Here is a 264,428-nt window from a genome sequence, read left to right on the forward strand (position 1 = left end):
AAATGAGCCGATAGAGAAATGAACACAAGCAGGCTGTGGTGTTTGTGGCTAAATTATGACTGGAGAGACCGAATTATGATCTACAAGCAGAGATGAGGAGGGCCATCTCTGCCGCCATCAGCTGAATTTCCACTGACGCAATTTCACATTAATTTGTTTAATAGACGCAAATTTTGAAAATATTTTGATGAAAAGTTTTGTTTCTAGGATGAGGTGTGCTTTTTTTCCTTCACAAAACTGCAACAGAAAGGCTTTCATGACATCACATGAGTCACATGATCAACAGGATGTTACTGCTGACAGAAAAGACAAAGAAGAGGAAGACAGGAAGTAGTTGGAGGATGTTTATTAATGGCTTAAGTGAACATGTGATTGTTTTTTTTTTAAAATTGTGTTTCAATATTTAATGAAAACACTGCATCTGCTAAATCATGGTTCAGCTGGATACTGACAAAGTTTTGTCAACATTAACGTCCGACACAGACATGGTGTCGTTTAAAGCAGGGAACCGGCATTCACCAGATTCAGACGTGAACTCAGTGATTCTAAAAATATATTTTTTTAATTATTCCATCTTCTGAAAGGTTTCGCAAACACTGAGGACATTTCTCCAAAAATATTATCGGGATATTTTCTTGTCACAAGGGAAAGGTGATTAAAAAAACAACAACAAAAAAACACAGTTGTTCATCACAACAGACATCCAATCAATGATGTGGTTATTTCTAATCACACAGAACAATAATGAAGGGACTTAAAAATATAAGCTGCCAGCTGAAAGAGCGGGGACAGTCTTGATGAAAGATAGTTTAGCACTCAGACAGACTCAAACATCCACATTTTTCTCGGGCCGAAATAAACGGCTCTCTGCCCAATAATCCCTTTACCCCGGTAAAGAGCTGCAGCGCTTTGCAAAGGTTTTCCTTCAGAGTGCGCTCTAATGGGATGTTATGTAGGAGACCGACACGGAGTGGCACAAAACAGTGAGGTGGAAGGACGAGGATTCAGGATGTTCAGGAGTTGAAACAATTTGACGCAGGATTGTAAAAACGGAGAGGCCGACGCTTCAAGACAACCAACGAGGAGTGTTGTTTTCAGTTTGGTGCGAGGCCACGGTGTTCGGGACACCGTGGATGAATCCATGCCAAACTTTTAACACTGAATATGACCCGGTGCCACTGTGAGACATAGTGGTGGCAACGTCATGCTGTGGTGAAGATTTTCTTCTTTAGCAAGAGAGAAGCAAGTCGGGAACGACGGGGAATGAATGCATCATTACGAGAGCTGGATAGCAACCATTTACATTTAGTTACATTTACTTTTTTTTTTAAATGTGCTCTGACTTTGCCGTGCTTCTGGATTTTACTTGAGTCATTTTGTCATGAAGTACGGCTGTGAGCAGCTGCACCGGATGAAAAGCAAGCTGGTTTCCACCCAAAATTCCCACACAGGCAGTTTTTGATGAAAGATTCATTTACAGTATGTTGAATCTTAGTTTCATTGATTTATTCTTGTGTATAAAAAGCTCAACCAGCACCTTTCCAATGCGATATTCACTGTTTAAGACGAGACAGTGCTCATACACTCATCATCTGCTACCGCACGTGTCAAACTCGAGGCCCGGGGGCCAAATCTGGCCTGCCGCGGCTTTTTATGTGGCCCTTTTGACTTCCAAATTACATCTATTAGTCCCTCCAGTTTTACACAAATCTGCAAAATTCACACAAAATCAATGGATCCCCACTTTTTTTTTCTGATCTTAAAATTGGCCGAAAACATTTGGTTTAAGTGGCTGCCGCCTCAGAGTTACCTGAAGTTATAGTCCATGACCAAAATGTAATAAAAAGTTACATGACACGTTAGTGCAAAGATCATAAAAATTCCTTACAAATATTTCTAAATTAGCACGACGAAATCTGTGATTTTGATTGGAAAAAACAACAAGAAACAAACAAACAATTAAAGTCCTGGAGTGTGAAAAGATGTTCAATATTATTTCATTTTAATAATCGCTTATTGAATACTGAAACAAACAGCTATTTATTGATATTTCAGCAATTTAATAGGTTTTATCAATACAATCTGGAACAACCGGCCCTTTAAGAGCAGTCAGAATTTTGTTAGGGCCCAAAATGAAAATGAGTTTGACAACACTGCTGTAGAGTGACACAGGATTATCATTCAGCTTCATCATGAACTCTAAACATGTCACATTTTAGAGTCAGTTTGCAGATTAAAGTTTAACTAATCAAGCACCAAAAAACTCCAAACTAGTTTTCACAGGTTTTTTGTTTTGATACTTTCTGCTTAGCAAATTAGAGCACCGACGATAATGCTGATGCATCCCAGCATAATGTGCTTTTTCACTTGAAGCAGCATTTTAAAAAAAAATTTAAATAAAATCCTTAGATAAACGAGACGCAGCAGACCGACCGCCGCTGCTGATGTTGGGTGAAACCTTCCAGCATCCGCTGAACGGAGGCTCTGCGTTGTTGGGGATCAGTGTTTTAAGAAAAGCCCCGATGCTTTGATTAAACTGCTTGTTTTATGATGATGATGATGATTCAAAGCTGCTTTTCAAACTATCAATTAAACAGATTTAGACAGTTATCGCGCGACAGCAATTAAGCGCCACAATGCTACATTTATCCCATCTGCAGCAGATGATGCGGAACGCCGAGAAAGCGCCGTGAACTCTCAGCGGTTCCCTCTTTTGTTCGCTGGAGCCTCCCGGCCTTATCTGCCAGATTAGCACAGCAGCTTTATTCCTCCATCTTCCTCACGGGGCCGTGATGGAATCATTAATTCAGAATATTTATTTATTTAGCAGACTTCCCTTTCTCCACATCTAAGTTAGTGTTTCTTTCCCCCCTCCACTTGGCTTTTCTCGGTATTCCTGCCGCCGTCGACAGTCGGATCCGGTTTCCAGTCTTTGCAGCTCACTGACAGGCTCGCCGTGCCGGGGAAGGCTTTCAGTTTACATCCCTGTGAGTTATTTAGATTCAAATCCAAATCTAAATGTTGCGCAGTGAAATCACCATGGGAACGCAACACATCCATGAAGAAAAAATAAATACAATCCCAGAGATCAAACAAAACAAGAACCAGGGCGCGTGCTGGCTTTCAATATAGCTTAACTGAAAAACGCAACTACTAATTTACAAACTTTAAAAATTAGGAAATAACAATAAGCAATACAGCAAATAATGAATTGATAAAATCTACAACTTTTTTTTCCCTAAATAAATCTGACTAAACCTGTCAGTGGTGCAGCGCTACCTCAATATAGTTATACTCAAAATTATAAAGTAGCCATTCAAGAAACTACACAAAAAGGCATTTGGTGAAAAGGTTTGCTAAAGTACCGAGTGACTGGTCATAACATCTGATTTGATATGTAAAAACAATCTATCAATATAACTAATGAGTATAATAACATTATTTTATTTAAAAACAAGTTCTATATTTCTGTATTTTATTATTATCAGACACTGAGAACGTTTTTTTTTTGTTTGTTTTTTTTTTACAGTGTGGAAATATTTAGCATCAACTGGCCCGATGAAAGTCTGAGTCACGACCCGATGAATTTATATTAGACGAGTTCATTTTAGATATTGTATTTTATAAATCATTTATAATTCACCTAATTTTGTTAAGTACATCTTAACTGATTTATTTGGCTTTTAGCTGCTGCTTGGATCATTTAGTCTGGGAAATATTGATTAAAATGTACCCAAGGTAAATGTATGCAAATTGTTACACTAAATAAATTCTAATTTGACTTGATTTTTTTGTATTTCTTTTGATCAGTGGACCCTGTTAAAACGAGACAGAGCCTTTTAGTCCAACACAGGAAACGATCAGAAGCTGCGGCGACTCCGTGCTCATCGACTGATTTTGGAAAAACAAAATCAGAAAAATGAAACAAACTAAAACAAGAAGAAGGAACTGAAAGCAGGTCGACGTTCATTCATCCAGTCCATCCACCAGAACCGCCGCCAGGTTTTGCTCTGCAGCAAACAGAACCCGGACATCAAGCATTAATCCAGTTTGGCGTTCCGGGACTGGATCGTGTCCAAAACAGAAATAAGTGAGTTATTGTTTTGCTTCATTATTTCCTGGACACGAAGTCCAAACAAAACAAATCCGTCCAGTGTCAGAATGCAGATGAGGCGAGCAGGAAAATAAATCCACCGATTACTAAAGCCGCACTGCAAAAACACTAAATCTGGTTTAGTTTCTGCTGCAAATATGTTAGTACACATGAAATAAGACAAAAATAACTTACAAGTAGCTTTTCAGCAAAATATGCAGCATGATTTAAGTCAACAATTGTTTAATATTGACACACAAAAAAACTTGTTCCAATGGCAAATTATTTCACTTATCACTTAGGAAAAATGTCTTGCTATAAGTGAAATCATTTGTCAATGGAACAATTATTGTTTTTCATCAATAATAATGAATTATTGACTTAAAACCTGCTCCTGTTTTTTGCTTAAAAGTTCGTTTTTTGCCTTTTTTCAAGCGTACTGAGATATTTACAACTAGACCAAAACTCCTCGGTACGATTTTGTGTTTTTGCAGTGTGGGGCCACCACACCGTCAGAAAACAAGATTTTTCCACTTACCACCTGATAGTTTTATGACCCAGACTGCTGCCATTAGCCTGCCAAACAATATGAACGCACACACTGACCACTGGTTAGACCGTGAGCAGACAGAGATCATAACTGTTCTCTGACTGATGAGATTCATTTGATGTTTATCGAAGTGAAAAAAAGTGGGTGCAAATAGCTTTAGTTTAATCATTCTTAATTGATTTGTCTTGTAATTTGTTTCTCACACATACGTGATACTCCCGGTCTTGTGTCTCGTCGTTCCATCTGAAGAGCGCCGCCTGGTGGCAGGTTTTCCTCTCGCTTGGAGTCAGTGAGTCGGACCGGCTCTAAAAGGCGTGAAGAGGACAAAACCAGAAACATCTGCTGTCGAGGCTGGCACGTTGGAAAAGGGAATCCATTACGATGGACCCAGCACTCGCTTTAATAAATACCCACAAAAAAAAAGAAATAAAAAAATTAAAAATTGGCAAAAAAAAAAACCCTCAAAACTCTTGGATTCAGAAATAAAAATATGTCACAATGTATTGCAAACAAAACAAAACAAAAAAAGAGATAACAAAATACCCCAGCTGCTTGAATATTTCCACACACCGATAGGTGCTGCAGCTGCTGGCATCAAAGTGCTGCAGCTGTCTAAAGGATAAGAGCCAAATGGGGGATCTATTATGGATAATTAAGTCATAACAAACACCACATTGTTACGGCGGACAGAGGAGAACCGGGAAGGATTCTGCTTTAAACACACACCAGCTGCACATCTATTTACCTCCAGGATAAAATCATTGCTTTTGCTACAGTTGTTAGTCACGGTGACAACAAAACTCTACTTTATGTGTTACTTTAAAATCAACATGGTGTGTATTTTTCTACCACATGCCTGCTGCTGTGCCTTTGAGGAGGACCTTTGACGAGGAGGAGGAGGAGGAGGAGGAAGAGGAGGTGTGGTGGCATCCATCGCTTACAGCTCTGGGGTTTTGGGGAAACAGGAAAAGTGTTGAATCGTTTCCAGATTTTTCTAAAGTCTCTCATTCGTTGTTATAACGAACCCTGCACACACCCCACACCTCCTCTGCAGACAGAAGTCCAGTCCAGCTCCATACCCGACTCTTTAGGGAAAGGAAAAGAGAGCGAAGGCCCAAGAAGAGAAGATGTTCTTCGTCAGTGTCCTAGCCAGCTGTGTCGGAGGAAACAAAGGCTGCCTTAGGAGGTTCCGGTCATTACCTGGCTGTGGGAGATGTGGGAGTGAGGACCGGCTCCGGCTCCAAGCTTTTCAGAAGCTCTGCCTTGATGACTGGATCTTCCCTCTCACAGCCGTCCAGTCAGCAGGTGAGCAGGAAGGCTAACAGCTGCACACATCTTCTGCTCTCCTTCCTTCCTCATGCACTCTGATATTGGATTTTGTTCTCACCAACTTCACCTCTAGACTAAATCAACACAGTGCCAGTTTTTATTGGCCCGGAGCCATTTTTGCTGAAAAATTCTCCTGCTATTGCAGGTTGCAGTAGGTTAATAGGTAGGTTGAATACGGCTTCATGATGTTCCTGAAAAATGACTACAGGTTCTTAATTATCAAATATTGTTTTGTTTATCTCCATAAACAATACTCAACATTTTAATACAATTCATCGGATGTGGTATAAAAAGGTTTTATAGAACCAGAACCAAACAGGGAGAAGCACCACAGATCTGGGACAGACTTCCAGAAAACTGCAGAGCAGCTGAAACACTGAGTTCCTTCAAGTCGAGGCTGTTTAGAGTTGAGCCATAATAAATGACCGACATATTCGATGCGTGTTGATGCTGTTGGTGACGTAGAGAGCCATAAGAACCCACATGTCGTTGGTTTCTTACTCAGCGACTGTCTTTTTCTATGACTTGTGTTTTTATGATGTAAAGCACTTTCATCTGGCTAGTTGCTGAAATGTGCTGCACAGAGAAACTTGAATAACTGGTATAAAGTACAACGTAAAACACATTAATTATAAAAAAAAAAAACAAAAACATAAAAAACCTGGACACCTCCAAACCCCCAAGATTTCAGGCCCTGGGCTACTGCCCTCTTTGTAAAGTCAGGCCCAGCCTGTGTGTGTCACTTGGTAGAACAATACAATATAAACTACTGTCTGCCACTATTTAGCTAAGGCTAAATGGTAGTTTATCTCTGTGTTAGCATGTGTGGCAGAGCGCGTCAATGGTTTTCCTGAATGCCGTTTATCAAAATGTGATCAGTGTGGCGCAGTGACAAGATGGCTGCCGTAACCAGATCAAAGGAGCGGCTTACGAGGCGGCGGCTGTGGTGAACCGCATGCGGCCTTGTGACACTTCACCGGCTGGTGTGGGTAAAGTGGAGGAGCAGGAAATTACATCCCATGTTAGAAGGAACTGATGCCACCCTGTAACACATACGTGATATGTTTGTGAAGAAGGTAGTTTCAAAATAAAAGGCAAAATTTCAGAATAAAAGTCTTTTTATGAATTGTCCAGAGTCTAAACCAGGGGTTAGTTTTTTAGAGACACGACCCTTCAAAACAAAACCACTTTTTACAATATCTTCTTTCGGATAAAAAAAATTAAAAAAATCATTAAAAGAAAAAAGCAACTTCAACTTCTTTGAACTCTTCAACTGTTACCATAAAAGGGAATGAATGCATTTTCTTTAATAGCATCATCAAATCTTAAAACCATCCTGCAACCTGCAGGAGAAAGAAACTTACTTTACAGAAAACATTCACTACATTTATTCTTTACCTTTACATTCTTAAAATCTGCTCACCATCTTTGGTCAAAGTTATTAAAAGTCACAGCAAAAGGTACAAAGAGCATTTTATGACTTGACATATCTGTGTTTATAATCTGGAGCCAGATATAAACAGAGATATTTCACCCAATTGTATATTGGATGAAATATTACGATTCCACCCAATGAGCTGTCAGTCTGTAAAGCAGCAGGCTGCAGGCTGGCTGCATCATCAGATTAATAGACACCTTAATTAGCTAATATCAGTTTTTATGAATGTGTCTCTATATAAAGACAAAATCAAATCAAAATTTGCATCATAAGAATTTACTGAACTACTACAACAGAATGTTAGGACCATGCTAAGAACAAATAAAAACATAAACTACAAGAATAAAGTCATAATATTACAAAAATAAAGTCACAATATTTCTAGAATAAATTCATAATATTAGGAGAAAAGTCAGATTTTATTCTCTTAATACAACTTTAATCTGAAAATACTGTCACTTTATTCTTGTATGATTTTTTTATATGACTTTATTCTTTTAATACTACCATTCTATTCTTGTACAACTGTATTTTCAAAATACTCTGATTTTCTTCTGTTTTGTTTTTTACTTCACTCGTAATTTAATTTTTAACATTTTCTAATACTCTTTTGTAGAACTATAACTAAATTTAGTGGGATTTCTTTTTCTATTTTTTTGCTTATGTTCAAAAAAAATTAGAACATTTGATCTGAAGTTATTTTAGCAGCTTTTCTGTTCTAACAAACAATAATAAAAAAAAAAAGGCGAAATACGTTTTAATTAATTTAAACTTTCCATTCTTCTTTGTTGCTCCAAACTTGGAGCATCATCAGCTCTCCGGATCCGTCTGGGATTCTCCGCGTTCTGGTCGTCGTGACGACACTAGACGGGCTTTACAGAGACGAAACGAAGAACAGAGGAGCGCCACCAAAACACCACAATACGCCATTCACTGTGTTATGAATTTTTTATTATTATTATTGTGAAATATGCTTTTACATTTTTCACTACCCCACAGACTAGGGTAGTCATAAATAAAATATTCTTACAAAATGTTGCAATAAATCACAAATCAAACTACTTTTTGTTTTGTTGCTTTTTTTGTGTGTTTGTTTTTGTACAGTTGATTGGTTTTTATTTATACATAGATCATATTTACATTTTTGCCCTTTTCTTTTTTTGTTTTTACAATGCTGAGAATGAATAGTGTACCATTTATATAGTACAAACATTTCCTTCGATTGAAAGCAGAGGTACAAAAGCTCTCCTCTGTCCTGAGAAGACGCTGGCTTCTACTCTAGTGCATTTTATCGTCAAGGTTTTTAAGGCTACGCGGGCTTCACCTGATGCACACACACACGCACGCGCGGGTTCATCATCATCATCACGGTCGCCGTGGTGGAGGACGAGGGAGCTCATTCTCCTGAACTGCGTCTGCTGATTGTCCCTGGCACAGAACGCCCTCCCCCCCTCTGCACTCTTCCAACATTAAAGCTGCTGCCGACTGCCTGCGTTGAATCACCAATTACGATCTGACAACTTATTTGTTCTTTCAGTCGGTTACAAATGCCTCAGGGGGAAAATGTCACGGAGCGCGAGGGCCCACGCTCGTCACATTATCTGCCGTACGCCGATGACCCGCCGAGAAACAACAACAACAACAGGAGAAGAAAGTCGATTTCCCACCGCGGGGGGAAAGGCGCGGGGTTTGTACTTTTCTGTTTGTTTTGGTTTCCCGGACGGAGCGAGTCGGTGCAGTGCTCCCTAGTGGTAAAAAAAAAGAAAGGAAGAAAATAGATAAAAAGCCCTTTTCTTTCTGTTTCTGCGACAGAAATCCATAAACAAAAAGACGTGAAGCAGATAACTGGCGGGAACCGTGAGCCTCTTATGGGACGTCCTACGATAACTCCAGTCCCGCACGCAGACGCAGTGAGGGCAGCTAGCAAACTGAGCACACTAGACGAAAGGGCAAAGCGTGGCGTTGACTCCGCTCGCTCCCAAACTGCTACACTGTGTTTTTGTTCTCACAACTTCATGTTTTGTTTTTTTTTGTTTGTTTCTTCATCCTACCTGTCCAGCAGGTAAACTGTACAGCCTACAAATCTAGGTTTGGAGGAACAAACAGTGCAGTTTGCACTGTAGGAAAAAAAAAAAAAAAAGAACTCAAACAAAAACAAACTACATATTTTATACACTTGAACACATGGTGTCTCTTTGGATTGTTGTTCAACTGGATTTCAAATAATAAACATAAAAAAAAATCTATACTGACATAAAATAAAAGATGTATCAATGTTTTGGGACCAAAAAGTGCTTAAAAATACAGAGTGTACTCTGAAATGAGAAGCTTTAGTCTAATGGCTTTTGTGTTTCCTACTTTCACTTCTTTAAACCCACCGGCACACTGCAAAAACATAAAACCTTACCAAGTTATTTTCATCTAGTTTCCAGTGCGAATCTCTCAGCATATCGGTCAATAACTAGTTGATGAAAAACTACTTCTTCCACTGGCAGATTATTTCTTATCACTGAAATAATCTGCCAGTGGAACTAGCACTTTCTCATCAATATTAAGGAATTATTGACATAAAACAAGCTCCTATAACTTGCTGAAAAGTTACTTGCAAGGTAGTTTTGTCTCATCAAATGTACTGGGATATTGGCACTAGAAACTGGACCAAAGGCTTTGTGGTTTTGCCGTGTAGCTTCCGTTTACAGACTTTCTAATCAGAGCCAAAAGCAGAAATAAAAAAAATAGAGCGAATGCTTCAACCGCAGCCATTAGTATGCTACCTGCGGAGTTACATGCAATTAAAACACAAAAGTAAAACCTCCCTCCCACCCCGCTGCCTCCCCTCCAGTAGTCTGGGCTCGGATGAAAGATGAGGGCCGCATAAAAGCTCATTGACAGGCAGATAACGCCGGGATCAAGCTAATATCCATCCAAGGTTCTACAACACGCTAAAAGGATATGAATTGAGCCGTTTGACACGGAGAGATAGCGCGCGTCTCGATCCTTTCATTACAGCGGAGTCTTAAGAGTTTCACTCCAAAATGGAGACATCCCCAATTTAAATAAATTACAACCTCATCAGGAACCGTGATGGACGGCGTGAAGCCGCCGCGGATTGCTTAACTCGTCGTTCGCCGCGTCCGTTTAGCTTACAATCTGGCGGCAGCAAAAAATACAAGACAGTGGTTGTAATGTGTGATGTGATTTGTTAGGAGTGAAACAGAGAGGCAGCAGCTCCTTGCGATAAAAAAGATAATGTTGCCAGGACAACACGAGGCCCTTCAGTGCTTTTTTTTTTTTTTTTCAGTCGTCGATTAACTGTTATGAAAAGTGATCAGTGTCGAAAATGTTGCGGTGAAGCGCTAATCTGTTCCTGCACTGCAAAAAACCAAAATCTTACCAAGTTACTTTGGTCTAGTTTTTAGTGGAAATATATTAGTACACATAAAATAAGACTAAACTAACTTACAAGTAACTTTTCAGCAAGTTTATTAAACTTAGAACAAGACATTTTTCCCATGTTATAAGTGAAATAACCTGCCAGTGGAACCGGCACTTTTTTTCATCAATATTAAGGAATAGATGACTTAAAACAAGCTCCTATATCTTCCTGAAAAGTTACTCATGAGTTGGTTTTATCTTATTTCAGGTTTTCTAAGATATTTGTACTAGAAACTAGACTAAAAGAAAGTATTTTTGGATTTAGTTTGAGTTTGGATTTGAACGGGGGTTCGTGCACCGGAAAAAAAAAAAAAAGAGTCTAGCTTGTGGAGACAACAGAATAAAAGCAGTGGTTTTCACTTTAGATTAAAAGTAGAGATGCATTGATCAATTGGTCAAGAGTTGTGGCAATTGTCCCATGTTCTTTTGATTGGCTCTGATTGGTGATGTCAAATCCACAATTTTTCCTTTTTGCCTTATACAAATATTCCTCAATTCCATAAAAACTAAGTTTTTCTGTTGGGACTTTAAATGCCTCTCCCAGTTCAGTGCTCTTTTACAGCGAGGAATAAAGCTGGAACATATGCTCTGATGCATAATGGATGGACTCATCTTGTCGTTTCTCTCTATCGGATTCAAAATGCAGCACGTTTTTGTTTTTTCTTTTATGTGTGGTGTGCTTTTATTACTTCTTCCATCGCTTACATTCCATAAAGAATCTGGGAATGAGCCGAACATAAGAAGCGGTACCAGCCTCGAGAAAAGCAAAACAAAAGGCTTCTTGGTTGCACCTCTCAACGAAAATCCAAACGGAGGAGCAGTCTGTGCTACATGTCGTACTGAGAAAGTGCGCAGGAACACGTGGACTCCGGGTTGTCGAGAGCGACGATGGAGTCGCCGCCGTAGAGTCTTAGCAGAAGTAGATCTCTCCGTCCATGGGGGGCTCGGGAACATGTTGAGGGTCTGAGGGGAGGAGAAGAGAGGAGTCAGTGTCGGGATCGGTCACACAGACCCATTAAAGGACAGTCAACAGGCCGCCTGAGGGAGCTGCCTAATGTGCTGCATGTTCATTTCATAGCCATCATCTCCAAATGTATTTGTGCTTCTCTCATGTCTCGGTGCTTTTAATACCAAATCTTTCTTTTTTCTTGATTCCTCTCTCTCTCTCTCTCTGCTGCGTCTGTCTGATCTGTAAACACAGGAAGGATCTTGAATATAGAATGGGAAAGGGGGAAAAAAAGGAAAAAGAGTGCTGCAGTTCCCCCCCTTCCTGAAATGTAGGACAGCTGAATATTTTACTCTCCAAACTAATTTACTCCCGGAACAAATGTGCGCGTCGCCTTGGCGACCCGTGCAAAATACTAATCGGGTCTCTGTGAAAACAGGGAGGCAAGAAAAGAAAAAAGAAGGTGTTGTCTGACGACACGCTGATGGAGTTGAAACCCAGAAGCTTCCAGTGATAAATGTCTGTGTAGTTCACGCGATGGATGAAGCAACTGCTCTGGTGTGAGCGCTGACGAAGCTTTTCTTTGAAATGGCTACTCAAATCTCCTGCTTATCCTCTTCTGGAGGATGAAACGAGTCAAAGGAGCAGCCATAGTCCTGATTTTGATCACAACTGTTCACAGGCGGCTGAAACAGAGGATGGAGCGACTTGGCTAAATGTGAACCCGGTCCACATGCAGGAGCTTCCTGGAGTTCATTCAGTGAAACGTCTAATTTAGGTTGAGTTCAGTGAGTAAATTATTCTAAAAACAAAATTACAAATGACAGAAATAGTTTCAAAATGTGGCTTTTATTTCATCCGTCCCTACTGTGAGTTGTATGATGGAGTATTAAGGCCAGCCTGTGAGAATTTTGAATTAATTATGACAATAATCACATTAGCAGAATAAAGACACAATCTTTATTCTCTAAAGTAGTTATCTGAGCTACTTTAGAATGACAGAAATGGAGTGTATAGAGCTGTAGGTATAGAGCTCTAGGTATAGAGCCATATTTAAAGTTTTGGCTTTCCATGGAAAGTTGTTGGGAATGCATAAAAACTGCAAAAGAAATAAAAAATCTTCTAGGAATCCTTGAAACTTTGCGGCCCTAAAATACATCTAGCACATCTGCTATCCATCCTAAACACAAGTCTTATTTTCCTTCTGCATCTGACTCCAAGTGCCCCCCCAGCCTCCTGACGGTAAAACACTCTACTTCAACTCGCTGTAAGACGCTTAATAATTCATCTGAATCCATCGGCATTCCCTACCTGCCGCCTGCGCGCTGCCGCCTTTGCTCTTCTTCTTCTTCTTCCCGTCTTTGCTCTTGGTCTTGGTCAGCTGCAGGAAGCCCTTGGAGATGTGGCTGTTGGCCTCGGAGCTCTTGAGGCTGCCGGAGGACGACGAGGTGAACGGGTTCAGGCCCTTCCTGCTGGCCTTGGAGCCTTGGGGCTGCAGCCTGGGCAGGGTGGAGGACGAAGACGAGGAGGAGGAGAGCTCCAGGGGGTCCAGCTCCAGGGACTGGGAGCTGCCCAGGAACAGGGATTCGTCGGACGTCGTGGAGGGAGTCCTCTGGAGGCACGGGAGGGAAACGTGAGCCGGTGCCAACATCAGCGCAAATTAGAAGTTCATTTTCAGCAAGAAACAGAAGCTTGTTTTAGGTCAATAACTTCCTAATTTTGACAAATTCAGTAAAATATAAAAGTACTGGTAATTAAGACATTGTATTCATCTTGTGAGTAGGGATGCACCGATCCACTTTTCTCACTTCCAGTACCATTACCGATATCTGAGATGTAGTATCTTTTTTTTTTTTTATAACACAGACATAAATTTACTGAATTACAAATTTACTTGATAACTCTGCACCAATACAGCACAGTAAAATACACCAACAACTTCAAAAGCTTGGTCAAACATGTATAAACAACTTTAATTTGTCCAGTCGGTGCAATTAGGAGTATAAATGAAAAAAAAAATACAGAAACTGAGAAAAACAATAGGTTGACGACATTGGTCAAATGTGTAAAAATAAACTACAACAAATCTTCTTTCAAATGGTTCAGAAAGCGTTTCTAAATTTGATGTAAAAATAAATAATAAAGCATGACGTCACTCAGAGAACAAAACGTAGAACTAGACTGAAAAGATCTGCCATTATGCACACTGTCACAGATACCTGATCTAGAATTATTTTCAATATCGGAACAATACTGATATCAGTATCAGATCGGTGCATCTCTAGTCAGAAGTAAAATAACCTACCAGTGGAACTAGCAGTTTTTCAACAATATCAAGAAATTATTGACTTTTAAGTCAATAATTAACTCACAATAAGCTCCTACAGCTCGTTGAAAGGTTACTTGTAAGTTAGTTTTGTCTTCTTTAAGACATTTGCACTAGAAACTAGACCAAAAATACTTGGTAAGATTTTGTGTGATTTGAAGATTTAACGTTGATTAATGGTGAGAATAATGTCTGACTTAGAGTGAAAGGAAAAGCTAATCTGTTTGGACTGCCTGGAGCACTGAAACCATGTTTATCCCCCTTTAAGACGGTCAGAATCCAAGCCTCAGCTCCAGCTGCAGGACTCAGGTTGTCATATTTCCCTGACATCCGTCCCCCCGACTCACCTCAGACGGCCGCAGCTCTTCCATCCTGTGGATTTGCCGCTGCACGGCCTCCCTCTCCCTCTCCAGCTTCCTCTGGGCGTCTCTCAGCCTCTCCAGGTCTCTTTGGTACTCTTCCTTCTTGCTCTGCAGCTCTTTCCTCTCCTCGTCGAGCTGCTTATGCTGCTTCTGCACCTCCTCCTCCTGCAGTGGTTGGAGAGGCAGAGTCATCTCTGTCATGAAACAACACCGCTCAGAAATGTTCACTGAAGCCGATTTGTGGTAAAGACGTGAATGCGATTCTTGGAAAGCAAGATGGCTTTTTAAAAACACGCTACGGGTTTTGAAGGTCGATAAACGTAAAGCTTTGAATAAGATAATGTGTCCTGTGATATGTCTGAGCGGTTTTTCCCTCCCTCAAATTTTGACAGATTATCAGTCTATAAATTAACTACACACAGTGCATAGAAAACACATTCATAACTTTGTCATCTTAAAATAAGCCTCAATGGTTGAGTATTTTATAGGGTTGCACCGACTGCAGTTTTCCGGTCGATCACCGATGTTTAAAGACAAATTCACATTTTGCACATTTTTTTGTTCTTCCATTTGGGTTTCTAAAGCTTCTAAAAACAGCCGAGCACTTTGTGGCAATAGATTTAACTCATTCTGAAAGCAGAACTGATCAGACTAAAATCTCATTATCTAAGAAATCTAAGAAATATATTTTATATAGCCCATAGACCCATCAAAACCTGTTCAGGGAAGAATAATAGGTCACCTTTAAAAAGCCCAACCTGCCCATTTTTGGCTGATAATTAATTATTTAGTATGAAAAGTCTCTGGCAGTGGCAGTCAGCCCTCTGCCATGGCAGAGCAAAAGGGACAGTGGTTGATTTTCAGCTCTTTGCAGAGGCAGATAAGACAGGAAAATATTGATTTCTCATGTAAGTGTCGGCCGATCATCCATTTCATAAAACTAAGGAGATCAGAGTTGATTTCTCAGTGCACCCCTAGTATTTTTGCTTTATGTACCAAAACAACAATAGCGCAGTAATAGCAACACTTGCCATGCTTTGGTGTAACCCATCCTACTGCAGCTCTGGGTGAATGTTTCAGGATGGGTTTTCTTTTGGGGGAAGGTGAACATCTATCTTATTTTCAAGTGTTTTTCTACCTCTGACAGGTTTTATAGCAATATTGAGGCCTGGGAGACTATTTTAATACCTGAGAGCATTGTGAACCTGTAATAGTGGATGATTCTAACTAGAAACACTGAAACTCTAAAAAGCCACATCCTTTCACCGTAACCAAATCCCATAAACACAAACAATCACTTCAATCTGCATCTCACATCAAGCTGAAAGTATAAAAAAAAGAATAGTGACAAAACAAAATGTTTGTTACTGGTTTGTCAAATTATTTTTGCTTTTGTGTTTTTATGATATAAAATACTTTGAACTGGGTTGGTGCTGAAACGCGTCATACAAATCAACTCGATTGACTGATTATTTGAAATTTCAAGCAACTAAGGGAATCTGTGAAGAGAATTAGAGTTTCTACTTTATAGCACGATGTGGAAGAAAAGCCCCTGCAGTTCTCAACTACTCCGGCATGAAGTGATCCCCACTCCTGGAAAACTTAGAGCCCGACGTGGAAAAGGACGTGGGTGGAAGACGAGGCGTCGTCTCACCTGCAGGTGCACCGTGGACTCTCTGTCGGAGAGCTGCTGCTCCCTCAGCTCCCACTCTCTCTCCCTCCTCCGCCTCTCCTCGGCCAGAGCGGCCTGCTGCCTCTGCAGGGAGGCCAGCTCCTGTCGCTGCTTCTCCAGGCTGCGCTGCTTCTCCTGCTCGATCAGCGAGCTGGGCCGCGACGACTGGCGCGACAGCGACGAGCACGAGGAGGAGCGCTCGCTCAGGGCCTGCCGCTGGTCCTCGATGTAGCTGTCCTGCTGGACCACCACCGCCTGCCGCCGGCAAAGATCACATCAGACACACAAACTCTTTGGATTTTAAGACGGGTTTTTTTGTTTGTTTGTTTCATTACATTGCAAAATCTGAATTTTACCAAGTAGTTTTTTTGGTCTAGTTTCTAGTGTTAATGTCTCCGTAGACATGAAAAACAAACAGACAAGTAACATTTCAGCAAGATATAGGAGCTTGTTTTGATTTGGTAGTCTTTCAATTTTGATGAAAAAGACAAAGATATTTCAAGTTATAATATGGGGAAAATGTTTTGTTCCATTGGCAAATTATTTCACTCATAACTAAGTACTTTTCCTCAATCTATTTTAAGGAACCGATTCACTTTTTCACTTCTGATACTAATATCAATATCTGAGGTTTAGTGTTGGCTGATACTGACTTAAAATGTTTCTTTTTTTTTTACATTTTGTTTAAAACGCAGATATAACTGTACTAAACTACAAATGTATTTAATAATTCTGCAACAGTACAGCACACCAAAATACACCAAAAAGCTTAACAAGCTTGGTCAAACGTAAAAAAAACACAGAACTTAAATTTGTTCATTAAGTGCAAATAGGAGCATAACAGTCAATGTGAAATAAATAATAAAAAAAGTGAAACTGACAAACAATAGATTGATTATCTTGGTCAAACATGGAAAACATAAACCGCAACAAATCTTCTTTAAAATGGCTCAGAAAGTGCAGTTATATTCTAAATATAATGTTAAATAAGTAATAAAGCATAAAGTCACTTGCAGCAAAAAGCTTAGAAATAGACTGACTAGATCGGGCGTACTGTCAATGATACCAATCTAGAGTTTTTTCCAATATCGGATCTAGTAATTATTGAATTAAAACAAGCTCCTATGTCTTGCTGACAGGTTACTTGCGAGTTAGTTTTGCCTTATTTCATGTCTACTAACATATTTGAACTAGAAATTAGACACAAAAATAAGACTTTGTGTCTTTGCAGCGTATGTCGATCTGCACGCAGAAGGATAAACTTTTCAGATGTACATTAACAACACAAAGCTTCACAATGTTCCATCTTCTGAGTTCTGATCTGCAGCGAGCTGCAGACTGGAGGAGAGGCCGCGTACCTGCAGAGTGCTGAGCAGGAGATGCAGGTTGGAGACGCTGTGGAGGACCTGCTGTGGGAAACAGTGAAAACAACGAGCGTCATACAACCTGCGTTCGTCCTGCTGCTATCATCTCGCTTGCTGTTAAACTGCTTAGAGTGCCTTGCTAAAAATGTTGAAAAAAATTTTTTTTCTCCCCTTCCGTTCCATTTTTCTTGGTCTTAACACACAAACTCACTAAAACGCCTTAAAGTTTTTGTTTGCATCCTGACAAAACGTGAAAGAGTTCAAGCGGCATGAATAGGCTCTGTCCTGCAGCGTTTATGGAAGCTGGGCTTCATACTAGCGTGTTACGGACGTGACATTTGTCTTCTTTTTAAAACACTCTAAATAGGACCAGGCCGCTGACCTTTACTTTGCTGAGTGTTTACAAGCATACAAATAGGATTTATGTGATGTTACTAGCAGCTGAGGAAGCGAACCCTCTGAAACTGGAGGTGAAATCTGAGGCACACAGCAGCCTCATGTAGGAGTGGGCATTTATCGTATCGCTTATCAGTTTTAGTGAAAAATATCTTGTCGTGATAAAAACTTTTGATTTATCATTGTCATGATGAATCTCAGCTCTTGATGTTAAGTAAAAAAAACCCAGCACAATCAGAAGTTTTATTTTTTGCTATTTGTTCCACGTTTTGTTCCATAAGAGTGTTAATAAATATCAGTAAATAAAAAAAAAAGATTTAATTTAGTTAGTTTAAACTGCAAAAACAACATCTTGCCAAGTACTTTTTGGTCTAGTTTCTGGTGCAAATATCTTAGTCCACTTGAAATCAGGAAAACTAACTTACAAGTAACGTTTAAGCAAAATACATGAGCTTGTTTTAAGTCAATAATTCCTTAATATTGATGAACATCAAAGTTACATAAAAGTCAAAAATCAATACACGTAAAACAAGCAACTATTGTTTTATGTATATTGTTTTGTTTAAAGTGTACTAAGATATTTGCAGTAAAAACTAGACCTAAAACACTTTGTAAGATGTTCTGTTTTTGAAGTAGTGATAAAAAATCACATCTATCTAAGTAAGTGGCATCCCATAGAAGGCTTTTTCAGATGAGAATATTTGTATTTATGGTGATATTAATGCTGCGCCATGCAGTCACCGTCCTGCAAAACCATTTATTATTACTTTTTTTATCACAATCTTTACTGTTATCACAATAGTACCGCAAAATATTGCCATAAAATTCTAAGTCCATATTGCCTCATCCCAGATGTAGTGTCACAAACTACATCTGGATATTATGTCTGAAAAAACTAAAAACATTTAGTAACCTTTCCCTTTCTCTCTATTTTTTTTTTTTTTAAACGTACTTCATCTTCTATTTAGCAAGGCACTTGCATCTCTGTCTCTTTGTTCATTACACTTCCAAAGAGCACTTTGTGCAACAGCCAAAAGCTGCTGCAACAACACGCATGGGCTGGGCTGCAGCAACAACGGTTGTTTTGACCGTTTCCATGCCGACGTCTCTTAGCGAGCTCGGAGACAGGAAGGCGTTCTTACCTCACTGTTCCTCTTCAGTAGCTGCAGCAGGTTGGCGTTTCCTCCCTGCACGCAAAAAAACAAGAACTCAGACCGATTTAAGTCGCACGCATGCAGAAGATTATTAATGTGCAGCTTTTCTTTTTTAAGTTAAAATTTTTACTTCAAGATGTGGCACATGCCTTTGATTTCTAGCTCAGTGCATATTTTCCTCTGAACATTTCCACTAAGGGCTTGCCTGCTTCTGTAATTATTATTATAACTTTTTTGTCAAACAGATTCATAAAACATCCTGACAATTATTACATGCAGAAAAAACTGCATCCAAGACACAACAATGCCACCAGCACTGGAATAAACAGAGGTTGATTTGTTGTTTTCTTTTTTGTTTTTCTTTCTTCTTCCCCACCACTGTCAGATAGATATCCAGCTGATGGTCGTCAGTGGCAACAAGACCTGGCAGGAAGAGTCAAGAGGCTAATCCAGCAGTGGGGTGGGGGGAGGAGTGGTGGGTGGGCAGCAACATTTATCTAAATGCTGTTGCTGATGTAGGAGGACACATGGCCTCAGGCTGCGTGTGAGTCAGGAAGTAGCCGGACGCTGAGATGCAGACCTTCTTCAAAACGCTGTCCGACTCCGTCCTGCGCAGGTCTCCCACCGCGTCCTCGCTCTCGTCTCTGTCTCCACCTGGCGAGACGGGGAAACAAACAAGACAGAGCATGTTTAAAAGAAAAAAAAAGTTTAAATAATGTTCATTCAATACATTTATTTTGTGTCAGGAATCGTCAGAGTAGGGTTATGGATGTGATCGCATTTTAAAGATGACAAGTTGGGGTTTTTTTTTTTGCTCTTTTTTACCTTTTTAGACAGGCGACATGTTAGAACAGCAATAAAAGATTTATCATGTTTAGGCTTTCTTTTTGTTTTTCAAAAAGCAGATGCGCCGAGTTTATCTGTAAGGTAGCCCTCCAAATATCAACCGTCTTTTCCATAAATGCAAATCAAATCCGTCTACACCTGGTCCATAAGAGAAAACCGTCTCATCTTTGGAAAGTAGCGTTGAAGTTTGGAGGAGGTTCAAGTGAGATGTTTTACCTGCTCACAACGACAAGCTGGTGTGTCTATTTTACAACCAAAACGCTGCGTGTAGCACAAAGCTAACACAATCTACGACGATGTGTTAGGGACATTGTAGACAGAAAAAAACGGAGTAAATTTCTGCCAAAAAAATATAAATCAGAACTTTTTAGGTTAATCTCGGAAATTTTCTAGAAAAAAAACATGGACATTTCTGAGCTCCAAAAATCTAAAATTTGCACACACACACAAAAAAAAACATTTAAAAACTCTGATATTTAATGATTGATTTAAAAAAAAATTGCAATTTTTGCCAAAAATGTACTCATCCTGTTTTTTCTCCTGTGTACAATGGCCCTAATATGCCGTCGCAGCACTCGTCTTCATGACAGTAATTCTTGAAAAAGAAGTTGCCGCTGCTCCGCCCTAATGCTCGGCTGAGTGACGGCTCTTATGGTGAAACTTAATGTGGAATGTTTATATTTCAAAACAGAACCACATAAAGTCAATTTGGAATCCCACTCCGGACTGTTCGGACAGTTTCTGTTTCCCGTTCTGGTATGGCACCACCATCATTGTTTCTATATGAACTGGCTCTGATTAAGGTTGACCAGTGGTGCCCCCTTCTGGATGGCGTCCAAAATATAACACTAAAAGAAGGTCTAAGTGGATGTTAGTAGTTAATAGATTGGGACTCATTTTAATCTAATAAACCATTAAGCGACAATTAAAAAGTGGCCTAGTCAAAAACAAGACCTAGTGCAAATCAATTTTTTTTTGGCACAACTTCAAAACTGCTGTTCACATTTGTTTTCTTAGCCATCTGACCTAACAACATTGTCTTAGAAGAACAATAGACAAAAATCTGTCTGTTTGGGAAACCAGTAGAAACATAAACCTACAAGGATTTGCAGCTCAACACATAAAATGTTCTTGTTTTGGAAAATCTTGTCTCCTTTTAATTTTTATGTTGACTAAATTCAATTTGTGTTGCAACACAAGGAGAGACTCTGTGACTTTAATCAATAGGTCGCATAGGAAGCAACAACAGAAAATTAAAAGTCACGCAACTTTGGTGTTGACATCATATTTTCCGGAGACTCACAAAAGACTACAAAGGATTAAAAATAAAGATGAAGGATTTGAGCATTTAGATTCTCAGCAGTAGTAGTAAAAACATACTAAGGTCCGTATTTTTATGGGGAGAGTCTTATTTATATAATTTGCTTTGTGACTCCACCGTTGGAAATTGGAACATTTACAACCATTTTTGATTTCCGTCATAGTGCAGCTATTTTATTCTGCACTTCGTTCTTCTCCCTCTCCGCTTCCACAAATTCCATCAGTAATACTAAATCCCATCTAACGTAGCCGTCCCTGTTCGGCTGCGGATGCAGAAGCAGAACCCTAGACCAGCTCAACGTGACACGCTGCATCCACTTTCAAGCCCAGTCAGTGGAGAGGCGTCGCTTCAGGCCGCGCCTCCCTCAGGAAACCCCAGCCGCTTCTAAAACACCAACACAGGTGCATCGTGGGAAGCATCAGGTGCTGTGTCACCTCCAACTCGGTCAATTAAATGTGGAATTTTACAGTGGGATTGGGACTTTTTTTTTTGGTGCATTTCCCTTCAATCTAACCCAACGTTAGAAGGCGGGGCTTACTCTTGCCGCCGTGCATCTGGTGACTGTCGAAGCCTCCGAATGTCTCGGCCCGACGGGGCAGGCACACGGGCCCGGAGGCTCCTCCCTCGTGCACGCTGGCCATCGCTCCCCCCAGGCTGCCGTTCACCAGCGCCTGCAACGTCTCCACTGTCCACACACACACGCACGCACGCACGCACGCACGCACGCACGCGCACACACACACACACACACACACACACACACACACACACACAAGCAGACATTAATGTGCAGGTCGGTAAGTGGATTATCCCAGCTAACTGTGTTACAGCTCAGTTCTGTACCCAAGAATCCAGCCAGGCACTCCTGGCTCCCGTTGCCAAGCAACAACCACCAACCTGTTTGATCCACAGAGCTGCTTCACTAAAACTTTCAATATATTTGCGATGCGAAAATGATCTTGTCTCTGGACAAAAAAGGGAAGAAAAAACAAAAAGGAGCATGTGCAAGAGACTGGAGGGATAAAAACAGGAGAAATAAAGAAAATCAGAAATGCAGGCGTGTAAAAAATGCAACACTGAAATGTCATCAAGCTGTGAGTCGTTGCCAAAGCTGCAAGCTGGAAAACATTTTCTTGGTGTTCTAACCAATTTCAGGTTTGGTTTGGAGTTTTCTTCGCCTGGAGCATTGTGTGATTTCCCAAACTGCACGGCACAAACACAAAATCCTACCAAGTATTTTTGTCTAGTTTCAAGTGCAAATATCTTATTAAACTTGAAGTAGGACAAAGCGATCTTAAAAGTAATTTTTCAGCAAGATGAATGAGCTTGTTTCTCAGGCTGAAAAAACCAGTGGAACAGTACTTTTTGCATTTATATTCAAGAAGTACTGACTTAAAACAAACTTCTTTATCTTACTGACAGGTTACTTTTAAGTTAGTTTTGTCTTAATTCAAGTGTACTGACATATTTGAAAGATTACCAATCTTCTTGGTAAGATTTTGTGTTTTTGCATTAACTCACTTTGAAACGTGAATAAACACGAGAAACCTTTATGGAAGTGATACTGTGCTAGTACTGCAACAGAAAAGCCACAAATCTGACATGATCATCTTATTATCTTTCTTAATAAATCAATTAAAACTTCTTATATATAATTTTTAAACGTTGTACATTCCTCATTGTTTAAAATAAGTAAACCTGTTACCATTACTCCTAACTTTCCTGAAAACAAGCAGAGTGGAGTTTGCCTTCAGAAAACATGCAGCAGTTCTACACCCGAGTCTGCCCCAAATAAAGCCACCCTAATGGGGCAGAGAATGTGACGCGCGTCTCCGTCTTTTTCCACATTTCCATCTCTTTGTCACAACATTACAGTTCAGCGTCTCTCAGAGTTCTGTGCTTTCTTCTCGTGCAAATCTGAGGAACGTCGGGGGCCGGCAAACGCGTAAAACGTAGCTGGAACACGACTGCCGAACTCATCCCGACTCCTTTTAGTGTCGTCGGCGCACTCTTTTGAAAAGATGCCTTCCCAGAACAACAAATATCTCTCGCCCTCCGCTCTCTCTCTCTCCCTGTCTCTAATGAGACCAAGACAATTAACTCAGAAACAGGATGTGCAATTATCTGAAGGATTCTCGTGGATAAGCGGGTTTATTTAGGATGCCGGGCAAAAGTATCCGTACACCTTGAACCTCTTCAAATCCTGTGACGATAGCAAATAAAAGAGAAGAAAATAATACCTGACTTTAATTTTTTTCCACCCCCAAAAAATTATATTTGTTCATTTTTATTTAGCCCATTTACTCTGATACGCCTAAATCTAGTATTGCCTTTAGTAAATTATCAGCCTCCTTTTTTTGTGGAATTTCATTTAAATTTCCTGATCTGATTCTGTTGCAAGACGACCAGAAGCAAACAGCTGGATGTGTTTTTGTCACACGAGACTTTAATTTAACTTTTTGCTGCATATGATTGAGAACACAGCACATGACCCTATACACATTAGACAAACCCAATAAAGAATCTCTGAGAAGAATTTAACATAAACATGATTACAGAAAACCTCCTTCCAATCTGCCAGAGCCTTTTCTCTCTAGTTGTGTGAGACTTGGCAGCTTCTAATGTTAGCAAAAGGTGATTCTGCGAAGAACTGACTCAGAGGGATTGAATGCAAACACACACCAGCGTTTCAGATTTTTATCACTAATATTGAAACCTGTGTGTCGTATTTCATCCACTTGAAAACTGTGCACTACTTTATCTGCTGGTCATTACGTAAAATCCAACTAAAATACTGTGAAGCAAAGTGACAAAAAGTGAAAAAGTTCAAACAGCATTAATGGGAAAAATGAAAGTGTTGAGCAGAACGGCAATCTTTTGTTCCAGATTTAGCAAGCAGAGGCCAAACAAACGCTTGGCTGCAGATTCAGAATGAATCGGAGTTCTTGACAGAGCTGGAGAACGCACATCGCAAATGAGGGCCTGAAGGTCGACTTTATAAAGAACTCCGGCTACATTCGCACAGCAGGTCCTGATGTTCCAATTCCGATCTTTTTCTTTTTGCGTCGTTCATTCTACCAATTAAATTCAGACTTTTATTTGAACGGTTAACGACCGCAAAGCGACCGGCTTGCACAGAAGAAGAACGTTGACGTAACACAGCGGCGCTCTGTTTGCAGAAGTAATAGTGGATCGAGCCGTTTATGGATGAATTTTAACGTTCATTCAGCAAACCGACAAGAACAAGATGAAGGAAGCTATTGAACTCTCAGCTCAAAACAAGAATATTTTGTGGAGGACTGACTGCAACTTCTGTAGAAGTAGAAGTGCTTGGATGTGTAGTCGGGACCAAGGGGGGTGGGGTTGTGATGTGATCATGTGATTCAGTGATAAACGTCTTTCATAATTATGAACTCATGAGCAAATAAAACTGAAATAAAGCAGATTTGGGTCACATTCACCTCCTGCATGAACGTAGCCTGAAATAGATCACAAGATACATTGTAGCTAAACTATTTGTCCATATAAACACATGGTAGCTTGAACACACGTGAAAATAGTGGAAGATTATCAAAATTCAAAAGCACCTTACAAAACCCCCTAGTCTAAATTTAATAACAACGTTGCTCATCTACAAGAAGATCCAAGAGCTGGGAGCCGAGCTTGTCTGTCTTCCTTTCGCAGTACTCACGTCTGCACTGCTTCAGAGCCAAGAACGCCAAATGAAAGATGCATTTTTACCAACAAAAACCCCTTCCTTTCCGCCTCACCTTCCTGCAGGGCGTCTTTCATGATGGACGCCCCCTGAGGCGGCTCCTGGCTGCAGGCTGACCTGAAGAAAGGCTCGACCTGCCTGCAGGCCTCCTCGCCTGGGCTCAGGCCCTCCCACATCTCCCTGAAGAGCCGCACCTTCTCCTCCAGCAGAGACATAATCTCCGTATCTTTCTGCTTCAACATATCTGCCCGGTGGAAACAGACAAAGAGTGTTTGAAGGTGGAAGTGGGGGAGAAAAAACCAAAAAAATAAAGCATTTTTCCTTTCACAAAAGAAGAACGTCTGACGTGTCTCTTCTCACCTCTCATCTCTTTGGCTTTGCTCTCTAATTGTCTTTTGTCGTCTTCCGTCTCACTGGGGATCCCCTCGTCCTCGTCTTTCTCCCTGCGTGGACGCAGAAAGTAAAAAGAAAAAGAAAAGATTAAAATCCGAAAAAGGACACTTGTTTAATTATTATCTATTTAACGTGAAGGCAAAATTCCAGGTAAAACATTCAAATATAAGCAAACGATGCAAACACTCGTTAAAAACAGAACTAAAACCCGCGTAGTTCACCTCTGAGAAATTACTTAATAACTTCCCTCTCATTTACGACATTTTCCAAACTTCTTTTCCTCCCACGGAGGATTTACAAAAAAAAAAAAGAGCTCCAGCCTTATCTCGTGGAGAGCCCATTCATATGCATAACTCAGAGAGAAGACGGGCGCGCTCATCGAGTTTTGTTCTCATCTCCTGCCAATGGCTTGATTTCAGTTTTGTATTCCGACAGAAGTCAGGACCGGGAGGGGAGTGAGACGGAGTGCTAAATCTCTTATTTCTTCTCCCCCCCTTTCACAGCCCTCCCCCAAATACCCCCCTACCCCCACTGACTGCATTCGAATAATCCTCTGCTTATAAGCGAGCTTGCCCTCGCAGCCAGTCCAGCATTAGATGGACCCAAAGTACATCCCATCCCCAGGTAGAGAGCAGCTAATCCTCCTGGCAGCACAGTGCTTTGTCCCAACTTCGCGTGCATTATCATGAAAAAAAGCACACAAAAAAAAGCTGGAAAAAATTCTCACCCTGGCTTTATACCGCAGAGGAGAGGGCAAACCTGAGCTTGTTCACAGCAGAGTTACAAGTAGGAGTATAAAGAGAAGATTAAGATATATTTTGAGAAAAGAAGCTTTAAATAGAAGTTGGATGGTGGGATACAAAAAAAAAATAAAGAAATAAATAAGAACAAGCCACAGCAGAAATCTAAATGAATCCCACTCACATGGACTGCATGGCGGTCTGGATGAGCTGCATCCAGGTGTTGCGCTCCTCCTTGGAGCTGGCCAGGACCTCCATCATCTCCGGCTTCTCTGTGCCCGCCGTGATGAGGAAGAGGCCGCGCTCCTTGTTGGCGACTTCCCGGACGATCAGCTTCTGGAGGGAGATGACCGTGGAGCGCTGGTCCTTCAGGGAGACAAGGGAGGATGAGCAAAAGAGAAAGAAAAAAACAGGGAGGGTTTGATGAAGCCAGTGTGGGAGGAGAGTGGGGTGGGGGTGGGGGGAAAGAAAGACAGGAGGGAGTGGGAGGGTCAAGGGAGAGAGGATGCAAAAAGCACCAAGGAAAGACAATAGGGGAGGGGGTTAATTATTTGTACAGGAAAAACAAGTGAAGCAAAGAGGAAGAAAAAAGGTCAAGAGTATATATATATATATATATATATACTATATATAACTGATCAGTTCTTGTTTGAGGAAAATGGACATCTTTATTCTATGAACTACTGACAACATGTCTCTGAAATTCTAATCAAAAATTTAATATTTATTTGCAGAAAATGAGAAATGGTCAAAATAGCCAAAAGGATGCAGTGCTTTCAGACCTCAGATAATGCAAAGAAAAAGTTAGAAACAACAATACTGTTGTTACAATGTTTTAACTCAGGAAGAGTTCAGAAATTAATATTTGGTGGAGTAACAACAAGGTTTTCAATGGGGTTCAGTGCAGTGGGCTCTTCATTTTTTCCAGAGTTGTCCATAGATATAGACATAGATAGATTAGAGAAAAAGATACATAAGAGTTAATGATGTTGAGTGTTCATTCTAATGCTTAATTGATTACTAAATTAGTTGACGATTATTTGAGTAATTGATTCGTCACGATTAATCTGATTAATCTTTTAAGCTCTAGTGCACTGTGCTCTGTTAAAAGTATAAAAGCTGCGATTTACCACTGCTAACTTTACGAGTTGGTCAATCGGAGGTCTTTCTTGTTTAGTAGATAAAAAACATGCATTGTTTAAACACAGATGACTGAGTTAACACTTGCTTTAAAGTCTAAAACTTCAGAGAATCTTCCTCTGTTTGCAGAATCACGTAAAACCTTTAAGTTGTTTAAGTGCGGAAAGACTTCCAGGATTCATTGCCTTCATGCTGTGATTGTTATCAACTTTTTAAAACAGTTCAACGGTGTTTATATCCTGTCGTCCGCTTCTAATTCTTCAATCCGTTCTGCCACTTATTCAGGATGTTCCCCTCTCAGCGCCATCAGCCCCCCCGCCCCCGACTCCACCTCTCCCAAGCTTTACCGACGGATGCGATTATCCAGCCGCGGGCTCCGTCTCTGTTTTCATCCCTCTAATGTGCAACAGAAAAGCATGTGCCACAGCATGAAGCTGGGAGTCCTGTAAACATGGGACGAGCCCCAGCTGAAAACCCCAAATGATTTAACGCAGCTGGGTCAGGAGCTCGGCTTTATGAGGTTCAAGCTAGCGTGCGAGCGGGAGGCGGCTGCTCCTCTGCTCGCTGGGAGAAATAAACAGGGGCAGCTACTGCTAACAGCAAGAACACGGCGTGGAGAAAGTGTGACAGCATCTGATGTTTATCACTGGAGGGAGAGCGGGGAGAGGATGGGAGGGAGAGAAGAAAAAAAGATGCAAGAAGGTGACAGTAAGAACCTACCAGCATGGCAAAGACGTATTTCTGGTCCTTCTCTTGAAGGAAGACCAAGACGTCCGATAGCAGGAGAGCTTGAACGTCTGGAAGACCATAAACCGCTCACATATTTTGTTGGCGACGACACAACAACAACAAAAAAAGTAGATGACCGTCTGTACGCTCACCTTTTAGTCTTCCCTGTGTGTTCTTCAGCTGCAGCGCTCCGTCGTGGATCAGCTTCCGCCTCAGCAGGTCCTCCCTGGCGAAGAACTGGCCGCTTTTCAGGATCATGATGGACTTGCTGTCCATGCGGCTGTGGAACTCCTTCAGGCGCCGCTTCTTTTCGTGCTCGTTCACCTTGCTGTCGACGGCGGCTATCACCTCCTTCACCAACCGGATGGCCTCGCTCAGGTCAACGTAGTCCTCGTCCGTGTCTGCGGAGGGGAGGCGGCCAAGGTGTTCAGACCTCACTTCAGCTTTTAGTGGAATTTACAGTGACGCGTCTTTGACGACTAAAAGTGTCATTATTTACAGAACAATGCAAAGTTGCATTAAAAGTCCATTCAATTTAGCATTATTCTGTAAATAATGACACTTTAATGCATCTTTGCATTCATTAAAAGTGTCATCATTGACCGAATGTCACTTCATGAAAACAGTCATAAACATTAAAGAAGACGGATTCATGTTTATAACAGGTGTTATGTCGTGTTTACGACAGTGTCATGTCAGTCTTTTGCTCACCCCTTCATATTAAGTGTTACCGAAAATCCCAACATAATTTGCTTCAATGTGAAAACATTATAAACATGTTCAACTGGTATAAATACTTATGCAAGCTCCTGGTGTTATCTGCACTTTCACCTTACAGTTTGTGAAGTTGTTATATTTCTGCATAATGAGGAATAAAAATTTTAAAAACTCCAAAGTCAACATTTGCAACATTGTGCGCTCTCCTTTGAGCTCATAGCTTTGGACACAATAAGTAACAACTTGACCTATGTTTAGGAAATTTTTCTCCTGCTGTTTTTTTTTTGTTTGTTTTTTGTACTTGCGGCTCCAAAGCAGAGGGAAAATAAAATAATCTTCGAGGATACTCTGCTGCTTCTTTTCAATATATACAAGAGTTGTCAAAAAAAAGGAAGGAAAAAAAACCCCGTAGTCGACTTAAATCACCTTGGGGATTAAGTCAGAGCTCCACCATCCCACATGGAACCGTAAAGAGGCTCCAGGGAAGGATTAGAGAGAATGTACACAGTAGGAGGCCGACTGACGAGAACTCGTTTAAATCAGATAGAAATACGGTGTGAAATGTTTCGGCTCTTCAGAGTTCTGCTTGATCCACCACTCGAAAAACGGCGAACAAACAACTACTGCCTTTTTCCCCCTTGCAGAATAAATGAGCTCATGTAAATCACATTTACAAAAAAAAAAAAAAAAGCTCCTTTCTGTTCATTTCCTAAACCAGGTGACACACTGGTGCACAGTAAAAAGACAGAAGACTGTAATCGTGCAAAGTTTCTAATAATAACATTTATGACAATTCAGGCGAAGCTTGTGTGGGATTAAATAAATATCTATATTAATGTGCTTAAAAGAAACCTCATCAAAAATATTTAGCATACCTGCTTTGACACGTTATATCGACCTATTCAACCTTCCTGTAACCAGCATCATTTCTCATCCATCATAACAAAATGAGCAAATGCATGATGGACACAGTGGTGGCAGCACCACTGATCATGATCAAAACTTTAAAAAATATAATTAAAGAAAAATCCAAGGCACGACGTAAAAGCAAAAAATATGCGAGATCCATTGATCAATTAATCAATTAGATGTGAAAATGTGTATATATTTGGATGAGGCTATTTAATAAGCTTTGTCTTCTTCCTACTCATTTTTTGAACTGGAGATAAAAGTTTTGGTTTTATTGTTTTCATTTTCTTCTTAATTATTTTATTTTTGTCTTTGACATTTTACTTGTTCCACGTTTTTCCCCTTCATCAGTTCTGATCAGTGGCTGGCAAGTTAAATACTGAAAGTGTTGACGTCCATTTTGTTACATGCAATAAAACTAAGAACTTTAGCCATCTTTGTGCCATGTCAACTAACAGTATCTATGCTAATGCATACAAATTTGACAAAAAATAGCAACGGTTATGCTTTCACAAATCACTGGTGAGCTACCTCTTTTAAATCTGTTACTTTTCAAAATCCATTAAGCGTTTTAATCTGAATCTCTCAGGAAGATTGTTGGTCAATGCATCTCTATATTTAAATTGGTGACTTTAGATTCTCCTGCTGTTTCACACACCAATAAGAAATAATCTAACGACGGTTAAACGAGGCTGCCATTTAACCCACCTGTCGTGTGCGACAGCATTCTCTGAATCAGCACAGGGTACTTTGTGATCCGCTGGGTCACCAGCAGGATGCATTCTGGGACGTCAAGTCTCCGCACAGTGCTGCTACTTCTCTTTTTCTGGGAGAAAACAAAGAACAAGAGGTGCTTTTAGAGAAGCGTGCTCACACAACTAGTGACAGGGCTTCACAAAACCAACAGAGACGGAGAGAGAGGCTGCAAATTAGCAGAGAGATTCAAATGAAACGCATCGTCAGCTTGAGAAAACTCTCATCCTCACTTTGATGAAGGTTTTAAAGTTTTTGTTTTTGTTCATGAGGTCCTTGTAGACGTTGACGGCTTCGTTGTGGCGGCTGCAGAATTTCCCGTAAACCCTCTTCATACTTTCGCCGTTGGATCCCGAGAACTAAGAGCAGAGAGGGATAAAAAAATTAATATGCAAAACTCACAGTGACATGGAAAATAATAATGAAAAAAAAAAAAGGAATTGAAGCTTTAAAACTTCATTCAACTCAGTGCAAAATCAGGTGTAAACCGTGGCTGCTCTGACCTGGCTGACCAGAATGTCTCCTATCCTGTTGATGACGAAGCCGCTCTCCGAGCCTCCCCCCTCCAACTGGCTCTCCTTCTTTCGGTCCAGGAGGCGCTGGAGGAGCTGTGAGTGGAGGTCCAGGAGGTCGTCCAGCGCCGGAAACATCTTCTCCGCCGTGTGCTGTTCCAGCGGGACCTCCTTCTGCAGGCCTTTGCTGTATACCTCCGACATGATGCGCAACGTCCGGATGTGATGCATCTCGGTCTGCATCAGCTCTGCGGAAAGTAAAACGAGACATTCTTAATGCTCAGGCGTATGTGACTTCCTGAAAAAACAAAAAACAAAACATGTCTTGCATTTGTCAACCCTAAGTAAAACCCAATGCAACAGTCCAAAGTAGAGGGAGAGAAAAGGAGAAATAAAGGTACTCAAGTAAGATTAAGCTGAACGTATTTTTAATGCAACCCTGTGAAAACGACCCTGCAGCAAACGAACAACATTTGATTAATATAGTTTGGTCTTCATGAATAATGTTTCAGAAAAGTTTTGAACAGCACGACAAAGCTTAAAGTCGGGTAAGTTTTCCATTGAGACTCGTCACATGGTCGCATTTCCAGCTGAGGATATTATAATATCTTCAGGCGAAGAGGAAGAGATCTGAGGAAGACTTTGATGCAATGTTAGATGAAGAAGATGCTCAATGTAATTCATAGTTGCACAGCTCCCTCAAGTTCTGAGGAACACAGAAACGATACTGATCTGTAATGAGACACGTGTGACATTTAAATATTTCCAGTGTTCCTGGTGTGATACTGGTGACTGACATGAATCTACCATTTCCTAATTATTATGCTCCTCAGCCTAAATGGGCCCCTCAGACGGATTTTCCAAACAACAGGGCGTTAGAGCTAAAATGCTCTCAGTCAGGCTGCAAACTGTACCACTAGAGTACCACAACAGAGTTGTAATTTCAATTGCACAGCGTGAATATAGTGAATAAAATGCTTTTCAAAAAACATTCAGTTTGGAATGACCGTCGTGTCACAGATAATTGATTACTTGATTATTTCAAAAATCCTAGAGGAACCCCTGATGTGTTATACGAGTTTGATTGTTTTTGCTATTTTTTGGTCGTACCGTAGATGACGTCTTGTCTCTTGACCAGCTCTTTGTTCTGCTGCTGCAGGTACTGCTGCTCCACGCACAGACTCCACGAGTCTGCTTCGAACTCTTTGGCGTTCGCCTCGAACTCCCCCAGAAGCTGCGCGTCCATCATCTCCGTCCCTGAACGAGGAGCACAGCTTCCGTTCACGACGTTTCCTTTCACGCCTTCTACTGATCGCTAACAAGACTAAAGTTTAAGTTATTCAGACAAAATAATATGAGAATTTTTCGTCCATTTAAGTCGATGTAAATCACACAAGCAAAAAAGCATTAACTTCACTGTATTTTATGTGACAAATTCTAACACTGCCTCCTGGTAAAATGCAAATATAATAGAAGCATAAAAAATAGAAGTTATGAAAAAATACAGTGATAAGTCTGAAGTGTTGACCTCAATTCTTCAGATATTATCCAAACTAAGAAGCTTCAGGATGTTCAGACAAACAAAAGGGGAACCCCTAGTCTTACCTGCTCCCTTGGTACTTCATTCGGTTGGTGGTTAAAGTGTGCCACAGATAAATGGGTCGCTCCTTTTAAGAAAAAGCTCGCGCTAATCTCTACAATGTGGATAAATGTGACGTGTTGTCTCGTTAAGTTAACTCTGTTGTTTTAAGCCTGATAAAGTGGGATAAAAAAAGCAAAACTAATTGCACTAGTGAGAAAGAAATCAATTTAATGTATCTAAACTCGGTTTTTAGATTTTTGATCATTTAATGCACATACACTAGCAAAAAATGTGCCATTGGGTGTGTCGTGGTCCAGAAATAGCTACCCCATTTTGCGTACTGTACGTTGCTCCGGATTATAAGTTGCTTTATGCAAAAAAAGTGACATAAAGACAAAAAAAACAAAAAAAACATATGTAAGTTGCTCCTGACTACGAGATGCAAGACTCGACAAACTATGAAAAAAAGTGCGACTTTATAGTCCGGAAAATATGGTAATATGAAGTACAGTTTAAACATTCAGGACCCCTCCCCTGAATCTGGTTTAAGTCAAAATGTTGGGCTTAATTACGCTTGTTTATTTTGGAAAGATTAGGAAGGAAGAAAAAAAGGTGCGTGTGTGTGTGTGTGTGTGTGTGTGTTGACCTTCATCAGTGAGCGACTCCATGGATTCTGTGACCTGGTTGGTTCTGTTGAGTGAGTCTGTGGACTGAGAAAGGTAGCGCAGGCCTTTGATGGGGATGTCATCAAATGGGCTGAAAGAGGAAATGATCAAAGATTAGGAAGAAAAAAACCCAAAAAGTAGATCTGCATCACCATTCTGCCTAAATGTTGATATTTCCTTCAGACGACGGACAGCGGCTCACCCTGCGATGTTGCTAATCGAGAGGCTCTTTGACAGATTGTTTCCAGGGAATGTCATGATGCTGGTGTGTCTCCGTGATCCTGGGACCATCAGGGGAAGATTGTCTTCGGGGCTCAAGATGGCTGACCTGGGACGGTCCCTCGTCCCACCAGCTGGAGGAGAAACCGTCACAATCACAGTTAGACCCCGACAAAACTGAAACAGCGTCTAATACGTTTGTGCACAAAAACCTTCATTTTTATTCTCAATTTATGGGACAGGAGGGTTTTGATTTTACTTTCTTTTGTGGTTTCTTTTATTTTTTTTTTGTTTTGCCTCAATTAAAACTTTTTATAAAATGCCATTTTTATCGTTGTGCTCTCTCATTAAGACTGTTGTCTCTGCATTGTGTTATTGTGCTGTTGAGGTAAACCTTAATAGACTCGAGGAGTAACTTGGAGCTGTCCTTTACCTGAAGCGGCTTTATAAAAATCGTTCTAAACTCATCGTTCACATCGTACTGCATCTTTGATCTTTGACTTTGTTTTTATAACGCGCATGCAGCATGCACACTTCCTACTGCTGCAACGTTGCAGCTCACAGCTGTTAGAAAAAGAGGCAGCAAACACACACACACACACAAAATCTTAATATTCTCGGTTAAGAGGTTCAAGAAGTGTGGGCGGTGACTCAGCCAATGTTGTTTACAAAGGAAGTGCCTTGTTAAAAAGCTGACAGGTCAAGCATGTTCTTATTCTTAAGCAGCAATTCAACACAAAAAATATTCAGCCGTAACGAATTACTTAGAATACTAGTGAAACATCCATTTATTTCAGTAATTTTGTCCCTAAGTGAAACATTTAATATTCCATTCGTCTGATTTTAAAAAATCCCAAAGGGAAATGAAACGCCGTCATAATTCGTATCATCCGAGAATCTACAGAGAGTCGCTGTGGATGGTGATTCTGCGGGCAGGAAGGAACTCTGGTAGCGGTCAGCCTTGCAACGATTCTGAGGAAGCCTCTGTGTGGGTAGGAGATGGTTTAAACTTCCTCCTTCTCTCTCTGCATCCATGAAGCCTCCCTTTTCAACTGCTCAGAGATTTGGGGTCAAAGTTCAGGTCTTATTTGAGCTTTTTAGATGCTAATCAGCTGGTCCCAGTTGGGAAAACAATACCTCACTGCCATTGTTAAGCACCATAATTGTCTGAAAGTTAAATCAGACCAACAAAAATAAACCCTTTTCTATACAGAAATGTAGACCTAATGAAGATATTAATATGTTCACCATCTCTCTAAATGTTATTTTCAAAAGGTACTTTTAATCTGTCGAATGAGCCTCATTTGCAGCTTATTCTAATATATTGCGTTAAACTGTATATCATCGAGTTTGACTCAGATTCAGCAATTTTGCAAAGAACTGACACAAATTTCAGCCAAGATGTGCAATGGAGACATAAACATATTTGAAAACACTTTGCAATTACATGAGGTGGTGGTCCTACTGGTATTGACTTGTTGTATCAGAACAAACACAAACTTTTCTGACTTTCTTTCTCTGCATGAAAATATTTTAAAAGCAATTATTTTCCTTCCACTTCACGAATCTGCACTACTTTGTACTGACAGAAAATCCCAATAAAATACAGAGAAGTTTGATGTTGTAATGTGACAAAATATCAAGGACTAATTCAGACTTTTGGTGCCATGAAATGTGGACAGAATATTGTGAACTGAAGCTCCGAAGCCTCAGCTGATCTGCGGGTCACTGTGGCTAATCTCTGCGTTTTCAACCTCGCACCGCAACACAACAAAGTCCAACAGCAAACTTTTGTCTCACTTAAAAGGAGGACAAATTCACCTATATGGAAATATTTCGAGTCATAAAAAGACATGGATAATCAATAAAAGCAAAACAAAAAAAACATTATATTATAACATGGTTGTGACCAATTGTTGAAACAATAATGCATAGAATATCTGATTAGATTTTGTTTGACATTTTTGCTCAGATACTAGATAGATAAATCTTTATTGTCATTGTCACAAGGACAACGAAATTACTATTATTTACTAGGTGGGAGTTCTACATCCATGGTGCCCATTTATAATTTAGATGCATGGGGTCAAGACAGCATAAGAAAACATACATTCAAAATAGTAAAAACGAATGTGAAAGAAAAATCTGAAGAAAGAATTTCCCAGAAATGTGTGCAAAGCTCATATCCCGCTTTTGTGGAAGTCTGTGAGAAACATCCGAAGCACAGTGCAGACAAAAGAGCTAAATGAAAGTGCTAAAGCTCACTTCTGCTATTACGTTATTTCCCTTTATTGGAAACGTATAGGATTTTCTGCCAACTTTGCACTGTGCAAAAAAAAAAAAAAAAAAAAAAACATAACCGACGGCAATGATTATTCATTCAAGTCCAGTTTAGTTTGACACTCACCTTTGTTCCTCATTGTGACGCCAGGAACAGAGCACGGAGCGCTGGAATCTGGCACTGCAAACTGCTGTTTGGGCAACTAAACAGAGAAACGGGGGAATAAAAGCATGGAAACGAAAGGAAAAAGAAAAAAACTGATTTTGGCTGCAGGACAACAGAACGCTACAGGGTCAGTGGAGGAGAACCGGCAGGGAACAAAAAGTTTTACCTTCATCTTCACGTTGGCACAAACAGGCATGCTGTCCCTGCAGCCCTTGTGGACGGATGCATTACAGTCTGGAAAGAAAAGTAACATAGTGAGCTTGGTGATGGTTTATGTGTGTGTGGGTGTGTGGGTGCGTGAGTGCATGTAGGGAAGAGTGGTGGGAGGGAAATGGGAGCAAGAAATTCTGACTGGTTTTCACAGTCAGCCAGGAAACTCCACCAGCCCGCTAATGAAAGCCAGACTGGAGCGCTGTGTGTGATGCAACTGAGGGGCAATACTGCTCTTGGAAAAAGAAAAAAAAGGATAGGCTTTGACGCACACACATGTATACTGCACTGCATGGGAAAATCTCAATTATGTAAACATTCCCATATCCATCATTTAGTCACAAAAGTCATAATTCATGGCTGCTAAAATAAGCCCTGCCAGCACCACCTGATCCAGTTCAGTCAGTTTTGCCTGTATTCTTTGGGAAACTCGTGCGAGGTTCTGATTGGTCCGCCAGTCCCGCTAATTTTCACACACCGAAGCGTTTCCACTTAAGACTTTATCAGAGGCGTTGGCAACCTAACCCCACAGACTCGCCCCGCCGGAGCATCGTCATCCTCGCCGGGGCGCGTGCAACGTTTCCGCTCTGAAGATTACATCAGTAAACAAGCGCTCTCACTGAGGGTGAGAAAATAATAAAGACGTCTATGTAAAGAAAGGCAACGACGCCATCGGTGGCCAGTTCACACGCTGACTTGATTGCTCCTTTTTCTACCTTACAACATTATTGTGTTTTTTTCTTTTTTCTTTGTTTATGTGGACGTCCAAGTAGATCCAGAAAACACAAGACAAAGAAACACTGTATTTGTCTGCTGGATGGAAACCAGCCAGACATCTGCGAGTATAAACCGCCTGAAAAAAAAAAAAATCAGCCTCACAAGGCTCTGCAGCAGACTGCCTGCAAAACAAAAAGGGCTGTTTCTTGTCAGCCGAGTATCTGAGGCAAAATGTGACCATTCAGAAGATGGCTGTAATCCATTGCAGAGCTCGTTTCTCCTTTTGAGCTTTTTTGCTTTCATTCCCCCCACCACACTCCTCCCACCCCATTTGTGCAATAAGCTACATCCTCTTCTGGTTCTCCAGTGAAAAGCAAAATTAAAAATGGCTTTGCTTTCTGTGCCGACACCCTGATGGGGCCGATTCTGAAGTAGTCCTCCAGGAGACGAGCGTGCAGCTACAGCAGCGATTTGGCCAAGCACAACAACGACATGCAAGAAGGATGCTAAGAATGGCCCCCGTAAGACAAAGGGAGCAACATGTTACTCATGCTGATGATAGTTTTGCCCGGCTATACGAACACAGATGGCAATAGCGTCGTTATATCAGTCATTTGGCATTGTGGGCAGGATTTAATGGCGAGGACTGGGTCACTGTTCGGCTGTTTTCTCTGCTTCACATTTAATGACGGTACGGTGCAGACAGCTAAGCAGAGGGCAGCAGCAACTAACTAGTTGCTAATTTCATTTAAAAATCAGTTGTGACAAACTGAGCTGCACTGATCAAATGTTGCCGTCAAGAGTTTGTGTCTCGACTTTCAATTAACTACAAGGGAATTCTCACCCCTCTCTTCTTTCCACAATTGCTTTAAATTAGAAATATTTGAGCGTTTTCAGGCATATATGCATGTGCATCAAGACGTCACTTACACTCAAGTTTGACTTTGACTAGGCCACTCCGACCTTTTCCACTTTGTTTTGTTTTTTAGCATTAAAGAGACGGGTCTGTTGCCATGCTTTGTATTAAGTTCCTGCTACATAACGCCACTGTGCTTGAGCTCAGCGGCACAAACTGATGGTTAGACATTCTCCTTCGACATTTTGTGGTAGTGAACTGAATTTTGTTTATTCCTTTACTGTTAGTTCTCTGGTCCTGAAGCAGCAAAGCAGCACCAGACCATCACACTACCACCACCACCTGGTTTAACTGAAGGTAGAGTTAGTTTTTTTGTTTTTTTGCCAGATATATGCCACGTACACCCTAACGTTAGATTAATTAACCTAAAGCGTTAAGTTTTGTGTCCACAGAAAAGTCTTTCACAACACAAACGTGAAGCAGGCCTTTGTGGTTTTTGTTTTGCTCAGCAGGTGTTTTATTTCCACCTTTGAACTGAAGCACTACTGTATACACCCATAACTTTTGTCTGGTTTAAAAAAATAAAATAAAACTCAGCTGTGCACTGGTTTCTTAGTGTCAAAACAGTTAATTCAGAAAACAGAATCTGATTCCTGAACAGATCAAAGATCTCTCGCCGACTGCATTTCCAGTAATGAACAGCACAAGGCTGATGTCACAAAAAAAAAACCATCACGTCATTAAATCAGCAAAACAGACAGAAAAAGGTACTTACATGTACAACAGAACGCCTCTTTGCCATTAAAAGCTTTATTGCACTGGGAGCACTGGAGGGACTGGTTCGAGCTGACTGGCGTGTAAAGGTGTCCGTTCACGGCCTTCTTGTCCTTCTCCTTGCTTTCTTTGTCTTTGTCCCTTTTGTCTCTGTCTTTTTCCTGAGGGAGAAAAATTGCGCGAGTTATTAACGGGACTCATCTCTGACTTCGCTTCCGCAATTAACTGGGAACACTTTCACCGGCAAATTGGAAATTTTAGGGTAGAGTGAGACTCCGAGTGAAGGCCGGGTTGCGCGCGGAGAGGACTGGCGCGCCAGACGGCAACAAAATGTTTCACTGGTCGGCTGGTGGCGTGTGTTAAATTTCAATCTAAACCCCACGGAGCGACATGATTACTCTGATGTGCTTCCCAGCAGGGGGGGAGGCAGACAGGGAGGATGGATATTAAGTGATGCAATTTGTATGTAGTCAACAAAGTGTCTTATTAAAGAACTTTTAAAATAGCTCTCTTTTTTTGTGAGTTGTTTCTGCACATGTCAGTGTTTAATATCTAAATGAAATGTAAATAAGCTGAACACGGCTATGACTACTGTTATAGAAAATGTTTTTTTTTACTTATTTGGTCATCATTTAGGGTTAGATAAATAATAGAAAAGTCATACTTATAGATCGTTGCAAAAGTACTCACACGTTTTCACCTCCTGTCATGACATAACTTCTAAAAGTGGCTGAAATTTTTAAAGAGGAAGGAAAATCAAAATTCCAATAAACATCTGTATAGTGCTGTGGTCTATTCAGAGTCCAATGGTCTCCAGTGGGTCTGTCGCAATAAGCAATAAATCAATTAATCGCATGACAAATTAAAATGAGCTCACTAATTTCCATTTGCATGATTTATCAGGGTTTTTTTCTCTTCTCTCTCTCTTGTGCTACCAAAAGCTGAATGAAAAGCGTCTCGAGTCTGGTGACTTGAGCTCTTATTTTGAAGGACACTTTTATCTACAGAGACTTCATAACACATTTTATGTGTCGTTTCTGTTGTTTTGCTCATTTATTTTGAATATTTAAAATATCTTCCGGTTCCTGTGTTAAATGCTAATTAGAAATAAAAGTTTATTGATCATTGAGAAAGCCATTACCATCATGTTACTTGAAGATGGTCTCAAAAACAACAATATCACGGTTTATCGCAACAATTTCTGGGACAATTTATCGTCCAGCAAAATTCTGTTAAGGTGGATCAGGCCTAGGCATGATCACAAAATGCTACCAAAACAAAACAAAAAAGTATGTAACAAAAAGTGAAAGCGTGAACAAGGAGGAGACGGATCCACGGGATTCGAGGAGCTTTGATGTAGCCTCCCAGACGTCTCTGACCTTCTCCACAACAGGGTCGCCTCTTTCCTCCACTAACGGACAAGCTCATCCTCAAGCAGTCGGTCGCCACATTCATACACACACACCAAAACTGAATTGCAATCCCATAAAGTGATGCAGAAAAGAACAGAGCTTCATTCTTTTGGATTTGCATCACAGAGCCTCCACCCAAACCCAGAGGAAATGGGGAAAATGGAGTTTTCCAGCTTGTTTTTAATGGGCCAGCTCTGAGGCCTCTCTCGGTTTGCGAGGACCACAAAGCTCCGCCGTAGCCGGGCTCATTTTCGCTTGGTTTTTAACGATGCCAGAGGGGCTAAATGAGCCACGGTGTGTTTCAGAGCCACTGCAACACAACTGCATTCAAGTCTCACTTCCTGCAACAACTGTCTAAACCTGAACTAAAGCGCTCCCAGATTTCTATGACTTCCAAAAACAGTAGACTTAAGGCATTTGGAAACCCCTTTTTGATGAGAAAATCCACACAAAAAAAATCTACTTGCTGAAGCAGGGAAATCTAATTTAAAAAAACGAGGGAATGCAAGACGTTTTTGGCTACAAGAAACCTCCACAGGACGCATAACAGCTTGTGAAATCTACAGCGCAGATTGAAAACAAAGAGACATTCTAGTGTAAGAAAGTCCAACAGACTATGATTTCACTGGAAAATAAAGAAGAAAAGACAAGCCGCCACAGAACAGAACTCTTTAAATATGATCTTCTGACAGCCACTGAACTTTCTTTCTCTCTCTTTTTTTTTTTTTTTTTTACTGCGATGTGACTGGAAAAGCAGAGCGGTCCTTTCAGCCTACCTCCAGGCAACCTTTCCTTCTCAGCGAGAAGCCGCGGCTCCCCGAGAACCTCCCGTACAACATCCCTGGTCTGCGGCCCGAGGAGCACGGTCTACAGCCGGCAGAGCCGAGGCTCCATCAGGAACTTGGGCAAAGAGGAAGTGACTGCCGCGCAGCAGGAGGTGCTATTTCTGCAAAACGAGCCGTCACTGCGGAGCGGACGCTGCTGTGGACGCTGTTGCAGACTGCAGCAACTACATCCTCTTCCACCGACGTTCTCACTTTCAGTGTTTGTGCAGAAGAGCGGAGCCGAGAGAGGCTCTAAGGGTTTTAAACCTGGTAAAGACTGACCGCAACTGAACCAGAGGAGAATGGTTGACATAACGACAACGGGGTTTGGCAGCAATCATTACAGCAAGTTTTTGTCTTCCTGTTTCACTTCCTGTTCACCCATCGGCGTCTCGGTGAAAGGGGGGGCAGGCGGCTTTACAGAAACACGGAGGCAGAGATTGCTAAAAACTGCCTGGTTTTTATTTTCTCCACAACAGGAAACCCAATCTGGACGGAGTTCATCCGAACCCCTGGGTGACGTCAGCGCCGCCGCTATACGGTGACAGGAATCGTGTGGGTTAGAATTATTTATAATTGAATCATTTTAAAATTTGTGCAATGTAAGAGGCAGGAAACGCCACTTCCTGTGGAGGATATGAACTCTTTGCTGATAATTCTCGTTCTGTGTAACAAGAACAAACCATGAGGTCATCGATGGTTTGACATTCCTCCTATGTGATTCAATGAGAGTCCTGTGAGAAGTGATGACAGAAGCAGGACAAATATAACAAAACATATTTGATCCTCCCCCCACCCCCCAAAATAAGATTATTAATTAGAAAATATTAAAATGCATCAATAAATCTCATGTTGAATTCCTCAAAAACATTCCACAGTTTAAAGAGTCTAAAATGAAACTAACATAATTCTTCATAATGGCTTCTTTAAAGTAGACTATTATTTATCTAAAATGGTTTTTATATCACAGAAAAAGTTAATTTACAATGCTTGGAGAAACATTCCCAAAATCTTATTTCTTTTCTGTGATGTTTCCAATTTCTAGATTTAATGAATTATTTTCTGTTTTCTAAATAGGCCAAAACAAAGTACTGCATATTTGTGAAGTGAAAGGGAATGGGTCATCAACTTTGGATTTTTGGGGGGGTTTTTTGTTTTTAACAAATAAAAATCTGAAAAGTGCGTCAAGAAAATATATTCAATCCTCCAGGGTCAAAGAATTTTTATACGTCTTTGTACATCTGGAGACAGAAGCTGAGAAGTCGTGTCCTACTTTGTGTCGTTCCGTCACATAAAATCCCAATAAAATACAGTTCAGTTTATGGCTGTGGTGTGACTAAAATGCTACTCATCATGCCTTGGGAAGTTATTTCTCCCCAAGGCATAAAACGGTAACCCAGAGCTCATCTCCATTCAGAGACTCGTATATTCGGGACCACAAAATGAATTGTGAACTCCAAAAGCAGCGCCTGCTGGGGAAGTGTGAACAGGAGGAAGTTACAAGCCCTGAAGCGCGACACGCAACTACCAGCTGTTCAGAAGAGGAAGCCGATCCCTGGGTGAATGTGGACGCACCGCAGCGGAGCCCGAAAAGCAACCTGCCGCTCCCTCGCTCTTTGCTAAAAAGAGGTGGCTACGGTCTACCCAAACACACACACACTAAAAATAGGTCATCCACACGCGGCGAGGCAGTCATTTTGTTTACCCGGGTTTTTTTGTACATCTTGTTCTTGAGGTAGCTGAAGGTCCGGCTGACTTTGGTCGTGTTCCTCCCCTCCGTGTCGCTCCGCAGAGGCCCCGGCTCTTCCTCCGATATACTGAAAGGCAGGCCAGTGTTACTTTGCAGCTTACACGACACGCCGGCTCACACATTCACTCAGACGTGTCTTTATAACGCCATAAAGGTCCAGTCGGCAGCTTCTCCTCGACTCCTCTTTACAGGAACCATAAAGGTCGTTGTGGGTGTAGAGGAAAAATAAAAAAAATAAAAAAAAACAAAGAAGGATTTCTTCATAATGTGTGTGAACTGACCTGTAAGCTACTGACCCGGAGGGGTTGGAAAACAACCTCACACCTGGAAGGAGAGAAGACAGGAAGTAAGGAGCAGTACTTTTTTATTCATCATTTGAAATCTTTTTTTCTTTTTGTCATGTCAGGTGGTAAAAAGGTGAGCAGGACAGAGCAGGATTGACCTTTCGCTGAGTATACTGGCTCACTAGTAAAACATTTTATATTCACTGGAGCTGAAGGTTGTCAGGTTATGCCCTGGCTGCAAGGATTTGGCCGGGACACGGAGTGAGCTACTTCTAATGCTTGAAAGTGAGCTGCTTAGCCTTGAGGAACCCCCTGCAGAGCGAGGGCAACGCGCTAATGGAGAGGCCGAGGCTGAGAGCTGCAGGCAGTCTGCCTTTCAGTTCAGCGACACTCGGTCCCAAAGGGCCGTCGGCTCCAAAAGTTTTCCGGCTGCTCAGGAGACGAGCGGCTTTAAAAATACATTCGAAACACTTTAAATATTGAAGATTCATTGTTGACGGTTCAGATTGTCACAGAGTTCTAGCAGGTGCATAAGCCATCTGAAGTTTTACTAAATTTGTTGGCGCTGTTGAAAACTTGCAAACAGTCTGGAAAAATGTCCACTTTTTAATGCGGTGGTGTAATTTCACAAACTTTTCATTTGACGACATTTATTCAGTGTTGTGAAAAAAAAGCATGTTAAGAAAGAATTAACATCTGAAAAGCTGTTGTTATTTTGCATTAACCAATTTTTGCTCCCGTCTTCTGTTATATGTCAGCTTCTTAAGATTACACGATTTGACATTTCAGAAAAATTAATTTGCTTAATAAAACAATGTATGTCATGTATGCCAATATATATATACGTCTGTATCTGAAGAAATCCATACGATTGCAAACGGCTTTAAGTCGATTATTCCAGTCATCTTTAAATGAGGAACATTCGGCTTCTCTCAAAAATAATCATTCTTCTCAGTTTTGAAAGTCCGCAAAGGATAATGTAAGCAAGATGAAACAGAAAACAGCAATGGAAATAGAGGGTAGAGGAAAAAGATGAAGGAAGGTTTGGTCTGAAGAAGACAGGCCCACATGTATTCTCAGATAACCTGCAGCACCTCTGATGGTGCTTTTCCTCTTTTATCTCGTGATATTGCTCCAGTTCCACCCCCCCTAAAAAGGACGACACCAAAGGCCAATTCACGGAAAGGTCATTCTGCCACTGTCTGTATGTGACAGAAGCAGCCAAGGTCCAATTCAACACGGCCAAACAGAATTTATCAGCATAATGAATTCAGCACACAGTTCACAAAAGGAGCAGGTTTGCTTTTCTTCCTCCTCCCATCAAGGATCGAACCGCCAGTAGATTTATATGAGAAATAATTAGTATTCTCCTTTTGACTGATGTTCGGTGCTGCTGCTCAATCAGGCGCCACGTTGCCTTCAGCATTGTTTTAGCGGAGCCAATCCTACACTGGACAGGAAAATGATGAAAACCCAGAGGACTGAACTCAGGTTTATATTAAAATTGTTTGATCTTTTTCAGCCTCTTTTAATTCCAGACAGTTTTACAACTCCTTTGGAGAGGAGAAGCCTCCCTGACCCTACACCTGCACAGGTGGGAACAGCAGTTTTTAATCACGGTTCATTATACTCGGGTGTAGCCAGCGAGAAGGCGGCGAGGTTAACAGAGAGGAGGAGGCGGGTTTCTAGGGCTCTACTGGGAACCGTGACTGCTGTGGGTTTAAAAAATAATATATATATATATATTTTTTTTTATGACATCTAGTTTCTACTGCAGCCACGTTTGCCGTCTGGTACTCACTCGAGTCATCCTCCTCCTCCTCTTCATCGTCACTTGACGAAGAGTCCCCGTAAATGAACTGAGTCTTAGATTTGGTGAGGATGGGGGACAAGTTGAAAGAGAAGGAAATGCGCCTCTTGCGTCTCAGGCGTCCCACCGCTGGGAGGCGGAGGGGCGACGGCAACGAGGGAGGAACCACAACAAGCACTCGTCATTTGCTCAAAGCGTGTAACTGTGTTACCAATAAGTCAGTGCATTCTTGGTGGTTCTTATTTTAGGAATACACCCAAGTGTGGGTAATCTAGATATAAAGTCAATTTTGGTTTGTTTCTAATTAAAGTGTCTTGCCTCTTGAGTTTTTCTCCTACGTTTTTTTCACCTTAGATCCACAAAATTTAATGTATTTTTGCATTTTTTCCACCGTGTGTTAATATTAAGTCAGCTTCGCTCTAATATCTATAAATAAAATGCAGGCCAACCAACTGTCTGTCACATCCTAAATGCAACAGAACATAACCACTGTGAAACATGGCGGCAGCAGCATAATGCTGTGATCGAGACCAAAATCCAATTGTAAATGCATGAAAGGACTTGAAATTTTCAGTTTATGGTCAATCTTCGTCCACGATGGCTGGATTTAAGCTGATTAGTGAACATTAACTGGCAGAAATTCACATCAGAGTTGATGAACACAAACAAATACATACTTTTGTTTGTAAAACATCTTAACTTGTATCATGTCTCCTGCCACTTCAGTTGTGTTCTACTTTATGTTGATCTACCAAATAAAAGTCCAATAAAATACATTGAAGTTTGCAGTTTTGAACAGAAGAAATGCAGGCAAGTCTTAGAGGCCATGATACAGGAAGTGATTTTCAAAAGAAAATACTTAGTGATTTAAAGACACACAGCGTCACACTGTCTTTAAATGATGAAAATAAAAGATAAAAAGAAATCAACCTATAGAAGGAAAAGAGAGGCTGAAAATTTAAAGGAAGGGCAAAGAAATCATAACTCAGGTGTGAACCCAACGTGAAGAGAAACACTCACCATCGCTGTCTTTGTGGCTGATGGTGACCATGGAAATGGACTTGGTGAGTGGAAGGGTCATGGAGGGACAGCTGTTCCTCAGCGGCCGATACCGCCGCAATTTCTGCGTCGTGAAATACAAAGTTTCCATCAGATCGGCAGCGCGACAATGTCAGAGAGGATGCAAACAGAGGCAGATAAACTGGAAACAGGAACAAGAAACTAAAAGGGGAAACTGGATGTTTGATTTGTGATGGTTATGTTCATGATTTGCTTAAAAGTCACCGAGAGAGAGGAGGAATCAGACAACCAGAGGACAATGATGATTAGTAGTTCTCACTAATCCCCAAAACATTTCCCCGCTTTGTTTAGAAAATCTTTATCTGTTCCGATGAATTTCATGAAGTTTATATTACAAAAGTCTAAGTCGGGAGTGTCCAAACATTTTGTCAGATAAGCAAAAATCATCAAATCGAAAGACAAAAGAAAAGGCTAAAAGGGAAGCAAAAAAATTACCTTTCCTAACCTACTCAATAATAAACTAAGTAGCAATAGATTAAATGAGTAAAGCAGGATATAAATCGCTGTAGATCCAAAACGTTAAACGGGCTTAGCAGGTTTGCATCATTAAAAGAAAGGGATCCACGTTGTACATTTTAAAAGGCTCAGTTGAAAACAATAATAGGGATGCACCGATCCACTTTTTTCACTTCCTGTACCGATATCTGAGGATTAGCGTCAACTGATGCCGATCCGATACAAAAAAACAGGACAGAACTGACTTAAAACGTTTCTTTTCTTTTTAAAAAAACAGATATAACTACACCTAATTACTAATTTATTTGATTACTCTGCACCAGTACAGCTAAACTTAAATACACAGATATCTTCACAGGTTTGGTCACACATGTAAAAATGACACAATTAGGAGTAAAACGCCCAATGTAGAATAAATAATAAAGAAACTTAAACCGACGAAAAAATAGCTTAGTTTGGTGAAATAAATGAACTGCAACAAATCTTCTTTCAAATGGTTCAGAAAGTGTAATTAGCAATTCTAAATATATTGTAAAATAAATCATAAAAAAAGTCACTAAGAGCACAAAACATAGAATTAGGATGAATAGATCTCCCCTTATGGGCACATGTGTCATCAATACCCAATCTAGAATTGTTTTCAACTGATCCAGATATAAAGATCGGATTGCCGCATCGGATTTGGACACCGTTAGACACACACAAGTCATGTGTGTGTGTTTCAGCATTGACCTGTTCCTGCAGCCTGCTGTCCTCATCCCGCTCCTCCTGCTCTTCCGTCAGAGACACCAGGGAGCCCCTGTCGTCACTGTTGTGCCGGGGCATCCTGGAGCGCTCCAGGTCGCGGGGCTCCTGGATGGTGGAGCCCCTCAGCTCTTCCTGGATCCCACTGAGCCCTTCTAAGCTGTAGCTGCACAGAAACACACGAAACCCGACATGTAAACACACTCCTCCAGGTCTCTCAGAACTATTCGTCACGTCTTTCTGGAGACGTACAATTCCTGCGGCACACTGAAATGAATGCATGCACCTGTTGTTACACACACATACACACACACATAAAGCTGGGCTCTGCACAGTGTTTAGTCAGCTGAGTTATCGCCGGCCTCTGGGGCAGATTTACAGGCGAAGCAGCTGCAAATGACTTCCAACATCGGCATCGGCACGGAGGGCTCCGCAGCTGTGATTTACAACCCCAATTACATCGATCTATGACTGCGAATGAGAGGCCCTGAAAAAAAAATCCAATGCAATGATTATGGGGAGGAAAACTACAGCTACATTTCAGAATGAGCTATGCTAGCAAGCTGCGGCTCGGTCTGCTTCAGTAAATCTCTCTCCCCTTTTCCTCCAGTCTCTCTGGTGGCAGTGTGGGCTCCATGGTGTCCAGCAAATCACCGGTCCCGACACTTTCAAGCATCACTAACCGAGGGCTGGACTGAAAGAATCATCATCATCGGCGACCGACCCGAGTAATCCTCGGGGTCGGGGAGGCGGACGGCTATATCTTTCACGTTAAAACCTCCGTCCTGGCTCCGGATACTCACCCCTACAGACCCAGAAGTTCCTTCATCCTGACTAACACCTGCAGACTCTGCTGTGGCAATATTAACTGACGGGGCTGAAGTTGCACACAAAGGAAAACACGCCCATAACAACGGCTCATGCAAATCGAGTCGGTTGTAAACGTGCATCATTTCAAAGCGGGTGTGTGTTCCGAGCCGACTCAGAGCAACAGATGAGATGTTAGAAGTTTTATTTTGGTGTTAGGGAGTTGAGGGGGCAACGAGGAAGTGGGAAGTGGGGGGAAAAAAACAAAGAAACACACGGAGATAGAGGCAAGAGATGAGAGAGTTTACAGCATAAACATACAAGAGGAGACTATGATTGGCTGGACTGAATGTTAAAGTTGCATGTTTATAAGCGCCGTCTTTGAGGAGACATGCAAAAAGATACACACACATTAGGGTTGAAACAATTAATCTGATTAATTGCGACTAACCGATTGTTGAGATAACAGTCAACTAATTGAGTCATTGATTAGTCGTCATCTGGAGTGTTCAGACTTTAAAAAAAGGAATTTGCTGAAAGAACAACACACTCAGAGCAGTAAATAAGACAAATTTATATCAATATATATGTACATGTGGAATTTAAGACTTAAAATAAAAAGTCTGTAAGCCTTCGTCTGTAAATATGTTCTACCCAGAAGAGTTTTAACTTCATCTGGTTAGAATTCTGTTGAAAAAACGTCTATTAAGCACCTTTTATCCACACTGTATTAATGTTGGGTCAAGCAGAACAGGCTGAACTTTTCACATGTTGATGTTAGAAGCATTATTTTGAGCTGCAGATGCTTCCTTTGCTACAAATGATCAAGCTTTCACTACAGGAATGCGATGTTATTGCATTTTAGGCAATAAAATGTTTATTTTCTTACTTTAAAAATGAATTTCTATGTTTATTAGCATCATTTAATGTATTTCTAGTATTGTTTTAGTGGTTATATGAAAAATTAGCAAAATATGCAAATGTTCGATTATTAATCGATTCATTTCAGTATTCTATTGGTTATCCAAATAATAGATTAATCAATGGCTAAAATACTTGTTAGTGTTTATTTGAAGAAAAAAAATCTATTAGAGTCGCAACTATTGAGTTAAAGTTTCTGCTGAACAACAAAGTAACTGCTCCATCTAGCCTTCTTTGTCTATGCTTACCAGAACACTTTTAGTCAATTAACAGTCCAGATTGGGCACTGTAAGCCGTTTCCTGGTGCAAATCAAGAAAGATTTGAAATGGGTGCTTTCTGTACTTGTGTTTATAGTACAGAATGCAAAAGAAAAATCAAACTTACTCCGATAATAAAGCCACAATAAGCCGGGCACCACGAGCAACACTGCAGCCCCGACTGTTGAGCGAGACAGATGTGGCCATATGGTTGCCGCAGCGACCTATTACAATGTGACACATGTCTTAATTAGAACCTGGCAGATGGTATTACTAATGTGTGTCCATATCTGGATTTATCACACTTTGCGAGAGCGAAAACTGAGTGGCCAAATTTTAGAGATGTTTGCCAAAAAAAAAGTAGGGCTAGAACTAACAATTATTTTGGGAATCGACTTAGCTATCGACTATTCTACCTCGGGACCGCTCCCATCGGACATGTTCAACATGCTGGATTATCGCAGTGTGTGGAGTTTTCCCTGACTGGTAGAGAGAACGCAGCTTGTTGAATGTGACAGGTAGCCAATCAGAAAGCACGGAGAGGAACCCCAAACAGCTAACGTGGCGCAACCCAGAGTGCAGCGGACATCAGAGATGATATGTGGAAACAACATTAATGTTTATTCAACATTTCGTGCAAAGAATTCCCACAGAAATGACAGGGAGAGGATTTGGAGCAAAATTGCTACCACAGTTGATTCCGGTAATTTTTCAGTTGTTCATCGTTAACGTGACATAAATAGGTTATAACGACAAGGTTATTCATTCACTCAGGGCTTGATGCTTACAGAATGTAATTGTCAATTGTAAAACATTGATTAATGCCTGTTTTTAAAATTAGTTAACTGAACTTGTAGCCATTATTTTGTGCATATTGTTCTCAATGTAATTGTAAACATTATAACAGCAAATACTAATTAACCGATGAAGCTTAAAGAAACAACAGAACAGAAAATAATCTAAACACACAAATGGTATAGACGAAAAAAACGTAACTTTTAAAAAAATAGAGCCGCCGAGTGCCCCGTTACCACGCTTTTATCCAACACCTTTTCTTTTTGTTACATCTTTTATGTTTAAAATAAGCTAACAAACTGTCGCTATTGCTCCTACGTTGTCGGCCGTGTTTGTTTACTCTAAATTCACATGTGTTATAGTGGGCTTTTCCTGTATTTTCGGTCTGGAATCTGAATGTCAGTGAGAAATCAGTTCGTGTGTGGTGTGTTGCTCTTGCTGTGTGATTGGCTGAACACCACACACTGCACGATCGGGCCGATCAAACGCGTTATACCTACAATTTTGGTCGGCTAGTGTGTGGTCTCAGGTTTTGAAAATCGGCCGACAATTCTAAAATTGTGTAGCGTGAACTGGGCTTAAAATGCAAAACGTATATATATTTGTACAGTTTTGGTTTAATTACGGCTCTGAATATATTGATTTTTTTCAGCAAATTACCTTTTTTGAGTCTGTATACTCCAGTAAAAGACTAATCAGTGACTAAATTAGTTGACAATTATTTAAATAATCGATTCATTGTGATTAATCCAACTAATCGTTTCAGCCCTAGTCTGACAAAACTTTCAGTTCAGATAATTTTATTGAAATCCTCTGCTTTGAAAAACTGTAAAAAGGTTGTTCAGTCAAAAACATATCCAGCACTGGCTTTTGACTGAGCCAACAGATTAGAAACGACTCCACTCTGGTTTGTGCGATCATTAATAATGAAGGAAGAAGCTGGTTCCTTCATCATTGGTTCCTCCTACCCTGTACTGGGTAAAAGTGAAGGTAGAAGTTATTTTACAGTTTGAACAACTTCCATTCTGGGTTTTATTGCTGTGGCACAGAGTCTTCTCCACCAGGACTGTACTCAAAACCTTTCTGACGCCTTCATAGTCTCCAAGAAATCCCTACAGGATCCTAAAAAACACAACTCTCAGTTCTCGATCTGTAGCCATGAAGCTGAGCCTCCAGAGTTGCACTTCACTTTTTCCAAAGAAAAGAGACGAGGTTCAGCCACAGTTTTCCTTTTTTCCTATGGTGCCTTATGCACATTCCAGCAGGGGTGAAAAAGACAGCAACATTCTTCAGCACAGTCGCCTGCAGGGATGCAGCATAAAGCGGTAGCAGCAGTAGCAGCAAGCAGATGTTAGAAAAGCAGGAGCTTCACATAGTCCACATGAAGACAACAAATCAATCCCGACAACACGTCAGATACCTTCTCCTGTGAAAGGCCGGCTTCCCCTCACCAGGGCTACGGATGGAGCTGGGGGTGATGAAACAAAGACAGGAAGTGGTGCGTGATGGGAGAGATGAATTGTGATATGAGAGGACAGAATGGCAGAGGTGAGCATGATGAGAGGTTGAGTGTTTTGGAGCAGAAGTGATGTTGGTGCTTAGTAAAAAAAAAGAAAAAAGAAAAAAAGTAATGATCCTAAATGGAAAGTTGTTTGGAAACAATTGTTTCCCCAAGAGTGAAGTTGGGACGTTGTCCATTTGCAGGTGCCCTGGGGAAGCGTTTCATGGCTCATTTAATCTGCATGGAGGTCTAGTCCCAATTTTAACTGAATCCTTTTTAAGGATTTGACACACAAAATGAGAAAATACATAAGAATGACAGGGATGCACAGACACCTGCAGGCTTCAGCAAGTCGAATTCAAGACCGTTTAAGACATTTTGAAGAGACCTTGAATGAAATTTAAGACAAAAACAAATAGAAATATAGAGGGTGGTTTCTGGTTGCTGTTTTACAATCAAGCATAGCAAAAACTGTGACATTTCTGGGAGTTTGGTTGTGGGTCGTGACAGCGGCTTTGCGCTTTTCAGACTACATGTGCCTCTCTACAGCCTTAACCCCCATAGTGCCAAACGTAGAAGTTCTTTTTTCTTTTGAAGAAAATGCATCTGGTCTCGTGTGGCTTGAACTCCACACACAAGAAGTGACAAAATAGAAATAGCATGATGTGGCGACAACTGCTAACTCTCTTCCTGAAAAGCGGCTGATGGCATTTGTGCTTGCGAGATTCTGGACTTGTAGTGTAGATGTGAAAATGTGAGCTGGCAACACAACACAGAAAGTTGAAATATGATCATATATGAGATTAAATATTCCCTGCATGCTAAAATTTAAGACCTGGGATTACTGTATCTTAGACCAACTTAGAATTTTTTATGCAGCTAAAGTAAAAGCCTTAAAACTTTTTAAGGCCTTTATTTTAGATACATAAATTTTTTTAAAATTAATAAATTTTTGAGGATATACGAGATTAGAGAGTCCCTTTGTACTGAAATTTAAGACGTGGTTAACGTATTGAAGGCCAACTCAGATTTTTTAAATGAATTTAAGACATTTTAAGGCCTTCATTTTTTTATACAGGAAATTAAGACCTTTTAAGGATGCACAGACACCCTGAATATTCAAGAAATAAAAGATTTGCCAGGTTTGTTTTTTTTTTACCATTAATCCATCAAAGTAAACGGTTAATCACATCAAAGTCACAAATAGCATCAAAGGAGTGCATGCTGTGGGTTGAGTTGTATACGTCATATGTTGGTTTCTTTATTTTAATGCTTTGCATTGGGAAATGCATCTGGAAGGGGAAAAAAAGTCCAATTATTCAGAAAATCAAGGGGGAAAAAATGGACAATTCCGACTAATTGGTGCATTTTCACTTCTACCATTCCCACATCTGTTTGATACACAAGAGGCCTCAGCCAGGAAACAGTTGAATTAGCGTGAAAACAGATGTGAAAGCCTGAAAGACGTCCATGCCAAGAGCAGTGACTCTCTGAAATCTGTCCCGAACGCCAACTCCTACCGTGAGGAGTGAGCTCGCTACATAAAGCCAATAAATAGCTACCAGCATGGCCCCCTGCTGTAGCACAAACACCTTTAATCTAGAATTAATGAGCTTCAGAGATGTTTTTTGGTGGATTTCTGTTCTTTATGTCAAACTAATGCGCTACCGGTGAGAGCTTCTTATTCATCTAAGTGACACTCTAATGCTGCCTTGCAGGAAAAGACCTCTTATTTTTTTAGGTATTAGTCCACCTGTATCCTGGTATGCCTGATACATTTTTGTAAGAATTAAGCCCACTTCTAGTGAATTCTAATCTATTTTAATTTTCAAAAAAAAAAAAAAATCCAATTAAGTGGGATCAGAAAACTTGACGTTGGGTGTTTAAGCAATCATGGAAAAACAGACGCTAAAGAGGAGGGAAATCTAAAGCCAAAAAGTTTCTTCACAGTTTATGTGTAAGTTTTCACTGCAAGTGAGGTGGTTTAATTTCTAAATGACTCTTAAGTCAGCTGGATTGCTCAAAACGCTGTGAAAACGAAACAAGAATACATTTGAATGGACTCTAAAGAAATGCAAAAGCAGCCAAAGTTCAAAGAACAATTTAAAAAGCTCTAAATTTTTAAATAAAGATGTCTAAAAGCCTAATATAGAGCAGTCAGGGATGGTTTTAGTGAATGTCCTGCCCAAAATTACAGTTCATACACAAGTGTCACTGCTTCCATCCCTGCTGAGAGTTCATCACAAGCACCGCTATCATTTCCTGTCACCGTCAGCCTGCCTGTGAGGAAAGCACCACTCGCTGCTCTGCCTTCAGCTTATTTGTGCAGACAGTCGGACAGTGTGAGAATGTAGATGCTTATCGACACAATGCTGTCAGTGTCAACTCTTTTGTGAATAATACTTCATGACGATTCCAAGAAACTCTTTGCAATAAATAATTCTAGTTAGATTCGACCAAACGGGAGCAGCAGGATGTGCAAATTTGGTCTGAGATACAAACTTAACAGAATTTGTAAGATTAGACCTGGATGTTTGTTTTTTTATGATCTGGGTGTTTTGTGTTTGTCAGCCTTCATGGTGAAGAAAGATTTTTGCTTTTTCTCATTAGCAACTTTGCACCAAATATCAAATCTTGGTGATTTTCCTCTGTTTTATTTCTGCTTTCACCAATGCTTTGCAATGAAAAAAGAAATAAAATCTTGTATGAATGCTTATAAAAAATAAATAACACTTCAAAAATATGATGACCCTTTTTTTAAATGGGAGAAATCACCAGGTGAGGTTTTGTTTATATTTTTCATTACGGAGCATCTTCTGTTAATTGGAAGTTGTTAAAACCGGAAGTTTAAATACAACAACTGAAAAGACAAAAACATTTTTTTCTCACCGTCTAAATTTCAATCAGACCAAATTTCTCTTGGTTTTGCTTAGTTAGAATTACTAAAATTATTGCTATTTGCTAAATAAAGTTTTAGGAAACATTTAATTTGCTAAACATCTGATTTTGAAGAACATAAGTACATTGATCTCTGACACATCCTCTCATTATTGTTGCATTTAGCAAATAGAAATAACTGGTAATCCTAACCGACCTGAAACAAGAAAAGTTTGGTCTGATTTAACGTCAGACAGTGAGAGAATAAAAATGTGTTACTTTTTATTCTGTGTATGTAAACACCAGGTTTCAACTGTATGTATGTGTCTCTCTGTGTAAACTGCTTCCTGGTGAATGGCAACACAGCCGGTCGAAGCAAAGGCATTATTAAACTAAAAAGTGTGCCAAGGAGATGACATGAGCAAACTTTAATAATGACAACCTTTGATTCTGGAGGCATCAGGTCTAGTGACACCTGCTGACTGAAACTCAGTAACACCAACAGGTTGGTAAAATGATTGGGAATGCGCCAATAAATTGGCAAGACACTGGAATTGTCCAATTTTTCCTGAATTGGCCCTGAACTGTGATCGGGAATTTCAATACTAAACATTTCTTCAATCTCCTTCGATTGACAAATATGAGATTACGTAATTTATGTAAATAAAATGTCACAATTTATGTAACAAAATCAGAACGAGCCAAAATCCCAATCAGGATGACAGACCTCTTTGAAAACAGGAAACCGGTCAGAACGGAATAATAGGTGAGTCTATAATCAAAATGAGTTCCTTCCAGCTCTCACCTCCTCTGGTTCATCTCTGATTCTCCTCCGTTGTTCTTCCCTGGACCCCAGCTGTGGCGGCGAAGCGGCGACAGAGAGCGCTTGCTGTTCCTGAAGAGACCGGAACGGCGAGGCACCTCACTCACTCTGTCTTTTGCTTCTTCTTCAGCGTCCCCTGCTCCTCCTGATCCTCCTCCAGCAGCAGCAGCAGAACTGTCCTGGCCTTCAGCGTTGGTAGCCTCAGACTGGATGCCCTCCTCTGGGCTCCAGCTGCCGCTCAGGCCCTGGCTGCCCTCCGGACTGGAGCTGGACGGGCCGACGCTGGCGGTGTCGTCTGTGGAGGAGCAAGAGACGGAGACCTCGCTGGTGCTGTCTCCTCCCGTCACCGGCTCGTTGTTCTGCAGACATCCAAAAAGGGAAAGACAGCTGTTAGCGTCAAACATCCTTGCCTCTTTCACACCAGACCTGTTTAGTCCACTTTAGTCCAACTCTAGTTGGTTTGTCAAGAAAGTCCAGTGCGTTTGGGGAGGTGCGAATGCCCAATCGAACTCTGATGTGAACCAAAAAAAGCAAACTCTGATCCGTCTAAAAACCTCGGTCTTAGTTTGGGTTGAAGTAAATTCTGGCACGTTTCAAATGCATATGTGAACGCCAAGCGGAGACCGCTCCGAAAGCCAAATACAACGCAAGGCATTCTGGGTAAATATTATCAAGACGTACAAGCAAGTCGTCTTGAGGTAGTCTAGAGGTAGTCGGAGAAATGGCTTGTGGTCTTTTACCAAAGACAAGAGAAGAAATCCTACAACTGCTCAAATCTGATGCTACTCCATTATTGTTTATATTTTGTGAAGAAGGAAGTGGCGCTCACTGTCGTCTTCTGAGATTTTTGTGTCGTTTGCTTCAGTGGTTCTTGGTGCAGCGCCACCACAATCATTAGTTCATTTGACACAATGAAGTGTGAAAGCGAACCGCACCAAATGAAAAACGGAGCAAAAGTTGCGATTTTGAACCGAGTCTACCAGACTGTCAGGCGTGTAAACACACTTTAAAAAACCAACCAAAGTAAGAAAATGCACCTGAAAGTGAGCAGTTTGCTTGTGGAAATTTCATTTCAAGCAACAATTAAACTGATAAGTGCGGTGCAATAAAGTATTCAGCCCCCTTTTTCTCTGAGTGCAAACAGGAGTTGCCTGACGACTTAATAGAGACCATCTGCGTGGCACATACAATTCCAGTGAAATATGTTTATGTGTGGTTGTAACGTGACAAGAGGTGTGAATACTTTTACAAGCCAGTGTATGGGGTTTTGAGATCCTGTGCAGAAACTAAAAATAGACATGAAAATTGTGAAGTATACTCATGTTGGAAAGATTAAAGAAATAGACAAAACCAATACATCAACCGTTTATATTTTTATTATACCCATGTTTAATTGGTTTTATAGAAATGTTTGAACCAACAGTTTGGCTCACGAGGCCATTCTGCTTTGAGTTTATCTCTAGGAAATTGCCGAGTTTTAGAATCTCTGCTCTAAAGCACCAAGGAAGTACTTCCAAACACCTAAATTTGGGTTCCTTGAAATCCTTAAAAAGCACAGGATCTCAAGGATCAGCTGGCCTTCTTTCAGCCAGCTGATCAGCAGTACACAGCGAAGTAACCTGCAGCCACTCCAGATAACTCTCATTAAAAGCACTTTAAACCGTTTGCAAGCACGGATGGGAAATTCTTCCAGTTGTGAAACAGCTGATTTACCTCGATACTGCTAACGATACTCTGTGTAATTGAGATAGCCTTCAAGGTGAGCTGTAACACACCCTAGCGTGAGAACCGCTAAGCCCGTGTGTGGGTGCTTTATTTATCCTCAAAGCTGACACCTTCTGCTGAGAGCTAACAATGTGTTGATTGTAAAATCTCTACAGAGGACACCCGTACTGCACGCATTTGTCTTTGACAATTTTCCTTTTGAGTTACGTTGAAGGTGACGAACTCTTCGAAATAGAATAAAGCTGTTGGTACAAAACAGAGGAAAACAAATCTTTTTCTTTCTGGCTCAAGAACAGTGACGCATCGATGAAGGAATATTTAAAACCAACACACACACACACAAAAAAAACGCACAGATTATCATGCAGGAAACAATAAAATGAAGCAAAATGGAATAATAAAACATATGCGCATCAAATCACTGCTAATCACCTGGGCTATCACATTATATATACATCAGCATTTCTTCGCTGAAGCATGTTATGAATTTAGAGAAGGCTGGAGGAGCAATTTAACCCACAGGAATGGAGCGTAATGAGGACCAAATGGCAAGGCTTAAGCGTAACGAGCAACAGCCACTTTATAGCACCACTGACATTATAACAAACACCATTAGATGATGGGGGGGGGGGAAAGAAAGGAAAAAAAACAAAGCTTTCACAGATGTTGCTCAAGATACACACACACACCCCCACACACACAGACGCTGTCAAAGTCACAAGACTGCTGCAGCCAGGAAAGAAACCATGTTGTGTACACTCCCTAATGAAGACACTGCAGAAAGTTTTGAGCTGCAATCGGGTGGGAACGCGCTCCTGGGCCGACACTCACAGGTTCTTTTGGAGCTAATTCGTAGGTGTGAGCTTTAACTCGGTCTATTGTGCTGCCAGCTGCGGTGTTAGCGCTAATATAGAGCCGCTTCTGTTGGGAGGGTTGGGAAAAGAAAGATCCGCTTTATGCCACAGAAGCAACTTCCTTTGGGAAGCGAGGGAACGTCTGGGTTTGTTGCACGTGGGGCGCAGCGAGAGCTACGGCTTTTGGAGTCGGGGAGGAAAAGGAGGAGGAGGATTCAGATAGGATTAAGCATTTTTTACATTTCAGGCTTTCCTGGTTTTCTCATGCCCTTACGCACAACAATTAATGTTACGCTTCCTTTCCACAAGGGCACATGATGCACGCTGCGCTAACGTGTTAATGAGATCCATGCCATGGCCTTTAGAGTTATGAAACAGTCCTCTTTTTTATCCCTTTTCTAGCGCAGCTCGCTAAAGAAAAGGCATTTTCTCTTCAGAGGGAAGCAAAGGCGCTAATCCTCCTCTTTCAGAACTTAGCTTCTGCAGCCTTTGTTTGAAACCAAAGCCGGCGAGCCTCGCAGCGCATTTCGCCCATCACTCATTCCCTGCCGTGTCCCGACCCCTCGGCATCCCAGGCCAAACACCGGCAGGCCGCTGATAAGCGCCATGCGGACTTCATCGTTCCATCACAACGAGCTCGACGCCGAGAGAGGGAGAGAAAGATGCTCGGTTGATGTCTCGGGTCTGAGCCTCGGGGCGCTGAACGCAGATAGAGAGAAACAGAGTTTGTGTTGTACATTTGAAGATATTCCCTATAGGTGCAGCTGCAGAGGCAAACAAAAATATATTCCTGCCGTTCGACATGAGCGAACCTGATGTTTGGAGCACAGCCAGCAAAGGGTAAAACCTCTGCTGCTAAATCAAACCGGATTCCCTCTCATTTTGAAACGTACAGGGCATGGGAGAAGTTCCCTTTTCCTTTTTTTCCACGTCTTGTCAAAACCACTAACTCAAATATTTCATTTGGATTTGATGCGATACTCCAACACAAGGCGGCTCAAGTGGAAGGAAAATAATTCGGATCTGAAAAGTGTGGAATGCTGATGGATTCAACTTTCTATATTTTCACTTCTGATGTCATATAGATATTGCAGCTTTGAGAATTGGCCGATAACGATATTAATCCAATGCGATATCAGCATGAATAATGCATAACTTTATTACATATTTTGTAGTGTGGAATTGGCCTGTCACGATAAACAATAAATCAATTAATCGCACGGTAAATGAAAGTTATTTACCTCATTTTAATTTATCGTCTTTATAATTTCTTCCTGCCTTTTTCTCTTTCTACTGATGACACTGAATGCAAACAGGCTCAACTCCAGTGCTCTCCACTGTCCCTTCCCTTCCTCATTTCCTTAGTGTAATGCCCAGTTCACACTACACGATTTTAAAATTGTCCGCCCATTTTCAAAACCTGAAGAGACCACAAACTAGCAGACAAAAAACCGTAGGTGTAACGGGTTCGATCGGGTTCGACCATGCAGTGTGTCCAGCCTCACGGCAAGAGCAACACACCACACACGAACCGATCTCTCTCACCGATATTCACATTTCAGACAGAAAATCCCGTAAAAGCCACTATATGACATGTGAATTCAGTGTAAACAAACACGGCTGACGACGTAGAAGCCATAGCGATAGTTTGTGAGCTTATTTTAAGTGATAAAAGATGTAACAAAAAGAAAAAGCGTTGTATAAAAGAGTGGAGGACGGGCCTTAATTTGCTGCACTATGATGTGGAGGTGAGTTATTCTGTTTTTTCCGTCTTTACCATTTGTGTGTTTAAGCTTCATCAGTTAATTAGTATTTACCGTTTTAATGTTTAAAATTACATTGAGAACAATGGGCACAAAATAATGGTTACAAGTCCAGTTAACTAATTTTAAAACCAGGCATTAATCAATGCTTTACAATCTATCTAATTGCATGTGGCTAGTGTCAGTCCTGACTGAATGAAAATCATTATAACCTATTTAACCTTTTATAACCTGTTCTTTGCTGTTAACGAAGAACAGCTGAAAAGTTACCAGGTTTATCAACTGCAGTAGCAATTTCGCTCCAACTCCCCCCCTTGTCATTTCTATATTCTTTCCACAAAATGTTGAATAAACATTAATGTTGTTTCCACGTATCATCTCCGATGTCCGCTGGACTTTGGGTTGTGGCGTGTCAGCTGTTTGGGATTCCCCTCTGTGCTTTCCCCTCAGAAAGCAAGGAGGAGAATCCGTGCTTTCTGATTGGCTGCCTGTCACATTCAACAGGCTGCGTTCTGGATCCCAGTCAGGAAAAACCCCACTCGCTGCAGTGATAAACTGACCAAGACAATCCAACATGTTGAATATGCCTAATTTAGATGGGAGCGGCCACGACGTTCTACCGACTGGACCTGATCAGTCATAATACACTACAGGATGATCGGTTACAATTATCGGAAGCGACAATCTTAGTTGGTCGTGTAGTGTAAACTGGGCTTAAGGCAGGAGTGAACTATTGCATCAGGTAGTCGATGTGCCCATCTTCTCTATTTAAATCTAATTATTACTGAAGGGTAACATAGTATACAGACTTCATCATCTGCACTCTTTTGGTTGAATGCAGTATTTATTTCCACTTTGATTTTATGTTGTTTAGTTTTTATTCAAGTGCATTTCTTGTTCATGGAGAATCCATTTTATTTTTGTTTTTGATTGTTTTTTTTATTTTGTTTACCAGTTCCAGCGTTAAGTGTCCTTTTGAAAAAATGTTTTTATCTATTTTTGGCAGGATATGTCGGATTATTATATCATTAACATTACATCAGTTTAAAATAGTCTTCAAACAATATTATCGTTTAACGCAATAACTTTTGAGACACTTAATTGCTCAGCAAAATTTGTTATCGTGACAGGCCTAGTGTGGAATGCAGGAAAGGCTTGATCAAGTCATATTACTCAAACAGAGAACAACTGTAAACAACAAAAAGTAAGAGAATAACTGACCCATTTATTATTAACCAGTTGGTCTGCTTACCGCATACAAGCGCTGCTGGATAGAAATGCTGGAGCGGACTAAATGCTCGAGCGCAGTGCTTATATCTGAATGCTTATATCAGACATTTTAGATGCAGATTGAGACCTGTTTTCTGGCTGATATCAGATCAATATTCGATATCAATTTCAATATCGGATCGGAACTGAACCTGTCGCAATAAGCAATAAAATCAATTAAGTCTGGTGCTTTGGTCTCAACTTGTCCTTTTTTGAAGGACAATTTTGCTTACAGAAATGCCATAATCCATTTTATTTGTTATTTCTGTTGCCAGTTCTAGTGCTAAATGTTTGTTAGAATTTGAGAATGTCTTCTTGCATTATTATTATTGCAAGATTTATTGCAATAAATTCTGGAACAATTTATTGTCCAACAAAAAGTTATTGTGACAGGCCTAATATACATTTAAAAAACTCAAATTTAACTGACTTCAGAAGTGAACTTATTATTGAATAATAATAATTATAATATTATAATTATAATATGATAATGTTCAATTATAATAATAATAATTGAACATTATTATTATTATTGAATAATAATAATGCACGATGTATCGAAATAGCAGTATTGGCCACTTTTAACATATTGGTGTCCATCCAATGAGTAAAACTGGGCCTATATCAACAATAGCTTCATTTCTACCTTGTTTCAGTCAGTGTATGTTTTTCTAGAAGGGGAAGGAACTGGTCATGTGACAGTAACAGTGAGGTGTTCATGGCAATATTATTTTTCCAACATCAATATCGGACCAAAATTTCAGATAGGTGAAAATAGAGTCAAATATCTTTGTATCAGTATGAATCCAGCTGTTTTGCGAAAGGCCTCAGAAGTTTATTAGGGAACATGAGTGAAGAAACACCATGAGGACCTTGGAAGTTTAGAGAAGGGATGGCTTATAAAACTGAAAAATGTTCAATTCATTATTCAAAAACAGAGTGTGGCACAGCTCCAGATTAGTCTGTATAATAAAATTCGATTAAGACACATTGTAGTTTACTGTTATAGCATGAAAAAAATGCTTTTTTGGGGGTCATTTTTCAGTAACACTTTAATGCAACGCATCAGCACAATATTTATTTCACATATTCCACTTACGGAAGAAAAAAAAATGCTGTTTTCCATAACCCCGATTTAATTTTACAGACCTTTCTGAAGATGCTGTCATATCCTGGCTCTGCATTCAGGAGGCTTTCGATGTCGCTGCCAGAGTCTCTGTGAGTGGACGAGGGGCAGCTGGTGGAACTGCTGGTTCTGCGGGGTAAACTGGGGAACGGCGAAGACGTCGAGGATTCTGAAAAGCACAGCAATACCTAGTTTGAACACCTCGTGGGATGGAAATGAAGAGACAGAAATGCTGTGTGGTGAATAGTTTCCTGAAGGGATCATAAAAAAAAAAACACAGAAGCAACAAAAAAAAAATGCAAATTTTGGCAATGGAGGAGGAAAATCTCTGACAAAACCAGAAAAGGATTTTCTCAGCCTTCAGCAGTTAAACTGAAACTCTCAGTGCTGTCAAAACAATGTTTTTTTTTTAGTTGTTGTTTTTACAGTGTAAGAAGTGAAGACACTTCTAGCAAGCTGAGGTGGTGAGAAAAGCCTTAGGGTCGATGGCTAAGCGTCCTAAATGAAGCTGTCTGTGCTGCACCGCTAACAACCTTCGCTTGTGCTCCTTAAAAGCTCCGAGGTCAAAAACTAGAAGCAAAATCCAAGTCAGGAAAAATGACAACGCTCTGAAAAACAGAGCAACAGCAGAACACTTGTTGAACTTCCTGTAGCGTTTTTTTTTTAAACGCTTTTAGGTTGGAAAAAGTCATGCAATTTAGAAATGTTCACGACGACAGTCACTACTTCAATTAAATTCAGCACATTAAACAGTGTCAAATCACTCCCCCCCCCAAACTTCAAACCCGCCGCTTAATAATTACATTCAGCTCCACTCATTAAGCTACAGTGGCCTTAAACCAACATGGCTTTTTAACAGTAGCCCACAGTGAGCCTTTTTTTTTCTAAAGGTTTACACCCACCATTACTCCTAACCCCTTATTGAACCACAAATAAGCATGTCTAGAAGTCGGCACACAATTCAGAGCTTCTACAGCACCAAGACCTTGGAGTAGTGGACGGGGAGTGTGTTTGCATGGTTTTCTGTACATGTAGGGACATGTACTGATAGTATCCCAGGCCAAACTGGAAGGGGAAGCTTGATACACCAGCAGGCTTTCTTTAGCCAGCAGCCAGGAACAGCTGGATGAGGTCATCCACCCAGTTTGTTGTTTTTGCGATATTCCAGATGCCTATTTGGAGCTAAAGATGTGGAAGTTTGTCTCACGGGAACATTTTGAATTCAATGGACTCATAGCACAAGAGGAAGTAGCTTTTTTTTTATTATTATTATTTATTTATTTTAAAACGTGTCTGTGTGCTCATCCTTCAAGATGCGGAAGTAGCTTAAAGCCACTAAGCAGATTTTTTATTTATTTAATTCAGCCGAACTCACTTTATTGCCTTTGGAACATGTCATGTTAAACTATTTTTGATGTTTTAAGCAAAATGATCATCTTGACAGTCTACTTTCTGTAAAATAGGCTTCTGTGCACAGATCCCTGTGGTGACATCACAAAAGGCAACTTCTTCAAAAGGTGTTTTTACTTGTGTTCTGTATGGCAAAATGTGAGTGTCGCATTCATATAAGAAAAGAATAGTAATCAGAAGCACTCTAGAAAGAGAATTAGGACAGGGATGGGAGTTGAATGTCTCAATCTACCACCACCTCTTGTGATATCGGCAAATATGAGCATTTTGTTAATTCTACATGTTCTCATTTTATTTTGTGCAACTGAAATCCATGCGTCACTACCCAGGTTTGTTTTTATTGTTAGCCTCCACTTGTTTATTACACAAGTGAATTGCATCTTTAAAGCTGCAGTACATACATTTTAAAAAATCTATGTTTTTACATATTTGTTAAAATTGGCATTGTGCTGTGACAACGATGGTTGTTTCTAGCACCAACTAGAAACAACCAATCAGAGCTAGGAGGTGGGTCTTAGCACTGTCAATCTCTTTGCATGCACCAGCTCATTTGGTCCCCCTCCACCTCAACAGCTTCTTCCTGTCTGTCGTGAATGCAAGGCTACTTAGCATAGCCACTGACGATAGTGGATAAACAATTTTCCTGTAATGACAAGTTGTTTCTCTACCACTAGCACATTGAACAGCGATTACACGAGGTTGATTGACAGCGCTAAGACCCTTCTCCTGGCTCTTACTGTTTTTAGTCAGGAGAACTGTGTAATATTAGCTCAGGGACGAGGTGGAGGAGATAAATCTTTTCACAGATTATCAATGTCAGTTTACACTTTCACAACAAAAAAAAAAATTTTCTTTTTTTTTTTTTTTTTATAAAAGTTACATACTGCAGCTTCAAACCGTCAAGATTCAGAGCTGAAAACACAGCCAGCTGCTGTAACATCTTTGCTAGGAAGGAAAGTAAGACACAAAAACAAGAAACATTGAATAGCAATGTCTAAAATATTCTATAAATAACTGTATACTCTCATGAATGCTTAAATTTGCACATTGGAAGATTGACAAGTAGCGCTAAAACATTCAGACTTGACTGGAGTGAGGTTAGGGTAAAGAGGAAAGGAGAGGTCAATGTTGTCTTTAACATCCCACTACAGACCAAAACACAAACTGCTCAGTTATCAGACACATTTTTCATCAATATTTGGTTAAAACATACTATTAAACAGACCAGTGGTTAATAACGTGTATTACTTTTACAGCAGGTGGTCTTGATTTCATCTCATTTCCAGTTCAACTTGTAACAATCTTACTTCTTTTAGATCATGAGAAGTCCTACTCTGACCTTTAATTCCATGTTGGCATATGATTTTTTTTTTTTCTTCTACTGAGCAGCGTGTGTTTGAAAACCTTTCTGGCCTTTATCCGGTAAAAGCTGGTGGGTACGCCAGAGCACACAGCATGTTTGCTACAGACTCCACCAACTCACACCTGTTCACCAAAACTAGCAGAGGACTGTGAGCTCTGACAGCTGTCTTCCTCCCGCTGCTCTAAACAGAGTCCACCACAACACACACACACACACACACACACACGCAGCAAAGAAAGGACAGAGAGAACAGGTGGAAAATGCTCTGATGCGTCTGTGGGTGGTGGAGGTTGCTGCTGAATGTGAAGCTGCTCACACACCTGTGAGCACTGCATTAAATCAATATGGAGTAATAGAAACGTGAAGTCTTTTACTGAACTGTTGTGTGTAGGCATGTCCAACTTTTAAATGGTGATAGTTACACACTTAAAAACTAAGGTTAGCAGGGATTTAGTCAATGCCTTTGCTAAAGTCTGTCAATCTAAATAAAAATAGCAATAATTTAACATTCAGTAAGTCAATAAGCAGTAGGAATAAATGTTGCTTTTGTGTTTTGGATCATATCAGATTTACTGTATGTGTAAACAGTGATGAAACCGTTGGTAGTTGTTTTTTTATCAAGATTTTCATTTCGTAAGCATTCTGTACAAATCAATGCAAGTATTCAGATCTGACAGATGTTAAGGAGTTTTTAGTTAATTTTGAGAAGATACGCTAATTAAAAAAATTGCAAATAGAGGTGGATGATATGGACTTAGAATTTTATCATGATATTTTGTGGTACTATTGCAATAGAGATAAAAATGATGATGAAAAACTAATTATTACATATTTTTTGGTAACACTTTATTGGACGGGTTGTGAATAAGACTGTCATGACACTGTCATAAACATGACATAACACCTGACATGAACATGAGGAAGTCTTCATGAATATTTATGACTGTTGTCATAAAGTGTCATTTAGTAAATTATGACACTTTTAATGCAAAGTTGACATTATTCAAAATGTTATGACAACTTGACATTAACCAAGAAATCATGATCTGACATAAATTTGTTATAGAAGTGTTACTGATTAAACTTAAAAAATTATGTAGCTTTATGTTATTAAAGCTAAAGTGGCTAGATAAAAATAAAATAAAATCAGATAAAATCACAAGCTGTGGATTAATTTTTATTTTTTCTCTCTGCCAGCCTGCATTTTCTTGTCTTTTTGTTGTTGTTGTTTTTTTTTTTTTGCAGTTAGTGAAACATCCTGCTGAATGTACAAGGGGCTGTGTTCTGCAGCTATGTGTGTTTTATGCACATCTAAATCCGAGTCAGCATGTTGAATAAAGAAAAAGGTGAAAAGTCGAGAAGCCGCCGGATGTTTCAGTGGAAGCTTGGAGCAAAACAAATCCAAATGAGTTAGCGATCTCCTTGCTGCTCCCTACAGAATTTGCTACATTATACAAGCATATAAAGGCTGCATTACATTTGCCAGTGAATAAAGCAACATGAGCAAAAAAAACACAACTGTTTCAGAGTTTTGATAAATGAAAAAAATGTAAATGTGATCAACTTATTTTTATTGAACAGAAAAAAAGAGCAGGAAATTTAGAAACTGCTGGTTTTGCTGATTAATTAGGGATGCCCGATTAATCGGTACCAACATCAGTATCGGACCTTTTAGTCATTTTTTTAACATATCAGTATCGGCCCGTTGACCGCTGGAGAAAGGCACCAGTTCCTCTTGCGACACCCACTAGCGATAAGCGTGTATGATAATGGATGAGATGGATGAATGGTAAATACTGGTTCACAGTCATAACAGCAATATTATTGAATATTGATATCGCTACGTCTTTTCATAATGAGTCTTCCCTATTGGTAATGTTAGAATATCTATAACATTAATTCTTCATTTTAATTTTTGACATGCAAATGCTACATTTAGTGGTAGTTTTAAGATTAAGACTAATCTCTGGCCAGACACATGTCAGAACATTAACACTTCTTAAGCCAGCTGTCTGACAATGCACAGCAACAAGTGAGGGAGGGGCAGCTTTGTTCACTACATCACTTTCTTATGGCATTCCATTAAAAATCTTTTAAACTGTGAATATTTTAGGAGTTTTGAGACCATAACTTTTAAAATTCTTGGTTGACCTTAATATCAGTAATCACAAATTTAACATGAATCTATGTTAAACTAAAGGGTTGATGTGTTTGCGGTCTGCAATGCCTCGTTTTTACTTTGACACCCAGCATCTCCACTCCTGCATAACTAACATTACTGAATAAAACTGAGCTGAACAGGACACAGCCTCGCCCAGAAAAGAAGGAATATCATGGAACATCCCAATCAGCGGCGCAACACAATGACTCAGTGTAAACCAGGAAACCGCAACACAACCTGGCAGGCTCCCAGCCTCGGTTGCTCCGGCAAAGAAAAGAGCCAGTAATAAAGTGTCAGGGGAGACGCTGCTCCGCGTTCACTCCTACACCACAAACACGACCTGTCCTACACAGAAGTGAAGAAACTTTGGCTGTTTGTTCACCGTTTCTCCGACTCTCTGTTTGTGGAATTGCGTCTGTGAATGTCAAGGCAGTTCTTCACCAATGTAATTAGGTTTTCAACAAACTTTATTAGTTGCTCAGAAGTCCACTTTCTGTCACGGGAGTTGAAACGAGTACTGAGAAAATCTGAATTCGTTGGACATTTCATTACCATTTCACACAACGGCCCAAATTATTCATACCCCGGCAGTGGTAGACTTAAATCTGTGTTATTCAACCAATATTTTTTTCAAACAATGAAAGAGATGATCCAACCCCACGCCTTTTCTCACATTGTGTCCTGAAGTTTATTCCTGTGCTGGACAGTATTTAGTCCAGCATGTCTCACAGAAACAGTGTTCAGCAGCACCAGATTTCAGGTGATTTGTTTCCTCTGGGTTACAACTGATGAGTTATTATTATTATTATTGGTTTATTGTTTTGGAAAGGATACTAGAAATAGGAAGACTACATATGCTATGAATTAATGAATGGAAAAGGGGCATGATTATACAAGTTAAACTTCATCACACTCCTTTTCAGACTTACAGTCACCAAATAAGTGGTGTATTTACATGTATTTTAGTATGTAAATTTGAGTAAGGTATTGTATTTACACTTAGAAACATGAAAGTCTTTATTATTATTATGTTTGTTGGTGATATGTCTGTCTAAAATAAATTATCATCAAAAAAAAGAATAATTTTTCATCCTCAGTCATATTAGAGAAGCTGATTGCATTAAATGTTTCATTGCAGTAGCCTAACCACCAATAATCAAAACAAAAGCATGTCAAAATTAGAATACACTTTGCTAGCTGCGACTGAGCTCAGGTGTTCTCAGGAGGATTGTTGTTGTATTTAACACACTGCTGCATGGATCTGGACTGGTTGTGATTAACTGCTGACTGGAGCAGAACATTAAATACAGTAAGGTCATGATCAGCAGGTAAGGAAAACGAAACAGTCAGCGTTGCTGAGCTCCTGTGCATAACAGTTCATAGAAGGCGAGGGTTTCCTGCATGCAGGATAGAGTTATGTCAAATACTAGAAACAGATTTAAGGATAAGGAAACTAGGCATTTAGAAGGATTTCTACACTGGTGCTCTCTACAATGGGCTTTTTAGGTATTGGGATTTTTCAACTGGACATCTAGAAGGCACAGTACTCAAGGAGATAATGAGAACAAGATGGGTGTGCTCCGGAGGAATTCAGAAAAATTCTGCCTTATAAAACATTTTCTAGTAAACCGGCAAAGATGAACCGATTCTTCTGGCTATTTATGAATCACCAGGGGAGACGACGATATCCCACAGAGTTCAATCAATCAAGCTTATTTGCGTAGCACATTTGAGGAACAAGGCAGTTCAAAGGCAGCTCACATCATGAAGAGACATACTGTCAACAATTGAGAAACCAGTGAAAAAACATTACATTTAAACTCACAACTCTCATAGTTGTGAGTTTAAAGAAACGGAAGAAGGCACCAATGCAGGAAGACTGAAGATATTGTGTGAAATTGACGTCAGGATTTACGGACACCATACTTTTAAAAAACAATTACGGCGGACGAAATGATCCGGTTTCTAGGCTACACAAATGCTTCGAGATGTTTTTGCCCTTTTTATGGAAATGATTCCCAAGTCTTGTTTATGTTTGTAAGTACTGCGGTTGGAGAGTCACCCAAAGCGTACGTCATCACTGCATCACTCCTCTGAAGGCATACCTCTGCTGATTCGTAAACAAGTCAGACAATGCAGGCCCGACTTCTGACAACCTCGATTGGCATATGATTGCAGTATAAAAGGTACCAACTGACTTTAATACCTCTAACTGCATTGTTGTGTTCACAAAACGCATCAAGATGGCAGAAAGGCACCTTAATCACACCCATAAGTGTTTTGTAAAAGCCATTTTGCACAATATTACGCCAGACAGTAGGATTTCATTTTAACTATATATAATTTAAGCTGCCATTTGGAGACAGTACCTCAGTCGGCACTCATATTTGCCAGCTACAAAGTGAAATTAAAGAGATAACATTTGCAGAGATCTTGTTTGTGTAAGAAATCCTTTTTTGAGATGCTGTTGCTTTAAGGATATGAGAGAAATATGTCTTTAGTGACAAATTTTGTGGGCAAGGCCAGGAGAACAATGAATATATGGTATGTATATCACGACTGTTTCCATCTACCAGACTATCAATGCTCATTTGTTCAAAACAATTAATTAAATTCATGGTTCCATAAATCACACGTGGAACTTCTCCTATAATCATTGCTGTGCCCAAATCTTTGCCAGCATTTGATAAATGGGGCGCAGTGTGAATTTGTTTCAGAGTTAAAATAAATAAGTAAATCTAACATCTAAACCTTAATCTTGATTCAGGACACACTACAAATTACTTTCCCAGAGTCAATTACACTGACCTCGACACTGATAAATGACACCCTAGTGATTTTCCGCTATACAACCTCAATTAAAGTGAAGTGAAACTTTATCTTTGCTCCTAACCAAGCATCTTTAATAACAACCAGGTTGCACGTGTTGAGTGCATTCATCGATAACACGCTTTTGGGGCTCCAGTGAAATGAGGACATTAAGATGGAGGATACATAAAGCCAAAGTTGCTCGTGCTTACTAGCAACCATCACCACTAACCAATTAAGAGTGGGACTCCCTTCTCTGCTTAAGATGTATGAAAATAACAAATGCCTGGAGAGGACTGGAGATATATATATATATATATATATATAAATAAAAGATAAATAAAACCAGAACACTACACATTTTGTTCTCCAGGAAAACCATATTTCATGTTCTCCATCGAAGACAATTTATTTTATGTGTGCCAGTATTTTAATCCACAACATAAGAGCTAAAGGAAAGTGACTTCTGATGCCCGAGCAAAACGATTTTACTATCGTTTCCATTCGGTCGCTTAAAGATGCTAAATTTGTCATAGCTACAAATGATGAATGCTAGTGTAACGTTACTGATGTTGATCTGAATGACACAATCCCATGAAAGCATCCTCAGTTTAACAGACTACTTGATATTTTTGGAAAATGAGGCGGTGGTGTACTACGAAAAAAGGAAAGAAAGGGCTGATTTCCTTGTTTTTAAGTATTGTATCCAAGTCTTCCATCATGGGCAGATTGCGGATTAGCTGGCAGAGGGATTTCCTGTCTGTTATTATATCACCAAATAAATAAGGCAGAAAGGCTGAGAGGAAAAGATTTCCACCAGGAAGGGAGTATTATTGTCCAGCTGCTGCAGAGGAAATCAACCTTTACCCTCCCTTCTATTTTACCTCCGCATGACACCTCTGCTGCTGTGTTTAGCTTTCTCTTCCCACTGCTGCTGCTTTCGTTATTATCAAACTGATTCACATTTTGATTCTTTTCCTTCACAAATAAAGAATTGTTTGTCCCTTTTTTTGTAATTTAGACTGTGTGGGCAAACTTACCAGGCCAATAACATATTTTCTATCTTTTTGCCATTTGTCAAGTACTTACGTTATGTACAACGGTTCTAAAGTTTTATAAGAACCAAATAAAAACTCACCGAATCCTTGCCTTCAGTTTAGCTACATACTGTGCAGATTACACCATCTTCTTTATTGAAACAAAACTAAGTCGAAATGCAGAAGCAGTGTGTGAAAGACTTTGGTCCACTTGTCGAATAACCTTTAGCAGCAGTAACTGCTTTCAATAATAACCAAGTCTCATCACTGTGAATTCTCACCTCTTGAGAGATGAGAATGTCTGCAGTCATAATTTTATACACACCCTTGTGACAGTCAGATAGCCTCGCATTTGACGTGACAATGTTTTATTGCAAAAAAAAAAGGGGCCATGACCGGCAGGAAGTGCGAGTTTTCTGTGGGTGCAATCGCACCACCACCGTCGCCGCCGTGCATAACAGCTGGTGTGAGGTGCTTTTGATCATACACTTTGCTTCACCAGAATCTGGAATTGGGCGTGAATCTGGATGTACACCAGCAGATTTTTTTTTTTAAAGGTTTAAAATAACCATTTGTATAATGAGAACAAGTCAGGTTGGTGTTAGTTAGTAGTTAGTTAGTAGGCCCAGTGTTGTGGTATTCTATGCATCAATCAGCTGTCACTTTCTGCTACCTCACAATAAAATGACTTCAAGCCACAGAAAAGGGTATGATGGAAAATGTTTTAGGTTTTCAAACAACTTTTTAAAGCCTGCGTATACCCTGATACAAAGAACCAGTCACTGGCTATATCAACTGATTTAAAAAACTTTAAAAGTCTTTGATATTTTTAGACTATTATTGAAGACGTCAACTGCTTAATAAATATGAAACGCTGTAGGACCAGAATCACGCCTACTAGAATCACGCCTACCCTCTATGTTACTCTGTGTAGCTCGAACCTAAAAATATGTAGAAGTAACACCAGAGGAACATACAGTGAACTCTAGATTATTTGCGTCTTAGTATTTGACTTTTCTGTTGAAGGTAACTCCAAATATTTAGTTGAAATTTTACCAATTTGCAGATTTTTTCTTTTTTACCTACAGCATATGCCAAAAATTCCAAAGAAATTGCATCTTTGGAAAATGAAATACCGAGCAGTAATGCGACTTTGCATGCTATATGCTCATGTTTGCAAAGCAGCCAATCCTGGAGTGCCATGTTATTATTTACAGTAGCTGATTGGCTGTACACCCAGGAGCTGAGATAAGTAAAACTGTAAATGTTAGTTTCTTTGGTAGTGCTAAGATACCAGAGATCTTGGTACCTCAGTGATGTACCAATAGCAGAAATAAGGAAAACTGCAAATATTAGCTTATTTGGAGGAGATATACAATCTACTCTGTATATTGTGAATATTAAGGTTTGTTCTGTGTTTGAACTGCTGTAACAGGTAGGAATATTTATAACTATTAGTGTGGAATCACTAAACTACTCCATAATATATTTTTGTGTCAAACTATAAAACCATTCATATTTTATACTGGTCTATTGCCTGCTTTGTATTTTGCTTATAGATCAATAATTCAGTCTTGTTTGTTCAAAGGACATTCATTTCCACCAAAAACTAGGTTGTTCAGATGTACTTTTGATGATGTAAACCATAAAGCCAACTTTCCTATTTCAGTAGCAAATGTTATATGAACAATATAAATAAAGAAATTGATATCAAGTTACACCAAGGTTTAAAAAAGGTCATTTTTAAACCTCTAAGATTTTTCACTATTAATCTCCAACGATCTAAAGTCCCTTTAATGAGAGGCCAGAGGAAGCGCTGGAATGATTGTTGTTTTCTGCAGCAAAGTGAAGCATTGGTAGCCCCCTCCCACACCTGTTGATGCACACTGCATTTCAATTAGCTGAAAATTAATATAGATTTCTTCCACGTTTTGATATTAGGGTGTATTCCCATTGAAAATAGACACATGGTGCAGATTATTCTAACAGCAGACCCTATATTTTCTGTTATAACTTCAAATAAAAACTATTAGATGAAATTGTAGATTACTGCATACATTTTTAATGCTATTTTTGCTGTGGGTTATCATACCATGAGAACAATACTGGCCTATGCACAACGGATCTAGCTGAGAGTTTGACGCAGTCTTTTTTCAAAAACACCAAGCGAGTGAAGAAACACAACCATGAGAAATGGGAAGTGTCAGCCTAAACTAGCGCTGAATGTAAGGCATAAGAAGTCGAGTCACCGTGGAGACATGTTTCCCCATGAGCCACTTGCTGTTACTTCAACTATTGCCTCGACTTCAGCTGGGTTTACATCACATCTCTTCCCACAGTCCTGCTTCATCTTCAACTTTCTCTAAGTCTAATGAAATTCAGCTCTCTTCAACTGCGTGCATAAATAATCCCAATGCCATCACCCCCGTGGAGCCAGCTAAATAATGCATTCCATTCTTCTCCTGCTCGTTGCATGCAGTAACATACCAAAAAGAAAGCAGGAAAAGCTCAGCAGCACATCACAATGTTTTCAGTAAAAACACAGCCACGGTGGTGGAAAAGGAAAGAAAATGTCAAGTTAAATACAAAAAAAATCTATGCACTATTTAAAAAAATGCACTTTTAAATGACAAAACGCTACGCAAGCAATTATATTAACATGCCACATTAAAACTGAAGGCCGTCTGACAAAGCGCTAACTGCTGTTAGCAAGTGACTTTGCCTGGTGAGCCGAGAGTAAAAAAGTACGTAGACTACGTACAGTAGATATGATGGTGAGTGCTTTAAGTTTCACACCATGTATCCATGTTTAATTCTCTTATTTTGAAGGTAGAAATTAAGTAGTTCTCAAGTTGTGTTAAATAAAGTAAAAACTTCAGCTCAGTCTGGATAACAATACTTGGTAAAGTGCCAAGCACTCCGACTGACTATATTATATTTATATTTAATGTAATGCTCCGACTGACTATATTATATTTATATTTAATGTCATGCTAATGTTGCAGCATTTAGTGTACTTAGTGGAAAAACTAAATACAGAGAAACAGAGTGGAGAAACAAAAAATTTGTACCAAAAACAATTATCACGTATTATTGATAAAGTAATGCTGATGCTAAACTAAAGATTTCTTTTTATGAATTTGGACTGCCTTTGATCATCTATAATTCAAAGTCTAAAATACTGACAGACTTTTTCTAAAAAAAAAAATAAAAAAAATCTATTTGCAAAAACACATTTCCGATGTTTTTTTTACACCATAACCACCTTAGAATTAAATTAGCCCAAAAATCACACTACATGGTCTTGTCAAACACGGATTGGATTATTTTAGCTACGTTTCTAAGAAACGTAGCTAAAATCTCATCTCCTTACTGCGAATACAATATTGTAATCTAATCTCCTGAGCTGGATACCACTTGCATGAAAAGAAGACCTGAGAAAACTTTTGATGTTTACCCAACTCAAAGGTTGTTGCTTTGATCTGAACATCCAAAAACCACCAGCATGTGAAAAAGTCTCAGCTTAGTGTTTTTGAACATCTATGTTGTATTTATCTGCCTTCATTTCCTCTTCTGAGATGCAAAAAAAATGGCCCTACAGACTGCTGGGCCTTCTCTGTTTTTGTTTTGTTTTTTTTTAAGTTATGTTCAAGGTAACCTATGCTCTCTAAAAACTGTGCCTTTGCTTTGTCTAAGCGATAGCAGACTGAAAAGCGGTCAAGTTGGACATCGATTGGCTAAATTTTGAAAGGATGAGCTTCTAGCTGAAAACACCCACACATTAAACAAAGCAGCAAGCTTATAGAAATATCTAAAACTTCACAACAAAACAAGAGCATTAAAAAAATATCAACAATCATAAAACAGTAGGCCATCTTTCTAAAGTGATGGAGGAAACTGGAGCCTCCTACCTGAGTGCTGAGTGTTGCAAGTCTGATGGAACGACGCCTCTCTGTCTCGATGGATCTGCAGAAACAGGAAGACACTGAATCAGCCTCATCACCATGTGACCGTCACCCACAAAGAAATAATGATGCAGAACGACATTGTCTGTTAAAGAGAGCGCTGCTGCTGCTAATCTGCAGCAGTTACGCTCGCCACTTTATGAGAGGCGAACGTAAACGACTCGAATGTTCGTGGGACTCTGTGGTTCCCGTCGGGGGGCCGGGGTCTTCGTCTGGCCCACAGAGGAAGTTACTTGAAAAAGATCCAACTTTTTTCTCCGCTCAAAACACACCGCCGCTCAGATACGCACGAGTGGCCTATTTGAGATGTGTGGTCACAACGCTGTTGCGCTGCTTCCTCTGTGGGATTAATGTCTACACAACAGCTGTGGTGGTGAGTGTGTGTGTTACAGAGAGGAAGAGAGACAGCAGGTCACCACAGCTAACTCAAAAGCTAGCTAGCCTCAGAGAAGCTTCCTAACTTTTAATTAAGGCTGTCCATGAAAGGGAAATAAAACTGCTCCCACTTTGAGCTGCTTCCTACTATAAATATCACCAAATAACTTCTTTTTTTTTTCATTTCAACCCACTTTGCCATTGGTTGTTGAGCTGACAACTACACAACAAAAGCACAGCCTGTTAATCTGATATCTGCAAACAGAGATGCTTTTATTTTTTGTCTTCATTACTGTGTTTCTCTTTGCTTTGTTCCAGTCTTTCTTTAGCTCGTTTCCTCCCCTCCTTAATTCGCCCATTTAGCTTCCACCCCCGGTAAGCTCACGCTAAGTCTGGCTCAGATCAGCAAGCTTTAGCGTTAGCCTTTAAACTTGCCCGTACAAAAACGGAGTCTTGAGTTGGGAATAAACAGCTTTATGATCTGAAGGCCACGTCCTGTTTTCTTCTGGGAAAACAAAAGGTGTTGGTCCAACAAGAGTCGGGTCGAATTTCACTCACCAACTGTTGGCACGCCAGGCACTTTAATGGACTCTGTAGCGTTTATTCAGAGCCGGTCCAAGATTTTCTGGGGCCCGGAGAAGAGATGAATTTGGGGACCATCTTCCTGTTCAGCTCTCTATTCTATTCACTCGACGTAACTTCCTGCTGTTTGGCTGTCACATTTTTGACACAGTCAGGTTTTCCAGAGTCTGTGGCTGAGTATTTAGGCCAGGCTAAGATGCTTTTTTTTAAATTAATTACAAGAATAAAGTTGTAATATTGCAAGAACATTGTCAGACAATAATAAAGTTGAAATAATCTGAGAAAAAAGTTGCAATAATGCGAGATGTAGTTATAATATGAGAACAAAGTCAAAATAATGCAAGGAATATGGGAGTAAAATACGGGAATAAAATTGTGATAAAAAAAAGTCATATTACAAAATAAAGTTCGAATAATATGAGAATAAGGTCAGTATAATATGAGAATAGTTGTAATAAAATGAAAAAAGGTCAAAATGTTGCAAGAATTTTGTCATACGACCATAAAGTTGAGATATTACAAGAAAAAAAGTTGTAATAATAAGAGAACAAAGTCAATATAATATGAGGATAATAATATGAGAACAAAGTTGCCATAAAACAAGAACAAAGTCATAATATTAAAAGAGTAATGTCATAATAAAGCAAGGATAAAGTCATAATAATACAAGAATAAAGTCGTAATAATAAAACACCCATAAGAATAAAGTCGTAATAATTTGAGAACAAAGTCATAATTTTACCAAAATAAAGTCGTAATATTAGGACAATGAAGTAGTAATTTTCTGAGAATGCCAACACAAAAAAATAATAAAAAGTTGTACAGTTGAAGTTATCAGTCACACAAATAAGAAAATACTTAGCCCTTTAGTGCATCAGCATCAAATTATTGTGAGTAGCAGGGATTCGAAACAATTGAGCCAACGACTTTGTCCATGTCAAAGAATGAACTGGCAATACTGAGTCTTTATTCTGCCAATGTTATGACTGCATTCTTGTAAAATTATGACTCTATTCTCATAATTAAAAAACAAAACGATGTTTAGTCTGGAACTAATACGCCGTCATAAGAGTCCTTGTGCACAAAGTGTAGAAAAAAATAGTCAGAAAAAATGCAACTGCAAAATAAAAGAAAGCGTATCTGTAAGAATGCGAGCCACAGATGGAATAGTCCGGAGGCACTGAGAAGATTTATTCACCAATTTCCACTCCTTCTGAGACGAAATAAAATATATTTTTATTGATTGTGACATATTCCTATTAAGTTGGAGGGTTTCTACATTTCAAGCTCAGAATATCTATGAGGAGATTATTTTGGTGTAGAAGAAATATTTTTGCACAGGCAACATAATTTAGACTTGTGGATCATACAGACTGACGTCTTACTTAAGGTTAATATGTTTCTGGCTAATAGTCTCCGTAAAGAAAAGCCTTCAAGTCAACGCCAACGACATTGAGAGATCTCACCTCTGGACAAAGATATTAAAGACCAGGGTGTAGCTTTTACGGAAAAAGAATCCCCATTTTTATGATATATGAATTAAACATTAGACTGTAGATGATGGGCTAGGGGGTGTGTGCGTGTTAACAGGCACAATTCAGATGCAGAAAAGCGAGGGTCAAAGAGGCAAAGATGGATTTAAGTTGAGAGTGCCTCAAGTAAAAGAGGCTGGGAGAGGCTAGTGAAAAACATTTATATTTGATTGATTGATTAATCAATGGTATTTTTGACACTTGGAAAAAAAGGAATTGAAATATTTGCATCCTTTAACAAGTTTCTAATATTGCATAAAGGAGGCTTAAGTGGTTAAATGAAAAATCTTCAATGAAGAATGGGCCAGTTTTTTTTTTACCTGATTATCAGATCAAAAGATTAATCGATTTCTAAAATAACCGTTACTAACCATATACCTGGTGAACTCTGTGCTTATTTTCATCATTCGTCTTTGCGAGTTAATTCTGTACAGTTGCAGCTTTTAAAAACAGTTGGTGATGGCATGGATAGATGTAGAGGCTTACCTTTTTTTAACGTTTGACAGCTTTTATGTTTGCCATGGATTTCCCATAGATTTTCATCAGATATTACAAAAAAACATAAATACCCAAGACCGGATGAGAGACTCAGCACTACCACGAAGGTCAACTCCAGTGGGGGTTTGAGAAACTAACCCTCTGCTCTCCCAGCGCACGCTATCGACTAGCCCACTGACCCAGAGAAACACTGAGCTCTGTTGTCCAGGCCTGGGAGGAGTGAGCTAGAGCCTTTATACTTTAGCTTTCCTGTAAACACACACACCTCTACTCGCCTACATAAAACACTCCTACCTGCAACCTGTTCAGCAGAGCCACATGATAAAAGCTTGCTTGTGTTGCCTTGGCTCCTTCATCAAATCTCACGTGCACACAACAAATCCCACACACTTAGATGCAGATTCTTTTTTCTTTTTTTTCCTCCTTTCCCTTGCAGCTGTGTTCAGATATCAAACAGGGCCAGCTGAGAAAGAACAAACACGCTGACGAGGAAAGATTAGCTGGTCACAGAGGGCTTCGGTACACACACACACACACACACACACACGCAAACGTGAAAGATGCACTGTAAATGCCTGCACAGATTCCGCGGGTTCCCGTTGCTGCTTGCTACAAAGGGGCCGGTGTGGATTAACCTCATCAGGGAAAGTGGCACTGGAATGTTAGAAACGCACTCAAATGAGGAATAGGAATGGGAGCTAAAATAAAATACGTTTACAGAAAGAACAAAATTAGAAGATTGTTGGCGCTGAATGACCTGGAGTGATGGGGAATGAAATGTACAGCTGTGAATTGATCAGACCATTGAGAAACCAAAAACTGATGCCTCTTTATTTTGGCTGAGTTGATGGAATAAAAATGTATAGCGACTATTACAGGATACAGCTGAGAAGGCAGTTAATAAAACCCCTCGGATTTCACGTCATTAACTTCTTGAATAAAACAGCTTCAACATCACTAACTATCACAAATAGGGTTTCTGCAGGTTTCACCAACTCAAAATTAAGATTTTAAACCTTTTTAACACCATTATATATGAAATTTACGACCCGCTTCACAACAATGTACAAAACAAAACTGCACACACACATATACCTATATATGGAAATCTATATAAAACTATTGAAGAAAAATTTTATTATTTTTTAGATTAACTATAGATCGATTGTTTAATGTAAACATGCTAATTTTTTAAAAACATGTTTTCTGATTAAAAGATTTTGCGCAAGGATCAGGTGATTTTTTTTGGCTGTATTGAAACGTAATTAAATGTTACTAGTGGCGAAAAAAGATGAAGACGGCGACAGGAATAGTAGGAGAATGAAGGCAGGGCATGTTTTTTAATAATTATTTCATGAACATACTTATTCAAGTGTGATGGAATAATCACAATATATAATACACTAGAAAAATATAAGACCCGTGAGTTTTAAATGTCTTAAATTCAATTTCTGAATGCATTTAAGACATTTTAAGGCCTCATTTCAGATGAATGAATTTAAGCGTTTTTAAGGATGCGTGAACACGCTGGTGAAGAAAAGCGGAAATAAAGCAGGATTATTTTCAGGATGTTGTGATCAGCAGAGTCTCGAGGCGTCGGCCAGTGAGGCCTGCAAAACAACGAGTCAGTCGGCGATGGAGCCGATCAACCCCGACTGCCAGCCCGTACTCTGAGTCTTGTGCATATTTGTAGTATCGGGGGAATCTAAACTGCACCCAGTAAAAACACATCTGGTTTAAAAATAAAAGACAGACTGCTGAGTGAGTGAGTGTGTGCGTGTGTGTGCGTGCGTGGCAGAGCATGCAGAAGTTGGACTGCTGCCTTGTTTTCAAACAGGCGTGCAGCCAGAGAGGTTGTGCAGCACTGAAGGATGCCATGGCAGACAGCATGGCTGTTCCCAAGCCAGGCGTGTTTACGCGGCACGCTTTGATATGCGACGCTGGCGAGCAGCCGGCCTCGGGATGCAGCTATTCTCAGGTGAACCTGGGAAATGCACTTTCTGCACAGACTAATTTTTTTTCCCCCTGAAATCATAAACAACAATAATCAGCATTACTCTATCCCCCTCCTCTAAGTTGAAGGTAAATGAAACATCTCGACTCTTTGTGTTCTCTGAGCCTCTTCTCTGCCGTTTTTATTGTGTCCTGCTGACAGGCAGACGCTGCAACTGTAGGAGGAGCCGCTGCTCTGTGAGATGTTTGGTTAGTCTAGAAGAGTGTTTATATGGATGCCAGGAGTCAAAATAACAACCACATGAACGTGTAACAAGGCAGACCTTGTTACTGTATCCATCATTGGGCAACAATGCTATAGCTGGTCAACATGAAATATTCTACACATTGTCCAAGGTACAAAATGCATCCTTTCCTGGATGAACATCCCCAGAGTTCCCAGTCAATTCTTTTAAGCTAAAGGATGGAACCTGCAGGTAGGAGGGAAAGAGAGATGGATGGAGAAAAGGATGGATTTGGAGAAGGACATACAGATGGATGGACCAACGGATAAGAAAGACAGACAGGTGGATGGATTTGGAGGGAGTATGGACAAATGGATGAATTGGGAGAAGAGTGGATGGATGAATGAATGGATGGGAAAAGAATGGTTGAATAGATTGGAAGAAGGATGGATGGACTTGGAGGGAAGATGGATGGATTGGGAAGAGAATAGATGAAAAGACAGAAAAGGTTTCATGTATGAATGTATGGATTGGGAGAAGGAGAAATGGATGATGGATGGAAGATTGGGAGGAGAATGGATGGACTGAAAAGGATTCATATGTGGCAGAATGGATTGGAAGAAGGATGGGACGGACGGATGGACTGTTGGTTAGTTGGTTGGATGGATGGATGGATGGATGGATGGATGGATGGATGGATGGATGGATGATTTAGGAAAAGGGCAGATAGATAGAATGAGAGGAAAATGTCTGGACAGACAGGCCGAGAAAAGTATTCACGTACAGATGGATGAATTGGGAGAATGACAGACAGATGATGGATAGATGGACAAATGGATGGATGAAAACAACTTAGTAATTTGAAAACCATCAGAAGAAGCACACTTTCCACAGCAACTTCTTAGAAATTCTGAAATTTGTCAAGTTGACCGCAGCACAGTAAGAAATATTTCCAGAAATATTTCATCCATATCGTTTTTTCTTCTGTATTTCAAAGTAAACAGTAATCAACAATGCAGCATTGCCATTTTCCCTGAAAACATTGAATAATAAACAGGAAATAAGTTCCCAAAAGTGGAAAGAAAGACTTACTGAATAGCTTTCCCAAGCCTGTTGGGCGTTTCCCCATCTATCTGTGGAACCGCATGCAGTACTTACACATCGATCTACTGTACTGCTAAGTTAGTTAGTCGAGCATAAAGGCTCATTCACGGTGACTGTACTTGGTAAGTAGAGTAATGATGTGTTCTGTGACTCCTGGCCAGGAGAGACGCTGGGATGTTAAACGCTGGTTGGAATGAAGTCATTTGGCCAAATGCCTGTTTCCATCCGAGGGCAGAGGAAACCGTTAGCCAGCCACTGCCTTTTCCCACACCATCATATCGCTCACTCTCTTTTACTCCCTGCTCCTCTGTCAGACTGTCTCTCTCTGTCACACACACTGTTGCTATTCTAGCCTTGTTTTGTAGCGAGAGGCTGACATTAGAACAAGTCCAGGAAGGAAAAAATAAACCAAAGTGAGGCGTTATGTGTAGCAGGGAAACTTTCCCAGATACTCTCCTTCATGTGCCCTCATCCCTAAGTCCCAACCGGTAGCTATGGGCAAATGCAGACAAGCCCAGTAGTGTTTTTAAAGTGAACTTTGTACAGAAATTGTCTGTTTGTGATGGAGACTAGTTTCCAGTACGGAGGGAGCAGTCCACCTTCTTCCAGATGTGAACCTCAGCATGACTCACATTCAACAGAAAAGTACTTGCATGTGCGATAAAGGTCATTCTTTGATCAAAGTCCATCAATGCTGAAAAACACAAATGACACCCTCAAGATCTTAAAAACAGATTAGAGTTGAGACCGCAGCTAAAAAAATCCATCCCGAGAAGAGGCCATAGACATAATGTTTGAGCTTGATCCGACCCGACAAATGTATTTATTATAGGACTGAGCAAGAAGTAAACGCCACGTTATTTTAATTAAGATTTTACTGCTTTTGTTGTTAGACCAATATTTAAGTAAGCAGTAACTTCTCTTTTTAGCTTTTGTTTAGCGTCTTCCATTTTGTTGCTTGCTGTAATGGCAGGGTCAGTCTAGGCCAGTCGCAATTAGTAATAAATCAATTAATTGCATGATAAAGCAAAATCATTCATTTCCATTTACACTATCATTTTTCTCTTTTCTCTTTCTACCAAAAACTGGATGACTGTAGTCTTCACTCTTTTATTTTGGTCTCAACTAGCCCTTTTTTTGAAGGACAATCTTGTTTACACAGTCTTTATAATTCATTTTATTTGTTGCTTCTGTTTTGTTTTATTTTAGATATTTAAAATGTCTTCCAGTTCCACTGTTAAATGTTCATTAGAATTGAAAGTTTATTGATCTTTGAGATCAATAATCTTGCATTATTATGATCTTGTATTTTAATGCCATTACCATAGTATTACTTGAAAAAGGTCTCAAAACAACAATATTGCAATAACTTCTGGAACAATTTATTGTCCAGCAAAATTTGTCATCGTGACAGACCTAGGTGAGTGAAGTGCAAATCATCGCCAGCGTTGCATATCAAAGCGTACTGGGGACATGTGTGATTGGCAGAAGCAAAGGAGGGCGGGGAAATGTGGGCATGCAGTGCGCTGGACTTGTTACAGTCTAACTTCTGCACCCTACTTACTTTCTTTATATCCTCAACAGGTTAAACTATCTACTCCTCTATTTACATTATAATAAGGAGTTTAACACAACTCTACACTTTCATTCTCATTTGGTTTTCTCTGTGCTGTATGTATTGCAAGCGTCACAGAAGCACAGAGTTCGACACAACTCGGAGCTTCTGTGGGGACTTTATGCCAGGAATGTTATGAACATGGCTTGATCGTCAATGGCAAAGATGCTCCAAGATGTAGCTTTATGAAGGAAGAGATGAGCAGATCAAGCTTTTGATCTGCTGCTCTGGCTACTTATTTCAATCACCAATGATCATGAGGTATAACCAAATGAGTGAAGGTCCCACCGGCAGGGAAAGCATCGATTAGTGCAAAGGTTAACTGTAAATTGACAGATTGAAAACATGGAGTGGCGTTTGCTTAGTTTCACAACAGTAGTCTTATTAATATGACAGAAAATGTAGGAGCTTCTTTTCAGGCAGCTGACTGCCTGTGTACAGTCAGCTGCACACAGCTGACTGCAGCATTACCCTGGAACTTGATGTTTTAAACCCAAGATCTTGAGTAGATGCAGGGTTTGGTTAGCTTAAATGCTAGAAACCAATGTGAACTTTTTGGTTTTGAGATAAAAAGTAAAATAATTGAACATATGTCAACCGAGGCCTTTCTCTTGCATGTTTGTGGAACAACTGGGGATGAAGGGTGTGACTACACTTTTATATTTAATTTGAGCAAAATACGTATGTTGGTTTAGATTTCAGCTGGGAGCAGCATTGTTGACAAATGACAGATTGGTTTTCCAAGCCTAAGTGAGAGTAAATTATGACTCGATCAGGTGATGTTCGATCCTCTGAAACATCTTGTGTGGATCACTAAATCGCGACGTGTGATTTTGTTTGTCACCAATCTGCTCCATTTTTGGCTTGGAGCAGGTTGTACACTGCAAAAATTAATGGATTGTGATTAATGTCGAAATAGTGTAGACACAAATCAGCAATCAAGGCAAACAAAACTCCACAGTGGACAAAAAAAAAAAACTTGCTATACAGTAGAGTTCTGTGTGTAGAAAAGAAAAGGTGCCATTTAGGGCTTTAAATAGCATTCCCCTTTTGGGAGCCGTGCAAAAGCCCATTTACAAAAAAAAAACAAAACAGAAAAACTCCACTTAGCTCTCATTTCAACCGATTTGACACAAAATCTTTACAGTTCAGTACTCGAGAGGATATATTGTTACAGTACGACAGCCATTTTCAGAGAAGTTTATACTCTGTATAAGCTGCAGTTTGTCGGACAAGTACCCGCTGTGCTGACCAAATAACCCTGGGAAGACCTTTAACAGCCTCAGCCTCATTAAGTTTTATGCACAGTCGCTCCACAGAGATGGACAGAGAATAGGCATCCGCCATGGTGTCACATAAAGCATAAGCATATGCACGAGCTTCCATGCAGAAACCACACTACGCCTCGAATAATAAGCACTCTGTGTCTGAAGGGCCACTATCAACAAACGTGCAATCATGCACCAGCGTGCAACACAACAGAAAACCCTTGAAACACCCATGATAGACCCCCACAGATTTGTCAAAGCACACTGAAGCAATTTATGATACTTCTGGTAATGCTTTGTTTAAGAAAAAAACAGTTTTTTGTTTTTATTTTGGAAGAGCTTTTATGAGTCAGCCTTACCAGGCCTGCAATACCAACCTGTCTCAGGAACTGGGGCTGCTAATTCACTTCACGAGGCGCTATTAAATTGACTTCATTTAAAGTAATGATGAACATTACTTATCTCTGGCCTCCTTTTTTTTATGGTTTGCTTTTAGGAATTGGGTCCCGCTTTCAAATTTCTCCCCCTGCCTTTTACTACTTTTGCCATTACATTTTTATCTGTCTGCAGCTCTTAACGGCTTCGCGTTCAAAGCTTCTGCTCCAAAATGACTGTTATTACTGTGGCACCGGCCGTATTGTAACGCCAAAACAACTTTGTTTGAAAAGTGCAGGGAAGTGGCCTACCTTGATGAGAACCACGTCCACCGCGCGCTCTCCTTTGGCACAGAGGCTGTACCTCCGCTTGTGTCGTTCGTACATTTTCCTACAAATATCCAGAACAGGGTTTTTATGGATTGGAGTGGGGGAGAAAGAAAATCCACGAGGAGCGCTTTTGAGGAGAGGCTGAAGCTGTCGGCTAAGCCTCACCTCTGGCTGCCACAGAGGCAGCCTCCAACCAAACTCCAGCTCCGGTCCCACCCTCCTCCTTCGCCTCCCTCCCTTCTTTTTCTCGTCCTCTGTCGTCTCTCAACTTCTCCAGACTCTGTCTGACTCATGCCTTTGCTCTCGCTCGCCTTAGCGAGGCTGTGAATGCCTCTCTCTCATCGTGTGAAGCAGCCATCAGAAGTGCTGCATTGTTACCCTATGACAGATGACAAAAGGCCGTTATTGACTTAGTTGGTGTGATTAAATCCATGTTCTGCGTTTCCTCCGCAATTATGAGGTGCCAACGAGTTACCAGGCCAACAAGAGCCCCTACCAGACCAACACAACCTTTTGCAAAGCTAAAAATATGATGTAGATCTTAATTTGGTTTCCCAAATATCTAAAATATAAAAGCTTGAAATTTCAAATGAATTTAAATGTGTGTATAGAATTAGCACAAAAAGAAAAGGAATTATGTGTTTGGTTTTTGTTGTTAATGATTCTTGGGAATAGAGTCGACTATTTTTTGTGTACTTTTCATACATCCATTTAAGGGCTGGACAATGAATCAATAATAATATATGTCACAATAAACATGAAAATTATTTCAATGAACTCCAATCCAGAACACAGAATTCTGGGAGATGTAGGCAGAGGAAAGGCTTTTGCTGCTCTGTCTTATCTTATCAATGAGCTCATTCACTTTTTGATTATCTAGCAACATCCCGTAGTGTAACTTGCACAGCAGATGTTTCAGGTTTTGCCACCGTGATTCATAACCGATTAAAACTAAACAACATGTGGGAAGAAAAAAACTGTGGATAAAACAGGAAAGGTCATGCCACCAGTTTGGAAGTATTTCAAAGATGTAAAACAAAAATCTGTTAAAAAATGACCCGATATAGACTGATATGGAAGGCTTACATCGTGATACGCTTTTCAGCCTAATCCATTTCATCTCCACTACAGGTCAGCTAACTGGAAAACAACATGTTTTCAGGACTAAAAATATTTTGGTTTGCAGAGTAATGATGATTTAAAATAGCAGCAGAAAGGTCTAATTTTCTGTGCAACATGCATGTTTGATTACAAGCTGCTACTAAATTAACTGCATGTTTTTATCTAAGTTGGCATGCATGACAAAATCAAGACAACAAAAAAAAGATTATGGTCTAGCTAACATAAATGTAGTTGTAACAGCCAGTGTATTAATTTTGCAACTGTAGGCATTATCTACGATACAGTTTTAAATGAGAGGAATGATGTATTTTTGTGTAAGTGCCAAACTCTGTTTTATTTTTAATCTAGTTCACGGGCCATAGATAAGGATCTCAACAGATAGCAGTGACGCGTTCTAGCAACCGCTATAACCAAAACAGCAGTCTGTGCAAAACACAGATGGTTCCCAGGAGCACCGCCCATCTATTCTACATGTGTTGAAACTTTTTTCTTCTTCTTTATGAACGGTCTGTTGTTTCTTGCAGGTCGTGTCTGACAGAGGATTGGTCAAAATTCATCTGTGCATTACCTATTTCCAAAAAGAACAGTTTTTTTTTTTTTACATCCTGCAATTGTAAATATATACAATAACAAATATTACAGCTGTAATTGCTGTTCTGCAATGCCATGAAACCAGGATGTTTGCTCGTGCTGGCTCTAGTCTGGATCCGTCATGCACAATGCAGGTTGGAAGTTGTTGGGGTTTTCTATGCAGCTTTCTTCTGCCTATATGGCAGAATAACAATGCAACAGAAGACAATGATCATCCTCTGGAACGACGTCCCGGCAGACGTGTCCAAGTGTTTTATTGCTAGCTATCAAGCAAAGGTTTGGCAACATTCCTCACCCATCCTAACGCCTAATGAGCACCAGAGAGACTGTTTAAAACATGAGACCAATAGCGCGGGATGAAAACAGAAACCCGTCTGAGAGGGTGTGTCTGCAGCGAAAGCTGACCCTGAAGGCATCATGAAGCCGACAGACTTCATTGATGAAGAATTTATAGCGTTTACTGGAGGAGCGGCAGCAACAGAAGCAGTTACTGCATTTGAAAGATGGAGAAAAAAACTATTTTTCTGGGAAAATCCTTTCTTATTCTTCTGCGTCCTGATGTTCTTTGGTGAGTCCATCGGCTTTCGGTTATGTTTGAATTAATCCAAATCAATAAAATTACCTCGATATCGGAAAAACAAGCTGTTATTTAGAAAATCTCATTTCAGGGTTTCTTTCTGCAGACCAACTAAATTTTAAGACCATTATGAATAAAATGTAAGACCTGCATCACGACTAATGTACAAAAGAAAATCCCATGTTTATATCTTCATACGTATTGCTTTGGTTGGCAACATAAGTGAGCTGGTGGCAAAGACGAACATCGTTCAACCAACCGCCAACCCATTTGAACTTACTAATGATAGTCACAAGAAAGCTAGCCAGCTCGCTAGCAAGGGTAAATTAATGGTATCCTCAACCACCTCGATCCACAGATTGCAGTGAAGATGTCTGTGTGCGACTCAAACTGTTGCCTGAGAGAAAAGTCCCGAGATTAAATAGGGCTACTACGACAACATTTAGATCCTGCTATTTACGTATTTAAGGTCAAGACATTTTAAATCCTTAGTTTTAGATAAATGAATACAAGACATTTTAAGGATGTGCAGACACCTTGCATCTAGTACCTGGTTTTTAAATTTTAAACAAAAAAATTTAAAGAATTCCAACAAGCAAGCCACAACTAAATTTTATGATGCTAAAATCTTCCGTCTTATTAAATGTTCACCCAGTCCCACTCACTAATGTGCAAACAATAACACACCGATATGCAAATCAATTTCTCCAAAGCTACGTTGACATGTTACAGCAGGAATCTGGAAATTAAGCCACAACTTTAAGACTGCAAGACGACTACTCTTCCCATTGGATCACAGTCAGTCCTTAATATGTATTTGAAGCCTATTGGTACCATTGATTCAACAGGAAATATTTCCAACAGCAGAATATGGTGAGTGGTGCCTAGCAACTGGTAAAAGAGGGGGAATACTGTTAGAATTGATTCCTACACTTTACTTCAACTCAAGAAGTAAAGTGGCATAGACACTTTTACTGGATCAAAATTCCCAAATATAACAAGGATAAAGGGGAATACAACCAAACAGTTGGTCATATCAAATCAAAGAATCAACTACAAAGCCCCTCCATGGCGTAACCTAGCGCACCCTACTGTTATACTGTTTGGTGTCGGTGTTAAAATCCCTACACTGCTCTGTCGTAGACAGCCAGGATAAGTGGCAGGTCGGCTGTGACCTGCAGTGATTGATCACGGGTTATTTCCACCAATAGGGGAAGCCTTGCTTTAACTGAACACCATCACAAACGGTTTTTCTCCTCCAAAAGAAATCTGCCCACATTTTTATCGTATTCATCTTGGAATGGAGAAAGAAGAAAAACAGAACACGAGCAGATTAGTATTATTAGCTTGGCTTCATTCTGACTGTATTTTAACACAGGAGACAATTTTGATTCTTAATCTGATGGATTTTGCGGATATATAAAAATGTCTTGATTAGTATTTTTTTATAAGTATTGTCACATTTTTCTTTTTTTTTCTCCGAAGAGTTTTTGCGGCGCTAGTGGCTCGTATTTTTTCGACAGTAGGCAGACAGGAAGGAGGGTGAGGAGAGAGGGGAAGACATGCGGCAAAGGTTGTCGGGACCGGGAGTCGAACCCGCGACGTCCGCGACGAGGACTAAGGCCTCCAAACGTGGGGCGTTCACCCCCCTGCGCCACCACAGCACGCTCCGTCACATTTTTTTTGTTGCATGGTGCGTGACCGGATTTGAATTAACCTGGTGGGGTCAATTCCTGATAAGTAAAAAATTGAATTGACACTGAAACAGATTTTTCCTTCCATGTAATGTCTAAAACAGAACGGTACTCCTAGCAATTATATAACATATATCATAAATACACTTGAAATGTTTTTATTTTTACGTTTTGCTTAGGTTCATGTAGCTCAGTTTAAGACATATAATGCGTATGATAATAATTGATTGTTCAAATTTGTGTTTATCTGGAAAAAATGTTTAACAATGAGTAATTTTTAGTTTTTAAAAGAAAAGTTAAATATTTATACTAACCACTGACAACATCTTGAATTGATTACACACCAAAATTCTGCATCTATTCCACTTCAACTGCAAAAACAGTGAGACTATGAATATAAAAATGTGAACCACTCATGGAATATTACAATATACAAAATGTTCCGAACATCCAACTATAATAAAAGTGTTCCCAAACACTTAACAATGAACTGCAGAACAAATCTTACCAATTGTCATAACAGATTTGGATGGTTTACTTAAAATGAGAATGATTTCTCCAGCTTTTCCATATAACTTTCATCTGAGGTCCATAAGAATCAAATATGAACCCCTGAAAACTCTTTTAATAAAAAAAAAAAGTGACTTTTTTCATCTCAAAATAAACCACTTTAACATATATTTTTATACTTTTAAACATTTCTTTTCTCTCAGGGTCAAGGAGGTTTTGCCTTCACTCTTCGGACTGTAACCTTTCCTGCTTTAGGGGAACTCTCTTAGGTATATTTTCAGTTTGTTTAACATCAACTAACCCCTCTTTAATACAGAAACCCACACTGAAAATGCTGATCCGAATCCATCTCATGTTTATCCATCAGGTCTGGCTGCTGGTAATAAATACGGTCCTGGCATATTTATTATACTTAAATATATTTATATATATTGTATATGTTGTTGTATATTTATTTATACACCAGGACCGATTAAACACTTTATGCATCAAGGTGTGGCTAAGCAGCGTAGCATTATACAAAAGAAGCATCTGGCTTCTAAATGTAAATATATACTATTTGGTCAAAGATACATGCTCTTTTGATATTTTTAATTGGAAATGTATTAACAAAAGTCCAGACAGATGAGGATGGTGATCAATATAAGCTGATTTCCATAAGAAAACTGACATGGCTAAAAAGGGAGATCCAAGGTTTTTGCCCCACAGCAATGATGGAAGAATGCTAGGCATGTTGAATCAAGCAAAGCTAAAGTGTCCCGCTGTCTAAACAAGTCAAAACACACGGTGTGGGATTATTGATTCCTGCATTAATCTCAGGTCTAATCCCACCTGCCTTCGGATTTGCTGCTTATTATTAGGTCCAGAAATCAAACAGAATTCTGAGGCTTGTTTTGAAAATCAAAGAGCGAGGGGGAGAAGCTTCTGCCACTGAGGTTATGTTGCCCTCTGCTGACGACCCCGCCACCCTGCACGCTCCTCTCATTTCCACCCCACCTTTTCCCCCCCTCCCACCGTTCCTCCCAAAACATCTGGCATTCAGAACAAGCCGCTGACCCAGACCGCAGCCCAGGAATAAGCCGAGCCACTCCAGTCTATGGCTGCAGAGGAATCCGTCAGTCAGCAACATTTGGGAGCAAAGCTTCGTCTAGCTAAGGATTGCATCCATGTGTTCGGAGGCTGAGCAGACAGGAAGGGGGAGAGCAGGCTCACCCCACGGGACAGAGCAGCAGAGGAGTCCTTGTTGATCTTAAAGCGGTCCTAACAGTCATTCAGGTCTTCAACACCATATGGGGATTTAATAAAAGTCAGAGAGCCACTCGACCTACAAGAAACACTCTGGGTTCTTGCTGTCCCTCAAAAACATTTGGTGGAGTTATTCACTGACCAAAACGGCTGGAAACCCTGACTTTTCTCAAATCACAACGTTGTCAACATTCGACCACGAAATATGCCCATTGTAATAACCACTCTAATGCTTTCTGAAATCTTCACCCGCTTAGCAATCCTGACAATGACACAAACAAAAAGGGGCCCGGACTTTTTTTTCCGCCTTCAAAACGGGATTTGTTTGCATTTTGCTCTGCTGCAGTTAAATATTTGAGCCACATTTGAAAACACCGCATGGGTTTTAGTGGAATTTGGCAGCAATAATAATAATTTAAAAAGATGCAATCAGTTTGTAAGTAAGGTGGACAGGCGTGGTTTGATTTTACTGTAAATTTCAGCGAAGATGCTATGAAAACCAGATGATCTTCGGATCAGAAACTTTAGATTTACAGATGCACAAACCACAAATCCTCAACAGAAGTAAGACAAATCCAAATCAGTCCAACCATGGCCTGCACAACATATAAAAACACTTTAAAAATGATTAAAAATAAATGTAAACACTAACTGTGTTTTCATAATAGTCAAAAATGGCTTTTGTTCTTCCACAGCCTCTTTATTCTGCTTTGTGCTAAAAAAAAAAAAAAAAAAAATCCTCCTGCCAAATGCTACCTAATGCGTTTAAAGACACACTTTATCATCAAAGCCACATTTACAACAAGCCTCAAAGCGAGAGCGGAGATTCTCATCGTACCGTCGAGGAGTCCGGTCCCTCTGCTGGGCCGTTTTCATTCTCCCCCGTGCATCTCGCGGCGTCCTCGGGTTTGTCGACTTCCACCTCTGGAGAAATGCACGCAAACACAGCACAGTCAGTCCTACAGCATATCTTCAGAATATACAAAGAGCCCGTGTTAAAAAACTTCCAAAGGGCACATGTCCAGCATCTGTTAAGGCTGAAAAAAAAACAAGAAAATGTCCTCATAAGAAGATTAGAAAAAACTTTGTTCCTACTCAAGAAAATATGTGTTGAATATGAGGGGAAGTGAAAAACTACGGACAAAAAAGGGAACTGACTACGATAAGATGTCCAAAATGTTGATTTACAACCTGAAAAAAATCAGAGACCCTGTCAGTGATATTCCAGGGGGTCGAGGCCGCTGTCGTGCTGTAAATTTATCCTCCCACTTCACAATGACACGCCGCTGCAGGAGTGACGCAAAGCGCCAACCTTGCCCTCTCTACCTGTCTTTATTCTGCACAATTATTTCAGAGGAGTGAAAATTGCACACGGGAAAAGTGTTGGAAGCTCACTGAGAAGATGAGAGACTTTTTAAAAGTCTCACTTCCTGCTCCAAACACACACACACGCACACACACGCCAGCTGGCCTGGGAGTGTTTGTTTTGCACAATCCTGCCTCCTAGCTGCGTGTCTGAGAGCCGGTCACGTGCTGAGGTAATGTGACTGCCGTCTGCTGACATATGTGACGCCCTGCAGCCAGAACAATGCATGTAATCACATTAAAAGCGCACATAGAAAGTATTGATACCCCTTGAACATTTTCCCACTTTTGAGAGGCAACAAGCGCACATTTTAATGTGTTTCATGTGACGGGTCTGCACAACCAGAGCACAGTTGTGAAGGGGAAGGAAAACGACGGTGGATGCTTCGTAGAAACACTTTTAACCTGAGTTACTCCTATATGTCAGCTTTGTACATCTAGAGATGGAAATTGTTGCTCGTTTTCCTTCCCAAAAACAGCTCCAGCTCGGTCAGATGGGATGGAGAACGTGAAAGTGTTGCCGCCTGCCAAATCTGTTGAGGATAAGACTAATAGTTGTCCTGTCACCTGAGCTGTAGATCTCCATAGTTACCATGGATCTCTTGGCTGCTCCTCTCACTAATGTGCAACAGATGAGCAACGTAGGGCTGCAGCTAATGGTTATTTTAGTAATGGACTATTCCACAGAATATTCTGACGATTAATCGTATAAAAAAGAACATTGGCACAATTAGCAGATTTTTATACCAGATTTTTATATTTTTATACAGTGAAATAAACTATTCAATTCCTTTTTTAAATAATGAAACAAACACTTTATTGCTTAAAATGCAATAACCTGGCATTCCTTTAGTGTACACTTGATCATTTGCAGCAAAGGATGCAGCGGCAGCTAGAAAAACAAAAAAAACTTATATCATCAACATGTGAAAAGCTCAGTCCTTTCTGCTTGACCTAACATCAGTACAGCATAGAGCTAATTCGTTATTTTTTTTATTATTCGTAACTGAGATTTGTTTTTAAGAGAAATTGAACCAGGTAAAGCCAAATATATGCCACAGTTCTGGGTTGAAAATTTTTTGTTATATATCCTAAATGCAAAATGTATATTTCTGTTGTCAGGTTTTGGCTTAATTCCTGCTCAGAGTGTATCGTTCTTTCTGCAAATTGCCTTTTTTTTTTTGATTACTAAATTAGTTGTTCATTTCAATAATCGATTCATCGCGATCAATCATTTCAGCCTTAGAGCATCGCTCTGAGGGATGCTTACATCCCGTGTGGTGCAACGTGTTCCTTGGTCTTCAGGAAGCCGTTTGTTCACTAATGCTTTCTATGAAACCTCTGAAGCCTTCACAGAACAGCTGGAGATACTGAGAAGTATTGACATACAGATTGACTATGCTGACTGTTTAAGCTGCTTCTTAGAACAATTCAAATTGCACTAGATTTTATCTGGTTTCACAGTAAAAGGAGTTGAATACATTTTTTGCTTTTTGCTTCCTTCTTTCAGTCACTTCATTGGTCTGCACTACTTTGTTTTATTGTCAAATGAAATCCAAATAAAGTGTGTTCAAGATAGTTGTTGTAATGTAACAAAACGTAGCTAGAAGAGTATTGACGCTTTTGAAAGGTCCTGTATGAATATAGTTGTTCAGAGTGGATCTCAGAAGCTCATGAAGTAACACGCAGCAGGTCTTAGTGACAGTGATATATCAGCAAGATGTCAGAGATATGCTAAAAACCCACTCCGACCACAATTAAAGCGAGCTGCATGGCATTTAACTTAGAAGAGCTTTTCCCATTAATCACAAGAAAAGCACTGAATCGGATTTAGAAAATGAGCTTAGGAATGAAACATTGACAAACAAATCACCCCGTGATGCATGAGGGTGCGAACGTGAAATAAAACCAATGACAAAAGTGAATAAATCAGCGTTTCCAACCTCGGTCGGCAGTCGCGCAGCTCTCCGTCGCTCCATCCAGTGAATCGGCAGAATCTGGGTTGCCAGCCATCTGATCCTCGACGGGAGTGTCCACAGATGACTCAGCGACAGCAGCAGGTGGTTCCAGTTCCAAAGAGATACCATCTATGGTGTCTGACGAAGGATCAGCGTCCTGTGCTGAGATGGTGTGCTGACCCTCAGTCGACCCCGTGTCCTCAGTCTCCTTTAAGTCATCCTGTTCAGGTTGCGTTTGTACATTCCTGCTCTCCTCTGCTCCCTCTGGTTTATCATTGGCGTCAGTCTGTTGACCGTATTCGACGGGGCCATTGACTTTGACCTCTGAATCAGACTGGATGTCAATATTCCCATCAGAGCTGCAAGACTGCTTCATGTCACCTTCACCAGCTTCTGAAGTAGGGACATCCTCACTGACTAAAGGAATTGGTTCCAACACTGAATCCTGTTCAGGACATTCTATAAGCAGTTCCTCACAACTTTCAGGAATCAAGCAATCCATTGTCTTAAAGTCATCTAGCAGCCCTGATTCATACTCCAACTCATCTCTACTACCAACTGAAGGGTTCAGGGAACTGACGGTACCAGCATTCAACAAAAGCTCATTGTTGTCACCTGGTGAGTGTTCATGGTTTACGCTGGGTGTTAGATCATTTGAGTCCTCGGTACATCCTGTTGAGGATATATCTATGTTCATAGTTTGATCTCCCTCCTGCATGGTGCTGTTATCCTCAGTAGGGTGAAATATTTCCGTTGAAGAACTTCCAAAAGATCTAAAGCTTCCTTCGTCGTCACTGGAGACACGGTGTGCCACGCCTGAATCCTGGTCAGCCTTCCTCTTAGTGAGCATATTTCCTGGTGAAGACTGGTCAGTCCGTGTTTCTTCCTCGGCACTGTTCAAAACCCAAAAATCGAAGCGCTTGGGTTCGTCCAGAGCAAAATCTTGGAGTTTGGTGGCGTCTTCGCTGTTGCTCTCAGCTCCAGTGTCAGTCCCAGAATGACGGGCAGCTTCTGGACTGGAGCCCTGCTCCTGCTCAGCTGCGTAATCCTGACCAGCTGTTTCCTGGTTTTGTTCTTGGCTGTTTATGTCTGGCGGAGGTTCCCCCTCATGGAGGCCTTCTATCAGCAGTAGTGGAATAGCAGATTGACGCCGCTCGATTACATCACCGCAGGCTATCGCCGATGGGTCGGGGAGGTCTCTTGAGGTTGAAATGGGGTCCATTAACTCTTCCTTCCCAACCTCCTTTTCTTCCTTCTCATCTGGATTGAACCCATCAAAGGGTTCTTGGGGAAGTTCTGTTTGTTCTTCCTCAATGTTATCTCCATCTTTAGATCTCAGCTTTGTTTCTGATTCAGAGGAATTTAAAAGTTCAGAACTACCTGACAACGGAGACTGGCCCATGACCGAAGAGTCTCCGCTGGCTGTTGTCAGAACCGTGTGCTCTGATCCGCCCTCCTCCTCTCCCCTCGTGGCTGCGCCGTCTCCCGCTTCCTGCTCCTCTCTCTCCCCAGCCTCCTGTTCTTCCCGGATCACAGCTTCCTCTGTCTGTTTACCGCAGCCTTCTGCTGGGACATTTCCCACAGTGACGCTTTCCCCTTCAGCCTCACCCTGTGCCCCTTCACTCCTGTCACACAAATTCAACCCGGGACAGGAGTCACCCCTCCCTTCCCGCTCCCCTTGGCAGCCTTTTCCCTCAGAGTTTGAACTGAGACACACCCCGTCCCTCTGGGGTTCCAGGTCGTGATGCTGGCGAGGGATTTCTGACGCCAGAGGCAAACTTTCGTCTTTCTCAGAGTTACGAGTCTCGCCGAGTTCACCTACGATGGAGTTGCCGCTCTCCTCTTTGATCCTTTCTCCCTTGCTCCCTCCGATTTCTGAAAGCAAACACTCTGACGTTGAGTGGAGCTGCTGGAGTCGCTCCTGACAGGTTAAGTCTGTTTTCACACCGTCACAACACTCAGCAGCAGTGTGGAGTGAGTCCAACTGCAGCTCCAAGACAGAAACTCCCTGTAAAGGACAGAAAAACGTTACACTTTAGCTTTATTTTAGTAGAGAAACTAACAGAGCTGCACTCTTTCCGTCTCTTATCAACAGCCAGCTTCTGTGATTACATAAGGTGTTCCACTGCTTAAACAAACTGAAGCCTGAAGGTTAAAAAAAAAAAAGAACAGACAAACAAGACGGGCTGCTGGATGACACCAGCGGGACAGGAGATAAGGGGTAAGGCGACTCACCTTGGCATGGAGGTGGCCTAAAAAGTGCAGAAGATACTCCACGCTCTCCTGAAGGGTCGGAGCGCTGCGGCCAGGGCGAACGCTCACCGTCAGAGTGTGTGTGTTCAGCGTGGGGGAGTTGCAGCACACCCGAGCATCCGCGGACACCAGCTGGAGAGTTTCAGGCGCCTCACCCGCCTCCGTCTCGGCCCTGCCGTGAAACAAGCGCTGTGATAATTTCCTTGAAAGGCCACTCCTGGTCGATAAACCTTCCAGGAAAACTTTTAAATCCTCCTCTCAAGTGTTCCAACTTAAAGCGTGTTCCGACTTTTTTTTCTTGCTTGCAGAGACGGTTCCGTAAAGCGGGACGCACCTCTTTGTAGGGCAGATCTGTTTGCGCAATCCTGGGTGGATCGCTTCAGCTCAACGCCGAGGCCCGCTGGCTGAAGTCACCGGCCCGTGCTGAGAGTGACTTCACTCTCAGCAAGAGCCAAATGTCATCATCAACACATAAAGGGAGGGTTGGACATTTTAAAACTACACCTGGCAACGGGGAAGCTCTTTAAGTGGCGGGTTTCTTTCAGTTAGTGGCATCCTCATTTTAAGTTAAGTGCAAACTATTCTGCCATAAACACGTAGCATTTCCACTTTAAGATTCTCAACCCATTTAGTCAGCAGCTGTTTTTTTTTCTTCCTTGTACTTATATGTTTATCTATAGAGGACTGGCATAATTTGACTCTACGAGTCTTTATGCCCAAGTGATATTGTGGCTAATACCCGACAACTTCAATGAGAGAACAATTAAAATTCCTGAGCTACTTTCCGTGACTGGGATGGGAATGCCTCTTGCCTACAACTTGTCTCTATGCGCTGAGTTGGAAGTGCCAAGAAGGGTTGCTTCGGGGGCTGAGTGCCCATGTTCTTTGAATACTTCTATTGTTCTGTGAAGACAATATCATTGCAACAAAGGTAGGAGGAACCAAATTAGCGGCCTTCTGGTATGCTGCCATACAATTGTTTGCAGTGATCATCACTTTCTTCCCTGTGCAGTCATTCAGTTCCTGTCAATTCGCCCTTTCACTGTACATCACACTCATTTTGTACATGTAGACACATTAGTTCTAACCTGTGCTCTAAATCCATCAGTATCAGCTAATTTTTCTTTATAATTAAATGTTTTCATTAGTTTTGAAGATACATTTCAAAAAATTATTCAGGCATCAAAGGTAATTGAAGTAATATGTATATTATTGCCTGAAAAATCTGTATTTCATCCTATTCCTAGTTATTTTAATACTGATCTCATGGAATATGGAACCAATGTGTATCAAACCAAAACACCTCCAAGTGGATCCTCTTCATAGATTTATAGAGTTATATAGTCACATTTCCCAGCAGCAGAATGCAAAAGATAACTTAAAAATGTCAGGTGAGGAAGGTATGAACTGATGGAGGGTCAGCCCGGGACAGGAGTGTCTTGCAGGAGTTGGTACCATTTTGTACTTGGGAAAAAAAAACATGAATGAATAAATAAATAAATACATAGATAAAAAAGAAATCAGGTACAAAATGAACCAAAATTCCAAAACTACGAAAGGGGCAAAATGACCAGGTTATAGCATGAGGAAGGTTTGGATGAAACGTGGCTTATTTTTTGAGCAATGTGCCCATAAAAAAAAATAGTAAAAAAATAAAAATAAAATAAAACACAGAAAAATATCTCACTACTACCAATCTGACCATTTTTGAAACACAGGGTACACATGAGTCAGAATGTGAGATAATGAAGGGAATTTTCTTTGGTATAAAGTCCTGTTACATCTTTCAGATATACGTGTTGCTTTTGGTGTGCTCTAATTCGAAATAGTGGGTGTATACTGAGATCAATGGTGTGGAAATTACAGTATTCAAATGTGTGACAACCTACTGTGCTTCTTTCCTATGATATACAAATATCATTTTATGTATTTGTTCATATTAAAACATTCAATTGACCATCTGGGGAATGACATTTCAGTGCTCCATGAATTTCTTCCAGAGACATTCCTCTTTAACTTTTGCTACACACTGCCAGTCATCTGGCTGAAAGAATGCTTTTACGTTTTTTCTTCATAAATTCAAAATGCATATAGTTTTTGCACAATTTTTCCTCAATTATTGCTCTGACTGTTGGCCTTTTTTATAGTCTGCGTCCCCCACTTAATGATAAATCAATTGCTAAATTAGTTGATTATTTCAGAAATCAGTTAATCACATTTAATTTGACTAATCACAATTCGTCGATCCCTAATAGCATGTTTATCAAAATAAAAAAAATTTAAAAAATGTTGAACAATTAATTTCAAATTTTTAAAAGTTATTTAATTAGAATATGCTTTCCTTGTTTTGAGCATTTATGCACTCATCTGAGGTCACAGCAGCATGAAAAAGTCAAACCATGCCCACGTCTAAGCTGCACTCACTTTATGAGTAGCTCACGGAGATGCTCATGCCCTCGCTGTGCCGCCACGGCAGCCGGGCTGTGACCTTCTTTGTTGACCAATTGAAGGGCTTCCCTGGCTCCGGGTTGCCGCAGCAGAAAGCGGGTCACCCGAGAAAGGCCACGCCGCGCCGAGAAATGCAGCAGAGTCTCCTGAGGGCTCAGGCCTGCAGAGGAAGAGACAGAAGATGACAAATGCACCAATAAATACAACCTCCACAAAACAAAGAGAGGCTGAAAAGAGCATGCAGCGGACCAGGGAAACCGATTTGTCGGTGCCACATACCATCATCTCGGCAACACAGAAACTCTGGCAGCAGAAACAGGCAGCGGCCCGGTAAACAACAGACTTTTCAGATATTTACTGAGTGATAAAGCCGCAGCTTTATGCTGAATTAACTGATGCGAACTCTTTTGTGAATAAGGTGTGAAAAAGATGCAACAAAAAATTTAAAAAAAACATGACCGCCGTGCATAAAAACATTCTGAAGCTGTGTCTCACACGAGAACATTGAAATTACCAAAGCCGCTTCACATAGTTTCACCACAGTAGAGGTGAGCCACATCCAAGTGCACCAGATTCCCAGTTTTAATTTAGCCCGCTATCTGCCCTCTGCCTCCGTCGACCTCCTAATAACACCATAAACTGCTGAGACGGGGCCTTTTAAATTCCCACAGAGACAATGATGATTTATGTCCACACACACAAACACAAACCTCCTCATGTCTGCCAAAGCAACAGGTTCTGAGAAAGGTTGCCTCCAGCTTTAAAGACCAAACTGCCAGCTGATCCACAAACCAGCTCATATCGAGTCTGTGTAAATAAACATCTGTCCATCTTCCCTGGTGTGGCTGGTAAAAAAAAACAAAAAAACATTTCTGCTTCTAAAGGAAGCTGATCCAACTTCTGTGTAAAAACTTTACAAAGAAAAGTCTATGGAAGACTACGGACTTTTAAAGAAATATCTTAGTAAAATGAGTTCTGGCCTGCAAACCGTGATGAAATTTCTTTTGCACTGTGTGTGTGATTATTTGTGTGGCAAAAACAGGAAGCGTGTTGCAGTGCTTAGTGGAGGCCCAGAAATGAAAAAAAAAGGGGGCGGGGGGAAACTTATCAGCACCTGAGTAATTATCAAGCAACTTCTATATAATCAGTAGCATCTGCAGATGAATGGTTACAGTCCATTTAGCCTGGGCCGGTCCCAACCACCCTGCCCTGATGAACTTTTAATTTAATTGCTGAAACGCAACGCTCCACTTGGTCGGGCCGGGGCCGGACTGGAATGTGAGATGCCAAACTGTGGCAGGAAATGCTTGGCTGCTGGGTTAGTTGGTGGGTTTACTGTAAGATGGCTGCCGTCCTAAGCCATGAAATTTTCACACAAAGAATGGAAGAAGAAAAAAAAAAAAGCCAGAAACTCAGCAAATTAGTTCAGTTTGAAGGCTGGACGAAAAGGTTTGCTGCTGCTTGGCAGAAACACAGCAAAGCTCTCACCTTGCATAGGGTTTGTTTTTCCCACCTCTGCACATCTTAAGACTGAAATGTTCACATTTTCTTCTTTGGGAAATGAAAATCTTTGGGAAAAAGAAGGGAGGATGGATAAATCTGAGGGATTTTATCCATCCCTCAGATAGGATGGATAAAATGAATGTCATCTTTTTGGTAGAGATTTGTCTTATACCGATAGGCTTTGATCTAAAAATATCAAAGGTTTCCCAAAGTTGGAGTTGAGACACTGCTTAGGATTGCAGATCAACAAGTCTGTGGATCCATCTACTCAATGTACCCACTTATTGTTGCAGGGTCATATGGTGCCTATTTCCAGCAGTCATTGGGCAAGAAGTAGGTCATAGGGCAACAAGCTACATGTCCATCATGGGGCAAAACAAAAACACACAGAACAAACAGCCATACACACACCCACGCACACGCACCCCCACCCACACACACAAACACAATAGTCTCTCTATTAAACTGTAGGTTTAATAGAGAGACCTATTAAACCAACAGTCATGTTTTTGGAGTTTAAGAGGAAGCCAGAGTACCTGGAGAGAACCCAAGAAGGCAAAATCCATGCAGAAAAAGACTAGGCAAGAGGCCAAGTAAACAAAATTGACTAACTAAAAAGTAGCAATAACTGCATACTCAACTGATAAGATAACATATGGAGTGTTGTGCTGTATTTTGAAGTTTGGACACAGAAAGGTTTGGAAACCATTGATCTAAACTACTCTAGGTGTATCTCTAGGGTCAACGTCCAGCTAGATGTTAAACCTTATGGCGCAGTCAGGTACTTTGCAGCCTCTGATAGGTTTTCTTCTAGTATTGCTCTGTATTTTTCTGCATCCATGATCCCGTGAAGCTCCGAGTAGCTTTTCTGTCTCTTCTAACAAAAAGTACCCCTAACCGCCTCAAATGCTTTGACAACTCTCCGTCCAGTTTAAGTGCTTACCACAGTACAGAGACTGCCCTCTTCCAAGTGTTCAGTGACATCCATATAAATACAGATTGTGGAAGAACCACAGCGCTGGTTCTGTTGGACCTCAGCGAAGCATTTGACACGGTTGACCATGACATATTGTTGAAACGACTGGAAAGTTGAGTAGGACTCTCTGGTACAATACTCGAATGGTTTGAATCTTACCTAAAGAACCTGTAACTTCTTACTGGAGTGGAAAAAGTCGCATTGTACCCCAAGCTTCAGTCCTTGGACCCCCTCCTATTTAATATCTACAGACTCCCATTAACTCAGGTCATAACAAAAAATAAGATTAGTTACCATTACTACACAGATGACACACAAATCTACATTACAATGTAACCAGTTGACTCCAGACTCTCATCCAAGCACTGCATACAGATGAAATACATATTTACTATGTGTTCTGGTGAGGACTTTTTGCTGCTTAATGTAGGTCTCCTCAGAGGTTAGGGGAGGATAAAATCGTCCCACAATCTCCAGAAACAAAAACAGGGCAGCATAACTGCAGATTACACGTTCTAAAATAAGCTGCTACAAAAAAGCTTTAAAGGGGCAGTACTGTGCAAAAATTGACTTTTTTTTAGCTTTGCATCATGTTATAATATTATTCTCTTACGAAAAACATACCTGGAGTGTTGTTTGATTCTGTCATGCATCTTCTCAGTTAAACACTGGTAAAAACTATTAAAGGGTTAACAGAGATGTTGTGATGACTTCCTGAAAGTGGAGTTTCAGAAAAAGCAGGAGTTTTTTTTTAAAGAGACGGATACCCAATTTCAAGGCATTTAGATTATGAAGTGAAATTTCTTTTAAGTCATATTTGATATATATAGCATTTTTATAGCAAGTGGAGTTAACATAGTTACTTGATCATGCTATAAAATGGCGCTGTGTGCTTGTAAAGCACATAACACTGCTTCTTTTTAAACGCAAAGTTATATATGGGTGCTATGGTAATGTAAAGTTGATGTATGTTGATAAAAGCACATCACATTAATTCCACTGCGGCCATAAAAGCTGGTGTTAACTCGTAAAGAGGGAACAATATTTCTCCTACGAGCACAAAGCATGTCTGCCCAGTATTGCTTTATGAAATGATACAAGATCAACTCTACAACACTGAGCTGATCGAAACTGCGGATCCTTCAGACAGATATCGATTTTTGTTGTGAACCGTCGCTCACTGTCCAAAGATAATTTGACACCTACTGCAGCAGGCCGCTCAGCCAAACTGGGAACTGTTAAACCGTTTTAATGACATGCAAGATTTCCCAGGTGAGATGAACATCCACTGACAACAATAAATAGCTGGCGGTGGTGTGAGATCAGTGGCTGCTGTGGGCCCACAGCGTGAAGGATGACTGAGATAAACCACCGTCACCTCCACCTACATTCCTCCACTATCCATCATCTGACAGATCTGATAAATGGGAGAGCAGGGCCGCACTCCTCTCCCCTCCCCTGCAGTTCACCGTTGCAGAACGTCTCGCGTTGAAGAGGTGACATATTGCGCAGCAGAGCCTATTAGAGCGCACATCACTCACCGCAGCTGGAAGCAGCCTTCCACGTCCAAACTGTGACAACTGATTGCAATGCAAAAAAAAAAGGGGGGGAGAGGGTGTGTCTGTGTGTGTCCATTACGTTAAAAGTGGGTCTTATCTGATTGAGAGGAAGCCCATTACTGAATTCATCCGTTTCTTTCTCCGACTGAACACCAACGACAAATAGAATCTTCTTAAGAAGTGCGGAGGCTCTCAATCCCAGCGTTACAAACTTCCTGTGTCCTGTCAGCCTGTTTTCCTCAGTCGTGCTGAAATATTTTGCTGGTTCTTTTGCCTTGGTCCAGCATCCAAATCTGAGCTGAACCATGAGATATTATCTTCGCAATAGCCAGAGGCAGAGGCAGCACACTAACTACTCCCAGAAGTCCTATTTATGCTGCTTCACACAGAGCAATTACCTCGCAGAGTTTATCATCCACATCAGCTCATTTAGCTTCCTTTAACTGATTAAAGTGAAATGAGTCAACGGCCGGAGAAAATTGGCACTTTAATTTCGATAAAACCGTGTCTTAGTTTGCACTGATACAGCCACTTCTGACAAACCAAGCTGCTGCTGCCTCTGCCCAGAGAAGATGAGGACGAGAGCCGAATCTAAGGTGTTTTACATTGAGTAGTTACTGCTACTTCCATAGCAACAAAACAATGTTATTTTATGGAGGTTAAGGTACAGAGCCGCCGATAAGTTTAGATTTGGTCTTTCAAAGACACATTTGAACCATTTTGTCAGCTTGGAAAATTAACTTCAAACAAATGTGAACAAGTTTGAAAAACTTGCAAACAAACATGCATATTCTGGAATGACATTGACCTAACCCCATTGAAAATTTAAAAAATAAATAAAAACATCCAGCTAGAATCAAATCAGGATCTTGTTTACAGCTATAAAAAGCCTGGAGTTTATATGCAACTTGCATAGATTCAGACAACTTGCTAATATACAGACAATATTTGTCTGAATATTAAAGGGCTAGGATTATATATTTTATAGCCACAATTTGTAGCACAACCCAGTAAATGTTACCTTCAGTTGTCATAAAAATGCTGCATACTTAAAACAAAACTGACTATAATTGGGCCTCTGTCACTTTAAGAAGCTCCTGTGCTTTCCGACACTCTGCTTTCACCCTGTCATTACAGCAATGTTTCTCCATCAATTTTACAAATGTTCTTTGGAGAATTGGACTGGGAAGTAATTTGTATGGTAAGCAGTTCCACCAGATGTTTGCCAATTGTTGCTACAGCTAGTCTGGAGGAGCTGTGAAGGGAAGGGGCAGGGAGGGGTGATCTGTGAGGCAGAAGCTCGGCTGGAGACTGCAGCTCCGAGGAGGAGTGCCAGTTCTTAGGCACGGAAGGCAGTTCTTAGTGAGAGCAAGCATTTAGGCGCCCCGATGGTTACCACAGGTGATTCAAAGATTTCTCAAACGTGCATTAAAGAACCCCAGCAGTACTCTGGGTATGTTTTTGATGAGGGAATAAAATCATAACGTAACATATAGCTCAAAAAAGTTGATTTAACACAATACTGCCTCTTTAAATTTCTTTGACACTGTGTGGATGAGAAAAAGACTTACAATAAAATCTTACTTGCGCATCCAGTTCTTGTTCTTTTTTAATGCATTGAAAGTGTTTGACAGAGTACTATCTCACCCTAAAGAATTTTTGAAATGCATCTTTAGAAATCCAAAATTAGCGCATGCCTTCAAGTTAATGATGCTGATACTTCTCACTAGCATTAACATCAGGTACATATACCTCTACGATGCTTTGAAGCTGTCAACAGTTTCTGGTATGCAGGCCGGATATCGGGAAGAAACGGATACCCTACGGGCAAATTCCCATAAACATCTTGTGTTTCCCAGGCAGTGTTCACCCTTCATCTAGCACCATTCTGCTTACGCGCATCATCTCTATAGAGCCATTGTTTTGTAGCTGCATTACCGTGAAGCATGACAGCTATGTAAGACGGCAATTTTATTAGGCATGGCCTCTGCAGACTGGTCGCTCTCACTCCTGGTGAATTCCACACTTTGTTATCGCTCATCATTTTGTGTTTTTATGGTAAAGAAGTGTCCGCTGCGGCTTCGCGTGCATTAAATCCAAACTCAGTCTTCGAGGAAAAAATAAATGCATACCAATGTAGTCATGTGATCCATGTTGCAGTTTGTCAACTGACGGCAATCTTTGTGTCGTCCCACTTTGCCCATCTGCTTTTAATGGCTGGAAATAGACCAGGCATATTAGTTTTAGTAGAGCAAAGCAGAATTTGCTGGGATCGTCTTTGAGTTGCCTCCTCTCCCGACTACAACTATGACACAGCAAAACCCTTGCATGTCCAACCCTGCATGGAATGGATTATAACCTTTTCTTTTGTTATAGATAAATTGTTTTATAATTGAATAGCTAGAATTTTTATAAATGTATTAGAGACAATTCAAACAAGTGGTTCAGACCACAGTTACCCCGGACATTACTGCTCTAGCTGCTGTGACATAAAATATGGTTAATTCCACTCTGCTTCTGCGCTTAATGGTGCTTGTGAGTAAGAGAGCAATTTATGATGGAACAGCGATATTCTTTTGTAAAAGGCAATTACTTCAATCAGACTATAATACAAATTACACACACTGAGTCAGTACATAGAAACAAAAACAACAGTTTTGTGTTGTGTAGCTATAATGTAGTTCCCTGCAAAACCATTCATAGCCCTTGAATTTTTTCACAGTTCAGCAGATCACAACCACAAACTTTAATGTCGATTGGAGTTAAACTAACAGAAAGTAAATGTAAAGTGATTATCAGAAGTTTACATACAGCCAGTAAAGACACATTAACTTTTTTCCCCTCACTGTCTGAAAAAAATGTTTCCATTTGCTGAATGCAACAATAAAGTGGGAAAGAGATTAATTTATACATATTTTTATTCGGTGTATGTAAACGTCTGGTTTCAACTGGAGTTGTGAACAGGAAGGAAGAGTTGATAGTTTTCAAAACTTGTCAAAAGACTTAAAGGCATAGCTTTATGTGTTTTCAAGGCACAGAGTGATTTTATAGCATAATCAAGTAACAATATTACCTTCAGTTGTTATAAAAATGTGTAAGAGAGGAAATACTATTTATGGAGTTGTTTTTGCAAAATGCTACATCAAATATGACTCAAAAGAAATTTTACTTCCTGATTTAACATGTCGAAATTGGGCCTCTGTTTCTTTAAAAGTTTCTGCTCTGTCTGAAGTCACCACAACATGGATCCTCTTTTAAGCCTTTAACAATATTTTTACCAGCGGTACACTGAGAAGCAGCTTGTATACTGGGCTCAGCAGATGCGCAGTTCCAACAGGTGTTTTCTAATTGGCACTGGCTAGTCTGAAGGAGCTTGGAAACCGCAGCTCCTAGAAGAAGCTGTACCTAAAAAAAGAGGAGGAGATGCACCTTCTGTCCCTCCAGCTGTTTTGCACAGCTGTATGGTTGCTGTGGGAAATTGAAGGATTTCTCAAACATGCATAAAAGACTCAAAGCAACGCTCCAGTTATGTTTTTGAATAGGGAATAAGATAATAACATGATGTAAAGCTCAAAAAAGTCAATTTTACATAATAATGCACCTTTAATTCATAACAATCATACACAAAATTGGTTTATCACAAAAGTCTAATGTGATTCATTATTGTTTTAGGTAGCAACATCACAAACTGCAAAAAACAAACAAAAACCCCCAAGTAGGAGTAGTTCAGCAAGGCGCTACATGCAGTGGTTTTCCAGGCTCACCAGTGCTGTTGGTCTGTTTGCTCCCCAGTAGACTCCATCCCGGAGGCAACACGAGGTGGTGGAGGGCCAGTGCCAGGTTCTCATCCAGGCGCTCACACTCTTGCACTGGAATCTGACACTCATCAAGGAGCAGGGCCCCGTCGAGGCCGTCGGCCCGCCCCGCTGTGCTCACCTGTGTGGAAGGTGATTACAGAGATGAGTCGACTTTTTAGCAGAGGAGAGCGAGCAGAGTTTTTGGGGCGTGCTCCTTTTACATAAGTCGAGCAGGAAGGCATTAACCAGGCGCCGATAAATAATGGAAGACGTAAATGTAGGGAGTCGCAATCGCACGAGTGCAATTTGGAGCTGCGGATGTGTTATTGAAAACATCGGGTTCGGCAAGTAAAGAAAATAATGTTCCATTTAGAAGCGAATGAACGCCGGAGTCCGGATCAATTTCCTTCTCTACGATTGTACGTTTCTAAGAGACTCCGAGCTGAGAGAAAGAGAATTCAGTAATAGAGTATTAATGTCAGACATTAGGGCAGCAAACAAAGACAAAATGCATTATTTGGTTTCCCTGCTCTCAAGTGCTGCACAAGATATAGTGCTATGGGAGATGAAATGACGGCTCACCAAGAACTGGGCCATGTCAAAAGCCAAATCCTGGACAAAGCTGAATCGATGCTCGGCCAATGGAGCCACGGTCCCCGGGCAGGACGCTGGCTTCTCAGGGTACCTGGAGGGCGTCTGGGTGGCAGAACACAAGGTGACCAACACCACCTCGCAGCAGTTGTGAGCTACGATACAATGAGAGAGAAGCAAAGAGAGATCAGAGGGGGAAAACGAGCCTGGAGAGGACTAAATTGTTTTTTTTTGTCTTGTTTTTTTACACCATTCAATCGATATAGTTCAGGTCACTTTCTTGTGATTTTTCACCCTTTTTTGCTCTGGCGTGGGAAATAAAAATGTTTTTGAGAGCTTGCACTATTTTCATCTGTGAATTGTATAAAAAAAAAAAGAAACAGAGAAAAAAAACAATCAACACCTTTTGCATCTATTAAACTTGCAGTTTTAACTCGTTCTGACTATTTTTATCATAATCATCGTCAGTCTCTTTACATAAAATACATAAACATTATTTCAAATTATGATGATGAAATTATGAAGATGAAATTTAGCCACGGCTAAATTACTTTAGTTATCGATTAATCGGTTGATTGTTCTGATTAATCGCTTAATCTTATAATAAAAAGGACACATTCTGGAGAGATTTCACTTGAGGCTTTTTATAGACTATTACAAATACATCACAACATCCAAACAACTCAATTCCTTTTTTAAATGAGAAAATTTTATTGCCTGAAATCATGGCATTCTTTAAGTGTACACTTGATATGTTTTAGTAAAGAATGCATCTGCAGCTAAAAAAAATATACTAATGTACAGACCTCAGCTCTTTCTGATTAACTTGACGTTAATACAGCTGATTAACATTCACATGTTTATTTGCGTCTATTAATGCATTCTAGTACTGTAGAAAAAGGCTTAAATGGTTAAATCAAAAATATGCAAAACGCGGCATTTTTCTTATCCGATTAATCGATTGTCAGAATAATCAATTCCTGAAATAATCATGGAGTCAAAGTTATGTTTTCAAACAAAATGACACTAATTGGGCAAATGTCACACAGTGGGTGAAACATTCATTCCGCATTAGCGAACCATGTTTAAAATTAAAAGCCACGTCTGAGCTTTAGAAAAAACAAAAACAATTTAAATAATTTCTACTTTTTCTGATAAGGGAACACATTTGCCACATTTCCAACTAATATTACAGCCAAGTTGTTTAATGGCTACCAAATGTTATGTGAATTCATTTGGGACATTTAACCATGTATTACTGTGTAATCCTATGTGTACTTCCCTCCCTTTGTGTATTAGAAAGGCTCTTCAATAAATTGCTATGTGTACGCCTAATTCTGGTCTTTAAAAATTCGTTAAGTCGTTACGTTTGGATCAATGATCTACCCAGAAGAGGACTGTTCTATTGACTCATTAAAAATATGAATTAATATTTAACAATTCTGCCAATGAGGACTTGATAACCTGATATTAGCGTTCCATGAGAATCTTTCAAGATGGGTTTGATGCAACCTGCAGACGTTGTAGTTGTGCAGTTTTATGAAAGCAGATGTGATGAACAGACGATTGGTGCTGACTGAAAGTACCGCAGTCTGACAAAGTAACAACAACCCTGACTTATTTTCATCTACAAAACACATGTTGACAAAGTGTGGAAATATTAGGAGAATGAGGCTGAATTCATGACATCCTCTGATGATTTTCATTAAAACGCTCTATGCTTCAGTTTGGAGCTGCCTCCCTGTCACACTCGCACGGCTCTCAGGGACACTTTAGTCATTTCCTTGACGGCAACACTTCTACAGTTCCAGCGGCCGCCGACGTTTGGCTCATTAATGTGATTTGCCGAACTAAAGACACTCAGAGTCACAGATTAACTAGACATGCTTGTTCCCAGGCTGTGAGGATGAAACCTGGGCTCAGAACAGAAAACTAAAAAAAAAAAAGAAAACTGTATTCACTACATATTCATCATTTCAGACTTGCAAAGCTGGAATAATTCCAACTCACAGAAAAATTAAAAGCAAATACCAGTAATCTTTATCTTACTGAAACATTTGTCCAATTGAACTCCATCTCCTTTGTTGACAAGTCAGACTCCAGCAAATTAACAATGCACCGTGCCATCAGTTATATTTTGTTTATGCAAATGAATGCAATGAATGATTATCACAACAACAGAACGACAGAATGGACCGAGGTCTACGCGAATACACTGCAGTTACATGAAACATTGGGGGAACCCGTTAAATATTTGGTTCTTTTTAAAGAAACCTTCACAGATCAATGTTTTAGAGCTCAAAGGATTAATCGGATTAATTGTGATATTTTTGCAGATAAAAAGAAACTTTGAAAAAATGTTTATGGTTCAAATTCAGTTGAAAAAAGAAATCTGTTAGAGAGCAGATAGTCTGGCTTCCTGTGGGGTTTTTAGTCAAGTTTTCTCCCTGCACATCTCTGTAGAAAGTTACATTTTGAAGTCTGCTCTTATTACACAGACAAGCATTGTTACAGCAACGGCAGTAATAACTTGTTTGCTGTAGATGCTGTGATGATGTTTTAGGATTTTTTTGGGGGGGGTTACCATCTTGCAGTCTGCTGTCAGGATGGTCTTCCTTGGATCTGGTCATGTTGGTAGTTGTCGTAAATGTCTTCAAGTTGTAGATATTTTCTTCAGTTCTGATTGCTGATTTATTTGACTTTCTTAATGATATTAAATAATCTCACTGTCCACAAGCCGTCTTAGGGTTATAAATCTCTATTAAATAGCTTTCTCTGTGAATGTATCCAGTCCTGACAGGTTTCCTGCTTCTGAAATATTGTAATCATTTGAACAACTACAGTACCGCCTCAACTGACAACATTCCCCGTGTGTGATTTACCACCGCGCGGCTCTACAACCTGAGACGGCTGACGGCAAGCCAAGTTTGTGTTATTGCTTTACTCGAGGGCATTTAAATAGCAGTGATTCACAGAATGCACCGCCGTTTCTATTTTATTTTTTTTAAGCCATCTGGGAAATCCATCCCGCGGCATCCTGGCCGGCTCCAAGCTCGGCCCTTTGGAGTCCATATCGGCCCGACGGAAGAAGCGGCAAAGCGGAGCCGATCTGTGAAAAGAAAGTAACACCTCTCTGCAACCCCCAACAGACGCCTGTAATTCAGCTGAGCTCTTAATAAGATAACGCCGTTTATCATGTCCTGCCTTTATTCTTTACCTGTCAGGAAGGGAGACGCAGAGGAAAACAAATTCAGCTACCGCTCTTCCTCGTGTCCTTCGTGCTTTGTGCTGCTCCTCACATCGTTTATTGTTGGATGTGGAAAAGCAACAAAAGGAGATTATATCTTCTGTTGTTTGCCAACTACTGTAGCAGTTTTTAATACAGTTTAGCGTTTTTAGTTGACTATCCAATATGTTTCAAGCAGCTCTACTCTGCACAAAACACAAAATCTTACCAAGTAATTTTGGTCTAGTTTTTTACAGCAAAAATCTTAGTACATTGAAATAAAACAAAACTAACTTAGAAGCAACTTTTCAGCAGGATATGGGAGCTCGTTTGAAGTCAATAACTCCTTAATATTGATGAAAAGTTACTTGTTGTATTGGAAGATTATTTCACTAATAAGACATTTTTCCATGTTATAAGTGAAATAATCTAGCATTGAAACTCATACTTTTTCATCAATATTAAGGAATTAGTTATTTTAAACAAGCGCCTATATTTTCTAAAACGTTACTTGTAAGTTAGCTTTGTCTAATTTCAATTTGCACTATAAACTAGACCAAATATACTTGGTCAGATTTTGTGTTTTTTTGCAATGTAACTCTTGCTTTACGATACTCAACTCAACAGTACTGAGAAAGGTTAAAATCAGAACGAAGCTACCAAGCAGCTGGTTAAATGGTGTTGAATGGGAACCATTAAAAAATTGTTCCCTGTTGAAAAGCAGCAGGCAGAAAGAGACTAAAGAGAAGATGGTGCTAAAGTTGAGAGCCCAGTCAGCAGATTTATACCAATAGTTGACAACCAGTATGACAGACTAGGCAGCTTCTAAATCACTTTTAAAAGGTTTTTATAGACAACCCATTTTTACTTTTCAATCTCTTCACTGCACATCATATTAAAACTGATAATTTATCAGTTTGTTTCGGGTCAATATTACTATTATTATTTTGATTATGTATTGACTTTTGGAATAATCAGAAGTGAGGAACAAAGAATTAGTTGGACACTCAACAGGACAGATTGACTGTATCTGAAGGAACTGAACTACACTAAAAATCACAAATGCTTAACTATCCCAAAAGGCAAAATGACTGTTAGTGGTAGTCATCTTTTGGTATTATTAACCCTGGTTATTATATGCTGGAAAACATATTACCTGTTACTCTTTTTTTTTTTTTTTAAACCTAATTCTTGACAAGAACTTGTGTTGCACAGTGAACTTTGCTATATGATGTGTTTGAAGCTGTTGCTCATTTACCACCTCTGCAGTCAGTAGCTCAACAAACATGGATTGAATTTACTCAATATAAGCTCAGCCTGATGTAATTCATCAGTCAGACTAAATGGAAGAGAAAGATTTCTGTTGCTGCAAAATCCAACAGCAGCTAGGACGATACATTCTTGAATATTAGCTTTAAAAAAACAACAACTTGTAGTTCCACTGGCAGATTTTTTCACTTACGGTAAGATATTTTTACAGTTTTAAATGAAATAATCTGTCAGTGGAACTAGTACAGTTTGTATTCAAGGATTACTAACATAAAACAAGCTTCTATATGTTGCTGAAGAGTTACCTTTAAGTTAGTTTTAATTCCAGTGTACTACAATACTTTCCACTAGATAAAAACCACTAAAATTTAGTGTTTTTGCAGTGTAATGAAATCTTTTATATTGTCTCAGAGTACATAAATAAACAGCATAATGCATCCAACAACAATGTATAATTTTTCTCTCTGCTTAGTGATCACTCGCTACTATGTGTGAAATACAAAGGAAATACTTTTAAGGTTTGTAGGGACACAAACTGAGAAGAAAATTTAACTGGTATAATATAATTTTCAATGCAGCACAATTTGAGTTTCAGGTTTTGCACCTCTAATCTAATTTCATCCATTTTATCCATTGAAAATGGAAATTTCGAAAACAGGAGAGATGTTAGGTCGCATATGTGTGGATTACTGTCTCTCTCTTCCTGTTGGGAGTAACCGGGGCTGTGGAGGCTTGGCTGCGGCGGTGGCTCACCGGGACATAACGCCTGTAAGGTGTCATGGCTGCTCCTCAGGGTGCTGGTTAGATGCCTCTGTGTGCTGCCGGCGAACAGCAGGAAGTAGTCCACTCCCCGATCATCTGCAGCCAGCTCTTCGTCGGAAAGCTGCACTGTGACAACACGTCGGCCCTGCTGAGACAAACGGGACCGTAAGTGAGAGGAAGAGAAAATAAAAAATGGCATCTTCATATAGTAGAATGTGTGCAAAATTATTAGCAGAGTTTTATTTCTGACTTGCCGAGTGACTTCTTTAAAACCTTCCAGAATATAAAAACGTGGAAAACTGAGATTTGGTTTGAGACAATAAAACATTTTTTTTTGAAAATGTGCATTTTTGCATTTCAACCTTACAAAGTCAAGCACAGTGATTAGGGGTGGACTTGACATTTCATTGTGATATTTTGTTGAAAACAATAAAAGTGATGTTAGGACCCATTTATTACTTTTTGGTAGGGCTGCAACTAATGATTGCTTTAGTAATCGATTTATCTATCAATTATTCTGATGTCTAAAGTTTCTAATACACGAATGCATTAGAAACATTAATGGGTTTCTAATACATTATTAGAAACACATTAAAAGATGCAAATAAAAATAAATTCCTTTTTAAATGAGAAAATAAACATTTTACTGCCAAAAATGCAATACTTAGCATTAAATCTGAATTGAGTGAAAATAAAAAAAAAAGGTTCACTTCTAAAATTTTCCCTAAAACAAATTCAGTGACAATGGCGTTTTTATCTTAGGCACAATATATATATATATATATATATATATATATATATATATATATATATATATATATATATATACACACAGTATATATGTTTTGTACAGTTTTGGTTTGATTACTGCTCTGAATATGTTGTTTTTTTTCAGTGAATGCTATTTTCTTGAGACTGCACATGTCAGTTAACGATTAATCAATTACTAAATTAGATGACAATTAATTCAATGATCAATAAATCGTGAGTAATCCGATTAATTGTTTCAACCTTTCTTTTTATTAAGTAACTGTAAGGCTGTGAATGCATGGCACAGCAAGAAAGTGGAAAATAGAAGAAAAATAGTAAAATTAACAATCCTGACAATACGATCAGTTTTTGGGGACTTTAAACAAAAGGTTTTTGATTTACCTTTGATTTCACTTTGATTTATTGTGACAGCGATAAATCAAAATCTTTTCACGATAAGAAACTTACCATGATAAATAGTAAACAATATAATAAATGTCCACTCCTAATCGTGATTAATCGTGATTAATCAGAGGGCCAGAGTGTGATTAAGCTGATTAAAATGTTTTAATCGATTTGACAGCACTACAAAATACAAGCAGTTTAATAAAATACCACAAAAGTGTTGGCCATTTAGGACCAGTGTTGGCAAATTGGGCAAGTTTTTAGCCAATTAGGCTGTTTTTTAATACGTTTGGCTGGGGGGGAAAACAGCTTTGGGCGGGTTGTTAAAATTTGGGCTGCTTTTCACAACATTTGGCGGATTTTTAGAAGGGTTTCAGAGGACAGTTCTTTTGAAATAGTCGCCATGATGTGGCAGAAAAACACAAAATAAAATGCAGTGTTATTGCTGATCTTTCTAGCTAATTTAGTTTGAAATCTCTAGAATCTGCTGAACATGAAATTGTCAATGATTAATCAAGTGTCACTACGTAGCAGTGTTGTAAAGCAGAAGTCCCAGGGAAATATCAAGTTTTAAAAAGATGTATCACCATAAAAAACTCAAGTCTCATAGTGGTCAGTCAAGTCCTTTGCAGTCCCAATGGGATCTGGTTCTGGTCAGAATATAACAAAGGACAACTCATGGTGCCATCAACATGAATTTCAATACATTAATTTTGGAGTTGGATGGGCTTTACGTTGTTTTTGGTTTGGAAACTCAGATGTGGCAACCCTGTTTAGGACACCAGTAGACAGTCATTTACCTGATTTGTTTCAGTGTTTGGATCTTTTTAACAGCACAACATTTCAGCTACATTCAGTTCAACTGTGTGAACTAGATAACCGTTGAATTACCAGAGCGCAAAGATTCAAAAGCGTAATTGTGCATAAATGCTGGCTGCTTTATTTCTAACGCAACAAAGGCCCAGAGTGAGGTTGCACAATTTGTGGAATGATGGTGTCATCTGAGGACAGACCAAAGGGGGGAGGAGATGGGACAGAAAATAGGGATATTGTTCAATTAAACTTTTTTTCTTTTCCCACTGGGGTCAACAGAATAGAGAACGTCTAACCCATTTACTCTGAGCGATGCTGCAGCTTTTTCACCCAACATTTGAGCTGAGCAGAGGGTCAAAGGTGCTGCCTTCCTCTCCTTCAGGGCCGTGTTTCTTCCAGTCTGGAAGGCAGCAGCGAGGCTAACCAGCAGCCTTGGGACCGGCAGGCCTCTCTGTTTGGCAAAGCCAGAAATACCGTTTGAACGGTTTGAGAGTGGAGGAGACTTGTTGAAAGTCAGCCCAGAGGCCACGGACAGAGAGAGGCAGCCTGGAGGAACCTTCAGAGAGCCAGAAGTGAGGAAGCTGACTCGTGGCGTGTTTAGCGGCGCGCCGAGCATGTCGGCTTTAACAAGGAGAGATGAGGAAGTGCAGTAAATGAGTCGCGGGCCCGGCAGAAGCCAGCAGGCGTGACATCCTCTCTATTAAAAACTCATCTCTTATCCTCAGCTCCGACTGAAAATTAGGGTTTGGCGCGTCGGGAGTGAATTGACACCTCAGTGATTTTGGCAGTTTTGTGCTCCGTGGGAAAATGAAAATACATCAGTGTGAAATAAGTTCCACATTTTCAGCCACGAACAAAGGAGAAGCAAAAGGAGAAATGATTTTCTCTCTTCCTCTGGATCACTTCAGACAGAATGCCGACCCGTTGCACTCTGCAGCGATAGCAGCACGGCCTTCTTTCGGCAACTTGGCGGGCCTCGCGTTTCCCCCAAATCCTCGACCCCTTGATAAACGACGCAACATGGAGGAATCTTCTCTAACAGAAGAACACCTGAAAGCCGATTCAACGAAAAAACATTCATAAAAAATATTTATACATGTACCAATATTGGGTAACAAGAGCCGAGACGGAGGCTGGTGCTGAGAGAAAACAGAAGTGAAAGCTGAGAAGAAAGTCAGCTGAATAAGATCGCTGAGAGTCCCTTTTTGGAGGCGAATGTGTTGGCAGCAGGCGAAGAGACGGGAGATGTGAAACATCTGCTGGAGACGGCAGGAAACAGAGCTCCACACATAGCCATCTTTGCAAAACATGCAAAAGAGCAGACACACACACACACACACACACATACGCCCACACAGGAACTATCCTGGCTGCAGGCTAAAATCTGTGCTAAAAGACATTGAAATGACTTATTTGTCCGACTTAAACGACAGAAAGAAAAAATATGTTTAAAAGCCGAGTAAAGCGCGCCCCTGTGTGTAAATGGACGCCTGCATTGCCACATTAAATACTTCAAACCAGCGGAGAGCAAAGTGACTTGCTGAGGTATTGACCTGCTAATCATAAAGTTTCAACAAGAAGCAAGCAGCTCTTTAGCAACATGAAAAGCACAGCTGGAGGCTACAGACCTCAGCCTCTCCTCCCTCACCGCTTCTGAGTACGCATGTATGAGCTAAGCCATTTCCCCGACATCCAGCTGCTGTTTGTCCAGGTGAGCAAAGGGTTCATTTTAAATCAGCAACACATCCGCTACTTTGTAGTAAAACCCTGTATTCATTCACGCCGGATGATGTTGTTGGAATAACAACAGTCAACATGTCAGTGGGAATGCTTAATAAGACGTAGTTTTGCACAAAATGTTCAGGGATATTTATTTTAGCATGTAGAGCTTTGATATGACTATATTAGGGCTCTTGTAAACAATTATTTTAGTAATCGCGTAATCTATCAATTATCCTGATGGTTAATTGAGTAATTGAATAAAAAGAATTGAGAAAATAAAATATTGGGAAATTGAGCCATAACAGCAGTATTAATATGGGATTTCAATGTCAGCGTACTCAGTGCACACCCAATTTAACATGTCCCAAAAAAATTACTTTCCATCTACTTACCAATTATGTGTCAGCTTATTATATTAAAGTCAAATAATACCGACTGAAATCTGTGGCGATAACGTACCAAAGGGTATGAATATTTTTGAATGACACTGTAACAATATAAGCATTTTCCTTCGACTTAGATGTTTAAACACATTTAGTTTCTGTTTTAAAGCACTGACAGACTGAAGCAGTTCCTAAAACCTGAGGCCTAATGAGGCCTAACCACCCGCCCGGTCTCAGTGAAGAGTCAGATTGTAAATCACAGATAACATTATCTGGCTGGTAAGTGAGTTAGTAAGTCAACTCTTTAAATACACACACACACACACACACACTCACGCCCTCTCTTCCATATCCTATATCTGCGTCGTGTGTGTCTAGTGAGTAGGAGAGCAGTGGAACCACAAAAGCACCAACTCAGAAATATCCCTACTGCTCTCACACATGCACACACTTCATTAATTTTGTATCAATATATTCAGGAGCCACAAGAGCAACTGCATATATTTTGGAGTAATTTGTAAGGAGATCAAACTGAAACACTTAATGTATGACGAGTAAAGGCAGCAAATGTGTAACCAAAGGGTAATTAGCAGAATGAAGCCGGCTTTAAGTGGATATTAGAGCATCTGCAGGGTTTGGGACACGTTCTGTTTGAACAAGTGAGGTAGTTCGTCCAAGTGAGCAAATCGTGTTGGAGAATTTTTAATTCGTCCCATTCAGAGCCGACACAGACACGCATCCTGAGCAGGAAACCAGACAAATTATTAGCTTGAACGACCCCGACGAGTAACAACACTCAAAAATTCAATATTTGCTTCGATAGTGAACGCACCAAATGGAAGCAGCACAACCAGGGTTTTTTTGACAGCATCACTCTTCGGTGTGGATGTAGTGATGAGCAAATGTCTTCCATATTTCTCATGTCAATGCCTTGCTAAATAGTCATGTTGCCCTTTTAAATAATTAATTATTAAATTTGCTTAATGGAAACATGCTGATTTTGAGAAAAAAGACTAATGTTTTCTGCTCAAAGGTTTTTAGCCCTAGAATGATTTAGTTTTTTTTGGGTGTATAAAAAGTTGGGTTTTTCATAAAACTACAACAAAAACACTTTTTTAATCAAAGACGGAGTTGGTTAAAGTTTCCGCTGCGCTGACCTGACAGGCGTCCCCATTCACACAGAGCAGCAGCCACACGGGCCAGAAAAGTGAAAGGACTTAAATATGTAAACAACACGGTGTTTGTTTGTTTGAGAAGAGGAAGCACAACTGGGCACGCTGGAGAAACTGCATCAAGTGCACACAAGAGCCATTGTGATTAGTGATACTTACATACAAAGGAGCTTGCTGTGGATTGAGTTTCATGTCCCTGGACACTGAAAAGAGAAGAACAAATTACGGGTTAGCGGTTGTGGGATGCTCGTCATTGTCTCCGCGTTCTGTTTCAAAAACAATGGAAATTCTTCAGAAGGGCACAAAAAAGGGGTTGTAAACACGAGATGATCATTTTAGCACCTTGGAAGTCTTGTTGACGGAAACACTTGGACAAAGAAAGCCTTCTCTCTGATGAGACTATGCTAAGTTTTAGCTCGACGTCAATGGAACTGCAAATGGCAAGAAAGGCTTCGCAGCGAAGCTTTCAGAAAATGTATCCCATAAATTCAATGCCTTGATTTGTTTCTTTGTGATTCACTCACTAAGACATCAGTCACCTTTACGGAGTTTCCTTCCTGCTATTCAGACAAGCTTTTGAAAGTGGCCTCATGAATGCTGAAGAGCGCACAGCTTTCACATCAGACAAACTGATTTTAAAGGGAGAGGTTTAATGTAAACATACCTATCTCACAATTACTCAATCTCATCCTACAAGTTCAGCTTTGAGAGAACAAGAAAATTACATTGCAATCAGTGAATGCCCCATGGTTAATTCCCAGTATGTCCCCGTGATACTTCGTCGTCGATGATGAGTCACTGCAACTCAAGTTAAAAGATTTTTTTCCAAGTCATCAAGAGACAAAACACAGAGAAGTTATTTGAAGGGGGTTTTCTTTTCAGACCAAAAGGGAGAAGATTTTCAGCAGACAACAGGGAAGCTGAAGGCAGTACAGCAGAGACGCTCCTGCTTTATGCCTCACTCTCTAGAATACACACACAGAGAGAGCTGTTTACAGTTCGAAAAGTTGGTTGTAAACTATAACTGCTTGAAACTAATGGCACAAAAAAAATTTATTTATCTTTGTGAGTTACAGCTCCATCTACAATCTATGAACCATAAAATTCAGTTTTCTGACACTTTCTAGTTGTTTATTATGCGTAGAGTATGCTATGTGAAGTCCTCAGCCAGTACAGCAATTGGTTACCATGGAGACTGAATGCGGGTTGGAAAAGAGACATTGCTGACCAAAATCTACAAAAATTTTATATCTTTGGAACTGTTGTTGCTGGATTAGTTTGGCGCTTCTAATCAACAGAAACAGCTTAATAAATAAATTTTAGATAAAGATACATCTGTCCATGCAAGTAAAAAAAAACAAACAAATAAAATAAAATGAATCTTTAAAAAAATGATTTTTTTTTTATCCTACAGTGAAAGTCAAAACACAGCATCCAAGAATCTACAAAGTAGTTTAAGAACTGTCATCCTAACCGGCGATGATCAACTTTGCATCATTTGCATCAAATATTGTCAGCTGCAGAGAACGCCGCGCTTTTAATGTGATGCGACGCCGCGCATAATTGAGCAGACAGCTCTGCTAATCCCAGTTTTATCAGATCGCACACCCACACTCCAGTAACTTCTCGTCTCAAGACGTCAAGGTATCAGGCGAAACCCACGTATTTCAGACGAATCAAAATTCGTCTGAAATACCATGACAACAACTAATGTTTGACGTTGAATGAGTAAAATCCACAGGAGCAAATGCAGATGTGAGATTAATGCAAGAGAACAATTATCTGTCAGGGAGTGACATAGAAGTAAAGGCAGATCAAATTGATAAAAAACCAGGCGGCTATGATATGCTGCAGTGATGCAGCACATTTTGTTACAAGTTTAATGGAAGAACCTTCAATCAATCTTTATAATTACAGCCAAATGTGGAGCAGGATGCGTCACACGGGTTTAAAACAGAGATTGAGACCAGAAAAACACACACTACTACTAAACTAATGGAAAAAAATACATGTTATATAAAGATAAAACAATTCATCAAAACAATACAATTACTATAGTAAACTATGGATGCAACTAATGACTATTTTACTAATCATTTATTATATCAATTATTATTGTTATTATTTAAGCCTTTTTATACAATATTAGAAAAACAAAATATGGTAGTGAAAGATTCAAAGATTCAAGGAACTTTAGTATCAAACCAGCTACGAAATTTGGACTCGGGTCCCAATTTAACAAGTGTAATAAATACATATATGAAACAAAAATATATATTCCTTTTTTAAGTAAGAAAAAGGAAAATTTTATTGCTTAAAATGCAGTAACAGCATTCCTTTAGTGAACAAAGTGCAAAGGGCGCATCTTCTGCTGTTCATTTTTTGGTTTTAATCAACCGGTTAATAAATGGTTAGCAAACAATGATTAACAGGAGAATTTTTTAAACAGCTTAATTCCTGCTCTGTGTATGTTGTTCTTTCAGCAAATGCATGCTCCAGTTAGTGATTAATCGATTGCTAAGTTAGCTGAATATTTGAATAACTGATTCACTACAATTAATCTGATTAATCGTTCCGCCCGATAGTAAATATCTAGAAATCCCAGGTGAGGCTCAGCTCACTGCTGCCTCACCGGCTTCGCTTCCGAGCATTTGAATGGGGAAATGCGAAAATTCTGCAATTTTGAAGAAAAAATAATCAGAATTGGTTAAGCTAAATGAAAAATAGGTACTTCATAGTACAAATCACAGGCTGAAAATAGCAATATAAATTATTTTATCATTATATATTATTTTTCCATGATGACAGGATGAGGCTCTGCCTCACCTGCCTCCCCTGACCACATGTCACCGATATGAAGTATAATACTTGCTGTAACTAGATGAGCACATCATCAACATCGGTATCAAGCAATTTCTTAACATATCAGTATGGGTCCGATAAGCGAAACTTGGGCTGATGTTCATTTTCATCTTGTTGCTGTTTATGTTTCAGGAGGGCATTGGCCTTGTGGCATTTATTTGGCCTTGTGACAGTGATGCAGCGCGTGATTATGGGGTTGTTTCACTGAAGCAGGGAAGCGACGTTAGTAGTGTAGTGACATTGCAGAAAAAACATAATATTGGTAAATACACAGGAAATAAATAAACAGGAATATTAATAGATCTTACTTTAAATAAACAGTAATATTGAGAACGTGCAGAAAGAACAGTAGTGTGAATAGTTAAGTTGCACCTGGAAATCCCCCACTCTCATCACAGGGGTCAATAGAGCAAAACTCGCTTGCCCACACTCTCTCACAGTCTTCGAACAAAGCTGCCAGTTCCCTACCTGTGTTGGTTTGTTTGTTTGGACAAACCTGCCTCTTCCAATCGCCAACTGGTTTCTCAGCAAGCAGAGTCGGGACAGCAAAGCAACAAAAACACTAGTTTGCCTCTTCTAGAAGGGCTTACGCGGTCCCGGGATCACTTGGCAGAATTACACGGAACATGTTTGACTCCTCTACTCCCGAGTCTGGAAACGCGAGGCCCTAAAGCCGGCTTCTGGACACAAGGCCAGAGGTAGTGGGTGTGTAATTGCTTTAAAAAACAAAAGGTGTAACAGCTATATACTTGGAAGACAAATGGGTTGGAAACCTTTCTGCTGAACCCTCCCGAACAGAGCTTGGCTCGAGCTCACGTTCGCCGAAGAGTCAAGGATCTGTTCAGCTCCGAGCCCCCGTGTTCTCCTCTGTTATTTGCGGAGACAATTTTCTTTTGTTTGCCGTTCCCTGGCACTAAAACAAGTCCTTGCTTCTGGCCCCGGTGGTTAGCGGTGCATTAATCACATCAACCACACAGCGGGGGAGGCGGCGACAAAAGGCCAGGACCTAATGAGTTCAGCAGAGAGAGAGAGAGAGGGAACGACAGAGAGCTCCAGAGTCAACAGAGCACAACACAATTCACTTTCTGCAGCCCAGTCCAAACATTTTTCCAATTTTCTGCTAAATGTACAGGCCTGAGCTCGAATTAGGCAGATCAGGTAAGGGGATAATCAGCAGCTCTACTAATACTCTGGAGGCTAATCCTCTTGCCTTAAGTGCACTGGGCCAGGGACCAGCTCCCTCACGACACACACAGCACTCACTTATAAGACTCAAATCATGTCCGCCGGCTCTTTGTGCTTTTTTACATTTCTATCCCCTTGTCATCTGCTGGCTCTCACGTCCTCGTTATTTTACTTTGACGGCGTCTTCGAGGCCACGGTGTGATCCAGCTTGCGGCACAATAGGGCAAATATTTACAAGATGCATTGCCACATTCACAGTATTCACCGGCGAGAATGGAGCCGATAACATTTGTTCACCTGAGGATGGCTGCTGTGTCCTTTATCGCCCCCCGTCCTGTTTTACATTCTCCACACATTCGCACCAGCGGCGACGGCAGCTCAGGCTGCCGGTGTGACTGCCACTTTTTCACAGTTGTTAAGGGAGAAGAAAGAGTCCTGTGACACCTGGGATCTCAGACAGGCAGGGGGAAATCTGCAGGAGCATCAAAAACTGTGAATCCGTCTGAGTTATTACAATATTTCCTTTTCTACTGAACGGTTTTGATGATTATCTCGATTTGGTTTTGAATTACGAGTTTCTGCAAGCAAAACAATAAAAAAGCTTCACTTTCTATTGTACAAAAGTGCAAACTGGTTTGAATACAAGCAGAAAACAATGAAAATTAATTTTAAACAACTGTTTTTAGGGGTTTTTTCTAAATCTCTTTTAAAATTGCCCACTCCCTGTTAAGTCAAATCATTGCCTTTTTACTACCCAGACCCAAAGGGACCCACTAATTGCCATTCTTGGAGTTCCAGTGACCACTCTAGACTTTACTTCACCTTCGTCTACGTTATTATGGCTCAACACTGCCGGAACATTTTTGAGGGTAGAAAGAAATTCCACTAGCAGTGAAGGGTAGTTCTGCAAAAGCGGATTTTTTTGTTGGAAAAGCGCGAGCTATTTAAGATCAGTGGATTACATCGGTTTGACATGCAAATATCGGCAGACTGCCGATCTCCCAAACTGAAGAAAATCTGGGCTGATTTATTGGTGCATCCCTACCTGTCTGTCTCACTGATTATTTTTTTTAGCATTGTTATATTTTAACTAATTATCAGAATTGTTTTATTTAACAGCACTTGTATTAAACTGCTCATCTTAATTTATAGACCAAAAATGGCAGGAGATCTTAGTTTTTATGCATGTAATGAATTAGGAAAAATGAAATGATCTTTCAGTATTTTACTAGGAATCATTGATAAGACAGGAGGAAAAACAGATCAATTCTGATCTCCGGCCGACAGACTGTCCAGTTCCAATAAGCTGCAAGGTCCTGTGTATTTTTACAGAGAAACTGGAACATTTTCTCTGATCAATCTATAGGGAAACGTATTAATGAGATAAGTCAGCTGCCACATTTTAGTTGACATTATTGCAGAGTCGAAAGGTACAACATAAACAATTACAGTTCAACACACTTAATCAACAAACATTATGAGTTTAGGACCATTTAAAAACAAGCAGCCTTCAGATGGGTGACCATTTACGATTAAAGGAAATTGACTCAGCTTTGCTACATTGTGTGTAGATGTAATTGCCCCTCCACTGGTTTGTCCGGATGTATTACACCATTCCACAGCTAAGCCAGAGTTCCCCAACTTCCTCTTGGGTGTGACTGCTGAGCTAAACTTCCCAGTCAGTCTGAAGTACCAAAAATGTCCAGCCATCTGAGATAGTCCAAGCTGGAACATTTACATTTCTTTTTGTTTTGTTTCCATAGCCTCCCTTGTAATTGCAACTGAAATGCCCCACTTGAACTGAACCAGGGGTTCCCAAACTTTTCCAAGCCTTGGCCCCTAAACAGCATTAGCCTCTGAGAGACCCAGTTTGAAAAGCAACACAACATGCTAGAAAATGTGGAAAGAAACAAAAACTTTTAGAATGTTTTTTTCTCACTTTTATGCTCCATTCTGTAATGACTACATTAGGTTAGCATAAATGTCTCCTCCTACCTTCTGATTTTAGTTGGACAAGAGTTCTTAGGGGATTTTTTTGGAGCAGCGTCCTTCACAGCGGGGCTGCTGGACGGTTGCTTCTGCCTTTTTCTTTACAGAAACCTTTCCGTTTTCCGCTTGCTGTGCCAGCTTGAGAAGAAAGCAGCTTGATAAATTTAGCAATCAGCCAATCAGAAGGATAGGAAAGCATATAATATTTCAATAAGTTAATCTTAGTTATATTTTTTGATTTTAAAACTAAAACTTAAAATTTTGTAATAAATTACAATTAAAAATTTCAGAAAAATTCATTTCATTTATGCATTTTTTTTCTCATATGACCTCCAGCTTTCTGAGGCCAAAACACTGGAGTAAACAACAGAAGTTTGAGCACAAAAACAAAAATATCCATCTGAGAAACCTCTGCAAACCGATGATTAATGAAGGGTAGGTTGAGCATTCAAAGACTGTCAACCAACACCCTGAAAGCTTTGTTCAAAATGTACAACAACACCACAAATAAATGGATGCAATACATAGATACCGCCTAGCAATCTCCAACAGTGTCTCTCTACACCACCCATGGAAACATTTCTAATACTTCGCTGCTGCAGGACGTGCCGTGGTTGTTTTGCTTTCACCCGGGCTTTCGTGGATGCACACTCAAAGTTATGCATGTGCAAACACTCCGCCGATGAAACACTTCTTAGCAAGTCATTTACAGTTCACACAGAGCGCCTAATGTCAGAGTTGCATTCATTTGCAGTTGGTCAAGTTCTCATTGGGCGATGTAGCAAGTGGACGTAAATTGAAATCTCCATTCCTCTGACGGTGAGGTGTCCATCAAAATATGTTGTGTGTGTTTTTAATATATCTTTTTAAATGACAGTGCAGGTAAAACAAGTCTGTTAAGCCAACAACCCTGTGTGTTAGGAATGTGTAGATTTTGTCCAGACATTTGACTAAATCTATTAAATTTGCGCTACAAGAAATGCCTCACATCACTGCTTCCTTAAAGGGACTCAAAACAAAGAAAAAAAAGGCTCTTGACCACAATTGGATGATTTTCAACTCAGTCAGCCTTGGAAGATGACCAGTCTTGTTGGACACTCAAAAGTTATTTTTTTCCCTTTAAGCTCAATAAACACAACATACAAAGCACTACTGGGTCAAACTGACAACAAAACTCACTCATTTTCAAGATCACCGAGGTGTTTTTAAAAAAAATGAAGTCAGATAATACACAGAGAAGTAAGACTTTCAAATAAATCCTGCATTGTCTGCAAAGCACTGATAGATATCTGTGGAATCACTCAGGCTGCAAAAGAATGAGAATGATAGGAAAACTTTAATGAGATAACAGTAAGGTTGAACAAAGTGCAAAAAAGTTGCTCTTTTTATCCTTTTGTGCTTTCAACAGTCATGAGGAATGACAGATTTTGGCAATCTCAGAGTTGAACTAAGAGTCTACATTCCCAAAAACAGATAACAACTACTGTTTTTGTAACGTAAACTGCTCTAGCTATGCTGATCACTTTGTTTTAAAATATCAGTGAATGCATATTTTACAGATACTTCTTACACGCAGTTGCTTTCATTGTTTTTAGATTTCTTTATATTCAATTTTAAAAAGTGTACCACAAGTTATACAAAATCTTTCAGCTTTTACAGCTGCTAAGGTTAACAAATGTGAATTGTTCAGCAGCACTTACATTCTTTGCCCCTTTATTTTGGTCAAAGCTCAGTTTGTTTATTTTTTACATTAGCAAGGAAACGAGGACTTGATTTTTATAGTAGCTTGAAAATATTAGACATGATATAAAGCTGTACCGTGTTCCGGGAACATAATTTCATAGGCCTTCGATAACACAATCACATTGAGTAATACTTCAAATTAAAATACAGTTGGAAAAGTTTTATTTTCCAACTGTACGTCCCACATGATACACACTTCTACACAGCTACAATCTTACACTAACAATTGGTGACACAATGCTAGCTGTGCCAAGACAAGGGAACAGAAAACTCAGGCAATTGCAGCTAATCGGAGAAGCTAACAAAAGTTTGAGTCAACTACCTGATAATGTCATCACAAGACGAAACAAAATATCTGCATTGTAGTTATGTTGCTTTCACCGATACTCATTCATACCTAGAAGTATCAGGGTTGCTAACCCTAACCTCTACCCGTAACCTCTACCTATACTCCTGGTATTACTTCTGGTTCTTAATCTTCAGAGCTGAAATTAAGTCCAGAATAAATCCCACCCAATTACAGCAATGAGCTAAAACAGGCAACAAAATGGGGCAACCTAATATGGTGATCTGACGGCCACAACAACTTCTTTCAGTGGAAGGAGAACAAGTCACCGATTAAGATTATGTGTTAAAATGTAAAAATGCTTGTTGAGTATCTGCTCTTCTAGGGCCACGGATACATTTTCTTCCTCCATGCAGAACGGTTCATCCAGCCCAACGGTTCCTCTTGAGCAACAATAGTTCAAGAAGAAAAGACAGGGGACTTTTAAAATAGCAATGCACATGTTAGTCATCTCCAAATTCAATTCCTGTTGTAGGAAACTGCAGAACGTTTGGCCCGAATGCGGAAAGGGTGAGCAAGTTCAAGACAATTGGTTGCTACAAGATATGCTGCATGCTGTGGCTAATATCTGGACTTTGAAGTCAAGTTACAGTCTGCTTGTAAGATAATATCTTCTGAAACTGAAAAGGAAACCTCTGAAACCAGTCCTTCAACTGGCATTTCTGTTGTAACCACAAGAAACAAAGAATACAACAATTTTATGTCCCAGCCTCAGCCGCTTTTGCATTTTTTTCCAGGTGTGTGTGTGAAATGAATAACAATTGGTAAAAAAAAAAAAAAAAAGTATGCCATAGCATTCTATTAAACTTGCCTCTTTATCTTAGTAATGCTGGTTCCTCAGAAAGGCAGAAAAAAAGACGTTTAGGGGAGAAAAAACCCCACTTTTTTAAATCCAAAGTCATTCTTTGGTAATAGAAGAACCTTGAGAAATAATATCCCCTAAACTCCACCTACGGCTACCCAACACCTGCTTAGAGAGATTACACAAGCCATTAACTCCATCTAAAACACTGGGTGCCGCCAGCTTTCAGCCAAGCTTCTTACAACTCTCCGTTATGGCACAAACTGCCACTATGACACAGTTTTCTTTCTCTGATGCAAACAAAAAAAAGAAAAGAAAGAAAAAACGCTGCAAAGACACAGCCACAATCAAGTGCTTGGATGTGACAAATGGGTCAATAAATCAAAAGGGGAAAAAAGGGATTTTGGTTGAAGAGAGGTAATATAGACCCGCCATGTCTTTCACAGTTCACTGGGCTATCAAAATAAACCATTACAGCCATGTGACTTCAGCATGAATGGGACAATGAATAGGATTAGCTTCACAAGTCATTAATCGGACTGTCTCCTGACCCTCCTTAATAATCAGCTGAGGATTCTCTAATGCAGCCACATGGACAAAACGCCCTGCGGCTGTGTATCGGCTAATATTTGGCATTAGTCTTGTCATGCGAATATGTAGCTTGTGAAGAGCCATCTTTTTCTTTTAATGGGAATATGCTACAAAAACAGATGGCAAGAAGACAGGCAATAGGGTTCATATAGGTAATCACTCTCTTTAAACTCAACATTGTCAGCTATAGTACTAGGTTCGTCTTAACTGGTTAATTAACTGGGTCTAATTATTTTGGCCGACAGACTTGCTAACTCTCATAGGCTGTTTGTTTCAAAACAGCCTTACCTGGAAAACTGAACTCCATGTTCAATGTGTTTGCTATATTTTCAAGAGATTTAAGCTTTGAATTTGATTTATTTCAAGTTATTCGAAATATATCAAATAACATCATTCTTTGCTGTCCTTCTGAAATAAATCAGTTAATCACATTTTATGATCATAAAGCCTGTCACAATAAATTTTGCCGAACAATAATTTGTCCCAGAAGTTATTGCGATTAGCGATAATGGTGTTTTCAGGTCATTTTCAAGTATCATAATGGTAATGGCATAATATCGCAAAAACACATTATCAAATATAAATTTTAACTTCTAATGAACATTTAACACTGGAACTGGAAAACATTTTAAATAACCAAAATAAACAGAAAAAACAGGAACAACAAATAAAAGTAATTGTGAAGCCTCTCTAAACAAAATTGTTCTTCAAAACAAAGAATGGTAGTGTGGACCAATAACCCAGAAGGAAGACTTTTGTCATCCATTTTTTGGCAGAAAGAGAGACAGAAAAGACAAAAATGATGATGCGAAAGAAAACTATTGAGCTCATTTTATTTTATAATGCGATTAATTAATTTATTGTTTTTTGTAACAGGTATAATAATCAACAAAAAAAAATTCAGAGCTACAAAAAGTAAGTGGTCACATATCAATACTGTTTATTTTTTATACATGGGTACAGTGGTATTTATAGTGGTTAGGAAAGCACAGCTGCCGGTGAATACTTGAGAACCCTTCTAACTTGAAAGTTCCAATCTTACTAGGTCAAACACCAAATATATTATAATAAGCATTAATACACAAATAATTTGGAGTCATGTTCCACAGAAAAATCTGCAAAAATACTTAACCATCAATGTACTTGAAAACATTAATCAACACACCTAGCAGTTTTTTCACTGACTTTCGAAGGTTCACCAGTACTATCGCTAGAAGAAAACCAACGACTGCCATTGCTGTGGCGCTTCTTCTTCCTTCAGGTTTGTGTGTGTCGGCTAAGAAAAAATATGGCCCATATCTTGATTGTCATTAGCAAAGCGCATAAACTGCCAGTGGCACAATATTTTCAAAGTTGTCCTAAACTGGACTGTTCCTCAAATCTGGAAACAGAAAGCCACCAGGAAAAAATACAAAGAGGAAACAATAATTTTAAGGAAACATTGTCTCTATGTTACTCAAAGAAACAGGCTTACCAAGCAAGAAAACAGCTCAGTCTGCTATTTGTCTTAGTTTCATCCTGACATACTTGCATTTTGTACCCACAAGGGAACTATTTTATGGCCCCATATCCATAGCTTTTTTTAATCTTGGCATTTAGGGGTTTTGAGGAATTAATTAGTTGATGATAATAAATAATAATAATAATAATAATAATAATAATAATAATAATAATAATAATAATAATAATAATAATACTCAAATTTGGAAAAAAAATTTTTTTAATTGAGTGTCCGAGTCTTCTATAACTTCTTTAGGGATCCACACTAACTTTTTTTTTAAACAAATACAGATAACCGATTTTAACCAAAAGTTGATAACATACTTGGAAATAAGAAAGGCTAGTAAGCAAATATGCAAGGCTGCGACATCAGTAATCTAAACAAATTCAAAAACAGTTGACCTTTTAATAAAAGTTTTACAATTTTGAAATGAAAAACTACTCAGCAAATATTTACCAATATTAGTTCTCCAAATTTCAGTACAAATAAAAACACGCATTTGTTTAATAAGAGATCAGACAAACCAGCAAATTAATTTGCCCTCAAACCCTTGAAATGTAAACCTCCTGAAAGCTATTTAGAAGAAAAATTTTAATGTACAACAATGCTATGGAAGTATTAATAAACAGTGAATGACTGAAACTTCACTATACAGGAAATGATACCTCCACAAAAAGTGCATGTTTTCATTCCTCTGACAGACCTGTGAACATATTGAAATTACACAGCTTTATTTTTTTTTTAAACAAATACCAGACGGACGAAGTCCTAGTAAAGTCCCATCAGTTGTTAGGGGACCACTGAAGACGGGAGCATTCTGACTGCAAACTGTTTTTGGGAATAAAGGTATTATGGTTTGACATTTAAAAGCCAACTGTGCAAGTCCCACAGCAAACCTACACCACAGTCCTAAACTATTGTGTTGAATTTCTTTAAAAAGTTTCATCATCACTACTAAAGACTATGTTCCCAACCACAGACTGATTTTGCTGTAAAAAGCAGTAACTATTATGTCAACCCAACAGGTGCTCACAGCTTGGTAACAAAAAATAACACCCCAACCATTTCTTAAAAGGATTGCTAGAAGAAACGTTAGATGATTGAAAGATCCCAAAAAACTGCCACAAGCAAGTCACCTTCAGTCACTGAAGATAACGAATTCCAAGAAAGCAACGACGTCGTCACAGATCCTTCAGAAGAAAAATACGAGCACAACAAGCAACGTGAAACTTCACTTAAGTGTTTAATAGCCACAGAGCTTCTTGTTGCGGTCTTTCTAGGTCAAATGCCTCCCACAGGCCATTAATTAACTTGAGGAATGTCAATGCAGATCCGTGTTATTGGGACAACAGTTACCTGTGGCTGCCAGCTCATGAAGCTTGATGAATATAGTCGTGCTACTATAACACAAATGCAGAAGACGAGTAAAGGGGGACTAGGACCCAAAAATAGATTCGAGGTGTCATCCAACACCGAGACCGCAAGGACCTCGCTTAGGTCTTCACGAAAGGGTATATCAGACTTTGTCCTCCACCTGTGCAGGTGTTAGCCCTCCAATATTAACTAGGTGAGGACACCCTGGCCCAGAGACCTTGTTCTGTCGAACAAGATTTTTTTTTCTTTTTGAAGCCCAGGCTTTCTTTTTAAGTCCCCGGCTTTATCTGATAGGAAAACCAGAGGGGAAAAAAAGAGAGTGAATGTTTAAAAGGTCTATTTATTCGGGTGGAATGCTAATACAATACTGAGGTATATTTGGTTATTCAAAAAATGCTTTCAGTCATTAAATACTATTGCAAACTTGATGTTGGCCACGCAAAGATAAATTCAAATTTGCTGCATTTGGTTTTGCCCTCAATGAAGAGTACACTTCCTGAGTTCATGTTATGTAGTAGTATCATTTACTAAATGGTGATGCCTTGAGTTAACCACAATGATAGTAAGTTGAATTTGCAGGTATGAACTTATCCTTCTGCCATGAAGAGGCAACGATTTGGTTGTCAACTTGTACCTTTTCCGTCTTGGGCATTCTGTACTTGACCTTTCTATTGAAAAAGAGTGGCATAAAATGACCACAGTTAATTTCATACCAACCATGCATTAATATTTACCTACAAGGCCAACATTTATGAAAACTGCTCCCTTATAGTCAACCAGAAGCAATAAAAACCAAAAGGTTTTCATCGTCGCAATCTCAAAGGACTGATTGGACAAAATATCTGGTTTTGAAATATGGCACTTGACATATTTCAAGTGCCATGCATTCCACTCTGCATGCCAATAATATATTTGGGTATGTGGATGTTTCCTACTGCCTTAATGCACACAGTATGTATATTTTTGGTGGCTAAGATGCTACACATCACAAAAAAAATAGTTGGGAAACTGCAATGGCAAAAGATTTGGAAAATGTATATTAGTCGTAATTGACAACACTGCAATATTCAGCAATGGTTTTACAATGATGTGTTTTCCTGATAATATGGAGTCCTATATTCAACATAACCTTCTGTAAGGAAATGTGATTATATAAATGTAATAAATAATATCTGCCAGCAGATTGGTATGCATGTTAGATCATCAGTCAGAATATGGGAACAATGTAAATGAACTGAACTTATATGTCGCTTTAAACTACAGCAACATTCACTCATAGGCAAACTGGGAGGCAATTTGAGGTTAAGTGCCTTGCCCAAAAGCACATTAATATGTGACAGGAGAAAGCTGGAATCAAACCTACAACCTCCCGATGGCAAGACGACACCATCTTTCAGTCAAAGTTGCCAAGTGGTGCCAGAAGACAGTTCAAAGAAAACAATTGTGGGGTCAAAATATCCTCAGAGAGCAACTACTGCTTCCCTCACCTTGTTTTTCCATCATCATAACTCCCAATGTACTTTAATATCTAACTCCCTACTTTTTATATCGTGTAGAAACTAAAGCTCAAAAGTCAAACTCTATCCAACTGGTCGGCTACATTATCAGAATGCATCACGCTTCAAATAACGTACCCTACCAAATAATGCATGAAAGCCGTCCTTTGGGATTGTCATTTTGCACATGTTCATCCTGAGATAACAGTGGTGATACCTTATACCATTTACTGCATGAAAACACTCTCACAGTCTTCATATACTTTTGATGCATATACTTATAAAAATCTAAAACTACAAACATTTGAACAGTTTTCTAGTACACCACAGAACCATTTGTGTCACTGCTGGAAAACCTGCTTTGGGCTTCAAACAAAATAAGCCGTAAGAGCACTAAGGAGAAAACATTCCCTCCAACTATATTTTATCCTCAAAAGGATTTTATCTGCAGATATCTTTTGCAATATTTAGTGCTTCTGCAAGTGTCACATGGTTATTTAGCAGAGATTTACTTGTACAAATTGCTGCCGAAACGAGGTCCGGAGAGAAAGTAGCCAGTTTTAAGGCTAAGTGGATCCATGCTGTTTGCCATCTGAGCCCAAACAAGAGTTTCATTCCACACATGAATGCTGTCTGAGTCATCGCGCAAGGCTTCTAAAACACTAGACGCTCGCATCAGTCAGGAAGAATGCGCTGTAGGCCGACTGGTCATTGCCAGAATGAATACATTATCTTTGAAACTAAAGCCTTCAAGAGTACCACAGCGAGGCCAGGGTTCCTTGCTTGTATCTTGTAAAGAAAGCAGAGAAGGTTGAAATTAGCACATGAGCTCAATGTCAAACAGTGCACACTGGGGCCAAGCTCAGGGTAATCTCTAACTGCATAGTTGTACTTAATGGAGAGAATCTAAACAATTCAGCAAGTCATAAGTTAAAACAGACCGTCCTTTTTCCTCTTCAAGAGACTGTGATTATTGAGGATCGTAATTATTTCTAAAATCCATTTCATAATGAACTGTAAATATGATTTGTGTAGGCAGCTGGTAACAGCAGTGATTGTTCAGTCAACTGAATAAAAATGTTGCTAAAAACTATTAGCAATAGATTCTTAAGAAAACAATTTACAATTCAAGTTTTAAGTAAATATTATTAATGCACACACTGATTGCCGATATTGAAGTGAAAGGGCTCCGTCCACACAGATCACACACTGCATGTAGGGCTCAGAAAAACAAAACAGGCTCATAAAAAAAATCATAATAATCATAGTAATCATAACTACATGTAATAAAATTTGTGAAGGGTGTTTATAGATATAATCCATACAACAATTACATATTTGCTCGGCGCTGTGTGAGAGCAGCTATTAGCGCCGCTCAGAGGGACAGTGAGAACCTCTGAAGTTAATTTTACTGTTGTAGACAAAAAAAACTGTAACAAAGCACCACTTCATATGCTGTTTCTCAATACTGAAGTAACACTGAGCTTCTTTGAAAAAATTAAAAATTAAAAAAGGATTAAATAAAAAGCAACGAAGATGTGCTCCATCTGTCTATCTTCCAAAATGATTCATTCTGAACAGCAGGTGTTAAAAGCCTGTTAATTTGTGATATGTAACTTTTTTTGGTTTTAATACGCGCCTCCAAATGAATCTTCCTCAGCAAAACAAAACTTGTTGTGATTTTATGGGTCGGTTTCCTCTAAAGTTTTGACCTTTTGCGTCAAACAAATATGTGTGAGAACGACTAAAAAATAAGTTTTATTCTAATTCCATTTTAATGGATGAGTCCTAGTTCTGTTTGGCACTCTTCATTGTTGCATTTTATTCGTTGTACTTTGTTTTCTCATTTTCATTGCCACTTAAAATCAATTGTCTTTGTGAGCCTTAATTTCCCATTAATTTTCAGGGTTTTCTCTTGAGCCTGAGATGCCTCAAGGGCCAGTTTCATTTCCAGTGGCTGAAACTGGAAATGACTTCAACACAGGTTAAGCAGAAGGTGTTGAAATGGAGAGTTTTTACCAAACTGTGCTGCACACTATAAACTACTAATAAAGCATTAAAGTTGCTTAGTATTTAAATAAGGTTATTCAGGTAAAGATACATTAAGATGTAGAGTATGTACACTTTGATTAATTTCTATCTTCGTTGTATTATTAAAACTTATTTTCTTTTGTTCAACTGTTTGTCTGGTTTTATGATGATCCCCAACATTTGTTTCACCTTTCACACTCCAGCCTTCCTTTTGGTAGAGACATACATGTTTGAGTGAGACTCAAAAAGCAGAGAAAAAAGGGAACCAGAGCCCAAAGTGCACCTGCTTTGCATTGAAGCCTTGCTTCGCTATCAGTTCTGCTCCTCCAGGGCACTGAGCTAAAGAACCGCGTCACTTCCTCGGCAACACCAACAGCGGCAACGTGGCCGCGTCGTGTTGACCACCATTGAGATAGTCACGGATGTTTGATTTAATCAAACCTGCCTATTGTCTCTCTGGACAGATACGAGGCCGTGGTAGTGACGCGACCCCGGCCCGGCACACAAAAGCGGCCTCTGTGCAGAGACTGCACACAAACGCTGGCTGACAACACAAGTCCCAGGGATGAAAGGTCTCTTCAGTGTTTGGTGACAGTTATTACCCTCTCTGCTGAAACCAAATACCTGTGGGCCTAGATAGCATTATCTTTCTGTGAGGCACACCGGGGGGCCAGCCTGTAATCGGGGCTTGGTCCTTGATCAACTCTCTGTCCCAGTTTTTATGCAATCACCTCCTCCCCTTCCTCCCCACCGACCTTTAAAGGAGTAGCTTAGCAATCATAGAACACCACACTGCATAAAATGGTATGTAAAACTAAAAGAAAACCTTTAGAGGGTCTCTGATGGAACACTGGGTGCTCAACATGATGAAAACAACATTTTAAGGTCAATCACTGCTCATACTAACCCTCCCAAATGAACTTATATAACACAGAGACATGAAGAAGATAATATGGGGATGAAGTGCACAGAGGAAACTGCAATACAGATAGAATGTAGATTTATTAAAAGAAAGCAACTATGCAAGGCTAAAGGAATACACAAAGAGATGAAGTGTGCAGCAGCCAAAAGAAGAGGCATGCCTGGTCAATCAGACACTCTGAGTTGCCTTGAAATATGCATGTTTACCCCAGGATACACTCTTGACCTCTTTCGGGTCAATTCCACAACAATTCCTAACAGCCCCATGACAGATAGCCCTCTTTAATCCTGCAAGAAAACAACATGAGCTCGGTGTCATTTGAAACTAAAGCCAAAGCGGTTTGTTTTGGGACCTGGATTTTCCCACCTGGTTTCATATTGCAGCTCTTCTAAAGCACATTATTTTGTGTACAACAAGAGAGGATGATTTTTTTTTTTTAAAAAAGGAAATGGCTATCAAAAAAGTATGTACCTTTTAACATGATACAATCCATAAGGAGAGGCCAAAAGTTAAAAATAAAATCATGCATGTAATGACTCACACAGACATTGCTAGATGATGGTGAAAACCGCACCTTAAGGATAAGCATCAAAACAAAATCAAAGCAATCTGCAACTTCCCTGAGAAGCGAGGCCCACATCACGGTTTAAAGCGTGTTCGCCTCGGTTAACTAAAGCCGTGAGAGTGGGCGTCGATAAGAGACCTTACCAACAACCTGGGTGACGAGGTTGGCTGTGAGCAGGCTCCTTCAGGTGCACGTGAAACTCATTTTAAGCCCATCAGAGAACAGGTGTGTTTATGCTGGGCAGGTATCCTCGGCAGACACACAAGCTCTCGCCACAATGATTCCACTGAGCTAAATATGGCTTTGTGCTAACGCAGACAGGAGGCTCATCAAAGCCCTGATGTCAGAGGGAAGGGGCGGGGCTTACGGGCCACAGGTCAGGTCTTTGCCTGGAGCAAAGGAGCAACTACACTTTTAGTAAGAGGTGTAGCATTATGGGTCATGTAAATCTTCCTTCACTCTGCCTACTAATTTAAGAGTGCACTGAATTTTCCCACAATTTGATATGATACATGATGTATATCAGCTCTACATTGCTGATATACAATGTAGAGCTTTCAAGTTTTTTTTTCTATTTTTGACAAAATATAGACATTTTTCCTTGGTCATCTCAGGAAAAAAAATCCATGCAAGTCAAACTAAAATGTAAAATTATCATGAACCTACTAAAGAAACTTTATCTTGCCTTAATAATCAGTATTTAGATTGAATTGCAGATTTAAGATTGATTGTAGCCCTTGGAAGGAATTGAACAAAATGGTACACCTCTTAAAAAAGGAAACAATTTAAAATATAAAGGGAAATTCAATAAATCTCCAACTGTTAATGTATGACTTTTAAACCAAATGTTTTTAAAAAGATTTTCTCAGATGATTCCTTTACGTACTGTTGGCATTAGTCCAATTGTTTATTCCTCTTGTGCAGCAGTCACGTTTATTTGTGGATTTCTTTCCCACTATTAGATCAGACACCAACCCAATATTGCATCCATAAATACCAAAGATGCTGATTAATAGCTGCCTTGTCTGTCAATTTATTTGTGTCACTAATGTCCTTATGAGCATTTTTATGACTTTAATTAATAGTAGAACGATTGTAGATAAACTAACCACAAGGCAGCAGTAAAGAAAATAGCGCCTTCCATACACTGCAAGATAAACTACCGCTGTTTTATTTTTATTTTCTCCGACTTGAGTCTGCTTTCTGACGCCAGAGCGAGATAGCATCTATTTGATGACAAGTGAGGCAGTGAAAATATTCCAAATATATCTCTCCAGTAATTCAAAAGAGTCATGTTATTTAGCTGGAAAAGCTACATGTCAGTTTTTTGGAAACTATGCAAAACAGGCTCGGCTAGCTTCTTCTACATCTGCAGACTCCATCTTGATCCAGCCAAATCACACACAAAAAAAAGCTATTGCCTTTTCTGCATTCTCTTGCTTGTGTTATTCAACAACAGATAAACTCATAAAATGACACAATCGTAGCTCATTATGATTGCAGGTTAATAGGTTGACATACAAGGAAGTCATTTCCCAGAGTTGGCTGATTAAATCCTGCGTTTATAACCAGGACGATGGCAGATAAAACGGCCACTAAATCCAGATAAAAACTGCTGTTCTGGGAATGTGGCTCCACCTGCTTGTAAAGATATCTCTAATGAGGAATGGTAAAGCATACAAGTGTCGTACGTGACTTTTCAGACATCAAATGTTACCCTTTGACGGCGTAACACGAGCGCAGAATCGGGAAAAAAAATGAAGCTCAAATTAAATAGCTTATTTAAAGGGACTTGGGCAAAAATTCCTCTGCTGAGCCACATCCAGTCTAATTTCCCCACTTGTAGAATAGAAAGCGGTTTCTGTAATTAAAAGTGAAAAAAAAAATGTGTTGTCTTTTGAAACAAAAGCTTTTTTTCTCTACTAGCTTGTATTCAAAATGGTGGTTTTAAGCTGGAACAAATAAAGCTGACAGGGTGAAATATATCCTTAAACTTTGTTGAAACACTAAAGAGATTCTACTGGGTCACAGAAGTCAAAAATGATAGCATAGCACAAGTAGTTCATGCTAAAAAAAAAAAAAAGTAAACAAGTGAGTTTTAAGCATGCTAGCCCATAAAAATAAAATCTTCACCCCTTTTCTAATGTTTGGAGTTTGTATTTATATTGTGTAAAAGCTACAATAATTATATTAAATAGGATTTGTACAAATCCACCTGGAGGAAACCCTAGTGATTAGGGCTACACAATCATACAATAGGGATATCCTTAGTAAATGTTGTGATGACAGTATTGGTTCAGATAAAAACACAGCCTCCTCCCTCCGCTCTTCCTTGTGCGTGTGTGACCTTTAGCATCTTGGGCGCTACCATCTGGTGTAGATACCGCTGAGAGACTTCATTACAACCTGTACATGACTCATGAGTCCTTTGCAACATCAACATTGCACACATTGGCATCGTCAAACATTTAAGTTTCTACAAATTGTAAAGCTTACGCTCTTAGCGGAGGTTTAACAGCTTAGCTTGAGGCAGAAAGGAGAACAGCAGGAGTAACGTTGCACAATATCGGCCATACGTGTAACTGAGAAACTATTGTCGAATGTTGCGATGGCGATATGGATAACAATAAACCTTTTATTTTTCTTCCATTCTTTCATCACAATGTCACCAAAACTTTTTGTATGCATTAAAGCTATTAATTATAACTCTGTTGTGGGCATTTATGGGAGTAAAATCTGCCAGCCTGCAGTCTCCTTCTTACAGTAACAGATAAGCTGTTTGTAGTTTGAATTATGTCATTTTTATTTATAAGAGTGAACTCCATTAGTTCCAAAACATTATTATCTGTTTTTTATGAAAAAAGGAAACTTTTCTAACCGGTCAAATCTGCATTTCTTGAAGCGCCGGTACTCTACACTCCCTAAAGTCGGAGAACAGTCCGGTCATGCCCCGCACTTTCTCTGGTATCTCCTTAAGAAGACTTTAAGCCATAGTGATGATATGACGGAAAACTTGAAGAATTTTTGTAACCGTAACGTCTTAAAGCCTTGACAGCAAGAACCGTCCTACGCCTAATTTCCATGCATACGTCAATGTCAGCGAGCTACAAATACGTCAGGGGACCCCCCCCCCAAAAAAAGAAGAAAAATGCCAATCTTAGTGGAAAGCCTGGAAAAATCACCACAACCAAAAGAAAAGTCAACCATAAAGCCAACGCAACAATTTCCAGGAGGATAGAAAAACGCCACTCGAGGTCCGGCAGCGGCGGTCGCTGTTTCAGAAGCAATACGCTCGGCTGTTGTTTGACGGGGCAGAGAGGATTCCGGCAATTCCAGTCCTAACAAAAACTAAGTCAAGGCTTTATTGTGAACATCAGCAGGGAATTGAGCCGTCACCCACTCTGGCAAACAGAGAAGGCGAGCCGTGAGACAGAGCCCGTTGATGAATGAGTACCTGGAAGCTTCCATCCTATGGTAAATACAGTGTAATTATAAGGCCGACACGCCGCGCATCCTCCATCATCATTAAATTAGGGGGTTTGTCAACATGAGAAATTGGCTGGGTTCAGCTTGGAGCCAGCAGAATCCTCATGGAAATTTACAGTCCTTAAAATGGGAGGCCATCTCCTCTTTCATTTTGTGTTTAGCGCCAGAGATAAATACATATTTCTCTCTTTTGGGGGCGGCGGCCTCATGGGTGAGCCTGGGTTTCTGCTGGGAGGGACGTAAAGATCGGGCTAATACGCATTTGGTTAAACGGAAAGCGAGCTGAGCCACTCGGATGCAGCGAGGACACCACTGTGTCAGAACGCTGGAGCAAAACCCATTGTGTTGCACCCACTCTCTGACACAATGGTAATGGTTAAAGGCACCAGCTAAAGTAACAGGAGGCAGCGATATCTTATTTTTAGATGAGGGATTTAAAACTGTTTACACATCTTTAAGACTGAAGAAGAACGCCACAAGAAAGAGGTTTTGCTTTCAAGTTTGATCCTTTGTTCTCCATACATACAGCGCTTTGCAAAAGGTGTGAATGTAACACCTTAACCTTTTTTTAATTTTTGTAAATCTGCAAACACAAACTTCTGTGGACTTTGTTGGAGTTAGCCTGGTAAAGCCTGGTGGCCCACCAGGCTTATAATGCACTGAGGGAAAACCTGCATTCCCATTTCTTATAGGCTTCTTTTGGATGCCAGTCACATAAAGAAGTTTGATTTAAATCACTTAACTGCACACAGAAAGTGCATTTAATCATATTTTCAAAGTTTGTGATATTTATTGATCTCATTGAACAACCGGTGGAGAAAATAAGAAATGTATCTCAATAAATGATAAACTACACAATAATTGCTACATTTACCATCTTCTGACCTTGGAAGGTCACTGGATTTTATTTAGTAGTATTCTATGTTAATTGTAAAATAAAAAATAGTAATAATAAATCCAATGCATCATTGATCTTCTTCCCCTTCTTAATGATGTGCTATTTTATATTGTTCTATCAAATGAAGTTCCAATAATATACTCTGATCATCCTTGACTGCTTCAGTGCTTAAGACCAGGATACCAAAAACCCAGGTCTCGTTAAGGAGTCTCCACCAGACTGGAATACACACGCCCACACACACGAACACCCTGACTTTCCTCTGACACGGTCAGGTTAAAATGTAGCCATCAGAAGAAGTACAATTATGCCATGAATGCGACGCACCCATGTTGTAAGACATTTCCGGATGAAGTCATAGCTCTATTACAATCCTCTAAAATGTAACCTTGTGAGAACTTATATAAGTATGAGGACCGTAAATAGCTAACCTACAATCATTAATATAGATTCAGATTTATAAGCTAGTATTGTTGCATGAAATGTCTTGCCAGATTCTGCAAAAAAATAAATGAATATAAAAAAAGCAACCTAAAATACAGGGGGGATTTCCTCCTTTCAATGTAGCAATAAAAACTAGGCTCATAATCACATTAAAGGAATTTTAGCATCAGTGCGGATCAGGTCAGCGAGGGAACTTTCAGTCTCTTCTTGAGAAGGCAGCAGATGGGCCTCACAGCAGTGGTTTGCACTCTGGCTCAGGCAGAGTGGGACAAAATCCAAGCTAAGTCACTGTGGATGGTGAGGAAGATGAGGCTTGCGCCGCAAACTTCAGGGCAAACTCAAGGGGAACCGGAGGGCGGCCATGTTAATGTCCCCCGGTCCCTTTGAACGTGTTTAAGTGGATGAGGTCAAGCGGGTGTAAATGAATCAGGAGGGGCTCTGTTTTCCCCTTCCACATGTGTGCAGAGCAGCTCATGAGCATGAATTAGATCCAAGTGAAGTCCCTGCTTGCAGATGGGAAACCTTCAGATGCCCCTGGAGCCACTAGAATAACTAACGTCAACATATTCCTATTTGTTTTTTATATGATGGATCAACACAAGGAGGTGGAGAAGTGTAAACTTGATAGGAAATGCTACTTTTTTTGTTTTGTTTTTGCAAATAAAAGTCTAACAAGGGTTTCTAATTTGAGGCGTGATTAACATTAGTGAGCAAACAGCATCTTCAACTGTCAGAGAAGTGGTGACTCACAGCTCAGATGGGATATTCAGGATTTGTCCAGTTTTCCCACAGTAAAATTCAAGCATTTTTAAGGTACGTTTTTATACTTTTTCCACACTTTGGAGATAAAAAAAATCATAGAAATTAACTTTAAAAAAATAAAAGAAGAAGACAGTTTCAATTCACAATTATATATAATTTATCACTGTTAATAATGTCTTGTAGTATTCTAAATTCAGTAGCAGGGACAAAGTAGACTAAAATATAGCAAAATGTTACGTTTTGAAAATGTCTCTTACACACACACATCCTACACACCTGACTGGTCTGAGAACAAAAACTCTAACTTGACAAACAAAAAAAATTCACCAATTTTGATAACTTTAACGCCAACTTTTATTTCAACTGCATATAAAAATAATTCATTGAGCCATTAGGAATAATAAATATTCAAAAACAAAATCAAAAATGTTCTTACCAAATCTTTCTGGGATTTGGCAAATAGAAATAGTTTTGGAAATTCTAACTGGTCTAAAACAAGAAATGTTAAGTCACAAATCAACTAAAACTACAAATGTCTTTTTATCAGGTGTATGAAAATATCTGGTTTCAACTGTAAACATTTTACAAATTGAGGTTTTTCACCAAATGTCAGATTTCACTTTATTACAAAAGTGTGGCTTGAATATCAAGCACTTTATACAGAAATCAAAGACTCTGAAAACCTTGAAAACACCCAACTGAAATTCAAGCATCTTCAAGGATTTCGAGCACCTGCCTGTACAAAGCACTGTATATTATATTAACAGAACGATTATTACTCAGGAACTCAGCAAACGTGACCTTTATGGAAGACTGGAAAGAAGAAATCAAAGTATACTGTACTGGAACACGGTAGAGACAGCATCATGCTGTGGGGATGTTTTTCTTTCCTTTTTTTTGCAGCAACAGGGACATGGATGGGTAGGTGTATAAAACACCTCTTAACTCTTAGCAAGACTTAAGAATGAGGTGGAGGTCCACCTTCTAACAGGTTAAAAGATCCTAAACTCAAACCTAATGCTACAATTAAATTAAATTTAAAAAAAAAAAAAAACATTTATAAACCAGAATGGCCCAGTCAAAGTTCAGACCTGACTCATCTGTATTTGATGTCCCAATCAAACACACATAAGTTTGTGATTGTATCATGAAAATATCCCGCAAGCCACAGTACGCCTGCTTCCTATCGATTACATTATGATTATCTTGGTGTGTTTCATCTAATAAAGGTTTTATCAGCATAAAAAGTCATTGCAATTATTCCATAGCAAACCGTAGAGGCTGGGTAGTTCTCATGAGCATCATTATATCCATCCATAGTTGTACAAAAATGTGTTTAATACCGTTAGACAGAACGATTCCTCGCTTGGTTCAATTACTATTAACATAGCGTACGATATGAGAAGATACAGCTAGTTTTAACCCTTATTTGCGTAGTGTTATTTCAGACTTATAAAGGTGACGTCCTTAAGCTCACAGAAACGTGAGAAGTCCCCTCACAGGCCGCAGCAGAACCGAGCCGAGCAGAGCGGGCTCGGTGTGAGCGGCGGGGATGTCATGGCTACCGAGCAACAAGTTAAAGCCCAGCGCCGCCGCGGCCATTCACCAACTTTTTCCCCCCAGCGTAAAAACACCGGCGAAACAAACAAAAGCGCAGGCAAACCGGGCTCCACTCCTATCACGTTCAACACTCCGAGCTAAGCTGGGAAACTTGCTGCTCTCTCTTACCTCAGGCAGCTGAAGCTCAGTCAGTGTGAAGAGGGTGCAGCCTTTAAACGCATAATAATCCTCCCAATACGGGCCCCCGCAGTCAGAGTTCGGAGCTGGGACAGAAACGTCCTGGGTCAGCAACAGGAATCAGAACCACTGGGTAACTTTTCCTCCCCGTGTGTGTCCTCCTTGACGAGCAGGGACGGCTTTCCAGCAGTTGTTAGTGTTTCCCAGGACAACTCAAGGAGGGAGGGAGGAGGAGTCTATCCTTGGAGTTTAGTTACCGACGACAGGAAGTCAATATTCAATACTTTTCCACATCTGAAGCTCTTCGCTGGGTTAAACAAGCAACGTGAAGTAGAGCATTTAAATAGAAACTGCGTCACTCCGACACAGAGAGAGAAATCTCGCGCTCGTTACCAACTTTTCTCACGAGCTGTCCTGAGAAAAATGTTACAATGTGACGTCCTGTCCTTTCACAATGAAGCAACAGCAACAGGTCACTCAAGTACCAAACTTGACTGCTGTTTTTTTTATTCTTCACACACACACACACACACACACACACACACACACACACACACACACACACACACACACACACACACACACACACACCGTTCATTAAAACCCTTATTTTGGATTAGGAAAGAATCTTTTTATTTCAGATTTTTTTTTTCACCAACCTCCAAAGAGACATATACATACAATTCCATAACATTCTTCGCATAGCAATATAACATGAAAGGTTAGATTAGCTACAATTAAAAGGTCTGTTCAGCACCTGGCTAAATATACACAATTTAATCATTAAATCACAGAATGAATGCAGATTGGATTAACTGTCAACAGTTAATCCAATCTGAACTGTGAAAAACACCAAACTAATGTACTGCCTACGAGTTTAACTCTGAACAGGCTAAATTTGATTAAAACAGAAGAGAATCACCGAATGACACCAGGCAGCAGAGGACTTCCTACTCAATAGAAATAAAACACTGGCACAGGAAAACAGTATCACATAAAATTACCCAGAAATCAGAAGGACTTGGCCAGGCTCTGCCACAATAACAACACCAAGCAAACCCCCGGGATTTACCTGACATTCAGGTGTTCAGCAAAATCTTATATGAATATTCATAGATCTGTCAGCAAGCATGACTTCAGCTCCTCTTTGTACATCACATTAGCAAATATCATGACATCAACCAAACATTACCATTATAGTAGCAGCAGCAACTCCAAAAGGGAAATAGAAGCGTCATTATTAACATTTTCAAAAGAGAAATTGTAGTAACATTTATCCAAAGCAGCGTTAGCATTATGAGCATTATGCTAACCAGAGCCTCATACGCAGCAAATAAACCACAACAAAGACCAAATAATAGTGGCTGATAAACCCAAAAAAGCAAGCAGAGCAGTATGGACGCTAACAATAATAAAACACGCTGAGCAACAGAGGGTGTAGCTTACCTCTGCAAAACATCTGTAAAATCTTCTGTATCGTAATTCAAGGTGGAGAATCCAGGCTAAGCTTCGGCTGCCGTCGACGCCATTATGAGCTTTATCACCATAGCAACCCCAAACTTCTCGACATCTTAAAGGCAGGGGCGAGCGCCACAAAAACATTAAATTTAGCAAAGTTGATTGGATAAATATTTATCCCCCACCCCAGTAACAACACACGATTGGTCTGTCTGTGAAAATGCAAATAATTCAGATTACATTTAGGCACACAATATTAAGCAAAGCAAGCTAACGCGATGTTTCAAATCATGTTTAGATTTGTTTTCCACCCCTTCACGTCAGGAACGGGCGCCCCCTATGGACCATCCGCCATTTTAATTTAGCTATTTTTGTCTTGTGACTTAGTTGTGCAAATTAAGCAACGAGCTTTAATTAAAATTCAAGTAATTTAGGTTGAAATACAAAAAGCTAAACAAAATGTTTGAGCACAGCTTTTATTTTGAAGGAGGCAACGTAAGCTACAAAGTAAAAGTAACCATCAGCTGACGCATTGTAGCACAAAATTGAAGTTTTGAAAAAAGGGTGGGCAAATAGGGGTCACTGATATGGAAATCACAGGCCAGAAAAACAATTCTGAGATTCAATTTTGCTGTTGCTCTGTATACGTCAGAGGAAGGGCAGTCAAAAGTGTCACATGGAGAACTAATATCCCCCCAAAATGTTGGGATTCTGTCTTGAGAGCGACATCAACTCAATTATACACACACACACACACACACACACACACACACACACACACACACACACACACACACACACACACACACACACACACGCACGCACACGCACACACACATACAAATTAGTAGCTTTTATTATTACTAAATACGCTTCTTAAAAACAAAACCTGTGATTTATTTATAGAACTCTGCAAGTGCATTTATTAATAAGACTAAATGCCAAGCACCAAATGCATTGACGCAAAGCACATGTTGGTGTTACGCAGAGCGGCTCACTGTGACTCCATGTCGAGCAGAGGGACCTCAAACTGTTTGCGTTCAGCTGCCCTCTGCTGGCTCTGAGGGTCTCCCACAAAGGCCTCTGTAAGCAGGAGCACATTTTTGCCTCCGCGATGCGGTTTGACATTTACAGCGAATTGAAACATAAAATGTGGGAAAACAAAAGATCAGGCGGGAAGGACACCGTTCTATAAAAGGGGAGGGGGGAGAGAAAAGCAACTTTGCAAAGCGGGCACCGTCGGGTGCATCTGTTTCCTTGAAACCCGTGAAATGAGACTCGGTTTTTTTTTTTTTTTTTTCCGTGGGCAGAAGGAAACGGTGCAGAAGCCGAGGCCTGGCGGATTTCATGAACGTGGATTGAGTTTTCCTCCACATCTGTGTCTGCTCAGAGCAAAAAGAAAGCAAACGGCTTTGTCTCAATGCGTGGAAAAAATAATTCTGTGAAAAGCAACTGCACATTCACGACAAATGCATTTTAATTCAAACTTAGCGTCTCAAAATCCTTTGAGTAACATGAATTCAAATCTGTTTCTTGTATTATTTAAAAAAAAAAAAAGTCTGCCCCTCAGAGGTACGCAGAACCCCCCCAGAAGTGTGTTTTCATGACTTTGTGAACTCATTGCAGGTCCGGATTGATGGCTTTTATTTATAAGACCAGACTTATCTGTAAGAGTCAGGCAATAAAAACAAACAAAAATAATAATAAAAACAAAAATCAGATTTCCGCTTTTCACAGAGTAGCTTATCTACTCCTGTGGTTTGGGCCACATCGAAGATTAAAGTTTTGCTGATAAATCACTACACTCTGCAGCTTTTCTACCCCTCCGCCATCCCCAAAGCAAATGTTTGTTGGAGGTGAAAATAATCATAAATTCCCCGTTTTCTCCAGCAGGCATTTGGTTCGGCAGCAGCTTTCAGGACATACAGGACCTCCATTAAGACGGATGGATGGATGGAGAGGCATAAAATGAACATTAGTCCATTTTTAGGCTTCTTCTGGGAAGCTTTCGGAGTTTTTTTTTTTCTTTTTCTCCGTCACTTTGGTGCATCCAACAAAATGATAATGTTGGTGCTTTTGAAGAGAATAAGAGCTTTCATGTCCTAGGCTTCGTGTGAGAGCGAATCGTGCGATAGAGGTGACACGGTACATTTCATTCAGACTTTAGCAGGTAAAAGCTCCTTTATTGGATCAAAAAGAAAAGTATTTGTCCCTTTAGAGATTTTTCACAAAATGGAACGTTAGAGAGAGCCTGAGCAAATACAAAACGTTGTCTTTATGTAGTGATTTATTTTATTAATAGGGGAAAAGCTATCTGTACAGACCTGGCTAACTGTAAAAATAAAAAAAACCTAAAAAGGGAAAAACTTCCTTCAATTAACCAAAATTTATTTGGGAAAATTGTTTTTAATTTTACAAGCCAGAACCAGGCGTGATTTCTTTAGGTCAGGGGTGGGCAACTCCAGGCCTCGAGGGCCGGACTCCTGCAACTTTTAGATGCATCTCCACTTCAACACACCTGAGTCAAATAATGAGGTCATTAGCAGGACTCTGGAGAACCTGACTGCACTTAGGAGGTGATTCAGCTGCTGGATTCAAGTGTGTTGGACCAGGGAGACTTGCAAGAGTTGCAGGACACCGGCCCTCGAGGACCAGGATTGCCCAACCCTGCTTTAGGTAAGAATGTATGTTTCAGCTATAAAAAATAAAAAAAAAGAGAGAGAGACTCGGCAGAAATGGCAACAGTGAGAGTCGAAAATATTTGCTGACCAAGAAGAAAACAGAGGCCCACCTGACACTTCCCACAAAAACTCCTCAGTGATCCTCCGGAGCCTTCTGAAAATATTTTGGGGAATGACGAGACAAGACAAAGAATTCTTTGGAAGGCGCCCCGTTACACGTTTTACCGTTTCTGACTAATGCAGGAATTATAACAACAAAACAGAAACATTATATCAAAAGTCAAACACAGTTATAGTTACAGGTTATAGGTTATAGCTGCTTTATGGCCCACTGATGTTAATGTATGGAACCTTGAATTCTGCTTGCTACCACAAGATCTTTTTATTTTTGTTTTATTTATTTCGAACATGATAGAAGTTTAGCATCACACACATGAACAGGGAATGGAAAAGACATATTTATGTACCACGATAATCTTAACATGCTTACATTTTTTGCGTGGTCTAGTTAAAGTTTGACTTCCATTTCGAATGAGAGGCATTCCCTTAAATAGGACCTCACACCTGCACTGCGTAACCTTTTAATGTTTTCTTTGCATATTTGTTAATGCCGTCAATAAGTGGTGACAGTACAATATGAGACAGACAATCTGTGAAAAATTTGAGCTCATTTGTTCCTGTGGTCTTATTGTCGTCTGCAGAAATACACAGCTCTGTGTATCTGATTGGTTGTCAGAAGCATTGTCAATCACTGACCCTCATGATCTCTGCTAGGCTACAGCTACAGCTAGTTCTCCACCCTGGAGTCTGCCATGAATGCTGCTAAAGCTAGTTAGCATGGCCACCGTTGACAGCGGATAAACAACGTTGCTGTAACAATATGCTGTTTCTCCACTTTTAGCACATTGAGCAATGCGTGAACAACCTCGATTGACAGCGCTAAGACCCTCCCCCTGACACTGATTGGCTGTCTCTGATCGGGAGCGTTTCATTTCTGCAGGTGGAAGTAAGACAACAGGGAGGAGGCAGAGGAGTTCTATTTTTAAAAATGATTATCCGTCTTATATTACACTGTCACAACATAGTGGCAGTTTTAACAAATATTTATAGATAAAAAAACGATTTATAAAAGTTACATACTGCAGTTTTAATGCTAGAAAACCATCGAATGTTTTCAGAACAATTCTGGAAAGAATAATAAACCACAATTCTGCCACAAGGATGTTAAACACTGAGTGCCAGTTTTCCCAAACACTTGATATTGGCTGTTTTTGCCGAGGATGGAACAAGAAGTTATTAGGTTGAGAACCCTTACGATTTCACACAATATCATAATCTGAAAACCACGTTTTGTATATCCCAGGCTACCATTTTGTCTGGCATTACAATTTGTTTGACACGTTGAAATGGAAAAAGCAAAGAGATGAGAAGTTTGTAAAGGCCTAAAGACGTTTTCACAGCCCTGTCATGGCGTCCTCAACATTCAGCTTTCCCAGACACCGGCTGGTGTCTGCCAACACATCTGAGACATGCACACAACATCAAATGCACACCAGCAGCAGCAGCAGCAGCAGCAGCAGCAGCTATTTCTGTCTTTATATGTGAAGCTGCAGCACAGGGGGAAGACAGGGGGAAAAAAAAGTTGCTTTGGAGACTCAGCAGGCATCTAGTCCCTCCGCCCGCCGGCATCAGAGGGACTCGACGACCAGCTGAGGGTTAGATAAATGCCAGGTGGTGGTGAAAAGGCTCCCCACTCGCTGCCACGCTGAGCCGCACTCAGAGAGTATATCGCAGTCTGGAGGAAGAGCAGAGGGACTGGAGAGAAACGATGAAGCGGGGCGGAACATGAGCAAGACGGGGTAACAAGCAGGACACAAAGGAGGACATAGTTGCCTTTGTGCGTTGACAAAAGGAGGTCTTGTAAGTTGGAGGCCTTGGATGGAAGAGATGGAGCTGAGCCCCTCCTCATCCCCCACCCTGAGTAAACACTCGGACGCAGAAACAAACAAACAAACAAAAAATAACCCTGCAAGTTGAAAGCGGGCAGCGACGGTAGCTGGTGGCAGTGCGTCACTTGGGTGAAGTACTTTCAGGACTAACTGCACTTGCTTTCTCACTCTGCACAGGTGGCGGCCATTTTGTTACTGCCTTATCTGCAGCACCTTCCAAAGTAACTCGCATCCCTTTTCACATTTTAGTGCCATTACTACCCAACTCTTACATGTCAATTTTATCCAGTAGATGACTAGAAAGCGGTGCATAATTGTGACGTTGTAGGAAAATTATATATGGTGTGCAACTTTTTCAAGCAAGTCCAGAAAAATGTGAAATGCATATGTATTAAAATATTGTGTGAAATTGACTGTTTTTGAGCTTTACAACATGTTATAATGTTAGTCCCTCATCAAAAACACACCTGCAGAGTTGCTTAGATTCAAAGTCAAATTTCCACAGTAGTAACAGGGAAGATTGGTGGATCTAAATATAATCAGTTTTCTTATTATCTGCATGGCAACAACAACAACAACAACAACAAAAAAAGCACTTATTTTTCCAGGTACATACAGTCATATTTCATCACTTACAAATGCATTGCAATGATTCTCATTTGAAAGATTAAAAGCAGAAACCATTAAGGAGGTATTAAACTTACTTTTCATTATATTTCTGCATTGCAATAAAGTTTTTTGGTTTTTTTTAAATGGCCTGGTGTAATATTCTAACTTTAAACATCACATTTTCATTAACTGAAAGCAGAAAGTCGTCACAATTAACAGAAATAAATAGTGATAAAGTTCCTGAAATAAATGAACTTTTCTATAATATTCAAAGCTGTTGAATATGTGGATGATAAGTAGTGAGCAAAACCTGGAGCTTGGAAGCCGAACAGTGATGCTGCGGGCTGCTAAGGCAGATTGGACAGTAAAAGATGATAAAATACGCAGAGAGACATGAGGGAAGGCCCAGAGCTTAATGAAAACATAATTGGGGGTTCAGCACAAAGAATGACCTGTGTTACATCATGTCTTGTTATGGGATTCACTATAAGATTGAAGATAACAATTGGAGCAGCTTTGATAAAACTAAAACACCAGAACTTAAAACATCTCTCGGTGTTTATGCATATATAGACATGAATTGAAACAAAGTGATTGCAACACCAGAATCCGTGGTGCTTTGAAGTTTCAGTTCATTGTTACTTTGGGGAAAGTTGACAGATGTTCAGCCTAAAATGCTCCGACACCAAAAAGATGAAAAAAATCAAGAAAAAAAGAAAAAAAAAAAGAGCTCCAAAAGCTTCCTCTGGGCTGAAAGTGTCTGTTTCCCTGGCAGCACTGTTCACTCAGCTGCCACCCTCCATTTGTTATAGCGCAGCTCTTTACATGCATACTGTACAGGTACAACAATTCTCAGGATGTTTCACACCAATTCTCTGCAGCTGTCAACTTTAAATTGACTCTGGATGTGTGATTTTTCACACAACCTCTCATTTTCTCCGTCTTGCTGTGTAAAAACGAAAAGAAAAGAAAGAAAAAAAACGTCTCGGAGCATCGAAGCGCGCCTCCAAATTATCATTATCATCATGAGGTGTAATTGCACAGATAACAAAACGCCGCAGTAAATTCTGTCTGCAGCTTTTCTACACGGGATGAATTTGGTGATTTCCTTCATTTTTTCCCCTCTGTTTTTTTTTTTTTTTTTAAGTTTTTTTGCACAAACACCAAAAGCACAATTACATGACGTGTTCGTTGTACTCTGTTGTAAAGTGGACTCCGCTTCTTCTCACAGCTGACAAAATGATTCCTACTGACATAAGACGGCAACAGATGTACACCAGTGAAGAATGTAACATCATGTGTTGCTTCCATTTTTTTCTGCTGTCAGTGTGTGGATTCCACCTGCCTGGCATTAAAGCTGCAGTACGTAACTTTTATTTTTAAAAAAGAAGTTTTTTCACATAGTTGTCAAAACTGTCTTGATGGTATGTTATGAGACAGATGACCTCCACCTCCTCTCTGAGCTACTATTTCTGCCGATTCCGCAGAGTCGCCCAGATTTAAAAACAACCAATCAGAGCCACGAGGCGGGTCTTAGTGCTGTCAATCAACCCCATGTACTTGCTGCTAAATGTGCTAATGGCGGAGAATCAACCCACTGTTACAGAAAAACCGTCATCAGTGGCCATGCTAACTAGCATTAGTGGTTAGTAACTAGCTACCGTTACTCACTTATATTTACTTAAAGTAGTTTGTAAAATCGATCGATTTTTTTAGCTGTATATTATATGTATATTATATCAGAACATTATTTCCTCATCAGAAGTATATCTGGAGTGTTGTTTTGATTCTTTCATGCATGTTTGACAAACTTTGAATCTCCCGTGGCAACCATTCACGGTCGTTGCTGCCTTTTCCACAAAACTCCTCCTTGGCACTCCCGCTTCCAAGCTCCCTACGTCTCCCTCACCCAGCTCCTTCAGACTAGCGGTAGCAGCAATCAGCAAACACCTGGTGGAACTGCACATCTGCTGAGCTCATCATGCAAACAACTTCTCTGTGCAAACGCTTCTAAAAATGTTGGTAAAGACTTGATGGAGAAAAGTTAAAGTGACGATGTGTTGAAGGCGGAGTGTTGGAAAGAGCAGGAGCTCAGAGACACAGGTGACACTAAATACACAGGAGGTAATCAGGGAACGAGACACACCTGGGAACTACTCAAGGGGAGACAGGACAACACGGAGAGTCAGAGACACAGAAACTCGAAATAAACACACAGAGAAACTCAAATCACAACACTTAGAGTAAAATGTGAATTTGCTCCCAAATATATATCCCATCTGCACCAAGGTGCTATGATAACCAGTGTTTTTCACCTAACCCTAGGAAGTCTTAGCGTTTAAATTTGAGGATAAATATGATTAATTCCAGTCTCAAACATGTCCAGAAGATGTCAGTGTCCGCAGTGCTGCAGGTCAATAAGCCCAGTTGATCCCATCAGCGGGGATTTACTGTCTGCAGTCAGAGCACAAAACGACGGTCACACAACTTCTGTGTGTGTGACAGTGTGTGTGTTTTGGCTGGATAAAAAAAATATTCTCGGGTCTCTGTCAGACCCGAGAATGGAGAAGCGCAAAAACACATTTTTAATTCTCTAAAACCGCGGGTAAGTTTTGCCAAGGCTCTTGGCCTCTCGCCCGTCTTCTCATAGCAGTTCGCCATCCGTGAATGGAGAAGCAGAAAAGCACAATTCTTTCGTCTCCAACGTCCGTTCTTAAAAAGCGTCTCTGTACGACTGCGGTCCTGGATGAACGCCAGTGAGGCCGGTCAGGTGACTTTAGCCAACTTGCCGCGTCCAACTGGATGAGAGCGTTTTGGGGAGGGAGGTCAGACCCATGACGCCGCCCTCCTCCCCTACCGCGTTCCCACCTCCATTCACCAAAGCGAAGCAGATTAACTTCCTCAGATTGCTCCTCTTTAATTAGGGCCCAACAAGAGGCGTGGAAGCACCGTGACACCACGCTAATAACTCAGACGAGCCCAGCTGGGTAAACAAACCGAGCCAGGAACTGATGAGGATTTCATTAGGACATCAGAGTGCAAAGACACTCATTCATACACACATACTGTACATTATTAATGTCTGCTGAAACCGTCTTTACTCAGCATGCGAGGGTAATATCACATATTTCATAAATCCCTATTTTATGCAGCTGGAGAAGGTTGACGGGGAAATTATGGTTTGCATTATCACTTGTGGGATTTTTAGGTCTTCATCCCGAGCTTCTGAGAAATGGGACGCAAGGCGATAGAAAAGGAAATGAGTGACGACCTAATGAGAAGGATAAAATTAATGGTTTCTGTGAAGTGTTCTTCAAGTCGTTCTAAGCACAACAAGTCATAGTCTGGTCGTAACTCAACTCGATTCTCATCTTCCCTCACTGTTACGTCAAGATTTAGGAGCTTGTTTTATGTCAATAATCCCTTAATATTGATGAAAAAGTTCTAGTTCCACTGGCAGATTATTTCACTTAGACATTTTTGTTACAAGTGAAATAATCCACCATTGGAACTCAAACCTTTTCTTCAATATAAAGGAATTATTGACATAAAACAAGCTAATATGTCTTGTTGAAAAGTTACTCGTGAGTTAGTTTTGTCTTATTTCAATTGTACTAAGATATTTGTACTAGAAACTAGACCAGACATACTTGGTAAGATTTGAGTTTTTGCAGTGTAAAACACAGTCAACCACAACTACTTCCTAAGTTTAGAGGGTGATCACTTTTCCACACAGGCACAGAGGGGTTTGCTTTTTTTCTTCCACATTTTAAAACTGCATTTTATATGTCGCTAATAAGCCTTCCTTCAACCAGTATCTATTTGGCTGCTTTTATTAAACACATCTTTAAATATCTGAATTAATTTCAAGTTCACTTCAACACCGGCAGCTCATGCTAGGCTTCGTTTTTCAGACCTGAAGCCAACTGGAGCCAAAACATTTTTTTAACTTTTTTTTTTTTGAAATGTTAAAAAAAAATTTTTAAACATTTTTAAGATATTAAAAATTCTCCGGAGTGTTTGCAGGAGACGTCGCCTCCGCTGCGTCACGTTGCGGGGGAGATGGCTCCCCCCTCCTGGGGGGCCGGCCCACAGCAGCAACCATCAGGCGGTAATCCCGCCGCGTCCGCATCACGTGAACCCTCTCCAGATGGAGGAGAGGGATAAAACGGGAAAGGCACATTTCTTGCCTCAAAGCGAGGCCTTCTAAACACCTGAACTCTGACGAAATGTCTTTAACCCCAAAGGTGAACACGGAAGCGGATTATTTGGCTCCGTGGGTTCCAAAAAAAAGAAAGAAAATGCTTTAAAAGTGCAGCTGTTTGTGATCTGCGGGTGGTGTTACTGCGTGGAAGGTGTGACAGGCGGGGAGGAGGAGGGAAAGGAGGAGTCAGATGGACGCCGATGGAGACAGAGAGTACAGCGGCTAAATTTAGCCAATGGTTCTGCTGGGGTGGAGCTAATCCTCTTTGCGGTCGAATTATCTGGCCTTCGGATTAGAGAGCTTTGCCTCCATGCAAGACATCTACTCTCTAAAATGATGTCCCATCGCGGGACGTACCATGTTCCGCCGCGGGCGGAGGGGCGGAGCCGGAGGAGTACACGCAGAAGACGCAGAACGCCATTCTGTTCCGGTCAGGAAGTGTCGGTGACCTCTGCTCTGGCCCATCCGTCCGCCAAACATTTTCATGCTGTTTTTAAAAGTTTCCATACAGCTTGAGCTGCACACAGAATTGCCTCTTCTTTACTTTTAATCTAATTTATTTACTTTGGATCAACATTATTAGCTTTTTCTTCTTTTGCTCTTTCCCTTGGTTTGTTATTTTGTTTGTATTTCCTTTTAATTCCTGTAAAGCACTTTGTATTGCCTTGTTGCTGAAAATGTCCTACATAAATAAAATCACCTTCACCTTTTTACTTTTCTTCCACTGGCAGATTATTCCACTGATATCCAGCACTTTTTCATCAATATTCAGAACTTTAAGCTCCCGTATCTCGCTGAAAAGTTACGTTTTCTCATATTTCAAGAGAGGTAAGATACTTGCACTAGAAACTAGGCCAAAAATACTTGGTAAGGTTTTGTGTTTTTGCAATGCAGCACGAAGCATAATGTCAAAACTTTTTTTTATTTTGTGTTCTTGCTGCATGCAAGTACTTTTTTGTACATGTTCAAAAAATAAACCAAAACAAATCTATTCTTTATGGCAGCTGTTGCTGTGCGGTGGGGCGTCAGGTATTCACAGTAACTAATGATCTGTGAAAAAAGCCCTCCAACATCAAACTTTAGAACAAGATTATCTGTCGTACAATACAGTCACAACAGTGACAATTTTAATAAATATGTGACTTTTTTAATAAAAGTTACATGCTGCAGCTTTAATAACCTCAAAGGCCTTCATAGGTTACTTCTAAACAAAGTAGATCAAACTGGATTTTATTTAGGGGCAGAATGAAAGTGCACGCCACACTTTTCAGATTCTGCGACATCCTTTGTCTTCTGCCGCGCATTTACGCACCAATTCGTGTCACTTTGACACATAAAAATTGACATTTATACTTGAAGTCGAGGCAAAGTGTGAAAAACATAAAGGGCGATGATCACAGCCCAATCCAGCCGTATATTTCGTTCCCATCCTCGTCTGGGTACGGTCCGAATCTAAACCTCAAGAATTACGTGTGGTGCAGCAAAAACCGTGACCATCAATGTCACAAGATTCCACAGAGACAAATTTGCGTCACCCCCTCCTTCCTTCCTGCTTCAAGGAAAGAGGAATACTCCAGTCCTGTTTGCCGATTTGCTTATCTCAGGACGGATGAGCAGTCAGCATTCTGATTCAATGGCTTACTCAAGGACACTTTGGCGCACGGCCAGTCCTCCTCTGCTGATTATAGGAGTTTAAAATAAATAAATAAATAAATGAACGGGAACTTGGGTGCGGCGGCCCCGCAGGCGGTGCATTAACCAAACGTGACACCGGCGGTGAGAACCGTTCGCCACTGTGTTTAGATGGTAATCTGAAAAACATGTGGACGGGTCTTTGCTATGTGCACTGATTGCTAAAACACTGGAGACCCTTGTTCATGTTTCCATGACAACAGGCATCTGCGACGGTGAAGTGGCCTTGAGCGCCCCTCACCCCCAAAGAGAAATGAAAGAGAGGTAGAAAAAAAAAAGAGAATTTCAATCTCTCACATGGCAACTCTGACCTTTGACCTCTTTGCGGAGGATCGCTAGCAAACGTCAGAAAACCCCCCCCAGCATGTAGAAGGACAGTGTACAGCCTGCTGCTATTCAAACCTTTAGGACTGTACCATTCGGCTAAAGAGGTGTGTGTGTGGGGGGGGGATGTTAGACCTGGGAGGGGGTAAGCCCTGCGTGGGAGGGATGGTGTGTTTGTTGTGTGTGTATGTGCGTGTGTGTGTGTGTGGTGGGGGGGGGGGGGTTGTGTGGGCTGGTATACTAATCCCTCGGGTTTGGCTGCAGCCTGGCCTCGGGATAAACCGTCATGTACGCTCGGGACAATTGAAAATGCTAGTTGGATTTAAACAGTTTATTTATTTTTTTAAATACTAACCTGTTCCCTCCTCAGAAGTTAAAGGAAAATACAAACTATGGTAAGATCCTATTTGTTCTTCTGGCTGCTTTTCACTTCAGTTTGTTTTGTCACATAAATCAACAAAGAAGTGATAGGACTGGGATGTACGGCAATACGACTAGAGCTGAAATCATGTTCTGTTTCCACACTGGATGTTAGCCTTTATAGGGTTGGTGTACCTTGCTTCTCAAAAAATAAATAGGCTACAATTATTATGATGATTTAACTCTCACACTGTTGCTACGTCTGCAAATGCTTACGATAAGATAGGATTGATGAGCAAAGGAAATCTGGTTACTACAGAAGTGAATTTGGCACTCCGTCCTCAGAAGTCATGTCGGATTGTCTTTTGCCCTCTGAAGCTCAGTGAAGATCACGATGAACTCTGTTCCCTCACAGTCCGCTCATTCTGCCGTAAAACCAGTCCGACGCGCCAGCGGCCGAAAGGATCTGCAGTGGAGGCAGATTATTATTATTTTTAATTTTCTGTTTAATCTCCCTTCGATTGCCAAAAATGTTCAACTTGCAGCACAGAGGACTCCTGAAGTTCTGACAGAGGCCAAAATAAATAAACACCCAAAGCGGGAAGCACTTTATAAAAACTACACCTCATTTAGCCACTATTTAACCTTGAAAACGTCATTAATTAAGCATGAGTCATACTTAATAAGCTGTAAATCAATACATTTATTAATGTTTAACCCATACTGCCTAATTACTCCCAAAGCCAACATACTCAGTATTTATTCATGCTTACTAATTCATGAATTAACTACTCTATATACTTGTGCGTATGTTTGTAAATGTTCAAATTATAGATATACTTTCACAAAAATGTTAGAGAATGTTTGAAATGGCAATATATTAATCCTGCAACGCATCTATCGACTATGAAACGCGCAACATTTTGTCAAATGCCATCATCAAAAAGATCAAGCAAACATCACTTATATTGCTCAATGTTTCAGTTGCTGTGGGCCAAAAGCAGATCTAAACTGGTGGGTTTTAAGCGTCGATTTGAAGGAACTTTACTTTCTGGCATGTAATGGGTTGTAAGAACCAAATTGATTGGGTAAATATTATATACTTTTGCTATGTTGATATTTATACTGTCCACAATCAGCTGGTGTTGGCAGGATTTGCCTGTTACAATAAAGTTGTAAGGATTTGATTCCTATTGTATAAAGGTACAATTTAAATAACTTGCACAGACTGTATTTACAGTCCTCAAAAATCTCTTTTACAGTGAACTGTTCTCCAAAAACTCAACATAAAGTCTCGGAAACGGCTGAAGTGAGGAAGAATTGGCGGGAAGAATAGCAAGGAACTATGAGAAATATGACAAATGCAGTTCGAAGAAGTGTGTGTGTGTGTGTTTGTTTCCAATACCTTGTGGCAACCATTTTCCTGACACATACTACGATGTGGGGACCCACTGCTCCTTGTGGGGGCCGAAGCCTGGTCCCCACAAGGGGAAACTGTGTTTTTGGACAGGGGTCAGATTTAGGACTATGGTGTGAATTGAGTTTTGGTTAGGGTTAGGGTGAGGTTTAGGCCTTACCCTTTAGGTTGTAGAAATGAATGGAAGTCAATGGAAAGTCCCCACATAGATAGCCATGCAAACATGTGTGGGCATGTGTGCGTGTGGGGTGCGCGGGTGCGTGTGTGTGTGTGTGTGTGTGCGGAGGAGTGTGTAAGGTTTCCAAAAATAAAAAAAATTAAAAGCAGCATCTTGTACCGTAAAATAAAAGTTCATGAAAGCCTTTGCTTGCAGAGACACAAGGCCCGCTGATGAAGTGGCGACAGTAAAGTTCAAACTAACAGCAGATCAAAACAGCGAAAGGTCACTGGCGAAATCGCTTTCAGCAAATTAAGTTGCATCCTGTAAATCCTCGCGCCGCCATTGATTTCTTACGATTTCAGAGGGACTCGCTTGACTTTTCGGAAAGGCGGATCGTGACCTATCCGAAGTCCGCACAGGCATTTAAAGCTTCTCGGACATCTGAATTAGTGCGGAGGGTGTCTGCGGCAGGGGGGGCGTGGACTCGAGGCGGCCAGGGGAGCTGGGTGAAAATCTGAGGGTTATGTAAGCGCCAGCTGCAGCGTGATGATGAAAGCAACATCAGTTCCCCCCCCGAAACCGGACCGAGCATCGATCCTGCTGCAATCCTCCGCTGAATTGTTCCATGTTTTATTCACACTGGCTGAAGGGAAAATGGATGGTGGTGATCATGCAGTGCTGCTGCTGCTGCAAAAAAAAAAATTAAAGAAAAAAGAAACAAACTGCTCTATTCACACCATAGCACTGACTTCAGAGCCTCAGTTGAAACACCGCTGCCATCAAACACTTTGTTGATTTTTTTTTTTTTTTTAGGATTTTAGCAAAAATGTGTCTCAAGAAGGGCAAAGTGTTTTTTAAAAAAGGAGTTTTAATCTGGATTAAGTAGCAGTTTGTCATCATGTCTGGATGCAAGAGCAGACCAGAATGACCTCAAACGAAGACATTTCTGCGCCATGTCTCACGTGACACGAGCAGATGTTTTTGCCACAAAAACCTAAAAAATGATCCTATTCTGAAGCTCTGCTGCGTTACTCGAGCTTTAGAAAGGCCAAGGCAGAGAAGGAGGTAAAAAAAACGACAACAAACAAATAAAAAGAATTCATGCTTTTTGTTTTCCTGTGAAATTATGCCAGTTTTCAGTTAATGAAGAAGCTATCCCATGGCTTCAAAAACAGCATATCGAGTTTTAAAAACAGTTTGCAGTTGAATCTCGATTCCATTGGAGGAAAATCCTGTTGGGAGAAGATACAACGTTCAATGGTCACATCATCTTTGTGTCAGATTTCTGTGTGAAAGGCGGCATTGTAGCAGCGTTCAGTAAACTTCCAGAAAACTGCAAAACAGCCGAAACACTGACTTCCTTTAAAATCAAGACTAAAAACCTGCATGTTTAGTTTGCTGGAACACTGATCAGCACATTTGATGTGTGTTTGCTTGATGATTTTGATGAGATGTATTGTTTATTGCTTGTTTCATAATTGGTTACTGTGTTATGTTTCTATGGTGTAGAGCATTTTGAACTTCTTTAATTTGTTGGACTGTGATACACAACTAAACTCAAAGTATAGTTGTGTATCACTAAACTGCAGGTGTAGTGATATACTTGTAGTTATTCTGTCAATAGTTCTTGTCAGAAATATTGGCTTCACTTGTGAATCTTAGAAATCACATTTGAAATTTGTTATTAACCCAAAATGACCCTCAAAATGCAAAACTTATATATTTTTTAAAATATTTGTTTCTTCATGGCTGAACCCATATATTAATATATATTAATTGATGTCTCATCTTTTTTTACATGTACTTTTAAAATTACAAATTGAAGAATTTCAGAAGGCATTTTATTTTAGGTTTTAGTGTTTATTTATATGGACTGATACAAAAGCAACTTTTTGAAGCTTTATAATGTTACTCCCCCGTTGTTGTGATGACATGCCAAAGGGGAGTGTCAGAAAGAGTAGGAGCTTCTTAAAAAGACAGAAACCCATTTCATTGCGTCCCATATGACTATGATGTGTCGTCAAATTTCTTTTAAGTTATTTTTGGTGTACAGCATTTTAGGAACAGCTGAAGGCAACAGAGTTACTTGATTGTGCTATAAAAAGGGACTATGTGCCTGGAAAATACATTATTCCCCCCATTAAAAATGTACATCAAATATATCCAATGATTTTATTACACATGACAGTAAGTAAAACTTTACCTCTGGTCTTTTCACACCCAATGTTTTCAGACTTGGTGCCTTCTAGCAGGGTTTACTGTCAGGAAATGTGATTAAATGACTCCAGAAAGGGAGAGGTCACTGACTGAGTCAACTGCCCTTGAACTAAAATAAAATGGAATATAGAAAAAGCTTTCAGATAATAATGTACAATTGAATTACATGCTTCCTTTGAGAATTGCATGACTACAGATTTGTCTGATTTGTTTACAGATACGGAAAGAATGTAGAAATAGACAAAACTGCAATGGATATGAGCTATGAAATGGGACTAAATATGTGGGAACGAGGCGAGCTCACCAGGCAGTGGCATTGACACTAGCACAGAGCTAACAGAAGGTAGATAATGTGTAGCTTCTGCTAGCACAGAGCTAACAGAAGGTAGATAATGTGTAGCTTCTGCTAGCACAGAGCTAACAAATGTCTCTAACATGAGACTCGCAAGTTAGCAAGATCTAGCGAAAGTCACCTTTTGCTAGCTTTAGTTAGCTTTTAACTTTAAGTCTTTTTCAATTGTTTCTTTGCATTTTTTACTTTTAAATTTCTCATCCGTCTGCTCTGTTAGCAGAAGCTACACATTACCTACCTTCTGTTAACTCTGTGTTAGCAGAAGCTACACATTACCTACCTTCTGTTAGCTCTGTGTTAGCAGAGGCTACACATTACCTACCTTCTGTTAGCTCTGTGTTAGCAGAAGCTACACATTATCTTTAAGCTCCACCACAGCTTTCTCTCTGACCTGTCTGTTAACAAACCTGTAAGCCTTAGAGAACAGCTGGATTTATACATACTAAGTATCACACAGGTGGATTCTGTTCACAAATCAGATGTTTTCTAAAAATAATTGCTTACGCTAAATTTTCTCTAGAGGTATTAGAATGAAGAGGGTTGAGTAAAAAATGTACACTATGCTTTTTGTATTTTTGTTCTATTTCTTTTCTTCTCCTTTACAAGTATGTGCTACTTACTATTGATCTGTTGCAGGAACTTAGAAGAAAATAGACTTTAATCCATCCATCCATCCAAATTTATTGTTACTGCTAGATTGCTGTGTGCAATACAAAGAACTGCCTGGACTCCAAAAAACATTTAAAAGTTGCTAATATTGTTTTTTTATTTTGATTCTGGAATAAAAACAACAGAAAAATAATGAAGTCATTAAGAAATGAAGTCTACATTCAGCAACTAGTTGGACATTACAAGCCGCTCATTATCTGAGGTCAAAGTTTGCTGTGAATCTCAATCAGACAGAAGTTATTACTGATTCGTTACATTATTACCCCAGTATTTACTAATACCATCACATATTGCATGTTTTCCTCCGGGCACAATATTAGGAAAATATGCAATATGGGATCAAATTAGTGAATGCTGTGGGAATAATATAACAAAACCGACCTCCGACCTGGAGGGCACGGTCACGGTCTGATAATTCCTTCACGTTTCAACAGGTTGGCGATTTTAAGAGTGACGTTCGGTAATGCAATAGACTGGATGTTTTGTTTTTTTTATTTGACATACAGATGTCCAAAGAAATCCATCTAATGTTATGAATATTAAGCTCTTTCTTCTTTTAGAAGTGATTGGCCTTGTTCAGAAAGAACACTGCTCCAAAACGATCTGTCTGTGCTGCCTTCACAGTCAGCCAGGCTGTTTGGTGAAGAAGAGTTTTGGCTTTCTGTATTAGAAAAAAAATGATAAAAAAAAAACACCAAATAAAATTCATTTCACTTTTGGAGTGGTGATGTAAAATGACTCTCCTTAATCACTTTATAGACTCGCTGAGCGAATTCCAAGGTGTGCAATACTGGATATTTTGGTTTTGATCCAAAGCCAAATAAATATCAAGTATCGCAGATACTGATACAAATCCTGAAACTTATTTAAGTATGACTTCTGACCTTTTTAATTATTTTGTCAAAACCTACGACAGAATTTCGATAAAGTAGGTATCTACAAAATATGCTAACATAATAAAAAAAAGTTAATATAACAATATACACATACAAACAGAAACAATCTTAACAAAAACAAATTTGTGTGCATTTTTTTAAATGCAAGAAAAATGTCATTTGAGAGCAAATCAAAGAAAAATCGTTTTTATGTCGAAATTGCAACACTAGAATACAAAAAAAAAAAATCTAAAGGGAATTGGAAACTAAAGTTTCAATCTTATTACATTAGTATCCATCGGATACCGATACCAAGATGATATCAATATTTATGGTTCGATCTGCTCATCTCTAATCAACACTGCTCTCAAGTCTGAGATGTTTCACAGGAGTTCAGGCATCAACAAGCATCAACTTAAAGAAGGAAATGTTGATACGTGGGATGTGAGACGTCTGACTTGTGGACTTGGAGCAGAAGGAAGTCAGTGTTTCTAACCGTTTAACCTTTCATTATCCACCAAACTAACAACCTGCTACCGCCAAAGACGTGGCCACAAGGTTCACGACTGCTTGATTTTTCATTTATTTTGCTGTGAATGTGCTCCAAACATCACCCTTCCTGTATTTACAGTGACGGCAAAACTCTGTGTATTCGACGTCCTTTGCGTTTCAAAGCGTCTTCTTCTGCTCTGGACTGATTTGAATGTGTCATTGTCACAGCGACGGCTGCTGTGTGACGGATCAAAATGGCGTCAGAACATTTGAGCGCAGAGACGAAGAGATTATCTGCCTGTGCAGAAGGACAAACTGCTCACTGGGGAAAAACGGCTTTCCTCCGTACATCTCTGGACGGCTGAAAAGATGCTTTCTATTCACCTAGAATGACAACGAGCTCACACAGGAGCAAAGAAATGCTTTTTAACATAGAAAAGAGGGAAAAGAATGAGGCTAAACTATAAGTAGACAGAAATAAAAAAAGAAAAGAAATTGTATGTTTCAATTCAAAGAGTTTGAAGTAATTTTTTGAAAATGGCTGCTGCAGTGGTGTCTGATTATATTACCATGGCACACTACAGCCAATGCAGATGCAAAAAATACATAAATAAAAAGGAGGAGTACATTGTCACCAAAAGTCTCACATTTTTAGATTACTCTCAGAAATTTGCTGGAAAAAACTCAGAAATTATTAGATTAATCTCAGACACTTTCTAGAAGAAAAATTGGAAATTTCAAACGTTTTCTTTTTATAAACTGTGAAATTTTGCAATTTTTCTGAGTTTGAAATTTTTTGGGGGGAAAACGTCTGAGATTGATCTCATAATTTCTGAAACGTTTTCTCCCAAATTTTCAACATTTCAAACTCAGAAATGTCCAAGAAATGTTTTCCAGGACGTTGCTGAGATTAATCTCAACATTTCGGAGTTTTATGGCAGAAATTTACTCTTTTTTTTTTTTTTTTCGATCTATGTTGACGCTCGTATGAGTGTGAATTGTTGCACTGGATTGCTTCTGCTTTCCCATCTCTGTTGTTGACTTGACAGACATGTTGCCATGTTTTTGTTTCAGGTTCAGCATGCAGCTCTGTGCTCCAGAAAGCAGGTAGCAGTCGATCAACACAGTTTGTGACTGCTTAGAAGTGAGACTCTACAACTACAGAAGATCTGCTGTTTCTTCACACAGCTGAAACCAAAAAAATAAAAAAATAAAAAACTCACGGCTCCTCGGGAAGATTATGCCATTGTAGCTGGCGAACTTGAGCTTCTTCAGCATACAAAACCTTTCGAGACCGAGTCCCGTTTGCACAGGCAGGAACCATGGATGACCCCTACCACAACAATGTGAACCAGCAGATGACTGAGGGCGGAGAGTACACCTACACTCAAGGTGGAGGAGGTCAGGACGGCTACCCTTACCAGACGGACTATCCCCAACAGGATGAGGACGCCGCCAGCGACGCCACCGAGGGTGCCGATGAGGACGATCAGATGTACGAGGGGGAGTACCAGGGCATCCCCCACCCCGACGAGATCAAGGAGGCGCGGCGGGCCGCCCGGTTGGAGGCCAAGAGGAAAGCCCGTCTGACCGCGCAGCAGCAGCAGCAGGAGGAGGAGGAGAGCCTGCCGGAGCAGTACGAGACCATCATGGAGGACTGCGGCCACGGCCGCTTCCAGTGGACGCTCTTCTTCGTGCTGGGACTGGCGCTGATGGCGGACGGCGTGGACGGCTTCGTGGTGGGCTTCGTCTTGCCCAGTGCTGAGAAGGACATGTGCATATCCAATGCAGACAAAGGACTCTTGGGTGAGTAGAAGCAAAGTGGTGGGACATAAAGGTGTCTGTGAAATTTGAAATCTCGACATTTATCAGAAGGGGAAGTGTTACACATTTTCCAGCCAAACGGTGCCGTTTCATAGCACAATCAAGAATGTCAGGACAAACTGAAGGGAGGCTGTTTTTCTGTAGAGAAAATAAAAAAGGCCAGAACGGAGCCTTGGGGAACACCTACTGTATGTACAAAGGAAGAGAAGGTGAAATGTAATCTTACTGACTCTGATCGATGTGTGTCTCTGAAGATTTTGCATCTAGTCCGTCCGTCCGTCCGTCCGTCCATCCGTCCGTCCATTTTCTAACACCCTTGTCCCTAGTGGGTCTGGAGGTGCTGGTGTCTATCTCCAGCTAACGTTCCGGGTGAGGCGGGGTCATCCTGGACAGGTCACCAGTCTGTCGCAGGGCAACATAGAAACAGACAGGATACACAACCATGCACACACACTCTCACACCTAGGGAGAATTTTGAAAGACCAATTAACCTAACAGTCATGTTTTTGGTCTGTGGGAGGAAGTCGGAGAACCCGGAGAGAACCCACGCATGCACAGGGAGAACATGCAAACTCCATGCAGAAAGACCCCGGGCCAGGAGTCGAACCCACTGTGCAGCCCCTAGTTTGGCCAATAATATTTTAAAATTTACAGTGTCCAAAACTTGTTTTCAAGTCAACAGCGTCACTCTTATCCAATATTTTTTCTTAATATTGGATTTAGAAAGTCTCTGTTGAGTTCTGGGCTAAATTGCATTGGGTGAAGTGAAGGGTGAGGAGCCGCATGAGCAACCATCAGCAACTAAAGCAACAAAATTAAAAAAATAAAGTGTAGGTATTCAGTTGTTTTTTTTTCAGAGAAAATAACTGGCTACACCTCTTATTTTATACACATGGAGATTTGACAAACATCAGTTGAAGTGAATTTGCCACCACAACAGAGCCTTACAGTAGATGGAATAGTTGCATTTCTCAGATAATTCAATTTCATTCAAAAGTGCTGAATTTTGCTCAAAGGGGAATTAACTATTTCATCCAAATATTTTCAACGAGCTGCTGTGGATCGTGAGGCTGTAAGGCAGCAGTGAGTGTTGAAATAAATCTCAAGAAGCATCTGACTGAAGACTTGTCATATGATACTCTCATGGCTAACAGCTCAATATTTAGAGAAGATATTCCTCAGTAACATGTAGGAGAGTAGGAAAGTACTGCTAATCCACCTCATTTGCTGCTGCCACTCCTCTTTAAACTTCTTTCTGGTCATTTGACTAGAAAGCAGAGAGAAATCCCTTTGGGTCGTTGTTCAGGTATTAGTTTTGAGATGCTAACTAATCAACCGCTCATGGGTCGCTCATAACCTCGTTGCCACAGTTGCGCACCAAGACAACTGTTTGAAAGTAAAACAAACAAAAAAAAGTACGACCAAAAATTCCTCAACCCAAGATTAACAAACAAAAAGAACCAACCGAAACTATTGCATGCTAGAGAAGATCCCGCTAACCCTACACCTGATGAGAAAATTCAATACAAGTTTCTTCTTCAACAACGTCAAGGAATATATTTGTGAGGCGACACGTTACTATCCTCTCAGGGAAGACTTGCTTTATGGTTTTTACAACCACCTTCACAAAATGTCCTCATTAGTGCTCATCAGTGCACAAGCCTGGGCTGTAAGCAGGGCGGCTCCATCTTGCTTCAAAGCCTAAAGTGAGAACGTCCCCACTGGCATTCTGACGGGTTTATTCTTGTATTAGCAACAAATGGAGTGTTAAATGATAGCATTTTAAAAAAACAGTGCTTTTAGATAACCCGCAAGATTTACTAATTGGGCTCATCTGTGGGTGAACGTGGAACTCGTTGGTGAAATGATGATGCGTTTTGCTTAGCAGAAATAATAATTTTTTAAAAAATCCTACAGATGTTTGGCTTTAAATATTTGCAACAATTTTTTTTGCAGTATTTGTGCTTATACATGATGGTAAATGCGACTTTATTACTCCCTGTGTTGGTTACATTTTCACCTCCTCGCCTGTGGTGGCGCTGCACCAAGAACTACAGAAGGAGACAACACAAAAACTTCTGAAGAAGACACTGAGCCGCGGCGTAGCAGAAGCGGTAACTCCCTCCTGGGACTGACTTAAATGAAATGTTCTGACAATTTTTGTGGAAAATTTGCAATAAACGCACAACTACGTATTGGTGCAAAAAAAGTGCAGGGATCTGTTGATTTTGCATGAATTGCCGCAGAGTTGAGAAAAAGTGGAGTTGGTGAATCGCGTTTCCATTACAAATGTGCCGATATTCCAGTAATGTCAAACAAATATTTTTGCAATGTTGCGGTGTTTCTGTTAACAATGAGACTCAATTCAAATGACATGTAAATAAGTTTGATTAGGCGATAAGTCATTAAAATTAAACATGCTGCGCCATCATCCTACCACTTCCTGTTGTCTTCTCCGTCTTGAAGCAAGTTGTTGATGCGAAAAAAGTGTTTCCATCGCAGTTTTGCAAAGTACGCTTAGTTTCGATACGGCCGGAAAACCACCTCAACCTCACGCAAAGAGTTTTTTGAAAAGCGTGAGTTTTATTTACAAAATCGGCATACTTCCATTTAACAAATTTATTTTTATAATTCCAATTTACGCAATTATGTCAATTGAAACGCAGCCATTGGTGTAGTTTGGCAGCAAACACATAAAAACTGCATTGATTGATTGATAAAGTAATATTTAAGCACACAACTGCTAAGGTTCTACTTATGCGTCCCTCTTTATTTTCTCTCCATTCAGTTGCAACTTTCAAAACACAATCTTGGGGGGAAAAAAAGTATTCTTTATTTTATTATTATTTTTATTGTATGCAGCTTTGTGAAAAATGTACCATGAAAACATCTGCTCCTCACTGTCTCCGCTTATAGCTGAGCAGCAAATGAAACCCCCTCACCTTTTATCTCCCGGACCTGGCGTGTAGCGAGGCGATGTAGCAGATTGCACATCACTCATTTCATCTCAACAACGGGCTCCCAGGACGAGGCGTGGCGAGAGGCTGATGAGGAGGCGGCCGCTGATTGCATTCAGCGTGTGTTCCCGGGCTAACGCGGAGCATGCTGCCGCAGTCAGAAATGCTCGGCGCCCCGCAGCATCCCGGCGCAGAGCTGTCAGACACGCTTCGGGCCTCTGACAGGCTGCTGGGTAGCGTGAGGAGAGGCCCCGGCGAAAATGAAATCACAGCATCTGTTTGTACAGGGCAAGAGGAGAGCTATGATCGCTGGCTTGGAATATGAAGCAGGGCCGCAGAGCGGTGCTGCCGGTTGCAGGCTCATTGCTCGGCACACCGGACAGAAGGGGAGCGGAAATATGTTTAATCTTCACCTGTAGTCCGGGATGGAAGAAGGTTTGCCAAGTGTTTTATTAGAGATTGTGTGTTTACCTTCTGGGTTTTCTTCCAACTGTCTAAAGAGTGAGGATGACATTTTGGGCCGGGAAGAGGCGGAGGGGGGAGTTAAAAATATGGAAGTGAGGAGAAAAATGTAGGAAGAAGAATATGTGAAAGGAATGTATGGTTTTAAAAAGTTGAGGTAGTGAATGGTTTGCAAAGTCTGAAAAGCGTGCAAGGAATTTGTGTCCATTCCTCCTTAGTGTGATACCGTTTATAAAATCCAGCTGCCCAGGTTCCTGTACTGAAATAGAGAAAACAGGTGGTCCGCCTTTAAAAAAAAAGAAAAGCTAATTTGATACTAGTGATCAAATTAAGCTTATACAGTAAATATATTAAGCGTATGCATTCCCACAAGACCTATTCATTTGCTTTAATCGACCTCTAAAGTCCGGTTCGTTTTGGGAGGTGTGAATCCCAAAACACCTATTTTGGTCTGATGCAGACCAAAATACTGAACTCTGGTCCGGCTAAAACACCTGATCCCAGTTCGGGTTGAAGTGAACTCTGGCACAGGTCGAATGCATACATGGATGCAATCGGACCAGAAACCGCTCCAAAAGCAGGAAGCAAATTGTAGAGCATGGCATTCTGGGTCAACAGAGCCAGAATAAACACATGAGTCTCACACCACAGGGAAAAATGACTCGGGTTTTTTTAACCAGACAAAAAAGAAATTCTACAACTACTCAAATCTGACACCACTCCATTTTTGTTTACATTTTGGGAAGAAGGTAGTTGCGCTCAGTGTCTTCTTCAGAAGTTTTTGTGTCGTTCCCTTCAGTAGTTCCTGGTGCAGCGCCACCACAGGCAAGGAGGTGAACAGGTTTTTCAATTAGTTTGGATTGTTTGACACAGTGTGAGTGTGAAAGAGAACCACAGCAGCTGGAAATGTAATCAATGTTGCAATTTTGGTCTCAAAACAAACCGACACTACTGGACTATCAGGCGTGAAGTTGCCATCTTAAACAAACTTAAATAAATTAAGTTTGACAAACTTAATTTGTTTGTAACAAAATGTTTTTTTTAAATTTGGAGCTCCATTTTTTCAAAAGGTCATGTAACATTTGCATCCTGCAAACATGACTCTTTGGATTGAAAAGGCTGCAATACTTGATCAAGATTCAAGAATAGCCATATGTCAAGACGGCCTAGTCAAAGCTCAGGCACAAAGCCAATGCAGATTCTGTGAAAAGACTTGACAATCAATGTCCAGTCAATATCATTAAGCTTCAACTATTTTATGAAGAAGACTGGAATAGTCTCTAGATGTTAAACGCTGGAAGGGTCAGAGTTCAAAAGACTCTGAAAAGTAAGAGGCTGAACACATGAGCAAGTCACACTTTTCAGACTTTAAATTCTAAAAAAAAACATTTAAAAGTGTGCCATTTTCCTGAAAACCATGCGTTTTCCTTTCACTTCTCATTTTAGAAGCCTTGAACGTTTGTGAATTATTTGAAAACAGTTCGATCAGCCAGCTGGATTACTGACATGTCAAAGATAAAACAGAACACTTCTCCTCTGTACTTGGAACATGTCCCTTCAAAATGCTAAATATTTTTTTGCTAATTGTTGACTTTGTGCACTTTCACCAACTGACAAAGTTGTTCCCTTTGTCTTTGACTCGCTCACACAAAGAACCAAAACTAGGAAAGCATCATCGCTGGGGAACCCATTACTCAAACCGTGAAAAATATGATCGAATGATTTGATATGAAACAATTTATAGAGATATATCTAATCTGTCTTGGGTGACTAAGTTCTGCTGACAAGGTTAGTGTTTTCATGACTCACTGTAAGCCGTGTGGTTTATCAGCTAAATTTGTATCTATTCATGGATACAATATTTCATCTTCTGCGTGTGGCAGATGGAGTTATATCGCTTTCACTTCCAATGCGGATGAGAAACGATGAATTCTCCTTCACCCTGAAAGTATTTGGCAGCTTCAATATATTAAAGGAGACTTTTTCAAAAGTAATGTAGCTGGGACAGATCTTGATTCTCCACCTGAAGGACACAGTTCCATCCTCTCAACCTGTACATGCATGTATACACACCCACACACACCCATACACACTCTAAAGTTGGATGTTAAGCTCATTTTCACATTGGACCACATGATGAATGTTCTCAAAGAGCCGGTTGTGTCACTATATATTGGTCACAAACTGTTAAACAACTAATTAGCTTCCTAACGATAACCAACCGCTTTGACTCCTTCCAGTCTGGTTTTCGTGCTCACCACAGCACAGAGACCGCCCTCATAAAAGTCTCCGTGTGATATCATATATGGTGATATCATATATCTTATATGGTCAATGACATCCATATAAATACGGACTGTGGGAGAACCACAGTGCTGGTTCTGTTGGACCTCAGTGCAGCTTTTGACACTGTTGACCATGACATATTACTGAATCGACTGGAGAGTTGGGTCGGACTCTCCGGTCCAGTGCTTAACTGGTTTGAATCCTACATAAAGAACAGGGATTTCTTTGTTTCAATTGGAAACTCCTCATCAAAGAGGTCAAAGGTCACATGTGGGGTACCCCAAGGTTCAATCCTAGGACCCCTTTTATTCAATATTTATATGCTCCCACTAGCTCAGGTTATAACAGGAAATAATATTAGCTATCATAACTATGCAGATGACACACAGCTCTACATTACGATGTCACCAGGTGACTCAGAGCCCATCCAATCACTGAACAGATGCTTAGAACAGATAAATGTGTGGATGTGCCAAAACTTTCTCCAGCTGAACAGAAACCAAACTGAAGTTATTATTTTTGGACCTATTTTGGATCTAGAGCTGAATGCACAGCTTCAGTTATTACAACTAAAACTATTACAACTTACAACTATTACAACTAAAAACCAGCGATCAGGCCCAAAACCTGGGAGTAGTGATGGACTCTGACCTGAACCTCCAGAGCCACATAAAGACAGTTACAAAGTCGGCCTTCTATCACCTGAAGAACATTTCCAGGATTAAAGGACTAATGTCTCAGCCAGATCTAGAGAAATTCATCCATGCTTTTATCTTCAGTCGCATTGATTATTGCAACAGCGTCTTCACAGATTGATTTGTCGTTTGTCCAACAAATCAATCAAACAGCTGCAGCTGATCCAGAATGCTGCTGCTCGCGTTCTCACTAAAACCAGGAAGATAGAGCACATAACACCAGTTTTAAAGTCCCTCCACTGGCTCCCTGTAGCTCAGAGAATAGACTTTAAAATACTGTTGTTAGTTTATAAATCACTGAACGGCTTAGCACCACAATACATTAAAGATCTGCTGTTGTTGAATCAACCTTCCAGAACCTCTCAGGTCTTCTGGTTCTGATGTGCTCTACATCCCCAGAACCAGAACGAAACGAGGAGAAGCAGCTTTCAGCATCTATGCACCACAAATTTGGAACAAACTTCCAGAAAACTGTAAAACAGCTGAAACACTGACTTCCTTTAAATCTCGACTAAAAACCCACCTGTTTAGGATTGTATTTGAAATGTAATCAATTACAAATTTATTGATGGAACTTGACTTAATGTCGTGTTTTGATTGTTAATTCTATGTTGCATGACTTTGTGGTTTTGTTTATGATGTAAAGCACTTTGAAAAGTGCTATATAAATAAAATTTGATTTGATTTTAAAATATTAATAAATAGCTGTGTCTGCATTCAATAAGTACTATTTAAAAGTAAACTATAGTCAACATTTTTCAACATTGATAAGTCGCCCGAACATTTCAGTCCTTATTGTGATTTTTTCACAATTAGAATCACTGATTTTTGTGATGGCAATTTAGAAATGTTTGCAACCGATTTTGCAATACTTTACAATAAACATGACTTTTTGTTATTTTCCCTATTGACTATAGCGTGACATAGTATGAGGCAGAAGTAGCAGTAGCAAGAAATACTGCCACCTGCAGGTGGGAGTTTGCATCACTTAAGACCAATGTTATAAAAATTGTTACAGAAAATTTGCAATAAGCAAAAAAAAGTGTGAGGATCTGTTGATTTTGCGTGAATCTCCAAGATCACTGAATCGCGAAAAAGAGGAGGGTCTGATTAGCTGTGATAAACTTTGTCGATATTCTATTGTTGAAAAAAACAAAAAAACAATTTTGCTATTGCGGTGTTTCCATTAAATAAGAATAGCAACTAAACTCACACGTGAATACGTTTGTTCACGTGATGTGTCAGTTCGAAACGCCGCTCCGTCATCCTTCCACCAGTTCTTGTCTTTTCCACCAGTACTGTCATCCCGTTGTTGAACATGTGACTCTTATGATGTGAAAAAAAAAAAGTGTTTCCAATGCAGTTTTGGAAAACACAATAATTTCAATGCAGCCAAAAAAGACGTGTTTTTTGAAATTACGCTAATGTATTTTCATTATTCCAATTTGTGCGTTTACAACGTCAATGGAAACACAGGTATTGCTGTATTTTAGCACTAAACAGATAAAAATCACTTTGATTTGATTGATAAAATAATATTTAATCACAAAACTGCTATCTTTATGCATCCCTCAAGGAGTCTGTAGGACCACATAAATAAAAAGCTATAGCGGCCCAGATTTGGCCCCCGAACCTTCAGTTTGACACATGAAATCTAAAGCATCAAATTGCCAAAGTTAACAGGCGACACGATGCCTCTGACTCTTGTTGCCTTGACATCCCGTGCGGCCTCTTGCTGAATGGGCTGCGCGGGGAGCAGAATGAAGCATCTGCACGCTTTACTAATCCTTGGGGAAGGTGCACGACGCACACTATGGCTCCACGTGCCGCTAAGCCGCTTACGCCCTCAGTAATTACGACTGTGTAGTAAAAACACAGGCCTGGCAGGCAGAAAGTACGAGTCTGAAGTCTCAAGAGGAGTAGTTGACCAAAGATGATTGAGAATTGACAAGAATATAGAATGAAAGCAAAATAAAAAGACATTTACCTTTGTCTGCATAGTGGCCTTCTGACAGGAGAAATGGAGGTTCTTTGGTCGCCGGCGCAAGGTTACAGAACGCCGCGACTCAGAAAGTCTTTGCATTTCAATAAGGTGTTGTACAATGACAGTTGGACCAACACTAGTCACATACAACATGGACCTTTCTGTCCATCAGATCACCAGTTTGAGTGTGTGTGCTTTGGATGTCTTAATGAATGTTACAGAAACATCCGGAGCTGAATGGACTCAGAATAAAAGGCATGCATCACTCTGAAATAATGCATGAAAGCTGCTGATTACTCTGCGCTTTCTGTTCATATGAGGGTGAAGGGAGCCCCCTGGTGGTGCAGCTGCTGTTTTAAAGAGACTGCAGTGCAGTGCTGTCCAAACTTTTTGGCATGGCAGTACTGCAAGTTTTTTTTAAATCTTTTTTTATTACTATAAGTAATTAAAATGTAATGTTTGTCACTGACTTCTTAATTGGCGACTGTATGTTGTTTTTATGATTTTTTTTATTTCTGTATTTTTAAGATCTAAAGCACTTTAAACTGCTTTGTTGCTGAAATGTGCCATGCAAATGTACTTGATTGATTTATTGAACATTTTAATCAAACAAGCAAAACAGTCAGATTTCTGTAGACAAGTGATTTGTCTACAATGTAGATTTAAAACTTAAAACGAGTCTTGCAAGTTTGGCAGATAAAAAAAAACAAAAAAAACAAACATCCTTTTTTTAAAAAAAATCTTTTTCTACTTTTTTCTCTTTTCAGCAGAAAGAACAGGGCACAGCTCTCTCTGGCTTTGTTTTGCCAAGCGTATTAAACGGCCACGCCTGCGGCTGCATATTATTGAAAATCTCTGGATGTTCATTGTCGCTTTTTACTGTTAAAATAAATTAAATTCAAAGCAAAGTCCTAAATGAATCCGTGTGTTGCACCTGACGTTTTCCATGGGAAGATGTTAAATTGTCTGTGGCTTTATTTGAAAGGTGAAGCATCACTTGTTACCGTAACGTCGTTTTTAAATGTGTATCAGCATCAAACTGCCTGAGCTGACAACCCAGACTGGAACTATTATGGGATTGCAATCGAGGTCTGCCCAAAATGGTTCTTTGGATGAGGCTGCTTTAATAATGTGGGTCTCTTGTGTGCATTCTGCAGGCCTGCTTGTGTATGTGTCTATGATGGTGGGTGCCTTAGTGTGGGGCGGTCTGTGTGACAAGATGGGGAGGAGGAAGTGTCTCATCTACGTTCTGACCATCGACCTGGTCTTCTCCTTCCTGTCCTGCTTCGCTCAAGGATACGGCTTCTTCCTCTTCCTGAGGTTCTGCTCCGGCTTTGGGTGAGACGCCTTATTTTTGGTATTTTTTTTTCTTTTTTCCAAATACACATTTCTCTTTGCAGCACAGCATGACTGGGTTTTTATAATAACTGACCTTTACTGTGAAGAATCTGCTTACAGGAAACACCTTTGAAAATAAGATGCGTGACATTTTAAGAAGCTATGTAACTGCAAAAACATCCATTAGAAGCTATTATTGTTGGGTTTTTTTTTTTTTCCAGGAAGAAAGTATGAAAGGAAAGGCACAACTCTTTTACAAGAGTGGATCTCTGAGATTCAGAGTCCTCTCACATCCCCTCTTTTCTTCAGGTTTTCTATTGGATGTAGAGATAAAACGATTAATCAGATTAATCGTAATGAAAATAACTGTGACCTAATTCAGTAATCAATCGATTGTTAAGTTAGAGTGCACAGACTCAAAAATGCCATTTGCTGAAAGAACAACATTCAGAGCAATAATTAAGCCATAACTGCACAAACAATATTTACATTTTCCATTTAAGAAAACGTGAAATGTTTTGGATGTATGGGAGATTTGGACTTAGGCGTATGACTGAGATGGCAAATGAAGGAGGCTGATTTTTCGACCGATCAAACCGTTCTCTGATAAATCTGATTCAGTTTCCATCAGATGTGCACTAAAAATGATCAAAAATTCAAAGAGTTATTGATGTCCTTGCCTAACAAGGTTCTCAGTGTTTGGTAAATGGCCCACAACTGGCCACTGCACAGTTTAATCCCCCCACAGAGTGTGGCAAAAACCATATGATGACATTTGTGATGGTGGGACAGAAAATGCTTTTTTTTCCAACATCACAATCGTCAAACAACCCATTGACCTGTAGAAACTGTAGATGTTTCTTTTGGAGACTAGGTGTCCACTAGCATGCCAATCTTTTCCAGACTAAGTCATCTGCTCAAATTAAATGTTGGATTTTCTGCATAAGCAGATTCAGTTAATTTGAGACTTTTTGCACATCTTTAAGAGGCAGTTTTATGTATTTCCAGAAACAGTGTCATTTTTATAACACAATCAAGTAACTATGTTACCTTCAGTGATTATAATGCTACATGACTTAAAAGAAATTTAACTTTGTAATTTAACACCTTGAAATTGGGCCTCTGCCTCTTTTAAGAAGCCGCTGCTCTCTCTGAAGCTCCGCCTTCAGCAATTCATCACAACATGGGTTCTCCATTAGCCCTTTAGCAACGTTTTTAACCAGCGTTGCTCTGAGAAGTACCTCGCATAAAGAACTCAGCAGATCCGCATTTTCACCAGATGTTTGCTAATTGCTGTTGGCTAGTCGGAAGGAGCTGAATGGGTGAATTGTAGGGTAGGAGTGCTCTGTGAGGCGGAAATTTGATAACTGCAGCTCCAAAAATTAGCTTTGCACCTTGAAGACGGAGCTAGGTCCAACCAGGCATTCTGAAAAAAGTTGATTTTGCATAATACTTCTCCCTTTAACCAGGGAGGAGATTAACAACATTTCTTCTGTATGCCTTCATCATCAATTTTGGACTTTATTCCTTATTTAGCCTTCCCCCAGACAAATGATCACAGCACCACAATGTTGTGAAGACACTCTCAGCTTTTCTTGTAGCGGAGCGTGTCGTTACAAGAAGCTTCTAATGCTGTTGCATGCTGGCGCACACCACGTCCCCCTACTGTTGATGCCACCTCAAAGAGATTCTAGCTGCAAGCTACACCCAAGGAGATCTCTTGTTTATTTACCCCAACAGAGAAGTTCTTTGCTGTGCAAATTAAGATAAGGGACGACAGTTCTTCGTTGGCTTTTGATTTCAGTTTCAGTGCTCATTTCCTGCTGCTGCCTGTAAAGCCTTTATTGTGCAATAAAAGCTCTGCACTCTCTGCAGAACGAGTTTAAAATAAATGCGCCGGTTCTCTACAAATGTTTGACCTACTCATGTGACTCTTTGTCAGCTGCGAGTGCATGATCTGAACATTTATTACAAAGTTTAAACTGCTGAGAATTTTGTTTAAAAATGGTTAGAGAAATTTTGCAAACATCACATTAAAGGTAATAGGACTGAAACGGAGTGATATGCTTTTAGATTCAAACTATAACAGTTCTAATCCGGATTAGTTATAGTTATGTTATAGTTCTAATCTGGACTGATTAGAGAAATACAATGTTGTACTCTTTCATACAGTGTCCACATTAGAGCCTGAGTTCTTCTGAACTGGCATTACATGAGTGATTGGAATTTTTTTTTTTTTTTACCCAATTTGGATTTTAAAAAAAACACTGAACTTGACAGCATTGTTTGATAATTAGAATCAATTTAGAATGTATATAATTGACTTGAAATCAGTTTTGTATGACTGTTGATTTCAGTTTTTTGTGCAAACTACCTTGAGAAGACGTGTATAGTGAATTGGTGCTATATAAATGACAGAATTAGTGTCACGATGTTAGATTTGGGGGTGGGGGGGGGGGGGTTCTGCTGGAATTGAATAATAATTCAAAGGTAAATGAGAATTTACTTATTTTATTCCTCTTTCTACTTCTTTAAATTGCACAAAAAAGGCAGTTTGTGAACCAACATTAATGTAGAGAATTGTCTACATGTCTCCTTAAACAAAACCTAAATCTGTGAGTAAATACAAGCCATAATTGTCAACGTGTAATTTGGTACCGTGGTTTGAAGAAGAAAATATCTTTCCTGCTGCAGAATTGGGGGATCCATCCCGATCGTGTACACCTACTTCACCGAGTTCCTGCAGATGGATAAGCGTGGAGAACATTTGAGTTGGCTCTGCATGTTCTGGATGCTGGGAGGCCTGTACGCCTCCTTCACCGCCTGGGGAATCATCCCTCACTATGGTAACGTTGTCAAGGCTCCCATAAATAAACACGTTCGCATTTTGTTGACACACAAATTAAGATGTGGAGTAGCTGAAAAAGGCACAAGAACGTTGTACCAAAATAGACTTCACAGCGACTGTGCCTTCCAGTCTCCATGACTGAAATACAGGAGCTTAATGTTGACACTAAAAATACGACTCATATGGAGGAGTTTTTTGAGCAGTGATTTGATAAATAGTGGTTGTTTCAGGAAGGAAGGAACAAAGGAAATACATCACTTCTGAAAAAATGAGGCAAGAAATAAAGCCTCAAGCATTTTTCCATTATCTATCTTCTTTTTCTGTACCTATCCATACTGTGTAGGATCCCTGATATTGCTGTACTCCTCTGTTAATAACGGGGGAAAAAAGAAGAAGGTTTTCTAGTGTTAAATTAAAGTCATTAACATACTTTGCAGACAGTAACAATATAAGACAGTTCCTCTAGGTTCAGTGAAGTCTGCTCAGGTCAAAATGGCTGACTGTTAGGAATTATGTGGCTCCTTCACTAGTTTTCCAGCTAACAGAGATAAAAACATTATGTAGTGTGAACTCAAATCACCGTCATACTTTGCAGACAGTAACTATCATAACCCAGTTCCGCTAGGTTAGTATTTATTTCATCCAGTGGGAGAAGTTCAGTTAAGTTTGCTCAGGTCAAAATGGCCGACTATTACAAACAATGAGGCTTCTTCGAGGCTGTTCTCTAAGCCCACAAGCTAACACTGCCCTCCTACCCGAACAACAGTCCTAGCAGATTTTGTCTGATCGGGGTCTGATATCTTTTTGAAATTTTAACTTGCTGTAACTTTGTTTATTTTTTGTTTTTTTTCAGGCTGGGGCTTCGCCATTGGAACCCAGTTTCAGATACACAGCTGGAGACTGTTTATGTTTGTGTGTCTCTTCCCGGCACTGGCTGCACTCATCGGAGTCGTGTTCATGCCCGAGAGCCCACGTTTCCTTCTGGAGGTCAGATCCCAGGGCCAGATGATAGAAAGAATATGATCTCAGAAATGAACAGTCGTTACTAAAAGCTTTTACACTTTTAGCAACTGCAGTGACTGTAAAGAATGAAATTCTTTACAGTCACTGCAGCTTTTGGTTTTGTGGTAGCAATTAGGGTCTAGTTTTTCTACAAGAGCAGTCAGATAAAAAAAAAAAAATCAAAAAAGGTCATGAATATTGATGTAAAATAGTTAATCACAGTCTTCTTTGCATTATTATTAAAACTTGTTTCGCAAGGAAAATCCCATTGGAATTAAAAATCTCTTTTCCAAGAGAATCCTGGCCAAAAGTGGGAGCTTCACACAGAGTTTACAGATCATTTACAGCAAAGCAGATAAAGTTGACACAGTCATAAATAAATTTGTTATAAGATTCCTCGGTTAAAACATTTACTGACAGCTGATTCCTTCTCAAAATCAGTAAGAACATCCGTAAAAACATTTAGCAACAACAGCCCCTTTAGGTTCATGTATTTCTGAAACTGGTTCCAAGAAGATGGAGCAGAAAACTGAAAAGATTTCTTTCCAGCTTCAGACTGGACTTTAGGCACTGAGAGTAAAAATTAAGAGAATATCGTACAGTGGACTTTTTTATTTATGTAGGTCAGCACATACGAAGGAAGAAGTCCTAGTATAGCCTTATAAATAAAAATATACCATTGATTGAGTCTACCAGTGGCCAAAGCCATCCATGTGTAAAACCTTTGAAACCTGTTATAAATCTTAGCCCCGGCACAGAAAACAACTTTTCACGTCATGACAATCTTAGGGGAAAATGTTAACGAGGACAGGGTAGAGTGAAATCATTCTTCAACCATGGTTACTAAGAGAAAGTTCGTCCTATCATAATCACCTTGTGTCAAGGAATCTTCACGGATATTCCTGTAAGCAAAATTGCACCTGAATAAAGCACCATCTATAACTTAAAGGAGAATCAAAATCTCTAGGGCACCCAAGAAAGTAGAGCAAGTACGAGGACTGTCTCCTAAGCACTCTAGAGGCACTTCTCTCAAAAACATCAAGGATAGATTTGTGTTCTGCAAGAAGTACCAGGACTGGACTACAGAGGAGTGGGATAACCCCAATTTCTTTGATTAAAACTCTTTTAAACTGCTTGGGAATATCAAAACAAGGAGAATCCATAGACAAAAAGGTGAATACTTATCAAGAACTAAGGTCTCCTGAGACCATTTATCTGTAGGGTTGGCTGTTTTCCATGGGGGTGGGCTCACAATTTTGCCAAGAAACACTGCCGTGAATAAAGAATGGGCTCAAAACTTCCTCCAGGAGCAACACTGCCCAATAATGCTCAAGCAATTTGTTGATGAATTGTGCCTTTTTTCCCACTGTGATGGCAGATGTAGAAAGCTGCTGCATCGCTTGGCTGCAGGGTTTGTTCTGCCGTAAGATATAAAACAACCAACATCTGGTTTAATCAATTGTTTCACATCTATGTAAAGCCGTGGCACCAAATCACCCAATATTGAATAAACCCAGCAAACACATCTGGTATTACTGTGAGCTCGTAACAAATCCAAAATTGCAACATTTGACTTAATTAATTGTTGTGCAATATTTAATTATATGCATCTGAATCACAACAGCAAAACAAATTATATATATCACAACAAACCCAAAATGGCTCCTTGAAAACTTATGGCCAGTCCTATTACCCTTGACCTTAACCTGTATAAGACTTATAGCATACCCAGAACTTATTAATATCATAACATGCACAAACGACTATACGTACCATTGTTATTTAACATATCTATATCCTGACAAATTTAGCTAATTGTTTCCCAACACGTGACCGGATCTAACTACTGCAACGCAAGCATACTTCCGCTAACTTAGCATGTTAGCATACTACCGTATCTGTATCAACACGGCAATATCCCATAATATCGTTCTCCAAAGTGTCCGTCATAGTTACAGCACATTACGAAGGTTTTATCTATTCGACAGTGTTGCCAAGAGTGTAAAGAGTCTGAAACCAACCTGAATTATAGAAGCAAAGCGGAAGAGGCAGATGTCGGAAGCTGCTGCATCGCTTGGCTGCAGTGTTTATTCTGGCATTTCGTCCCTTACTTTTATTGATGCGCCCTCTCCTGACACTCTAAGGTATTACAACTACATGTATAAAATGGTCAGTTGGTTTATCTTCCACACACATTGCTTTGGTAAAAATGGGGTGTCTAAATTGAAATGTATTTTGCAAATTATTCTGAACAGGTTTTTTTTTAGCCTACTTTTATATTTTAATCTATTTTAACATTTTATAGCCTGCAACTGTTTATATGAGCATTACATTCACCAACTATTTGCATGTTTCCACTGGCATTTTGATGATTTATCTTTGTTGACAACAAATCTTTAAGATTGGGAGGCCTCCTTGCTTTTACCTTAATTTCTAATTTTGCTTCACAGATTCAGGTCAGTACTTTTATCTGGGTCACTCTAAAACATTAACATCACTTTCAGTCCAAAAACAAAAAACAAAAAACAATAACATTGCTAAAACTAAACGATTGCTTTAAACCTAAGTCTGGTTGCCTGGGTTTTAAATAGCTTTGGGGTTAGCGGTATATGTAAAGCATCCACATCCTGCACAGATGAGTCATCAGCATGCAGCCACATTATGCTTAGTAGACTGTGTTTAGAATTTAAACTACACTTTCAGTACACAATTTGTGGTTTCCACCAGCGACCTTAACACCTAAAGAGGCATTTTACAGTCTATGTGTTTGTGGATTCCAGAATGCCAGGCACGATGAGGCATGGATGATCTTGCGACAGGTTCATGACACCAACTGGAAGGCCAAGGGGGAGCCGGAGCGAGTCTTCACCGTAAGCCTTCATTCACACCAGCACGCATGGCTGGCCAAACACATTTCACCACTAATTTAAAAGGATAATGAAAGAAGATGGTTACATCTTTATTATCAGGTCTTGAGAGAAAGTACTGATCAAACGCCTCATTCTTCGGTGGAAAGGTGTAGACTGATAAGTAACCCCTTTCAGTCAGGATATAGTGATTTGCAAAAGTATTTACAACCCTTGAATATTTTTACCTTACCTCACATTACATCCACTAACTTTTCTATGTTTTAAATGTATTTTAATTACTTAGACCAACACAAACATGTGCATAACAATAATGTAGAATGATAATGACATTTTTTTTGTAACCCTCAAGCGGTCTTAAGAGATCATTTAGACCCCACAAGTTTTTTACTGTGTGGGTCCAGTGGGTGTCACTGACCCCACATACACTTTTACAAGTTGTTGTTTTTTTTTGCGTGTGTTGTTTCAGGAATTGACGGTCTGACGGAACAACCCATATCCCCACTTCCCCGCTAATCATTCCAGGCTTATTCACCCAGTCGGAGGTCTAAGAACGAAAGCAATCATTGAGAGAAATCAAAACACATTCTGTGTCTCTTTACTGCAGGTGACAAATATTAAAACTCCGCAAACCCAGGAGGACGAATTCATAGAGATTCAGAGTGACACTGGAACAGCCTTTCAGCGCTGGACGGTTCGAAAAATGACCATGCTGCAGCAGGTTTCAAAACCTCTCTGTTTTACAGTTCAATAGATGTGAAAAGGTCAAACAGAAACTTTTGCTTTGCTTTCGGTTGCCTTTATCCTGACACAACGTTGCTTGTATGAAAACCATGACTCAATGACTGGTTTAATGTTCTGTGTCTCTTTCCTGAAGGTGATGGCCAATGTGATGTCTTTATCTGCTCCAGAGCTCAGGCTGCAGGGCCTTTTCCTGGTCATTGTGTGGTTCTGCATGGCTTTCAGGTAGAATAACAACTTAGGAGACGACATGGACCGGTTTGAGATTCACATCACATGGTCACCTTGAGGGGTTGGTTTCATGGTGTCAACACGAAAATATAAAATAAAAATGAACAACCAGTGATTTTTCTTCTTAACTCTACAAAGTCTGGCAAGAGGAATACCTTCAAAAATTGAACCTTAATTTTTGATTTAAATATTTACATTGTTGGATTAAACTGAGAATTTTTTCCTGTCACTGGTATGCCAGATACCAATGACAGGTTCATACCTTTCTGAGATTTTCAGTTCAGGTACATGAATGACATAGGTACTTAGGTGTGACATTCCTTTTCTGTGTGTAACAGCTACCACGGACTGGGAGTGTGGTTCCCTGACATGATAAAGTACATGCAGTACGAGGAGTACGAGTCTAAGGTCAAAGTGTTTCATCGGGAACGTGTGGAGCGATTCCACTTTAATTTTTCCCTCGTCAACCAAGTCCATCGTGAGGGAGAGTACATCCATGACAAGTAGGTTCATCACTGTTCTTCATAAACCCAGAGATCCACAAAGTTAAGGTTCAGCTTTTTGCCATTTCTGTCTCTCTGGGTTTTTTTTTTTGTTTTTTTTTAAAGATTTGCAAACATTGAGATTAAATCCGTCAAGTTTGAGGATTCGCTCTTTGAGAACTGCTACTTTGAGGACATCAAGTCGACCAACACATTCTTCGAGAACTGCACGATCAAAAACACGGTCTTCTACAACACAGGTGCTGCCACAGCCAGATGTAGCATTATCTTTAATCAAAGTAATACTTTTGTTGTTTTTTTGGTCTCGTGTCAAAGGCCTTGTGTTTTCTGTCCAGACCTGTGGCAGGAAAAGTTCAAAAACTGTCGAATGGAAAACACCACCTTCCTCCATCCAAAGAAAGGCTGTCATCTAAACTTCCTGGAGGAGAACGACATAGTAATCTACCTGGTCAGCTTCCTGGGAAGCTTGGCTGTGCTGCCTGGCAACATCATCTCGGCACTTTTCATGGACAAGATAGGAAGGATCCGAATAATAGGTGACATGTTTAGCAAAACAGCAGAGCAGATGACCATTAACAGTCCTCGTTAGTGTCTGCATCTGGGTGTTTATTGACGACACAATGGTGTCCAAGGCTGCAAATTGGTTAAAGAAACAGAACAAAAGTCGAATTTTGCAGCAATTAGCTCAGTGATTATTTGTCTCTTTTTTTCTCTCAGGCGGTTCTATGCTGGCGTCGTCAGCCTGTACTTTCCTGCTGCTCTTGAGCTTCAGTCAAGGAGCAGTAATCTGTTGGCAGTGTCTCTTTTATGCTGTCAGTGTGGCAGCCTGGAATGGGCTGGAAGTCATTTCTGTGGAGCTCTACCCCTCTTCTAAAAGGTATAGTTCACGTCTGGCTCTTTAACAGATGCAACGGAAAATGACCTTCATATGCCTGTTTGAGGTGAATTTTGCCACAAGTGGAAGCAGAGTGCATCGCACTGTGGAATTAAAGGGGCAGTATTATGTAACATTTTTATTTTGTTTAAGCTTTACATCACCATTCAGCTGCGCAAAATGCCTGGGGGGGACCTAGCCCCGCCTTCCAAGATGTAGCTCCGCCTCGTAGCTGCGGCTTCAAAGTTTGCCACATCTACTGAGCTCATAATAAGAGCTACTTCTCAGTGAATCACTGGTAAAGATGTTGTTAAAGGGTTACTAGAGCAGCCATGTTGTGACGACTTCCTGAAGGCGGAGTTTCAGAAAGAGCGGGAGTTTTTAAAGAAACAGATGCCCAATTGCAGGGCATTAAATCGGGACGTAAAACTTTTCATCATATATGATGTATATAGAATTTTTGTAACAACTGAAGGTAACATAGTTACTGGATTGTAATATAAAAAGGCACTATGTGCCCAGAAAACACATAATACTCCCCCTTTAAATATATTCAGTGACAACTGAAAAGTGCTGATCAAGTGTTGTTGACTTTACCGTTTGATCAAAACTATTTAGATACATCAACCATCTAAGTAGTTGATTCATCTGTGATATGAAATACTTACAGTGACTTTTCTACGTATTAATAATACCCCTTGAACTTTTTTCAAATTTTGCAAGTTACATCAGCAAAGTTCAAATTATTCTATCGAACTTACATGCGATGGACCGAGACAAGCTTGAGGACGAATTTGAAGTGGATAGAAAATGATAAATGGTTTTTAACAGTTTAAAAAACAAATCTGAAAAAAGGCAGCACATTAGTATTGATGCCTCTTGACTCAGAAGCTTATAGAATCATCTTTTGCTACAATTACAGCTGCAAGTATTTTATGTTTTGCACATTTAGAAACTGACCAGTTTCTAAATGTTCAATCTTCTGTCTTCTAATCTCCAAAAAGCCAAGACTTGATAGGTCAACATTCATTTTCAAGTTTTGCCAAAGATTATCAACTTCATTTAGATCTGGAAATGATTACACCATCGTAACAGTTAACAGGTGAAGGTCAAGTCTTGAACTTCAACTATGGACCTTTTTTAGGGGCATCAGAGTAAAGGGGGCAGAACACAAAAGCACCTCCCACCCTTCAGATGTCCATTGGAAAAATATTTTAATAAAAAGCATGTACCTCTTTATTTTCACTTCCCAGTAATCTGCTACTTTGTGTTGGTATAGCTCGTAAACTTGCAATAGAAAACATGGAGGTTTGTAGTGGTGAGGTAACAAAAGTTCATGGAGCGTGAATATTTTTGCAGGGCACAGTGTGTGCCAAGCAAAGTCCCATTTCTTTCACAAACCATGTTATGTCCTAATTGAGAGATTTAAGGGAGCCACGAGCAGAACTAAAACCTCCGCTGTTTCACCCTCTTAAAACATAAATTAGTCTAATGACTGAAACTTGTCAGTGTGCTCTCCAGCTGCTCTAGCCAAAACTCATTATCCCAGATAATGATGTAGACATTAATGGCGTCTGTTGCACCCTCAAAGGCTGTTCACTCAGTAAAAGCATGAATGTGTGAGCACAAATAAGTCTGAAAGATTAGTTTTTCCATCTCATCATCGACGTTTGCGTTTATTAGTGTCTACTAATAAAGGGTAAGGCTTTGGACTCCTAAAGCCTTACCCTTAGAACTTCACATTTTGCGACGTTTCCACCTCAAAATTAAATGTATTTTGTATGGATTTTATGCAATTAAACCAACACAATAGAAGAAAAATGACTCAAATGAAAATTTCAACCATTAATCACTCCATCACAGTTTGTGCAGTTTTTGATGACAAACTGTACACATGGTGGCAGCAGCATCACACTGTGCAGATGTCTTTCTCTAGCAGTGGCCGAGAAGCTGGACAGACTAAATCTAAGGCAATCCTGAAAGAAAACCTGTCGGAGGTTGCAACATATTTGACTATCAGGTAGATGTCCGTCTTCCAGAAGGACAACGAAATTAAACAGAGCGATTTTATTGGAATGGATCAGACTAAAGCTTAGTGATATTTTCGAATGACCTAGTCAAAGTCCAGACCTTCAGTTTCCAGATGTGCAAAGCTGGTAGAGAGATATAGTGCAGCATATCACGGTACTATAAAAATATTCAAACTGTGGATACAAGCATAAAAACATGCATGTTTACCCCTCAGGTCGTATGTTTTTCATAGATCCTATTAGCCACTTGAATTTCAGGATGACGCCCATTTTTTATAAGATGGCCTTCATCCAATTACCGCCATAAAATGTTACCCATTTTCAGGAACTGCATTAACTGTATGTCACATCATTTGTTTTTGACTGTGGTTGCCCTACTCATGCAACTTTTTCTTCATATTATATAATATGTAGAAAAAACAGATAGCAAAAGTGAAACTGAATATTTGGCTGATTGCGAGTCCCACACCAGTCGTCAACTGGTTTAGGTGAAGATGAGAGAAAGTTGACTTAATGGTTAGCGATAGCTTCTGTTCATTTTTGCATGCGCTTACCAGTTTAACTTCTGCTAATTTCTTATATGTTAGCGCAAATTCTTTTTTAAAGTGTTTTGCAAACTAGCGCTAGCTTCCACTAACTTTACACGTGTTTAGTGGTTTAGCATTAGCTTCTGCTAATTTTTTTTTATGTGTTTAGCAGTTTAGCGATAGTGGAGCTAAATTCTTTCTTGGCGCATTATTAGTGAGTGAACCTAACTTTTTGCCCACCACTGGCAATAACAACTGCGTATTTTAGTGCAAACATATATTCTCCATTATAACAATGGTGGCCATTTTGTCCACCAGAAAAAATAAACAGAAGATCAAGAAAATATACATTATTACTATGGCTCAAAATATGTGGGCTATGAGTTGACACCAAACGTATTGATCTAATGTTCGACTTTAGTGGAAAAAAAAATATTTTTAATGACTACCATGGTGGTTATCTTTAAAGAAATTGAGCAAATATCCAACAAGTAAATATCATTTCTATGGGTCCAATTATGAATGATTTGACAATGGAAGTATTCATCTGGGATAAATAGTGACAAATTCAGTGCAAAAATACATTTTCCTTCACGATCCTCTTGAAAAACGGCTGCCATCTTGAATTTTTCCATGGCCAACTGTTGTTTTTCTTTTGCCAAAAAAGGAAGCCTCTGGGAACATCTATGCCAAGATACATCCCTTTATCAGCATGTAAAAGATTTTGCTGAAATATTCAACTATCTGAAACGACTTGCAGCAGTAATTGTGGTGCTGATGTAGGAGGGCTAAATGCTACCTGCATACCTTACGTTTCAAATTTTGATTGGCAAAAAAACGTCAATTCACATCTAAGCTCCGCAACAATATGCGTTTTGTGCAGCGCATCCTTGTTCGACACGTTGTAGCCAACCATCAAGCTTAAACCTGCACTTTTTCTCACTGCACAGAGGGACAGCGTTCGGCATCCTGAACGGGATCTGTAAGTTCGCAGCCATCGTTGCCAGCTTCATCTTTGCAGCCTTCGTCGGCATCACAAAAATCATCCCCATCTTCCTGGCCTTCGCCGCCCTCGTCTGTGGAGGCCTGGTGGCCCTGAGGCTGCCTGAAACGCGGGAGAAAATCCTCTCTTGAAAAGCCAAACTTTCTGCTGCTTCGGATCCCCAGACACAAACGGCAAACTGTGCGATTTGTATTTATGTGGTTACTTGTTTTTGAAATAGTTACAAAACCTGTATGGTGGCCTACATCAACCTGCGGTTGCTCTCCGCTACGGGAAAGCTCCTCAGGCTGCCCAGCGTTTTTCTGTCACGTCATGCGAGTCCTGTCTTTGTCTCCCCCGCTCTCCGTTCACACAAAACCCCCATTCTGTCTGAGGTTGGTGTAAAAGATTAAAACAGTGTCTGTGTTTGAATGGTTGTGTAGAGATCATGTTACCATGTTGTGCTTTGGTTTCATTCCCTCTTGATGAAAGAGAGAGGACTTTTAGTGATAACTTGAAAACGACGAGGCTCGCTGCTAAGTCTCCGCAGCAGTATTACTCTAATTTCGAAAAATGAAAAAAACAACCAAACACCTTGAACATTCACCCAATGTTTGTTCGGAGCAACCTCGTGGTGTCTGTAGTTTGTGTTGCCCAGTTTGTTCTCTTTAGGTAAAATCACATTTATGAAATGTAGATCTCATTTTCTAAACACGACTTTAGCTCTCCTCGGGTTTCCCGAAAGATCCGGATGCAACTTGACCAGGTTCTGTGTCTCTGATATGTCCTGTTTGTTTCCCATTGTAGCGTTTTAATCTGTATTGTAACATGTAGCATTAGGGTCTTTATCTGTCACATCTTGCCATGACAAAGTGTAAGGAACTGTCTGTTTTCTTTTTTTTTGTCTTTTTCTAAAGGGAAAGAGAACCATGCAAAACTGTAAGACTAGATGTTTTCATATGACGCTCTCCTTTCAATGCTCTGATGAAGAACTGATTTGCAGAACTTTGCTACATTTCTGACAACTTGTGTCAACATTTATTTTTTGGAGCATTGTACGTATTCAGCATGACTGATTTATGCATGTGAGTTTATGTGTGTGTGTGTGAGAGAGAGAGAGTGTGATTCTGGATGATATCGGCATGTCTGTAAATTTACTGAGACTCAACAGGCTACCGTTACTGTATTTGCTGTTGTACATATAGACCGGTGTAAATTAGCTGTACCATAGTAGTTTTATCATGACTTGAATAAAGCTGACGGATGTGATCCGGCTTCTTTCTTCTTCAAAGATCCAAGCAGCTCATGTTACAACCTTCAGTAATGAAACATTTTGTTTTTGTCTGCTTGATTCAACCTTCAAAAGGAGACGAATATGGCTGAACATTAACTTACGGCCTAAGAAGTGGTTTCTCGTTACCAGAAGCGTTGGACATATTTGCTGGAGGCAGAGAGATCACCACGGAGAAGTATTTCTTTTGCAAAGCATACATAAACTCCTGAGTGTTTCAAAAAAATGCCTTTTGGAGAAGGAAAGGTGATGAGACAGTGGATACAGAGGATGGAGAAGGGATTAAGATACTGTCATTTCTATATCTAAAAATGTAATTTATATATACTAAGCGAGTGTTTTTCTCACCTGATGCATTGCCTGAGTCTGAACATCTGGAACGGTACTGGGCTGATTCCGTGTCTCCAAAAAATGTTAACAGCATTAGTAGAAGTTACACATAACTTATAAATTGGTGTAAGAAATTATTTGTTTTAGCCACAAGCTCAACAGTAAACAATATATCGCCGACCACAGCTTACCCTTACAGCTGCTCATCGATATATCAATGTAGTAGCCAGGTAGCTTGATGTAAAAATATTTTGCTAGAAAATGTCCAACACTGAGTATGAAAAGTTTTAATTACTGCTATCAAACATTAGCAAACACGTCGTTCTGAAGTCAAACAAATCTTAGGGCCAACCACGAGAATCAATTCATTTAGAGTTAAAACTCAGTTTCACACAAATATAAATATGCTAGCATAAACGTTTATCTTGAACTGGGAAGTTCAAGCTAATTTCCTACTAGCAGCTAAACAATTCTTATTGACAGATTTGTACATTACCAAGACACATGCAAAGATACCTTTGTCTTGGCTTTTTTCTATTCTCCCTCTTTCTTTTCTCTGCCCCTGAAGAACAAGTTATATTTTGCGACATTGTTTTGCTTACTTCTCTCCCACCGGTGCTGTGGAGGTTTGGATGAACACTACATATTGCAGGGCAGCTCATTTTACCGGTCACCAGGGGGCGCCCGAGAGCAATTTCTTTTCACTTTGAACGATTAAGAATGATTGATTGAATGATTTCTTGAATTGGATGAATGAGTTATACATGATCAAATATATATTATTGCAAATAAATAAATAAATCACAACTTTATAAAGAAATTGTGTTTTTGTTAATATAATCATATAGAAATCATTACAAAAAATAAATAAAAATCAGCTCCTTGGGGCTCCTTAGTTGCCCCAGGGCTCTAAGCTGCCGCTTAGATTGCCTATGTTTAAAGAAAACACACAAAAAAATATACATTTATTCACAAAAACGCACTTATAAGGAAAAGGAAAAACAAAATATATACATATTTCTGATTTAATTTTTAATTGTCAGTTGTCGCACTAGACACCTATCCCTACGTTTATTAAAGACAAATAAACTTGTTGAAATTGCACAGTGTTTTTAACCCTGTCGGCAGGTATCCATTAACCGGAAGAGGTTCGGCCTTCACAGTGGAGTCGGTGCTTTTGTATGGTGTCGGTTGAGAGCGAACGTAACGCTGAACAAATGGTTTGGACCCAAGGCGGGTGGAGTGACTTCCGTTTATCAAAACAAAAATCCACAATTAAAGAATGAAATGCCACACAACCTCACTGTTAACATTTATGTAGTTTTAGAAAAAAGTAACATGTTATTCAACGCTCAGCTGCGATGCAAATATCGACAGAGTGACTTTTTTAAATTAATCCTACCCCCGTATTTCCCGACTAATGGTCTCGTCCTTCACCTTCAATGTCACGCTTGTACAGACGGGAACATTGAACGTGTGTATACATATGAACCATGTTTAATTTTAGGTGTGTGTTTAATTCAGCGAGCACTTTATGCCGACAGCTAATCACCCCGCTGAATGTCAACGGGACCGCCTCACAGTAAGTGCTCCTGTTAGCTGCTCCTGTTAGCTGTTCCTGTTGGCTGTTAGCTGCTCCTGTTAGCTGTTAGCTGCTCCTGTTGGCTGTTAGCTGCTCCTGTTAGCTGTTAGCTGCTCCTGTTAGCTGTTAGCTGCTCCTGTTAGCTGCTCCTGTTGGCTGTTAGCTGCTCCTGTTAGCTGCTCCTGTTGGCTGTTAGCTGCTCCTGTTAGCTGTTAGCTGCTCCTGATGGCTGTTAGCTGCTCCTGATGGCTGTTAGCTGCTCCTGTTAGCTAACGGCTAACGCTCAGGAAGGGTTTGCTCGGTTTTGAAGCGTCACTGTGCGAGACAAAAAACCGTACAACTTCTAACAGAACCGTGCAGATTGAGCTAATGACAAGGTGTGTGTGTGTGTGTGTGTGTGTGTGTGTGTGTGTGTGTGTGTGTGTGTGTGTGTGTTAAGGTGTGGAGTCAGAAGGCTGCCGCAGCAGAGGCCGTTGTTCCTCGGCGCTGTGAGACACCAGGAGGCGGAAGCTAGCACGGGGAAAGACTTCAGGTCTGCACACTGTTATCCATCTGTCCGTCATAATGCTGCTTCAGAAGGATGCCTACTCACTTGTTATGCTGGTTGCAAAAAATACATAAATAAAGCATATTTAGCAGCTGCACATCTTGGCTTTGCAAAGCAGAAGTAAACAAATTGAGTAGCTGTGATTACATATGTGCTATTGAGATAAATTAGACTAAAACAGTAGTCTCTAGATGTTGAATGATTTTTAGAAGAAAAACGTAGTAATGATTTGCTCATTACATTTTCAATATTTCAGCCATTTCCCCCCTATGCCTGGTCAAGACAGTCCACTGAGATGGGCTGGGAAGAAGTTTGAAGAGTTACCAATTATTCACATAAAAGCAACATACAACAAGTAAGTGGAGCTATTAATTACATTCAGTTAAAAATAGCAGAAGTTACACTAGTTACTAAAATGATGGCCTTAAAGACAAACGCAGTAAAGTCTTAAAGTAATATGTAGGGTTTACGCCAGGCTTAAAATTCAAGTTAATTAGCCGGATTAGAGACAACACTTACAGGCTCAGGCCAGGTTAGGTTGGATGTTTTTTTAGGTCAAATCCAAACTCCAATTACAAACAGTTGTGTCTCCTTAAAATGAGATGGAAGAGACATAATCTAGTGACTTTATCAGATCAAAGAGATTGGGCCGATCACCTGTGGAATCAAAGACTGCAGTGTTACTATCTAACTCCTGTCTCACTAATCTGAAACTGAGGCAAATCTTTGGCTATTGGTGAACATCAGCCTAATTTATCATCTGGCCACTATGTTAACCCCTTAACCTGCAGCGGAACGCCCACGTGCCGTTTTTCCATTGTATTTTCCAGGGGTGAGGGTTAACCTACCTCTAACATATTTTCCTGAAGGAAGGTTTTCTTTAACCTGGCTGCCCAAATACAATCAAAAGTCTGTGTTAATGTTAAAAATAAATACTTTGAGAGCAGTAAACTTCTCCATCCTTCACCAGCACACACATCCAGCTTACAGACAGCACAGGACAGTCTTTGGTCCGGACGTCCTGTGGCACAGAAGGCTTCAAGAACAGCAAGAAGTCGACGCCCATCGCCGCGCAGACCGCAGGCATCTCTGCTGCAGCGGTGAGTTTTCTCCTCTGATGCTCAGGCAGAGCAGGACTTCTGTCGGTCAGATCTGTGGCCCCTGACCAGTAGAGCTGATTATGTCTGCAGAATGTTTTTGGTATTGGTGAAGGCTCCCATGATTCTGAACCAGCAGACTAATATGTCCTCTATATAAACACAGTATATTTTTAATTTTTTTTTGTTGTTCTTCCAAACAGAAAGCCACAGTAAAAGGAGTTACGTTTGTTCGTGTTGTGGTCAAAGGTCTTGGTCCTGGACGTCTGGTGAGCAGTTCCTGCACTTTTATGAAGTTTTTCCACACCCATTAGACTTTTTCACATTTTGTTGCATTTTTATGTGATAGAGTATAATTGTGAAGTGGAAAAAAAAAACCAGATGTTTTCACAGGACAATGAGTCAGTACTGCGTGGAATCCTCTTTCACTGGATTAACAGCAGAAAGTATTTTGGAGTTTGTAAGAGGATTCTTGATGGTTCTCTTTTAGCTGCCTCACTCCCTTTTCAGATCTGCCCTCATATTCTTTTTATGAGTGAGATCAGAGCTTTGTGGTGGCCACACCAAAATGTTGACTTTGTTGTCCGTAAGCCACTTTGTAGCCACTTTGACTGTTTGCTTCAGGTCATTGTCCATTTGAAAGACCAATTTGTGCCCAAACTTTTAGGTTCCCGACTGATGTCGTTACATATTCCTTGCTCATGACACCATCTATTTTGTGATTTGCACCAGTTCCTCCTGCAGCAAAACAGACCCAAAATATGATGCTACCACCTGGTACAAGCATCCTGTTTTCTCCTCCAAATTGTAACGATGGTCGTTGTAGCCAAACAGTTTCACAATTTCTCACTACTTTGTGTTGATCTAACTACTTAAAACTTGAATGTGGTTATAGAGTCAGAACATGTGAAAGGCTTCAGTGGGTATAAACACTAACCTGATCGAATGTTGGTCGAAAGGATAATTCTATCTAGATTTAAAGAAGCCCGATGTGTTGGGCAGCTTCCTCTTCCTTAAGCAAATTAAAAACCACAAATGTTTTAGAATCTGGAAGGGCACTGGTGAACCATAATCTTTGAAGCAATGTTGTCAGAGGAAAAACAGAGTGAGCCTTCAGAATATGTAAAGCCACCGCAGGGCCCTTCATAACAGGGATAATTAAATCAACCAGAGACGTCTTGATCCGTTTCCTTAGTGACTGAAAGTGTCCTTGTCTGTTTTGCAGTCTGCAATCAAAGGCCTGACGATGGGAGGCCTGCAGGTGATATCGATCACGGACAACACGCCTGTGCCACACAACGGATGCCGCCCACGTAAAGCCAGAAGGATCTGATGCCACAGCGCTTTGTATGGAAGCTGTTAACTTGGACTACGCTAATAAAGTGTTTTGTTATGTAACTCTGCTGCCTCTGAGCTCACTGTGCATATTGTGTTTGAGGGGAAACAGCAGATGTTAATAAGCAGTTGCTGTTCCTGTTGACTTGTGCACAAACATTCAGTCTCTGCAGATTCACTTGCTTTAGTTTTCACACTGTGGAAAAGAAGCAATGTGCTTTCCCATCTCTTATTTTCAAGCCAAGTAGTGTCGTAAATATTGCATTTGCAGAATTGTTCAGTAATGTGATTTCTTTTTCTACTTTTCTTTTGGTGTAACCATTGAAGTTCACCTAGTTTGGGTGGGACATGTCAGCACAGAACTGTATCAAACATTCACCAGCTCAAAGAAAAGTAACTCCTGTCTTTTCTTCTATCCTCATTCAAAGGTCCTTGCATCCGTCAACACATCAGAACCAAACAGTTTAGTCCTGCTGGTCAATGTGAATGAGTTCAGCTCGTTCAGAACAACAAATAAAAGGGTAGCTTTTTGATTTTACTTCAAATAAAATACAAGCATACTGAATTGTTTAGTACTCGCTTATCTTTGGGGGGTGGGCTGATAAATGCCTAAAGTACATGGTTCCCAAACTATGGTGGTTTTGCAATAAACTTTTATCACCGCAGAAGAATGTTCTGTAAGTTCTCATGTGGGAATTAGTTAAATGTGTTTTGATATTTTTATGACAGACAGTTAAACCAGTTGATCTCTACTGAAATGTACTGTGGGATGTGCAGCAGTACAGATTCACTGCTATTCCAAACAAATTCAGAAATTTAGCCGCCTGCTTTCACTGTAAGAGCCCCACAAATTTACAGACTAAAAACTCGTCACTTAAAAAAATCTGTATAATCTTTGCGGCCACTTATCATTCAATTCATCTAATAAATACTTTACATAAAAGGGAGATGAAATGTCATAACTTCATGGAGTTGTTGTAGATGGTGATGCTGTGAGCAGGAAGCATCTCTGGTAGCAGTCAGTGTTGCGACAAATCTGAAGAGACCTCTGACTGAAGATTGCAGCAGTATGACAGTCTCACACGTGTCATGACTTGATATCTGAGAAGAGGAAAACATATTCCACAGTGACGTGTCCTGAATGCCTCAATCAGTTGCTAATCACTTTTGCTGCACCTCTTTAAATTTTGTACATTTTCAAGCTACCTCTGAGCTTTGACATCTCACATGTGATAGACGTTTAAAGATTCAAAATAACAGCGGCTGCAACTGTTCAAGTAATTCTTTATGCGACAATGCAAACTCAACTGATACAAAATACGAAAACCAAAAAAAAACAAAAGATTTCTATTCACATCAGCTATACAAAAATACATTTTTATTTCAAACTGCAATGAATTCTTTCCTTTACACAAACATGTGAAAACAATTAGATATGGAGGACTGAAAACAGCACGACTAGAAGGGCCGATTTGCTCTCCTCTCAGCCTCACATTCAATAAAACTAAATCGAAAGTGCGTCAACGTTTCAAAAAAAGAAAAGAGGAGAACATAAATATCTTTTCCACCAGTGCAGCACACATGAAAACAACATTACAGCAGTTCTCAGCAGATAACACCAGCACAGAGAGGAGGAAGCTGTTCTGATTTGCTTCAAGAGTTTCACAAAGTGTTTGCAAGAGGATGAAGTGTGGTGGATGAAAAACAACAATTCTGGGTTATCAGTAATTATCCTAGGCTTTTTTGAGGTTGTTTTTTTCCCTTTTACAGAAAGATGATTTCTGACAAATTGTTATAAGGCTAAGAGTATAAAATTTCTGAAATCGGTCTCCTTGTCAGCAGCAGATTTACAGCTGAGAACTTTGTGGTCAGAAGTGCAACATCAGCTTGTGTTTCCTTCACAATGTCCTCAACAGCTCATGAAGTGGAGTCAGAGTAAAATCCTTCAGGACGGGTTAAAGCAGGGGTGTCCAAACATTTGGCAACAGGGGGGGCCCAACTAAAATTATGCCTTTTGTTATGAAAAATGCAAATTCTAGTGTAAAAAAACAAACTTAATGCAGTTTTTTAATGAAATGTACCAGGCTGATTTCAACACAGGAAGTATCTGTATATAATTTTAGATGTATTCTAGGCTGCAAAAACATGATATGTGTCCCTTTTGAACAAAAACAAACACTTATTTAGCCTACTTTAATAAATGGATGCACCCAAGTCTACATTCAAGCAAAAGTTAGTGGATGCTTGTGGTGCTGTGTACTATCAAATTAAGATGAAAGCCAAAAATGGAGTTAAGATAGTTTGTGTTTCTCCTTAAAGCTGCAGTATGTAACTTTTATAAAATAATACTTTTCTTACATATTTGTTCAAACTGTCACCATGTCGTGACAGCGTGAGACAATCTGTGAAGAGGGGAAAAAAAATAACACTGGGAGAAGGCAGAAGACCCAACTAGAAACACCCAATCAGAGCCAGAAGGAGGGCCTTAGCGCTGTCAATCAAGGCTGTATGCCACTTTCCTCCTTCCCCCTTCCTTTCTGCTATGATACAGCTTCAGCACACCTTGTCACTATTGCTAATGCTACTTAGCATGGCCACCGATGACGGCAGATCAACTGTTTAGCACGTTTAGCAGCACGTTCATGAGGATGATGACCCAGAGCAGTGCACTTCTTCAGGGAGGAAGTGAAGAAGAAAGCTTTTCACAGATTATCTGTCTAAAGTTATACTGTTATGACATGGTGAGAATTTTAACAAATATGTAAAACAAAACATGTTTTGTAAAAGTTGCATACTTTTTTTTTTCTAAAATCATCATTTGGACACCCCTGGGTTAAAGTCAACAATCTGGTAAAGTCTGCAGCAGCTAGTGTTGATCTTGCCTTGATAAAGCCACGTAACCACAGACTGCAGGGGCACAGCAGTCGGGGTTGTCAGGGTGGGAACGACAGAGTGGGATGACAAAATGGATTTCAATGAGATGAAAGTTCAAGCGTTAGGTGCTTTTCTAAATATTGCACTTTAAAAGCAGAGGATGAAACCCCAAAACTGATTTTTAGAGTACCAACAGGAAGTGCTTGTACATCCAGCCCTCACACCAGACACTGGGTTGGGTCAGGAGGAGTGAACTGAAGGAGTGTCGTCTAGGGAGGCGCTTCCCGTCGCCTCACTTCCCCTGGAGGTTGCTGAGCTCCATGTCCTCCTTGCGCCGCTTCTGCTGGGTGAAGAGGGAGCTGAAGGGGTACAGCTTGGCCTTGGCCGGGTAGCGCTGTCCGGCGATGTTCACCTCGTAGTCGCCGCGGTTGATGAAGTCGGGGGTGATGGGCGTGGGGAGGCCCTCGGGGCCCGGCGGCGGGGACACGAAGCCCAGGCAGACGTGGCGCTCCAGGGTGTAGCTGTAGGCACTGCTGGTGGTGGTCCCGGCCAGCTGGCCACTGCGGTAGACGGGCTCGCCCCACCACGGCCACAGGTCCAGCTCCGTGTCGTGGTCCTCCAGGACGAGCATGACGAAGCGGCGGAACACGCCTTCCTGGCGCTGCTGCAGCAACGCCTCACGGCCCAGGAAGTTGGTGTCCTGTGGAGGAGAGGCACAGAGACACAGGGGCATTATCAATGGACGTCACGCTGCGTACACACCCGCTGTCGCTGTGCGTGTCACCTGCAGAGCATATTGTTGTAACTATTCAAACTATTTACAATTATTAAATTATTTACAAATCACAGTGAGCTCAGATCCACCTATTTTCTCCTTAGTATCTCATTCACTAATGTTGAAGAATAACTTGTTTTCTCATGCTGTAATAAACAGTGCACAGACTAGTGGTAAAAACAACAAGACAATGAAAAGTAACCATAGCAACCAGTGACAGTTTAAAGGCAAAGTGCATGCATCTTTTGTGCTTACAAACAAATAATTGCTCTATAAAAGAAGGCAGTCAGAGCCCACTCTGTGGCGCCTGCAGAGCCATGTTCCTTCTCAGTGTGTTGGAACTGATTATTAGCCGTGCAGCCCGTTTTAGCAATACTGCACTGACACAACAGCTGCAACTCACCAGAGGTTCTGGTTTTGAGCTCAACAGTAAACTTGTTGATTTAAAGTGCCGCCTGTGGTGTCTGCAGCTGCAGTCAGGACATTTAGAGCGAAGCAGATGGCAAACTGACTGAAACGAAGCTTTGCGCTCCAATAAATATGCCGTGGGTGTGCGGTGAGAGCACATTTCCCCAGCGGGCGGACCGACCTTGTCGAACTTGACCCTGAACTCCCGTCCGCACTCCAGCGGCGTGGTGAACGTGTCGAGGTCCTGACCCCAGAAGGCGAAGAACTTCTCGATGCGAAGGCTCCTCAGCGCGTAGTACCCGGAGTTACGGATGCCGTACTTCTGCCCCACTGACATGACCTCGTTGTACACATGCAGCGCGTACTGGAGGGAGTAAACGGATGAAATCAGAGTTAAACTTCACAGGAATCGGTGTTTTTCCTGAAATCCCTACCGGTATAAATCACCATACAGAGAAGATGTGACCTGATGTGCAGTGGCAATCAGAAGTTGATGTTAACCTATTGTCAACATGCTGATCATTGTCCATTCAAGTAACTAAAGTTTTACACCACAAGGGACAAAAAAAAGAAAAAAAAAAAGAGGGGGGGTGCACTGATTGCAGTTTTCTGGCCAACCACCAATCTATATATAGGCTGACCTGCCGCTTCAGATTTTGGCAGATACTGTTTTTTTTGTTGTCTGAAAAGCTGCTAAATATATAAACAAAGTTGTTAAGCTGGTAACTATGAGGTGACTTGAGTTGACTGCACATAAGCAGACGTGTTATGATGGGCGGTTGTGTCAGTCAGCCCTCTCACATGGCCGAGCTAATGGGGACAGCGGCTGAGTTTCAGAGTTTTGAGGAGGTGGATAAGATAGAAGGGCATGGTTGGTTTAACATGTAATTACTGGCAGATCGCACAAAATTAAGGAACCTAACTCTCCTTGGGCTGCCACCTTATTGTGGTGGAGGGGTTTAGTGCCCCAACGATCCTAGGAGCTATGCTGTCTGGGGCTTCATGCCCCTGGTAGGGTCACCCAAGGCAGACAGGTCCTAGGTGAGGGACCAGACAAAGCGCAGCCCGAAGACCCCAATGATGAGAAACAACTTTGGACTTGGTGTTCCCTCATCGTAAGGACCGGAGGGTATGCTCCAATTATAGGGGGGTCACACTCTTAAGCTTCCCTGGCAAGGTCTATTCAGAGGTCCTGGAGAGGAGGGTCCGTTGGATAGTCGAACCTCGGATTCAGGAAGAGCAGTGTGGTTTTCGTCCTGGTCGTGGAACTCTGGACCAGCTCTACACCCTCAGCAGGGTCCTGGAGGGTGCATGGGAGTTCGCCCAACTGGTCTACATGCGTTTTGTGGACTTGGAGAAGGCGTTCGACCGTGTCCCTCGGGGAGCTCTCTAGGGGGTTCTCCGGGAGTATGGGGTACCGGGCCCCAAGTGGAGGAGTTCAAGTATTTCGGGATCTTGTTCACGAATGAGGGAACAAGGGAGCTGGAGATCGACAGGCGGATTGGCGCAGCGTCTGCCGTCAAGCGGGCGCTGTACCGGTCCGTCTTGGTGAAGAGAGAGCTGAGTCAAAAAGCGAAGCTCTCAATTTACTGGTCGATCTACGTTCCCACCCTCATCTATGGTCATGAGCTTTGGGTCATGACCGAAAGAGCGAGATAGCGGATACAAGTGGCCGAAATGGGTTTTCTCCGTAGGGCAAGGGTCCCCAAAGTCGGTCCTCGAGGGCTGGCATCCTGCATGTTTTAGTTCTCTCCGTGGTGGCAGTAACAACCGTCTCAGCATGTCAGTGTTCTTCTTAGGCCTTCTAACGAGCCATCATTTGATCCAGGTGCGTTAAACCAAGGCGAGACCTAAAACACGCAGGATGCCGGCCCTTGAGGACCGACTTTGGGGACCCCTGCCGTAGGGTGTTTAGGCTCTCCCTTAAAGATAGGATGAGAAGCTCAGTCATCCTCAGAGTAGAGCCGCTGCTCCTTCACATCGAGAGGAGCCAGTTGAGGTGGCTCGGGCATCTGGTCAGGATGCCTCTTGGACGCCTCCCTGGTGAGGTGTTCCGGGCACGTCCCACCGGGAGGAGGCCCCGGGGAAGACCCAGGACATGCTAGAGGGACTATGTCTCTCGGCTGGCCTGGGAACGCCTCGGGATTCCCCTGGAGGAGCTGGAACAAGTGGCTGGGGAGAGAGAAGTTTGGGCCTCCCTTCTGAAGCTGCTACCCCCACGACCCGACCCCGGATAAAGCGGAAGAAAATGGATGGATGGATGGATGGATGAATGAATGAATGTGCATAAAACTGTGGGCTGTGCAAGGAAAAAAAACATTTTGACCTGGAATACAATGTGCACTACAGAAAATCTAAATAATTCAAAATCTGGGCAGTCACATTTCTTTTAAAAATTAATCGAAGTTGTTAAATTCAAAATAGTAGAGGTCAAAAGTGATCAGAAAATTGAGCTCATTTTCTCAAACACCCTGTCCTGTCGTCTTAATTCAACTCGTTTGCACCTCTATGGGGATGTAGAGCATGAAACCTGGTTCTCCGGTATGAGTCATGCTCATCACTCTGATCCCATTGGCGTAGCCCACACTCATCTCCTGCAAATACAAACAGGGGCAACATGAGGGCAAGAGCATAGACCAAACAACAAGCCGCTCATCATCAGCTTCGCTTCGACTTGTCTCTCTCACCTTGCAGAACATGGAGGGGAAGTGCTCGGGCGTCATGGAGACATACGACAGCTCAGCCAGAACGTCCATTGCTCGCGGACCAATCAAATTCAGAGCTGAAAGAGAAAAGTTTGATAAGCAACCTTTTCAAGAGACAGAGAGGGTAGTAGAACATTGAGGCTCACCTGTGTACTTCCAGCTCACATCCTCTAGGTGGAGGTGTGGGTCGTTGGGCATGTGCTTCTTTATCCAAGACCAACAGTGGACCTGCTGGTCCGTCGGAGAGATGATGAAGAAACTGGAGGCAAATGAAGATCGTTTTCCATTTTAGATGAGTTTTTTATAACATAGATCTTAAGTCCATGGCGCCGTTTCTTGGCTCCAACCTGTTCTTGCTGAGGCGGACCACGCTGCAGTCGTTCTCGTAGCCGCCCCTCTCGTTCAGCATGCCGGTGTGGACGATGTGTCCTACGGGAACGTCCAGGTCGTTGGCGCACAGATACTGCAGCAGCTCCAAAGCCTGGTCGCCTGTTGACTGAGACAAAAGTTCACAAATCACTTCCGTTGTGTTTTATCCAACCCAAATGTTTGAGTTTAATCAAAAACAGGGAAGTAGAGAGGAAATGAACAAGAAACAGGCTCAGAAGATCAATAGTGAATTGCTTTAAGAGGCATGTGGAGGCCTGTATTGTGTAGAAATCTTGATATAGTTATGAACACGGTGTGCATACTTTTCCTCAGTATACTTCAACACTTTTCAAACAACTTATATGTAAAATAAAAAAACTAAAAAAGGAAGTTTAAATTTACTATTGCATATAATTTATTACTGTTATTAATAACATCTTGTGGTAATATTCTACATTCAAACAATTCAAATAAATTGTTAGATTCCTGCTCAAATTAAATGCTTACCCACAAAAATATATATATATTTTTTTTTTTAATTCTCCCTAGGTGTGTGTGTGCATGGTTGTATGTTCTGTCCGTCTCTGTGTTGCCCTGTGACAGACTGGCGACCTGTCCATATATATATTTATATATATGTATTTATTGTATGTAAACTTCTGGGCTCACTTGGAATTAATGTTTCCAAATTGAGGCGTCTAATCAAACGTGAGATTGTATTTTATTACAAAGCTAAGCAGTTTAAAAAGCACTTTCAAGGATTTCAAGCACCCATACAAATACTGAATGAAAGAACAACAAAATGGCAAAACAAATAGAAAGCTTGACCTTGTCACGTTATTTTGGTGACAAACTATATATGTATATATAAACAGTATTTTATTGATTCTACAGAAAAGTCTAGCTTTTCTGTAGAATCTTTAAAAAGAGCCAATGATTTGTTACAAATCAATGCAACACTGAAGGCAAAGATGATAGTTAAAACTGCTACAGATGAGGGGAACTGGGTTTTTTCTACCTAATTTGATGCTGATTGTAAGACGTGACTCACAGTCAGCTCAAACTTGGTGAAGGAGGACATGTCGATGACACAGACGGCCTCTTTGCAGCACTTCACTTCTGCTCCGACAATATCAAACCAGTCAGGCTTGTAGAAGGTCTTACTCTGATCCAGGGACAGCAGATCTGAAAAAGAAAGCAACAGCAGGGGTTTTATTCATGAAACACCTCCAGAAATCACACTGCAAAAACTCAAAAGAATGAGTTTGAACCTTGGGTTCAAATCGATAATGTCACACCATAAACAATGTGTTTCTATGAATTCAGTTTCTTGGTAGCAGTCGTAAAAGTTAGTTTCTGTTGACAAATTCTGGGAAATCTGCAGTAAAAATCACTGCATTTCCTTAGATGTTCCATCTTTACTGATAATTAAGTATATTAGGTGCATTCTTGGAACAGCACCTGCAATGACTTCTCTTAACTCTACTTTACTCTCTGTTGTTGATTCTCAAACTGGCTAGTAAAAAAAATGTTAGGAAGTTGAGAAGGCTTGGTGTGGTGCTGAGCAGTATGCACCTTTCCCAGGAGGAACAAAGTATTTGGGCCTCTCGAAGCCATGTTTTTCCATCCAGCGAGCCCCCTGGGTGTCCAGGCGGTCGTACAGGGGACTGGTCCTGAGCTGCCGGCCGGTCTGAAAGTCCCACCGAGGAACCTTCAGCTCATACAGCAGGGCTAAAAATGAGATGCAGAAATAACAATAAAAAACCTTAAAAAATAATTTCTCAATGAGTATACAGTACAGACCAAAAGTTTGGACACACCTTCTAATTCAATGGGTTTTCTTCATTTTCATGACTATTTATAAGGCAAGAAATCCCACTTATTAACCTGACAGGGCAGGTTGACCTATGAAGTGAAAACCATTTCAGGTGACGACCTCTTGAAGCTCATCAAGAAAATGCAGAGTGTGTGCAAAGCAGTAATCACAGCAAAAGGTTGATACTTTGAAGAAACTAGAATATAAGGGGTATTTTCAGTTGTTTTACACTTTTTTGTTTAGTACATATTTCCACATGTGTTATTCATAGTTTTGATGCCTTCAGTGTGAATCTACAATGTCAATAGTCATGAAAATAAAGAAAACTCATTGAATTAGAAGGTGTGTCCAAACTTTTGGTCTGTACTATATATACACACACAAGAATTCAATACGAGTGTATCACATAAACGTCAAAATACACCAACTGTTAGGAAACTGATAAGCTGATGGATTATTTGGTGAATGAATGGCTGGGAGGAGATATGGTGACTGAGTAAAAATTAAAAACTTTTCTGAACTTTTTTCTTTTCCATAATTACCCAGAACTAGATAATACTGTAAGATATCGATATGTTTAATTATTTCCCAGCAGGTGCAGGAACCCTTGTGAAAAGCCTTAGAGTTGAAAGTGTAAACCGATCAAGTGTTGAGCTTCAGAGGACCTTGTAGATCTGAGGAAGACATCTAATTATAATAGGACCGGGACTTACATTGTTTTTCTTTAAAAACACAAATACAAAAGGTTCCGGTCAAAACTTTTGTATTCATATGTTCCTGGTACGCATGTAAATCTGACGTCCACATTTCTAGAGAAGTATTTTTTTCAAAGAAGTTGCATGAATGATCAGAGAGCACTTTGCTGTTATTTAGGATAACAGATTAGAGGAGCGGCCGCTACTCACGCATGACTTCCATGACTCGGTGTCTCAAGAAGGTTCGGCTGCTCTGCAGGTTGCCGAAGCGTTTGATGTCCAGAGGCCAGACGTTGGCGGAGGGGTAGCCGTAGGTCATCCACTCTGCCAGGTACCTGCACACAGCAGGAAGAGGCTGTTTGAGCTTCACTGAACACGTCAACATCACAGTAGAGAGTCGACGTATGAAAACATTTCTTTCCATTCAACACACATGGAAAAAGTAAATAAATAATGCCTGTAAAACAAAAAATAAATAAATTAAAAAAAAAAAAAAAAAACTTTTAGAAACATACAGTTTCTCCCCCATTTAATGAGTTATTGCTTACTTCCCGGCTCCTCCGGCGAAGGCCAGACCCGAGGAGTTCATCCCTGCCAGCACGTAGTAGCCAGACACACCCGGCGTCTCCCCCATCAGGCAGCGCATGTCGGGCGTGAAGGACTCTGGACAGTTGACCAGCTGGTGGATCTCGGCTGTTTCGATGTGCGGCATTCTTCTCAGCAGGGCGCTGAGCATCGGCTCTGGAAGCAGAAGAGCGCAACGGTAAGGAGTTTTCTCTCCGGCAAATATTTCTATATTCTAATAATCCAGATTGGTGTGTTCAGATTTCGGACGGCATGTTGTTATGCCAAAGTGACCCCTCCGTGAGAATTTAGCCGAGGTATTTTAGTTGCGTGTTGCTGTGGTTCAGGTTTGGCTGAGAACTTGTGTCCTCCCCATGAGGTTGACGAGAGTTATGACAACCTGTCAGCTTGCATCTCAAATTACTACCATGAGGCCAAGGACAAAAGATTAAAGAACGCATGTGTATTGAGACATATGTACAACGACTCATACAAAGACAAAAATAATAAACCAAAGCATTCATTTTGAATAAAAGTATATTTTTTGTATTTTAAAACAAAGAGAATGATTTAACTGATTTTTATTCAATTTTTGTTTGTGCTGAATGTGGGAGCATTCAAAATCCATCATAGCCTAATTTATTGCCTGTGTAATCCATCTTGTAATCGATTAGGGCTGAGGCAATTAATTGTGATGAATCGATTATTGAAATAATTGTTAATTTAGTTTATAATTAAACAGGAGTATGCAAACTCAAAAAAATGCCATTTTCTCAAATAACAATATATTCAGAGCAGTAATTAAGCCAAAACTGTACAAAATTTTATGCATTTAAGATAAAAATAAACTTTTGTCTGTAAATCTGTTCTACCCAGAGCTCCTCAAGTGCCACAGTTTTAGCTTTACCTGGTTTAAATTGTGGGGAGAAAAAAACAAAAAAATAGCAGTCTTTTTCTGTGATTACTAATCAAAAAATAAAAATCAATAGCTCCATCCTACATTCTATAGAACGCTGAGCTTCTCACATGTTGATGTTACAAGTATTTTTTTTTAGCTGCAGATGCATCCTTTGCTACAAATGATCAATTGTTTGCTAAAGGAATGCTGCCTTATTGCATTTTGGAAAATAAAATGTTTGCTTTATTATTAATAAAAAATTAATATTTGATTATTATCTTTAGATGTATTTCTAATATTATATAAAAAGGGCTTAAGTAATTAAATGAAAAATCTACAAGATTTGCCAATTTTTCACTCAATCGATACAATAATTGATTATTACAATAATTATGAGCTGCAGCCCTGTAATATATTAATATGCAGTCAAATAAAGTTCTCAGAGTGCTCGGTCGGTCCTCGTTACCGAAGTGATCCCAATCCTCCTGCATGTTCTGGATCTCCAGCTGGTTGCGGCCCTCAGTGAAGATTGGTTTGGGGTTCTTCTCGAAGCCACCGGACAAAAGGCCTCCCTGCCACGGCCTCGCGTACATCCTACCATCCATATCAATTATAACTGGGGGAAAAAAATAAATAAATAAAAAATCACAGACACAAGTCCCATTAGATCAACCTCAACTTTAACAATTCATACACAAGAGCAGAGATCCACCAAGAAGAATGTTTGTGGTTCCCAATCTCTGGTTTTGCAACCTGTGGTCTCAAAGGCTCTGACATTATCTTGTGACTAGCAGAGCAAAGGAGGATTGTGTATTAAAATACTACCCAAAACTGCAGTTTCCAAGTAAAAACAAACTTTACCAATGGATTAGAAACTACAGCAACAAAAAAAGTGTAAATCAGTCTATTTTATTTCAGAGACCTGGAGTGTTGGGCGCCAGTGGCTCCTGGAGAGGTTTGGTGAGGAGGTAGAAGTGTTCACAGCCATGGAGCGGAACCGACACTTTCACTTCACTAGCCTGGCCCAGCTCGTAAGCCCACTGGAGCGGAGACACATGGAGAAGAAGCACCAGATGACTGCATGAACCAAACAAACAAGACCCACCAAAGATATTCACAATAAATCTAGTTAGCTAGAAAGGTTTTATTAGCAGCTAGCTAGCGGTAGCCTCAACCGCCTTGAGTCACAGAACATTGTGGTGACTCAAACTTTAGCCTGACAGAAAAGTTTCACGAGAAAACTATATAGAATATACAAGATTAAAGATTAATTTAAGACTGGTTAACGTATTTAAGGCCAACTTACATATCTTCCAATGGATTTAAGACATTTTAAGGCCTCCATTTTAAATATATAAATTTAAGGCTTTATAAGGATGCGCAGAAGTCTTGTTGAATGTCATTGAAAATAATATGCAGCTAACTTCCTGATGTAAACAAGGCACCAAGTCCCGAGAGCATGAGTTTTACCTGACCGGCACAGTTGACAAAGTATTCACACTCAATGGAGCCGCGATCAGTCTCCACAGCCATAACGTGGCCTTTCTCCACCACCACCTGCTGAACAGCGGTCCGGTCCAGAATCTGGACCCCTGAAAACCAACAGAAATTAAACATGAGGAGGAAGACAGAGAGAGAGACAAAAACGGGGCGAAGTCAGGGTTCCCTCTGAAGTTACCTTGTCGGGCGGCAGCCACGGCCAGCGCGTGGTTAACGTCGGGTGAGGACACCACAGCGTCATCGGGGAGATGCAGCGCCCCCACCAGGTCATGAATGTTGACTAGGGGGTGGAGTTTGGCAATCTCTTTGGGTTTAATAATGTTACAGTTGATCCCCAACACTCTGTGGATAAATTAGGAACTTCATTGTTCTTTACTGTCTTTAAATCAAGCAAATCGATGGCCTCCGCCTACACCCATGTAGCCCCTGACACTAATGAGTTCAACTGCCTGTCTTACTTGAGTCTCGTTGCCAGGCGCTTAAGTGAAATGAAGCGATCCTGATTTTGTGCCAGACATAAAGAACCGGTCTTCACATAACCTGGAAAATAATAAGAAATCCAACACACACACAAGTATTGAGTCAGAAATGTTTATAAATTATTTTGTTTTTTTTTAAAACTTTGTCAAGTTAAAAACCACAAATTCAATGTATTTTATTTAGATTTTACATGATAGGCCAACACAAGGCAGAAAATGCCAATGTAGTGGAAGAAAAATGGCATCGTTGCTAGTTTTATACATCTAAACACGGAGAGTTCAAACCATTTCTCGTTGTTTTTGCTTCGTCAGATTTGATGAGAGACGGTCGGGATTTCAATCTGGACTGATTATAACTCATGAATGTGCTAAACCGCCTGTGCATGGTGCTGCATTTAGTCCCTCCGGAACTTTTGCGATGTTTTTTTGTGATTGTTGCGACCTAAAATGGCTGACTTTGCAGGACCTTTTTCCAAAAGCTGCAGTCAAAGTTGCACATTTTTACAAGCTTTATTTTTGACATAACACAACCTTATAAATATATAAAATTGCAGCGCATTACCTTCCCAAAAAGTATTTCATATGGTCAATATAAAATGCAAATGGAAATATATTAATGCAAAAAACTATTTCAGAGGCACATTGTACTCCTTTATGGATGTCTAGCGCAAATTTAATTAATCATACCTGACACAGATGCTAGTACAGGCAGAGGAAAGGCAGGTGGTGCAAAATGCTATTTGTATCCGTCAGTTCAAGTTAATGATGATGAAGTTACACATTGCAATTTTCCCTTTATTGTCAGCATCAAAAGCTGAATATGGGTGAAGGCTGTGAAAGCATCTAACCTGTTTTAACACCAGTCTCCTCCTCCAGCTGCTGGTAAAGGCTGCTGGAGTAGTTGGCCATCTGAGACTCGATGGAGATCGGTTTAGCCATGCTGAGAATGCCAGCACAGAGTCTGGTTGTTCCTGCACCAAGCCTGGGCGAAATGCAAAATATGAATAAAACATAATATTCAACCTTATGATCTTCTCCTGAAGACCAATATGAACCAATTTAAGGCTGGACCACCGTGATGTCAAATCAACTTTTTTGAGTTTTACATAATGTTGTAATGTAATTCCCTCATCAAAAACATGCCTGGAGTGTTGCTTTGATTCTTTTATACATGTTTAAGAAATCATTTTGGCTCCAAATGGTTGCCACGGGAAATGCTAAATCCTTGCTATCACCAAGGGACACCTTTTCTTTATCTCCAGGTGAACTTCTGCATTACAGAGCACTCCTTCCCTGCAACTCCCCCACTTAGCTCCTTCAGACTAGCCAGCAGCAATTAGCAAGCACCTGGTAGAGCTTCACATCTACTTCTCAGTGCAAAGCTCCTCAGAGCAATGCTAAAGGCTTAATTGAGGAATTGTGATGATGTCTTGAAAGAGCAAAAGGTTCTTAAAGAGACAAAGGCCCAATTTCCAGATTTTAAACTGCTAAGTACATTTAAATCCTCTGAAAGCAACTTAGCTAGTTAGTTAATGGAGTTGGTGTAGTAAAATGACACTCTGTGCCTGGTAAATACATAATCGTGCCCCTTTAAGTACAATATATGGTTTTCCTCTCACCTGCCCTGCTCAAGCAGAACGATGTCCGTCCAGCCCAGTTTGGCCAGGTGGTAGGCCACTGATGTTCCAACAATCCCGCCTCCACAGATGACCACCCGGGCCTGGCCTGGTACAGGAGGGAGCTGGGAGTCCCCGCTGACAGCCAGACACTGCGGGGAGGTCCAGAGCCCCCTGCCCGCCAGCCTGAAGCCCATCTGAGGGAGCAGCAGCCTGGGGAGCAGCCCAGGGGCCATGGCCCTGGAGCTCCGCACACAGCTGCACATGGCTGTGCTTTCTGCAGCAAACAAACACAAACATAAGAGCTTCAGTGAGGGAGGTTTGGTCCACGCCGCAAAGGCGATTAAGACAAGTGTTCCTTATAGTTTAAATGCTGGTTAAACAAGCGTGGCAGTCATTTCACGGTTATAGCCTTCATAAGTAACACGGGTTATTTTACTGAAAAGCTCTGTGGTCCACATTTAAAGAGCAGCAGGAGCCTTGGAGGAGTAGCAAGGTGAAAACAAGTCTGAGTTAAGTGAAGACAGCACTGTTCTTAAAGCTTCCCTATAGCTGGACCGCTAGCTTTAGCTGACGACACTTTTAACACATAAATTGTTCTGCGAACTCAGCTTGGAGGTAAAGCGGCCGAAGCAAGCCTCATTTTTTTATAGTTACATAAAAGCCGCCCTGACATTGCGAGGCTTTCTGGTGGCTGGGTTTAACTTATCAGGGTTGACTGGAGCTACACTGCGTAGCTTGTAGCAGACGCTAGCTAATGTTCACTACTTTGTATATTAACTCCACCGAATGACAGAATATGAAAACACATGTCTGACATTTAATTTGTTCACGACGGCCTTAAACTCACCTAGTCAGCCAAGTCCGGCCGTTGCTGTAGGTTTACAAACAAAGTGGGGAAGAGCAAGGACTGATACGAGCGCAAGTCGCCACATGAATCAAGCTAGCGTCAATTGGAGGCGCTACTTCCGGTGTGGAACTTCAAATTAAAGTCACACGCCCCATTTTATTCCCAAGCCTTGTCATTTATTTTCTTACTTCCGTTTCACTCCGTTAATAAGAAAGTCGGAACTGAGATAATAAGGAGTACTAAACACAATTTGATTCGTGGTCAGTTGTGATAATATCCCGTCTGTATATCACTAATTTTTAAACATTTATGCCATTTGCAACATAGTCAAAACTGTATTTCACAACTGGAAAGTAATGCCAGCCACACCAGTTGACCTATTACATTTTTTGAATTTCCAACCAAATATGTACGTGCTGACGTAGGATACAACCTACACGTTTAAAAATGTCAGAATCAGTTTATTCCCCTTGTTAGTTCAAACAAACAAGGAATTTAACTTGGGGTCTGCTTTTCCCTCAGTACATTTAAAATATAAATGGATTTTAAAAATGAAAAAAAAATTGCAAAATATAGTTTTTTCTATAGAACAATGTATTTTACTTTGACTACACTGGTTTTATTTTTTATGAATACTTCAGATCTAGGGGCAAAAAGAAAATAGCCCTGGATATTCGTCTGTCGTGGCGATCAAACTGTATAATCTCCACTCAGCACATTAGTCGCATACTTACAACTAGATACAGTCTGTAGCAAGAGGGCTTTCACGTGGGGTATTACATTGTTAACACATTGTTATATTGTTGCTGCACCATCGTAATTATCTGCTGTGACAGTCTTTTTTATGTTGCTACTCTTGATTTGGGTATTTTGGTTTTATTCATTGCACAGTTTGTGATAAAATGTTAACACTGCTTTGAGAAGAAAAATGGATTTCCAAAATACACTCACCGAAAATACAACTGAAGTTTGGCACAAAACTTTAGGAAAGTGACATTCTCGAGATAATCATATCTCTAGTGAAATTTGTGGAGTAGAAATACATGAAAGTGTCTTTCATTCTTACTCTAGCGTGTCATTTACTGTGAAAAAAATGAACTAAAATTCAAGCAAAATCTGAAAACACTCAGTACTGACACAGTATTTTGTGTGTCAATGCTGACACACCAAAACTGTATTACTCTGGTATGTATTTATTGCCCTGTTTTAAAATTACATTTGGTACTATTTTCTCATATTTGAAATCGGTAAATGAAAAGCTGATGGTGTTGGATCATTCGGAGACTGATTTCCTGTTGCTAACTGCGTGAGTAAAGAGTAACAATCCTAGTTAGTTGTTTTTATAACAAACTATTTCAGTCATTTGTTATCATTTGTACGTATTTTTAACTTGTTTACAAGAGAGTAAGAAACCAATAATTGCTTATTCTGTTTTAAAACACATGAAGAAATACCAAATAAAGACAGTATTTTAAAAAAAGTCAGGACTTTCCTTCTGACTCTAGGGAGGAAAGTCATCCTCCCTAAAATGACTTGAAAACACAACTTTAACTTAAATAGCACCTTAACATAAGCAATAATGAGTCTTAGGAACAAAATACTTCCAAGACGCAGACTGAGTTCCTGCATGACAAGCCACGAAGGAAATAGTAAACTATATTTATTGGCATGTTTCAATTCAGTTATTTACAAGACAAAACATTTTACATCTGTAACAGTTCAGAGACAATTTTGACACACAAGTATTCAAACACAACAGGCCATCGAAGCTTATGCTCAACTGTGCACAACATAATCAAGACTGATTACCGTCATAAAGTCTGAATGAATGCTGCATGCTGTCTGGAGTTGTTCAAGTTACATAACTTTAATACATCTGTATCGGGAGTATGATGCCGGAGATATTGACCAACAAAATGTAAATGTGGATTTTTATACATTTTAATTTATTCAACAGAAATCCCATACAGATGCTGGAGTTTTTATCACCAAGAGACTAGAACATGAAAAACAGAGGAAAGAACAAAAACAGAGACGTTACATTTCATTTTGGACTGCTATAAGTATTTGTCCACTAGATGGCGACATACGAAAAAAGAAAGTGCTCAAATTTTCATCCGTAATAAGGCCCGAAGCAGACGAGATGTAAACAAAGAGCAAGGATTTTAGATTTAGTTTCTTTGCGAATCTCAAGAGGGCAGAAGCTCTTTAGGGTTCCAACACATTTCCATGTCACTTTCCCAAACTTAGATTTTCCTGTCCTTCCTTAAAAGTATTAAATGGATACAATGGAACAAATGGGGGGAAAATGAAATACTTTCCTATGCATGGTTTTCTTTTATGTTCATACTTATACAAATTTGGAAAATGTTTAAATACAATTCCACTTTTCGAATCCTTCTTTATGCTTTTTTTAAGACATGGAAAGCAACTTCTAACGTAATTTAGGTTTCCCATTGTAAGAAGGATTCCCGTTTCGGAAAAGAAGCATTTTTCAAATCCTTTACCCAGGATTTTAAAAAAAGAAGTAGCTATAAATAGAAAAGATTGGGGGAAAAAGAAGGCTATTCAAACAACCAGAAACTGGGATGTTTTTTGGTTTGTTTCATGTACTTAATCAAATTGTGTGACTGTAATGTTGCCAGATTAACTGTGAAATGTTCTCTGCTCTAATAGAAGACAACTGAAAACACATCTGGTATGTCTGTGATGGCAGGGCCTAATGGAGGCGCACTCCCTCACACCTCGTTCTGCTGGGTGAGCTCTCCTGAGACGCTGTTGAACTCGGAGGACCGGGTGCTCATGCCCAGGTACTGCTTCAGGAACTCGCTGAAGCGTTTCTGGTTGTTCCACTTGCGGGCCGACTTCCGAATCCCGATGAAGCCCCCGTATCTCTTCTGGTACGACCTTCCCGGAGAGACCAACTTCCTGTAACCATGCCTCCCTTTGACGAAGCCTCCGAACCTCTTGGAGATGCTCGGTTCCGGGTCGTCCTGCCCTATCGCTGCCTTGCCGGCGTCCTCCCCTTCCTGCCCTGCCTCCTCCTCATCCTCCTCGTACTCATCGGCGAGTGACAGGGCGTCCTGGGAGCCGTACAGGGAGCTCAGCTGGCTGCTCTGGCTGACCAGGCCCCTGTCGTTCAGGTCGAGTGCGCGGGTCATGTGGTTGAATCTCTGCAAAGCCATGGGCAGGAATAGACCCCCATCCATTTGCTCCTCTCCCTCAGGAAGTAGGATGTCAGCTTCCTCTTGGGATCTTCTTCTGACGGTGCCATCGGAGGAAGAAGAAGGTAGCGCTTTACGGCAGATGTCCCAGGGGGAGGAAGGAGAGGCGCTGCTTTTGCATCCAATCAAACACACCTGTTAGAGATGGAGACAAGAGATCAAGATCATAAGACAAATTAATCATCGACGGTTCATATAACAAGTCGCTGCAAAGCAGCACTAAATGACGAGCCGTTCTGTGAAGTGGAAGGAAAATGGTTTTCAAAATCGTTTTCATACAAATAACTGAAAAGTAGGCCTCGATTTAATTGTTTTTTGAAATCGGCGAATGGCCAATACTTATATGAGAAAATGATCTTATCCACCGATTTTTATCTGACCGATAATGAGAGATGGCTGACTGACAGCCCAGCCCACCATGTCACAGCAGCAACATACCTGTCAAGTTTTCATACCTGTCAAGTTTTGGACTTGAACATACGGGAAATGTCATCGTCCGGTGCTACTGTCAAAAGAGGCCGGGGGGACTAAGGTAAGGGATATACTGCTGTAAGAGCGAGGAGGTGGAGCAATTAACGTGAGAGCCAGGGCTGCACAATACAGGATATTTACAGGAAAATAATAATACGGGAGTACGGAGGGAGAGGGGGGTGAAAAAACAATAGTTTCCTGGCCAAAACGGGAGACTTGACCGGTATAATCAGCAAGTGTGCCATTAACTATAGCCACCCCTCTGTTGCCAACTCCGCTACTTTCTGGCTATTTTTAGAAACTTTTCAGACGAAAAGAAAATCAGTATCAGCAAAAATCAGAATCAGCAGGTTAGGCTTTTTAAAGATTGATTATCGGGCAGAAAATTGCAATCGGTGCGCTCCTACAAAAAAAAAGTTACAAAGTTAAATTTATCAATTTTTTAATATAATCAATGCAAAAACAAAAAATTATAATTTATCTCACGCTTTCACAGCAGCTTTGCAGGCACACAGAGACGTAGCCTTCTGAGAACAGCTCACCTGGATATCCACGGATCAGTACTAAAACAGTGACCCGCTGCTGGAAGTTTAAAACTCCTCTAACACGGCAAGTATGTCTGGAGAAAAGCCTTTTTAACACTTTTTTGGAGAAAAAAAAAGACCAAAGTAAAAACACTGTTATACCTCTGAGGCATGTAAACAGGGAACAACCTGCACTGTCGTTTTTTTTAGTTAATCAAAATAAGACGACACAAAAATTTTTACAGAGCTTCTGCTATGAACCAGATCCATGTTTACACTATAAAAAAAAAAGCCAAATTAACTTCACAACTGAATCCAAGCTAAATTTTTTGTCTACAGTTATGATGTACATGAACACAGTAACATTTCAAAATAAATAATTATTTCTAAATGAATGGTAAATGACCTACTTTTATTGTCCTAGTTAAGGCAATGACAGCGCTGTCCTGCTGTAATGGGCCACAAATGGTACCAAGTATCAATAGGAACAATTTTGTATCACAATAACCCTAATTTGAATTGGAGCTGTTTTGTTTTTCTTCCTAGGATTGCCCTGCGTCTTCATTTGCGCCACCTTCCTGCTTAAAGCAGAGGATGTTGTGTTCTGTCACACAAAGGATTCTGCACGAAGGCCAAAACTGTGACGTTTTTTTCAGCGTATCTTCTTTGACAGATTTCATGTGCCCCTTTGGGGTTTGTGGGAATCTGCAATTTGGGCTTCTTGATTCTTTTTCCAGCCAAAGTAGCTTATATTGAGAAATGCAACTATATATGTCTAAGCATAATAACAATCTTTACATAAGTTTCATTTAGCGTTGCAAAGATTTTCTTTAGATTTATTTGATCTCTAGAATGATCAAATAGACCAATCAGCCAAATAAAAAGCCACAATTATTATAGCAGCCGCAGCTATGGTGAGTGTATGTGAAGTTTTAACCCACTCTACAACCGATTCCCCTCCCATGGGTTCCCTGTAAATACCACCGTGATCCCGGCGTCAAACACTGACAGATCAGAGCTTAACGTTTTTGAAACTGTCGAAATGTAAACGTCTTCTGGTGCGCCACCTACAACGACTCTTCTGAGACGCAGACATGTCTTTATCCAGGCAGAAACCACCAACAGGCACAGAGGGAAGAAACACACATCTGTCCCCGGGAATCAATTAACCTCAACAAATTAAAACTCAAATGCCAAAAGGATCATTCGTTGAGTCAGGCTGGGAGTGCAGAATAAATACGAGAGTGAAGAGTTTCAAGTTGGAAGGGGATACTAGGTTTCGCACGAGTTCATTCATGTAAGTGGCGTTTCAATTCTCTACAAGTGAAATGTCTGCAGCCAACATTGTGTTGAAAGATGCCTCTTGGACTTTGAACAGAGCTTTCAGAATGATAACACTGAATGACTGAGACTGAATCTGTGTGTGTGTGCGTGTGTTTGTATTACCACAGTGTTGAAACTGAGCTGTTTAGGCAGGATTTTGCTGCAGGACAGGCAGTCAGTCTGGCAGTCACTCCGTCCTGGATCGCACAGACAGAGAAGCAGCAGAGCCACTACGGTCCTCATGGTCCCACCGTCTGCTGCGTGACGCAGGGCAGAGAGGAAGCACAAGGTCAGTGGCATCATTTATCCACGACGGCGCATTAGGGAAAAAAAAACAAAACAAAAGGAGGAGTAAATTTATGCCAAAAAAAATTAAAAAAAATCGTACATTTAGAGATTAATTGCAGAAATTTTTTAGACAAAACATGGAAATTTCTGATTTTGAAAAGTGGAAAACTTGCGAGAAAAACGCTGACATTTTGGGATTAATCTCAAAAATATTTGAGAAAAAATGCGGAAATTTCTGAGTTTCTAAAGTTGAAAATTTGCAACAACCCCCCCCCCCTTGAAATTTTGAGATTCATTTCAGAAGTCTTCTAGACAAATGTGAAAATTCCTTAATTTAAAAAGTGGAACATTTCCTTGAAAAAAAAAAAATGCTGAAATTTTGAGATTAATCTCATACATTTTCTGGGGGGAAAAACACAGAACATTTAAAAAGTTGTACAGTTTTTACTTCAATTTGGTTGATCAGGCTCGTATAGGACAATTTATCCCTCTGACCAGCTTCTCCAATCTGCCCACAAATGCGAAACTCCCGCCTGAGCGTCACTTCTGGTGATGGAGCGCAGTGTGGTTCAGTCTCCTCCATATGCACCGTCATGCTCAGTTTCTTTCTCTGAAACCCAAACTTCCTCCTCTATACGCTGTCGGGCTTTGTTATGTCCTTCCTGCAATTCCTTGTACTTGACTTTTAGTGACTTTAATTCACCGTCGTCAGCTTGTATTCTGGGATCACCCGACGTCCAAGAGTCCACGAAAGGTGATTAAATCCTGGAGAAACTGTTGAAACGATTCAGGTTCTTCCTCGGTTCCGATCTCGTCCAGCGTTGCCTCTGCTAGTCTGACGAGGGAACGCCGAGTTTGTCCAGTAAAGCCTCCTGAAGGTTCATCACTCCTGAGGCGTTCACAAGCTGAAATCAGCTCGGACGTCTCCCAACATCAGCAGCGCTCTGCTCGCTTCATCTTGAAGCCGCTCCATCGGTACTTTCGGTTCGTCTCGTTTGGATGAGTTAACTTTTAGTTGAAACTCCTCCTGGGTCTGGCTCGCCAAAAACGCAGCGGTGGCGAACAATCGAAAGAGATACTGTGATTGAGTTCGCAACATTTCAATTTAATAATTGCTACAAAGATAGTAGCGGTATCGCTACTTATACAACAGAAACATAAATTTGATGCTAATTTTTTTTTTTTAGTTTGGTTGTATTTCGGTTTCCACCAATAGTTGGACTCTGGGCAGGCAGGTTTAAACCCAAAAGTCAAATGTTACATCATGCTGGTGCGATGACACCACTGTAGTATCTCTTGTTCTTGTCAGGAGCAGCGAAAGTGCGGGATGCTTTTATAATCGAAACGGACATAATAGCTCTACTGCTCAGTGGAAACAAGGCAAAAGTGTCACATTTAGTCACTATGACCACCATTTTACTGCATTTAATTTGTGTTTTTGTTGCTGCTTTTCGGAGAAGAACGAGAACCAAACGATGGCAGAAGCAGAACTTGGACTGAGGGACGGAGGACGAGACGAAGAGCAAAGCGACTAGAAGGAGACGGCATGAAAAAAGGCTGACCTTTTTCTTGTAGGAGCAGGGGCGCGCCTCCCCCCCCCCCCCGTCTGGCGAGTCTGACGTCAGAAGCACAAGCAGAGTTTTCGTCTCATTAAACAAACTCGTTAACTCCTTTAATTGATGCCTCAATTAACGCCGCTGGCATCAAACTGAGTCAGTGTTCCTTGCTGACAAACACACTCAGCTGGCACCCGCAACGCGCAGGAAACGCCCACGCGCCGCGTTCACGTATTTAGCACAACAAATGTAAACATCGACTTGTGAATTTCTGCCCCTCCACCCCAACCGCAGGACACCCAAACACTGAGGGGACACTGTAAAAAAAAAAAAGAGACGGCTGAAAGTACATTTTTTTCCTCTGTCAAATATGTCGATAATGTCTAAAGAAGTGAACACAGACTAATTAAAAAGAACAAAAAAAAAGATAAAAGTTTTAATTAAAAAAGTTCATTCCCGATCCTAACTTGCTCATACTGACATAACGCCGCTAAATTACTTAATGTTAATGCAAGAGAGTTACATTTCTGCAGTCCGATAACAACAAGGTGTTTGACAGTGAAGGACAAAAGAAAGGTTGAGCCGATATGAGGAGAAATGAAGAGGCGGGAGGTAATTGACACGAGGCAAACAGCCTGGGGGTGTGTCCTCTGGGAGGGACAACACGTCTCCTCCTGTACCCGTCCTGTAAGGACTGAGTCACCTGTTAAAACCGAGAGTCACCTCTTGTGCTTTTATAGTTTTATATCTAAAAACGCGTCTGGATTTCCGCATGGTGTTGTTTTTGTGTTTGAATAGACAAGGACGCTAAAAATAAGATGGATTTTATCTGGGAGGTCAAGTCAAAGTACAGCACACTTGTTAAGTGGGAGGAAAATGATACGTCTTTGCAAAACAGCTCGGTAAGATTGGACGGAAAAATGGAAAGGTGAAGAGTGAGGTCGCGTCGGAACAGAGGTTTAAGTTTCTGTCCAAGCTCACATATGGAAGTAAATATGTGCCATCAGAATTTGAATAAAAATGCCTCTGAAATTTGAATGTTGTATGTTAGTGCTTACTTTTTCAGTGTTAAAATAAATTTAGAATATACTTTTAACCTAAAAAAATTTCAGTGTCATTATTTGTACATGGTTGCAATTTTCATTTATTAAAAAAATTTTTTTATTCAAATTCTGATGGCACACATTTACTTCCATACTCACACACGTTAGATGGAGAAGTTGTGGAAACGTCAGTTTTCAAGTGCGATAATGCCAAATTAACCATAATCTGATAAGTAAGTACAGATACTGATACCGATTCTTTTTCTTATTTAAGTTTGACATGTCATCAGACTTTCGGCCATTAGGTGTTTTTGTAGTTTTTCTTTGAATTATTTGGTTAAAATCTGTGATGGAATCTGGATAAAGTTTATATTTGTCCACAAAAATACTTTGATAACCTTATACGTAGAAATAATAGAAAAACAAAACATAGTCGCGTGCGTTTTTTTTACAAATCAAAACAAAATCTTTTTTGAGGGAGGGTTGGGAAACTACGATGTAAAAATAAAGCATCTGCTGAAAGTATCGATTTTACCAAGCTAGTATCGAAACTTACCGATACCGACTTGAAACTGATATTATCGATATTTTGGACCGATTTTCCCAACTCTTTTTTTTTTTCATTTACACACATTATAATTGCTACTTATGAGATTTGAATTTTACTTTAAGTTTACAGAATGGAATTTTTTTATATATTTTTTTTATTTCATTTCACTTCACAAGTATGTCTCATTTTGTCTTGGTCTGTCACTTAAAACCCAAATAAAACTTCTGGAAGTCCATGCAAACAATCAGCCATCTCTGGGACACAGTTTTTTTTTTTTATCTCTTTTCTTTTCATGAATAATAAGTCATCGTTGCCACGACGATGCTGGTGATATACAGGAATGCATGTCATTCATGGCACACCAGGTCGAGTTTTAAAACAGGACAGGATTCCACTAGAAACAGAACTAAAACAACATGGCTGTCGTCTTCCTCTGCAGTCTGCGAAGTCCTCTCTTGTTAAGAGCAGACCTCTCAACAAATCTACAGAAGGGGTCAGCTACTATCAGGTTCTCATGAGAGCCCTTGAAACTCAATTATTCTGCTTCAATTTGCTAATTAGCCAGTCAATAAACAAGGTAATTAAGTCCTTTCTGTGAAGGATGCGCAGAGTCAGCGTTGGTGCTGAGCTTACAGAGTAACGAATAAAAAGACAGCCTGGCAGAACTTCCACAATTCTTTTATTCGGCCAACATAAAGTGTCACATGGTTGTTACGTGGAAGGAAAATAAAATGTGGTTTGTAGGCCGTGGTGGCACAGTTACTGTGAAAAACTAACTTTAATGGGATTCCTGATTACTCCTTGAAAAAGTAACTTAGATTACTGATTACTTGATTTGGAAAGTAACTAAGTTACATTAAAAGTAACTTTTTTAGTTACTTTCAGCAGCTGCTAACAACAACGCTGTGAAAATTACATTGAGCTTTGCCAATACTTAATTGTAAGCTATTTTATAATGATTACATCAACAATGTATTTCCACTGATAAGGTTGAAGTGAAGGGGGTTACAACAGTACAAAATAAACGTTAGTAATTTGTGTGTGTTTTGTGTGATCCACTGTTGTCTGGAAAACTATAAATAGGATTTTAGTCTGACTAAAACTAACTGGATGTCAGACAAATTCTGGGGTTTATGTCTGCTTATTTCCAAGCCCGAAAAGGCGCAACCCACGACTCATCAAATCTACAAGCGACTTTACAAAAAAACAAGCCCAAAGCCGCTTATAATAATCGGATTTAGCGAGCGAAACTCCTGCTTTTCCAGCAATGCACCTCCCTCCGTTGTTTACGTTTCTGTCGCTGCTGATACTGTCGCATAGAAACGGCGGGTCACTAGACAAGACGCGTAGAGGAAATAAAATTAAATTACAAAAGAAAATAGTAATGCAAAGTGATTTTAATAAGTAACTGTAGTCTGACTACTGGACTTGAAATAGCAACGCGTTAGATTACTAGTTACTGAAAAAAAGCGGTCCGACGTCAGCAACGCGTTAATAAGTAACGAGTTACTGACATCACTGTTTGTGTTTGGGCGATTGAGACTTATTTCATCGCAATATTTTGTGGCGCTATTGCGATAATGATAAAAACAAACAAATACTTATAGTTTAGGTAATAAATAGTTTTGCAATTATTCTCAGAGAATTTAATACCTGCAAAAGACTTTAAATTGGACGGAGGTTGACCTCCGGCAGGACATAAAAATGGCTCTACAAGAGGAACGGATGGTACCTTTAGCCTCTGCACTGTCCCGTTTAAATCGGAAAGTGTGGTATAATTTTTCTTTCATTTCAAAATGCGTCACATTTTGAGAAAATATGAGAAAGTTCAAGGTGTGTAAATAATTTTGGAAATGACTGTACTGTCAACCATGCTTTTAAATACATAACCAAGGTGCTTTACTTTGGGACATAAAGTGCAGAAAAAAATATCTGGTCCCTGCTCAAGCTGCTGAAGCAGCTAAAAAACAAGCTGCTCCTGTCAAAGCTGAATAAGTACAGTTAACGTTAAAGAAGTGCTGCTCCGGTTTCCTCCCCGTTCACTTGATCCAAACAGACACAACGCAAGAGCCTACACAAATCCTCCCATTGTCTCACACTGATTTATCAACAGTTTCCACCATTTTTCCCCCTCCATTATTGCCAATTTCTCATCAAGAACTGGGAAACATAAAATAAATTACTCCCAGCCTGAAGCGCGACTTAAAGCCGGATTATTCACGCCCGGCCGAGCAGAGAAACGCCGTGAATCTGTTCTGAGAAATGTGTGGGTTTTTTGTTTTTTTTAGCGCTTTACGGCAGGACTGCAGTTTATTGCATGACTTGTATAAGAACCACAACACTTAACGTCATTGCACCTGAACGGTCTCTCTGCTCGACTGAAGCTTAACTCGTTTTTGCCCATGCAGCCAAACCAGAGTCTCTAAGTGATTTACTGTGATTGATTACACTGAGTCTGCAGACGGGTGACGACAAAACACACAACAGAGATATCAGCAGATTTTCCATCTAGGGAAGCAAACTGAAAGTCAGCAGATAAGTTTCTAATCTGACAATTATCATGTTTATATGTCATGTTGTAATGTTTCTCCCTCAACAAAAACACTTCTGGAGTGTTGCTTTGATTCAGAAATCCTTTAATCTCCCATCAACTGTGCATAACACCTGGGAGGACCTAGCTCCGCCTTTGAGACGCAGCTCCTCCTCTGAGCTGTAGTTTCCAAGCTTCTGCCTCACAGAGCGGCCCTCCCCTGTGACTCCCCCTCTCAGCTCCTTTAGACTAGCCAGCAGCAATTAGCAAACACCTGTTGGAACAGCGTATCTTCTCATTGAAACGCTGGTAAAAACATCAATAAAGGGTTAATAGAGGAGTCATGTTGTGATTACTTCCTGAAGGCGGAGCTTCAGAGAGATCAGGAGTTCCTTAAAGAGACAGAGCCCCAACTTCAAGGCGTTAAATTACAAAGTCAGATTTCTTTTAAGTCATACTTGATATACAGACCAAAAGTTTGGACACACCTTCTAATTTAATGGGTTTTCTTTATTTTCATGACTATTTATAAGGCAAGAAATCCCACTTATTAACCTGACAGGGCAGGTTGACTTATGAAGTGAAAACCATTTCAGGTGACGACCTCTTGAAGCTCATCAAGAAAATGCAGAGTGTGTGCAAAGCAGTAATCACAGCAAAAGGTTGCTACTTTGAAGAAACTAGAATATAAGGGGTATTTTCAGTTGTTTTACACTTTTTTGTTTAGTGCATATTTCCACATGTGTTATTCATAGTTTTGATGCCTTCAGTGTGAATCTACAATGTCAATAGTCATGAAAATAAAGGAAACTCATTGAATTAAAAGGTGTGTCCAAACTTTTGGTCTGTACTGTACGTAGGACTTTTAAGAGAACTGAAAGTAGTATAGTTACTAGATTGTGGCAGAAAAAGGCAGTACATGGCTGGAAAAAAACATAATACTGCCCCTTTAAAATGAACTCTTTTTGGTCTGTAAAGTGGAATATGTTGGAAAAAGAAAAACGTCTGTTATTTAGCGGACTCCTGAAGTCTGTATTGTCGCTTGATGAGCAACTCTGACAGGCTTTCTGCTGGCAGCCGCCTGTTAGAAAAAAATCACTTTGAGCGACAGCTCCTCTCCAGCCCCCTCAAAGTGCATGCTGCTCTTTGTTGTGAAATTGATGTCTACCTGGTAAAATCACAAACCACTCGCTCACTTGACACATTTCATGAATAGGGATCTGTTCTGTCAGCCGTGAAAGGGGGAGATTTATGTGAAAATTTTCTGAAAACATATTCCTCGGATTCCCCAGGACAAAAGACCAACCCTTACTGATTGACAAAGACGGTTTCTCTGGACAGGATGGTTCTGACCCAGAAGTGGCACAGGAGACGATGTTGACAAACTTTAAAGTCTCTAAAATCTCCATACATTTTAGAGAGAAAAAATTCACAGGGCCTTCTGAATGCATTACCTTTGCAAAATGATAAAATCCCAATTTGTTCTGGTACAAATATTGAGGATGTTACGTAGATGAAGCCGAATCATTGAAAATGTGGTGGGATGTAAATAGACTATCTCTGCATATTAGGACTAAATGTTTGCCATTCGGATATCAAAAAGCAATGCATGGCGATACTGTCATTGTTGATTAAAAATATTGAAAGAGTTTAAGATAAATCTCTTGGATTAGTTATTGATGCTAAATTATTGAGGAAACAGTATTTTAGTTACAGTAAAAAGGTCGCAACCCTTATAAACCCAGGGATGTCTAAAAGAAGCATACATTAAAAAAATAAGTCATTCATTTGTATAAAAAAGACCACTGATAATTGTAAATGCTTTTCTGTTGGTTTTTTCATTTTTTGTATTTTCAGATATTTTGATCAGTAGCCTTGATTGATGACTAGTTACATTATTAATAGTATTTTACTTCTGAAGTAAATATAATGATATGTTTTTTTTGTCTTTTTGTTTGGTAAAATGACAAAATAAAATTCTTGAATACAAATGCACCCTACACTTTTCCAAATTTCATTTCCAGTATTAAAAAAAAAACCCTAATTAAAAAAAATTAATTCAATGTAACTTTGACCTTTCATTTTACATTCATGCACCACTTTGAGTTGATCTGTCAGACAAAATCCCAACACAGTGCATTGAAGTCTGTTTGGCAAAAAAAAAAAATTCAAAGTATATAGATGCACTATAATTAGATAGAAAAATATAACCAAACGCATCCTCTGGTTTGGTCTCCAGATTACCAACATTAGCCGTGAACAGATAAAGGATCCTGGAGAAAGATCTGCGACTTTCAGCTCAAACAGCCACATGTGTCAAGGATCGGCTGCTTATTAGTGCAGAATCACAGGGGACAAGAGCACAAAGAGCGGGCAGCAAACAGACATAAAGGAAGGAGCTGTGCAGTCTGTGCAGCACAAATAAATGTAGTTGGACCCTGCTGCGTTGGGAACATTGTATCCATGGATTAACGCCACACGTTCAAACCCAATTTAGCAGAACTGGTAGCGCTGAGTGAGCCGTCTCTAAGGGGTGTATCCCTTGGTTTTCTACTTCTTGCCCTCTTTTAGTTTTCCCCATAAAGCTTGTGGGTGAAAATGTTTAGAGGGGGTTAGGGAAGTATACTCATAAAGCTAATGGGGTGTGGCCTGGAGCCAACGAAGGTACTAAAAAGGGGAGAAGGATTAAGAGACTGTTTGGAATCTCAAAGTGTTCCAAACACGGTAAAGGACATATTTCTTAATCTCTCTATAAATAAATGTAAATCTTAAAGCAATATTGCCTTAAAATGTGGAAAAAAGAGGTACATTTTAGCTTCTCCTATTGGGCTAAAATGATCTAACCTCCTTGTAAATATGCGAGGGAAACCAGAATGTCTTTGTTTCTCTCAAGGTGAAGTGAAAATTGAAGCCCCAGGGTAAACACAGAAGCAATAATTTAATTATTCCCATCTTAAAGATTGCTATTGACAGAGGAAGGATGGCAGCACTCACATCTAGTTAATGACTTCCACACATGCCTGCCTGTGGGGGAAAAGAAACATCAAGAGTTACATCATAACTTTGGTCAACTGGCCCCGTCTGCTACCTGTGTCAGGGCTGCCTCCAGAAAGCTTTGATAAACTTTGGGTTGTACATTAAAAAACTAAAGGCCATGCCATAATTTTTGCTGTAATGTTTAATGTCCAGTTGGGCGGAAGAAGAAGGAACACAGCAGACAGCTTAGGGAGAACGATCTTGGGACGTGTTGACTGGGCTTTTGTTGTAAAGGGCGGTTCAATCCATCTTCAAGAAATTTGATAGAGGATACCTACCAAGACACGACTGACCACATACCAGTAAATCCCATATTAATCAGAGAAACAAACAAAAGGGCCAAGGTAATTGTGTCGAGGCTGCAGAGATTCTCAACTCAAGTGGGGTAAGTCAGGACAATCTGGCTGTTTATGGAAACATGAAAAGATCCATAAGAAGCTGTTTTTCAAGCCATGTAGTGGATATAGCCAATACGTGGAAGACGGTGCACAGCTAACAATAGACATCTCCTTGAACACGCTATCTTCCTGGTGGAACATGGTGGTGTTGGTAGCACCATGCGGCGGGGATGCTTGTTGCTCAGTCAGGCACGCTGGACAAAGTTGAAGGAATAACAGATGGCACTAAACACAGATTAAACCACGGAGAACTAAGGGCTCTTACATGCGTCGTCCCGTCTGAAGTCGAACAGTCTACACCTTTCACCTTTTTGTGCACCACCCTTTTCTACATAGTCTCCTTCTTCGACAACGACTTCGCAATTTCCTTTCAAGAACTTTTAGCCATTTGACTGGCCCTGTAGGTATTTTGTGAAGAATCGTACAATCCATTTCTCACCGTGCCTGACCGTAGAAGTAGTCTTATTGAAGCAAAACATCAGCACTGCTGTCCGAGCGAAATGCGCCCAGAAACGTCCAATCACACAACACACCTCACAGAGCTCTGTGCAAAAACTGTTTGACCCACACCTGGTGTCAAGAAGGACCAGGTCTTCTTAAATACTGGAGGTTTGTGGCTGTAAAATGGAACAGTCAGAGTCCTTGCACTGTGCATCTATCTATTTCATTTAATCTCCCAAAGGGCAAGGGGGAATAAATGCTTTGTATTCATCTGAGTTCCTCTTCAAGTCCTTGGAAAATGCACCGGAGCTTGGGTGTAAACATTGGTGAAGTTCATTATGTGGTGCAGAAAAGTTTCATGTTATGGAGGCTTTTGGTTTGTCAACTAAGTTTAGTTATAAAATTGTAATTGACTTTTATTCGTAGGGCGTATTGAGATGTATCATCTGGTGGTAAGAGGTCATGCCTTGTGACCGTTCATGATGCAGACAATAAACTTCAAAGAGTTTTGTAAAACTGCATTTTCCGACTCATTTCTGGCATCAGTGTCATGAAACGGTGGTGTTGAGGTGATGGTGAGGCAGACGCTTGTAGACCCAGGCAGGATGAATAAATGATTTTAATAATGAATGTCCCAAACAAAGTCCACACAACCAGGCAGCACGACTGAGCAGAAGTCAGGGCTCAACGCCGGTAGCAACTGGTAAATTCAAATGGACAAGACAAAGGAATAAACGCACATTCGACAAGGACCCGACAAAGACGCAGACACAGGTGGCATTAAATACACAGAGGGCAATCACAGAACGAGACACACCTGGGAACAATCAAGGGGGAGACAGGACAACACGGAGACTCAAAGACACAGAAAACTCTAAATAAACACAGAAAAACACAGATCCTGACAGTCAGAGGTGGGATGTTTTGTCATGATCCTGTCAGGACACAATGATCTTAAGATACAGTGAAAGTATAGCAATAAATCAAGGCTAAAAACCCACCTGTGTCGAGTTGCTTTTGGAGCAAAACAAAATTGACCAACATATTTGATGTGTATTGACGATTTTAACAAAGGCACTTGACAAAGTGCAATGTCTGTTACTAGTTTTCACTGCTGTTGATCGTATGACGTGTTTATGATGTCTTATTGTAAAACACTTTGAACTGGCCTGTTGTTGAAATGTGCAACACCAATAAATTTGATTGTTTGAACTTGATACAGCTACTTTACATCTAGAAAAAGTTTGTTTAAAGTTGATCTCAATGACAGACAGCTATTAAAAAGCATAAGCACAAAATAGAAAGAATTACAGGATATTTAGGAGTGCAAGGCTGCAGGGGTTGGTGCCCATCTCCAGCGGTCACTGGACGGGAGGTGGGGTTCACCCTGGACAGGTCACCAGTTCGCCAGAGGGCAAGATTCACGCACACACAAACTCGAACCTACAGGGAATTTCAAGCCACCAGCCAACGATATTTTGAGAACATGCAAGCTCCACACATAAAGACCACAGATTGCAAGGCAACGGTGGCTCCAACTGCTCCACTGTGCAGCTTGCGCATCTTATTTCCACCCATTTGATTTCCTCTCTGTCAGCCAAGCCCCTGAACGGTTCAGGCTCATTAAGTACACAGGGGTTCACTGAAAACAATGAGCCAGATGTGACCAAATCATATGTGATCAATAGTGTCTCCCCTGGAGCCTTTTACAGGGCTTTGAACCTTATGGGTACACAAATCCTGCTCCATTCCAAACACCTTTTAACATTACAACGCACAAAGTTAAATGTTGACTCATATCACTTTTGAGTAACAATGCCTGCAGATTTTTATTTTTTTTTAACCTAATAGGCAGTTTGGCCAGAAATCGTCATTCAAAAATGTAGCAGTCTTCAAGGCATACCCTAAAATAATCGCCTGAAGTGACCACGACAGCATCGTACCCTCATCAGCAGCCATGATCTCACCCAAACAACCTTTCATTATTGTTCTCCTTGAGCCGCAGTGCAAAAGCAAACAGGACCTTTTTCTGCGAACCTCCCCTCCCCATCCATCCATCCATCCAGCTGTTCATGGAGTAAACTGCAGCACTAAATCAGACCTTAACGACTATGACTAATCAGAGTCCGCAATCTCTGACCTTTTAGTCCTTCTTTGAGAGATACTTGTGTAAATTGTCACCGCCTTTCCACAAGAATCGGAAACAGGAATTCTTAGCAAAAGGTACGACGACGGAGCTCAGGGTGCGTTATTTGCTCTATTAGAGTCGACACACTGATTTCATCACGCTGACTTCGTGATATGAGGAATTGTTTTAGCTCACCAAAAAGGATGGACTACACAAAGCTTGTTTTTTTTGTTGACAAATTTAAAATAAAAATTCTTAAATTCAACCAGTTAGAATTTGAACTGTGTGGGAAAAGGAGTTAAATCCAACATCTGTACATGACGCCCATTATCTGCACAGTCAAACCAGCTAGATCTTAAAAAAAAAAACAGAAACTGCATTTTATGCAACGGATCGAAGTTAGTAACAGCCTCGCAATCAAATTTGCTGCAAGTACAAAACAATAATAAAAAATGAAAAACGGTATAGTGGGGCTGGTTGCCTTGCAGTGCCGATGGCTGATTCTCTTCACAAAGAGAGGAAAATGAGATATTCTTCCTGTCTCTGCCGCATCAAATACACCAACGACCACATCTGGTCAATCAAGTTAACAATTACAAAGATTCCAAGATGACAAAAGATAGAGACGGAATAAAACATTTTTAAAAAGAGGACAGGGTACCAGGAATAGCAGTCAATTTTCCACTGTCACCACATGCTTGCTCAGGAGGAGAGATTGCTGTAAAGTTAATGACCCAATGCAATCACCTGGGCTTCCTTAGATACATAACTTTCTACCAACTGGCTTAATGAGCTCAATTTGCTTTGTTTTCGTAACAAAGATTGAACCAGATTTCACATAAGAGGATTTTAATCTCTTTGTGTAATTATACTAGACTTGACTGAGCTGGTTGTATGGCGTTACATGTCTCAATATGAACAGGAATTGTTTTGTAAAATTCCATGAGTTACAATTGTCATTATTTGGCTCATTATACATAAACTGAAAAGAACAGTGACAAAGCAATCACAATACACAGATAAATAATAATCATTTTTTATTCATTTAGACAGGGAGAAGCAGTGGTGTCTGCTGCACACACACAGCTCCACCTGTAAATCTAAGCTGTGTTTTTGTTGGTTCTGTATTACTTGATCCCTTCACTAATTCAAAATCACATTTGGTCTTTTTTTTTTTGTATTTTGTATCATTTTGTTTTTGGGAACTAACTAGTTCAGATGCATGTCAGTTTATTTTTATTTCCTTTTCCTATTGTTTTTTTTTTTTTTTTTTTAAATATTTTTATGACTTACCGAGATAGTCATAAAAGAGGCACAATTTCAATGTATTTTGCTTCTTTTCCTTTGTTTTAGCCAGCAAATTCTCAACATTGCAACCTCTGATCAAAATAACTCCTGGCAGGTATCACAGTCCACATTTTATTTGGCTAAACAACACGTAGATAACAGGAGTTTACTTTAACTCATCAGTTGTCAGGGCTGGTAGACAACCTGTGTGTAGTGAAGCACGACCAGCATGAAGCATCCCGTATCAGACGACATCATTTCCAGGCAACGAAAACCACATCAGCACCCATTTGAGTCAAGACGCCTTCTGGTGAATGCACCATTCCTGGAAACCGTTAAAATATCTAAAAAGAAATGATGTGGATTCCTTTTCAGCTAGTAAATAAGGAATCCTTCACTTGAAGCCACTTGTGTGTCAAAGCTGAAAACAATAAGACATGTTTTGTAGTTTTTGATGAGCTTCACAAAGAACCAAAGTGTTAAAAAAAGAAAGCTTCTTTAAAGATTTTTGGATCAAAGGTCAAAGGTCATACCACTCCCCCTCCCCCGAGGCTCCACTTACCTGTGTGAGATTGTGGAGGTCCTTTCAGATTCCTCACCTTACGTTCCGGTGCCTCGGTCTCAGCGTGGTTTCTCTGGCTTCGTGGAGGACGGAGACAGCTGCTCTTATACAGGCCCACCCCTTCATCCTCCTCCTCCTCTCCTTCTCCCTCGTTCCCACTTTCTTAACTCCCCCCTTTTTCATTAGGGAGGGAAGACCGAGATGCAGACTGGAAGGGCGGAGGTAAAGATGGGGGGTTGGATGATGGTGGGGGGAGGGTGAGTGATGTAGGTGGGAGGGAGAGAGGGAGCGTGCAAGGAGGAGCGAAAGTCAGTATGATGACAAAATATTGAAGGATTGAGGGACGGAGGGAGGGAAGGATAAAAGTGCGAGAGCATGGGCGAGCGCGGAATGAGCGTGAAGGAAGACGAGTTTAAAAATAGGACCGCTTCAATCCCCCCCCCCCCCCCCCCGTGATCCCTGATGGCAAAAAAAACACCCATCATAAATAACATTAACGTCAAGAAAAACGCAAATCAACTTGTAATTGTAAATGAATTGCAAAGTCTTAAAAGTTTTCAGTTACCAAAAGAAATGATTCTCATTAATTTAGTCAAAGAGCAGTGCTGTGGAAAAAAAGGGTTTACCTCTTTAGAGACTTCCTCTGTTTTTGCGTTTGGTGGTACGCGCCCGCATGTCTTAGATCTTCAAACAAATTTTAAGATCAGATATAAATAACACATGTAGTTTTCAAGGGATTTAATTTGTTGCAGAAAAAAAAACTTATTCAAACCAGCTGCCATCAAGTGTTTGTGTTCGCTAGCCATGACGTTGTGGAAGAATTTCTGAGCACAAATGGCTTGTTTCAAGTCAGTGACCATCAGATTTAAGTTCAGGCTTTAACTATGCCACTGTATATTGTTTTTATTTTTTTTTTCAGCCTATAACAGCTGAATTTTTTAATCATGTTTGAAAGCATAAGTTAAAGCTGACTTGTTATGTTTAATTATACAGGTTGGAATAAGTCTATGGGCAATAAAGAAACATGTTTATTCTGGTTTTTTTCTCACAAAATCATTCTTAGGTAACAAGATTTCAGTCTGGTCAGTTCTGCCTATTTTAAGTTCCTTTCAGACTGAGCTGTTTTATGGCCACGCCTCCTCAGCTCAAAGTTTACGCTCACACATAAAAATGGCTGCAAACAAATGCCCAATTATATAACCGTACATCTTTGAAAAGCAGAAATGGAGCTTCCTGCACAGCCAACACGTTACTTCAACATCAGAACACTTGTCTCTTCCAGCAGCCGTTGTACGGCGCATGCAGCTGTAAAACTAGCTGACCAAACGTGCTGGAACACCAAAAAACATTAACTTATTTCAAAAAAAAGAACGAATGTATTTTGTTTTTAAAATCTCGTGAGTTGTTTTTAGAAGCTGTTGACAGACCCCAGCAGGAAGTAGAAAAATGTGCAATAACTGAATTTTGCACTATAACCATGTCAGAGTCCTGTCTTCTATCTGCAAGTGTCAGAAAGCTAAACAAAAACACGACAGCGTTCCGACATGTTGAAGTTTGACAAAAAGGCAAAAACAGAGGAAGTGTGTACTTTTTTGATGCACTGTATGTCCTATTACTGCCTGTAATTATGTCTAATTCAGTGTTTGGGGAAGTTTATGAGGGGAGGTTGGAGGACAACCATGTCACTCCTCCGCCAGTTAGTAGTGACAGTAAGATGTCCTCCAACCCTCTTTTCTAGAAGTGGCAGGACTGTATTACTGTCACTCCGCTCAAAAATCCCCCCCAAAAAAACTCTGCGCTGGAAACAAAAGAATCACGACAAGCATCAATTCAAGAGTTTCTCATTGTGTGTCCGCCGGGACTTCATTATTACGAGCATGCTGCCTGCTTCTCCCTGATTAAAGTTACTGTATCTTTATCCAACGGGAAGCAACGGCAAACAGTGAAACACACAAGTCGGTATTATGAGTCAGACAGAAAGTTTGGAGTGTTGTTATCAGGGCTGACAGGAAGTATAAGAGAAAATGTTTCATAAACATATAAAGGCATTTCAGCTCAGTTTGATCAGTTAGTAATAAAATGTTTATTCATAACCAGCTGTTGTCAACCCATTGCTGTTACCGGGGCGATTGTTCAACCAGCATCATGCTGACTGTAGCTGACACTTGTCCTTACTGTCTTTATGTTTGAAAGCTTAGAAATAGCCAATCTGTTGAAAGCAAACCCCAAACAATCACAACACACAAAGACCGACTTGTCAATTACACGCAGCCAACTTTTATCAGCAGCAGCAAGTGGTGAGCCTGCACAGCGACCACCTCTGACATTTAGAAATAACATGGTGAAAATGTAACTTTGAAAAATTAACAGTCACGTTTTTTAAAATTTTATTTTCTTTATGCCCGGCTAAGTAACCTAAATTATTGCTGTTAATGGGTTTTCTTTGCAACTTTGCAAACGGCGCCTCATATAAATCAGGACAGGAGTCAAAATCATTTCACTAATTTGGCATAAAGTGAGTCTGCGACTTTTGCTGCCTTGCAAACAAAGAAATGGCCGTAAACAGAGGTTGTTGCAAAAGCGAAGACAACCTCTCAAGGGTCAATAGGCTGTTATTGAGTTTGTCTTTTCTCCTGCATGCTTCATTAGCAGATAGCCATCAGAGGAAAGCCTGCGGCTGGGTCAAATAATTCAATGGATGGACTTTATAATTAAGGCGTTCCGGATTCCCGAGCCTCTCACCCATCATTTCTGCTCGCCACACAATGCATCACGACTTGACGCACCTTCAAAGCACTTGGTAAAAATGTCAAGAATGTATCTATTTTCCTAGTAATAACAGTCAATTTCATTTATAATGCACTGTATATTCTTAGAAATCTCAATAAAGTAATTAATTAATGACACTAACCATAAAACACAGATTTCAACATTAAAAAATCAAAACAAGACACGTTAATGAACTGTCACACAACAAAATTTCCCTGTGGGTTACAGGCATGGTGTGATGTTTAATACTTTGTATAGACCTGTATGATTACCATTCCACATAATCAAAGGTTAGTTAATATGTTTTTTAATCTTAAAAGATAAAGAGGTCTGTCACAGTTAACTCTGGCTGGTTGGTTGGTTGTCAGAAAAGTGCCACAAAGAGTAAAAAAAATAATAATTCGACATGATTTAAGTGAGCCAAGCTTTGCTCAAATCAAATCACAAGGCATCCGATCATATGCAAATCAGATTATTAGACAGCAGATAGCATGTCATAATTAGAGCAGAGGCAGGGTCAACGTGTCTCATCAGTTCAAAGCTGCACGCGCCTCCGTTCTCACGGACCAAAATAAACAAGAGGAAATAAACCTCCAGATGAGCAGCGCGCGCTCCGTAATTACGGTTTACAATACCGCCTTATTTGCTTCGCCTCGCGAGTGTCCAACCCTGATTACGCACTCTACTGTTTTGGAGATCTGAAAAGGGACCCGAAAAAATGCAGAATGAGCAATTAGGCTGCATTGTGAAGCCGACCGCATCGAGCAGAGCGCCGGTGAAGGCAAAGAGCACCGCTAAAGGAGATGTGCTTCCACTGCGAAGTTTGGAAACTGAACCGAAAATTGAACCAAATATAGTTTTTTTTGTGTGTGTGTGTGTGTGTGCGGGCGTGTGTGTGTGTGTGTTTGTGTACGTGTGTGTGTGTGTGTGCGTGTGTGTGTGTGTGTGTGTGTGTGTGTGTGTGTGTGTGTGTGTGTGTTCTTGTTTTTCCCCCTGCGTGGGGACATTGGCCTGATTCTATACCTACACGTGGGGACCTATTTACCCGTGGGGACCAAATTTGAGGTCCCCACCGGCACAACCCCATTTTGTAGCGTAAAATGGTGTATAAACATGCCTCGTGAAGTTTTCCAGGAAGTCCCCATGAACTTCATTTCAAGACAAAATTTGTGTGAGTGTTTAAGGCATGCGCTCATAGTGGTCACACAGAGTATTGCAGTCCCCTTTAGGCTAGGTGTTCTGGAAGTGTGCTTCACTTACTGCTCACTCTCTAGCCCCCCCTATTGGTCAGAAGGAGTTTTACAATTTAATGGCCAAATTAAACTTTAACTTTAAAAATCTAACTTTTTAAACTTAATTTCTTACAGTGTGGGATTATAGAGTATTTTTTTATGTAATTTATTTTAGTTTAATTTAAAGTGAAGTTTACCAATATTTACTTTTTTATTTAATTTATTGCACTTAGCTAAGCGCTGTGAAAACCTATTGAAACTCAAAGGCTTATTATGATTCTCCTCAGTAAATAAGCACCAATTTGGAGGCCTAAGAATATTCGAAAACTCAAACTTTGGAGACTGCCGAGGAAGATGGCAGCAGCTAAGAAAGCTCCGGAAATCGACAATTTTCTTTCACATTTATCTGGAATATACACCTCTCAATTTACCCGGATATAAATACATCTGACATGCTAAAACCTAAAGTATTTCTAAGAAGCCAGATATTAATAATTTACCGACGAAATGTCAAGCAACAACAAAGCTAACTATTTCAAAGGTGCAGTAACGAGAAGCAAGCTAGCAGCGAGGACCAGCCCCACGCCTGACCGCACTTCTGCTAACCTGTTGACAGACTTAAGCTGCACTGAAGAGAAACATACCGACCCCAACTTCATGGAAGAAATATGGAACATGAGCGCAACACTACAAATTGTTGCAGCAGATGTTGTCTCAATTAAAGAAAGAACTAAAGAGCTTAAAGACTCTGTGGAAAATATTCTAATTAGGCTGGGCGAGGTTGAACAGCGGGTGTTCCTCAACAGCACTCCCTAGAAATCTTTTTTTTAAAAATCTGTCCCCAAGCATTTTTCAATCAACAATCATGAACAGACAACAAACAAGCAGACATTACTCAGAACTAAATATTCATGTCTTTGACGTAGAAAAGTCCCTTCGTAAAGACTGAAACAGTAGCTAAACCAGAAATTAAATTAAAACTAATTTTAAAATCCCTAAAGAGAAACTACAATGTAGTATTTCACCCCATGTTCATTAGTCAAGTCAAACAGGTCATGTTTAGGCCTGCTTCGTAGGAATGATTTCCTGAAGAGTTCTGTGTTACAATATTAAGTGCAAAAGTTTTCTGCTAAACAAAATCCTTTATTTGCTCTTCGTTTTGTTTAAAGGTTATGCAGTGTTGTCCATTTTAAGTGGCTTACCCATACAAAATTTCATATGAATAAAAATCAAATTTCAAAGATGATAGATAGACTGTTACTGTTTAGTAGGCACTGTCAGTTAGGCTGAAAATGTCTCATGCCTGGTTCCCAAAAATGTATTTGGGAGCCAGGCATGACACTTGAAGTAGATTCCTGAGGTCAAACATTGTCAATGGCCTTCAACCAACACATCAAAGATGGGCTAACCCAAGTAAGATCTCGTAGTTCCTTATATATTCTTCTTGAAAGAAGAAATTATCTGTAAAAGCTAATTGAGATTTGACCAACACTCTATAAAGCACTTCATATTTATATCAATTAACAGCCTCTTGTAAATATTTCAATAACATATATGCTCAATATGATTGTACAAATTGGTATTATGTCTTTCTTAACTCCCCTCATCTTTTTCCAATGGTTTGCTCCACAAGCTCTTAAGTAGGCCATTGGTGACATTGTACCCTTTGGTCTCTCCAGGCCTGACAAGAAGATAACTGAAAGAAGGATTGGATTTGTTTGACTGACTCTGTTTAAGTTAGAGTTGTTAAAACAATAAACTGTAGCATTTTTGAACTTTTAATTCAAAGTGCTTGGTTGAAGACAAAGAATGGTTGAAGAAGAGGAATCAAGAATCAGCATGCTACTCAAGCAGGTTGACTGGCTCACATTTATGTATTTATTTATCCACATATAGTTTTCCTTATCTACAACAGCCCTCCACCCAGTTTCTCCACAATGGAGAAACTGGGTGGAGGCCATCTCACACACATCCTGAGATTTGATGTCCCCACCTCACCCATGCCCATCCCCCCTCAACATTCCCTCCATGGCTTGGAGGGAAACATGCTGAACTATAAAGTGTAGCATGTTTTAACTTTTAATGCAAAATGTTTGGTTGAAGATAAAGAATGGTGGGATAAGAGGAATCAGTATGCAAATTATTGTAATTTATATATTTATTAATCCACATAAAATTTCCGGATCTGCTGTAGCCCCTCCACCCACTTTCTCAGTAATGGCTGCCGTCTCACACACATCCTGAGATTTTAAGTTCCCACCTCACCCATGCCCATAACTCCTCAACATTCCCTCCATGGATTGGAGGGAAACATACTGTACTATAAAGTGCAGCATGTTTGAACTTTTAATGCAAAATGTTTGGTTGAAGATAAAGAATGGTGGGACAAGAGGAATCAAGAATCAGTATGCTACTCAAGGAGGTTGGTTGACTGGCTTACAATTCTTCAGTCTCTTTCTGCAAACCTTCCTAATTTATGTATTTATTTTTCCACATCCTAATTTTCTGATTTGCTATAGCCCCTCGCCAGTCTCTCTGTAATGGCTGCCATCTCACACACATCCTGAGATTTTGCGTCCCCACCTCACCCATGCCCATCCCCCCTCAACATTCCTCCATAGCTTGCTCTCAAACTTTGCAGATTTGACTGGTGTGGAACCTACAAAATGTCCATTACAAAGAATAATTTTTTCTCCTGACGCATTACTTTGGGAGATAATACAAGTTAAGTAATTAATTTCCTAGTTTTATAACTTAATTGATGCGCGGTAGAGTTGTGACGCCAAAGTTAAGGTGTCATTAGTTATTAACACAGGGCTGGGCCGTAAGCCTCAGCTAGCTGCTTTTTGCAACCAAGCAGGAACTCCGGCCTGTGCCGGAGTCTAAATCAAGCGCTCCTTTTTTGACTGCTGCACACCTGCACCGAAGGACGAGATTCAGACCTTCATGCTAACATCCGAGGAATGAGGAGCAAGCTAGCTAAAGAAAATGGTAAGATTATTGTTATTTTAATGGACTCCCGGTTATTATCTATTATATCACTCAGTCAGATATACTTTTAAATGTTGTTTAAACGTGTTGACCTGTAAAAACTGTTTCAATTGTGTTTCACTAGGATGGCTAGCTGACATTAGCCTAGCTACAGCTAATGAGAAGCATGCATGTTTTATTTTCAATTTATTGAGGTCCAGTCTTACAGCAAATAAATAGAAATAAAAGTGACAATTAACCAAAAAAAGGATAAGTTATTAAAATATGACTGCTCACAAAATGACTCAAATGCAAAATAAAAAAAGCTAAGTTTGAAACATGCAAACTTAATAGAGCAGAAATCATGAAATATGCAATATTTTCAGTGGCCCTGCTTGTGTGATTGAAAAGAGTAATAACTTAAGAGTAATAACTTTTTACATGTGCTCTGAATTGAGAGACGATAGACATGAGGAGCTAAAACATGAGGCAGAAGTAAATGGATGCCTTGTGCATAAAGGTTGATTCTGCTGGGAAGGGAGCCTTCAGGCCACATTACACCAGACTACATCCTTTTTAAAATAATAAAGATTGGGATTTATGGGGTTTGGGGGGGGGGTGTAGGAGTGGGGGAGGGTATATTAGGATGAATCAGGAGGTTTGAATTGGAAACTAACTTCAGCATCATAACTTTAGGTGGGGGGGATCTGTTTTGGCAAAATTAATTTCAGGCCTTTGACACTGACTTATAATCATTGAATGCTTTTTTTTTCCTGGAAAATGCCAACCAGAGAAGTAGATCCAGTGATAGGAGTGACGGTGGAGTAGAGTCTACACCCAGCTGTTCCAGTTTAAAAGGTGAATTATCTCAGGGAAAGATGCATTAGCCCACAATGTTTTTCCCACATTTAAGTTGTTTTGCATTAGTGTTTCCATTAAATCAATATAATGCGAGTTATAACTGCTCAGGTGAGAGAAGGGAGGTGTGACAAGAAGTCTATTAAAATTATAATTTTTTTAACATGATTTTAGTTGCCTAGAAGAAACTACCACAATATCAGTTAATGTTTGATTTAAGACTACCAAGTCAGGTTTTTCTTAAACAAAGAAAAGGCTCAGCACATCTGTCGGTGATTTTACTTCAAATGCCAGTTGTTTCTAAATGTCCAAGGAAATAGAGATTTGTGTTGGGGGGGAAGCTTTGGTAGAACCCAGGTCAACTGCTTTCCTTTTTGCATTCGACCATTGTTGACTTGCTATAACTTTGATAATTTTATTTAATAACCCTTAGTCTAGTTGTTCCAATCTTGAGTATTAAATTGAAAAAGTTAGAAATTTTAAAGAATTGCTGAAATTATTGAATACTGCAGGTCGGATATTTATTTCTAATCCCAAATTTAACATTTGTAACCTAGTGATAAGACCCAGAAATATTTTGAGAAGACCAAATATAGGAGATGCAGAGCCTCTGAATTGTTTTAAGGTGATATTAACTTTTTTTCTTTTTAAATTTCAGCTACAGATGAGACATTTGGGCTTGATCCAGAGCAGAGGCAAATGGTAAGTGTGCCTATGAATAAGTTCAAAGGATGTGACAGTATTTCAGTTTCATTCTAGCTCACATGTACTCTTCATACTGCATAGCTAATTTAAATATTGTTCTAAATTAAAGTCTGGAAAAGTTGCTGCCCAGTTGTCTTCACCAATGAACATGTGCATTAGTATTTACAAATCCTACAGTGGGGAAAGTTATTTTTGCTGTAGAGAAGTGGCAAAAATGTTGTTATGCAGAGAAATGCTTGAAGAAGATCATTTTGATATAAGCTTGTCGTATTGAGTTTGGGAGGAATGCTGTATCTTGACAATATGTCTCCATCCAAGTTGGCACCTTGTGTTTAACATGTCTGGATCATAGATGATGACTGAAATCAGGCCTGTTAAGAATTCTCAGATTTTCAAAATATTGTGAAAATTTTTTAATACCCCAGTGATTCACTTCTACTTATTTTAACTGATTATAAAGGCTGATGTCCTGCACAGATGTTTTCCTGTTCCACCACACTTGACTCAAATTAATGGATCATTAACAAATGTTTTATAACAAGCTATTGGAGAATGATTTGATTTGAATGAAGTGTGCTGTAGCAACCCCTAAACCCTGGGAGTTGCTGATTCTTGACTTAAAGTTTCACCTGGATGCATCATTCTCAATGTGGTCAGGTGCCAGTTCGATCTGGGGCCTGTGTCTCCAATTTGTTTAATTTCACAGATGTGGACATTTACAATGCTTGTTTTCTGTGTTTTATAGGATCAAACACGTCAAGCTCGTCGCCTGCAGAAACTTAAAGCCCATCACAATAAATGTGAGGCTCATCACAAGAAGCTCGTCACAAAGTTGCCTTTGCTTTGTTGCATAAAGGCAACAAATGAAGTGAGGGAGAACACGTCTTTTCTCCATCAGAAGGGCTTAATGGTTAGTTTTGCTTCACCTTTTTCTTGATGTACCCAGAGATGAGAACTGTTAGTAAATGTACCATTGTATGGGTGGCTTGAGCTGTTTTGACAGTATTATTGTACAAATATCAAGAAAATCTTCTTGCAAATTTCTTAATACTTACTATAATTATGTAATCAACACAAATTCATAGCTATCTTTAATGCTGGATAAAAACGTCTTTCAATTTTTAAAAGTTTTGTGAAACAAAAATACTGTCAGTTATTACAAGATTTCTAGTGTCCAACATCACGATGCAGACGCTGCTTATCAGAGAAGAAATACATTTGGTGGTATTTGGCTGCTTTGCAAAATCATGTAACCTGAAACTTTAAACTGTGCACAGGAGCTTTCTTTGAGGGGGACTCACCTTGTCAGTCAATTCAAATTTATTTAGTGTCTATTACAATACAAGTTGTCACTAGATGCTTCCCAGAGACCCAGACATGGACTAATCAGGACTAAACCCAAAATACTCTGAAGCATTTATTATCTTCCAGTCTATGAAATTCCAATGGCCTGTCAAGTTGAAGTATAAAATAAATGTGCATAGTTTCAGTGTCATCTAATCTAAATTTAGTAGGTTAGATTAGGTGGTAATGGATACCAAAATCCAAAAGTAATTGGCCATGGTGTCTGATTTTTAACTGTCACATTTGAACACAGCAGAATATTAGCTTTAGGTATATTTGTAACAAATCTGGGTGGATCACTTCATGGTTTGTATTAAATCTGTAAGCAAGGCATTTGCTTTATTTATCCTCTCACCCACTCTATTAAGTACTGCGCTGTCATATTATACACCATGAAATGCAGAATCTCCAGTGTAATCTGAAGGAGCCTGTGCACTTTTGGGGCTGTTAGTATGTGACATCTTTGGGATTTCTAAATACCTTGATTCAGTAGAAGTTAACTGTAGCTCTGTATTAAATTGTAACAGTTCATTTAGGCATGGACACATTTTAATTGTTAAACTTATAATTTTTTGGAGTCAAAACAGTCATCCGATGAGAGCGACGATACCATCATCCTTGGTCCAACACCAACTGAAGGGGACATGAGCGTGCCTGAGCTTACAAGAACTGACAGTGTGATTGTAAGTTTATTTATAAATATCATAGTCCAACCTAATGTTAAGACTCACTTAGGTTAGAAATTCTATTTTTTCGTAGTATTTAAAACCAAACTATCCAAGAACTCAGTTAGTCGCCATGTGCTGGTAAATCTGTCACTTTTTGAGGATGCTTAAAAATGTTGGAAAAACATTTGAGCTAACAAGCACCAAAAAAATGTAAAAGAAATCATACTAGTATTGGGAGTATTTCTTTTTTAATGAACTTTTTAAAACTAGTTGTAGATATTTCACTTCTTCTGATTTGTTTATATGTTTGAGAAATAATCTGAAAGTAATTTCTCTCTTTTTTAAAAAAATAATTTTAGCTAAACAAACAAATGCTTTGCTACTCAGAAGCATCTCTATCAAGTTCTGACATCACTGAGGAAGAGTATGTTCCCGATTCTGAGGAATCTGAGAGTGGCAGTCTAAACGACAGTGACAGTTCAGTAGACATTAAACAGCTCAAGAAGAGGAAGAAAAGAGCCCAGAAAAATACTTCTTCTCTGGAAGTCCAACCACTCAAGAGAATGCGTGTGACCACTTCTAGTTCCTTGACTGCAAAAGATCCTGGAGAATCTTCTTCAACTGATGCAAAAGATCCTGGAGAATCTTCTTCAACTGATGCAAAAGATCCTGGAGAATCTTCTTCACTTGATGTGACAGTCATGACCTTGAAGAAGAAGGGAGATGGCAGTAGGGCTTACAATAAAAGGTACTTTTGTGCATTTTGTAGCAAACCTTACAGCAAAATGGCACGTCATCTAGAAGCAAAACACAGTGATATACCAGAAGTGGAAAGTGCACTGAAATGCCCCAAAGGTTCTAGAGAACGATTGCTGCAGTTGTCCTTGATAAGAAACAAAGGAAACCGTGCCCATAATAATAAAGTCATTAAAGAGGGAAAAGGAATGCTCATTCCCCGCCAACAATGCACTAAATCTGCAAAAGCTGGTGATTACTTGCATTGCATCAACTGCGAGGGCTACCTCAAGCGGAAATCCTTGTGGAGGCATATGCAGAGGTGTTATCTCAGTCAAAAAGTCAAAGGACTGAAGCCAGGAACATCTCGAGTCCAAGCCATTTGCAAATATGCAGAGCCAGTACCAGACAGCGTCAATGCACAGTTTTGGAAACTAATACGTGACATGCACCATGATGATGTAGCAAAAGTTGTCCAAAGTGAGAAGTGCATCTTGAAATTTGGAGAACATTTGTTCAACAAACATGGTCAAGATGTTACAAGACACGAATACATCCGACAGAAGATGCGCGAAACCGCACGAGTTGTTCTGCAAGGGAAGAAAGATGGCAAGTTGGAGACGCTCCCAGACTTCTTTGTGCCAGCTAACTTCCCTCATGTTATAGATGCAGTTAAGAAAGTGGCTGGCTTGGATGAAAGAACAAACGTCTTCAAAACGCCATCTTTAGCACTCAAGTTGGGTCACAACCTCAAGAAAGTGGCAAATGTTCTTGAATGTGAGGCTATGATCTCAGGCGATGAGAATACCATTCACAATGTGCGAATTTTCAAACAAATCTGTGAGACCAGATGGAGCGAGTGTGTCTCTTCCCATGCTCTTAGGACTTTGAATGAGGCTAAGTGGAATGCTCCTCAGCTTATTCCCTTTGCTGAAGACGTTAGGAAAATGCACCAGTATCTTGACACAAAAAGGATGGAGTGCCAGAGGAACCTGAAGGAAGAAGCTGTAAAGAAGAACTGGGCTGAACTTGCCAAGATCACGCTTTGTGAGGTGATAATATTCAACCGGAGAAGAGAGGGAGAAGTATCCAAGATGCCACTGAACGCTTTCACCTTGAGAGATACCTCTGTCACCCATCCAGATGTGGAGCTTGCTTTGTCAGAACTTGAAAAGAAGCTGTGTAAACACTTCCAGCGAATTGAGATAAAAGGCAAACGTGGCCGAAAGGTTCCCATTCTCCTAACTCCTAATATGGCATCATCAATGGAGTTGCTTGTCCAAAATCGCCGCAATTGCGACGTGTTGGATGAGAATCCATACATGTTCGGGAGACCACAGACTCTCAATCACTTCAGAGGATCGGATATTATTCGTGAGATGGCTCAAAACTGTGGAGCAAAACACCCTGGAGCATTGTCCTCAACCAAACTGAGGAAGCACATGGCCACCATGTCAAAGGTACTTAACCTAAAGGACAATGAAATGGACGACCTAGCTGACTTCCTTGGCCATGACATTAGAGTTCATCGTCAGTATTATAGATTGCCTGAAGGGACATTACAGTTGGCAAAAATCAGTAAAGTGTTGCTGGCACTAGAAAGAGGACAGCTCTCCCACTTCAAAGGAAGAAATCTGGATGAAATCAGCATTGATCCACAAGGTAAATTGGTATATTTTTTTGTGAAGATTTAATTTGACCCCCTGGCATGGCACGTTTTATTTATTTTGATTTTGACTTTGTAAATAAAAAAAAAGATGACATCTATAAAAGTTTGAGTGTCAGACATTGACAACAGTAGGAAGAAGTAGCTCAGCAGGCATTTTTTATATTACATATTCTAATTCTTGTAGTTTTTTTGTTTGCTTGTTTTAATCTTTGGGAAATTCAATCATAATTTCCCATTGTAAATTGCTCACTTGAATGGCCATAGAACAAGGAAAAGCGCTAAGACTGTGCTGACAGCATATGCAATGCTTCATAGTTTAATATGATGGATATTTGTTACTTCATTTTTCAGAGAAAATGTCTGTGGACAGTGGATCAGACACTGAAGAAGAGGTTGACTCAGCTGAGAGGGATGCTGATACTTCATCTTCCAGATCACCAGATGTGGATGGCAACAAAAAAGTAGAAAATGGTGAGGAATCACAAATACATTGATTTCTGCCTTTTGTACAATCTGTTGTCAAGACAGCAGTGCACTTTTAGATTTGTGCTTAGGCATTTTAACTTACTCTCTAGTCTATTATATATAATATATTTCGATTACATAAAATAGATTTTTAGAATAATTGTCAGAAAACCACAAGGTTAAGCTGTTGCCATCTTGTTTCTCACCTGGAAGTTGGAAACCAGATTTTATGACATTAAGTTGACTGACTATATCACATCCATCACTGCCAGGGATGTGGACATGTGAAAAAGTGCTTCCATGACACTTTAGTGAATTTGGGGATTATCGAATCCCCTGAAAAAACACCTCTTGGAATTATAAAAATGGTTTACTCGACATTAAGAAGTTTTTTCAAATAAGTGCCGTTTCCATTACAAGATCTTTTTTTTTTTTTTTTTTTACATTTGATGGATAGATAGAGGTCATGGAAATGAGTCTGATAGTTTCATCCATAAAAGGAGAAATGTTTTAAAAAGTGTTGCTAACAGGGCCAAACTAAATGTTGACGGTAAAAATTAGATAATTACAATACCAGCAGCTTTTGATTTAGTGCTGTTAAGAAATTAGTACAAAGTTAAACTGTTAAGCTAATTATTTGAAATGCTTGTATAAAGTAAACATACTGACTGCTTACACTGTTGAATACGCTTTTACTTAATATACCTTTGTTTAGGTCAATTTGGGGTGACCAGGAGATGCACCACTGAAGTTGGACAAAGCAATGATCTGCCCTCAGCAAAAGGTAAGAATATTTATAAGCGTGAAGAAAATGAGATTGTAGATTTCTGATAAATATTGAACCTTTAGAGGCCACTGTCCTCTATCATTACTCTTTTTCATGTATGTCATTTTTGGGTTCTGTCATTTATACAAATTTTCAATGTACTCTGTAACTGATAATTTTGTCCAATATTTTGAGATTTCTTTGGTTTAACAGAGAGGTCAGATGACGAGGTACTGGCAGACATGGAAGTCTCTGGCAACTCCAACACGACTAACGGTAGTTTCTCTTCCTCCTTGGAGATTATCAATGAGCAGAAGCTTTAAAAATGTTGCCAGACACATCTTTCAAACTGAAGAATTTATCTGACTGCAAATTTTTATTATAAAGAAATTATAACCACCGGGTCTAATGTCTCAACTCCTGTTCCTCCTGCAAGCCAGGCTTGAGAACATGTAAACCTTTAGTTATTTTTTACACATTTAGTGTTCATTGAATATTTCACATTATCAGGTGTAAACCTATTTCCAATATTTCCTTAATTTTTTTTATTGAACTAAACAAATGGGTAAATAATGAACATTTCACAGCACTGTCTGTGTGGTGTCAAAATTAGGCTTCCTCATTTTATAATCTCATGAGGATCACATGATATCTCTACATATAAAACTTTAGAATAGCTCAATTTTCATTTGACTGCATACCCTCAAGCAAAAGTTTGGTTTTACTTCTTCTCCCCCTTCTCTCTTATTGCCACCTTGAACTGTCTTCAAACAGCAAACTAACTAGACTGATCAAAGGTAGTTTGGGTTATTATTTTAATCTTTCTGTTTAACTGCACCTATAAAATATTTCCAAAACCTATAGTGCTAGGAGAACTTATCAGGCCCTGCGAGTTTTCCCAGTTTGGACTCTGTGACAAAGGGAGATTTAAGTTTTATCCATTAGAGAGCCCCGCTTATGTTGATGCTCTCTTAACGTAGGCTCACCGAGTTTCCAGCCACCATCAAATCACTCAAAATCTTCCTTTTGGTGAAGTGTTTTTGAAATGGATGATATTTTAAACAATTTTGTCGTATTTTTTGAACATCCCCTTGACCTTAATTATTTATGCTTGTGAAGTATTTTGTACAATTAATTCTCTCTTGTACCTGCTGATGCTTCTATAAAGGATGGGGAGATTTATGTGTTCTCTCACTACCAGTTGTCAGCTTCAACAGTGACAACTATTGGAGCTGACAGCTGACCCTTAAATATGAAATAATGCTTTACTACAGCTGTAGTAAAGAAATGTTTTCATGATAGCTTTATAACTTGCTCTGTCATACAGACTGAAACATTTTTTCATTGAAGAATACTTAAGTGCCCCTAATTATTTTTCAGGCCCACCACAAAAGAAGAGACTGAAGTGGAACCAAGAAGAAATCCAGGCAGTGGAGAAAACACTCATGGACTGTATTGACTCTGGAAAGGTTCCTGGGAAAGCCCAGTGTATGAAGTGCATTGAAACCTCACCAGTAGCCCTCAAGGACAGGACATGGCAAGGGATTAAATTCTATGTGAAAAATCGCATAGATGCATTAAAACGAGAGACTTTCAAAAGAAGGTAAGCGTTGACCTTTTTGTTACTGTGAAAGAAAACGGATCATTTGTTAGTGCCATTACCACGCCGATTCTGTTTGGAGTTTCTGCCGGTTTTGAAGTTTTGAGACAGCTGCAGTCAAGTTTTGTAATGCAAGTATGTATGCATACTGTATGTTCATGTTTATGGATACATATCAATGAATACATTTCATTTTAGTACATGCATGTTGGATTGTATGTATATTTTTTGCAACAAGATACTGGAAGTTATGCAATAAAATGGTTCACATAGAACCAGAAAATGTAGTCCATTATTGATGGTTGGCATTAAGCATGTTACCAGGTACTTAAAAATAACATTAAACAAAAACAAATCTGATATAACACAGTTTATTGACTTAAAAGAACTAGGATTGCTCATATTTGACAAACTGTGTTCCCAAAAATTACACAGTGCCACCTGGTGGTAGTTGGTGATGGACATGTCCCCACATGGAGCCAAAAACCTGACAGATTTTTGATTTTCTAAATTTGATTAATTTTTATGTTAAAGATTATATTTCATGTTCCAATATCCCTAAAAAAAATCCAAACCTAAAACCAAGCCTTTAGCTCATTTAGAAAGTTGGGTCCCCACGTGTAACCACCTAGTCACTCGCCAAAACAAGTCCTCACGTTTCGGGAAATACAAGTATGTGTGTGTGTGTGTGTGTGAAACAAGCAGAGAAGTACGTTCAGAAGAGGACTGAAAAACAAGGAGATTGTTCACTGTGTCTGCCAGGTGGGGACAGATTTTTGTCTATCGAATGGATCATTGTCATTCATTAAAGGCTCGTTAAGACCTTTCCTGTGGGGAAATAGCTGTTAGCTAAGTAGTACATTTGTCAGAACCACATCACATGCTTATTTTAGCCTGCATCAAAACAACTTGAAGGCATATAGAACATACATTAAGGGAAAAGAAAAGAAAGAAGCTCTTAATTTCCTCGCTAGTATTTAAAATCTTGTTCTAGAATACAAATAATAATAATTATGATTATGCGACTTTGCTCTAAAGCTGTCCACAATTGTTTGTAAAAGAAAATAGGACACCATATGAAAGACTGCATATTTGAATATATATATAAATTGTTATAATACAAAAGCTATTTATGGCAAAGAATAAATTAAAACTCCCCCTCACATTTACTCCCACTTAAAATGGCAAATATTACACAAAGGCTGCAGCAAACATGATGAGAATGTTATTACATGGCATTTTGAATGAGGCTTGCACTGTTTAAACTTCTATTCAGTGCAGTAGATATTGGTTTGGGCACTGGTTGATTGGTCCTGAAAGCTGAAGCTAAAGGCTAATATGACAAGTGCCCAGGTCAAAGTAGACTACCACTGTCTCACTCTTCTCAAAAAACGCCATAGTGGTTTAAGCCACTCCTATTTTCCAAACCTTTAACCTGTCATTGTGTTTGCATTGGACACATATTTCCACTGAAGTCAACGGTTATCAGAAAAGGGAGAGTGGAGGCAGCGTAACACCAGCGGTCTTCCTGTAGTCAGAGTCACTGCCTAAAACAAGAGGGAAGCAGCATCATTACAATAGAAAACAACTTATTCCCTGATTGATCCACTTTTACAACACTCTTCCAGTTCCATCTTCCCATTCAGGAGCTTGTGTATGCGTGGTATGGCCTTTTAAGAGACGTAACGTCACAACATGCCTTTTATGTTTTGAAGTATACTTCCAACATTCCACCACCAAGTGTCTGTTTTTGTGTTTTCCCCTCTTTTCATTCCTTATTGCCCGTCCTCCTGTCCAGTCAAAGAAAGGACGGCGAGAGGCTGCAGATTTGTCGGAAAGAGATAACGGGCCTTATCTCCCCCCACCAGACACCGACACAACTGATCCAATCGAGACCAGGTTAAAACAATTCATTGACTTTTACACCTGAAGGAATGGCTTCAGGGAGGAGGAGGAGGAGGACAGAAGAGAGGGGGATTGGGGTTATGATTTGTCAAAGTAAACATCTTGAAGGAACAATGCGCTTTTTAAAATCATTTATTTGAGTCCAACTAAGGACATTTACTCAGAATGAAAGTTTTGAGAGAGTTTCAACCTATTTTTTTGAGGCAACAATTTGACTTGAGTTGTCCACTCCTCCATCCTGAGGCAAAGGAAAAATGTTTTCTACTCTACAAAGAGGTTCAGCAAGTTGGATACCCCAAGCCCACCTACTGCAGATTCTCACCGACTGCTCCATCCAGACACTTTTATATAATTGCTGTGTATGGTATCCAGTTTTGCACCAACACAGACCCAACTTTCTGTTTGTTAAGCCTCCTGGTGTCTGCTACTTTCATGCTCAGGTTCACCACCAGCCAAAAACAGGGTTAGAGTTTCTGCTCTTTTAGACGAATCACAGGTCCAGATGCCCACTAAGAATTATGCTTAGGCGTACAGAGAAGTGAAGAGAAAGATTGATAGGACTGTCTCACAGCAAAAACACAAAATCTTACCAAGTGTTTTTGGTCTAGTTTCCAGTGCAAATATCTCACTACACTTGAAACAAGACAAACTTACAAGTACGTTTTCAGCAAGAAATTGATTGTTTCAAGTCTGTTCCTTAATATTGATTAAAAAAAAAAACAATACTGGTTCCATTGGCAGATTATTTCACTTATGGGAAAAAATGTCATTATAAGTGAAATAGTCTGCCAATGGAATGAGTATTTTAAAATAAACATTAAGAAATATTTACTAAAAACAATCTCCTATTTCTTGCTGAACAGTTACTTGTAAGTTTGCTTTGTCTTATTTCAAGTGTACTGAGATATTTGCACTAGAAATTAGACCAAAAATACTTGCAACTCAGTGCGATATTATAAATAAAGAGTTATTCTAAGTATAAGTAGGCTAGACCGTGAGTAGAGGATTTCAGCCCAAACCTGATTAGCTGCTTTGTTTTATGAAAGATCTCTGGACAACAGTACTGGCAAAATGCTAAATTTCTCATTTATTTACAGAATTTCCAGTGTACATTGAAGAGGTAGGTAAAGACCAGTAGAAGAATGTCACTCTAGAATTTGATATTTTTAAATGAATAAACATTTAAATGGACCAACTCCTTCATCAATAATGGGTTCAACCAGTCACTGTAGATCCCATGACGGCGTGCTATCCCTGCTTTATGCATCCTCGTTTTTCCGTTTTCCCAGCACTTCTCCCATCATGTAAACGTCTACAATCCGATGTCAACCCTGATGGGTTGTGGCTGACTGGCGGGACTAATTCCTCCATCCTAAACTATCTTGAACTTTTCTTTTCTGTGCCATGATGTTGTTTAGCTGTGCTTACCGGTGAAAACCTCTTTATGGACTAAATGTCACAGACATAATTCATGCGCTAACACGTGGGAACATGTCATTTTCCCTCCATCCGACATGCCAAAAAGGTTACTGCGACTGCCCCCTTCCCTCTCTACAGCCGACTGCTGCCACCCGTTCCCGTCTTAGCTGATGATGGCAGAGAGGACCGTCTGCCACAACACTAGTTCATAGAAACCCCCCACTCCAAAAGCTTATTTAAAGCACACTGACAAATCTGGGCTAAAAACAACCCAAATGTAGGGTACTACTAAAGCTGATAACCACCTAGCTAAAATTTCTCCCCTTGTACAAATGCATCTTCATGCAATAATAGTAAAACATATGAATTAAGAAGAATTGTATTCATTTTTAAAGAGCAATGTTCAAACCAGGGAGCAAGTACGTCTGAGGGGATTCAAAACTTTGGAAAAATCACTTTTATTCTGAAGCGTCTCCCATGAGGGAAGAATCATAGCTCCAAGTCCAGGGTTGTGACCTTGTCGATGTCGGTGGAGGGCATCGTTAATGACTCGTAGAAGTTTTATACCGTGACAAAATGCAGTGATTTTGGTGTGGTGCCTTCTTCTCAGATAAATGGAGAAGCAACCTGTTGATGCTCGGTGGATTTATTTGGTGGAGCCACTAATCCCACCTCTTTCACTTGAAAACCTTCAGAAAAACAGCAATATTTTTCATAACATATAAGGTGGTGTGGTACTCTGGCAATCACTTTATGATAGCTGTAAGTGAAACATTTTTTTTTCAATTGATGGTTTACTTTTTTAAATAGATCTTAGTATGGTGGAACTTCTAATCCATAACTTTTGGTTATGAGGTCAAAGACGGAAAACAGATGCATATTTATCTTACTGCTATGAACAGTAAGCAGGATGGTAAGGGAGGTAAAAAAGAAAAGAAAAGGAAAAGGATTCTCAGAAGTTCATTACTAGATAATGCAAGCAAAGAGTGGCATCTTACGGTCTCCACGGCAACCAATAGATGCCATCTCTATGAACAGGATGTTTGGGAAGATGCCCTACCATCGCGAATGTAAACATGGGACTCAATCTGGACCGTGTGCTTCAGTCAAAATTTGTTTTTTGGCAGCAAATTCTGTCAAGCAATGTATTTCATGCCCACTATTAAGCACTTTGATGCTTTGGGTCTTTTTTTTATCTCCATTGTCTTCAGTCAAGATGCAAACTTGGTGACAGAGTGTGCTACTGCAGTAATATATTTGTTTATTCTGAGGCTGTCTGGTCATTTATTTGGGCCTGAGGACCTGAAATGATTTAACCACGTTTATGTGGACTGAGCAGTGCAACAGCCTGTCATACTAAAATCGATGCTCTCCGTTCCCAGCAAGCGTCACCATGCTGGCATTTCATCATCTGGACTGGAAATGTAAGCAGCTTATTTTAGGAATGTTAGTAATTTAGTCCACAGCAGGACAATGAGTGTCAAGCAAACACCACTTGCCCTGGTTTTGGCTCCGTCGTACCAGGAGGTAAGGTTAGCCCAGTTCTTTTTGCGATAAGAGGCGAGGATATGGAAGTAGGAGTATGTGGCCTTACAAACAAAGATGTTTAGTGGGAAAACTTACAAATTTGTTTAATATGTCAGTGTCACGACAACCATCATAAAGCTGTTTGGTTGTAAAAGGCTGGTATTTCGTTGGGGATTGTTTTCAACCGTCCTCAACAGTGTATGAAATGAATCAGAGGTCTGCTGTAACATGGCAGCTCAGTCAAACAGCACAGTTGTGATTATGAAAAGAAAAGCTGAAACGGGTGATGGTGGATCATGGTCTTCAAGTCATGTTCTTTTTTTAAGCAACAACAGAACTAGATTTCACGCAATGTCCGAGTATACGTCACGGATTTCACATCTAAACGTCTTCGTAAAGTTTAAACCAATTTAAAGGGATAGCTCAGATTTTTTAAGTGAGGTTCTGTGAAGGTATTATTAGTAATAATTATCTTACCTAGGATAGGTAGATTGAATATTACAGTTGGGGTAAATAACTCCTGACTCCTGTTTGAACTGATATTAATATTAACTCAATTTAAATATTAACGCAATTCAAATGGGAATAGTTTATATCTAAGAATAGATTATTAGAGGGAATTACCAGAACAGTGAAGCCCCATGATTTGCTAATAGCTAAAATCTATGATTACTTGAGGCCTCCTCTAAAAATGCACATACAGTAGATACCAATTTTAATAATTCAAGCACCAAATATACCCTCATGCTGGGCTATGTAACTTTTATTTCTTTTAAATATGTATTTTTTTTTTTTACATATTTTCTAAAACTGTCACTATGGTGTGAAAGTATAAGACAGATAATCTGTGGGGGAGAAAAAAAATGGAGCTTCTCTGCATTCTCTGTTTCTAACTGCAGAAATGCACATTTAAGTTATAAACAACCAATCACAGCCAGGAGGAGGGTCTTAGTGCTGTCAATCATGCGTGTGTACGCACTGCTCACACATTCCCCCTTGCTCTCGGCTACACTACTGTATGCTTCTTCCCATCAATTACCATGGATGGTAAGGCTAGTTAGCATGGCCACCGATGATGGCCTGTAACGGTACGCTATTTCTCTACCATTAGCATACTGAGCAGTGCATACCTGAAGCTGACTGACAGCGCTAAGACCCTCCTCCTGGCTCTGGTTGGTTGTTGTTGGCTGGGAGTGGTTCATTTCTTCAGACAGCAATAGTGGACAGATTATCTGTGTCATGTTTTACTGTCACTACATGGTGATAATTTGAACAAATATGTAAAAAAAACATTATTTTTAAATAAAAGTTGCATACTCCAGCTTTAACATGCAATAATGCGCACAGTGGAAGCCTGTCTTGTGGATGTACGTTTTTTTGTCCCATATAGACAGAAAACACATAAAACACACTCACACACACTGTTATTTTTTAGAAGCGTTTTAAATATTTTAGCGTTTCATCACGCTATTTGTTGAAGGTAGAAATCCCAAGCATTAAACTGCTCAGTGGGTTATACTGACGTAGACTTCCACCAATGTTCCTTCTTGTTTCAAATAATTTTTGTGACCTTTTCAACAAAACCTAATTACTTTCTATAAGAGAAGGTCCCTCGTGCCGTTGTGCCTCCCTGCTGTGCGCTCGGAGAAGGAAGAAATTGTTTTACTCAACCGCCATCGTAAGATAGCACTCTGTGTTAAAACACAGTTCAGTTCTTTAACCAGACGTGAAAACTAAGCAAAAGAACTCTGGTCTTTTTGTTTCATTGCCTGGTGGCTGCAGTTTTGTAGCCGTCTTACCAAGATCAAACCTGGTATGACTGAAACACAAAAGACTTTGGCACCGGTCGGCTTCTCCCACCTAATGATGCTATGAGCGGGTTTAGGGCTTCATAGCAATCAACAGCCGATCACCCAAGTTACTCTATAAATCTCAAGCAGGCTTGATGGATGTCTGTTTTTATGATCTCCACTGCTAGCTTTAGTCGGAGCCTCCCTCAACGTCATCAGCTTCATTTAGCAGCAGATATTCAAGTTAGATCCAATTAGGCTTCAATCACACCTCCACCACACCGGCTGATTTATTAGCCACTAAAAGCTCCATGGTGACGGCCGCATCAGCTCCAACTTATGAGGAAGTGATTGAATAAATATATTCCTCCATAACTTCAGCCCTATGGGTCACTGCGTCTAATCTTCTTTATCGTGAAAGAGAGCCGGGGTGGCACTGCGATTGGGCGGAATAGGAATGACTCATAGCCAGAACTGATGTGGTGGGCGATGGTTAGCATCCATAATCTTCCCAATACCTGTTCAGTGGAACAGTGATGGAAGAAGCAAGATGAATGGAAGAAATAGAGAAAATTTAGAGTGAATACACACCGGTTCAAAACCCATCCGAGATTTATGCCGCGAAGGATAAGATGTATTCTGTCAACATCCGGACAGGCGGCAGCTTCTGGAAATAAATCATTGATGGAGCCGAGTGTCTGAATCAACAGGCTGGGAAAGCAGGTGGTCATTTTTTTTTTCTTTTTTAAGAAACGATGTGAAAGAACTCTGGGTTAAAGAATTAAAGTTCAAAAACCGAGAAATTAATTTGATAGATGGCAAAAATAAATGACCCATTAATAATAATTAAGCAAAATAATCTCACCAGCCTGATGCAACTATAGCTGTGTTTCAGCTACAAATGTGCGCTGAGCTTTGTCGTTATTCCGATAGTGCTGAAAAAACACAACACAGTGTTTCGTTAATTAAGAAATGCAATTAAATCTGGGCATGAAAAAGTTTGTATATACAATAAGTCATTAAAAACATGCCACACCGTCATCCTCCGGCCTCTTCCCGTCTTCTTCTTCGTGGTTTGTGCCAGTGGCAACATCCAGTTGCTGATCATGTGATTCGTGTTTAAAAAAAAGTTTCCTTTGTAGTTTTGATATGGAAAATTAAAGAAAAAAAAAACACCTCATCCTAGCGCCAAAGCCTTTAAATCGAAAAATGAACATTGCAGTGTTTCCACTGAGCAAGTTTATTTTCAAAACGTCAAATTGCGCAAACATACGGTCAATGGAAACGCAGCCACTGTTGCAGGCGTGTGAGCTTTGAGTTTGACATATTTGAGGGAATCTGTGAAGATAAACTTAGTGGTCGCAGTCTGCAAACAAGACAAACAACTGAAGCAAAGCACAGTAAACCGGATGGTTGGGAACGCCATGGGGACGACAAACCAACCAAGCATGTTTAGATCAGTGATTAAGGCCGAGTCTTTTGGAAAGTCACAACAACTGCAACTGATACTCTTGCCTCATGCTCGTTTTTAAATTAATCCAAGAAGGTCATAGGTTTGATTTTTTTGTCTATTAGGAATTTTAGACCTCTTGTTTTACAACAGGTTTTTTTTCTGCAAAAGCTGCTGAACCAGAAGCACTCATTTTCTTCATCTCCCTCTCAGAGGAGGTGTGCTTCTGGGCCTTTACTATAATCAAAAAGCTGCGCTTGGTGCAACCAGTCACAGCTTGTTTTAGTGTGCATTTCAAAGTTTTCCTTAATTCGTTTCCCATCATGGAGACCATGCCTCTGCTCAACCTGGGGGTCAGCTACTCTCTGAAGGCTGCGTCGAGGAAGATTGGCTACGGCTCTGCAAAGCTCAAACTCTCTAACAGTATCAGCAGCTGCTGCTGTCACACGAACATTAGGTTGCGTGGAAATTGGCTCGTAGCCTTCACCTTGGATTGGAATCGTTTTCCTCTTCCCCTCGACATGTCCACTTTTCCTTCTTTTGTCTGCTCTCACAGTGCTCACACGACGACTCAGAACAGCGTGGAGGTAAATCTGTAAGAAAAGGAAAAGTGTAAAAACATAACCAGCATGGCCAAGGAAGGCCAAGCATCAAAGATGGATACACAGCTAACGACTAAAATTACCAATAAAATGTAAAGTTCTTGATTTTTGGAAGAACTTGCACTTCACCATCTGTGCACTGAAACAGACGTCATGTTTTACATTTTATCTCAAAACTTAAACCAATATCATGACTACGTTCTTGAAATTACTTTATAAAGAATACTGTCCGTTGTAAAAACATTTGCTTAGTTTAGACTGTAAAACAAAAGGTTTTTACTACCAAATAATACTACCAATACTTTTAGTACATTAGTTCAACTGTATCAGTTACAGGATTTGTTTTTGTGTTTTTATCACTTTTAAAGATAAATGGTCGTTAATAGGTTTGGATTTCAGAAAACACTTTTAATGAATGTACCATTTTTTTCTCTTAATTTTTTTTTTTTTTTACAGAAAATGGAAGCAGATTAAGGTTACTGAAAAAATAATTGACTTTTTTCTCAGATGAGTCATTAGAAAACATGCCGCGTCGTCATCCTCCTGTTAACTCCTGTCGTCTTCTTCTTCATGGTTTGCGCCAGTGGCAACATAAGGCTGTCGATCACATGACTCGTGTGACGCAAAAAAGCGTTTCCGTTGCAGTTTTGCAAAATAAACTGCTTTAGACATGCTCTTTTTCTCTCTCTCGAAATTAGCGTGTTTTCATTAAGCAAATTTATTTTCCAAATGGTCAAATTGCTCAATTATACGATCATTGAGAACGCAGCTACAATTAAGAGGTCAACATCATTCATGCCTGTTCTTTTCTTTTCAGGCATATTGACAAAACAAACTTGAAGAGAAAAGCTCGTTTTGCCCACATCGTCATTAGTTTCGGTGCACCGTGATGATGTGAGGGTTGAAAAAGAAGCGTTTCTAGAAGCAGAAAGCGAAGGAACAGGTGAGAGCCATCTGTGGAAGAGGATGGAGGAGGTGAGTCACTGATGAAAGCCGGAGCTGGGATGGGGCAGGGGGCACTAATAGAGGTCAGAACTATTAGCTAAGAAAGCAGGAGGAGGACAGCAGGCCAAAGCATCGGGGACTGAGAGATGCCCAGCTCAGTGGTTTGGAGTCGTTTCTCCCTCCTGTTGGGTCAGTTGGACCCAAGATGAGAGCCGTGACTCAAGGACTGCTGGATCAGCGATGCTGCAGAACTGTTTAACACCCAGCTTCAAATGCAAAGAGAAAAAAAAGCTTCCCAGTCACACATACATACATTTACAAAAAAAAAAAGGAAGCACACATACACTGACAAGTCTGTTTTCATTCGTCTCCAGGCTTTATCTGAAAGAGAAAGTGATTGGTATTCAGCCGAGCGGAGAACAGAAACACTTTATCAACCAGTGTTCCCTGGTTGCTTCGCTTCAGCCGCCTTGTCTTTCTCTCTCCCTCTCCCACAAACACACACACACACACGAACACGCAGGAGACTCGTCGACTTACAACCAAGCAACACATTTTGCAGCTGTCTGAAATTGCTGGGTCGCACAAAGCTCTTAATCAAAAGGATAAACGCTCTTTAAAGTGTGGAAAGGCTCAGAAATTATGGAAGGGATTTGATTCTTCAGCTGAAATAATGTTGAGGGTAATTCGAACAAAAGTCCCAAAATGCCGCATTTCATACAAAGACCGAACTTTATGTTGTGCAAACAGTTTTGTTATGGAGCGTGTAAAGGGTGCATTCACCAGACCTGTTTATTCCGCTTTAATCCGACTCTGGTCTGTTTGCCTCGAAACTCCGGTTCGCTTGTGGAAGTGTGAATGCAAAGCGAACTGTGGTCCGCCTACAAACCTAGGTCGAGAGAACTCTGCAGTTCAAATGCTTTATGCGGATGCAAGTGGACCGGAGACTGCTCCAAATGCAGGAAGTCAACAATAGCGCGGGGCGTTCTGGGTAAAAACAACCAAAAACAAACACGAGAGCCTAGCAGCTGCGGGAGAATTTGGTCGTGGTCTTTAACCAAAGGCAAAAGAGAAATCGTAAAACCGCTAAAAATCTGACGCTACTCCATTTTTGTTTACATTTTGTGAAGAAGGAAACTGCGCTCAGCGGTTTTCATGCTGCTTCCTTCAGCAGTTCTTGTTGCAGCGCTACCACAGGCGAGGAGGGGAACAGGTTTTTCAATTAGTTGGGATCGTTTGACACAGTGCAGCGTGTCAAACGTGCAAAGCACGGAACCACAAGAAAAAGTAGGAAATGTTGCAACTTTTATCCCTAATTCAACCAAGTCTACTGGTGTGAACACACCCTGAATCACAAAATCACATCTATGTACATCCACTTGAGAATGTATGTCGAAATCATGCAGCTTTGTGGGGATAGTGAAGGCATCTTTGCAGGAGTCAAAGTAGATAATTGTAGATAATTCATCTTTTTTGTCTGCTGAATAAAGGCTCACTGCACATGTTCCTGTTTTGTCATCATTTTGTGTATCTGCATCCTTTTACGGACATCCTGAGACGGACGGGCATATCTGATGACAAAATAATTTTCTGTCTGTTTACTATCCCTTCCTGACTCTGGGAGCTCATCTATTTTTATTTTATGCTCTCATTTGTCTTCATTCTCCTCATTCGTGTCCCCTCATCTCCGCTTTCCTGCCTGTAAACTTGAAAGTTGTGGTCAGCAGAATGTTAATAGGAAAGGTCTCTAGCTGGTACAGACTCGAGTTTCACCTTCTACACAAAGCACAGACAGACCAACAGAAAAAGAAGTTGAAACTTTATGAAAAAAGTTGCTTTCTTACAGTTAAGCTTAAAGTAAGCTTAGCCTACCTTAAAAGCTGAGTTTAAGTAAGACATAACTATAGAAAAATGCTTTAAAAAGTATCTTTCTCTCACTTTTATTAATTTTTTTTGTCCTTATATTAAAACATTTTCCATACATTTTTAATGTCATTGTTTCGGAGAATTCAACAGAAAACAAAAGAATCAAGACTTAGGGCGGAAAATATACTGCGCCATTAAAAATATACAATAATGAACAAAACCAGAAGAAATCCAAATTGCAATTTATGGTTTTTGTTGTTGCTTTGTTCTTTTTATTAAATACAAGATTACCTTAAGATAATTTTTTATTACTGGAAGATCTTAGAGTATTAGGGCCACGCTAAGAAAATAAAAATGATAGCATTTAGCATGGCCCTAATGCTACATTGTAATGAAAATAGAAGGAAAATATTCAAATTCAACTCATGCTGTTGTGTTTTCCCTCTTTTAACTGTTTCTCCACAGCCATGTGCAGAATTTAAAAAGCTGCGCACATTCAAAGCTTTCCATAGAGTTCAGTCAGCCACAGGCTTTAATTCAACATTCCCAGTAAAAAAGAGCTGAAAGCGGCTGCAGACTGAACATACTTGGATCAGTTATACAGTGCAATACGTTTGGTTTTACCACCAGGAAAGCTGTTTCCTAACCTCTAACCTGCTGTTTACCATCAGAGACCAGGTCTTAAAATAATCCTGTCTGTGGTTGATGTGTGAGATGAACCAAACAAACTCCTGCAGCTTCCATATTGAACACCGTGGACCCAGGAAGCACTCGGACTCATGAGTCGATGCAGGAGGAGTCGATGATGGAGCTGCCGCTGCTTTTCGCTGCTTTTTGCTGGCTTGTGTCTCGCCAATGCATAAATACTGACAAGCATTCATACTGGACATGCACCGTCACAGCTCCAGCAGGTATAGACAGAAAGATTTTAACTCGATTTGACTCAGAGTTATTTTTGTAGGGTAACTTTCAGGTTTTGTCACATTACAACTCCAAAGAGTTGCATCTATTTCATTGAGATTTTGTGTGGAGGTGAAACACAGTAGCGATAATTGTGAAGTAGAAGGAAACTGACTTTTAAAGTGTTTTTCTAAATGAGAATCTGAAAAGTGTGGCAGGCATTTGTGTTCCGTTAAAGCTACCGTATGTAAACGTTATTTTTAAAAATTAGAAAGCTAGAAAGTGAGACAGAAAATTTGTGAAAAGTTTGAGCTTCTCTGCCTTCCCCCTGCAAAAATGCAACACTTCCGGTGACAACCAATCAGTGCCATGAGGAGGGTTTTAATGCAGTTAATCAACCTCATGTTCACGTTGCTAAATGTGCTAAAAACGGAGAAATAACTTACCATTCAGGGAAAACCGTTTATCCACGGTCATCGGTGGCCATGCTAACTAGCCTTAGCAACCACGAATGAGCTGTAGCATAGAAGAGAGCAAGAGGAGTGAGAGCGGCGTGTGTACAGTCATGATTGACAGTGCTAAGACCCTCGTCCTGGCTCTGATTGTCTGTTTCTGACCAAGCAGTGTATTTCTCTGGGAGAAGGCAGTGTAGCTTGATTTTTTTTTTCACAGATTATCTGTCTCATACTATGCTGTGACGACAAAGTGATATTTTTAACAAATATGTATAAAAAACCTTTTTTTAAATAAAAGTTACATGCTGTATCTTTAATAGTTTGATTAATATAATTTGTAGAACCACCTTTGTTGCAATCAAAGAGCAACCTGTGACATTTTGGTCCTTTTTACAATGGCTGTTAACAACTTTTGCTAAAAAATTAAAGCAAACCAACAAATGTTTTTGAATTTTTCAATCTAAATGCATTTTTTACGTATCTTAGCAGTTTTTGTGAAAAATGTTGAATCTCAAAAAGGACACTAATCATACCAGTCATATAGTATTATTTTTGGTTTTTTTTTTTATTATTTTAGATTTTTAGATCTTTTTGTCATTAGCTTGGAAACTATGTCCCCCCCCCTTTTTTTTTTGTTTTTTACATAATTTTCCAAAAACCTCCCATAAAAGAAAATGTATTCATCCTGGTCTGCCTCAGTAATGAACTCATGCCCATAAAACTGTTAAAGCCATCAACTTAATAGAGCTCACGGTAATGGATGCCCGCGTCGCGGCGAGGGCCTCAGCCATCCACCCCGTCTCCTGACGAAGACTCAGCGTTTAGCTCCCCGTACCTCCAACCCCTCCGCCCTCATCCAAACAGCACTAAGCGCGGCCCTAACCCACCACAAGCCGCAGACATTAAAGACAATTCTATTATACACCATTTGAGATCCCATTAGAGTTTGGTGGGCTGGAGGTTTTAGTTTAGGACATGTGGGGGAGTTGATGTACTATTTTACTTGTTGTAATTGACAGGATGATATCAAATCTCCGGGGTCGTGACTGTGTGCCTGCAGTTTGACTAATTTCAGGCCAGATGTTAAATGTCACTGAATGATGTTGTTTTCCCAAGTTTATTAGGGCTGGCAGAGCTGATATGTCCGCGTAATAAATTTAGAGATAAGCTTTTTTTCCCCTTTTCTTTTTTGACGTAATATAGTAAAACCAGATCCAAAATTACGCGCAGTCTTTTCAAGTCAAACAACGTGTCGGCAACTACAAAAGGCTTTGCTAATCATTGTTGTTATAAGTTTAAAGCAGGGATGGATCGTGAAAAAAAAAAACTCCTACTCAAGAAGAGTTGCTGAAAGAGTTATTAACTGGAAAACTATTATCTCTGTTAATTTGTGTTTTTATTGAAGAATGGCAGAAAGAAAGTCCATAAGAAGTCAAAGTTGATTGGAAATCAAATCAGAATTATAGCATGAGCAAAACTAATAAAATTGCTTGCGCAAATTACAGTATTTTTTATTTTTTTTAACTTGGGGTGAAATAAAAAAAAAATGTCAGAGTGTGAAAAAGAGTGGAGCAATCAGTTATCAAAACAGCAACACAGGTTTGCACAACTAGAAGATCCCGCACACACACACACACACACACACACGCACACACACACACACGCACACACGCACACACACACACACACGCACACACACGCACACACACACACACACACACACACACACACACACACACACACACTGACTTGCAGAAAATAAATGTATCTACCTCAGATACAAAACGTGTCAAGATATTTCTGCTTGGCCTTTGAAAGCACTCACCTGGGGGTAGGCTTTTCAAAACTATGACTAAGGAAACTTCTAAAAAAGGAGGCGATTAGAGAAGCAACTAGAATCTTCCACTCACTTGCTTTTTTCTTTGAGTCTTGCTTGAGTGAAGGTAGAGAGACAGAGAGAGAGAGAGAGGTTATTACCTTAGGGTAAAGAGTGTAAGTAGTTTTCCTTCCTTATGAGACATCCTTATCAAAAAGTACTTAAACTGTGCGGGTTTGGTGTGTGCAGGACCCTGAGCTGATGGAGGGGCATCACTCGACGAGGTCTCCTCTCCCTGTAGTCCCTCTCCTCCCCTGGTGCTATGGGGGAATTTGCAGCACTCCAATCACCAACTGGCTCCAGTAACCTGTTGTGACTGCTGTCGGTGAGCTGAAAATAACAAAAAAACTAGGTTAGTCTCCAACATTTAATACATCAAATTACTTCTCCCTGCACTGAGGGGGGAAAAAACAAAAACGTTCTTGTTAGATAAGTACGGAAAAAATGTCAAGACATTCAGACGCTTAATAAAGTAAAATAGAGATGTAATGAAACGACCGAAAATTACATGTTTTTTCATTGTATCAGGAGTGATGGCATGAATTAAAAACTAATACTGCAAGATTTTTAACTTCCAGCAAAGGTTTATGGATTGGACTTTATTTACTCTAAAACTATAAAAATCTTAATAAGTATTTTTAGCCTCGTTTCTTGTGCAAATATCTTATTACACGTGAAATAAAACAAAACTGACTTACAGGTAACTTTTCAGCAAGAAGTAGGAGCTTGTTTTAAGTCAGTAATTCTTTAATACTGATGAAAAATTACTAGTTATAAGTGAAATAATCTGATGGTGGAACTAATGCTTTTTCATTAATATTTAAAAATGATTGAGTTAAAACAAGCTTCTATTTCTACTTCTTCTTTTAAATCTATTTATCGAGAGAAAAAACAAACCTACTGTTTGTCAGAATCCACTGTATTCTACTTTCCTTGTGTATTTTCTCTTTTTTTCCTTTTTCATTTTTGAGTAACACATTTGTAATGATGGTCGCTACTAAAGAATCTACACGCAGGGGGCGCTCTGGAACTGGAATGTAGATAAAAACCATAGAGTAACTCCTAAGATAAACAGCCAGCTGAAGCTAATATAAGGGGCACTTTTAGAGTTTTATTCTCATCAGAATACTTTACAACTGGCCACATTCTTCAACATATTACAACTTCAGCAGCGTTTACAATGGCCAAGCCAACTCTAGTACACACACAGATGCATACAAACATATTGAAGAGCAAACAAATAAATAAATAACCAATAAAAGGTTGGTGTTTGGGATGAAAAGTTACTTCTAAGTTAGTTTTGTCTTATTTCAAGTGTGCTAAGATGGTTGCATTGGAAACAACATCAAAAATACTTGGTGAGATTTTATGTTTTTGCAGTGTTTAAATAAAAGCACGGGCAGATTGAACTGGAAGGACCACCAAGAGCCCATTTTTAGCAAATCATTACCACATACACACACACGTCTGCGTGGCTATCTTTGTGGGGACTTTCCATTAACTTCTATTGATTTCTACAGCCTACACTTTACCCTTATCCTAACCCTACCCATTACATACCTAACCCTAACCAAAACTTAATTCGCACCTTAGTCCTAAATCTGACCCCTGACCTCTTGTGGGGACCAGGCTTTGGTCCCCACAAGGAGCAGTGGGTCCCCACAACGTAGTGTGTGTCAGGAAAATGGTCCCCACAGGGTATTACAAACAAACGCACACGCGCACACACCCACACACACCCACACACACAAACACATTCACCATCTCCTGCACTGGTCTGATTAGTGGCCGGAACAATTACTGTTATCGTGTCATCTCAACAAAGCATTAGATAAAGAGTCAGACCTTCCCCTCGCCCCTTATCACGCTCATCACCCCACCCATGTGCGCAGAAACACACACCCACACGCACACACAAGCTAGTTCCTTCAGTGATTCATCACTGATGTAATGCATTCACAAGCCCACGCTAACCATTGCGGTTATATCCATAACCTCAGTTCCTCCGGCCCCGGTCATAAATCGAAACCAATCTACAGTGCTGGGAAAAGCGGACTGGTGCCTTCACAGATTTCATCTCTTGCTACTTTTTACGTCACACTTCAAGTTATCAGATCATCTAAGGAGATCTAACATCAAACGCAACTTGAGTGATGCCAAAAAGCAAACATTTTCAAATGATAATTTAATTCAGTGAGGTAAATAAGGCAAGCAAACCAACCTGAGTCTGTATGTGAAAAGGTATCAGCAGGTATCAGCCTTTTGGGCTTCGACTTAACTGCAAAAACACAAAATCTTACCAAGTATTTTTTTTTGTTCTACTTTAAATGTCATTTGAAAGTACACAAAACTGATTTAGAAGTAACTTTTCAGCAAGATATTACAGCTTTTTAAAGTCAATAATTCCTTAAAATTGATTAAAAAGTATTAGTTCCACTGGCAGATTATTTTCATAGGAAAACTGTCTTGTAAAAGAATCTTCCAGCAGAGCTAGTACTTTTTAATGGATATTAAGAAATTATTGACTCAAAACAAGCTGCTATATCTCGCAGAAAAGTTACTTATGAATTAGTTTTGTCTTATTTCAAGTGTCCTAAGATATTTGCACAAGAAACTAGACCAAAAATATTTAAGATTTTATTTTTGCAGTGCTGTGACTTTGGGACCATTCCTGCATTTCTTCTCTTCTCGTTTCTTCCCATTTCCTGACTTATTACTCTAAATAAAGACCAGAAGTGCTTCATATTAAAAAAGAAAAAAAAAAAAAGCAGTTGCACCCTAAACCTAATTAAAGCTGCAAGCAGCCTCGGGCGGCCCTCGCAGCAAGCGCCGCTCCGGCCTATTGGCCACCGCGGGGGTTCCAGCCACCGCAGAAGCTCTCGCACGATTTCCAGAGCCGCAGCCAACTCCCCACCGCAGAAGCTCCGCCGCAGTTTCCAGCACCGCCGCCCGCTAGCCACCGCAGAAGCTGTCGCGCATTTTCCACACCCATCCACCAGGCGACACGCGTGAATGCGTTCGGCAGCGCTCCCCGACGACTGTCAAAAAATCTGGTGCAGATCGGTCGATGCGTCGAGGAGATACAGCCCATGTATTAACTTAGGGGGCGCAGTGGAGCCAAATTACATTTCAAACCCGTCGGGCTCTTTAGAGGTGAACAAAGGTCATACATATCCAGTTTGGCGCCAATCGGATGATCTATGCCTGAATAAGAGCCAAACGTATGTATATGGCGAGGGACTGATATTCGCCATTTGGCCACGCCCACACGGTTCAGCCAGCAGCGAGCATTGACAGAGTTTATCATCCGAATCATCTTGATTAGGTCAAGAGAGCCATAAACAGAGCTTTCCAAGTAAAAAAATAGCACTTCCTGTTCCGAGGGGGCGGGGCCTAAGTGATGTCATCATTTGACCATTGGATATTATTGGACACTCGATTATGATCAATCACTGAACGTTTGGTGCCTCTGTGAGTTTTTGTGTTAGAATTACTAATTATTTAATTTTTTCCTCCATTACAACATTGAACTGTCATTCCGTAGGGCAATGCTGCCCTCTGGTGTCGAATTACTGAAATAATGAAACTATTTCAGTGGGCAGCAGAGGGCAGCATTGCCCTACAAACAACGAACATGGACTGTTTATTATGTAATTACACAGAAGATCTCTCTAATTCATTCTGAGGGGGCGGGGCTTAGATGACGTCATAATATGATGACATAGCATTGTCAGGCATCAGACCAGGATGTGTCAGGCCAAGTTTGGTGCAGCTCGGTCGAAACATGTGGAATCTAGAAGCAAACGTATGGCATCGGCGTTACAGGTCACTTCGCCACGCCGCCACACCCAGCTGCTTCATCGCAGCCGGTCAGGGCTTGGATCCACAACACACCAACATGTCTTCTGTCTCTGGACACAGTTTCATGTTGATTAGGTCAAAGGGCTAAGATAGCGACCGTTCACAGTAAAACATGACACTTCCTGTTCTCAGGGGGCGTGGCTTAAGTGATGTCATCATTTCACCACAGGGTATTTTAGGACATCCGATGCCGATCAATCACTGAAAGTTTGGTCCCTCTATGTGTTTTTTTATAGGAAATATAAGAGTTTCGTGTTTCATGGCGAGTAGCTGAACTTTGACCCCTGGTAACCCCCCTTCAGCAAGCTCATACAGTCACCAATTTGATAACTTTAAATCAGACATGCCTTATGATCAGACTGACCGAGTTTGAAGCCGATCAATCGAAAACCCTAGGAGGAGTTCGATCAAATGCAAAGGCTGTAAACGTCAAAATGGAGGTCAAATGAACTTCAATCTAAAATGGCCGACTTCCTGTTGGGTTTAGAGCATGGCTCTAAGAGACTTTTTTGTACGTCCCGACAAGATACACATGTGTACCAAGTTTCGTAATTCTAGGTTTAAGCATGGCTTGGGGCTGTTCATTTAAAATACTCTAGGGGTCGCTATAGAAAAATTAGGCCACGCCCACCAAATATCGCTATGGATTCCTGTTTCGGGATGGATAAGGATCCATCCTAGTGAGTTTGGAGCAGCTCACCCCGAAACTGTGGAATTCAGAGCCAAACGAAATTCGATGGCGTTCGCAACGCCGCCACGCCCACCTGCTTCATCGCAGCCGGTCGGGGTTGGAATCCACAACACACCAACATGTCTTCTGTCTCTGGACACAGTTTCATGTTGATTAGGTCAAAGGGCTAAGATAGCGACCGTTCACAGTAAAACATTACACTTCCTGCTCTCAGGGGGCGTGGCCTACGTAAAAAAAAAATTTCACTGCAGGGTATTATAGGACACCCGATGCCGATCAATCACTGAAAGTTTGGTCCCTCTATGTGTTTTTGTATAGGAAATATAAGAGGTTTTTGTTTCATGGCGTGTAGGTGAACTTTGACCCCTGCTAACCCCCCTTCAACATGCTCCAAAACTCACCAATTTGATAACTTTAAATCAGACATGCCTTATGATCAGACTGACCGAGTTTGAAGCCGATCAATCGAAATCCCTAGGAGGAGTTCGATCAAATACGAAGGCTGTAAACGTCAAACTCGAGGTAAAAAATGGACCTTCAATACAAAATGGCCGACTTCCTGTGATACTTGCACTATGACATTACTTGTAAATTCTGAGCGTCTTAGTGAGCTCTACAACTGTACCGAATTTCAAGTCTCTACGATGAAGTAAGTGAATAGCAATGGGTCTGTTGAAAATTGCTAGTTGCCGCCGTTGAGCAATTTTTTTTGCGATTTTTGCGGCGACCTTAAAATTCAAAATTTTTAAACCGCCTAGTCGCTTCCGCCAAGTTTGGTGAGTTTTTGAATATGATAAAGCCCCCAAAAAGGCGCACGAAGAGGGGGGCAGAATCGTAAGAAGAATAATAATTAAAGCTGCAAGCAGCCTCGGGCGGCCCTCGCAGCAAGCGCCGCTCCGGCCTATTGGCCACCGCGGGGGTTCCGGCCACCGCAGGAGCTCTCGCATGGTTTAGGGCGAGCTTTCCAAGGAAAAAAACGGCACTTCCTGTTCCGAGGGGGCGGGGCTTAGATGACGTCATAATATGATGACGTAGGATCGACGGGCCTCCCACCAGGATCACTCAGGCCAAGTTTGATGCGGCTCGGTCAAAATATGTGGAATGTAGAGGCAAACGTATACGAACGGCGTTGCCGCCATTGAAAACTCTTGGCACTTTAAAGCAAGCGAGACCAACGTCCTATCTGTCATCCAACACAGAATCACCTTGATTAGGTCAAGAGAGCCATAAACAGAGCTTTCCAAGGAAAAAAACGGCACTTCCGGTTCCGAGGGGGCGGGGCTTAGATGACGTCATAATGTGATGACGTAGGATTGACGGGCAAGCCTCCAGGATCACTCAGGCCAAGTTTGATGCAGCTCGGTCAAAATATGTGGAAGGTAGAGGCAAACGTATACGAACGGCGTTGCCGCCATTGAAAACTGTTGGGACTTTAAAGCAAGCGAGACCAACTTCCTATCTGTCATCCAACACAGAATCACCTTGATTAGGTCAAGAGAGCCATAGATGAATGTTTCCAAGGAAAAAAATAGCACTTCCTGTTCTGAGGGGGCGGGGCTTAGATGACGTCATAATCTGATGACATAGAATTTTCAGGTATCACACCAGCATCACTCAAGCCAAGTTTAGTGCAGCTCGGTCGAAACATGTGGAATCTAGAAGCAAACGTATGGCATCGGCGTTACAGGTCACTTCGCCATGCCGCCGCACACAGCTGCTTCATCGCAGCCGGTCAGGGCTTGAATCCACAACACACCAACATGTCTTCTGTCTCTGCACACAGTTTCATGTTGATTAGGTCAAAGGGCTAAGATAGCGACCGTTCACAGTAAAACATGACACTTCCTGTTCTCAGGGGGCGTCGCCTAAGCGATGTCATAATTTCACCACAGGGTATTTTAGGACACCTATTGATGATCAATAACTGAAAGTTTGGTGTCTCTGTGAGTTTCTGTGCAGGATATATAAGAGTTTGGTGTTTCATGGCGAGTAGGTGAACTTTGACCCCTGGTAACCCCCCTTCAGCAAGCTCATACAGTCACCAATTTGATAACTTTAAATCAGACATGCCTTATGATCAGACTGACCGAGTTTGAAGCCGATCAACCGAAATCCCTAGGAGGAGTTCGATCAAATGCAAAGGCTGTAAACGTCAAACTCGAGGTCCACAATGGACCTTCAATACAAAATGGCCGACTTCCTGTTGGGTTTAGAGCATGGCTCTAAGAGACTTTTTTGTACGTCCCGACAAGATACACATATGTACCAAGTTTCGTAATTCTAGGATAAAGCATGGCTTGGGGCTGTTCATTTAAAATACTCTAGGGGTCGCTATAGAGAAATTAGGCCACGCCCACCAAATTTTGTTATGAATTCCTGTCGGTGGGTGGATAAGGATCCATCCTAGTGAGTTTGGAGCAGCTGGGCCCGAAATTGTGGAATTCAGAGCCAAACGTATGGCAACGGCGTTACAGGTCACTTCGCCACGCCGCCACGCCCACCTGCTATGTCAAAGCCGGTCGGGGTTGGAATCCTCAACACACCAACATGTCTTCTGTCTCTGGACACAGTTTCATGTTGATGAGGTCAAAGGGCTAAGATAGCGACCGTTCACAGTAAAACATGACACTTCCTGTTCTCAGGGGGCGTGGCCTAAGTGATGTCATCATTTCACCACAGGGTATTTTAGGACACCCGATGACGATCAATCAGTGAAAGTTTGGTCCCTCTATGTGTTTTTATATAGGAAATATAAGAGTTTCGTGTTTCATGGCGAGTAGGTGAACTTTGACCCCTGCTAACCCCCCTTCAGCATGCTCCAAAACTCACCAATTTGATAACTTTAAATCAAACATGCCTTATGATCAGACTGACCGAGTTTGAAGTCGATCAATCGAAATCCCTAGGAGGAGTTCGATCAAATACGAAGGCTGTAAACGTCAAACTCGAGGTAAAAAATGGACGTTCAATACAAAATGGCCGACTTTCTGTGATAGTTGGCTTATAACATTCAATGTAAGTTCTGAGTCTTTTGGTGAGCTCTACAAGTGTACCAAATTTCATGTCTCTACGATGAAGTACGTTCATACCATTGTGTCAACAGAAAATTGCTAGTTGCCGCCGTTCAGCAATTTTTTTTGCGATTTTTGCGACAACCTTAAAATTCAAAATTTTTAAATTTTCTAGTCGCCACCGCCAAGTTTGGTGAGTTTTTGAATATGATAAAGCCCCCAAAAAGGCACACGA

At 40.2% G+C, this 264,428-nt stretch overlaps 6 protein-coding genes and 1 long non-coding RNA gene across 16 annotated transcripts; 4 read left to right on the forward strand and 3 right to left on the reverse strand.

Annotated features, from left to right (window-relative positions):
• The first annotated feature begins 5,557 nt into the window (after window positions 1-5,557).
• On the forward strand, window positions 5,558-9,583 carry LOC111608439. Its single transcript, XR_002752660.1, has 2 exons — window positions 5,558-5,948; window positions 8,225-9,583. It is a non-coding gene; the product is annotated as an uncharacterized LOC111608439 (long non-coding RNA).
• A 1,109-nt stretch (window positions 9,584-10,692) lies between these two features.
• Window positions 10,693-141,814, reverse strand: akap13 (A-kinase anchoring protein 13). 7 transcript variants are annotated; one of them, XM_023332768.1, is made up of 39 exons: window positions 141,404-141,814; window positions 116,838-116,881; window positions 111,425-111,578; window positions 106,168-106,331; window positions 105,553-105,724; window positions 97,727-97,910; window positions 95,285-95,474; window positions 93,035-95,057; window positions 90,565-90,650; window positions 74,079-74,133; window positions 61,412-61,557; window positions 54,634-55,010; window positions 50,871-50,918; window positions 46,658-46,835; window positions 45,410-45,512; window positions 42,577-42,619; window positions 42,251-42,362; window positions 38,311-38,470; window positions 35,919-35,986; window positions 35,714-35,789; window positions 33,290-33,440; window positions 33,069-33,178; window positions 31,951-32,097; window positions 30,832-31,088; window positions 30,562-30,687; window positions 30,284-30,401; window positions 28,102-28,350; window positions 27,941-28,017; window positions 26,265-26,446; window positions 25,308-25,390; window positions 25,003-25,191; window positions 21,771-21,917; window positions 19,646-19,719; window positions 19,054-19,098; window positions 17,510-17,560; window positions 16,134-16,406; window positions 14,465-14,644; window positions 13,103-13,403; window positions 10,693-11,808 (listed from the first exon to the last, which is right to left on the reverse strand). In XM_023332768.1, exons 2-39 carry the CDS (start codon window positions 116,868-116,870, stop codon window positions 11,756-11,758), a joined length of 7,185 nt encoding a protein of 2,394 aa, XP_023188536.1. In that variant the 5' UTR covers window positions 116,871-116,881; window positions 141,404-141,814; the 3' UTR covers window positions 10,693-11,755. The 7 variants fall into 7 exon arrangements, with proteins under 7 accessions (XP_023188536.1, XP_023188538.1, XP_023188533.1 ...); XM_023332770.1 differs by having other exon boundaries at window positions 17,510-17,557; window positions 111,425-111,581; XM_023332765.1 differs by having other exon boundaries at window positions 111,425-111,581.
• Window positions 141,815-154,598: 12,784 nt separating this feature from the next.
• Window positions 154,599-186,291, forward strand: LOC102232448 (synaptic vesicle glycoprotein 2B-like). 2 transcript variants are annotated; one of them, XM_005802493.2, is made up of 13 exons: window positions 154,599-154,724; window positions 161,946-162,677; window positions 172,237-172,417; window positions 175,112-175,263; window positions 176,119-176,252; window positions 179,048-179,137; window positions 179,742-179,855; window positions 180,012-180,100; window positions 180,445-180,609; window positions 180,715-180,848; window positions 180,945-181,145; window positions 181,327-181,486; window positions 184,991-186,291. In XM_005802493.2, the coding sequence occupies exons 2-13, from the start codon at window positions 162,194-162,196 to the stop codon at window positions 185,172-185,174; spliced, it is 2,088 nt and encodes a 695-aa protein (XP_005802550.1). In that variant the 5' UTR covers window positions 154,599-154,724; window positions 161,946-162,193; the 3' UTR covers window positions 185,175-186,291. The 2 variants fall into 2 exon arrangements, with proteins under 2 accessions (XP_005802550.1, XP_023187681.1); XM_023331913.1 differs by lacking the exons at window positions 154,599-154,724; window positions 161,946-162,677 and adding an exon at window positions 165,958-166,087.
• Window positions 186,292-188,057: 1,766 nt separating this feature from the next.
• mrps11 (mitochondrial ribosomal protein S11) lies at window positions 188,058-191,267 on the forward strand. Of its 2 annotated transcripts, XM_005802494.3 has the most exons (6): window positions 188,061-188,225; window positions 188,665-188,757; window positions 189,029-189,127; window positions 189,743-189,872; window positions 190,073-190,138; window positions 191,095-191,267. In XM_005802494.3, exons 1-6 carry the CDS (start codon window positions 188,137-188,139, stop codon window positions 191,200-191,202), a joined length of 585 nt encoding a protein of 194 aa, XP_005802551.1. In that variant the 5' UTR covers window positions 188,061-188,136; the 3' UTR covers window positions 191,203-191,267. The 2 variants fall into 2 exon arrangements, with proteins under 2 accessions (XP_023187595.1, XP_005802551.1); XM_023331827.1 differs by lacking the exon at window positions 188,665-188,757 and having other exon boundaries at window positions 188,058-188,225.
• Window positions 191,268-192,476: 1,209 nt separating this feature from the next.
• pdpr (pyruvate dehydrogenase phosphatase regulatory subunit) lies at window positions 192,477-206,845 on the reverse strand. The gene is made up of 18 exons (XM_023332798.1): window positions 206,754-206,845; window positions 205,907-206,180; window positions 205,136-205,269; window positions 204,267-204,348; window positions 203,987-204,150; window positions 203,779-203,900; window positions 203,231-203,348; window positions 202,775-202,924; window positions 201,395-201,587; window positions 201,057-201,181; window positions 199,911-200,066; window positions 199,387-199,520; window positions 198,314-198,462; window positions 198,113-198,225; window positions 197,949-198,043; window positions 197,766-197,855; window positions 195,443-195,625; window positions 192,477-194,778 (listed from the first exon to the last, which is right to left on the reverse strand). The coding sequence occupies exons 2-18, from the start codon at window positions 206,167-206,169 to the stop codon at window positions 194,371-194,373; spliced, it is 2,679 nt and encodes an 892-aa protein (XP_023188566.1). The 5' UTR covers window positions 206,170-206,180; window positions 206,754-206,845; the 3' UTR covers window positions 192,477-194,370.
• A 1,524-nt stretch (window positions 206,846-208,369) lies between these two features.
• pnoc (prepronociceptin) lies at window positions 208,370-226,247 on the reverse strand. 2 transcript variants are annotated; one of them, XM_023331813.1, is made up of 3 exons: window positions 226,115-226,247; window positions 212,419-212,549; window positions 208,370-210,112 (listed from the first exon to the last, which is right to left on the reverse strand). In XM_023331813.1, the coding sequence occupies exons 2-3, from the start codon at window positions 212,536-212,538 to the stop codon at window positions 209,492-209,494; spliced, it is 741 nt and encodes a 246-aa protein (XP_023187581.1). In that variant the 5' UTR covers window positions 212,539-212,549; window positions 226,115-226,247; the 3' UTR covers window positions 208,370-209,491. The 2 variants fall into 2 exon arrangements, with proteins under 2 accessions (XP_023187581.1, XP_005802552.1); XM_005802495.2 differs by having other exon boundaries at window positions 212,419-212,552; window positions 226,115-226,246.
• Window positions 226,248-237,693: 11,446 nt separating this feature from the next.
• Window positions 237,694-242,877, forward strand: LOC111608347. Its single transcript, XM_023331899.1, has 5 exons — window positions 237,694-239,057; window positions 239,416-239,535; window positions 240,245-240,313; window positions 240,509-240,571; window positions 241,676-242,877. The coding sequence occupies exons 1-5, from the start codon at window positions 237,710-237,712 to the stop codon at window positions 241,900-241,902; spliced, it is 1,827 nt and encodes a 608-aa protein (XP_023187667.1). The 5' UTR covers window positions 237,694-237,709; the 3' UTR covers window positions 241,903-242,877.
• The last annotated feature ends 21,551 nt before the right edge of the window (window positions 242,878-264,428 follow it).

This window comes from Xiphophorus maculatus, chromosome 4 (genome assembly GCF_002775205.1).
Source record: "Xiphophorus maculatus strain JP 163 A chromosome 4, X_maculatus-5.0-male, whole genome shotgun sequence".
Lineage (NCBI taxonomy): Eukaryota > Metazoa > Chordata > Actinopteri > Cyprinodontiformes > Poeciliidae > Xiphophorus > Xiphophorus maculatus.

What these genes read in the sequence shown, in the direction of transcription:
- LOC111608347 (XM_023331899.1), top strand. Translation starts at nt 237,710, where the DNA reads ATGCAGAGGTGTTATCTCAGTCAAAAAGTCAAAGGACTGAAGCCAGGA. An exon ending in TGATCTGCCCTCAGCAAAAG is followed by an intron (nt 240,314 to 240,508) that starts GTAAGAATATTT and finishes TTGGTTTAACAG; the next exon opens with AGAGGTCAGATGACGAGGTA. An exon ending in CAACTCCAACACGACTAACG is followed by an intron (nt 240,572 to 241,675) that starts GTAGTTTCTCTT and finishes ATTATTTTTCAG; the next exon opens with GCCCACCACAAAAGAAGAGA.
- pnoc (XM_023331813.1), bottom strand. Translation starts at nt 212,538, where the DNA reads ATGAGGACCGTAGTGGCTCTGCTGCTTCTCTGTCTGTGCGATCCAGGA. An exon ending in AGCTCAGTTTCAACACTGTG is followed by an intron (nt 210,113 to 212,418) that starts GTAATACAAACA and finishes CATCTCTAACAG; the next exon opens with GTGTGTTTGATTGGATGCAA.
- mrps11 (XM_005802494.3), top strand. Translation starts at nt 188,137, where the DNA reads ATGTTTAATTTTAGGTGTGTGTTTAATTCAGCGAGCACTTTATGCCGA. An exon ending in ATAAAAGCAACATACAACAA is followed by an intron (nt 189,128 to 189,742) that starts GTAAGTGGAGCT and finishes ATCCTTCACCAG; the next exon opens with CACACACATCCAGCTTACAG. An exon ending in CAGGCATCTCTGCTGCAGCG is followed by an intron (nt 189,873 to 190,072) that starts GTGAGTTTTCTC and finishes TCTTCCAAACAG; the next exon opens with AAAGCCACAGTAAAAGGAGT.
- pdpr (XM_023332798.1), bottom strand. Translation starts at nt 206,169, where the DNA reads ATGTGCAGCTGTGTGCGGAGCTCCAGGGCCATGGCCCCTGGGCTGCTC. An exon ending in CTTTGTTCCTCCTGGGAAAG is followed by an intron (nt 199,521 to 199,910) that starts GTGCATACTGCT and finishes TTTCTTTTTCAG; the next exon opens with ATCTGCTGTCCCTGGATCAG. An exon ending in GTCCGCCTCAGCAAGAACAG is followed by an intron (nt 198,226 to 198,313) that starts GTTGGAGCCAAG and finishes ATTTGCCTCCAG; the next exon opens with TTTCTTCATCATCTCTCCGA.
- akap13 (XM_023332765.1), bottom strand. Translation starts at nt 116,870, where the DNA reads ATGAAACTCAATCCACAGCAAGCTCCTTTGTAT. An exon ending in CGTCACAATGAGGAACAAAG is followed by an intron (nt 33,441 to 35,713) that starts GTGAGTGTCAAA and finishes TTTCTCCTCCAG; the next exon opens with CTGGTGGGACGAGGGACCGT. An exon ending in AGTCCACGGTGCACCTGCAG is followed by an intron (nt 14,645 to 16,133) that starts GTGAGACGACGC and finishes CAACCACTGCAG; the next exon opens with GAGGAGGAGGTGCAGAAGCA.
- LOC102232448 (XM_005802493.2), top strand. Translation starts at nt 162,194, where the DNA reads ATGGATGACCCCTACCACAACAATGTGAACCAGCAGATGACTGAGGGC. An exon ending in AGCCGGAGCGAGTCTTCACC is followed by an intron (nt 179,138 to 179,741) that starts GTAAGCCTTCAT and finishes TCTTTACTGCAG; the next exon opens with GTGACAAATATTAAAACTCC. An exon ending in CTCTACCCCTCTTCTAAAAG is followed by an intron (nt 181,487 to 184,990) that starts GTATAGTTCACG and finishes CTCACTGCACAG; the next exon opens with AGGGACAGCGTTCGGCATCC.